This window comes from Dipodomys merriami, unplaced genomic scaffold (assembly GCF_024711535.1).
Source record: "Dipodomys merriami isolate MVZ:Mamm:240054 unplaced genomic scaffold, mDipMer1.0.p SCAF_30, whole genome shotgun sequence".
NCBI lineage: Eukaryota > Metazoa > Chordata > Mammalia > Rodentia > Heteromyidae > Dipodomys > Dipodomys merriami.
In genome coordinates, this window is record NW_027204493.1 from 7510121 (window position 1) to 7798478 (window position 288358).

General features: G+C 37.0%; 1 protein-coding gene and 1 long non-coding RNA gene across 2 annotated transcripts; one reads left to right on the forward strand and one right to left on the reverse strand.

The window, feature by feature from the left end:
* Positions 1-26498: 26498 nt before the first annotated feature.
* Positions 26499-176297, reverse strand: Plcxd3 (phosphatidylinositol specific phospholipase C X domain containing 3). The gene is made up of 3 exons (XM_070041106.1): positions 176089-176297; positions 85223-85931; positions 26499-32820 (listed from the first exon to the last, which is right to left on the reverse strand). The coding sequence occupies exons 1-3, from the start codon at positions 176189-176191 to the stop codon at positions 32667-32669; spliced, it is 966 nt and encodes a 321-aa protein (XP_069897207.1). The 5' UTR covers positions 176192-176297; the 3' UTR covers positions 26499-32666.
* Positions 176298-199780: 23483 nt separating this feature from the next.
* LOC138840662 (uncharacterized) lies at positions 199781-225414 on the forward strand. Its single transcript, XR_011376190.1, has 3 exons — positions 199781-199854; positions 223792-223851; positions 225241-225414. It is a non-coding gene; the product is annotated as an uncharacterized lncRNA (long non-coding RNA).
* The last annotated feature ends 62944 nt before the right edge of the window (positions 225415-288358 follow it).

Consider the following 288358-nt stretch of genomic DNA (forward strand, 5'->3'; position numbering starts at 1 on the left):
AAGAAATGTACGCATTATCCTGCCCATGTAATTGTAACTCCTCTGTGCAGTATGTTCACAAATAAAATTAAATTAAATTAAAAAAAAAAGAAAATGGAGTTGTCTTACAAAAAAAAAACCTGAGGGCATTTTACTCAGACATGCAAAGACATGAAAGAGTAAGGAAAAATGTTCCAAAAAAACCCCTTTCCATATGGATGTAGCAAGGGACTGAAGGGAGGGACTTGGGAATATTTAAAAATAAATAATGGATTCTGGTAGCAATGTTTGGATATATTGAATGAATAACTTGTACACTAAAAATCCGACAACTTTTGCCCAGTTTTACCTAAAGACTTCCTGAGAGGGTAACAGTTTCCCTGCCATCAGGCAAAAAATAGAGATTTGATCAACTTCCGGCTTGATGGCAACTGATTAGATTTTCTACCTCAGACACTTGATTCTAAAGACATGGTCATTGATTATTCTTAGCCATCTACTATTTTATATTGGATCAAACCAGCATGTGGTTATAAGGTCATTCCTGGCTTCATGGCAAACCAGAGTCACAAGGAAATTAATAAGACCATGTAGCAGAAATGTTACTGGCTTTGTCTTTTCTGTGAACAAGAAACTGGAGTTGACATGCCAAGAGAAGGCTAGAAATAAAGGGCCATGCAATCAGAATGGCAGAGAGTGACAAGGATGTAAACCATTAACAAAACCCTGGAGAGAAGATTATTTCTGAGAGCGGGCTATGGAAACAGGCCAAGATTGGGAAAACATCAGCTGCACAGGGACTTGGTTTTGTCTTATATCTGACAGTTATACTAACATGAAAAAAATGTTTTTCATGGTGCTTATAGCCAGAATCTAGATAGTAATCATTAGAAGTTCTGAGTTTATATGGGATGTCTGTGAAAGAAGATGTGTGCAACATCATGGGTAATCATGACATCAACCAGTAAGTATTGGGAAATGGCTGCAGGCATAAGAAGATTCCAGACCTGTTCAAATCGGCTTGCTTCTCTCTAAGTATATCATTGGTGAGATGACCTTCCCTTCCTCCACTCAAGCTTCTACTGTGAAGGGCAAGTTGAGCTCTCCACTCTTCTGAGATTAGATTCATCACTTTCCCTTTTAGTAATGATCACAAGTAAATGCTGGCCATATTCCATTGGCTTCAAACAAAACTTAACAAGTCCTCATTTTAGCTTTGCCACTGTATATATGTCATCAGGTTGGACACAGGACCTTAAGACACTTTATTTTGCAAATAGTGATTGTAGCACAGGTTATAGAAAGATAGAGTGAAGTAAAATGGATATCTCCACATGATTTTTCTAGCCTTGGATGCTCAGTATATTTACTGAGGGTCATCTAGTCAGGCTTAGTAGCGTCTCTGGTAAAACAAGCACTCACACATACAAGAACTTACTTTCCTATTGAGAAGCATTTGATGTCTTTCTTGTAGTAATCCCTGGTTTTTCTTTCATGTTTTCCTTATAAACTGAAGAATAAGAAAAGCATAGATGACAATCTTACAAGATAGCTGGTCTATTTAAGAAAGTCTATAAATTGCTTGAAAACTGATTTATTGTAGGAGCATTAGTTTTCCTCAAAGGTCTGAGGCCTATAGTCTTCTAGAAGTTCTTGTTTCTAGACAATACTAGAAATATTTGCTTATTTTCTACCACAGTTTAGAAGAAAGCAGAGGAGAATAAGTAAGTCATGAACAATGACCAAATAAAGGAAACAGTGGTGACCTTTGAGGAAGCTCAGAGTTGAGTTTGACTCCTTTGTTTATTATGGAATGAGATGCAAAAGCACTAGAAACAGTAGAGTTGCCTTCTTTGCTTAACATATTAGCCACGTACATAGTATCTGATTGTCTTGTTTATCACCAGAGTGCACCAATGCTCACACTATTGTAAATCTTAATCAAGGTCAGGGATTATTAGCTCTCAATAACTGGATTCTATTCACCTTTGGAATAACTACTCAGAGATGTTAAACTTATAGTGGGTTATTTTGGTATCACAATACTCAAATACCCTAGAATTTTCATTGCACCTGTAGTCTGTCTGCTATAATACATATTTGAATGAAAATTGACTCCCATGCAATTGGTCATTCAAGAGAGTATCTGTTTAGTACCCCCAAGATCCAATAAATGTCTGCTTATTGTGCTAAATTACCTGGAGAAATTGTAAGTGCAGACTAGAACTTGGAAAGACATTTTCCTATGTTGAAACAAAACAACAGTTAAAAAAATAAACTCCAGAATCATATTTTTAAACTTTCAGATGTAACTAGTCTATGTTTATGTGATTGTTTTTTTAAATACTTGTCTCTCCAAGGAGAAAGCTTTAATTCCAGAGTTCCAGACATCCAAGTGTAGGTGGCCTCTGGTTCTAAGGACAAAAGCCAGTGGAAGTGGAACCTGTGACTATCGGCTTTTGATCATTATTTCTTGTGTGGTGTCCTGGTTAAAACATGCTATCGGCTATGTGGGATATGTTCTTATCCTTATTTTCTCCCCTGAGCTCTGTTATGTTTAGTGCATGATTTTTGCAAAATGTGACAATGTATACCTACCGCAGTAAGGCAGGAACACCTGTGGGTATTTTTGTAAACACTGCGTGAATACACTTTCTAAGTGCCAGACATTTTTCTATATATTTTATACAAATTAACACATTCAATCTACAGAACGATTTAATGAGATTGGTGCTATTACATTTCTCTTTGTACAAAAGAAGAGTCTGGGTCTCAGAAAGATGAAACGAACAGTAGAAAAACAAGTGTATGAAGATATCATAAATCTGTTTGGGGTGGAGGATAGAGGAAAATTCTGATTCTTGAAGTTATACCCAGGGAAGAGCAATCTTAAAAGGGAAAATGAATCCATTACAATGTTGCTACCAAGAAGAAGCCAATATGAAAGCTCACTTGATGAAAACTGGTTTTTCAGCTCTGCTGCACACATTTAAACGCACAACCAACTTCCTTTTGAACTCAGTGAGGCATTTATTACTCTTTTTCAGCTTTTAATTAAGTTGCCAAGAGATATTCCATATGAAGCAATGCTACGTGCAGTGGGCTCTCGTCGTTGCAAAGATTCCTATCACTAAAACATTATTCTGCTCACTGGCAGTTGATTAACTGCAACTTCTATTTTTCATTTCCTCCTCCATTTCTTCCTTTTTCATCCTCCAAATTAAATTAGCTAAGATTAGTTCAGCATAAAGTGAAGGCTGGCAGAGAATTTGGAGAACTCACAAAGTCCTGTATACAAGCTTCAAAAAAGCTCAGTTGTTTACTTCCCATCATACAAAATTTTCACATAGAGTAATTTGTTCAGAAATGGATTTGATGAGAGGAAATAAAATTTTAGTGGAAAATACTCAGTGGGCGTGAGCTCAGGCTTTAGGCACCAGCAGAACGTGGTGACAATATCCTTAGCTGCCCTCATATAAGTCTGAAGATAACTGGAAAACATTTCATGCTTTCATGATTCTATCATGCAGTAAAACACAATAGGAGCATTGCCACATTTCTCTCTGATTGTATTTTGGGACTCTGGAAGGAGAACATTTTGGAACTGAACTAATATTTTGTTTGAAATTTCTTAAGGATGAGAGAATATTATAAATGTACAATAATTTATAAAAAGATATAAAAGATAGAAGAATATGTACAAGTTTAAGAATAATGCTTGTAAGTTTATAATAAGTAAGAAAAAATGTAGCGTTGCTGTTCATAGTCTTTCATAACAAAATGCTTTTCTGAGGTCTGTAACATTTTCGTTCTGCTGCCAATTAGCAGAAAGCTATAGTTTCTCTCTTGAGAATAAAATTAGATTTTAAAGCATGACAGTAGATGTTGTTAAGCTTTGAAAGCAAAGTATGAGCTTAGGAAACTGCCTATTAGAAGCCCCTAAACTCGTTGATTAAAACAAACATGAATTATTGGGTTCCAGACCTACTTAATAAATTGATTAATAAATTAGACTATTTGAGTGGGAGGATCTAGTTCTATACATTTCCAACAATATACCAGTGACTTCAATATATGCTAAAAGTTACTGTATTTAAAATGAAGGCTTAAATCACTGATGTAGAAAATTCAGAGACTTCACAGTATGTGTATGAACTTGTTGCAGCCAGGCCAAATTGCCATTAGTTGTTTACTATACACCCAAGGTTTATCTATACAAGATTGGAGAGGCTGTTTTCTCATCCAAATTGAGTCAAGAGCATCAAGTTATCTACTTGCTAACTGAAAAACTGAGGATGAAGTCAATAAATCAACATCCAATTATACAACGAATCTCAGAATCCTTGTTTGACTGATAAAATGACATTTAAAACAATCCATATATGAAGTTCATCAAGTTAGTCAAATTGACTTATGAATGCCAGAAACAGCCTTAAAACTACCACCATCAAGAACAATATTCTTAGGTTAATCCTAAAATCTTCATAAATATGCTTAGATTTATTCTGAAATCTTCAGTTGCAGAAAAGGAAACTTCAGACTATTGATACAAACAAGTCATTCAGGACCCATGTGATGCTTAATCTAAAATTATTTGATTTGCTTTTCACTAGGTATTTATGCATTTATTTATTATACATATATTATATACATATTATATAATATACACATACATGTATATATCCATATATGTATAGGTATATATTATATAACATGTATATATAATATATAACACATATATATTATATATTATATATGTGATATATACTATATAATAATATAGTATATATCACATATAATAATAGTATATATTAGATAATATATATACACCTGTATACATATATGCATATATAATACATGTATATGTATTATATATACACTTGCATATATAATACACATATAGACATGTGTATATATACACAGATATATGTATATGTGTATATATATATATATATATATATGTATATATATATTGTCCATCATGGAGCTTGAACTCGGGGCTTGGTTGCCGTCCCTGAGCTATTTTGCTCAATGCTAGCACTCTACCACTTGAGCCATAGTGCCACTTCTGGTTTTCTGGGGATTAATTGGAAATAAGAGTCTCATGGACTTTCCTGCCCCAGCTGGTTTTAAACTGTGACCCTTAGATCTCAGCCTTCTGAATGGCTAGGATTACAAGTGTGAGCCACCAGTGTCTAGCTTTACTTGTTATATTTTAAATTATATTTTATTATTTTAAGTAGTTGTACAAAGGAGTTTCAATTCCATATACCAATTTGTGAGTACAAGCCTTCTTGATAAATATCATCCCTTGCATCACTCTCTCCTTCATCCCAGCCCCCTCCACCTACACATCCCCTCCAGTTGCATGGTTCCCTTTTTAAATACATACATTGAATATTATGCCCCTATTTATCCACCATTCCTCGCTGCTTCTTCTGTAGTCTTACCCCTTTTGAGGAAATGGGTACTTGCAAGAGGGGGATGGGGACAAAGGGCGTGGGGTAGATGAATGGTGTATGGGGTGGGGGGAAGAGAATGTAGGCAATAACTAATGTATATGCCACAAAATTATGAAAAGCAAGAGAGAAGATGGGTCAAAGGTGGGTGAGAATACTGAAGGCATGAAACTGATCAAAATATCTTTCATTCATAAGTTACTTCGTTAAATGACACCTTCTTTGTACAGCTACTTAAAGAATAAAATTAAAGTAGTATTGTTGAATATTTGCTTTTTTTGTTGAGAGTCCCTGTCTGAGATTCCATGATTCCACAGCCCAGAGGAAGATCATATTTCTATGACAATAGATAAACCCAGGTTCACACAGAGAAGTTTCTTTTTCTTTTTCCTGTCATGGAAGCAGTTTCTTCTGGTAATTGACATGGAGCCCTAGATGGAGTAGAGAGGAACTATGGAAGGTTTTCCTGCCTCAGCTATGAAAGTGCCCTTTACCAGTAGTGTTCCTGTTCTATTAAATGGATCTCAACACCCTGGCTCCAGCCAAGTGCCTAGGAGGCTGGAACAATCTAGAAAGAAAAGCGAATCGATCAACTCTGCCAAACAAATCCTCCTTGTATTCATGCCACACCTTTCCAGTCTCTTTTTTTTTCAGATGTGTTTATGACTTTTGTTCTCTACCTAATGCTAAAATATTGATTTTCCTCCTGGCTGTGTTCTAAGTCTCCTGTCTTTTGTCTTCACACATTCTGGGACCAATCTCACTCTTTCACAGCTTTAATACGCAGCTCTAACTCAGGAAGGCCTAAAGCAAAGTTCAATTGCACCAAGGCTCTCACCCTAATGTCTCCACGAAACAGCCACTTCAGACATGTCAAAGTGAACTCTTCAACTGCAGTCTGCAAATTCTGTCCTTATAGCCTTTTCTGACACTGTATGTGACATCAAATCACAAAATTCTCCAAATCAGAGTCTCAAAAGGAGCGCTGCCTTGCTCCTTTGGCTTTCCCTCACTCATCAACCAATTCATCAAACTCTGAAATCTTAGCACTTCTCTTTTTATGCATCTCTACTATCCCTATAAGAGCCATTATCATCTTTCCCTCATCCCCGGTTTCTTTCCACAGTCTTGTTCCCTTTATCTTCATCTATTTTCCATTCTGCCACCAAGGTATTTTACACAATTAGATTGTGATGCTATCCTTTCTCTGTATTAAATCTTTTAATAACTTTCCTGTTTTAATTAAGCTCATACATTTAGCATGGCATACAGTATACTTTGTTATTTGATCCTCTCATAAGCAGCCCCTCTCCTTTCAAGACTTCTTCCTTTACTTTCTTCTCTTTATTTCTTTCCTCCTCTCCCACCCTCCCTCCCTTCTTTCCGTCCGTCCTTCCTTCCTTCCTTCCTTCCTTCCTTCTTTCCTCTTTTCTTTCTTCCTTCTTTCTTTTTATGAGAAGGTGTCCCTATGAAGCCCAGGCTATCCTGAAACTTACAATCTTACATTAACACTTCAAGTGCTGAGATTATAGGCATGTCTCATCATAGTCATCTTTCACTATTGTCTTTGAACATACAGTATGCTTCATTATGCTTCTTCAACATGCTTCTTCATGTTTCAGGTCTTAATTAAAGGTCACTTTTTGGATGAAGTTCATTTCCTTTTGCTGTAGTTAGCTTAGAAGCACTGTGTATGCTCCAAAATGTGACATTTTCTGCTTTACTGTGAAGTGTTCATTCACCCTCCATTCTGCCATCTATTCAACTCCCTCAGTTGTGTTTACTGTCACATTGACAAATTTCATAGTTGTTGCTCAAACCGTGTTACTGCTTGTTTTGGGTTATCAATGTTGATTATGTGTCCCTGATAAATTTTTATGAAATATTTCCTTGAAGTAGAGCTTCTGATGGATTTTTTTCTTGGTTTTGTGTTGTCACATTTTTGTTACCATTAATTCCTTGACAAGGAGGTTTCATTTCCATGTGTTTATATGTGCATACAATGTATCAGAAGCAGATTCAGCCCCTCCATCGATCTTCTTTGCTTTTCCTTCCTCCCTTTCCAAATCAACTTCAATAAACTCCATTGCTCCATTGTCACACATGTTCTTTATACATGTGTGAAAATGTACTGATGGAATCTTAACAGAGGATTTACAACCACTGTCTTTGATAGAAAAAATGAAACTGCTCCTCATTTGCAGCACATTTGTTCCATCCTATCAACTGCTTCAACCAACTCTGGCAAAGCCAAGGAGTGATTTCCATAACACCTCCCAAAGGAACACAATAAAGGAAATCAGAGAGAGTTTGTGCATCGCTTATACTCCCATTAGCCTTTCATGAGTTATAAATTACTTGACAACTGGGCCAGGCAGACAGGAGAGCTAACTCTGTTTGAAAACAGATGTGTAAACATGACAACCAATTTTATACTTTCAACTTTTATTATCTCTGAAGTCTGTAGAGTTGTACTACTAAGAATTGATAGTTATAATACTAATCAGAAGACTCCAATATATTGAGTATGCACATAGAGGGAGCAGGGAAACTTCTAAAAATACAGATTTATTTGGGAAAATTTACTTAGAACAAAAAGGATAACCTATAACAGTTCCTGGTTTCTATCATCCTGATCACTTTCAGAACTGATGGGTCAATTCTCCCAGGGATGGAGTGCTATTGGCCCTCTTTGGAGGTTGCTTGGATGGCGAGAGCCAAACATGTCTGAAGTAATACCATCTTCTCAAGGTGGCTTGCTCTACTACCTGCCTTAACTCAACTTGGGACAATTCTAGGAAAGTTTGGGGCTTCCTTTAGGGTTGGCTGAGGACTTGATTTGAACACTCTGATGCATACATTCTCCTTCATCCTAATAGTGCTCTACTTTTTTTCTCTCCACTGTTTCTTAATAGCCTTCTTGTGTATTTAATCTCCAGTTCAGATTTTGTAACTCAGGCCCTATGTTCTAGATGGTAAACTTGGGAAATTGAATATAGTATTTTAGTGACAAGGGCAGGATAAGGGTAGGTTTGGGAAGGAGACAGGAACTGGATCATGAAACAGAAGGCAAACATACCTGGAAGTTTTTTAGCTTTCCACAGGTAGAATTATTTAGCATATCTAGATGGCCTGTAGGTTCTTCTATGAGAAGAGACATTTCTGCTTCTATGCTAAAAAGAAATTTGTTGTTAGTCCTGGAATCTTGTTCTTACATTTATATAGCCTGCTTATTGCTATATCATAGGTAGTCCATTGCTCATGACTAAAGTTTAGATGTTGGGCTTCACTAATTCCTTCAGAGACTCTGACTCAGTAGCTTAGATGTCTTAATAGTTTAATTGTGATAATGGTTACTGGTTCAAGTTCTTTAAAATAATAGACATTTATCTACTCATTCCTTAGCCAACTTATTCCTGTCTGGCATTTCCATATTATAAGTCTCTTTTTATATTCAACCAGAGTTTAAGGTGCCGTTCACATATGGATAATTATAGTATCTTCTGTGTGATCTGTACCCCTTTGCTCATCTTCATGTCCACACATAACAATCTTATTGTGATGTAGAAAGTCATTCCAGATGATGTTGGAAACCTACTATGTGCCAGGGGCTACACCAAACGCTCTACCTGCAACCTTGAATACTTTCTGAGTTAAAAAATAAATTCATAGTAATTTTTTCTATTCTTGTATTTTATCATATTTATATAACTTGGAAATTGGCAGTCCAATGTGGAGTGAATAAGACTAATTAGCCTAATGCATCTTAATTAAAGTATGTGATTAGTAACACAAAGTCATAGTTTATACTTGCAATGGAATTTAGTCTACAGCAGTATAGAGATAGTTTTAGGCCCTGAGGACTTAGCACTGAGATCAGGTCTTGTGGGAGATGGTCACTCACTCCAGACTACTGAACTTCTTTTGAAATTTTAATTCTCATGATCTAGTTTGTTTGTTTACCTGTTGAAACCCTTTTAAGTTTGTGAATGCAGGAACAAACTTGCTTTCTGCTCATTTAAGGAGAGAGCAAGAGCTCAAAGAACCAAGAATCACATCAAACTAGAAAGGAATGACATAAATAGACATACACTGATGACAGAAACAACAACCTAGAAAAGGGTTGTGTGTTTTTAGTGAAAGAAACGATTAGGTGTGATCTTAAATCTTTCATTATGGATAGAACAGGATGATGGCAAGAAGCACTTAAATTAGAAACTTTCTTCATCTCAGCTTAAGGAAACCCCATTTCATGGATTTCTGGCACTGGGCTACACGCCTTTCCCCAGAAGGGTCCACAGTGGAGAATAGTGATGGAAAGAAAGAGGGCATCACTCCCTAAGGCAGGTCACAGATGAATGGAAAGAAGCAAAGAAGCAGGCCAATGGAATTCTGGAAATTGGAACTTGTGTCTAGAAGAAGGCAAGCTGCCTCTCTCTAGGCTGTTAAAAGATTATTTCAGGGTATTTCTCTGGAGCAAAAATACTCATAGATTGCTCTATTCACTTATATTTTCCAAATAATCTGCTTAAGAATTTACATGTTTGAGTAGGAGATTGCCTGAAGAAAACAACTTTATCTTTCTATTGACAGCAGATTTACCCAAATCATCTACCGCCAGCATGACTTTATCTACCCACAAAAGAGATCAGAGTCATACCTAGTTCTAGTGAAAGGAAAAAGCTGCTAGTTCCTGCATTTATTCATGTAATGCATTGAAAATCACCTCACATTTCTTTTCCATGTATTTTTAGCTGAAGCAAGCCTGCATATCTGAGATGGTTCTGTGGCATTATGAAGGAAGCGAGAAAAGACCAGGGACAGAATGTCAGTGGTTTCAAGATGCCAAGAACTTTGAGCAGAGTAAACATAGGTTTATTTTCTGTTATCACTTCTTTCTAATTAAAAATATTCTGAAAAGGAGATAGAAGTTGGCTCTTTGAAGATCACTATCTTTTTTCTTAAAGCAGGCCTTACTAATTTAATTTCTGCATACAGGAATCAATATGGTCAGAGAGTAGAGAAGCTGAATTCACGCATACTGGGTTTGGATCCTGACTCTGCTCCTTAACAGTTGTTATTCCTTATCTATCAGCAATTAATGTAATACCTACAAATAACCATGTCTTGCCTCTCTGAGTACTGTAATACAAAGAAAAACAATAGCACAACTGTATTTCTTTAGCTATAATCTGAATTGTTTTTATTTCTATGTGTACATTCTATTGGGCTTTGATTATTTAGGAGGTAGAGAGAAAATATCCTTCTGCTAACAGGGATGTAAGCCCTACCTCCCTATTTCTTTGTGAAATCAGGGTATCACCTAACCAGTAGATCATACAAACTTCTGTGATTATATTTTTACAAAATGTTTTTCAAGCCAGATGCCAGTGGCTTATATGCCCGTAATCCTAGCTACTCACCAGGCTGAAGTTTATGGTTCAAGGCCAGTCCAGGCAGACAGATCCTCTTATCTACAACGAACAGCAAAAATCCAGAACTGGAGGTCTGACTCAAGAGGTATGACTCCAACCAGGAGGGAAAAAGCTAAGTGAATGGAAGAAGCTTTCAGTTCAAGCCTTGGTTCTTATACTTCAAAAAATATGAGCTTATGAAAATATGTGACTGCAGTATTCAAACTATGAGAAGATACAGTGATGTGAGTGAAGAAAGAGATAAAAATCACTATATCAGCCATGCAGGACAAAAGTAATTATTTCACCTATTACAAAATTTTAATTCCAGTTTTCCTGGAAGACAAGGCTATAAAAATCATTGGCAGGGAGATATGTAAATGTGTATCTATTAGCGTTCTCATTTCTGTACTACTTCTACAAATGCCTTGTCATACACATCTCAATGTAAGACACAGAAAAGTGTTAACTTGTTGCATATCATGGGAGAATGTCAAATCAAAAGGACAAACAAATCAGCAGCTCTATCTCTCTCATAGAAAAGAATATCTGGTTGAAATATCTCACATTTGCTTGGGCAATCTTCATTGTATCATTTTAAACCCAGGTTTCTATGTTCTGATCCATTCATAATCTTCAAGATTTGTGAAGTTCTGGCCCACCCTCAAAGCATCTTGTAATCTAAGACGGTGCACAGGGCACTAGCCATCACATCTGACTTGTAGACTATGAACATGGAGGAGGAGACTATGGAAGTGATCTATCCTTTCTATTTGAGAAGATTTTCTAGACTTCTCATGGAATACCTCAGCATCTGTTCTATTAGAATTTAGTTGTGCAACCTTACCATGTGAGAATGTAAGGCTGTAGGGTTTCTTTGTAGGTCATAAGGAGCACCTTTTTAACAATTGAAGGCAACCGAATTTGGGAAACAAAATAGAGGCCATGGTGATATTCTTGGGGTATGCCAGTTTTAGGGATGATTTCATGAACACAGTCAGAACTAATTCTCTTATCATAACTCAGTACTGGAAGCAAACAGGAAACCATAGGAGTCAAGTGAATATCAAACAGTAATTCAACAGAAAATGTCCCCTAAAATATGAAATAGCTCACTAAGCTCACTGGTGACAACTTACTCTGAGAATAATAAATGAAATGAACAACAACATTGAGATACCACCTCACCCCAGTTAGAGTGGCTATAATCAAGAACTCTAATAACAACAGATACTGGAGGGGATGTGGACAGAAGGGAACCCTACTGCATTGTTGGTGGGAGTGTAAACTTGTTCAACCACTTTGGGAAGCACTATGGAGGTTCCTCAAAAGACTCCACATAGAGCTCCCCTATGACCCAGCAATCCCAATTTTGGGCATTTACCCAAAAGATTACAACAAGACAATAGTAAAGTTACCAGCACAACTATGTTTATTGCAGCATTATTTACCATAGCTAAGATATGGAACCAACCCAGATGCCCCTCAGTAGATGAATGGATCAAGAAAATGTGGTATATATACACAATGGAATTCTATGCCTCCATCAGAAAGAATGACTTTGCCCCATTTGTTAGGAAATGGAAAGACTTGGACAAAATTATATTAAGTGAAGTAAGCCAGGCCCAAAGAAACATAGGTCCCATGGTTTCCCTTATTTGCAATAAGTAGTATATGTCTGAGACAAGCAGAAAAGGTCAGATAAGTTGATGTTAGGTGAAATGAACCCCAAGATAAGTATTCCAATGTTTTTTCTTTCATGTGATTGTTTCTAACATATTTATACAATGATTTCTTTGTTGCTTTTGTCCCTCCCCCACGGTATAACCCCTGCTTTCATTGTCTTTGATGCTGGTATAATTTGTTGAGGGGAAGGGCAAAAACAATAGGGATACAGGTGGACCCATTGCAACAATGAGATGTACAAGACATTATGTTGAAAAATGAACTTTACAACTTTGGATGGGCAGGAGCAGAATGGGGGGCAGATGGGAAGGGATGGGAAGGGATGGGAAGGAGAAACAAAGGAGGAGGCAACAATGCTTGATAAGAAATGTACTCATTACCTTGCCCATGTAATTGTAACCCCTCTGAACAGTATTTTCACAATAAAAAATTTTAAAAAATAAAATAAAATGTACAAACACCAATGTCTTGAAATCTCTTCCTCCTTTGTTCATCTTAGCTTTGTACTCTACCTTTTACTCTTTTCATTCATGTCTCCCTCAACCTGTTCTTTTCCCCCCACATTTTTGGAATTCTGCTTTTCTAGATCTGTTACTTCAATTGATAACAATTTGAGAATTATATTAATTCATTGTTCCTTAAAGTTTGTGACACATATTTAATGATCACATTTTACTTTTATAAGCAGGTGGACTCAGTATTTTATCTTTTTATTTTTTTACCCTAAATTAGATTTTCCTTGCTGGGAAACAGAACCTTAATTGAAATGAGTTATTCATATTATCAGCCCAGATGTTTTCCTCCCAGTTGTATGTTGCTACATCCTTATGGTGTCTCAAATCATTCAACAGCTATTTTTAAAGATTTATTGTATGTCAGACACTGAGACAGATGCTGTGGATTAAATAAGATTTGGTTCCCTTCCTCAAGGAGCATGTAGTATATTTGGAAAGACAAGGACATAAAATTTGCAGCAAATTATTTTAAACAATGGTTGAAAACACATGAACTCCATGCTCTATGTGCTGTTAAGAGATTTGAAAGAATACAATGAACCCAGCTCAGTGATACAATTATATTATCCCTAATTTCTTAGCATTAGACTAAGCTCTGATAAGAGCATCCTGGAATGCTTTTAAAAAGGAAGGCAACTGTACTTTCACTTTCTACTAGAATGAGATCCATAGAGGTGATGGATCTTAAAATCCCATTAAGCAGTCAACTTTTTTCTCAGTTATTTGAAGATTATTATTCTAGATTTATGCCCCATATCCTAGGTTCACTGTCTCTGGCAGTCACTCCAAATAGAGTATCACTTCAAAGAAAAGCATTTCTTTTCTGATATAGATGACTACTGTTTCATTTAAAAATACCATTTTGTAGGTAATAGTCAAATCTCTGGAAGTAACCAAAGGGAGCAGAGTTCACCAGAAAAGGAAATGAAAGCAGCAAAAAGCAGCTACACTTTTTATGTAGTTACTCATTGGTTGTCTAGGATGGGAAACGAATTATACAGCCTTAGGAATTCCTTAACCAGGAGGAAAAAGCATCTCCCTTATCAGATTCTTGGGGACAGATAAATGGGGGGAGGACGGGGGCCACGGGGGGTGGGAGGGGAATCTCCTTCACCTTCCAGATGGTGTATCCCCCCCTTTTTTGGGGGGGGGGTCCGGTCATGGAGCCTGAACTCTGGGCCTGGGCTCTGTCCCTCAGCTCTTCAGCTCAAGGCTAGCACTCTACCACTTGAGCCACAGCACCACTTCCGGCTTTTTTCTTTTTGCTTATGTAGTGCTGAGGAATTGAACCCAGGGCCTCAGGCATGCAAGGCATGAGCTCTACCACTGAGCCACCTTCCCAGCCCCTTCTTTTATTTTTATTGTGAAAATACTGTACAGAGAGGTAACAATTACATGGGCAAGGTAATGAGCATATTTCTTATCAAGCATTGTTGCCTCCTCCTTTGTTTCTCCTTCCCATCCTTTCCCATCTGCTCCCCCACCCCGCCCCTGCCCGTCCGAAGTTGTAAAGTTCATTTTTTAACATAATGTCTTGTACATCTCATTGTTGCAATGGGTCCACCTGTATCCCTATTGAAACGGTTTGTTTTTGCCCTTCCCCTCCACAAATTATACCAACATCAAAGACAATGAAAGCAGGGGTTATACCGTGAGGGAAGGACATACAAAGCAACAAAGAAATCATCTTATAAATATGTTAGAAACAATCGCAAGAAAGAAAAAAAACATTGGAATACTTATCTTGGGGTTCATTTCACCTAACATCAACTTACCTGACCTTTTTTTTCCTTGTCTCAGACATATACTAGTTATTGCAAATAAGGGAAACCATGGGACCTGTGTTTCTTTGGGCCTGGCTTACTTCATTTAATATAATTTTGTTCAAGTCTTTCCATTTCCTAACAAATGGGGCAATGTCATTCTTTCTGATGGAGGCATAGAATTCCATTGTGTATATATACCACATTTTCTTGATCCATTCATCTACTGAGGGGCATCTGGGTTGGTTCCATGTCTTAGCTATAGTAAATAAGGCTGCAATAAACATAGTTGTGCCATTTTTTTGGGGGGGTCCAGTCGTGGGGCCTGAACTCTGGGCCTGGGCCCTGTCGATCAGCTCTTCAGCTCAAGGCTAGCGCTCTACCACTTGAGCCACAGAGCCACTTCTGGCTTTTTTCTTTTTGCTTATGTGGTGCTGAGGAATCGAACCCAGGGCATCATGCATGCGAGGCAAGCACTCTACCACTGAGCCACCTTCCCAGCCCTGTTGTGCCATTTTTTAGTCATCTCTGCACACAGATCTGTTACCCTCACTGAGATCCCACGTGATATCTAGATAAGAATTGGAAGATTTTTTTTACATTTTGAATATCCACTTGGATTTTAATTTGTTTCCTATGAAACCGATTTCTTTCTATATAGAATTTCAGAGTCAGAAGTATGAGGTAGAAGTCATTGCTCGGCTAGCACTGGAAGTTCTCAGCCCCAGTGTTCCTCTTGGAAAGGCTACTGCCCAAATTACCTCAATCACAAAGAAAGAGAGTTTAAAGTGGGGCCCTGCTGGATGGACAGTAGAAGATTACAGGTATCTGGCATATTGAGAACAATGGGGCAGTGAAAGGAAATGGTACAAGGAAGAGGAGACTGTCTTGACTGGGTAGGAAAGCAGTTCAGAATATGGGCTTTCTGCTCAGGGGAGAGCTAGCTTAATGAGGGGGCTTGATACCATTTAGAATAAACTGTTGGATAGGCTTTCGAAGTTTCCAACTTAAATGCATATGAGTGTGTGTGTATGTGTGTGTGTGAGAGAGAGAGACAGAGAGAGAGAGAGAGAGAGACAGAGACAGAGACAGAGACAGAGACAGAGACAGAGACAGAGAGAGAGGTGTTTGCAGTAGGAGGGATTGAATTCAGGGCCTTGTTCTTGCTAGGCAAATGTCCTACCACTTGAGCTATATCTAGGTCCTTGTGCTTTTACTTTGTTTTTAGACAGGGTCTCTTGCTTTTACCTTGACTCGACTTTAGCCACAATCTTCCTACTTCACTTTCCTAAGTAGTTGGAAGTACAGGCAGGTGCCACAATGTCTGAAGTTGTTAGTCATTGAAGTAGGTTATTTTTCAAATATTTAAACAGCTCATAAAGAAATGCAATAATATATTTCTCTCAATCACCAAATCCCAATCCCAGAAACAACCAATATCACCTAATTCTTGTGTATCATTCCAGAGATAGTCTATGTCTAGACAATGTGGAAATATTTATTCTATTTCTTTACCAATATAGATGTGATTTTTAAAAAATCAGTCATTTCCAGTGTTCAATATGTATTTTATTGACTAATTTGTTTAAATGATGGTTCAAACTGCACAGTTAGAAGATTAAGCAAAGAGCACAGATCTTTACATGTGAAACAGGTTTCAAAAATATTATCCATTAACTACTATTGTTGCTGTGGGAAAAAGCTTTGCATAGCTTTGTTATTGGGAGACTTTACATTTGACATTTTAGAATCAAGTAAAGCAAATGGCTCAAAAAGGTGAAAAGCCAAATCATCACAATAGCTGACATTTTGAAGCTGATATTATCATTTGCAAATTTAAAATTCAGCACAATCAAAGGTCTTAACTGGGAAAAGAGCACAGAGTAATAGCAAGTTGACAGTGTTGAATTTAACATTTATTTACCCCGCCCCATTTTATACTGAAATATTATAAAATAATGAGTTTCTACCATCTGCACAAATAAAACTGTTTGTACAAGAAACTGACTTTCTATTGGAGAATCAAAAAATTATACTATATGACCTTTCCATTATAGCTAGGAGATCTATCTTGAATATGTATCATGGGACATTTCTTGATTGTGTGCTTGTTTTAGTTTTAATAAAAATGTAGAAAGAAGGAATGAAGAACAGTGGGCAGAACAGTGATCAGTGGGCACTAAGTTATATTTAGCTAAGAGTAAGGACTGCTATGATATTTCACAGTATGGGATTACACATATTTCAAAACTTTAGAAGAACGAATAGTGACATTTTTTTCAAAAGAAGAAATGACAGATCATTGATGAGACAGGAATGTTTATAATGATTTGAATATTATGTAAGACACGTGTGTGTTTGTGTGTATTGAAATATCCCATGGAATCCCATTAATATGTATAACTTTTTTGCATTTTTAATTTATCAGTTAGAAAACAAATAGTAAAAATGAAAAATAATAGAAAATATTGAAACATGAACAAACAATGCTACATGAAAAGAGGCCCATGGCTTCTCTGGGGATTCTGCTCAGGATATCGGTAATAATCATGATGCCTTCATATACTTCTGCATGAGATTTTATTTTCACAGACTTCTATTAGGTCTTTTCAGCAAAATCTGCATCCATGTATCCAATGGCAGGCATTCTTCACATCCTGCAATCTCAAAAGTCACCGAGGATGCCCACTTGAGTACTGGGGCTCAGGTGGCATCTTGGCCCTACTTCTGATCATCTATTTCACTTTTCCTCAGGGAAATCAACATATAATTGAGCAATGGAACAGGCATTGGCAGTTTTACATTGAATTCTTTTCTTGTCTGGCACTGAAAAATCTGTTTCTCTCCTATATACTATGATCAGTGTTCTGGTAGTTACTTCCAGATCAGCAAAGAAAAAATGGTGCTTTCTTTATTTTTCTTACAAATATACTGCAAGCCAAAGCACCCAGTGATTTGTACAATTGACACCTGCAACCATGACTCCAGGGAATACTGGGGAAACCTAATATTCTCCCTAATATCTCCCAGAAGTGCCTGTTCATCTACCATATGGCCAAGCCATGCACTTTATTGCTGCTCCATGATCTAATTCAGATATAGACAGCTGTTGCACATTCAATTGATTTATAAAAATAGCTGGTGGCATTAGACACCATCTGACGTCAATGGAATAATTAAAAATCAGGGACTAGCCTGCAGAATGTCTAGGTTAAAACAACTGCAGTTCAGAAAGCAGATCCTTAAGCCCCATCTTGTATCATATCATTTTGTCTTTACAAATGGTCATCTTTTCCAATTGCAAGGTAATTTTCATCAGACATTTAGTTAATACTTGGTTAAAATGTTTAGGTTCTTTATATCAACCCATGACACAAAATCCTACGTGAAATGTCTAGCACATTTGAGAAGGGTTCATATTTTGCTGGTATGAGGAGATAATGGATTTTTGAGGATCTTTGCAAATTTTGCAGTTGATTCTTACCTAAGTGCGAGCTCACAGAATAGATTTTATTATATTGTTTTCCAATAACAAAGTGATGTCCAGGAACTTCTAGAATTGATGGATGTACAAATTCATAGAGCTTTCTTTTACTGATAAACAATGTGGTGCTGAGTGAGGCTAGATCTCCCCTCCAAAGTGGAGTCCCTTTCCCATTTTCCACTGTCAAGCTAATTTCTAGCTGCCCTGACAATGAACTTGAAAAATGCTTTCTGATTTACTCCGGTATGTTTCATGTAGTAGCCAGACCACTACACACTTAAGTAGGCATGTTATTAGCAGTCTCTTTATTTTCCCTCCCTTCCTACCCACAAGTTATACAAATCATTTTCAGCAATCTCATTCTTGATCTTTTGTAAATGAATGTTTTTCTAATGATCCCTGTTCATTATATATATATATATATATATATATATATATATATATATATATATATATCTCCACTCCATATTTTTTACCAAACTCCATTTGCAATATTCTAAAATATCGATATGATTATAATAGCCCCATGCTTAAGTGCTAGAAATGTCTCCTTAAATGACAGCAGCCTACCTGTCTTTTTTAAAGTAACTTTTTTATTGTGAAAATACTGTACAGAGGGGTTACAGTTACATGAGCAAGGTAATGAGTACATTTCTTATCCAGCATTGTTCCCTCCTCCTTTGTTTTTCCCCTACCATCCCGTCCCACCCACCTCCACAACTACATCTCCCAATCCCCCCACCCTGCCTAAATTGTAAAGTTTGTTTTTCGACATAGCATCTTGTACATCTCACTGTTGCTATCTCTGTCTTTTAACCAAGCTAGTTCATCCATCTTCTAGCCAGATCCCAACTTGCAAATGTATTTATATATCATTGACCTTTGTAGCTATAGGATAAAAAACAAATAGTGAATAGTGGTGTCTAACTAATATATTATTTGCCTTACTAATAAGCTCTTCATCCTTGAAAACAGTATATACAGGAAGGCCATAGGATGCTCCAAGGGTCACTCAAGAAAAGAAATGGTCTTGGAATTCTGAAATTGTATTAGATTGGCATATCATTGGAAAGTCAGATCCCATTCTTTTGCTTAAGTGTTGCTTAAGTGTGTTATGTGTGCATGTGTGCACATGTATGTGCATTATGTATGCACATGTATATATATGGTGTGCATATATATGAATGTGTATATGTATATATGTATGTATATATGTGAGTGTTATATAGGTCTCTCTCTCTATATATATATAAATATAAAAATGGATTGACCATTGCTGGATATAAAATTTGGTGGTATTATTGAGAAATGGTAGAAACTATGAAATGGGGTCTAGCTGGGAATGTGGTTTAGTGGTAGAGTGCTTGGTAGAGTAGCATGCATAAGGCCCTGGGTTTGATTCCTCAGTGCCACATAAATAAAATAAATTCAAATGAAAAGAAATGGGGTCTAGTTGGAGGAAGAAGCTCATAAAACAATTGTATATAAACATTGTGTATAAGCATTCAAAATCACTATGTTGAGGTGAAAGGTCAGCAGAACATCAGATGACATACTTAGCTTCCAGTCTTCTGGCACGTGTTTGCTTAGCTTGCTTTTAGTTCTTACATAGTCTAGATAAATTTTCTCTTCTCCAAAATTTAGCTGATTCTCCAAATTCTAGCTGTGTAGCACGTCATTAATGAAACTCAGTTTGAAAACTAAAGAAACTGGTAGTCAGATGTGGTAATTATCAACTTATTGCCACATTTGTGTTCCACATCACATTTCATTGCCTTCTTTATGAAAACATGGCTGGCTCTTTAAGTAGATTTCTGTTGTCATTTGGCACAATGGACTTCAGGAGAAAAAAAATAAGAGGAAATAAGAATCATCGCCCTCTTGGCCCATATACTTCCCTTACTAGGTTCCAACAACAGGCTTATTTAGTGAAAGGTTTCTCAATGCTTTCCTTTTACAATACTTGGGTCCTATAGTGCAGGATGTCTAGAAGCACCCATTTGGCCAGCAAAATCCTCAAGAAACTCATAGGGCTCTGTGTTCTGCTTTGCGGCAGAGGTCACCTGGGTGGAGTGGTAGATTCAATCCCTGAGCAAGGTTCCCCTGATCCCTTTTGTGCAATGTACAATGAAAATTGAGTCATGGTCTGGATGGTTTTATCCAGATGGTAGACTGCCATCAAATCCTACTGGCAAAGCATCTTATATGCAGTGAGTCTCTGCTGTGCAGCTGTCAATGAAGTGTGAACTTCAGCCCTGAGATAACCTCTTCTCTGGATGCTACAAAGCCATCTGAGGGCTAAAGGCTGATCCTGTTTCTCTTACTTCTCAGTTGTTGGCAGTTCTACTCATCCCCACTTCATCCTAGCCAATACTGACTTCCTGGATTCAATCTCTTGGAACTAGGATTATATTATTTATTAATATAGTATAGTATATAAATTATTCTTAATATATTAAAATTTTTCATTCAACTTACTGCATAGTTTCTGTCTCTGAATTTAATCTTGATAGTTACCAGTCTATTATTATCTACATGAGGGAATAAAACAATGAATCTATTCTGTCTAAAAGTCATTCTGTGAACTTATTAACCTATGGTTTCTACTATCTCTTTCAAAATCAGACATTTCAAAACTGGAAAAGCAAATAAATAAAAAAGGTATTAATCATGTAATTATTCTTCTGAGAAGCCTTTCAGAGAAGTAATGAAGTTTAGGGGCAAGTACATACTATTTGAACAGATTGTGCTGAAATAATTGTTCTTTAAAGTTACATTAAACTTTGAAGGTGATGTTCATAAGTCCAGATCTTGTATTTCTTTGTTACATTATCAGTATTTTTTAAAGTGCTTTAGATAGGATTTTGCTAATTAGTCACTTGAATTTACGTTTTTTTGACAAGTACAGTAAGACACAGAAATCTATTCAAACAAATGAGTTTTATATTATTTTGTAACACGTGATTCCTATTCTAACATGTTTCACTTTTTAAATAGAATGAATATCATCCCACCCTTCCCCTGAATGCATGCCCACAGCTAGATCCCAGAGTATAGCCTAATATGGACACAGGCTCTTTGCAGATGCAGATGTAGTCAAGTTGAAGTGATGCTACAGTAGAGTGGATCCTATATCCAAAGGCTTATAAAGGAGAGGACACAAAGTAAACATGGAGAAATATATGATATGAAGGTAGAGGCAGAGATAGAGTGTTGAGAACTTAGTGGCAATTTCTTCCTCAGAATCTGATGAAGGAATCCTGCCAGCATGTATGTTGATCATATTTTAATCAGTGTGACAAAATACTTGAGAAAACAATTTTAAAGGAGGGAAAATTTGTTTGGGGTCATGGAGTCAGAAGTTACAGTTTCTAGTTGGCTCTAGTTTCTGGACCTGTGCTGAGGCAAACATTATGATATAAGGGAAAGGTGGAGCACCATGCTCACCTCATGATAGCTAAGAATGAGAGAGAAGGGGAAGAAGGAGAGAGAGAAATAAAGAAAGAAGGAGGAGGAGGAGGAAGGAGGAGCAGGAAGAGGAGGAGGGGGAAGAGAAAGAGGAGGAAGAGGAGGAGGAGGAGAAAAAATAGGAGGAAGGAGGGGAAGGACAAGATATCCTTCTAGAGCATGCCTCCAGTAACATACTTCTTGTAGCTAGGCCCCCAAATCCTACGTATTTTACTACCACCCAGAATAGTGCCCACAAGTTGAGGATCAAGCCTTTCAACACATGAGTCTGTACAGGATTTCCTATTGAAACTATAACACCTTGATTTCCAAGTTCCAGTCTCCAGAACCGTTAAAAAAATCCATTTCTGTTGTTTTGATCTCCCTAGAGTTTCAACAGCCCCAGGCAATGAACAGGCAGTTGCTGAACTTGGTATCGAGAATTCCCTTGTAAGGAAGACAGAACCACTCCTGTGTCCATAGGGCTGCTGGTCAGTCACCTTGTGATATTTTTCAGAGTTACTTTAAAAACTCATTGCTACAAGCTGTATTTTTGGATTGGAAGACTATTTTCTTCTACTAATCTTATAAATTGCAGCTGCTGTAATGGCAGTCAAACTTTGGATCTGTGGGCTGGGGAGGATATTTAACCTCCTCAAAGACAGGACGTCATACAGAAAAATCTTATGGGACTCCTAAACATGCGTATCATATCCATGCTTTGCATCTCTCTCACTGCCCAAACTCAGAAACAACCTGTCTCAGTTGTCAGATAATGTTGGTTCAGCCAATGTGTATTAGTGACCTCTCTCATTTCTTTGACATATCAAAGGAGGAAAGGCTTACTTTGGTTCACAGTTTCAGCAGGTGCAGTCCATGGTTACATGGATGCATGTGTTTGGACTCTATATGGAGGCATAAGAAACAGCACAGAGAAGAGCTGTTTGTCTCACAGTAGACATGGGGCCTAGTGAGGATGGGGCTAAGGACAAGATACCCCTGAGGTCTACCTTCTTCCATCTAGACCCCCCATCTCCCAGTTTCCTGAGCCTTTGAAAATTTTTCTAGCAGCTGGGTTGTAGGCTTTCATACATGAGCCTGTAGGAGCATATCATATTCACAGAATACCCAATGGAGTCAGCAATAAGAACTCAACTAGTGACTTCTGCATCTCTTGCAAGTGTCATTGATTAGAAAGAAATTATTTGGTGACACCAACGTTGCCACGTCCTCTGTCTAACCATTAATTTGACCATATCAGCAAATTCTGGAAATATTCTTAGAATTGCTTGGTGTTTCCCTCACAATAAGACTTCTAGCCTGAATCTTATGCAGACTAACCAGTACACCTAACATTGTTCTACCTAATATTCTTGTCTAAAACATTAGGTTTTATTTCTTCTTTTGTCATATGAACTATTGGCTTTATTTGTTCAGTGCTCAGTGGTGCTTTAGGATAACATGAATGTTAACTTGACTTCTTTTAGTATAAAAATGACTAAGGGAGATAGAATTTAATAGTTTTTGGCTGGGCACTTGTGACTCATGTCGATAGTCCTAGCTACTGAGGAGACTGAGATCTGGGGATCACAGTTCAAAGCCAGACCAGGAAGGAAAGTCTATGAAACTATTATCTCCAATTAACTACCAACAAGCCAGAAGTATAACTGTGGCTCAATTGATGGAGTGTCAGCTTGAGGTAAAAGAACTAAGGCACAGTGCCCAGGCCATGAATTCAAGCTATAAGACCTGCACACATACACACAAAAAGAATTTTATAGTTTTCAATTCTAGCATCTTAATAAGAAAATGTGATATGCAACATACATAATATTTGAAAAACATAATTTTCCAGAAGATGAAATTAATACTGTACACATATGAGTTTCAAATAACTAATGTGTATGTGTAAGTTTTTTCTAACAAGTTTACAACTTTTCTATGTTTTAAAGATTTTAAAAGTAAAAAATGTATGTGTTTACTAAATGATAGCTTTTTGTTTTCACAGTATCTGGAGTTTAGAAAGAAAGAAAAAGCAGTCAAAGTAAATCAGGATTAGGTGACATGGTTTCAGTGGCACTGGAAGTTATTTAGTGGGCATCTGCTCTGTGTCTGGCTAAAAAACCTTTAAACACCGTTAGGAAACATATTGAATTTTCCTTTAAAAGCAAGAGAATCTCACTGAGCAGGATATCTCACATCTGTAATCCCTACTGCTTGGGAGGTATAGAGAGTTGGATGGCAGTCAGAGGTGAATCTGGGCAAAACAAAAACCAAATCCACAGGGCCTTATTAAAAAAAAAAACAAACAATTGTAAGAAGTGCTAGAGATCTAGTTCAAGTCGTAAAGTGCTTGTCTAGCAAGCACTCTAGTTCTCCCGAAACAACAATAACAAATCCATGAAATACCACTTTCCTGTTCTCAGTTCAAACTCCCTTACCAAACAAGACGCAAGGAATATGGTCTTATCTGTTTGTCCCTCATCTGCATTCAGCCCTTCTTCATATGTACAAGAACTTTATCAGGCACATGTACATGACTCGATTGAGTCACAACCAGGCACAATTTCATCTCAGCTTTAATACCTAACATGCTCCCAGAACATAAAGTAGCTAAGATATGCTTCTCACCTGGAATGCTTAAATCAAGGTTTTGTTGTTGTTGTTGTTCAAAATGAAAGAGTATAATTTAATAACATCTGAGAAGTTATGTTGAGGTCACAGATGTTTTTGTAATTATTTCTCAGGAAACCCCAGATCAATTTTCATATTCCTATGAGATAAAACACATGCATAGAGAATTAGAATTCTTTAAAGTGTGCATAAGAGCACTCAGCAAATCCAGGTACCTGTGGTAATTCTAGGTGTTCAAGGAGGCTGAGATCTGAGGATCAATGTTTGAAGCTAGCCTTGGTAGGAAAGTCTGTATGACTCTTCTTTCTAATTAACCAGTAAAACAAAAGCTGGAAATGGAGGTATGGTTCAAGTGATGAAGTATCAGCTTTGAGTGAAAAAGCTAAGGGATAGCACCCAGGCTCTGATTCCAAGCACCAGCACACACACACACACACACACACACACACACACACACACACACACACACACACACACACACACACACACACACACACACACACACACACACACACACACACACACACACACACAGCAAACATTAGAGTGCTTGGTCACTCTCCTCTTTCTGCCGCCTAGACGCTCAATTCTGCCTCTCATTAGAATTTAATACAGTTTACTCTTGCCTAATAACTCTAGATGTTTCCAGGAAAAATTTTATGCATGGGATTGGAGAATAAATACTGTAGCAGGTGCCTGTTATATATAGGTTCATTTCATGTGATCTAACTCCAATATAGCAATTATTTTGGTTCATTATTAAGGACATACATTCATCGTTCATGTTGGTAGTCAATGCAGAAATATTCTGTTCTACAGTAGTACTTCGACAAAAGGAAAGGTCTCTTCAGTTTCAGTTGGCGTTTTCACTGCCTTAACCCAGGCCGTATCACTCCTTTTACACTCTGTAGACTTGGTGAGAGTCTGCTTACCTGCAGTGTAGCAGTTGCCCGGTGTCATCCCATCAGTGTTGTCAAACACTTCTGTGGAGTGAAGGCGTTTCATCTGAAGCCTAGAGAGGAGGGGAGGAAAGGAAAGGGCTGGAGGCCCTGACTTCGTTGCCACAGTGCTATGAACCGGAAGAGGCAGCTCATCTTGCACATGTGCCCTGTGCATCGTGGCAGAGTCTGAAGGAATGAGCAGGAAGTCTGAAGGAATGAGTCTGGCAGAGTGAGCAGGAATCCACTCTTCACTGCCTGTTGCCAGAATTATACTTATGTCAGCAATGGTCCCCTTCCCCTCGAATACTCAAGATTATCCACATTTGAACTATGTTATGATGTGGACATAGTATTTTGTTAATGCCTTTGAGAATTAATTTTTAAAATAGTGTTAGCATTAGCTCTAGTAAGAAACTATACAGAAAACATACTTCATCCACTTTCGAAAAACATGTTTTGATGTGCTTAGTAGAGAGCTCATCACATAGCAGACAAATGTTTGTCACACCAAGTTACAGAAGTACACCTAGAACACACAGATATGATCATATCAAGGATTATTTTCAGTCATTCAGTATTTCCTAAAGGTATGACAGCTTTATAAATAGAAATCCTTTAATGAACCTACTAGCATATATAAAAAGCAGAGACTTTTGAAAGATAATGTTCAAGTTCAAACCCAAAGACTATCCTGGACTGAATTTATTCACCAGATTGTTTTTTTTTAAAGACTATTACACTGCTTAATTTGCTTGTATTGAAGCATGATTTGAGCCTCACATCATGGATATGAGCACAAAGGCAATCTGTTATGAAATAATATCTTATGTTTTAGTCTCAATTGGCAAGCAGTAAAAAGTTTCTTTCATCCTAAAATTCAACATAAAGTGATGTTTTGTAATATTTATAAAATGTATTAACATTTCTATGTCTATAGTGGCCTTCTTTGTGATATCAGAAGCTTAGAGTATCACATTCAACTTTGATATAATCAAAGACCTTATGGCATTTCCCTTATTGTTGAGAAGGTATTTTTATGGCAGAATATTAATAGGATAATTTATAGTTTTAAAGCGAATATTTTGTTTTTCTTTGTCATGCCTATTTAAGAAACTTATTTAGGGGTTTATAATGAATATGAATTGATAAAACAAAGAAGATTAACTGGTACCAGGACTTTATTAGGCATTTCATTGGATACTAATAAACTTTTTTTTTACATTAAGAACACAATTTTATCAAAAAATTCACATGTACTATTCAGACTGTAGGCATGAATTTTCTTTACACCACGTTAAAGTATCAATGAATAGATCCTAAGAAAAGAAGGCACAGATCTGTCTCCCTCCAGTGAATTTCTGGTGTCTAATGAAGGAAATGTCACCAGCTTTTCAAATTCCCATCCTTTAGAAATGAAGCAAATCAACACCATTATATGCAGGCAAGAATATGAGATGGGGAACATTAAACTAAGGAATATGGGTTTTCCTTTACCACTCAGGAATTTTAAGAGAGGAGAAAGCTACCAAAAATGTTTGAAAAAATCTACAGACTCAAAGATTCAAAATTGGAAACAGTAGTGTTTTGAAAGCATTTTAAAAAGAATGTCAACATGGTTCCAATCTCTGAGAACTGTTGTAGAAAACTGTTTTATTCTGGGGAGTCTTGGGTTTTCAAGTTCATTCTATAAAATGAACTATTATAATTTGCTTTAGCAAGTCTTTCTTCAGATGCTAATTTCTCAGAAAGTACCACAGTTTGCTTCCCACTTGCTACCTAGCTCCCCTACTGTTGTGAGGGCGTACAACATAATGGTGGCTATACTTTAGGCATCCCCTCTCCACAGTGAAATTCATTTCTATGTCAACATTTTCTACAGTTACATAGATGACTGGTCCTAGGCTAATGAAAATAATTTTTAAGATATTTATGTAGGGAGAGAGGATAATGAGTTAATTTGTTACCTTTCTGAAATAAAAAAAAAATAAAACAGACCTTGTTACTAAGTTAGAGGACACTGCTACTTTCTAAGAACTTTAAGTATCTGAGTATATGTTTTTGATTATTCTAATTACTGGGGAATGTTGCATCAGAATTAATGGGTAGATTCTGTGATTCAAGACAGGCCATGGTAGAGAAAAATTGGATGTTGTGGCATTAATCTAATGAAGACACTTGCTGTAATCATTCCATCTGTTTGTGAGTTGATTTCTTCATAAAGCACTTACATATCTAGCAGGGGCCAATATTTTTCTTCACAATGGGTACTGAGACTGCAGATTTTTTTGTGAGATAGATAGGGTTGCCAGATTTAGGGGGAAAACACAGGGCATATCCATTTACATCAGAATTTTTATATGAAAACAATTTTTAATATAGCAATACATTAAATGTATTATTGAAATTTGAATTTCACTGATGTTCTATATTTTACTTGACTATGTTAAAAATTAAAAAGAAATAACTGAGGATGGAAAAAAGAGAAAGTAAATTGATATCTCATATCAAATTGCTAAGCCTGAATAAGATTTTTAGGGCTTTATGCTTTGTGTCTGACTTGATCTGGCCCTAGTTTTGTCCTGGTGGACTACTTGTACATGAATGCGATCCACTTGTCTTTATGGGAAGGAAACCATGTTTATGGAGCTTCATCAGACAGAGCCTAGGATGTTTATCATATTTCAAAAGATCCAACTTCAAAATTGATGACCTGAACAAATAATTTTTAAGGAAAACCTATCAATATAAAAAAAACAATCATTACAGAGTATGCTTGGAAGAAACAGTATTAGTGGTGAGTTGTTTTGGTAGCTGATGTGAATTTCATAAGTCAATTGTGTTTGATAACATCAATGTTCATGGAAACTCAGAGAAATTTTAAAGCATATACCCAATAAGATTTGTTTAAATTTTATCATAAACCCAATTTCGGATTAACTTTTAAATTTGACTTGTAGCAATGAAACAAAAAATAACAATGAATTAAGGCTGGTAATAATGTGCCCTTTTTCTTTAGGATAATTTTTTATAAGATATAATAATATACTTATACTTAATCACTGACAAGCACATAGTTTTGACTCACACAAATATACATTTAGAACTAATAACTATGAAATAGTATCACCAGTGAGATAAAAATTACACAAGTTTCAACAGATTCAATCAACACCTTTTACAAATTCTACAGAATATTTTATCATTGTCATTAGGAAAACAAACAATTTGGAGCATTATTGAAAACCATATGACACACAGAAACCACCAGTAAGTTATGGCAAATACAGCATTTACACCACAGTGTCACCAAAACCTAGCTATAAAGACTAAAGTGTTGTAAAAATCAAATGCTTTGAAAATCTTGTTTAGCATATCCTGAGGGGCACCGTGCATGATTTTCTCTTAGCAATTCAACAATGACAATACCAATGGAGTTCCTATTTGTAAAACCAGACAATCAGACACCTAATGAAGACATGCATTTCCTGAGACTTTCAACTTTCTAATCTGGAATCCTAGCAGGGGAGATGCTGAATGGGGATTCTGCCTACAGACATATTAGAACCTCTAAGGACTTAAAATATTTTTAAGGGAAGATGTGTACTCATTTGTAAATTATATTAGTCTACATCAGATTCTCTAGCTTAAATTCTAAAGCACAATATCAATAGACTATTACTGCCAGGCATTTCCTATCTCTAACATTTCTCTTTTTTCATGATTTTTGTCCCATTAAGTATTTAAATAGTTAACCTATGTGAATACCTACTAAAACTGAAATAATTGATTTCAAGAGTTAAAGACTGCTAGAGAAAACAGGTTGGATGATTAAGTGTAGCTTCACCTAATTTGAAAATTGTGTTGTATTTGTGTATTTGTGTGTGTGTGTGTGTGTGGGTGTGTGTACACAGGTGCATTGTGCCAAACATGTAGGCCCTAATACATTCACTGTTAGGTGGCCCTCTATGATATGTGTTTTCCCAGTATGGCTGCAAGTGAACATTGAGGTCATCTTATAGAATATCCTAAGGCTTTTAAAGCATGCCTCCTCATTCTCTGTGTTCATGTGACTATGTAGTAAGATGGGAGACACAAATGATGATGGCAGAAGTATTCTTTTTCTCCTTCAAAATTGCTGACAGGGAAGCAAATGTAAAAATGATTATCATTTACTTATTTTCCCTCATTTTACCCACTCTTTTGATTGGGTAAAAGTTGGATTTTTGTTTTTTTGCTTTGTAGGACTTGCAACATAAAGTCTTAATAAACAAGCAAAATGAAAAGTAAACCAAGAGGTATTTTACTACCATCTTGGGGCTTATTTGTAGCCCTTGTACTTCAGGATCTCTGGAAAGACAATGACCAGCTAAGACACAGGAGCACAGGCTGAGAGCAAACTTTAATTGCATATCATCACTTCTGATATCAAACTTTAATTATATATCATCATTTCTCACAGCTTGCTCCCTAAATGTGTACAGGGCAGGGTCAATGAGCAGAACACCATCAGAGGTACATTCTCACCATTCCCCTTTCCAGGGAATCTCTTTCAGTAAATTCTCTCATGACTTACTTCTACCTCTGTCCTTTAGAAATTAAGGCAAGTCTGTTTACCCTCAGTGCCTGCTACATTAGTGCTTAGGAACACATGGAAACTGTAACATTGGATTTAAAGTACCTTATGCCTAGCAAGATTTCTGGGTGCATATCAGTAATAATGAGGAAAGGATTTCCTCAGTTAAAAAACTCTACAGTCTAATGCTTCATTCATGTTTGTTCTTTCCAGCACCCAAATGATAAATATTTCAAAGTTTATTCTATGCAAACACTATAAAAAAGCATCTAAAATCAAGAAAACACAACATAGTTACTTCTATGCTGAATTCATTTTCATTCATAGGTTGAAGGATGTGTTTCATGTCATACTTACAAGTTAAATTCTTGTGTCAATGCAGATGTGCTTGGCTAAAGATGCTCCCAAGGGGTAAATAATGAATAATCAGAAAATCTTCCCAATGGACTAATTTACAGAGAATAAGTTTCAATCAGCAATAATCTTATAAAAGGATTCACATTCAGTCCCCATGAAGATAAAAGAGATAGAAGGAGATAAAAGATAGAAAGGCTATCAGTGCTAGGGAAGAGAAAATGAAAAGAAGGAAAAAAACTGTATTTTATAAATATTTAAATAACAAGCTATAGTTTTGTCTACCAAAGTACTGAGGAGGGTCAAGTTATAATATAATTACAAAAATATTTCAAATGATTAGCTATTCTATATTGAAAGATTTAATTGCTCTTTTTCATACATTGTTAAGGAGCTCAGTCTTTAAATTAAATTATGTAATAAGATCACTATTTTTACTTGAAAAGAATTTTACTGCTTGTCTATAATCTGTGTGCTTTTGTATCTATGCATCTGTCTACCTGCACAGAAATGGATATCTATTGTATACCATGTATTTCTCTCTTTATATATGCATATATATACACGCAAAACTGGAATGAGTAAACATATGTTGTGAGCATATGCATGTTACTTGGTCTACACATATGGTATTTTCATAAAGTTTCTTCAGTATAAACAGTTTTTGTTCCCTTTCTGCAGTATCTGATAGAGTACTTATATTCTCAAAATTACTCTTATTTATTTGTAATCCTTACATTGAGCATCTTGAAATTAACTTCCTACCCAAGTCTAAGAAATCAAGTCTTTGGTCTCCATTCAAATATAATTAACGGGTTGAAAGCATGCTATGGGCCACTTGTAATGGAACTGCATTGTCCCAAGAGCCTTTTTGGGTATGACTGTATCTAAACATGAAGACAAAATGGTAAGAATAAGTGTAAGAATGTCAGAAAATTTGCTAGAGTATTACAAATGAGTCCTAAATAATCCTGTGGTATGCATAAAGAAGGGCAGTGTGCTCTGCTAACAGGGTGTTTTAAGATGTCAAATATTAATACATTTTTATTAGGTATAGCTCTGTTATCTTTAAGTAGCTGTTATGAAAGGGCTACCATTCAACATGACACTTTGTAAGTACAATGAGTTATCAAATATGAAGACATTAAGGTTGATTTAACACTTAACAATGTGCAGTATGTTTTCATTCCTCTTCCCTATATATCTGAATTGCTGAGAATTAGGCAGAGATACTTTGTTATTGCCTTTCTGCCCTCTGCCTTAATCTTACCTTTGAAATAGGCTGGAACCCAGATATGGTAAGATAGTGCCAATTTTAAACAAGTCGGTTCATATCACACATATTTCAAGAATTTTCTTCAGTCATTTTATGGATCCGTGTGATTTTTACAGACATAGCTTCAAAAACATTGCTTTAACTCCTTTCACTTGTCTTCCCTTCCAAACTCAAATTGAAGTTTCCCGCAGAATATTTTTTTTCTCAAAATCTGGGGTTTATAACTTCGTATTTGGAAATTTCAATCTGGCATAAAAGCAAATTTATTTTTCCTTTTCCTTTTAAAAATAAAAATTGTGAACAGGGCTTTTGGAAATGTTCTTTTAATTTTTTTTTTACTTAAATACACTTCTTTTAGCTTGTCAATGACTGGAAGTGGCAGGACATTGCTATTGAATTAACAGTGTGTTGACCTGCCCCTATCTCCTTATTTTTTGCTATGGAAGTGGCACTCATATTCCTTCTAAAAAAAGTTTTTACACTATGGTTATAGCTGCCTTACATAGAAATACTTGGAAACACTATTGTTTTCAAATAACACAAAAATCACTGATTATGACTTCCAATATGACTGATGCAGGAAAGCTGATTTGATGCATATTTTCTATCACCAAAGGTTATCTATGATGCCAATAGCAAGTGACTACAGAATATTACACCAAGTCCCACAAAACAAGTAAATTTCAGTATAACAATGTAACACACAGGAAGCTGGGCATTCAACTGTTTTGAGACCCACACCACAGCATCTGATTAGAAAGAGCAAGCGAGCAGGAGAATGAGCAGAAATGTTAGAGGGCATGGACAGCTGAGGAGCCCTAGGTCGAAATAAGAAAACACAATCCAATAATCACTTGTGAATTATACAATACAGACTAAGTTTGGAAAACAGATTTACTGTTCTCCATTATCCCTAACACTAGAAGTAGCTTTTGCTCACCAAATGGGAAATGAAATATTTATAGCAATGTAGAGTATAATTATAATCACTGAAGAAGCAATTTCCCCCCTATTCCCACCCACTTCTAGCCCTAATCCCCACAGAGACTCGGTGGAATAGGGGGATCAGAGCGTTTACAGAGAATATGCCTAATACAATGATTCTTCTCTATCTTACTCATGGACACTCCCAATAGTGACATCAGGTATTGGCTTCTCCTTCATCAAAGACATAGTTGAGCTTTATGACAGTGCTGATAAAATCACCAAGTTCTACAAAATCAGCAGTGACAATATTGATGCCGCTCTCCCCCGGCTTCTGCATGCGGACCCACTGCATCATGGCAGGAAGCGCTCTGAGAAAGAAAGGAAACAGACCCATCATGAGAGGCAAAATATGTTCTTCACATTCTATAATTCTCAAATTTCCATTTGGGTTTCCAATTCATTAAAATAAATGCCCCAACATAAATATGAATGGAGACAAAAAAGATAAATGGACTGTGGTGAATTCTTCTCAGCAACCCTACAAATACCTCACAGGGAGTTTCCATATTGGTCCATTTGGACACTTCATCTTTGGAGATCTCAGAAACTGTGATTGTCTAAAATGAAACTTGCCTTTGTATTCTAGTGTATATAACTTTACAACCTACAAAGCTATGGAGGTGGTAAAGTGAGAAATGAATGTGTGCACTTAACAAACATTTATTATGAATCCACTATTGCCAGGAAATGTGGTAAGATATTGAGAACAGTAAATGTTCAAAAGGTTCATGGTTTGATGATAGGCAGGTAGGCAAGGAATAAAATTATAATATGGAAAAACCAGAGCGCATTCTTTCATTCCCACTTAAGTGGTCATCTATCAAGATACAATTCCCACTATAAGCACATTTCAAAAGTGAAAAAGATAAAACTATTTCCTTTATCTATGCATATGTACACAAAGAAATTGACTAAAAGCCTATACAGGAGGAGGATTTCAATACTGTACCTCCTTTAAACAACTGTTAGAGTTTAACAAAATGAATACCAGGAAGCAGAAATATGTTTTGTCAGAGCAAGCTGGAGATCCAAGAGTGGGAGGAAAGCAAATAGAGAGATAAAAGGTGGGCTAATACAGTCATGACATTCAATGTACTTGTGTGAAATGGTAGGATTAGAATAGGTGGTGGAAAAGTGGCGCTGTGGCTCAAGAGGTAGAGCGCTCGCCTTGAGCTGAAGAGCGCAGGGACAGCACCCAGGCTCAGAGTTCAAGCCCCACGACAGACAAAAACAAACAAATAAATAGAATAGGTGGTGGGAGGGATGTGAAGGGTAAACAAAGGAGGAGGCTGCAATGATTGATAAGAAATGTACGCATTATCCTGCCCATGTAATTGTAACCCCTCTGTACAGTATGTTCACAAAAAAAATTAAATTAAATTTAAAAAAAGAAAAAAAAAAGAATAGGTGGTGGGAGAATGATAGGATGACCAAGATGCATTGTACTCCTAAATTGACATGTTGAATAGGAACCCCTTTGTAAAATTACTTACAGATAATAAAAAGTATCTACTTTTGTAACATGTGGTCATCATAAGTAAATTTTATAGCTGGACAATGAAAAGAGTAAATGGAGTAAAGAAAAGTGGGTCTATGTGTGTTGCTGGTTATCAAGTCTTTAAGTTTAAAGGCTTGAACAAAAGAGGGAGTTAGTCATCTGGCCATTCAGAGCAAGCATCCCAGCTATTGTAATGGACTAAAGGTGCCTCATACCTTAGCTTAGAGAAAGGAACAGGAGAGGACTAAAAGATGAAGTCAGAAAGATAATTAAAAACATGGGTGGCACCTGGGACCTGGTAGGCTACCATGAGGGTTTTGAGACACACTAAGTAAAATGTGGGGACTCTGGAGAATCTTGAGCAGAGGAAGTGGTAAGATTGACTTTCTTTATAAAAGCTCATTCATTGAGATGAGTATGGAGAAAAGTCTACCCAGCATAGTTTAGAATGTCAACAATAATGTTTCAGAAGAATGATCTCTGAGCTAGATATGAAGGGACTAGTAGGTGAAATATTTATCTGAGAAAAAGTGGGAGTGGGGGGTGGGGATAGAGAAAATATCACTTCCTATTCATTGACACACCCTACTGTGTGCTTAAAGCAGAGCTGCAGATAAGTAGATAATATGGATGATGATGCACAATGGAGCAAAAGTTACTTTGATCTGAGTGGGGAAGGAAGAGAGGATTCTATGGTAAAAAGCATAAATAACTAAGACCAAAGAGATGGCAGTGTATTAACAAGGTTATATAAACATATGTGAACCTGACCTTTCAGAAAGACATGAAGAAAGGGAGAGATAAGAAGGGGCGAAAGAGAATGATGAGTTTGATGACCTGAAGCAAGTTGTAAGGAAATTTAAGGAATTGTTGAAAGGTATTGGAGAAAGCAGAGAATCAGGTCCTAAAGGGCCCAGAGAAATATCTAGCAACTGAAAGCTGTTAACTAAGGGTTATAATTAAATTTGTGACATAGAGACTATAGCTTTCTTTCACTGTAGATAAATAAATAGAAGAGTGTAAGTCTTGGGACAGGAATAACCATTAGAGAAATTAGAACTATCAAGCAAAAGAAAGAAATAGAAGATATCTGAATTGGAAAAGAGAAAGGTAAATTGTCATGTTTTCAGATGACATAATTGTGCATATAGATGAAACAAAGATATTACAAAGATGAAACAAAAATATTAAACTAATAAATTCAGTAAGAGTTGCAGAACACAAATTGACCAAATACTTGGTATTATTGCTGTACAGAATTAACAAACACTTTTTCAACTCTGAAAGGAAGAAATAGAAAAATCATGTGCCCAATAGCTTAAAATACATAGGAATAATTTTAAACAAGGGATTTCTCTAATAAAACTATAAAAAATAGGCAAAATAAATTGAGATTATGCATAAGTGCGCACACACAGACACACAGACACAGACACACAGACACAGACACACACACACACACACACACACACACACACACACACACACACAGTACTCAGGAGGCTGAGATCTGAGGATTGCATTTCAAAGCCAACCTGGGCAGGAAAGTCTGTAAGACTCTTATCTCTAAAGTAAACTACTCTCTGAAAAAAACCAGAAGTGGTACTGTGGCTCAAGTGGTGGAACACTAGCCTTGAACATAGAGAAGCTCAGGGACAGAGCCCAGGCCCTGAGTTCAAGCCTCCGGACTGGCAAAAAAAAAAAAGTGAAAAGAAAAGAAAAATCTGAAACAGACACAGGTGTATTTGAGGTCAATTGGAACACAGGTGTTGTGGTTATGCATACGCCTTTACTCATGCTGGAATCCCTTACTACTCTCTCTTCTGAGCTTGCTGTCGCAAATGAAGTAGCTCTGTTATGGACACAACATCACCCTTGCATGTGAGAAAAGGTAGACGCTCTTTGGAAAAATGCCACAAAGTGTATTTCCTGGGAGGGATGTTTTTTCGACAGGTGGCTCACCTTGAGGTCAAAGGCAGAATAAGTAGAGTGATACGGAGGCCTGTATCTATTGTGCATTCACCTTAACCGAGTAGCTTGTTCACTTGGTCCCTGGTCCCTTGGGTACTAGGTCCTTATAGGTCTCTGAACATCCAGCCCTTCATCCTGGAACCATGACTATCGCAGAAACAGCATTCTGAGACTGAAATTCCAGAGTGTGAATTTAGAACTAATTGTCATCCCCATGGAGAGGACTTAGGAAAACACCAGTGTGCTCTTTTCTGTTTCTCTATAAAGTAGATTGCTTTGAAGATTGATGAAACATTCTTCTGGAATAGCTTGTAGTCCTCAGATGAAACATGAGCATTACACTTAAAATATCATTTCTCTGAGTCATGGGAATATTTTTATTTTCTGTGCAGACATTCTTTACTAAAGTCAATATGATACCAAAGACAAAACAAGCAATGATGCCAGAATGACTCTCATACTCAGACAGTCCTAAGTAGAATTATATTAAACAAAAGACATGCTATACTGGATTAAAACTAGCAAATAAGCACTACTGAACATCTATTTTTATTTTATTTTCCTGTAAAGATGGTGCTGAACATCTATTTAGAATAGCTTTTCTTAACCCCTTTTCATTATTGGACCTCAAGGAGCCTTCTAAAACATCTTTTTTCCTGTTTACTTTACTCCTTCATGGTATTTGAATATCACAGAAAGACTGCATATCTATATAACTGTGTTTATATCATTTGGATATCTGTAATACACATCTTTGTCTATGTATATCTCTGTCTATCTATAGTGTGCATATTGTGTGTTTGTGTATGTGTATATGTATGTATGTGTGCAATTTTCCCCACTTGGACACAACAGTGCAATCGAAAATATAGGATTTACAGCTAATTGGCAAGTTCTCAGTTTACTTAGTATGGAACAAAGAAATATAATGAGTTGACAAGTCTGTTTTGGTGGCAATAAAATATACAAATATATCAAATATACAAAATATATCAAATATTTATGGCTTAATCTATTCAGGACTGGTGTAACAAAACCAAGTACGTTTAGAAACAAAAGACATTTATTTCTTACAGATCTGGGGATTGAAAATATAAGATGAAGAACTAGAAAGATTCAGTGTCTGGTGATTTATAGATGGTACTTGTATATGGAAATGTACTCAAGCTCCCTTGACCTCTTCTACAAGAATATTCATTTCCTGCATGAGACTTCTGCTCTCCTTAATGCCTCACCTATTAACCTTAGAGCATCTTAGAGTTTAGAATTGTAGCACATGAACAGTTGATGTATATAAATCTTCAGAGAGTGGTTAAGTCAAACTCATTAAGCTCTAGTTTTGCTTTTTCCCTTCTTTCCTTCCCTCTTTCCTTCTTTCCTCTGTCCCTCCTTTCCTTCTTTTCTTTATTGGTACTGGGGATTGAGCCCACATCTTATACTTGCTAGGCAAGAGACTTCCTTCAACTATACCTCAGCCCTTTTCTTCCCCATTGTTATTATTTTTTAAGATAGGGCCTCACCACCTTTGCTCATATCAGCCTCAAACTCGTAATCCCCCTGTCTCTACTTCCTGAGTTGCTGGGATTAGAGCTGCATGCAACCATGCCTGGCTTGAAGTTTAATTCTTATTTTTTCACAACTCTCCATTATATAAAATGTTATTCTTGCCGAATTTTCTTTGACTAGTTTTTGCTTACCCTTTAAGATTTGGCTTTTCCTATCCCTGGGTAATGAGCCCTTTTCTTTAAAAGCTTTATAGCTTTTAAACTTTGATATTTAAGTATATCTAGAATGCTTCATTGACATTACTAATTTCCAGGCTTATTGTTATTAGTGCCTGTAGACTTTTCAAAACACTTTCAAAACAGAAACAAAAATCATTACATGTCTATCAATATATTCATGGTATCTACAGAATTGTCTGAAACTCAAAAAGAATACAATACATTTATTGAACTCAAATGTAACTATAAATCTTGGGTTCAGATATTCCAAAGAAAAAGAAACTATATATATATATATATATATATATATATATATATATACATACACACACACACACACACACACACACACACACACACACTATGGGACATAGATAAAATAATTTCTTTTTCTTGGAAGAATTTAAGGAACACTTCACAAAATAGGGGACTTTTGAATTTAATCATGACCAGGCACTCTAGATAAAGAAGCAAAGCATCTCAGTGAAAGCTAAGTGAAGGAGTTCAAGAAAAGGGTCCAGCATTTGCAAGTGCATGGGCATGAAAGATATGATACAGATAGGAAAGATGATTGATTGGCCAGAGAGTGGGGACATGAAGGTAGAAAGACTGGTTGAAGGTGGGGAAAACAGGAAATGGAGATGGTCTGGATTAAGAGCTTTCTTTCACACACATAGTGTCTGAGCTTCATTCAACTTAATTTTGTGTGTCGTTGCTTTTGTTCCTGTTAGAGAAGAATTTTTCATACAAAGATGGCTGTAACATTACATCCATCAAAAATCTTCCATTAAATGGTAGTAAATGTGTTCTTTGCTCTTTGTTTCCCTTTGAAACTTCTTAGCGTTCTGTGAGATCCACAAAATCCTTCATGTAGTCATACTATTTCTTCATTTCTTGGTAGCCAGCAGTTATTAGTAAACATTCAAGTAACAGTCACTTGTATCATGAAGGAAAATATTTCTAAATGAAGTTACATAATCTTAAGACATTATTAAATTCCTTTGAATTTGTATACTATCCTTTATTTACAGAATGGTCTACTTTGACATAAAAATATACAACTAGACAAAAACAATAATGTTATCAATGCCTCCTCACATTTAACACTTTCCATAACATGCTGAATTTATAGTGTCATTTAGATTTTATTTACCTGGAAAATGTCAATTGAATGCTAGGATAATCACTTCAAGATAAGTTTGCATTTTAACAAACATAACACTAAAAAATTTGGAGAGAGCAAGGGAAGTGTCCAAAAAGAAATGTAATAATTACTTCACTTACATAACTGTAACTACCCCATGCATTACCTGTAGAATAACAATAAAAAGTTTTTGAAAAAGAAAAAAATGTCATAACACCATTGTCGTTCTGAAGCAAGACTAGTTTCTTCACATTTCATTTCCATCCTTTATGACAATAATCAGGCTAGTTTTCTCTTCAGCCTCACTTTTACACTCTATAAAATTGTCATGTAAGAGTGTCATGTAAAGTTCATGTCTCTCTGTCCTGGTTTTTATACTGAATATCCATCCGTGACAGCCTTTGCAATTCCCTGCCCCAGAGGCTGCAATCTGAATGCAGTATAGCAGCAAGGTGTTCTGAGAGCTGGGACTCATTACTAGATATAATATAATGGTGATATAAAAGTGAGGATGCAGGATTGTTAAAACTTTCATCATTCCAAAGAAAGAAATGAGAGGAAATGTGTCCTGGTATTCTCAAACAAGACTGGATGATGAAGATTTAGGACTTTGGGACTTAATTATGACAAGGCACTCTAGATAAAGAAGTAAAGCATTCCAATGAAAGCTAAGTGAAGGAGTTCAAGAAAAGGGAACAGCATTTGCAGAAGTGCATGGGCATGAAAGATAAGATGCAAATAGGAAAGATGAGTGATTGGCCAGAGAGTGAGGGGCATGAAGGTAGAAAGGCTGGTTGAAGGTAGAGAAAACAGGGGGAGAGTGCATATTGGTGGCAGATTCCCATTGCAAGTTAAGTAAATTCAGCTGGTAAGATAGTTTCCAAACTTTGTACAAGAAGGCTCATAGATCTTCTCCAAGATGCATCTTCTCCTGAGGAAAGTTGCCTTAAAACAGATTGTAGAGTTCTTAGAAGATATACAAAAAAGTGCATAGGAATCTTGGCTCTTGAGGACCAAAGTTTTCTCACGATCTGGCTTTGAGACTTGGTTTTGAAAAGATTTAGGACTTACAAATACAGAGAGGAGCCTTTTTCCAACTATCACTATTGAGTTCCTTCCATAACCGAACTCATTCCTTCAGAAGAATGTACTGATATTGATGTGCTGCTTAATGTCAAGTCCTTCTTAGGACATGTCAACTACCTCCCGGAACTCTGAGGAAATAAAGCTATAATCTGTTTATGGGCCCCAAACCATGGCACTGGAGGCTCCTCTGGGTTTGTCTCCTGTCACTCTGCTCCTCACTGAATTCTAGCCATATTATTAGTCTTGCAAGTCCTGATAGGTCTGATTTTCCCTTGATACCTTTATACTTTATTGTTGTTTTTGTGGTGGTGGAAGCTGTTGCTCTGTGTGTGTGTGTGTGTGTGTGTGTGTGTGTGTGTATGCACACCCATGTATGCACACATAGGAGTGCATGTGACCAAGAACTCATTTCCTTCCCTGCTCCTTTACTTAGCCAACTCACTAGTCTTCCATGTGACTGACCTTTCTTCCCAACAGTGATTCAAATAGTAATTGTACTCATGTGTTTCATCAGCAGCTATCTCTCCATCTAAATTACAAATATTTTGAGGACAAACTATCTGGCTTCCTTGCTTCTCTATTTTCAATGCTTGGCACAAGGCCAACAGGTTAGACTAAGAACTCAATACAATGTGTTGTACAAGCCAAAATATTTTACTTTGAGGAGAAAAAAAATCTACTTTTAAAAGTACAGACATAATTCACGAGGATGCTATCTTGTGGCTATAGATTTTAGCTGGCGAATTCACTACTCTTTTGAGGAAAGGAATTTATTATAGTTGTTGTTGTGAGGAACTTTTACATTTTCAATACTTGTCAGGTCTTGCCTGTGAGTTTTCAAATTGCCAGTTCCTTACATTGAAAAATGTGTTTCCCTTGGGGCTGGGGGTTTAGCTCAGCGGAAGGGCTCCCGCCCGGCGCGCACAAGGCCCTGGGTTCAGTCCTCAGACCTGGGAAAAAAATGTGTTTCCCTATATTATACATTGAATATCATGTGATTCTATATGAGTGATAATGATAGTGTAGCCATCACCATCTGTGTGTATGTGTATTTTCTTAAATACATGTATGTATAAAGATAGCATAATGAAACACCAGAACAGTTTAAGAAAGGACAGAAAGGAGGGCAACAGAAATATAAAGAAAGGGTAAAAGTGCAGAAGTACCCTTATGCATGTATGGAATCGACACAATGAAACTTCTTTGTGTTATTAATGTGTGCTAATTCATAAACGCCTTTAAAATCAAAATAAGAAAAAAATTGTCAGAATTAAATTTATTTAATCAGATTTCTTAATATATTTGTTACTTATTAATTCTAATTTTTAGCTATAAACATTTCTTCTTTAGTTAATTAGATTCAAATTCTTTAGAAATTTATTATAAATCCATGTAAAGTTCAAATTCAAGTTTGTGTGTGTTTATAATACTTTTTACAACTGTATTTTATATTTGGTACATTTATTACTCCTCTAAAGAGTTGCATTTATACTTATGGCTAAACAAGTGTGGGTAATAAGAGAGTTGTGTCTTTTAGTGAATGTTGTTTGAATTTATCAAAATTTTCAAAGAAATTTTTTTTTAATGTTTAATTTCTGGTAGTATTGAGGTTTGAACTCAGAGCCCATACTTGCTAGGCAGGAACTCTACTAGTGAACCATACCTCTAGCTCTAGAAGTATGTCTTTTATTAAATGAAATGGAATTTCCAAAATCAATTCATTACTTTTTATAAAATTTGCTGATGTACTTAAAGATGAGAAACCCTATGAGAATATCAGTGTCTTGTCACTGTCATCCCAAACCCAGCCTCCCAACAACTGGAGCCCGCATGGTCCAGCAGAATTTCAGGTTAGGCTTTCTTCCCCCAAGCAACTGAGTCACCCAAGACCAATCAATTAAAATCAAATCTGACAGATAAAATGTGATGCCCTTTCAATCCACCTATTTCCAAAAGTTTGAAAATTTTACTTCAAAATGTGGAGAGGAAAAAGACAGAACAGAAGAATCTCTTCCCAAAGCTTTGCATTTTGTGCAGGAAGGCATGCAGTAATAAAGGATGTGGGTTCTATGCTGCTACATTCAAACAGTGGTGGTAGCTTCAAAATAATGTCAGGTAGACAGGTGCATCTCATAAATCATACATAAAGCCCATAAGTACAATCCTTATCCTATATTTTTTACTGTGAACATCAATATCTGATTCATAACCAGGCATCAGTGGCTCACATCTATAATCCTAGCTACTCAAGAGGCTGAGGTTGAAGGAAGGTTGTTTGAAGCTAGCCCAAGCAGTAAAGACTATAAGATCCTCATCACGAATTAACACTGAAAATACAGAAGTGGAGCTGTGGTTCAAGTAATAGAACACAAGCCTTGAACAAAACAACTAAGATACAGCTAAGTTCAGACAGTGAGTTCAAGCTCTAGTATCAGCATAAACACACACAAAATCTGATTTATACCTAATGAAACCTCTCATTTTTGAAAATACATTTTTCCTGAAATTATACTCAGAGAAAGAATCAGATCATATGAATTAGTTACAAAAACAATGCTCTAAATAAACATTCTAGAGATTTCAAGTGACTTGGGCAGCATTCTTGAATAAGTTAAAGTTTCCTAAGGCTTTTTATGCACCTCACTATGTACATTCAGAATTGAATTACTGTGATTATTTAGGTAGAAAATAGAAAGGGTTAAAGATGCTCTTAAGTATATCATTAATCGGAATGTTCTCTGCTGTAGCTATGAATGACTAAAGTTCCCTGTTCTTCAAATTTTAAATTCCCTTCAAGCCAAATTTAAACTCCATTTGTAGCTTGATAAAGGCATATCTGTTCAACTAATACAGTTATCCCTCTGTGACAACTGATAGACCCTCAGCTGAGGAGTCAGTCAACTGAGATGGACAGTATTTGAGAAGAAAATAGTTTCTCTACAGAACATGTGTAAGCCTTTCTTTCTTATCATATTCCTTAGCCTGTAAAGTCTAACACCATTTGCATAGCACTGATATTGTACCGGCCATTATTAAAACATATGAAAAGATAAGCATATATCACAGGCAAATACTATGCCATTTTATATAAGAGACTTGAGCACCCACAGATTTGGGTGTCCACGGTCCCCCAAGGACACAGAAGGACGTCTGCAGACAGCTTAGTGGACAGAAAAGAAATTTATTTTAAAAACTAATGAACAAAGAAAATTAGCTGACTGGGGTTTAAAAATAATAAAAAGAAATTTTGAGTTCTAGTCTCCATTGAATGTGTTTGGTTTATGATCTTGCATACCTTGTGTGAATCCTCTCTATTTTAATTTTCTCCACATGTAAAATTAGGAATAATAATACCTTGTGGTTATGAAGACCAAACCGTACTCTCCTACATACCTCCTCACCCAGGTAATGAAATCAATGGTGGCATTATCTAAGTTTAGTCTGGCTGTGTCCAGAACTAGTTACAGCTGTGACTGCAGATGTGTGCTAAACACAAAGGCTGTGGCCACAAAGCAGCAGCAACCCTGAGAATAGAGGGACACAGGGACAGACACAGCCTCACCCACTCTGGAACTTATCAGTGGTTTAAGTTTTAGAAGGAAAATTCCAAACCCTTAGAAATCCATGAGACATAGCTCACTTCATTTTCATGCCCGGGAGGTTGTAAGTTTTGTTTAGCTTTTGTGTTGTTTGTTTAAACAAAAAGCAATGAAATCAAAGCAAAGCAAAAGACACTGTTTCCTTTGATGATTATGTTGTGACTAGGAAAACTGTTACAATTCCATTTTCAATTAAAATGAGACTATATACAGTACAAGAAAAATAGTGTTGAGAGTTCAGAAAATGTTCTGTATCCTCAGGCTCATTGTTTGCTCTAAGGTAGGGTTTCAGAATGACTCACTCTTCTAGGAGACAGAATGTGAAGCCAGCCAGCTCTCTAATGGAGGTCTCCCGGTGTGTTAGAACTAGTCTATCTTCTGGCTTTCTAGGGGAATTAAAGAGGAAAGAAAGCTTCGTGGATATAAACATCATCCTTCAATATAGTAAGATTTAGATAGCCAGGAGCAGAAAATGTTCCCCCTCGCCCCCAAGGGCAGAACCTCAATATAATGAACTTGCTGGGGCGGGCAGAGGGTGGTTGTGGGTTTTCACATTATCATCTCTTCCTTGGTACCTGCAGCCCCACAAATAATCAGGAATTTGGGAACTCAAAGAACAGAGGCCTTTGCCCTACTCAGTGCATATGATGCCTCTATCTGCCAACATCTGACTTTCTTATGTCCTCTTTGGAAAGAATCCTCTTTGCTAAGAAAAAGCAGAGGCCGAATTTACCCTGGTTTTCCTTGAACCTGAAACAAACATCTCAATGATTATCTGGGACTGGATTGTCAATCCAATGATAGGAGTACTTTCCTAGTGAGCACAAAGTCTTGAATTCAATCCCGAGGACCAAGGAAAAAGCACTATCTGAGTTTATCTCTTGGGTCTTAGTAGTTTGTAACTTCAAGACTCCAGACAAAGAAGTACCAGAGCCAGTAAGTTGGAAAGCTACCCAGAAATTGGGAATATATGATCTGTCCTGATATGTGTTAACTAAAATGTTTATTTACTTTTTTGTTGTTGGCTGGATAATTTTATCTATTTATTTTTTCTTTTTAATTAAAATGTAGCACTTAGACCTATTTCTGGGGTAGAGAGTGATATTTCAAAGCATGCATGCAATGGACACTGATCAAATCAGCTATTTCCATCTCGTTATTTCCATCTCATTGTCATTTCTTTACATGTGAAGGCTTTGTGCTCCTTCTTTCTTAAATATATAATGAATATCATATATATATAATAATAATGTTATCATGAACTGTAGTCTCTTCATAGTGCTGTAAAACTCCAGAACTTATTTCTCTAACTCTGTTTTTTTGTATCTAACCTCACCCTCTCTCTCTATCTTTCTAGCTACTAGAAATACTATTCTATTCTCTTAAAAGAGAATAGAAATGTTGAAAGCAACATTTTAGCTCATTTGTATGAGCACATACAAATTAGTTTTGGGGGGCCTTGTTTGTTTTAATTAACAGCATGTTCTCCAGTTTCATCAGTTTTTCTTTCATTTTTAGTAGCTGAGTAACATTCCATGTGCATAAACATTTTCTGTATCCATTCATTAGTCAATCCCTCAGATTGATTCTGTATATATATGTATATACATATATATTAGATGTTATGAAGAATGGCATCATAAATTTCAGAGTGCCAGTGTTGCAATTCAGTTTTACTAATGACTATATACTGTCTATGTAAACTGCTAGTGCATTTCATATGCCTTTAATTTTAATGATGAGAAAATATTACCAATAAAATTTTGCATTCATTAACAGGAGAGGGTTCTTTCTATAAGGGAAGATAATGAAAAAGGCCTTTGATGGCGCATTCTTAGACCTTCCGGTCTGTATGGCATTCATAATCTCTCATACTGTCAAAAAATAATTGAGTGCTTATCTGGATGGTTGTCATAGAGGATACAGACATGAATCAGATGGAGAAACATGGCCACAGCCTTGTCAATGGTCCTTCCAGAATTACCTGCAAGTAGAAATTACTTAATTTTTTCCCCATAACCTTGCATGGAGACCCTGAAATTTTTAGGTATTTATTTCCATATCCTTATCCATTGAAATGCCGTACATCCCAATTCCATGTTCCTCAGTAAGTTGCTGATGATACATAGGACAACTCTGCAAAGACCGTGGTGTTTGTTGAATGACACAGGAGCAACAGCCACAATTGTGACACATCTGACATAGGAAGCACAGAAAGAGTCAGCGCTTGGGAATCAGAACTATATTACAATAGCATGTGAACTCAGGAAGATGACCTAATCTTCACATGCATGCTTTCCCCATTGCCAAATGGAATTAAGACTCACACAGCATTTAAAAAGACTATAATAAAACAACACAATGCAGAGAGGTGGAATAGCTTACAGGTTACAAACAAGCACTCTGAAATAGACAGTCTCTGGATTCAAATCCTGGGTCTTTCCTGCGTGCTTTTGTTCCTTCAGGCAAGTCACTTAAGTTTATTTGCATCACTTACCTCATTTATGTACAGAAGCATAAGAATGAATTATGAAGAGGAAGTGAAAGAACATGTACATAAAAAGTGGCATAATACCTGAGGCATACAACTCAATCGTTCACCATTATTAGTGTCAGTGTTTAAACTTCCTAGCTCATATTGGGCAGTAAATAAATGTGATGGCTTCATAGTCCTACTTCAGATGACTTTTAGGCAGGTGATTGATAGAGCTCCCCTATCATCCAGCAATCCCACTTCTGGGCATTTACCCAAATGATCACAAACAAGACCATACCAAAGCTACCAGCACAACTATGTTTAACACAGCATTATTCACCATAGCTAAGATATGGAACCAACCCAGATGCCACTCAGTAGATGAATGGATCAAGGAAGTGTGGTACATTTGTATATATATATATATTAAAAATGGAGTTCTATGCATCCATCAGAAAGAATGACACTGCCCCATTTCTTAGGAAATGAAAAGATTGGAAAAAATCATATTAAGTGAAGTAAGCCAGACAAAAAGAAATATAGGTCCCATGGTTTCTCTTATTTGTAATAACTAGTATAAGTCTACGATAACCTTATCAGATGAGCAGAAAAGCTCACAAACTATGTACATATGCCCATATAAGATGATGCTAAGTGAAATGAACCCCAAGATATGGACACAAAAGGTTTTTTTTTCATTGTTGTTGTTTTTCATGTACTATGTGATTTTTTTTTGTTTCTTTTGTATGTTCTTCCCCCTATGGTATATCTCTGTTGTCACTGTATTTGATTTTGGTACCCTGCATCTTGTATATACATTTATCTAATTTGGGGAAGGGAAGGGGAATAACAAAATGCTGAAACAAGGACACAGGATGACCCATTGCAACAATGAGACTCGCAAAAATCTATGTTGGAAATGATGTTTACAACTTCGGTGGGGGGACAGGGAGTGGAGGAGGTGGTGGAGGGAAGGGATAGTAGGAAAAAAACAAAGGAGAGGGTAGCAATGATCAACAAGAAATGTACTCATTTCCTTACTTATGTAACTGTAATGCCTCTGTACAGCCTCTTTACAATAAAATAAAATTTTAAAAAAAGGAGAAAGAGAAAAAAAGAAAAAAATCCTTTATAACTAAGATACATAGCATTTGCTGGATGAGTCATCCAGATCCTCACTTCTACATGGACAGTATTTATTGACCTGGTGGTTGTCAGCTCCCAGTTGACCTTCTGTCCAAGAGTTGTCCCCCATCCAAGAGAGTCATTTCACTCAAGGTCACACACACACTTCCCTGGGATCACCTGCATCCAATGATTGACTTCCACTGGGAAGGGGTGTGTCAATACACTTGGTTCCATGTGGGATAATTTGGAAGATCCACCTTAGATGGTCAGCTCATGCTTCTGCCTCACAGTTGGATTTCCCCCACACTCCATAGATGTTGATCCTCACCAGACTCTAAAATCCACCTTCCACCTACAAGTCTCAGCATCTCAGAGTCTGTTTTCTAAAACCCAAACTGCAATTCTCCAATTTACACTACTGGAGGTTCTATGATCATGAAATCTCTCCTCCCATATAGAATTGAGTGTATCGTTTGGTAAATTGGGTCAAATTTCCACAATGCAACTAAGGAGACTCTTCAGCTAGTTTAAGGGGAAGGGTTAGCTGAGAAAAACTGCATATACACTCAGTTCAGTGGAATGCATGACTTTGGTGGTCTCACTGCTTCCTTTGACAAAGCAGAAAGGCCGCCAAAAGTAGACTTTTGTTGGCAGTGGCCGGAGAACCTTAGCTCAGTCTTCTGTCAGAAACATCCTTGGCATACCATTTAGTGATGAATAATATATCAAAGGCTCAGAAAATCCAAATCTCTCTCTAAAAGAAGTACCAATCATGCTCCCTCCACTCTCGGCGCCCCAGTAGGAGCTGAAGGATAACGGTCATGTCATCATAGCTTTCTGTACTTAGCACTCTACATAACTCCTTGTTCCTAACCTCATCAGTTTAAAGATGAGTGTGACTATAGAAACTAAGTCAGAGAGTTGACTGTTTTTCTAAAATTTTACAATTCCTTAGATAAAACGTTAATAGGTAGAAATGAATGCAAGCCAAATGCAATTGGATCATAATATCCCAGGTGTCAGTGTGAAAGTATACACGAGGCCTGTGTAATCATGTACAATTACCAAGGATGATTTTTTTTGGCCTTTTCTCCTTTAATCAGTGACATCTGCAGGTGCAAAAAATAGAAGAATGCGTCACCTGTTCTGCAAGAAAATAATATCCATTATGTTGAAAATTTTATAATTTCCTCCTGCCAGGAGTCTTAAACTTGGGATTCTCCTACAGTACTGGTACAGAGCAAACTTTTAACTCAGTTGATCTGCGTTAGAAGACTATTTTTCATCCTGTCATTTGTGGCTTCTATAGCTTGGGAGATCATGTTACTGAGTGCTTTTAAAATTACTTGACAACTTTTGTATTTTGAGCAACAGGGGAAATTTCTAAGCATGTAATAACATAGGATACACATTGCCAAACTGCACACATGCTATATATGTGCCTTTCTTCTCTTTCTATATCTTTCCCAATTCCACATTTAGAAAAGTGACAGAGACTACCAGATTTGGAGATGCCCTTAAAGCATATATAAATAGTGAATACATTCTCTAAGAAACATGCTACCTTGAATTCCATGGCAAAATGCTTCATGAGACATTAAAAGATATTCCTGAGACAAAATATTTACTTGGGCAAATAATTTTAGAGAATATTGGCACTCTCTAATGTTTGCCGTTCACATGGCATATTGTGTCTGTTTTCATATCAGAGCTCTTTAGATATCCTGAGGTTTAGATCTTAACTTCCTGGCTGGGCTTTGTGGTCCCCACCTATAATATCAGCTACTTAGGAGGTGGAGATCAGGAAGATCACAGTCTGAGATAACTTCATTGAAAAGTTAGCCAAGTTTCATTTCTTTTTTTTTCTCTAACACTTAACAATGTATTTCTAAATTACACAGTTGGATCAACAAATAATATGCACACTTATATATTGTTAACAAGTGAAAATGTCAAATTATAGAAAAATTAAAAATGCATCAAATTTAAATGTTATAATATCTTTATATTTTGTTACTGTTATATATTTAAGTAAAGTATGCAAAATACTGTCATATAACTGCTGGATAATACTGTTAATATCTCTCCATTTGAGGATTCTTGTTTTAGCCTCTGTAGTAACTGGTTCACTTGTGAGGACCTATAACAAATTTAGAGAAATATGTGGGATATTAGCATATTAGTCTGATAGGACTGCCATACCAAAGTACCAAACCATTTTTAACAGCACAACATATTTTCTCACAATTCTAGAAGCTAGAAGTCCTAAGTTAGGTTGCTTTCTATGAGGCTTTTCCTCCTGGTTTATAATTAAATTCCATTACTGGAATATTATTCGCAAAGTCTAGTAGACCATCCATAATCACTAATAAGAATTATTTGGACTACATTAGGTCCCCACTCCAAATCCAGATGTTAAAAGCTGAACATACAATGTAACTGTTATCTCTGAAGACAAGGCCTTTGGAGAGGTGTTTAATGATAAAGGCAGAGCTCCAGCCCAATAGGATGAGACACTAAAAGTAAGTGTGCACTAAAGAAAGGCCATGTGAGGACACAGCAAAATGGTAGCCAAGTTTCATTTCTAAAAGCCCCTGAGGGGGTGGGGGGGAAAGCCCCGTGAGGTAGCACTCCTAAAGTACTACATACTACTGGTACTAGCTAAAAAGGAGGCTGGAGGGAGGGTTATGATTCAAAACTGACCCAGACTGAAAAAGAAAAGAAAATGATAGAGACCATCTTCTAAAACAGCTAGAGTAAAAAGGTTTGGAGTTGGCTTCCAAGAGGTGGAACATTTTCCTAGCAAGTATACATCCTACTACTAAGGAATTTATCTTCCTAGTTTTACACTAGTATTCTCCAAATTGACATGATTCAAGAACATTGCTACTATTTTATTTTCACACATACAACATATCCACAGAGACACAGACCCACAAACCAACCACCAATGTACAACTTGTGGTCTTTTGATCAAAAGTTCAGTGGGGTGCTGTTCTGAAATTATTGCAGGACAGGTCTTTTCAACAGCCTGAGTCTGCGTATATTTCACAATCTTGAAATGCTGACAATCTACTCATTATGACCTTCTCATTTTGGGACTGTGCAACCTATTAGAAAATTCTTTTTAAACACCAACTATTCCTGCTTAAGTTTATCCAGAAAAAGTCTTTCCCTCCTCAGTGCAATGATTCCTGCAAATGTTAGAAAAGTATCAGCCTTCTCCTATATCAAAGCACATTACCTTCATTTCTTCTTAAAACATCTCCATTTCCTCCATAGGTAATTCTTAGATCCTTCCTCATCAATCTTTTCTGATTATTCCTCTATAATTGTATACTGTTCTGACAGGTACTTGAGAATGAATGCAAATTTCTAATTTGGATATAGAGTATAATGTAGTTTAGAGAAGTGTTTGAGAATTTGGTCCTAAAAGAACTCTTTCTGCATGACTTCCTTAACTTAATCTTCCTTCCTTTTTCTCATTATAGTCAATTTTTTTTTACTATTTCTCTATAATCATTGGCCAGTCATTCCATGATTACCCTTCTCCAGGAATTGTTTAATAGTTTCTACTGAAGGGAAAAAGCAAGCGGATGTTAGGCAGGACTGGAGGGAAGCATGGAGAAGGAGGAGCTCCACATCTAGAAAAGTCAGCATAAACTTACTAGCGTATACATTCTTCTCTCTTTAGCTTAGAGAATTTCCTATCTGCTTCTAAAGAAAATGTAAACTATGTGAGACCTGATATCTCAGTGGAATTGTAAGAAAATCTCTTAAAAGTCCAAGGCTAACAATGGCTGACAAAGAATAGAAGCAGCTTAGAAATATGAAAGTTTGTAACCCATAGCAAGTGGCTTCTGGTGGGTAGTAATGGGATTATTAGGTAATGACCACTATCTAGGTAAGTCTCTGAGTTGCTTCAGAGTACAGATGCCAATGGATGTAGAGAAATTTTGTGGGTTATTATAGACTCTCAAAATTTAGAATCACAAACACAAAAGAATATTTAACCATGCAAAGTATCCAACCACCAGAGTCTTCATTTATCAAATACAAAATAAGATTTGCAAGATGACATAAGGACAATACTACTGCCCTACCTCAGGGCAGATGATCGTATTAGTCTTAATGAAGTCATTAATTAACTAGCTGCTGATTCTAAGAGTCATTGAACAAAGAATACGCTGTATGAAAAAGAAGCATTATGCCGGGCGCTGGTGGCTCACGCCTGTAATCCTAGCTACTCAGGAGGCTGAGATCTGAGGATCGCGGTTCAAAGCCAGCCCGGGCAGGAGAGACCGTGAGACTCCTATCTCCAATAAACCACCAGAAAACCGGAAGTGGCGCTATAGCTCAAGTGGTAGAGCGCTCGCCTTGAGCTGAAGAGCTGAGGGACAGCGCCCAAGCCCAGAGTTCAAGCCCCACGACCGACAAAAAAAAAAAAAAAAAAAAAAAAAAAAAAAAAAAAAAAAAAAAAGAAAAAGAAGCATTATTAACTGTCTACTGTAGTTTAGAGAAGTGTTTGAGAATGTGGTCCTAAAAGAACTCCTGCTATGCAATCTCCTTAATTAAATCTTCCTTCAAATTAATCTATTATGCTATAAAAATGATTCCCAAAAGATAAAATACTTTTTTTGTAGCAGACTATACCGAATCCAGAGTTATTTCAGGAGCAATTTGCAGGGATATCTTTAAAAGTTTGAGCATCAATTGAGGTTGGGATAAAAATAAAAGTACTGGTTGTAAAGCAAGAAAGAAAATCATGGAGTGACAGCTGCTGCAAATTCAGTAGGGAGCTCTGGTATGTGTATGTATGTATGTGTATGTGTGTGTATGTGCACATACACATGTGTGTGTACATGCATGCATGTTTGTTGTCTATGTGGTGTGTGTGTGGTATCTACAGGTGGTTTGGGGGTTTGAGAGCTTCTATTAACTTCTTTTTTTGTCAGTCGTGGGGATTGAACTCTGGGCCTGAGCACTGTTCCCCAGCTCTTCAGCTCAAGTCTAGTGTTCTACCACTTGAGCCACAGTGCCATTTCTGGTATTCTGAATGGTTTATTGGAGATAAGAGTCTCACAGCCTTTCCTGCCCAGGCTGGCTTTGAAGTGTGGAGAGACATGTGTGCTGCACTCCCGTGTCTTTTCTCCCAGAAGCACCTTTGTGAGACAAGCAGGAGCTGTCTTATTCAGAGAATGAGGTTAGAGCCCTTCCACAGTCAGGCATACAGCAGTACATTTCCCCTCAACTATACTTTGAACCTGGGGGCATATTGTGTCCCTAAGATCAGATGATAGGCCTTTATGAAAGAACTCGATACAGTAACTAATGAGAGATGAGAGCAAGATTACCTTAACCAACCAGTTATTGGTATTATCCATTAAAAGAATCGGGTTTTTTTTTAAATCAGTTAACCAAGCTTTTATTAATAACTTGAATGGCATGTATTCTTCACTACTCCAGACTAAAACTCTTAAGAACCGATGTGCAAATTTGAAAGGTATTCACCAAGAGAAGTTGGTGGCACTCTAGGCAGTAGTGCTAGTGACAGATACCATCTCCACTGATGGTGGGGTCAGTAGTAGTTCATTACTTTTATTAGGACCTCCTCCAGGCCAGGGAAGGATATTCTCCCAAAGTGTTAAAATCTCTTTGACAGGGAAATGTTGCCAAAGGACAGTGCTCTTCTAAAGTAAAAGAATTTAAAAAATTCTTTTCAACTAAAAGTCAAAATCTGCAGGAGAGAACCCTAATCATTTTATTGCTAATTTAATTAAGAACTCATGTCCCACTGGAATTCATTAAGTAGAAATTATTTGAAATGATTTCAAATCTGTGGCTTTCTTTGCTACTAAAAATAGAATATATGTATTAAACAGGTCTTATTTTGGGCATTTGATTCCACTTTAGAGGATAAAAAGGTTTTGAAGAAAAATATACCCCAGTCTTTGCAAGGATCTCACCTAAGTAAGGTATTCTAACAAAATGTAAAGCTGTTAGTGACAAAGAAAGTTACTATTAATATTCCAGATAAGAAATGATGCTTTATAATGTTGATTTACTTCCTTTTGCTACATAAGACTACTATATATACTCATTAAATTACCTCACAATCAGAGATACAAAATCGCTGTAAGAATTATGAACATTTTGTTTTTTTGTTGTTGGTCGTGGAGCTTGAACTCCGGGCCTGAGTGCTCCCCTCATCAATTCAGCTCAAGACCAGCGTTCTACCACTTGAGCCACAGCATTTGGTTTTAAGCCTGGTTCTACCTTTGACAGGCTACATAACTAAGACCACATCATCATCACCACCACCACCATCATCATTTCTTTACATAATGTCAAGGCTATATGATGCCTTTCCTGGCCCTGCAAAGTCATTCTTTGAAGCAAGACTGTGCATCTACTTGAACTTGTCTGAGAATCACTGGCCCTCTCTACAATGCACAGTATGAAAAAAATCACCCTACATACGGGCTCATTAGGAAGCTAAGATATAATTACAATTGTAACCCTGCTTGAAAATAGCAACGTGCCTGCAAATTTGTTTCAATTAGGTGAAATACTTGGGATTATGGCAGTGAGGAATGCTCCTAACCCTTACCTTCCCCTATAATCTGTACATGGGTTGGATTGAAGTTGGGTTTTGATGTTTTCTTACTCAACCTGTCTTGATTACACATCATTCCGCTTACCTTGTGATAGTGTAAAACTAGTCAAGATCATAGCAGAAGAGTTTTCTGCATATTTTTTTTTGCATTTCTTAGAATCTCTTATTGCTAATTGCATCTTGAAGCCAAAAGGAAGTCAGAATCATGTTAGTATAAATCTGTAGGTTTAAACTTCCAGTCTGTTTCCTAGGTCCCAACATTTTTTTTTGTTAAGATATGGTCTACCAGTTTTCCTCAATTTGAAGATTCACAATCCTCAAGAAAGTTTTGTTCCTATAGTTGTAATAAATGAGACTAAATTATTGGTCCAGTGAGCCTTTTCTTTTTTTTATTGTGAAAATACTGTACAGAGGGGCTACAATTATATGGGCAAGATAATGAGTACATTTCTTATCAAGCATTGTAGCCTCCTCCTTTGTTTCCCCTTCCCATCCCTTCCCATCCTCCCCCTGCCCCCCCCTTCCCATCCCTTCCCATCCTCCCCCTGCCCCCCCACCTAACACTCCCCGCTCCCCCTCCCCCCCACCAAAGTTGTAAAGTACGTTTTCAGCATGAGTTGTACATCTCATTGTTGCAATGGGTCCACCTGTACCCCTATTTAAATGATTTGTTTTTCCCCTTCCCTTCCGCAAATTATACCAACATCAAATACAATGAAAGCAGGGGAGGGACATACAAAGCAACAAAGAAATAATCTTATAAATGTGTTAGAAACAATCGCATGAAAGAAAAAAAACGTTTGAATACATATCTTAGGGCTCATTTCCCTAACATCACCTTATCTGACTTTTTCTGCTTGACTCAGACATATACTAGATATTGCAAATAAGGGCCTGGCTTACTTCACTTAATATAATTTTTTCCAAGGCTTTCCATTTCCTAACAAATGGGGCAATGTCATTCTTTCTGATGGAGGCATAGAATTCCATTGTGCATATATACCACATTTTCTTGATCCATTCATCTACTGAGGGGCATCTGGGTTGGTTCCATATCTTAGCTATAGTAAATAATGTTGCAATAAACATAGTTGTGCTGGTAGCTTTAGTGTGGTCTTGTTTGTAAACATTTGGGTAAATGCCCAAAAGTGGGATTGCTGGGTCATAGGGAGCTCTATGTGGAGTCTTTTGAGGAACCTCCATAGTTCTTTCCAAAGTGGTTGAACAAGTTTACACTCCCACCAACAATGCAGTAAGGTTTCCTTCTGTCCACATCCCCTCCAGTATCTGTTGTTATTAGAGTTCTTGATTTTAGCCATTCTAACTGGGGTGATCCTTTTCATCTGTCTGTTGAAGAAAAATCTGGAAAAATCAGGAGAGTATCTATGTCTGGAAATGAGTACCACCGCATCATGTCATCAGTCAATTAACATAAGCGATCTTGAACTAGAAATGGTTACTGGTGGTTAATGATGGCGTAGTTTATATTCAATCCAGATGAACTAAGAGTTTAACTCATGCCATGCTAGACACTGGAGCAATCAGATAAGGTGTTAAGAAATTGGAAGTTCTATTCTAGGTGCTGAAGAGTGAGCTGTGAAGATAATGTGAAAATGAGATGGAACATTTCTATTTTAAACCAGAAACCCTGATCTGTACTCAGGAAATAGTGTTGTTTTCACTATTTGCACTGCAATGAGGTTTTATTGACACTATTCACTAAGCTTGTTAAAAATTGTTAAGAAAAATTGGTCTCCAAAGCAGTTGGAGTCACAAGGCAGTTTGATAATCAACATAAATGCTCACAAAATATGTCTTCTTGGATATGCAAAACTGTGTTGCTTAGCCCCTTGCAAACTAAAATAGCATGTCTGGTACATGTTGCAAATTTAATATGGATATTCTATTACCAGCTTCATGATTTCATTTTTTACCTTGGTTTAGTGTTTTGATATATCAAGTTATTAAAACTATTATGGGGAAAAATTGCAAAAAGAAGTAAAACCTCCAAAAGCAGCTTGAGTACAAATACAAATTAATAGAAATTTTAAAGTATATAAGAAGTTGTAATATACTTGGTTAATTCAATAAGCCAATTCTTGCTTGAAATAGAGAAAAACACAACCAATGACACTTTCTTTCTTTCTTTTTTCTATTTTTGTCTTTTTTCTTTTGTCGGTCATGGGGCCTGAACTCTGGGCCTGGGCGCTGTCCCTCAGCTCTTCAGTACAAGGCTAGCACTCTACCACTTGAGCCACAGTGCCACTTTCGGCTTTTTCTGCTTATGTGGTGCTGAGGAATTGAACCCAGGGCCTCATGCATGCGAGGCAAGTACTCTACCACTGAGCCAACTTCCCAGCCCTTGGGATTTTGTTTTCTGACAAAAACTAAAGTAGGCAGGCTGATTTGACAAAATGAATGAACCCCAGAAATCTTCATGTTTTCAAAACTAGAAAATCAACAGCTTCAGAAATCTATATTTACCCAAATGTAAGTATAAAATGAGTATTTTTTCTATTAGAAGAACATAAAAGGACAATGAACTGTGCATTACTATTCTTGTATCACCAATGCTGGCATAACTTCAGACAAACTATACTATTCTCTGTAGATTATATATAAAATACATAGATATATGAATATATAGTATATTTTATATAATATTCTCAGATGCATATATTCTCAGACTATTATGATCTTCTAAAATCAAACATGTTTACCTTTCCTGATCCCAGGTTCTTACTCATTTTCTGTGTTTATAAGGAAATTAGGCTACAGATAATAAAAACATACATTTCCCTTCAAATGGATGCACTGTCTTTTTTATGCAATGGAAGGATTTATGATTGCTTGAACTTAGTTGCTTTTTTCAAGAATATCTTCTAAATAAATAAAAATTTAAATCCTGAGTAAAACATTTCCATGTACCTCAATGAATATTTTGAAAATAAATTACTATTAGGCAAAAGGAAATTTTAGGTTGTTTACATGCAAATTAAGTCTCTTTCTTTTGGCTAAAATAAATGACCAATTTAATTCTGAAGTTAAGTAAAGTTTATAGCCCCAATGGGATGGTTTTATATAATATCACAAAAATCACCAAAAATTTGTTCTAAACCTGAGCTTTGGACCAAAACAATTTAAAACCATAACATAATGTCTAGACTGAGAACATTTTTGGTCACAACAAAAATTCAATATTTTTAAACCTGGACAAAATAAAGTATGGTGTCAGCTAGTGGTGACTTCTGACATTTTTCTGATCTTAATGAAAATGTTGTTCTTTCTGTGTCAATTCACGGTCATATCAAAATATTTTCCCCTAAAGCCCAACCATTATATTTTATATATAAGATAAAAATTTCCTTGAACTGTACTGTTTACCTTCTTACTGAATTGGACAATCTGTTTGAAAATAATTTTCTTAGACTTTAGACAACCATGTCACTTTCAAAGAAGTAACAAAAGCTATATAACTCCCCCCCCTTTTACCACCTGTGTTTGTTCTAAGTTTTAAATGGATTATATGATTCTCCATTTGCCATAAAACACTGTCTTGTACTGAAGAAGTAATCTTTTTAAAATGATGTTCTGAATTAATGGGCATATTTAAAAGGAATGGATTTTTAAAACATGAATAATAAATTGGTCATAAAGAGCCAACATTAAGCTGGCATTCACAATCATCTCTGTGAACAAAAGATAAAAGACAAAAGGTAGACCAGGTATTTTATTGATGCATTTGACCAAAAGACTAAGTACCAAATCAGCCATTACAAGTGCAACTTATTTTTAGAAAGAGTCAGTAATTAAGGTTTCTGACAGTGTCAGCCCTTATTCAAATAAAAGGTAGTTTTTAAAACATTTTTTCAGTCACATTTTTCCACAGTAAAATAAAAATCTGAACCCCAAATAATTGAGTCATCAATTAACAAAACATTTCAATTTACAATGAAAGATCCATCTCCATTTGTCATTTACAGAAACTGTCTTGTATTTAAACAGTTATATAAAAATTAGATTACTATATTCCTACGGGAAAATTTTCTGCTCAGATCTCAACCATTTATACCAAGTTTCCTACTCAGAGTAAGCCATGTTTCAAAAATCATTGTTCTCTTTCAGTTCATATAATTAAAAATATATTTGTATTACATTCAACCAGTATAGTGATGCATTCATTTATTCAGTACATATATATATATATATATATATATATATATATATATATATATTTGCCCACCTACTCTGGTCACTAGTCAACAAGGATCTAATTTAAAATAAAATTAGATTGTTCCCTGCTCTTGTGTTACTCACAGTATACAATGTTTGTTTGCAGGAGTTAACAAGGTAATCTTAAAACTAAGATAATTATTACAAACTGTTGTGAGATGTATGAAAGGAAGGTAAATGGCTCTATAAAGACAGATACTATGGTGACCTTAACCCAGTAGGAATATATGGGCTACTAATTTTCTTTTTATAAATATAAATAGTAACTGATGGGGTAGATCAATGTTATGTTTGTCTCAACATGAAATGATTCTGCTTTTCCTTGAGAGTGTTGAAATTATGTGTTGTGTAATTGTAACTAAATTAAATACTCAAACTTGAGACCCAGAATAGAATTGTAAGAGCATTTCATCAGACTCTTATAGAATAGGCATGAGAAATGATTGTGAGAGAGAGATCAGCTACCCTCTGAGTTATGTTTATTCAGGGTAAAGACAAAATTGTGTCACTGTATGCTAAACTCCCATCCAGAGAGCATTCTGGGGCTGGTTTATCTAATCTGAGGCACTAGGGTGATTACCAGAATAGCAATATAGTAGAGCCTAGAGAGTGAGAATATTCACAAGGAAATAATTATGTCTGGCATAACCTTTCATTTAACTCAACCCTCTAGTGTGCTTCACCAAAAGTTTCAAATTCCAAACCACTATTGTTTTTTGTTGTATTATTTATGTATTTGTTATATGTGTGTGTGTGTGTGTGTGTGTGAGAGAGAGAGAGAGAGAGAGAGAGAGAGAGAGAGAGAGAGAGAGAGAGAGAGAGAGAGAGAGAGAGAGAGAGAGGGAGAGAGGGAGAGAGGGAGAGAGAGAGGGAGGGGAGGGAGAACGAGGGAGGGAGAGAGAGGGAGGTGGGTGGAGAGAGAGACAGAGAGAGACAGAGACAGAGAGAAAGTCCTGAGGTTGAACTCAGGGCTTAGACTCTGTTCTTTGAGCTTTTTTGTTCAAGGCTAGTCCCCCACCATTCGATCCACAGCTCCACTTCTGGCTTTTGAGTAGTTAATCAGAGAAAGAGTTTCAGGGACTTTTCTGCCTAGGCTAGCTTTGATCTGTGATCCTCAGATCTCAGCCTTCTGGGTACCTAGGACTGCAGACATGAGCCCATCATGGTTCACTTGTTACTCCAAAGCTTGTATGCATATATTACATATGCAATATACTGGATATGTGGTATATGTGGCATGTGTGGCATATATATAAATATATATATATATGTCACATATATGCCATATATATAGTAACTTCTGACTTGAGCTTATGCCAATTTTGTATTTAAATGTTGTGCTATACTTATTTGACTCTCTGTAAAATGGAATTCTAAAATAAATATTCATTTTAAGGTAGTTTTAAGTTTAGAGAAAAATTACACGAGTTTCCTTATGTGATCCTCATCTCTCTTGCCTCTGCACATAGGTTTTTCTGTTCTTACATCTTGCATTACTGCAGTAGCTTTGTTACATTGATAAATCAATAGTGATGCATTATCAGCCACTGAAGCCCATGTTTATATCATGGCACACTCTGTGTTGACAGTGCTATTGAAAAATTCATCCTGTCCTCTACAGATCATTACTTATCCTTAGTTTCTTTCACTTCCCTAAAAGTGCTCTGTTCTCTACCTGTTTATCTCTTAATCCATTCCTTTAGTTTTGATAATCCCCAGTCTCTTACTTTGTCTTTAATTGTATGTATCTGTAAATATGCATAAGATAAACCTTACCAATTAACCATGCCCAGTGTAGTTCAACGGTATTAGGTATTTTCAAACTTCCATACAACCTCACCACTCTCTAACTTTGTCATTGTACCTTTTCCAGAGCATCATGTTAGAATTACATCCTCTTTCCCTTATTAATATGAATTTCAAGTTTTTTTCTTTTTTTCTCTTTCTCTTTTTTTGGGGGGGTCCAAGATAGGGACTCAAACTCAGTATTTGATGCTTTTGCTCATTGGGTAGTCCTCTACCATCTGAGCCACAGGGTTGGTTATTTCTTCTTTTCTTTTTTAAAATATATTTTTATTGTAAAGATACTGTACAGAGGGGTTACAGTTACATGAAGGGAATGAGTACATTTCCTATCAAGTATTGTTACCCCCTTCTTTGTTTCTTATTTCTTCTTTTCTTTTCCTTCTTTTTGGCACATATGGAGTTTCTCTGTGCCTTTTTATGATGTATTTATTTTTATTGCTGTATAATATTCCAGTCTGTGGGTATAACAGTTTGTTTATCATTCATATACTACTTTTTTGTGCAGACATAACTTTTGGTAAATACCTAAGAGCACCATTGCTAGAGCATATGGCAAAACTACTTTTAGGTTTATAAAATTGTTAAACTGCCTTTCAAAATAGTTGTTCTATTTTGCATTTGCAGCAGGAATGAGTAAGAGTTCTGGTTGTTCCATTTTGGTAGAACATTTGTCATTTTCAATGCTTTGGATTTTGAATGTTCTGACCTATGATAACTTGTTTGAATAAGTAGACATTTTCGAGCTTTGTAAATGAAAATGCTGAAAAGATTCATCAGAACAACAAAAAGGAGTTAGAAAAGAATACTTCATCTATCAAAATGATCATTGTTTCATTATTTGACAAAGTTTGTCACCCAGTAGACTCTGACTGCTTTGGGCATTTATTGAATCAATTTTATAGTTCTTTTTTTATTGTGAAAATACCATACAAAGGGGTTACAATTACATGGGCAAGGTAATGAGTACATTTCTTATCAAGCATTGTTGCTTTCTCCTTTGTTTCTCCTTCCCATCCCTTCCCTCTCACTCCTACACAAAAGAAAAATGACTTTTCCCTTCTAAACTCACAGAGCACCTCAGCCATTGTGTACATATATCTTGCTTATTATACTGTTCTGTAAGTCATTCATTTATTGTAATGCCAGTCTCTCTCACTGGACGTTGAGGTCCTAAAGATAGAAAGCGTGATGTAGTTGCATTTGTGTCTCCTGTACCAAGCAAAGTGGCCATACTTATGGTTGGCAGCCTGTAGTTGTTTCTAACTATGATAGAGATTAGCCAAGGAAGGAAACCAGAAGCAATAAACAACAACAAAATTCCCAGCTCTGTGCAATTTTTTTTGAGAGATGTTCTATAAAATGTTAGTGTTTGGAGGAAAGAAAAAAAAAACTTCTTCCAAATGACTACTTAGCACCTCAAAAGATTCTCTATTGTAAAACAGCTCTCACTCTGTCAGGTACGTTAATAGTATTATTCATTTCCTAAATGAGTTATGGAAGCAGCTACTCTGGATGCTAATTTCACCAAAAAGGCATGATTACTTTGTGTAATGGTCTAATAGAGGTGAATGAATCCCAGTGTACCAACATCTCAAAGTAGTAAACAGACAAAGTAGGAAGATAAAGAGAAGTAATCACAAAGCATATGGTCAAGAATTCCTATAGAGTAATTTTCTGTTTTTATTTTTCCTTCCTTCCTTCCTTCCTTTCTTCCTTCCTTCCTTCCTTCCTTCCTTCCTTCCTTCCTTCCTTCCTTCCTTCCTTCCTTCCTTCCTTCCTTCCTCTTTCTTTTTCTCTTTTTCTCTTTCTCTTCTTCATTCTCTCCTTTCCTCTCTTTCCTCTTTTCCTTCATTATTTTATCTCCTTTGTTCTCTTTATATTTGATGGAATATAAATGAGAACAACATTTCAAGTTCATATGGAAAAATCATTTTTTAAAAACTTGGTAGTTTTTTTTTTTTGCATTGTTGGTATGCGTTACTTAAGTTTAGTTAATTTATATGACAAAGTGTTTCTTTCCAAATGTAATAACAAAGGGGCTCCTAACTTTGAATAGAAACTTTTCTCCCATTTTTCTAGGAATTCTGTCACCAGACCCCACCCCGCAGATGTGACAATGAATTTATTAGGTGCTGAATAGTCTCTAAAATGCAGGTGTAGTAAGTAATAAGGAATCGATGGAGATTAGGCCTGCAATAAATCCACGAATATAAAAGAGAAACTTTTCTTGAAAAATATGATCACAGGGCATAAGTTTCAGAGTCTGTATAGACTACATATCCAAAAACCTGCTCTAATTATCCAGTAGCTAGATGTAGTCTATTTAATCCAAAATTCCTAGGTGATTACAATGCAATTATTCATCCTTTTCATAATTTATTGACTACACCCAAGCAATGACTGTTAATGCAAACATATTAGAGTGATTCCAGCTATCTGTATGCTACCTGTTTTGCATATTCCAGCTAAGTTACACAGATCTACTCAGTAGTTTAAGTGGTCAGAAAATTGTCCTTATGTTTGTTATTTTATTTTTAAGGCAACATTTATTTTTTAATGGTTGATTCATTAATATTTATTAAGATGCTAAACATGGCTTTATAAGTAAAAAAAAGGCAAATAAAAGTTCAAAATGTTGTGTCAGGGTGAAAAAGTTATTATCAAATGGCTTCTAAGTACTTCTACTCTGAGGAATAACCTCTCTCAGATTCCAAGATGGTCTTGTGTTCTTGTTAGTGCTTTTTTTTTAAAGTACAGAGCTTATTCATCTTTTATTACACTAACTTCTGCCACTGTAAAATGATCCAAGAGATTAAGAGATTAAATCATCAGTTTTTGTGCTTGGGATATTTCCATAACAATTCAAAAGGTAGACACCCTTCCCCCTCCTTCCCCCCACCCCCTACACTCCAGAAGACTCAGGCTCCAAAAAGTACTAAAGGAGTCATCAGTTACCAGAACACAATGCCCTGTTTGTTTCACAGCATCTATAAACCATACTGAAGCTGCAGAGCATGAGTGCAGCCCTTGGGTTGTTCTGTAGCTCTCTGGTTACTCTCTGGGACCATAAACTACCAAGGTCACTTCAAGAATATCTCTGTAAACATGCAGTGATTTTCCCCCACTGGCGCTCTGCAATATTTTGTTGCAGAGAAGTTTTTCAAACTCTCTGCTGTGTTTTCCAACCTGCTCAGCTGAGCTAGTATCTTCTCTATGGATCATTCCACAACACTTAGAGATAATGAAGACTCTACTTACATTCCTGTGCTGGAAATTTCCATTGCCTTGTAAGTGACAAGATACCATAAGATACATATGTTCCCTCCTGCTCACATTTTGAAATCCTTTCAGAAAGAACATTTTAACTTCAAAGGACTAAGGGACTTGAAATCATTTTTCTGTGGGATATCTGTTGTGTGTTCTCTTCTTCATTGTAGATTAGTATTGAACGTAAAGGAGCATTCTGCTTTCTTTGTTTTCAAAACAAACCACAAATAAATTCTACACTTTTATTAAGTTTGGCAGCTCTGTGTGCAGGTTTGTGGCATGCTGGTTGGTACTCTTGCTTTGGAATAGTCAAGGGCATTTCCACAGTGAGAGTCTTGGAAAGGACAGGCTTGATCCACACTAAGCCTGGTTTAGGCACCATCTCCTCTCCTTTCTTTATGAACCTAATTCTTTGTTCCTTCCTTCTTCCTGCCTCCCTTCCTTTCCTTCCTTCCCCTCCCCTTCCTTCCCTTTCCCTCCTTCTTCCCTTCCTCCCTCCTTCCTCCCTCCCTCTGTCTCTCTCTCTTCCTTCCTTCCTTCCTTCCTTCCTTCCTTCCTTCCTTCCTTCCTTCCTTCCTTTCTTTCATTCTTTCATTCTTTCTTTCCTTTCTTTCTTTCTCTTTCTTTCCTCTGTGTCTCTGTGTCTCTGTGTCTTTGTGTCTGTCTCTGTCTCTCTCTATCTCTTCTCTGTCTGTCTCTGTCTATCTCTCTCTTCTCTTCTCTTTCTTTGCCAGTCCTGAAGCTTGGGGCTTGGGCACTTTCCATGACTTTCTGTGCTCAAGTCTAGCACTCTACTACTGGAACCACAGCTCCACGTCTGGCTTTTGGCTGTTGAGTTTCATAGACTTTTCTGCCTGAGCTGGCTTTTAACTGGGATCCTCAGATATCAGTCTCCTGAGTAACTAGGATTACAGCTATCAGAGCCTGACCGTTCTTTCATTCTTTTATTGTCCTTTTTGTTTACTCATAGAATACAAATGAAGTTTTTTTTTTTTTTTTAAGTTTTAGCCTAATCTGTAGTACACTTTATATGGAAGGTCCTGGGCAACCCTGCTGGGCTCCTGCCTCCATCTGAGCATGTCTACTGCATTTCCCTTCCCACTTTTCCTATCCTTCTCCTCACTGGGGATTTTTGCCTTTTTTTGCCTTTCTCTCCATTTGAAACAAAAACAGCAAGAAAAACAATCCTAGAATATTAGCTACTAGTTCCATCCTATGGAGGATTTTTATTGTTTTCTTCCCTTTTAGAGCTTCTATGTATTCATTTAAGAAGAAGCAGTTGGGGAGCCAGAAGATAGAGTACTTAGATGTAAATTTCATCTTCCTTAACTCTCACTTGATCGAGAAATAATGATGACATCATCATATAACCTGAATTAGAAAAATCAGGTGTAATTCTGTCCAAAGATAAGATGAAGAAAAATTCCCTGGGTATCTATGCTAGAACACTTAGTGTCAAGTGCTCTTTAAAGTAGACAATTAGAGACAATATTATTCTTCTCAGATAATTGCCCCTGAAAATCTACTACATTACACAAATAAAACCACAAAATTTCTCACTTGTTAATTTTTTTATTTTTTGTTTCTTTGTGGGGTTTGAGACTGATAATACAAGCTGGTTTTTTGTCTAGCTTTGACAACTTTATGCCACCAGCTTGAATAAAATGCTCTGCCATGAATCAAAAATTTGCTATTGTAATGGGAAAAGTTTATCAAACCATAATTACTAAATATCGTTTGTGGCAGGGATTTGAAAATGCAGTAAATTGGGTGATGTTGTGTTTCATAACTTATCAAAGAAACTCGATGTTCTCAGAACAGATTTTTTTTGTAGAAAACTTTATCTAATGTTTGATTTTTTTTCCCTTAAGTGCCAGGTTTTGAACTCAGGGGTTGCTAAGCTGCTTGCTTAGCTGGCGATTTATCACTTGAGCCAGAGCAATGAGCCTGGCTTTTTGCTGGTTATGTTTGAGACGGAGTTTCAAGTACTCTTCTGCTTGGGTTGGCTCTCTAACACAATTCTCTAGCCTCTTCAGGAAGTAGAATTACAGGTATGAACCACTGACACCCAGGCAGGATTTCTTTCAGACTTTAAGGCCAAAAAAAAAAAAATCCAGAAGACTCCAGTACTCTCTCAAGTTCTCTAATATGTGCTTTGACCACAAGTCTCCCACTTAACTACTCCCCAAGATTTGTCATTTCATATTGGTGTAGCTATTAGTATTATACTAGGAGATGTTTCACTGGTGAGCTTCAGGCTAATGAGGATTGTGTTTGTTTTTGCCCATTATTGTGTTCACAGACCTGGCACACATTCTCAGTGCTCCATAGATTCAATGGGTACACCCATATGCGGTTCTTCCTGCAGTCTCCACTTTGGGCTCTTGGGAGAGTAAGTTCAAAATCAGTCATGAGAGGAGTCAATAGTGGAAAGAAGAGTACAAGAGCCTGTACTTTAAGCCCAATCCTCTAAATTACTCTTTGGCTCATAGCCCTCAATGAAAGTGCTACAAGGAGAACTATCACATTACATTCCAGTATTCAATTCCCACGATTCTCTCTGGCACCAGGGTAGTCAATAGCTTGTCCATTCCTTGGGACAATTGTCACATATTTACTCATTTAGTACAAAGTAACTTTAATAATCGTACCACTTCCAACAAAATGAATGCTTTCAAGGAAGTGAATTATCTTCCTATTAATTTATATATCTCACATTTCCAGCTTTACTTTTCTGCTTCTAAATACATGAGAAACATTTACACATGTGCTTTTTTTAAAAAAAAAAGAAAAAAAGGAAGCAGTGAAACAAAAAAACAAAATTATGGCAGTTTCGCCAAAGTAAACATTATATGTCCCAGCAACTATTTAATTTCAGAACTAGACCATTTTCCCTTTTTTTAAAAAAAAATCTACTGTAGTGCTACTATGTGAGGTGACGAGGCCAGACATGGCCTATCACCAGCTGCTCTAGGATGGATCTGGAATGAGCTCCACAGGCTGATATGTGAACTGTTTCACCTGTAGCTTGGTACCGGTAAAGCTGTTGGAACCACTGAGCGGTGGAGTCTAGTGAAAGGAAGATAGACACTGTGGCACACACCTGAAGGGAAGATTGGCCCTTTCTTCTTGGATTTGCTTACCAACCCAACAAGGTAAGTATCTTTCTTCCAACTCATGTTCCTTTTCTTGATGTTTGGCCTGAACATAGGGACAAAAGCAATAGAGCCTGCTTGACTATGGAATCAGACCTTCAGAACTTTGAGTCAGAATAAAACTATTCCATATAAATTGATTGTTTATATCAATTTATGTGACAGAAAGCTGCCTACAAATACTGGCCAGATCGTGAGGATTTCAATCAGTGAACTTGGTTCATGACAAAAATTGGTCCCAGTTTGCATAACAGCCATAAATATTCTCTTCTTATGTTCATACATACTTGAGAGATATGGAATAAGGAACGATGGCTCCTTTGTTCATAGAAAGGCTCGGCATTCAAGGGACTACATTTCCTGATCTATCTTATAATCTTATTTTCCCCCAGATCTACTAACCATCTTGAGGATGACCATCTTTTCCTGTTTCACAATTTCTATCTTGCAGATAGTATTACTTCTGCTATACAAGGTCTCGTCTTGGCCCATTCATCTGGAAAAATCTCAGATTACAAATCACTTTCTCTGTGAAAATTTCCTGGAAATCCTTGGGTTCTTGGAAACAGGAACCGCATCTTACTTAACTTCAAAACAATTGGCAACATCTAGCATTTTCTGGCAGAGACACATGTTTTCTGAGAAATGAATGAATGGTAATTAGTCAGGACTTAAGTCTTGGCCATTTTTCTTAATGTATTTGTTTGTAATAAAGATAACAGTGCCTTACACAAACTACTTATCTCTATTTGGAGTTCTTCTCTAATTAAATCTGAAAAAATTAAAACACAGTTGTCTTTGAGCTATCCAAGTGAAAAACAAGCATATATCACAATTCTTGAGAGTTGGAAAATGCATTCTATTTTTTTAACCAAGCTTTAAATGAGACAAGTGTTAATATAATTTTTAAAAAAAATTAAAGTCACATTCTTTGGAGTAGAGGATTGTTTTTAAGTCTCACATAATTTTCTAAATTGTTAGATTTAATTTGAAGAAATTGCCATCATACAATAAGTAGCTATAGGATTCTTCCTAGAGTTGAATTTGTCTGAGGGAGCAGCAGTTGGCAAAAATTTTAAAGAGCAAGACAATATACAGATTTTCATCATATGATTTAAGGATAATGCACAGCATAGGTGAGAAGAGGTTTTGGAGATACTGAATAACCCTCACCATACAGCGAGCCCTTGGGTAATGAAAATAGTGTGTCATGGAACTCTGAGTCCAAATCAGTATTTTGAACATTCATTTTTTAAAGGAAAAAGCCACCAAGAAAAACAAAGTAATTTCCTGTCAGGAATTTATATGTCTATAAGTACACTCCCCTAGGCTATGATCAATACCAGTTATAGGATTGATATTTTACTGCTATATGCCAGACTTTGTTTTCAGCCTTGGGTATACAAGAGTCAGGGAAGGAGACAAAAATTCAGTCTTTCAATGGGCTTTTGTGGAGCTTTGATTTTACTGAAAAGAAACAGGGAATAGACAAATGATCAGGTAAGATATGAAGTTATATTACATTATAGAACTACTCCCTGGCCAGACAACTCTTCAAATCATCTATATCTGAGGGCTCTAGTGGGGGTCTTAGAAGTCGAGGGAGTGACAAAGGCTCTTACACTCCTCCTCGTGACCCCAACAACCTTATTATTCTATTGTGGGTGGATGTTACTGGCTCTGAATTACCTACTGAGTGTTCTCCTCTCTCATTGGAATTCAGACTTTCCCAGAGATTGACTGTGTTTCTTTTATCCATGGTCAATTCAGTATCTGAAATATGTGCCCCTTCTTTAAATAACCTTCTTTGATTTGTGAGAAAACAGTGTCCTTCCAGGCTTTTTACCATTTCTTCTTAGCATGTGCCTCTCTTTTATTTGCCTCCAGTTTTCTTCTGCCCAAGTATAAAATACTGGTGATCGACACAGTTTTATCTGTTTCTTTTGGGATTCTCTCTCAACAGCCTCATTATTTCCACAGCCTCATGTATGATGTTACACCTTGTGAATTATTTTTATAGCCTAGACCTGTCTCTGATTCCTAAGGAATTGGACCTTTCCATCTAGGATGCCTTACAATCAGCAGGACCAGCATGGCCCACAAACCACTCAGATTAGAAGTGACTTGTTTTTCCTCCCTCAATCTTCTCAGCGTTTCTAAGATTTCTTCTTCCCATGTCTCCATAGATGGGGCTGAAATGGGAAAGACTTTCCAGTCTGTGCCATCTGTTAGGTTATATGTTGTTTTTTTTAAATCACAAATTTTGTGGCAAACAGGAAGGGCTACATAGGGGTATGGAAAACTCATACATCCCAGGGCCCCGCCATTAGCTGCTAGAATTAGCTGCACAATTACCCAAGTCATACCAAATTGTTACCTAGGGTGACAGAGATCTCAGCAGCCAGCAATTTAATGAATCATTTTCAGTTTTTCTATAACAACCACACATATGCAGACAAGCTTGACCTAACTCTGAGATGGACATATGCTTAGTTGCAATAGAATCGGCTGAGTTGTTGATGTATGTTAATGATAGAAATGTGATTAATGACAATAACTCATCTTTCTCAGAACACTGCTTTGTCAAACCCATCCAGTTAGCTCAGCCTGTCAACAGCTTTTATAGGCAGGTATTTAAACTATTTGTTTGTGTTGGCTAGTCTTTGATCCTTAAAATAAAGCAGCATAGCTGTCAGAAAAAATGCTAGAGGTTAAATTGAGAAAAATCAATTTAAAAATGGATATTTTCATAATTTAAAATATCAGTCAATTACAAATCAGTAAAATATTAAATTTCATTTATACATAAGATTTGGCATCTGTTTAGAATATATAACTGAACTTTCCTTTATTATTGCCTATGATAACTCATTGCCATAATAATTAGTATTTACTTATTATTTATTTGTTTAGTTTGTCAGTGGTGGGGCTTGAACTTAGAGCCTGGGTGCTGCCCCTGAGCTTTTCTACTCAAGCTAGAGGTCTGGCACTTGGAGCCACGGCTTCAATTCTGGTTTTCTGTTAGTTATTTGGAGATAAGAGTCTCACAGACTTTGCTGCCCAAGCTGGCTTTGAACCATGGTCCTCAGATCTTAGCCTGATGGGTAGCTAGGATTACAGGTGTGAGCCACTGGTGTCTGGCACCATTTTATAATAATAATTATTATTATTATTGTCAGTCGTGGGGCTTGAACTCTGGGCCTGGGTGCTGTCCCTGTGTTCTTCAGCTCAAGGTGAGCACTCTACCACTTGAACCACAGAGCCACTTCTGGTTTTCTAGTGATTTATTGGAGATAAGAGTCTCATGGACTTTCCTGCCTGGCTGGCTTTGAACCACGATCCTCAGATCTCAGCCTCTGAGTAGCTAGGATTAAAGGCGTGAGCCACAGGTGCCCAGCCAATTTTATGATTATTAAAACAGCTAGTAGAATCTTTTTGGGAGATACAAACCTGAAGTGGTCCTTCTTGTCTTCAGGAGATAGTCAAAGAGAAACTCTCAAATATGACCCAACATAAATAAAATGATAAAATAAAATAGCAATGTGATCCATGCCAACTGTAGAAAATGTAGGGAGGATGTCTGAGCACAGGTAGATCATAAAGTCTCACTGGTAATTCCAGTGCACACATCACTCTAACAGATTTATGCTCCATTCACAAAATCGTAACCCAATAGAGACAATGATAAATATAATAGAAGAGTCTGTAATATTAGTGTTAGGGAAATACAAAACCCAAGATCTATGTTGTGATATTCACATAACATCTGACAAATAGTATATGGACTTATTGTGTTCTCATATCTACTGAAAATGCAAATCATCATAATATGCTAGATTACAATAAAATTTTATTTAAAGTAAATTCAATGACAATTATGTACTCTTTAATTTAGCAGAGGACCATTCAGTGTTTCTCTCAAAGTATGGTGTTAATAGCAGTGATGAATGTCACCTATTGAGCATTCAGCTGTACCAGGTATAGAGCAAAGCACCTTGTATGATTTTTGCTTTATGCTTCCCAATGTCTATTGAGACAGGTGCATATCTATCTCCATTTTAGAAAGGAACAACTGAAGCTCAGAGGGCTTAAGACACTTTCCTAAGATCACACAATGACAAGTGGCAGTCAGATGGAGCCCTGCAGGGACAGTGCCCAGACCCTGAGTCCAAGGCTGAGGCCTGGTGCACACACATATCCACACACACACCACCCCCTAATTTGAAAATAGGTACAATGTTTTTTTTGCAGCTAGCAAATATGTGGTACTTTCATATTACTATTTCAGTTTAATTGTGAAAATAATCATATAATTTCAAATCTTCTCCATAGTCAACTCAAAAATGTAATGATGTACAGACTGAAATAAGATAGACACAGGTGTCTGAATCCCAGCTATGCGATAGGTACTATATGAGAGGAAGCAAGAATCATCTGTCTGTCTATTTACCTACCTGCATACCTATCTATGTATATAGGAAATTCTGTAGTTTGAACCTTTCTAGGCAGGTAATGTAACACTTGAGCCACTCCAACAGACATTTTTTGCTATAGTTATTTTACAGCTATTTCTGAAACCACAAGACCAGGGCAGATTTTAGGCTATAAGCTTCTTACCTATGACTTCCCACATAGCTGAGATACAGGGATTTGTCACCATCATTTTCTATATGTAAAAATATGGAAACAAAAATATCTGCATCAGTTGTTAAAAGGACACAGACCAAGATGCATTAATACATAAACTGCTTTGTTAAATGGTAAGAATTTTCAATGTGTATTCTAAAAAGAATTAAGGAAATTAGGTTGGGTTGGGAGGGCTGGGTGAGAATGTTGTAGATGGTGGCATTGATCAAGAAGTGCTGTAGCCATGAACTCCTTTGTTGAATGGCAGCTCCTTTGTATTACTATTTAAAGATAATGAAAATACTTAAAAACATCCATAATTGTCTGTTTAGCCAATCGCAAGTTATGACTTCCAATTCCAATCTATTTATCAAATGAGAATATAGAACACACCCTGATAGCGATATAAATTTTAACCTGTGTTTACGAATATCTTTCATTTATTGTTAAAATAGTGTAATAATTTAAGTTGCAAAGGATTTATGAATTAAGTTTTGAATGTAGATATTTTACATTTGTTTACATTACCCCATATTTTTAGGATAAGCAACTTCTGCTCAGTAAAGGGTGCATGTAGGTCATTATAACTCTCATAATTCAGGAAGAAAAAATGAGTGATTATTCTTTAATAATGAAATACCAATAGTAAATCAGATTGCAAACCATCCATAAAATAAATAATTAAGTATTTCTTCTTCTTCTGGTAATGATTCAGATGAAAGTAATGTTTAGTATTTCAATCTCCTATGATTCAACTTCTATTACAAACTATCATACTACGTATATTCAAATAAACTACCAATGTTAACATAAACTCAGAATATAGATGGTAGAAGATATCAGTGAAGGTTGTGCAGATCAGGAAACTGAATGCACATGAAATTAAGTAACTTCTTCAGCTTCTACAGCTAGCTACTATATGGCAGTGTGGGGTTGGAATTCCAAGTAAATGGCTGATTATGGGTTGCCACAGCAACCCACTATGTTTAAATAAACTGTTCATGAATTGGCTCTCCCATTAGGGAGCAACAACCTTGATCACCAAGGGCAGACACTTGTACAGACAATAAAATCTCTCTAAATTCCCATTTGATCATCCAAGTAGCATAAATTATAGTAAAAATATACAAAGGAAGAACCAACATTATTTTCTCTTCTATTTTTTTGTTTGTTTATTTCCGTGAGGCATAACACCCCAAATTTATCAGCTGAAAGTCAGCTAGCTCTCATTTGGATTGTTACTCACTTGGCTGTTCACTTATCCCCCGAAAACAGGATGACTCAAAATTGTTTTTCTGACTCCTCTATTGTCATTCACTTTAGTCTGCTTGTGGAGCCCACAAGAAAAGTTGAACTCACTGTTTCATTTGAATTTTGAACTTCACCCTCCATTTACTCATCTACCTTGCGTGGCCAGATTCCTATACTTGGCCCTGAATGAGTCTTAGTTGTTTCCAGGATCAATTCACCCTGAAAAGACAAAGATTTATCTCTCCCTTCTCCCGCTAAAATCTTCCGTAAAATTCTTTCACCATCACCTAGGTAGATGACTAAATTCCAGATGACTAATGTGAAGGTGTCAGCAGACAAAATATATGAGTTTTGTCATACTTGTGTAAGCAAAAAACAAGCCATATAACTAATGTCTCCACAACCCCTGGGCTATTCTCATCTGTTTAACATGTAAAAAAAGAAAAATTGAATCAAGCAATATTAAATGTCATAAGATCTTTTGTTCAGCAACAACTCTAAGCCAGTGTACCTCCCCCTGGGTGGAAAAGCATTTGGCACTGTCTGAAGACATTTTTTACAGTCTTGCCTGAGGGATGGTGTTACAGAGGAGTCCACTTAAATAGAAGCCAAGTCCTACAAGGCACAGACAGTTTCCCACAATGAAGAATTACCTTGTCCCATGTAGTATTACTGAGGCTGGGAAACCTAAGGTAAGAATTCTGACACCTGATCTCTTTAGTACCCTTTACTACAATCATTGTCAATATTAAATTGTGTCTCATGTTGCCATAAGCCAAAGTGTACGTGGATTTTTTTCCTCTGATAGTAAAAGAGTATCATTCTTTTTTCCCCTTAAAAACATCTCCCTTTGCCCCAGGCTTCTTTACCAAAGGATCCTAAATTCTCACAGAGGTTGCCTGGAGATACACTTGACATCTTAAAAGTCTAATTGGCAGGAAAATTAAAGCAAGTTAAAATGTGTGTGCTCTTTAGAGAGAGGTGCTATTCCCACCCTATATTATCAGATCTCAGGGACAGCTGGGACCAGAACAGCTGGGACTTCCTGCCCTATCTTTTTTACCAAGTTGCTATAAATTATTCCTTCTCACCATCAAACTGAGAAGGAAGAGGGTGAAAATACAGCGCAGGGGCTAGCCATACTTGTCAGAAGATGCTTGGCAATATTCTTTTACAAGTCCTCACCATGGCTTTCTTGTCAAGTTAACTCAAAAAGGGAAAGACTAGAAAAAATGACATTGCCCCATTTGTTAGGAAATGGAAAGACTTGGAAAAAATTATATTCAATGAAGTAAGACAGGCCCAAAGAAACATAGGTCCCATGCTTTCCCTTATTTGCAATAACTAGTATGTGCCTAAGACAAGCAGAAACAGTCAGATAAGTTGATGTTAGGCGAAATGAATCCCAAGATAAGGACTCAAATGTTTTTTTCTTTCTTGCTATTGTTTCTAACATATTTATAAGATGATTACTTTGTTGCTTTGTATGTCCCTCCCCGATGGTATAACCCCTGTTTTCACTGTATTTGATGTTGGTATAATTTGTGGAGGGGAAGGGAAAAAACAAATTGTTTAACTAGGGATACAGGTGGACGCATTGCAACAATGAGATGTACAAGATGTTATGTCGAAAAACGAACTTTACAACTTTGGTTGGGGGTTGGGGGGAGGGAGGGGGGGGAGATGGGAAGGGATGGGAAGGGGAAACAAAGGAGGAGGCAACAATGCTTGTTAAGAACTGTACTCATTACCTTGCTCATGTAACTGTAACCCCTCTATATGGTATTTTCACGATAAAAAATTAATTTGATGCATATTTTTGATAATCAAGGATTATATCTTGGCCGATGAATTATATAGGGTAGAATATTGACTCCAAAAATCATGTTTTTAAACAACAAGAGCACCATGACTAGGTTACAAGTTCTGTAGGCCAATAGAGTAATTTACTTCTTAGTCATGCCATTTACTAGGAAAAGCTGGTACATAGTATTTTATGGATATTAGCAATCATGCTGGTAATCTCAGTCATGGAGTAACAAAAACCTTCATTGTTTAAAACTTAGTCAAGGACTGGGAATGTGGCTTAGTGGTAGAGTGCTTGACCATCATGCATGAAGCCCTGGGTTCGATTCCTCACTACCTCATTAAAAAATTAGTCAAAACTTACTCATTCTCTTAAGACAAGGTGACTCAGGGGAAAACGGAGACCACAGAGAGTGCTGGGAGTGAGCCTGATCAAGGTACATTGTACACATTGTGAAAATGAAATCCCTTCCTATAATCAGTTGATGCTAGTAAAAAAATTATCTCATCAGTAAATCTTATGTTTTGGATCTCAAGTTGTAAAAATGAAATATGCAGCATTGAGTTATCAACAATTCTCAGGGAGCTTGATGAATTTCATGATTGATGGACAATACTTGGCACAAAGATTTTGTTTTCCCTCCCTTAAGTATGCTGTCACTAACACCAACATTCACAGAAAACGTCCGTCACATGTCTGAGTCTGAGGCTTACATTCACGTCACTCTTGCACGTTGGCCTAGTCTGAACTTTATTTTCAAAAATGTTTCCAAAATTAAACACAATTCTCCACCAGAGAGAACATGTTTTTTTAAAAAGCAATCATTTTTGATAGACAATGATTAGACAATCCCAAGCGTAGATTGCATCTGAGTGGATGACAGTTGTGCTACAAGAAGAAAGGAAAGATGAAGAAAGGGCCCGTGTGCTATTGTCTTCAGATTTTGGGAAAGTCGCTTTTGTCATCTGTCTTTTCTTTGAGTCCCTACGGCTTCTATCAGCTACAGGTGGAAATTGTTGTCCTCTATTACAACTTATGCCTGGCATCATTCTTTAATCATGCCTCTTGAAGAAACCTCACATTTCCAAGAGCTTTTCTTCTAACTTAAGGACAGGGGTTCTCAGACAGAATTTGTATGATACCTGTTGTTTCTGCAGTAAGTCAACAGTACAACCTTAACGTGATCTTGTTGATTGAGATGGGTTGATATAACTCAATAAATAGATAGACTTTTTTCCTTGGATGTGCTGAAGTGTGCAGAGACTCTTAGAAAGACTTTTGTCTTCTTTGCAAAAGAGAAATTACAGATAGAAAGGTTATAAAGATTGGGAGGGTTGCAATTTGAGCCCATCCTGGGCAGATCGAATTTTAATCAGCAGACCAGAAGCAGTGGTACACACCTGTGGTCCCAGTTATGTGGGAGGAAATAAGTAAGAGGAACATGGTATGGAGCTGGCCTCAGGTTAAAGTGTGAGAACCTAACCTGAAAAATACTAAATAAACAAGAAAAACAGCAGGAGGGAGCTGGGGCATGGCTCCAACTGCAGACAACCTGCCATGTAAGCATAAGGCTCTGAGTTCAAATCCCAATACTGAACAGAAAATACAAGTTCATCTTTTGCTTTGTCCATTGGAGGGCTTCTACTCAAGGCCTGGGTGCTGCTCCTGAGCCTCTTTGTGCTCAAAGTTAGTGGATCTTGTAGGATGATTATGAACTTAGGTGAAAAAGTACCATAATGCATATATGCTCATTTCAGCTGGGCACAATTCAGTAAGGGCACAATTCATGTGGAATTCATCCTTTCTTTATGAGCAGGAAGAAAAAAAATGTGATTCTAAATATGATGAAAAAGGATAGGTTAACACTGTTTTATTGTTTCTCTCATTATTTTCAACATATGTACACACACATATACACACAAAAATGCATATTCAATCAACTACCATGTTTTAGCTGACTACTGAATCAACATTTTTATGCAGAGGCAATATGAAGACATTTTGATGTCACTGTTCCTGATTCGAAATTAAGGAGCACCTCTGGTTTTAAAATATAGAAGAAACTGGGCGCTGGTGGCTCATGCCTGTAATCCTAGCTACTCAGGAAGCTGAGATCTGAGGATCGCAGTTCAAGCCAGCCCAGGCAGGAAAGTCTCTGAGACTCTTATCTCTAATTAACCACCAGAGAACCGGAAGTGGCACTGTGGCTCAAGTGGTAGAGTGCTCACCTTGAGCTGAAGCGCCTAGGTCCAGAGTTCAAGCCCCATGATAGAAGAGAGAGTTGACCACATCTTATTTGAATGTAACTTGCTGGTGGGTATATAAAGTATTGAAGTGTGAGCATACAGCCACAATGTGTGTGTGTGTCTGTGTGTGTGCACGCACTCGTGCGTGCAAGGACATGAAATTATTCTTCTCTCATATAAAGCCAGACAGATCCCCATGCAGTCTGCTCTGTTTGTGAATAGCAATAAAGTTAAATCCATTACATAACCTTTGACTTATTAGCCCATAAATGTAAGTATGAGACAAGAATAAAACAAAATTTCCAGGCTAGTTATTAAGAGATCCAACCCATTTCTTCTAAATCCCTGTATGGCCTCTCCTAAAAAAAATTAAATTTAGGCTGAATTATGTACTCCACCAAATTTCCATAAAATCCATTCATTACAAGTTACATACTATATCATATTTGGGAAAACAAGTAACTGAAATTAAATCCCCCCCACCACACACACAAAAATGAACCACAAAAATGGAAAGAGCTACATTCATAAACAGTTGGTGCTAGCATCATGGGATTATTTATTTTCTTTACTACTTCATGTTTTGGACCAGAGTGAAGAAACATAGGCAAAAGCTTTTTCTGCTTAGCATTCAGACAACTAGCAGCGACAGAGCCCATTTGCTCCGCTTCATACAGGCCTGCTCGCACATCCCTTTCCAAAGGGCATCTTGTGCTTTTAGCATTCACTAATGAAATCACACATTGCAATCTTACTGCCACATGCAGCTCTTTTCAGATAGTGTCACCATCTCTGAAACAACTTGTAAGCTTTTCTTCTTGTAACAGCTGAGACCACAGGGAAAATAAATGGTAAGGGGGTGGGAGAAAAGAATATTTTAGGGTAAAAAATTCAAGCTACACTCACGATTTCCGCAAAAAAAAAATCAATTGTGACAAGTGAATCTCTAGCTATTCTTGCCTAATTATTTTTAGCACTTTAAAGTAAGTTCATTAGCAATAGGCTACAATCCCAGACACACAAAGCAACATCCAAAAGGTGTGTTTTCTAATCAACGATCCCAAATATTAATGTTCACAGACAACACAAGTGGTATTTTCTTCTAAGGGATTTCAAGGTCAGATATTTTGAGAAAATTATGTTATTGGCATTTTATCGTTGTTTTACTATTGAAATTATTCAAGAAAAGGTTTTTCTCAACCAAATGTGACAAGTTAAAAGCCGAACTGTCATTGTGTAGGCTTGTTAGTGAGTTGCTGTTAGTAAGTTATGTGACAATTTGGTTACATCAGGCATGCTTATAGTAACATTTACTCCTCTTACCATTTGGCAGAGATGACCCTTCAGGGCACTCATTGAACCAAGCTCAAGAAAAACATATCTCTACCTGGCAAATAGGATAACAAAACAATTCTGTGAAAAAGTTATCTCATTATCATAATATCAGTATAGCAGGTAGTCCTTGTCTCATAAAACTTCAACTGCCATTTCATCTACTTCTTTGTGCCTTAAATGAATTGTGAGACTCACTGAAAAAGAATTACACTCCACAAATGCCAAAAAAATAAAAATAAATTAAAATCACAAATTGCTTTTACAGAAAGTTCTCCTTCCAATTTTTCCCCATCCCTATTCTTCTATCTCCACTACCTATGATTCTTTCTACTTTTCAATCAGTTCCAGTGGTTTTCCATGATTAGGGAGAAAGAGGATCACAGAGAAAGACAGTCAAGTTGACTGTCATTATGGCTCAATTTGAAGTTTACATTTTCAGTGGGCAATCCAAGGGTAGAGCATCATTAACTCTTTGACTTCCTTCACTATAAAATTGGCATAGGTTTTTACATACACCCTATCTGCAGTTGTTTCCATGAAAAAAAAAGAGTAATAAAAAATAAACATCTCAGAAACCAAACTGCCAGTAGGAGCTTTCCAGGTAAACAAAAACAGCCATGGCAGCAGCCACTGACAAGGCAAGCTGGCCTGACCTTCATGAATAGGTCATGTTATTCTCCTTTTGGACATAAATAACCTCTCACAATACCAAATTCAAAAGGAATTACAAAAGGAATTCAAAAAGATTACAAAAGGAAGAGGAAAAGATCTATAATTAATTTTATTTAAGCACAAAAAATCTCTATGTTACTCACAAATAACCAAACATCTGACCCAAATGAATGACTCTGACTTCTTTATAAAGCAGAGCTTAAGTTTCATTCTAGCTTATATATATATATATATATATATATATATATATATATATATATATATATATATGACTTACTGTAATGTTCAGAGGTAGGGACTAGTCCCTGCTTTCTAATGGCATCCAACCTAAAGAAAGCCCCTGGTTCCTTAAACGTCTCCCAGATTGCCTAATCCAAGCCCCATCTTGAAAGTCCTTTCTAGCATTGCTTTATTGCATGTCTTGCAGTTCCCAATAAAACAATATTCTCAGCATGTTAAACCATATAGATGCACCTGGGGGTCTTTATTTAAGGGATCTTCACAGAAATCTTACGCTTTCTATTTCTCTCCACAGTTTTACATTTAAAATTTCCTCCAGACTGGAAATATTGTTCCTTGGATGAATGTAAAGTTCAACGAATGGCCCTAGAATGTGACTCAAGTTGCCCAGATCTGGTTCATCTGACCTCCTGACTCAGACACGTCTTCACCGCTCATGGTAATTCATGTTATGGTTCAAATCTTCAACAAACTGCTGTCCTCATAGGTGACCAAACTACTGTGTTACCAACTGCCTAACTAAATATCTCTGCTTTCTGGATAGTTATTACCCTTACTGTTGTTTTCTCTATTTCCCGTTAATTTATTTCCTCTCAGTGGTTAGTAAATGCTAGCCATATATATTATAACTATACACTTGTTTACTTCCTTTTAGACATTGAATTTAATTGGTCCAGCAGTCCCCCATAAAAAAACTAAGATCCAGAGCAGTTTACTAAGTAAGTGACTCTCTAACTCTTCCTATGCTGCTTTAAATAAGTGCATGCTTTCCCTCTCATTCTCTCTCTTCTTCTCATGCTCATAAAGACAGACATACAAGCACGGACAGACAGACAGACAGACAGACAGACAGACAGACAGACACACACACACACACACACACACACACACACACACACACACACACACACACACACACACACACACACACACACACACGCCATGCCCTGAATGCATATTACTTCTTTCAGTTTTTGACTCTCCTGACTACCATAAGAGGGTGGGGATTTATTTTTGCATATATCAAATCAACAGGATGGAAGAGAAAGAGAATGTTTATTGGATGCTTCTTTTGAAAAGCCCTGGGACAAAAATGTTAAAATGATGAAAGTCACAAAGAGTATGCTTCCTTCTGCCATATCCCAGAGAGATGCAAGCTGAATTTTTTTTTGGGGGGGGGGGAGGGTCCGGTTGTGGGGCCTGAACTCTGGGCCTGGGCGCTGTCCCTCAGCTCTTCAGCTCAAGGCTAGCGCTCTACCACTTGAGCCACAGCGCGACTTCTGGCTTTTTTCTTTTTGCTTATGTGGTGCTGAGGAATCTGACCCAGGGCCTCATGCATGCAAGGCAAGCACTCTACCACTGAGCCACCTTCCCATCCCCAACAATGTTCCACTTTTAATGGACATAATAATACCTACTTTGTAATACACTATTTTATAGAGTGGAATAAATAGATACAATTCATATAAAATACTCAACACAGCACCTGACATTGTAAGGGTCTCAACATCTCTGATGTCCCTGTCTTTTCCCAGATGGGTAATTACAAACAAAAAACAAACATACAAACTCAACCTGAATATTCTAATTTCCCCTCAAAGCAAGGATTAAGATCCTAAAATAAAGTAGGTATTGTCCAGCTCTAAGGAGTTATAATTCTCATATTGAGATTGATGTCCCCATCATTCAAAGGACAGCACTGTCAGCCCTTGTCATACTGTCAGCATCTTATATTTCTCTGCCTTCCTAACCAGTTGTTTTCCCTTTTAACTCGTGGCTCTGTCAGTAGCATCTCCCTTATTTATCTGACTTATAAAATTGGACCAGTTTCATTTGTTGAGGTCCAGGTCTGACAGTATCTCTTCAATTTTGTAATTAAGTCACCTCTAACTTCATAATCTGCCTTTTCACTTTTCCTATGCCCATCTTCCATGGTGTTTTTTAAAGCATCACTCCATGGTAACCAACCCTAACTTCTCTTGTCTTCAAGATTCTCTACCTCCCTGCCCTTCCTATTATTAATTCAACCTGGGAAGCTACCTCTGCCTATTTTTGCCTATCACAAAGCCAATCCAAATCTTTCCAAGCATCTCTATTGTCTTAATCACCACAGGCTTTGATCTTTAATTCTTTCATTTTCTCTCATTTGTATTTAGGTCATGTATGTTCTTGTCTTTTCAAACTTTATTTTATACTTGATGGGCACAATGGAAGCTTACCAATGTTAAAATAGCTCACAGTACTTCATTCAGAACCTTGTCCATGGGAACTGTTCAAGAAGAAGTACTAAGCAATTCCTCTGAATCCACTTGAATATAAGGAGGAATTTGATGTAGATAATTGCTTTTCAAGGGGGTGAAAACAAAGTTGCAGTGACCTCTTTGAGGCCTTATAAATAAAGAGGTAACATGATGTGACCACTTTAAGATTCTGAATCTAAGGGTGCACACTATATACACAATGTTTAGAACAGCATATGAATTCAAGTAGGAATTACAAAGCAAATAGTGGAACCTTTGTTGATCTAGAATCTACCTTTACTTTGACTGTGTTATCCAGTAAGTTGCCCAACATTTCTAAGAAAATTCTCCTCCACCTTATGTCGAAAACGAACTTTACAACTTTGGGGGGGTGGGCGGGGAGGATTTAGTGGGGGTGGGGTGGGGGGAGGATGGGAAGGGAAAACAAAGGAGAAGACTACCATGCTTGATAAGAAATGTACTCATTGTCTTGCCCATGTAATTCTAACCCCTCTGTACAGTATTTTCACAATAAAAAAATTAAAAAATTAAAAAAATTAAAAAACTTGTTACTAAAAAGGTGGTATATAACAGGGTTATAGTTTCATGAGTCAGGTAATGAGTTTAAAGGGACAATGTCACCCCTTCCTTCATTCCCTCCCAGTTTTTCCTTCCCCATTCACAAATTGTATAGTTGTCCCCATTCACAAATTGTATAGTTCCTTTTCAACATAGTTTCTACTTAGTACCACTGCTGCATTTGTTTCCCCTATATCCCTCCACTTTTGTTTCCCTTTCCCTTTCTAAAGAGATAAACAACCAACCAAGACAAAAAGAAAAGAAAAAGAAGACCTATTGTTTCCATTTCCTGGAATTCATTTCAATAAATATTACTTGATGTGATCAGAGGCACAGAGCCATTGTACCTTTCTGTTTCTCTCCCAAGAGTGTCTTCTTTTGGTCTTACGGTGTGTGAATGCCTGGAGTCATATATAATTTATCATGTCCGGCGTATTTTAGATTTAGCTTTTGCATATGAGAGAAAACATGAACCGTGTGTGCCTCTGAGCTTGGCTTACCTCACTTAACATGATTCATTCTAGGTCCATCCACTTCCTTGCAAGTGACATAATACTGTATTATTCTTCCTAATGGCTATGTAAAATTCCATCATGTGTAAGTACCACAGTTTTTGGATCAATGCATCTGCTCCTTCACTTTTTAAGATGGGATGAGAGTAGCAACTATAATTGGAAGATTGTGTAAACACTAAATAAAACAATATATAAAGCAATTGGTATAACATCTGATAGTGTTTTAATACTGGTGAATATTTAAATAATAATATTTAATAAGAAAATAAGAAGATCTGACAATGCTATTATCATTATAAGACTGTTGACCTGTAGAATTAACTTAAATCACTAACTTACTTGCAAAGATGCCTTACTTCCTAAATATTCTTATAGGCGACATGACTATATTTTTAAAATGGAAAAAGGACTGTAAATTAGTAAACTATCCATGACTCGGTAAAGGACTTGACTCAAACTGCATACCTTCTTTTTTCAGGATGTGTGAATTTTGTGGGCGTGTGGTGTAAAAGCTGGTGTTTGAAAAATATAGTAAAAATAGGTCTTTGAGAACTAAAAATCTATATCTTTTGGCATTGGTAAAATATAGAAAACACATCTGCAGTATTTGGAACCTAGGGCCGGATTGAAAACTAATGTACCTAAATCCAGCCTGAATTTAGTTTTCCTGAAAGCCACCCAGAACTTCAAACACGACTTTCTAAATGCACACGCTCAGAATTTTTGTTAACCCAAATATTAGAAATGATTTTTAAAATCCTAGAGAAACAAGCTCCTAATTTTACAGATGAAAATACTTTAGACCCAGATATTTCTTATAATTGCCTGGTGACTGTTTTCAGTGACATAGAATAGCTCTTTGCACCTTTCAATGCCAGCATATGATTTTTGAATGGATGTTTCTGGTACAAAGGTCAAGAAGACAGTGACATAACCAGACCAACCTTGTACGAAGAAAAAGAGCAAATACCATGGAGTAAAGCATTCCTCCCTTTCTTTTTCAGAGCTAAGCAAATTGTCTTTGCAAGGCAAGTCCTCATCCAGAAGACTGAAATGTGTCTAAAAAATTAGTAATAAAACAAAAAACCTGAGTACACACACACTAACACCACTGCCTAGCTATGTGAATGACAAAGGCAGGGGTGTCTTTCTAAAATGTCTTAGTGTTTCATTGTTTCATTTTTCAGTGTGATAAAATATACCCCTCAAAGTGTACTATTTTCACCAATTTAAAATGCACATTTTAATGACCCAAAGCATAGTTGCACGGTTATGCAACTGTCACACTGGCCTCTTCAGGCCTTTCTCATTCCAAATTGGAAGTTACAGCCCATGAAAACAACAAGCTTTTGGCTTTTTCAACCTATTCGGCCCTGTTGCCAATGCAACTGGCAATGTTGACTTTTCAACTTGAATTGCTTTTGTAATCTTTACCTTAAAAAGCATTCATACTTCAAGGGGTGGGGCAGTGTATGAGAGATAAAGTTAGGGTCAGTGTATGAGAGACAAATCATTCTTCACCGAAGGATGCTTATAGCACAAGGATAATAGCAACACACAGATACATGTGCAAACCTTTGGTAAGTAATTTGCATAATCCTAGAGCATAAAAGTCGATTCTACGTATAGGTTTTTTTTCTTCTCTCAAAATTCCCCTCCCGTCCTAGATACAACTCTACTATTTTAGATATATGAGCCCTCAGGCAAGTGAGAAGTTTTGAATTAGAACAGATGATTAAGGACAGTCCTTCAAAGTTAATTCCATGGGCTGTTAATAAGTGTTATATGATTTTTTTTTAAGTTTGGAAAATACTGTATTGATTAAATGGGATTCTTCACTAAAATGTCCGCTGGCATCGTTTGTAGGCTAATATGCATTGTGACGCTTTAAAAATCTTTTACAGTATTGTTATTATTCAGATGTATTACAGAGGTGTCACCATTTCGTAAGTCAGGTAATGAGTACATTTATTTTCTTGGACAATGTCCTCCTTCCTTTACTTTACCCCAGTTTCCTACTCCTACCTCTGACCACAAGTTGCATAGATCATTTCCTACCTAGTGTATAATAAATAGCATGATTATACTTGTTCACTCTTCCCCCTCCCTTTCTATGCCCCCATTTTTCTCCCCAAGAAAAAAAACTCAAAGCAAAAACAAACACTGTAACTTTTCTGGAAGAATTGTAAAACACACTTTTCAGTACTTTCCTAACTTATTTTATTTTCTCCCCACAAACCTAACTTACATGATCTAGTATATTAGACCATGTATAGCTAAGACACAGTTTAAATATGACTTTCAAACTACAGAAGTATATCAAATGCCAGAAAATGAAAAAAAAGATAGAAGTTAGGAGGAATGAGGAATAGGGCAATAAAGGGATTGATCTGATTAAAATATATGAATAAAAGAAAAACCATGACCAAATCACTTTGTACAATTTATATACACTAAAATGGCGATTGTCAGAAATCCGAAACAGGTGCTGTTGAGGAAGAGTGGATACCAGGAGGAAGGAGGTGGTAAAGGCAGACAGAGAGTGACTGAAAATGAATATGGTCAAAGTACTTCATATACATATATGAAATCAGAACTCAAGAGAATAATTGTCTGCATAATTCTGCGTATATCAGGCTCTTAAAAAATAGCAATAGAGATCTTTGGTGATGACTTCATGTACACTTTGAAGGTAGTCAATCATGGATGACTGGACTTGATAAGAAGAGAGCAACCCCTCCTAATACAGCAGTCTATATAATGTATGTGGCCGATGATATGGCTTGGGAATGGAGTCTGGGAATGTCTATTTCAAACATTCACTGTTGAATGGAACTTAGGCAAAGTACCCTGTTTATCTGAAGGTTATTATTTTTAATCCATAAGACAATATCTACTTCCTGTGATTGTGATATGTATTACATGGCAGTAGGTATGTAAAAAACAAAAGACTGCATGTGATAGAGGAAAAAGCTACACAACGGTGAAAAGGAGTTTTGTAAAAGACAGCTAGACATTAATTTAAATTGGTGATGTTAAGGGGTGATTTGTCTCCTATGTGAACAGCACACTTTTGTCTTTGTGTGAACTTATTTAGGAAAAAGGTCTGTACCTACGTAATGAGGTTATGATGTAGCCATTGGTGTAGGCCCTAAACCAGTGTCACAATTGGTCTTACAGAAAAAGATTCACAAGAACACTATGAGAAGAAGATAAGGAAGGTAAGAAGATGCATCTACAAGCCAAGGATTTGAAGCCATCACCAGAACCAAAAAGACAGTCATAGAATGGATTCTTGTCAAGGTTTTTAGAGGGAAATCACAGATAGCCAAGCCCTTGATCTCCCTTTCTGTGAGATGGCACATTTCTATTGCTCAAATGCACCCAGTTTGTTTGTAGTACTGTATTCTATTGTGTTAAGAATGAAGAAGCCCTTTCCACAGGCAGATTTGAGCTATGTTGTGGAAGCTTTCTCGCACAGTTTAGGCATACTTACCTTTCTGTGATCGTTTCTCTGAGGCCACTGGCTACACCTTTGACCACAGTGCTAGCTTTGGGGGTCAGAACCACCTGAGAGATAAAAAACGAACCCTTCTTTCTTCTTTCAGTGATGGATGCCTGAAGAAACTGGATCAGTTTTTCAGGGTCTGTGGTGTTTGCCCAGGGTGCTGGCATCATCTGCCCAGGCCAGAGAAACGGAACTTCCAGAGCCACTGGACTGTGGTAGAACACCAGCACTTGATAGTCTTTCTCCCACAGGTACTTTAAGCTCACTTCCTGGGCAAAAATCGCCGGACACATTTTGTTTCCATAGATGTCTTTCAGCATTTGGACCAGTTTTTCATGGTGATATTTCTGCATCCCATAAAAATGGTTGAAGTCCAAGAATACGACTTCTTTACGGTGATCTGTGAGGAATGCATTGATCTCCTCCAGGCCCTCGTTGACTTTGGCACTGAACAAGCCATGAGCAAAATAAAGTTCATTGTCAGGGTCTCTGGGCTTGGTGGAAATCCGAAGATCAAAATATCGGATTCCGGCTCCTAGCTGACCAGTGAAGTTCATTGTTTGAGTGGCCAACCATTTCCGCATCAGTTTCTTGGCTACAGTTCCAAATACAGAGACAAAATTCTGGACAGTTTCCGGTTGCTCAGGACCTACTGGAGAGGCTTCATCAATGTAGAAGCTGAAAGAATCATGGGACCCTAGGGCAAATAAAAAGGCATAATTTGATTAATTTCTAGTCCTTCAACCTTTCTGATTTCTTTCTGACTTGCAATGTGACATACTTTCCCTTTAAGTGAGTCAAAGGAAATACTAAGCAGTAGATAGTTAAATCTCATCTCTTAGGAAGAAACTTTATTACAACTTACTGTAGGACCCAGATCTTATCGATCATAAAACAATAAGAAAGATCCCTTCCTATCAATGTTTTCATCATCTACTTTTGTGAGGCAAGGATTTAATATACTTTTCACATAGGTAGTGTAAGTGCTGATTCATAAAGCAGGATTTATAGAGACTCATCAGCTCTCACATACTTTGTCTAACATGTTACCCTTCATTCTGAGTTAATGTTATGCTCACAGGAATTGTGTTAGTGAATGAAGAAGCCCTGTCCCCAGGCAGAAAATCACTGCATGAATTGTTTTCTGACACATTGTAGAAAGCACATGAGGTCAAGGGGATAGAGGAAGAAAGAAATAAGAGAATAGCACACTTCTAATAAATTTAACTTTATTCCTGAACTTAGATGAGACTAAGTACTTCCTACACAGCAAATTAATTTTTCCTGCAAGTCAACACAACTGACAGCACTTCAAATTTAAGTCACAGACTCTTCTTTTTTACAGATATTCTCTCTCAATGAAAAGCTCTTAGGAGTTGACTTCCAGATTTAGAATTACTTATTTAACAGAATACAGATTATTTAATTACTTATGCTTGGCATAAAAGTAGTGATATGTACAAGGTTTGCCTCTAAGTGCAGAGTACCATGAGGTGGACCTAGTATTCACTTACAATCCAAGTTACTTAGGATGGAGAAAGTAGGCCACAATTTAATTTCATCCTCGGCAAAAAGTTAATGAGATACCATTATAAAAAAAAAAAAGAGGGATCTGGAGTAACAAGTTCAACAAGAAATGTACTCACTACCTTACTTAGGTAACTGTAACACCTTGACAATAAAAATTAAAATTAATAAAAAATAAACCAGTTGTGGTGGCATATGTACATAATTATATCTATGTGTAAGGTGAAGTAGGAGAATTTTGGTACTAGGCCTGATAAGACAAAGGTAAAGACCTTATCTGAAGACACAAATTTGAAACAGAAGGATTATGAGTACAGCGTTAGTGATGGAGTGTTTGAGAGTTCTTCAGTTCAATCCTTAGTGCAGAAATAACAACTATATATCCCTGATGCTGTGTACATTGGAAAGGACAGATATACTTCAAATTTTGACAACTTTTCCTTCCACTATCATGACCTTGTCCCAGTACTATCATCTCTGTTAGCCAGACTTTCCTTGAAAATAGCTTGCTGTCTGAATCCTGACAGTGGTCTTATGACTTATATCTTTGAATTCTACTACCTAAAACTCACATACACATGCATGCACGCACACACACACACACACACACACACACACACACACACACACACACACACACACAACCCTCCAAGTTTATTCAGTCAACCTCTCAAAATAGAAGCTATTTGATGCAAATAGCAACCAGGGACAAAGTATTTTTACATAATGCTATTCCATAATTGTATCTATCTCTCCATCAATATGTATATTTCTAAAGCTGTGTATAGATTTAATAGCCCATAGAAATCACAGCATATGGATCTTAGAAGTCATGATAGATTGGTAGAAAAATAATTTTTCAAAACACTTTGTTTTGGTTTGGTTTTACACTGTTTTCGTTTTGTTTTGTTTTGTTTGTGAGATGAGATCTTACTAGGCAACTTTGGAGGCCTGGAACTGGCTATGTAACCCGAGCATTCCTCAAAATCATAATTTTCATGCCTCAGTCTGTGAGGATTATAGAACATATAACTGCGTAAAGATTTTGGACTTTTTAAACAAAGAAAGATAATGGAAATACACCTAGTGACAATTTAAATTTAAACGAAAACAATATAATCCATTCTCTTTAGTCAGCAGTAGTGAGAAGAAAACAGCGCTTTGTGAATGAGCAAAACTAGTGGTTTGAATCTGACATGGACATTTTTAATTTTTAAATTATTATATATTGATTTACTAGTTGCTACTTAGCTTACTGCTAATATAGATGAATACACTAAACAAATTGTGTTGTAGATCACTATACATGGAGAAATGTATCTAAAGTAAGAGATAGTGAATGAGTTTAAGAAGAACAGGTAACAAATAAACCCTCAAAATAAATCTATATTTATAAGATGATTTCTTTGTTGCTTTGTATGTACTTCCCCCATGGTATAACCCCTGTTTTCACTGTATTTGATGTTGGTATAGTTTGTGGAGAGGAAGGGAAAAACAAATTGTGGACCCATTGCAACAATGAGATGTACAGATGTTATATCGAAAAACGAGGGGCATCTGGGTTGGTTCCATAGCTTAACTATGGTAAATAATGCCGCAATAAACATAGTCGTGTTGGTAGCTTTAGTATGGTCTTGTTTGTGAACATTTGGGTAAATGCCCAAAAGTGGGATTGCTGGGTCATAGGAGAGTTCTATGTGGAGACTTTTTTTTTTAATTTAATTTTATTTTATTTGAGAACATACTGTACAGAGGGGTTACAATTACATGGGCAGGATAATGCATACATTTCTTACCAAGCATTGCAGCCTCCTCCTTTGTTTACCCTTCACCTCCCTTCCCAGCCTCCCCCCTCCCCACCACCCAATCATACCCCCCTCCCCCCCACACCGACATTGTAAAGCTGGTTTTGACATGACATTTTGTACTTCTCATTGTTGCAACAGGTCCACCTGAATCCTTAAACGACTTGTTTGTCCCCATCTCCTCCACATGTTATACTGACATCAAATATAGTGAAAGCGGGGGTTACACTGTGGGGGAGGGACATACAAAGCAACAAAGAAATAATCTTATAAATGTGTTAGAAACACATGCATGAAAGAAATGAAAACATTAAAATACATATTTAAGGGTTCGTTTTCCTAACATCACATTATCTGACCTTTTCTGCTTGACTCATACATATACTAGGTATTGCAAATAAGGGAAACCATGGGACCTATGTTTCTTTGGGCCTGGCTTACTTCACTTAATAAAATTTTTTCCAAACCTTTCCATTTCCTAACAAATGGGGAAATGTCATTCTTTCTGATGGAGGAATAGAATTCCATTGTGTATATATACCATTTTCTTGATCCATTCATCTACTGAGGGGCTTCTGGGTTGGTTCCATATCTTAGCTATGGTAAATAATGCTGCAATAAACATAGTTGTGCTGGTAGCTTTAGTGTGGTCTTGTTTGTAAACATTTGGGTAAATGTCCAAAAGTGGGATTGCTGGGTCATAGGGGAGATCTATGTGAAGTCTTTTGAGGAACCTCCATACTGCTTTCCAAAGTGGTTGAACAAGTTTACATTCCCACCAACAATGAAGTAAGGTTCCTTTCTGTCCACATCCCCTCCAGCATCTGTTGTTGTTAGAGTTCTTGATTTTTGCTGTTCTAACTGGAGTGAGGTGATATCTCAATGTTGTTTTGATTTGCATTTCTTTTATGGCTAGGGATGTTGAACATTTCTTCATGTGTCTATTGGCCATCCTTCTTTCTTCTTCAGAGAAGCTTCTCTTTAAGTCTTTCGCCCACTTATTTATTGGGCAGTTGTTTCTTTGAGGATTTGTTGTTGGGGAGTTTAATTTTTTGAGTTCCAAGTATATTTTAGATATGAGACCCTTGTCCGTTGTATGGCTAGTAAAGATCTTCTCCCAATCGGTGGGCTTTCTATTGATCTTGCTAGCTATGTCATTTGCCCTGCAGAAGCTCTGCAACCTTATGCAATCCCATTTGTCCAACCTTTCTTTGATTTGTTGTGTTTCCGGGTCTCTATTCAGAAAATTTCGGCCTGAGCCAAGGAGACCTAGGGTTTCTCCTATTCCATCCTGTAATGTTTTCAGAGTGTCTGCTTTGAGTTCAAGGTCTTTGATGCATTTGGAGTTGATTCTGGTGCAGGGTGATATATAAGGATCTAGCTTTAGTTTTCTACATGTAGTTAACCAATTTTGCCAGCACCATTTACTGAAGAGGCTGTCTTTCTTCCATTCTATTGTTTTAGCTCCCTTATCGAAGATTAGATGGCTATAGGTCTGTAGGTTCATTTCTGGGTTTTCAATTCTATTCCATTGGTCCTGAGGTCTGTTCTTATGCCAATACCAAGCTGTTTTGATTACTATGGCTTTATAGTAGAGTTTGAAATTTGGTATTGATATTCCTCCAGCAGTGTTCTTTCCATTGAGGAGCGTTTTTGCTATTCGGGGTTATGTGGAGTCTTTTGAGTAACCTCCATACTGCTTTAAAGTGGTTGAACAAATTTACACTCCCACCAACAATGCAGTAAGGTTCCCTTCTGTCCACATCTCCTCCAGCATCTGTTGTTATTAGAGTTCTTGATTATAGCCATTCTAACTGGGGTGAGGTGGTATCTCAATGTTGTTTTGATTTGCATTTCTTTTATGGCTAGGGAGGTTGAGCATTTCTTCATGTGTCTATTGGACATCCTTCTTTCCTCTTCAAAGAAGTTTCTCTTTAAGTTTTTAGCCCACTTATTTATTGGGCAGAAAATGTAGTATATATACACAATGGAATTCTATGCCTCCATCAGAAAGAATGACATTGCCCCCATTTGTTAGGAAATGGAAAGACTTGGAAAAAATTATATTAAGTGAAGTAAGCTAGGCCCAAAGAAACATAGGTCCCATGGTTTCCCTTATTTGCAATAACTAGTATATGTCTGAGTCAAGCAGAAAAGGTCAGATAAGTTGATGTTAGGGAAATGAACCCTAAGAGATGTATTCAAATGTTTTTATTTCTTTCATGTGATTGTTTCTAACACATTTATAAGATGATTTCTTTGTTGCTTTGTATGTCCTTCCCCCACGGTATAACCCCTGCTTTCACTGTATTTGATGTTGTTATAATTTGTGGAGGAGAAGGGAAAAAACAAATTGTTTAAATAGGGATACAGGTGGATCCATTGCAACAATGAGATGTACAAGTTATGTGGAAAAACGAACTTTAAAACTTTGATGGGGAGGAGGGAGGAGGACTGGGTGGAGGGTTGGGGGGGAGGATGGGAAGGGATGGGAAGGGGAAACAAAGGAGGAAGTTACAATGCTTGATAAGAAATGTAGTACTCATTATCTTGCCCATGTAATTGTAACCCCTCTGTACAGTATTTTCACAATAAAAAAAAAGAACTTTACAACTTTGGCAGGGGGACAGGGATGTTAAGGGGAAACAAAGGAGGAAGCAACAATGTTTGATAAGAAATTTACTCATTACCTTGTTCATGTAATTGTAACCCCTCTGTGCAGTATTTTCACTATAAAAAAAAGGTTAAAAATTTACATGTGACGAAAAGAGAGGTAAAAGTCATTTTTTAAACTTTTTTAAAAGAAAGTTTTTTTAAAGTTTCTTTTTTCTTTATTGTGAGAATACCATATAGAGGAGGTACAATTACATGGGCAAGATAATGAGTACATTTCTTATCAAGCATTGTAGCCTCCTCTTTGTTTCCCCTTCCCATCCCTTCCCATACTTCCCCCACATCCTCCCCCACCCAAAGTTTTAAAGTTCGTTTTTCGACACAAATCGTTTAACTAGGGATACAGATGGACCCATTGCAACAATGAGATGTACAAGTCGTATGTTGAAAAAGAAAGGTTTATATTAAGAAAAATTTCAAACATAAACCACTATAGACAGACTAGAAAAATGAACCCCATACACTTTTCATCAGGGTTCAAGAAGTATTGAGAAAGTCATTAGAGAAAGTAGAAGACATAGGAGCAAGCACACAGATTACTTTTACTGGAAGGGGAGTTCCTTGCTTCAATATGGCTTTCATTTGACCTTTCTCTCATGAAGTCATGTGATAATTTTTTGTGTAAAAAGGCACGGAAATAATCAGTTTTGAAAATGGTTATGATATTCATTGACCTTGTTATGAAGATGTGAATAAAGGAATGTTAAAAATAAAAAATAAATGAATTCGATGGAGAAATAATATCTAAAATACACCTGGAACTCAAAAAACTGAATCTCCCAACAACAAATCCTCAAAGAAACAACTGCCCAATAAATAAGTGGGCTAAAGACTTAAAGAGAAACTTCTCTAAAGAGGAAAAAAGGATGGCCAATAGACACATGAAGAAATGCTTTTTCCCTTCCCCTCCACAAATTATAACAACATCAAATACAGTGAAAGCAGGGGTTATACCGTGGGGGAGGGATATACAAAGCAACAAAGTAATCATCTTATAAATGTGTTAGAAACAATCACATGAAAGAAATAAAAACATTTGAATACATCTCTTAGGGTTCATTTCCCTAACATCAACTTATCTGACCTTTTCTGCTTGACTCAGACATATACTAGTTATTGCAAATAAGGGAAACCATGGGACCTATGTTTCTTTGGGCCTAGCTTACTTCACTTAATATAATTTTTTCCAAGTCTTTCCATTTCCTAACAAATGGGGGCAATGTCATTCTTTCTGATGGAGGCATAAAATTCCATTGTGTTTATAATTTGTGGAGGGGAAGGGGAAAACAAATCATTTAAATAGGGATACAGATGGATCTATTGCAACAATGAGATGTACAAGTCCTTATATCAAAAACAAACTTTACAACTTTGGTGCGGGGGCGGGGGGCGGGGTGGGGAGGAGGAGGATGGGAAGGGGAAACAAAGGAGGAGGCTACAATGCTTGATAAGAAATGTACTCATTATCTTGCCCATGTAATTGTAACCCCTCTGTACAGTATTTTCACAATTAAAAATAAATAAAAGATTAAGGAAGATTATATAAAAAAGAAATGTTCAACCTCTCCAGCCATAAAAGAAATGAAAATCAAAACAACATTGAGATTCCAACTCACCCCAGTTAGAATGGCTATATGGCTATAATCAAGAACTCTAATAACAACAGATGCTGGAGGGGATGTGGACAGAAGGGAATCTTACTGCATTGTTGATGGGAGTGTAAACTTGTTCAACCACTTTGGAAAGCAGTATGGAGTTTCCTCAAAGGACTCACATAGAGCTCCCCTATGACCCAGCAATCCCACTTTTGGGCATTTACCCAAATGTTCACAAACAAGACCACAACTATGTTTATTGCAGCATTATTTACCATAGCTAAGATATGGAACCAACCCAGATGCCCCTCAGTAGATGAAAATGTGATATATATACACAATGGAATTCTATGCCTCCATCAGAAAGAATGACATTGCCCCATTTGTTAGTTAATGGAAAGACTTGGAAAAAAATTATATTAAGTGAAGTAAGCCAGGCCCAAAGAAACATAGGTTCCATGGTTTCCCTTATTTGCAATAACTAGTATATGTCTGAGACAAGCAGAAACTGTAGATAAGTTGATGTTAGGTGAAATGAACCCCAAGATAAGGATTCAAATGTTTTTTCTTTCTTGTGATTGTTTCTAACATATTTATAAGATATTTCTTTGTTGCTTTGTATGTCCCTCCCCCATGGTATAAGCCCTGCTTTCACTGTATTTGATGTTGGTATAATCTGTGGAGGGGAAGGGCCAAAACAAATGCTTGAAACAGGGATACGGTGGACCCATTGTAACAATGAGATGTACAAGTCGTTACGTCAAAAAACGAACTTTACAACTTTGGCGGAGAGGGGATGGGAGATCGGAAGGGAAAAACAAAGGAGGAGGCTACAATGCTTGATAAGAAATGTACTCATTATCTTGCCCATGTAATTGTAACCCCTCTGCACGGTATTTTCACAATAAATAAATAAATAAATAAGAAAGAAAAAAAAAGAAATGTACTCATTACCTTGCATGTAATTGTAACCCCTTTGTATGGTATTTTTGCAATAAAAAAGAGAAAAAACATAGCAGCAGATTATGACTTTTCAGTAAATGAGAGAAAAGTTTTTGTCTAACCTTGGTTTTGTTTTTGTTGCAGACGACTCTACAAATCTTTCTATATCTGGTTAATTTTGCTTCTGTGTTGTCTTGGCATTATTTCTGGATCCTGATCTCTTAACCCTCTTCTCATCCATAGTATCACATTCAGAACTTGGGTCTGGTAGTTAATGTTGCACCTTTGAATCTAAATTTACCCACTCAATCTGAGGTTTCTTTTGTCTTTGGTCCTCAAACAAGGGCCCATTACAAAGCCAGTCCCATCAAGTTCCTATGCTTTGGCTTTGAATAGTGACTACAATCAGAAAAGCTATTGTCATTCCTTGTTTGGGAACAGGCACTTTCATTTGTCCCTCTCAGTCTGATAAGTGGTTCCTCTATTCAGGCAGTGTGGTAGAAGTATTTCTAAAATAGCTCCTAATAATCTCTATCCTCTTGGCATTCATACCCTTTCCCCTGAGTATGGACTGAACCCAGTGACTTGTTTCTAATGTATAAAGTAAGGCAGACATGATAGGATGCTACTTCTAAAACTATGTTACAAAAGACATGAGATTTCCTCCTTGCTTGGAGGTGCCATATTGCAGAAGCCTGTGTGGTAAATAACTGGGAATGGCCCCCAGCCAATAGACAGCTAGGAACTGAAGCTTTCAGTCCAAGGAACTGAATCTGTCAACACTCATCATTTATGCTTGGAAGCAGAGCCCATCCCTGTGGATTTTAATTGCAGTCCCATAAAAACACTCAAGTATACGATCCAGTTAAACCATACTTAGACTCCCGATCCTTTAAAAGCCAACCAGAAATAGTTAACTTTATTGACCTTTTCCAAAACCCAGTTGTTTCTACTTTTCTCCTGCTTAGTTTCTCCTTCATTGTCCTCTGCTTTTTACTGCTTTATTTTGAATTGCCTTTGCTTTAATTTACTCTCTCCTTATTAGCTTTTTTTATTCATTTTTTATTGGTACATTAAAAAAATTCAGATCCTCATACTTGCGAGGTAAGTGCTCTACCACTTGCCACTTGAGTCTTCTTTTCTTTTTATCCTGCTTCAGTGGTTGCAATTTAGATCTTAAATCTGTAGGCCTTCTTCTTTTCAAATAGAGGCATTTAAAACCAGAGCTTCTCCTCGAAGTGAGCCTTCAGCTACATCTTAGGAATTTAAATTTTGCTCAATTAAATTATTTTATGATTTCCCTGGAATTTATTCTTTGGCATTTATTTAGTTTACTAAATATGTTGTTTTCTAAAGACTTATGTATTATCAGACAGTTCTTTGTTCTCATTTCTTCTTTAACTGTATTTTTTTGTCTCAGAAGAACGTATTTGATATCATTTCATCTTTCTTTCTTTGGTTTCTCTCTCTCTTTCTCTCTCTCTATCCCTCTCTCTTTCTCTTTCTCCTCCTTCCTCCTTCCCTCCCCTACCCCTCTCTGTCTCTCTGTCTCTCTGACTCTCTGTCTCTCTGTCTCTCTGTCTCTCTGTCTCTCTCTCTCTCTTTTTGTCAGTCATGGGGCCTGAACTATAGGCCTGGGCTCTGTCCCCCAGCTCTTCAGCTCAAGGCTAGAGCTCTAGCTAGCCACAGCGCCACTTCTGGCTTTTTCTGCTTATGTGGCACTGAGAAATCGAACCCAGGTCTCATGCAGGAGAGGCCAGCATTCTACCACTGAGCTACCTACCAGCCCCTTCTTTCTTTTTTGAGGTAAAGATCCCACTACGTGACTCAGGCTGGCTTCAAATATCATCTAGCTTAAGCTGATCTCAAACTGAAGATCCTCTGTCTCATCCGCCCAAGGGCTGAGGTTACAGGAATGTGCTACCACACCTGGCTTTTTGTTAGTCATGGGGCTTGAATTTTGAGCCTGGGCACTGTCTCTTAGCTTTTTTGCTCAAGGCTAGCACTCTACCACATGAAGTCACAGTGTCACTTCCAGTATTCTGGAGGTTAATTGGAGATAAGAACCTCATGGACTTTCCTGCTCAGTCTGGCTTTGAACCACAATCCTCAGATCTCAGCCTCCTGAGTAGCTAGGATTACAGTATGAGCCACTGGCAACAAGCTTCAGTATTTTCTAATTTATTGAAATTTATTTTATTTACATTGCCAGCCTTTGCAACTTCAATATCTGTGTCTTCAGGTTCGAATTTAAGGCTCTCTGATGGGTCAAAGTAGTAAACTGCTTTTCTCTTGTCCTGCAGAGCGCTGAGCTTACTTGTGACAGCCAGTGTTGGGCTTCTTTTACTTTGCCTTCTACTGTTTCAGGCGGCGGCTTTTAAGACTCCTGCTCTTCAGCAAGAGGTTTCTTATGTATCTGATAGTGGTTCTCATGGATCATAGGGAAGCATGACTACCTTCCACCTAAGAACACTTCCATATAAGAATGCAAAAGAGTGGATTTATTTGTTTACTTATTTATATATTTGTTTGCTGGTTTGTTGGGGTTTTTTGTCAGTCATAAGGCTTGAACTCTGGCCCTGAGCTTTTTTGCTCAAGGCTAGTTCTCACCACTTGAGACACAGTACCACTTCTGGTTTTCTGGTGGTTAATTAGAGTTCAGAGTCTCATGGACTTTCCTGCTGGTCTAGTAGCACACTTCTTAAGAGATGGGAGGAAGAGCAGGGATGGTAAGGGGAAACAAAGGAGGAGGCAACAATGCTTGGTCAGAAATGTACTCATTACCTTGCTCATGTAATTGTTACTCTTCTGTACGGTATTTTCACAATAAAAAAACACTAATAATAAAAAAAGAAGTGCACTGCTTAGATCTCAGCCTTCTGTGTAGCTAGGATATTAGGCATGAGCCATTAGCACCAGGCTCGGGTAGATTTATTTTTGAGCCCCTCTAATTGGGCTGAAGAAAGGTAGGTAGCAATATTTCTATTCCGCAAAAGAAGAGATGGAATTCTAGAGTCAGGCTTTTCCTCTTGTTTTTCCCTTACGAAAGTCTTAACCTTCTATTTTTGTGGCCCGCACATATTTCCTCTGTTTGTTGAAAACTTTCTCCACTCTGGTTGTCTTTCCTTACTTTGAATTCACAGTTCATCTATTCTGCACTGAGTAGCAATTGCCATTGGATGTTGTTAGTGACCTTTGTCCCGTTTGTTGAATTTTCTCTGTTGTTCATATAACCCCCCATATATACACACTTGATTTTAGACTGGACTATAAGCTTTCATTAGGAAAAAAATCCTATATTTTTTAAATCCTTGTGCTCATTACCGTATGAACACAACACAATACATAGCTGTGTAAACATAAAAATATTTGGTTCAACTCAGTAAGTCAAAATTGTTAACATGGACATCGAACAAAGTAAAATAATGAATGACACTAATAATCATTTTTACCTACCAGAACTGGCCATTTTACACAGTGTCACCATCGGCTCTCTTTCTCTTTACCATTTATGCTCAACTCCATTAGATTAGTCTATACATTCTGATACTCTATTCCCCAACTTGGGTTCCACCCTCACCCTATTGCAATGGAGCTATCAGTATATCATGGAAACTTCCATGAAATATCACTGGTGACTACTAAAGAAAATCTACCAATCATTTCTGTTAGTCCCTAATCATCATCACAGGTATACATGGTAGGTTTAATATAATATATGTATATTATGTTTATATATATTATATATTTTGTATACACTATATACAGTATACCATATGTAGAATATATTATATGAACATATGAGTGAATACTACTTAGCTTTTATACACCATTTGGTATGATTGAATTTCCTACATATAACATTTCCTGGTTTGGCTTGAACTCTGGGCCTGGGCGCTGCTGTCTTTTAGCTCAAGACAAACACTCTACCACTTGAGCACCACTTCTGGATTTTGGAGTGGTTTATTGGAGGCTGGGAAGTTGGCTCAGTGGTAGAGTGCTTGCCTTGCATGCCTGAGGCCTTAGGTTCAATTCTTCAGCACCATATAAGCAGAAAAAAGCCAAAGTGGCACTGTGGCTCAAGTGGTAGAGTGCTAGCCTTGAGCTGAAGAGCTGAGGAACAGCGCCCAGAGTTCAGCCCCCATGAGAAAAAAAAAAGAGTCTCATGGACTGTCTTTCCCTGCCTGGCTTTGAACCATAGATCTCAGCTTCCTGACTAGCTAGGATTACAAGGTGTGAGCCACCGGCACCCAGCTGGTTTGACTTTTTGAACACAACTTTTCTCTAGCTTTTCTATTTTTTTTTTTGTTCCTTCTCAGTCTCCTTTACTGTTTCCTCTTGTTCTTCTAATTCCTAAAGATGTGTCCAAAGTACCATTTAAAACCTCAAGTTGCCCCATAGTTACAAGTGATCTCAACTATTTATTACTCTCTTTTGCCTTTTTATGGATGCATTAAAAATGCCACTTTACAGTCAAAGCAGCAGCCCACCATCTGCATTCCAAACTCCCTTATCTGCCTACTATGGAAGCAAATGTCATTGCTTCATGAGTATCTAGAACTTGAATGGCCCAAAATGAGTCTCAGTATCTTCACTTTCTAACCTGCTTCTTCTTGTGTCCACCTGCATATTAAATTTTTCATTATCTTCTCTCATCTTTGGGGTTCTCTTTACCCCTTACACTTCAAGCCACATTCATCAATCTTCAAATCAAGCGAGTCATGGACTAAATTGTTTCTCCAAATCCACGCTCAATTCCATTCTTAATGGCTTGGTTTCTGGTGGTGATCACTAAAGTAGATTTTAATTTATTGGTTTGATTCACACTTTTTTTCCTTTATCTGAGCTGTCATTATTTAACCTTTTTTCAATATGCAGTATCTTGCCTTAGCTTCTAAGATGAATTTAGTCTTAGAAGAAAAAAAATACATGATTCTAACCAATTGCTGGACATTCATTAACAAGTTCCTGTTGCTTTGTGTCTCCTTTTCATTGGCAGACCTTTTAATTGTTCTTCTTACCTAGTATGTTACTCCTCTAAGTGAACAACTTACTTGTACTACTCCCTACCACACAGAAGACTGAAGCACCATTACTAAATAAAAACTGATAACAAGAGGCTGGTCATCTGCTGATCCATCTCCCTGCTATTGTTCCTTCAGTACTACCATGTCCATGTATTAATCAGCAGGCTCCAAATTAGCAGAGCCTATTCCCTGTAACCTTGAGATAAGTCCCTAGACACAACCCTTTGTGAGGCCATGCACTGAACTGATGGTAGAGAGGACAGACCAGTACATGGCTCTCTCTTCAGGTGACTCTACAATCCCATTCCCGGCCATATTTTAAGTGAATGAAATCCACTCATGGTTTCTAACTGTAAAGGAACAGAGAAAATGCACACATTATGAAGACAATATCAATACTCAACCACTTTTACATGGTTTAGAAGTCAATCAGATCTCTCCAATTAGTACTACATGATGTTCAATCTAAAGGGGGGGACTTCAAAATTAATCACTTGGTTGCTACTTGACAGCCTGCAATTAATCTCATTAATTTCCATTTAACTCACTGATTAAAATGATAAGTTGCTTGAATTTTTTAAACAAAGAGAAAACCTTAAATATAAAGGAACTCTTCTTATTCTTGGCACACAAAATCATGTTTCTTTTCTTCAGGCTATCACCAGGTTCTTGTAGACAAAATAAGGGTTTTTTGTTTGTCTTTTTGTCAATAAAGATAATGCATATGTATTACAAACAAAAATATCTCTAAAAGTGAGCCAATCATTAAAAACCATGCACCTGTAACTTCATGTGTGTATCTCACTTGACATAAGAAGGGTAGAAGAATTGCACTTGGGGATATTAAATTAAACGACATAGTTGGTAGAACACTGAGATCAATCTTTTTGTAATAGAAAAATTGAAATTACTATGGTTTAATTTTTCTTTGGGTAAATTTACTTCTTTCATGTATTAACTACATGCAGTAACTCCTCCCTCACCCCAGCCCAGGGAGAATAAGCTGGCGTAAAGGAGGTTGGTTTTCTTCTGTTTTCTTTTTGATGCAGGGTCCTAGATGCTAAGTTTAAAAAACTCCATTACATCATACCTCCCAGCAGTATAGAAACTCAATAGTCACCACAGTTTCTATGAGCTTGCTAGGTCATTTCCTTACAACAAATGAGCTAGCTGATGGTGTATGCCAGCAGTAGTCCCATCACTGGGACAGAAAAAGGAGGCCTCTTCCATTGTCACCCTTGGTGAAACAATTAAGGTTCCTTTTTGTATGAATTCCTTTGAAACGATCATCAGTAGAGCTACTAGAAAAGTAATTGACTGAAAGAGACCGTAAGAACCAGAGCAAAACTAAATTACTCCCAAACTTTCTGTAAAGCAGCTCAGTCAACTATGCTTTCTTTCTTTTACAGTGTGTCCACTGCTGGACATGGTGAGCATGAAGTTGAAGGGACTCCTAACCTGAAGTTCCGCTGGGCACAGGTTGCTGTTAACCCAACAATAACAGCTTCACAACCTTCTAGTTCCACAGTCCGTGGTAGCATAGCTTTCAATATGGGGATTTCCTGGGAGTTGGAAAATTCTATATTTGAATATTGGCTGAGGAACATTATTGGTCAGCAATAGACCTATTTGGCCTTGAGTCACTGATATCTGAAAGCAATGTCAATTAATTAGGAGTATTGAACAATACATAGAGATATATGAAGCTATTCCATAGAAGAGGTCTGCTTCTAGAATCTAGTCAATGGACACCCCCTACAACATAGTAGACAGCCCATGCTACAAAGAATGATCTGACCCAATATATCAGTACTAACCAGAGCTATAGCATTCAGGCTAAGTCATCTCCATAGACAGAAACCAAACACTGTGAATTGTTCTCCCTAACCTGTTGTAACACTTCCCCACCTATGACTTAGCCCTCACATGCCTTTCATTTTGCCATTCTACTTTGAAGATGCTTCATAGGTCCACAGCAACTGGAAACTACAACACATAAGGGACTGCCTGGGACTCAATAAATATGTGGCTTTAGAACCTGTTTTGGCTAATCGCTTTATTTTCACATTGAAGTTTCTTTTTAATTGTGTGTGGAAGTTCTCAAGATAATGAATCTTTCAGGCTAAAATGAAGTCATTGTTCTCAGTCTCCACTCTAGAAGCGTCTGTGTGGCCCCGACTTTGTGCAAAAAAATGTTTGTCTTACCCTTTTTAAAATTATTGAATCAGTTAAGCACTTGTGTGGAGACACTGTGATTGGGGTTTTGTGTGTGGCCAAAACTGGCAGAAATTGAGAGAAACATATAAATAACAGCACTGTGGAGTAAGGGAAAGAGGCTTATGCCTTACTTCCTGCTGTGTAATATTAAATATTTAATAGGTAATTGTTGAGAATTTATTATATGCAATGTGTTAGGTCAGGGATACAGAAATAAAACAGGATTCAAGATTTAGTTGGGGGTCTGTCCTCTTACAGTTCATAATCAGAAAAGCCACTGTTATCAGGAAGTATAATAAACTACAGATAATGCCTTTTTGGTAAAATAGTAGTTCAGCCCTGGGTGGCAAGTAATCTTTTAGTAATAATTAGTAATCAAACTAATGGGTCACTCCCAAACACAACCTTTAAGACTGTATTTCTCAATGATCATGTGCATATGGATCACTTGGGATCTTGTTAAAAGCTCACTGACCTGATACAGGGTGAAGCATGAAACTTTGTGAGCATGAAAGTTCTAACAGCTCTCAAATACAATGAATGCCACTGCCTCATGGGTCACACTTTGAATAACAAAGTTGCTCTTCTTCTTGCTCTTCAATTACCTGTGATACTACCTTCGCCTAAGTCCTGACTCCTGAGTTTTTCCAGTCTCAGGTCCTATCTTAAATACATACATAGACACAAAAAATACACAGGGATACACACATGGACATAAATATGGACACAGACATCTTCATACACATGTACATACACATACATGTTGGTATACACATTTTTACTTATATGATCTGAGTTATGGTTATATGAGGACCTTCTAAATTTGAGGAGGTAGTATAATGTCCATTTTGTGGGTTACTAATTAAAAAGTATGTTGTGTCCTAAGGAAAAAAAATCATAGCTGATCTCCTTTTATCTATAGATAAAACATTTATTGGTAAATTTTATGTTAAAATTAATTAATTAATTTATTTATTTTTGGGAGCGGGGTCCAGTCGTGGGGCCTGAACTCTGGGCCTGGGTGCTGTCCTTCAGATCTTCAGCTCAAGTCTATAGTACTCTACCACTTGAGCCACAGCACCACTTTCAGTTTTTTTCTTTTTGCTTATGTGGTGCTGAGGAATCAAACCCAGGGCCTCATGCATACAAGACAAGCGCTCTACCACTGAGCCACCTTCCCAGCCCCGAAAATTTATTTTGATAAACTTTTTGACATCACTTATTTTTCAAATTATTATCTGTAAGTAGTTATACAAAGGAACTGTCATATAACAAAACAGTTTGTGAATTAAAAAGCGCATCTTGATCGATGTCACCCCTTCAACATTCTCACCCCCCTTCTACTCACCCCTTCCCTCATTTTTAAAAAATATTGTCTATACAATTCTTGACTGCATTCACTTCCATTCCCCCAATTTATTCATCTACTCCTTTCTCCTTATCTCCACTCCTCTTCTTGGAAGTACACATTTTTTGGTGTTGAATTTATTGGGCTTTGACCTAGTGTTTCTAAAAGGTTATACTATTTGAAGTCTCCAAAGACACTTTTATACTTCAGTTAATTCATTGTAACCACTTGCCTACCACCCAGTGTGCTTACCTCTAGATTTATAGGTCGATTCTATTTACCACAAATGAAGTAAATCGTGCAACCTCTTTCTCTGGACCTGGCTTTATTTCACATTTTTCCAAGTCTTTCTATTTCCTTAAAATAGTATAGTATCATTCTATTATATATATGTATATATGTGTGTATATACATATGACATTTTCTTGATCTATATGTCCTTTGGGGGGCATCAGGCTGATTCCATTCTTGACTATGGTAAACACTGTTGCAATGAACATTGTTGTGTTGATGGCTTTACTGTAACCTTGTTTGTGTTTTATTGTTTAATGCCCAGCAGTGGAATTTCTGGGTTTGATATCACTTATGAATATTCATCTGAACTTTGGAAGCCAATCTGTACATCCCAATTGATAAACTAAACATCTAAGAAAAAGGTGTAGCACATCTAGAACCAAGTAAACCTATTCCTTTTATCCTGTGTACACCAGGCTGTGCTCTTTCAAATGTCTTTATTTCAAGATTCATAATGATAAACCTCAACAAAGGATTTAATCAAAGATGACTGACTAATAGGAAGGGGTGAGGGAAAGTACATGAAAAAAAGTGTGATAAGGTAGAAAAAGTAAGATATTCAATCAATAATTGGCCTTGGCTGTTTTTAGCAGAGCTCAGACAAGAATTCAAAAGGGACCTGTCTGTTGCCGAATAATTTGGAAAAGAGCCAGAACACTTTGTTCCTTGTGTTTTGTTTCAGCCTCCAAAGCTCCTGGGAAGCCCAAGAATCACAAGGTAGTCTGGACCTAGAACATGTGAGAGAATCTGTTCTAGACAGGAAACTGTCTAGCTACTTCCCCATTCACTGTCTCCCATAGTAGCTTCAGGAAGTCAAAGGAAATTAGAATCCCAACAGCTTTTGCTGGTGATTACTACAGAATCCTGAGGCCATATACAATGGGTACTAGCTGAGTTTCAGCTACACCAGGCTTCTGTCTGCTTATTAGCACACTACACTCACTCCAACTTAGCCTCTGTTCTTGCTATTCCCACTGCCTCCAGTACATAGTCCCTAGTTTTGTGTAGTTTAATAGATATTAAAAGTCCTTTCCCTTTTTGATTCTCTGGATTATGATTTCCACTTTCTATAACATATGCAACAATGCCAAGCCCCACCAGATCTGCCCTTTATGCCAATTACTCTAGGTTCAAATCAGGAGGAGTGGTTCTTGAGAAATCTAGAACCCGCTCCATCAGCTTTCCTTTCTCTCCAGGATTCCTGTAGGTGGCTCAAATACTAGGCAGCTTATATTAGAGTATCCCTTCCTCCAACAGTTTTATCCTTATGACAGGTACTTAAAACCAAGCATCACTAACTCACTAAGGAACAAAGGAGAGTTGGTGTCCCATTCAGAGAATATGTATGGCAAAGTAAAGAAGATTGGGAAGGGAAATGAAGTTGCTGGTCAGGCTGGTTTTCCTCATAATGCTTTAGGAGCTAACTTTAAATGGTGATGGTTTTCTTTTTCAATTCTGAGGTATGAACTGAAGAACTTGTGTTTACAAGACAGGCGCTTTACCTGGAACCACATTTCTAGCCCAAGATGCTGCCATCATTTAATGTCATTTTTCCTCCCTTGTTTCTCCACTAGAGCCTTTCTATTGCAGCCCGCTATAGAGTTGAGGCAGCTTTGACTATCTATAATCATAGGAGCAGTCTGAGAAGGAAGGAGGCAGGTTAGATAAAACAAATCTGTATAACTAAAACAAAATATTCTTAAAGAAAAGACCTCTACTGTGCTTTTTCCTCTAAGAAGAAAACAAATACGAAACATGGCATATAAACAATCCAATTATTAAATTCTCTTAGTCTTTAGAGGCAGAAGGCCGCCGAAGCCCAACTATTTAGCTTTGTTCTTGCATGATGGGTGCTATTTGTTTTCCTTTTATGAATAATGAAAATCTAAAACAACGCACGTTACCTTTAATCATCTTTGTGCTACAGAAAAAAAAACAACTTGAAATACAAGCCTTTGATTCTACCATGACCTCACAAAATACCACTTCTTGCCAATAGCTGATTTTTCTTCTTATCAAAGAAATGTTTGAGGTTCAGGGATAATTTCTTTGGTCTTCCTTCCAGTTTCTTTTTTTCCCCTCTGTCCTTGGGATTTGAGATTTGGATGTGTAATGAACATCATAATTCCTCTTGCTTTCTAGCATCACAGCAGGTAGGAGGATAATGCTTGTAGAGTGAGCACACATATACAAACTGCTTCTAAAAGCTCAAATCTAGGTAGCAGAATTGGGTTTGTCATAGAGGATTCTGAAGAGCATCATCTGGATTCCGCATAGTATTTTTTCCAATAAGTATTACACGGTATGTCCCAAACCACTCACTCTCAAATAAGCATTTACTACATGGCATTGTTTTATAGTAGTAACAGTTATATAAGGTCTTAAATACGGGTTTACATTCAAACACACATACACATGCACATCAAATCTAGTGGGTTGTATCAGCTTCTCTTTAATGTTACAAGGATCTCAAAGGTTCTTTGCATTGTTTAGGAATTCTAATAAATACTTTAACAACTACTCTATTATTATGCCCATCCAAGTTTCCTCACATATATATTCTGTTGAAATGAAGAATCTCTTCCTTTTTGGCGGGGGGGGGGGGGGTGGGGTGGGTGGGTCTGAGATTGGGACTTGAACTTGGCATGTTCATTGCCCTGTCTGTCATACTCTCATAAAACACATTTTCAATTTTCTTGTTTGTTACAAGATGGCTTAAGAAATGTTAACTCCTACTTCTGTTTTTTTTCCTGCTTATCTTTAGAGTTGTGTGACTACCTTGGGTAAAGGACAGAAGGGTCTGACTGAGGAAAGATGAGTGGGAAAATGATGGTGCAATGGGCTTCTTTGTCACTTGCTCCTAAAGAACGCATTTCAACCACATGCCTTTTTTTGAGTTTCCTCTCCTCTAAAATGCAAACATTCCCTAATTCAGCCTTGATGCACCGTATCTGTAATAGATTATCTTCTTTTGGTTTTATCTTATCTCTTTTTATTGTAAAAATACTGTATAAGAGGGGTTACAGTTACATGAGCAAGGTAATGAGTACATTTCCCAAGCATTGTTGCCTCCTCCTTTGTTTTTCCCCTCCATCCCTTCCCTCCCACCTCCACAACTACACTCTTCCCCCTCCCCTCCCGCTTAAATGGTAAAGTTCATTTTTCAACATAGTGTCTTATGCATCTCATTGCTACAACGGGTCAAACTGTATTCCTATTTAAACATTTTGTTTTTCCCTTCCCCTCCCCAAATTAGACCAACATCAGATACAGTGAAATCAGGGGTTATACTGTGGGGGAGGAACATACAAAGCAACAAAAAAATCACATGGTACATTATAAGTATGTTAGAAACAATAGCAAGAAAGAAAAAAACCACTTGTGTCCCTATCTTGGGGTTCATTTCGCTTAACATCATCTTATCCGGTCATCTGTACATAGCTTTTGACCTTTTCTGTTTGACCCAGACATATACTAGTTATTACAAATAAGGGAAACCATGGGACCTATGTTTCTTTGGGCCTGGCTTACTTCACTTAATATAATTTTTTCCAAGCCTTTCCATTTCCTAACAAATGGGGCAATGTCATTCTTTCTGATGGATGCAGAGAATTCCATTGTGTATATATTATATCTATTTGCTCAAGGTCTCATCTCAAAGATTTCCCAGTGTCAAAGAGCTTGGTAGTAACATGACTTAACAGTGGGCTGTGTACAGCACAAAAAAACAAGCACATAGCAAGCAACTGGGTTTCTTTTAATTTTTGAAACTGTTGTTATAATGGTGATGCACAGAGGGCTTATATTTACATAAGTCAAATAAACAGTACATTTCTTTTTTAGAATTGTCATTCTCTCTCTCTCTCTCTCAGTTTGCTATCTTGTTTTGAAAAGCCCTTTTATTTGGCTAAAGTATTTACATTGTCTTCTTATAGGAACTGTTCAGGATTTACATTAGGGCCAAATATGTATTCTATGTTCTCACACTTTTGAAAAGTAGTATAAAAACCAAACAAAGCAGAAATAATTAATAATAATAACAATAATAAATCTATTCGATTACTAAATTATACTTGTTTAGAGTTAACGGTGTTGTATTGTTTTGATTTTGTTTGCCAATTCTCTGGCTTGAATTCAGGGCCAGGTGCTGAGCTTTTGGGCTCAAAGGTAATGCTCTATGACTAGAGCCACAGCTCTACTTTCAGCTTTGGGGAGTTAATCAGAGATAAGACTTGCATGAATCTTCCTGTCCTGAATGGTTTTGAGCCACAATCCTCAGATCTCAGTTTCCTGAGTAGCTAGGTTTATAGTCATGAGCCACCAGTGCCTGGCTTAGAGTTTATATTTCATTTGGGAGATAATATTTCTCTGCACAAGTTGAAAATATGTTTTTTAAACTGCTTAGCTATAAAGTATTTATTTTTAAACAAAAAAAAATAGGTTTTAAAGGAAACAAGCCTGAGTTTAGATTACAAAAGTCACAAATTGTGTGGAACATAAGGCTGAGTGTACTAGGAGATGGCTCAATCTCCATATCAGGATAGGTAAAGCCAGAGGGAACAGTAGTACCATTTGGTTTTTGCACTGAACTTGAAGGAGTCAATTCAAACCAAATGAATACCTGCAAGGTAAAAGGAAATATGCTAGACTGTGTAAAAGATGTAAAAGTAAATAAGACAATTTCCAGCCCAAGTAAACCCAAACACAGTAAAATTTTTGCTTGTCAACAGAATGGTCCTCATCATTAATGAACTTCATGTAAAAGTTCTGATAAATGCTATCAAAGAAACTGTAATAAAGTAGCTTTCTGTGTCTCTAATTAAAGTTGTTCTGGGTTTTTTTTTGTATACTTGTTCAGTTTGGGCTATGTTTATCATGACTGTAAATTATGAAAGAAAGAGGTCTTTCAAATATCCACTTTGTTTCTCAATATGCTGAAAAGGGGCATTTACGTACGTTACAATATAGCAAACTAGATTTACTTTTTTTGGGGGGGGGTCTGGTTGTGGGGCCTGAGCTCTGGGCCTGGGCGCTGTCCCTCAGCTCTTCAGCTCAAGGCTAGCGCTCTACCACTTGAGCCACAGCGCCACTTCCGGCTTTTTGCTTATGTGGTGCTGAGGAATCAAACCCAGGGCCTCATACATGCAAGGCAAATGCCCTGAGCTACCTTACCAGCCCCTAAATTTACTTTTTTAAGTATCCTGCTGCAGGGGGGAAATGTGAAAACTTTCAAATATTTCATTTTAAAATAAACAGCATTGCTAAATATGAAATAAGGAAAAATCTCCAAAGGTGAAAGATCAAACAAGGTACAAGAACTCAATAGGATAAGTCATTCTTGCAACATAGGACAGCTGCCCTAAAGACTCTACTGATTCAAACCCATGGGATGGGAAGACTTTACAGATATATGGGAGAAATGTCTTAATTTGAGTGTACAGAATTCACATAAATCTGGGACCCTCAGAGTCTCACATTGTACCATAGCTAAGCAAAAGTGAAGCTTTCCAACTATAAGGAGAGTTAGCAAAGCAACTGATCTTTCTGGGCTTTGCTTTAGATTGAAATGGGTGAAGAGAGGAAAATTAGGCACGACCTTTGATAGAAATAAAGAAGTTCCCAGTAGGAAAATGATGCACTCTGGACTTCATTGTATGGGAATATTGTGTTTCTTAACCTGTATGGTGAATATGAAAATTATTCTATAATTTTTATGTCATTGCATATGGCTCAAATATCTTTGAACAAAAGGGAATATTTAAAGTAGACCATAACAAGTAAAAGTAACGATAGATATTATTATCAGAGATAAAACATTTGAAGTATAACTAATTAGTGACAATGAAGATGAAAATGTCAGCCTTTTAATCTCAAATCCTGTACTTTTGCTATACTTTTTAAAAAGAATATTTCGATTCAAGAAATTCTATGTATTTTATTGTGAGGGATTCTGAATTTAGTCTCAAGAATCAGTAATTTCCAGGAGACTCACATGAGAGTGACCAATACTGTGTACTCTCTCTGGAATAGCGCCACAATCAGCCATCTGCTTTGGTACAGCCATGAATGCAGCATCCAGCCTGGATCTAGATGAGAAAAATCCACCAACAAATAGTTCTTTGATGGTGAGGTGGAATTTATTTGTGAAGGCCTATGTTTCATTTGACCACTTGATGCACAATGACTTTATCTAATTCTGAATTCTAAGAGTATTTATTATGCATCTTGCTCACTTGGATATTGAGTCTTATTTTAAATTTTACAATTATTTAGAGGTAGGATTCATTTTATAGTCACTCTATTGCCAAGAAAATTTAGAGCAGAGAGATATTATTATCATCTGCTCAAATTTTGACTTATTACATTTCAGGTGACTGATTCTGTAGAGGGATTTGCACAAAATTACAGTGTATCTGTCATAGTACAAGCAGGAAGCAGACAGCATAATTCTATTATAATAATTCAAAAAGAGTTTATTTATAATGGGATCATGTGGGTGGGGTATAGGAAAACTACAGATTGTAATGTAGTGCCTCAAAAGCTAGTAAGAGTTGACTTGTTTCCACTCCTAAGTAAAGGAGAAAATATATATTATTAGCAACTGGAAGAGATGGACCAGAGTGGGCATGCCTTGTGAGGGACAGGACTTGCAATGAAATGATTCAACAACCCTCCAACCAATTCACGAGAAAGATCAGGAAAAATAAATACCCCATTCGCACTGTCTAATATCCACTTGAGGAATCTTTAATGAGCAAAGCACATCTGTAGATTTGAAAACAAAAAAATTCTGTATCAGCAGCAGTCATGTTATAGTCAGCCTTGTAGAACTAAAGACAAAGGAAAAGAGGGTGAAGACATCTAGAAGGAAAAAGAGATGATACTGGGTCTCAAATCTTTAGATGCAATAGAAGTTCCCTAATTTCTCTTAGAAGAAGAGATAGGAAGGAAGAAAGGAAAGAAGGAAGGAAGGAAGGAAGGAAGGAAGGAAGGAAGGAAGGAAGGGAGGGAGGGAGGGAGGGAGGGAGGGAGGGAGGGAGGGAGGGAGGGAGGGAGGATAGATTCATTCACCTTCAGACAGGACATAATTCTACAATTTCTCAAAGAGAGAAACAGAAAGATGGGTAGAGAGAGAGAAGGAGGGAGGGAGAGAAGGAGGGAGAGAACAAAGAAGGGAGGGAAAAGGAAGGAAGGAAGGAAGGAAGGAAGGAAGGAAAGAGGGAAGGAAGGAAGGAAGGAAGGGAGGAAGGAAGGAAAGAAGGAAAGGAGGGAGGGAGGGAGCGAGGGAAGGAAGGAAGAAAGAAAGGGGGAGTGTAGTTGGGATGGGAGGGAAGGGATGGTAGGGAAAAACAAAGGAGGAGACAACAATGCTTGATAAGAAATGTACTCATTACCTTGATCATGTAACTGTAACCCCTCCTCTGTACAGAATTCTCGCAATAAAAAACTTATTTAAAAAAAAGAATAGAAAGGAAAAATAGGAAAAGAGAAGGGAAAAATAATCTAATACTTTTATTGCATTTGACTGCATCAGTACTTCCAAGTAAGAAGGAAAAGCTGGGCAGCAAATGTTGAGTCCAAGCCTAATGAGAATGGATCTAGAACACCTCTGACTTTCAGAATTGGAATCATACCCAGGAGCTGTACTCCAGAAACAGATGGAAATCAGTGTAGGGTCCAGGGCCAAGTGAGTAGAATGTTCTAAACACCCAGGCCCACACAACATCCTCTTTTGCTAAACAGTGATATCAACTAAGCATATGGAAGGCTGGACACTGTGTGAAATGTAGGACTGCAGCCAAAGATAGATCTAGCCTGGTGTAGAAGAGACATGCTGCTTTTCAGAATTTAGGAGTTCATTCTGTGAAGTATATTTCCATGGAGAAGAGATCTGACAGGTTGAAAAAACTCTAGCACCATGATAACTATTTGACCACTGATCCAGTCATAGTGCAAGGCAGGAGTTCATGCATACCTATTTCGTTTTTTTTATTATTGTGAAAATACCGTGCAGAGGGGTTTCAATTACATGAGCAAGGTAATGTGTACATTTCTTATCAAGTATTGTTGCCTCCTTTGTTTCCCCTTCCCATCCCTTCCCATCTCCTCCCACCCCCGCCCATTCCCCCACCCCCACACCAAAGTTGTAAAGTTTGTTTTTCGACATAACGTCTTGCACACCTATTTCTACATTTGAAAATAGCTAGCTCTCCTGAAATGCTACTGCCCCAATCTCCAGTGTGTTTATAAGATGAGGTATTCACATTCCTTTGGGCTAAATATCTCATAATAAAAAGAATCTAATATGATCAGAGATTCTTAGGCTACTTCTCTGAACCAGTTTTCAGCCAGAGAACACAGAGACATTCATGGACTATGACAAGAGCAAATCTGGGGACATTTTGAGATGATCTAATAGATCTCTCTCTTCTTTTGCTTCAAAACAGGGACCAAAACTCACTTGATTATTATCCCTATGGACATAGCTCACTGGACTATGACAATCAACTGTAATGATGAGATAGCACTTTGAAAAGTGTAGGGACCTCTGTATGTGACCATCACTATGGTATCCTTTGGGGCCCAACTGCCAGGACCAAAGTGTCTCTTTGGAAGCCCACACTCTTGGAGGCTGATTCTGGGGCTGAAGCATGCCTCACAGAGTTTCTCCACACCCTCAGAGGTGATGATTCGATCGTAGTCTTTCAAGGAGCCCCTGTTGACTTGCTGAATCTGCTACATCTTTCTCACCCCAGGAACTAGGAACTGGAAGCAGATGAGGGGACTTGGCTCAGCATCAGGAGAGGAGAGTGCTGAAAATTCACTCCCTAGCCTCCTGTTCTACCCAGCGAGACAAAGATAGAGCCAGTAACTTAAGGATCAACAGGAGGGGGGCAATCAGGTCTCTGAGAAGTCCTTGGAGAAATCCCAAGAGAGGAATACAAATCCTGAAACAGAATAGCACATTAATATTAACTACTTTCTGATTAGCAGCTAATTGCCACAAATAAGTTTATCGACCTTTTCCCTGACAAATTAGGAGAGTATTGCTGTCACAGGGCTGTGAGTGTTTGTGTATTGCACAAACCTGTAAAGATGGAACTTCTCCAAGGAGCCAGGGACACTTTCAGCAAGGTGACCATGGAAACTTCTGGAAGGTGACCAGGGAACCTTACCTACACTGGGGCTGAGCAGGTTTATGGAAAAGGCTAAAGAAAAGAAAATGTTGGAAGTGGTCTTGTGGCTCAAAGTGGTAGAGATCTAGCCTTGATCAAAAAGAGCTCTGGGACAGCACCAAGGCCCTGGGTTCAAGCATCACAACCAGCAGCAAAAAGAGACATGGTTAAGGAAAAGAAAATGTCCTCTATGTGTTTTTATGTCCGAATGTATATTGATAGCATGGAATGAATGAGCTATATATTGGTTCTCAGAGATCAAATGAGATATTGAGGTGTCTAAAATGAAATTCTATCAAATAATCCAATGCAATAATAATTACCCCTTTTCATAGGGAAAAAAGTGGTGTAGGGTGATGAGATTCTACCTCTCTGTTTCTTCCTCTCTTCTCTCATATATACACATACACATAGCTACATTAAGAAAAGATTTTTGTCTTCTAGATTTTTGACAAAATGTGTTTAATAGTAGAGAGACCATCTCTCCACTACACACAACCACTAGAATTACTTGGTTCATTCTAATCCTAATATCTCATCCTAAAGAACTCTTACGATGTGCAGCCCTAGATGGAAACAGAGGGAAAAGAAATAGAAAGCGCTTAAGATCTTTTCCAAACCAGAAACTGAAGACAAAAAACCCAAAAAAATTAATTGGAAGGGGAGTACACTTTACTAAATGTTTAGCATGAGTCTGGCAGGATCTGAGATCTTAAGACAAACAAAAGCTCAATAGTACATAACCTCTCTGGTAAGTCCTCCAGTTTATGAATCAAATTGGACTAAGTATTCTTAGAATGGAAGTAATTAATATCTGATTCTTGGTTTACTCTCTTCTTGCCCTACCACCTCCCCTTGCCTCCCACCCTAGCTACCAACAGACAGCCCATTTGTTGGTAAATTATTTAACTGTTTGCTATTCCCCCCAAATATTTTGCTATTTCCTATGATTCACAATCAAATGGTGAACCATTGCACTCGAAAATTTTATATAGTTGATGACACAAGTAGTTTTGTAAACAGAAAGCAGGAAGTAATATTAGCAAGAACAGTTTTTATTCTGTCATCTTCTAGTGTTCAAGGCTATAGCCTGTGGTGGGTAACCAATGGCTTTTACTGTATGTGAATTAATTTCTTCTTCACTCTGTATAAATTAGAGACATAAAAACTAGAAGTTTAGAGAAGGCAATGTATGGGGAGAGGTAATCATATTGAAGGAGAATACCTTTTTGAGGGTTTTTACAAAATGGAAAGCCAAATTGGAAAAATAAGGGAAAAAAATTCTTCAATTTCCACTTCTGCTGCCTTAGGAAGCATCATCTTCCTCCAGTCAGGCAAAGCTCTCTACTATCAATAATTCCAAAGATTCATGATCATAAAGAGGATATCATAAAACATTACGTGATTAAGAATAATGTTCTAGAATATTAGAATCAAAGGATAATTAAAAGGTTTCCTAAGACTCAAAGACTTAAGGGACAAATTGAGAGATTTCCTAAGTTATATTTTCTTTCCAATGGAAGAAATGTGTTCCATTGGGAATCTTCATGAATCTTCATGATATCAAGGCGAACTTGTATATTTGGGGGGGGGGGAGGTGATGGTATTTTTGATCCATGCTCAGCATGAAATGTGTTTGTAATTAGAGATTGTTGTTGGGCACTGGTGGCTTATGACTGTAATCATAGCTACTCAGGAGACTGAGATCTGAGCATCCTGGTTCAATGCCAGTCTGAGCAGGAAAGTCCACGAGATTCTTTTTTTTTTTTTTTTTTTGGTCCAGTTGTGGGGGGCCTGAACTCTGGGCCTGAGCACTGTCCCTCAGCTCTTCAGCTCAAGGCTAGTGCCCTACCACTTGAGCCACAACGCCACTTCCGGATTTTTTTTTGCTTATGTGGTGCTGAGGAATCGAACCCAGGGCCTCAGGCATGCAAGGCAAGCACTGTACCATGAGCCAACTTCCCAGCCCCCAGTCCATGAGATTCTTATCTCCACATAACCTCCAGTAAAACCAGAAGTGGAGTTGTGACTCAAAGTGGCAGAGTGCTAGCCTTGAACAAAAAAGGTCAAGGACAGCACCGAGGCCCTGAGTTCAAGCCCTATGACCGACAAAAACAAATAGAGATTGTTAAATATAGCAAGGCAAAGCCACTTTATTTCTTAGGGTAGTATAATTCTATCATCCATCAAATTATTCTACTCATTAACCGCAATGTGACTTTCACAGAAATTCTAGAAATCAGTTGCCTAGTTTATTAATTCTTAGGTATGTGATGACATGATAAATTATGTAATCTCTTTGTGCTTTAGTTTCTTTAGCTGTAAAATAAGCTAAGAGCTACAGACCAGCCATACTCATTTTAAATGAGGTAATACATGGAAAGCATAGTGCAGCATTGAAGTATCAATAATTAATGACCATGGTTATGATTATTATTAGAAAAATATTTTTCTGAGCTTTTACAGCCAGCATCTTTAGAAGCTAAACAATTTCATGTTAGTTATATATTTCCTCTTTTTTCTCTCTTCCATAATTTTATTTTCTTTGTTATTTTATCATTTGTGTTCTTATTGCCATAACATGTTTCAAGTCTTTTCAAAAGACAGATGGAGTACATGTTGAATTTTTTAAGACCAGGATTATATAAATATCAAAGAACTCATAGACTAATGTTTACATGTAGTTTTTACATGTACAGAAGAAGAGTAAATAGAAGAATAGAAGAAATAGGAGAAAACTCACACACATTACTCAACTGGACTCATTAGGTCTACTTAACTCTTCCTCACTCCAGAAATGTACATCATTTCGAGTCAGATGGTCATTAAAATCTTGGTCCAAGTTAGACAACAATGTAATGACACAATGGCAAAAATAGTGTTTTCTACCATTCTAAAATAGCCAACTTCATATGCCACCTGAAACATGTTTAAGGCAATCACATTTTCTTTTGAAAAGTAGAAAGTACACAAAATTAGTGAAGGAAACAAGCTTCCCCTGGGAGCAGTCAAATGGGTTATACCTCTTAGTGCGGGCTTCAGCCAAACCTTCCATGTCTAGAAATCTAGATCTTTCAACTTCTCTGGGCAAGCGACACCTCCAGTATGTAAGGGGGTAACTATCTTTTTTCACTGTGGGAAAGAGATACAGAATGACTTTGCTTCTGCGTTTTTAGTCATTTCCCACTCTCTAATTTCGTCACAATTCCTTTGCATTGTCTGGTTATCCTCACTGTGGTAACTCAAACAGCTTGTCTCTCAACCAGATGTGGCCAGCTTCACAATGTGAAGCTACAGGTAAAACAACCAAAAAAAAAATCCTTTTCATTATGTTCACAGATTGGGATGTGTTTTCGTTGTGTTTCCAGTACTGTGTCAGTTGAATCTTACCCAACAAGTAGACCCTTGGTGCCTTTTTACATTTTTGTGGTGGGCGAATAGAATATACTCCTGTCAACAATATCTGAAGCTCAAGAGTTGTGTTCCAGTACCAATGGAAAATGTGCTTCATATTAGGTCTCCAAACATTAGAGAATATGTTGAATCTTCCCCCCATTTGTATTCCTGCTTAGGTATCTCTTTCATAAAAGTTCTTTTTTATCTATATCACTCATTCCTGAGATTCTTTTCAAACATTTAAAACATTTCTAATCAGCACATAAGAAAACTACAATAGTCTAGCATTTTACTGTTTGGATGTTTTACAGATCCTTAAAAAATTAGTTGGTTAAAAGCCCCCCCCCCCACACACATATACAGTCTAATTCCAACTGATTGAAAAAGTCAGCTTTGAGTCAACTCAATTTTTTTTTTTTTACTGACTCACAAAAATAATAGTAGAAATCAGGAGACAAATGCTCATCCTCATGCTCTAACTACTCACTACTAAAACAAGTTTGATAGAAAAACATGCTTTTTCCTCATCTGTTTGCTACAGTTCTCAGTTTGAAGGGAAAAGAAACTGAGCTTTTCCCAAATGCGTTGTTTTTTTTTTCTGGTGCATAGAAGGTAACAGTCATGTATAATATATGATTTATTTTAATGTTTCATTGTATTTCTCATCCATATTCTGTGCCTTTAGAAATAACAGAATATATCTATTAATATTTAAATGCTTTTAGAACTCCAAATTAATCAGCTTGACCTTTCCTATAAATAACTTCTTACCCCCAACTGTTTTTACACATGCATCTTTTTCATTTTTAATTTATCCTGGAGATGGCTTCAAAGTATGACTAAAATCTCCACGAGGATCTTGGTGGGGAGTAGGGTAGGTAGACTTGACAGCAGTAGGAACTGGAGTTGACTCCCAGCTTTGACTTTTAATTGGCTCATAGGCTTTGGGAAGTTTATCAACCAGTGTTTTTGTTTACATGCATGGATTGGGTTATTGTTTTACTCTCGCTTTTCTCTTTCTTGTGTAATAATACCTGGGGTAATTTTGGAGTTTCACTCTTTCACATGCACATTAGATGTATTATTCTTACTGAATTTTTATTGATATAGGTAGAATAATATTGGAAATGTTGTCATCTTTATGAGACTGATTCTTCTACTCTTCTAACATCATACAGTCTTCATTTGTTTAAATATTTTATGTCCTTCAATAAAACTTTTTCTTGCACTTATAAAGTTCCTTTTAAAGATTTATGTTGGGGCTGGGAAGGTGGCTCAGTGGTAGAGTGCTTGCCTTGCATGCATGAGGCCGTGGGTTCGATTCCTTAGCACTACATAAGCAAAGAGAAAAAAGCCGGAAGTGGCGCTGTGGCTCAAGTGGTAGAACGCTAACCTTGAGCTGAAGAGCTGAGGGACAGCACCCAGGCCCAGAGTTCAGGCCCCATGACTGGACCTCCCCCCCCCCAAAAAAAATAAAGATTTGTGTCTAGGACAAGCAGAAAAAGTCAAAAACTATGTATACATGACCATATAAGATGAACCCCAATATAAGGACACAAGAAGTTTTATCTTTCTTGCTGTTGTTTTTAATATACTTACAATATACTATTTGATTTTTGGTTTCTTTTTTATGTTCTACCCTCATGGTATAACCCTTGTTATCACTGTATTTGATGTCAGTGCCCTGCATCTTGTATATATATTCTAATTTGTGGAGGGGAAGGGAAATAACAAAATGCTTAAATAAGGGTACAGGTTGACCCATTGTAACCATGAGATGTACAAGACAATATGTTGAAAATGAACTTTACAACTTTGGGGGAGGAGGCTGGAGGAGTTGGGGAGGTGAGGAGGAAAGGGATGGTAGGAGAAAAACAAAGGAGGAAGTAACAATGCTTGATAGGAAATGTACTCATTACCTTATTCATGGAAGTGTAACCCCTCTGTACAGTATCTTTACAATAAAAATATATATTCAAGAAATTTATATATTTGAAAAAAGTACAAATACTTCTATTAGAATAATAGAAGTTCTGATTCTATGTTAAAAAAAGTAAAGATATCTATCCAGGTACTTTATAGCTTGATTTGGTTTGGAAAATGTCAATTTTATTCCTATCTTCATAATAGGTTACCTATGTCTCCAAAATTGTGCTGATAGCATTAATTATAACAACTCTCTTGGATTTTTTTAATTTAAAGAAAGTCTTTCATTGTTCAATAAGATGACAGGATTCATTTTATAATTTACCACATTAGAGGTATCAATTTTCTTATATGCTAAAAATGTTGAGAGTTGAATTTTATCAGATTGCTTTTCTGTATTTGAGAGATGATCAAAGTTTTGTTTTCTTTTGTATCTGTTAACACAGTGAATGACACTAACAAATTTTCTATGTAGTCCATGCACATTAAATGATCCTTATGTTATCCCTTTTTTCCCTGTGTTCCCCCCACCCCATATCTATTAGACACCTCAGTGCTGCCGAATAAAAAGCCAGACAAAAAAGCCCCACTGACTATGGCTCCTCAAATAAAGCACCCCACTCAGTCATTGACAAAACACTTTTTACTCCAGTCTGGTGATGGAAGCAGCCACATTAATTTCTCAGTAACCTCTGAGAGCAATTTTATAGATTTTTCCATGTTTGTTCAAGCACAAGAGAAACGAGACCTGAGCCCTTGGTGCCAAAGAAGTATTTCTTCTATTACCGACTCACAAAGATGACAGTAGAAGCCAGGAGACAAATGCTCATCCTCAGAACAGTTAAAGTGGTACAAATCCAGCCTTGCTCATCTCAGCTGATCTAATCAACACTCACAGTAGGGAGAGAAAATTGCCGCAATATCAAGTAATACATTAAAACTCTGTGAATCAATTCCTTAAATGCACAGAAACAAAAACATAAAATTGTTCTTCTCTCTTGAGATAATAGGATTTCTTTTTTCTTTCCTCCTCTGATCTTCCTCCTTTGAAAGCTTAGGAATGTACAGGGGAAAAGAATGGGTCACTTGAGCGGCTGTGATGTGATCTCATCTGATAGTACTTGAGGAGAGTGGCATGCACATCGAGATCAGGCTCAGCTTGCAGAGTCAGAGCCATCTACTCTCAGTCCACTGCACAGAGAACCAGTAGGAGATGCTCGGGTCACAGATGATGGAGATCCTGAGGGTCATGTGCCCAACCCTGCAAACTATTATAGTTCTTACACTATATGCTGATATGTAATGAGTGCCTTCCATGGGATAAGCACTGGACCAGAGGGCAGGCACGTGATGCCAATCGAAAGAAGACCTGTTCCATTGCCTTGGCAGGAAATGCAAAGATAAGATTGAAAATAGGTAACTGCAACTTAAATAATGAATAATAATAACAGAAGGATCTGATCTAGATTGGGAACATCAAGGATCTGAGCTGGTGATCAGATTGGAGCTTGCGTTTTACCCTCCACTTATTCTTTCAGATGGACATGGAATTCTTTTTTTTCTAATTTTGAAATTGTTTATTTTAAGTGAAGAGTAAGAGAGAACATGCATATCAAATCATTCCCCATACACATTCTCTATATACATGGGATATGCATATGTCAAAGTACTGTATATACATTCAGGAAAATGAAACAATAAAACCTGTTGAAATTGTTGTGAGGAGAGAGTAATGGGGAGCAATGAAGGAGAGCACTGTTGGAGTGAGGTGGGTCAAAGTACATTGTATGTGTGTATGGAAATGTCACAATGGAACCCTTTTTGTGCAATTGATATATACTAATAAAATCATAAAACACTAGTAAAATCATAAAAAATCAAACACTAAGCCATAATAAAACTTTTTTAGGGGAGCTCTATGTGTAGTTTTTACTGTACTAATAGTGTACTATGTGATTTTTTTTGTTTCTTTTGTATGTTCTTCTCCCATCGTATAACCCCTGTTTTCACTGTAGTTGATTCTGGTGCCCTTCAGCTTGTATATTCATTTTTCTAACCTGGGGAGGGGAAGGAAACAAAAAGTGCTGAAATAAGGATACAGGTTGACCCATTGTAACAATGAGATGAACAAGACACTATGTTGAAAATGAACTTTACAGCTTCGAGTAGGGGGAGGGAGGAGTTGGGGAGATGGGAGGGAAGGGATGGTAGGGGAAAAACAAAAGAGGGGGTAACAATGCTCGGTAGGAAATGTACTCATTACCTTACTCATATAACTGTAACCCCTCTGTACAGTATCTTTAATATATATATATATATATATATATATATATATATATATAACTTTTTTAAAAAGTGCATTGGGATGTAAGGATGACATTCATTAAGTAGTTTTAGTAACAGTAGTAACAGGAGTGAATTCATTAGAACAGCTTTCTCTTCTACTTCAGTTAGAGAACCTTGACAGATGAGAGAGTGTAAAAAATTATTTACTCTCTATTTCTTTTTCTATTTTACTGTAAAGATGTTGTACAAAAATGCTGAATAAGGATACAGATTGACCTATTGTAGCAATGACATGTACAAGACACTATGTTGAAAACGAACTTTACAACTTGGGGGGGTGAGTTAAGAAGGTGGGGAGGGAAGGGATGGTAGGGGAAAAACAAAGGAGGAGGTAACAATGCTCAATAGGAAATATACTCATTACCTTATTCATGTAACTGCATAGAATTTCTACAATAAAAAACAAAAAAGATGCTGTACAGAGGGTTTACAGTTACATGAATAAGGTAATGAGTGTATTTCTTGTCGAGCATTATTACCTCCTCTTGTTTTCCTCCTATTCTCTATTTCTTTCTTTTTTTGTGTGTGGACGGACATAGAATTCTTGTGCTAACCCTGAAGGATGTTTTGGCTTTTATGCAAGGCACATGGGCATAGAGAACTGCATTTTATGACAAATTTGGAGACAGATTAACATCCTGGTAAAAGAAATCCTTGTGCAAATAGGGCCCTGAGTTTTATGCTTGATTGACAGAAGACCAATAAAAAACAAAGTGGGATGATATTGACACACAGCGATGGAAAAGGGTCTACCTTTACAAACTGCAAATAGCTGCAAGGATTTTTCCCTTAAATTTTATGCTGCACACACTAACAAAAAGTATAATAAAAATTTTAAATTACATGAAATACCATCATTCAAAAGACTCATGGATTCTAGCTTTTGTTCTGTATACGTATGCATATCGACAGGTAAAGACAGGTGTATGTATGTGTGTGAGAGAGAGATTTTTTAAATGATATTACACTGGGAATACTACTTTTAACCTGCTTTGATCACTTTTCATATGCCATAGGAATCTCTCTAGTTTAAATAAATGCACAACTCTATATACCACTGTATGATTGTGTCACAATTTACATATAACCAGTGCAAGATTGGTGAAAATTTTCTAAGTCTTTTGTTATAACAAGAAAACTTCTGTTAAAAATACTTGTGGTTGGGGCTGGGAAGGTGGCTCAGTGGTAGAGTGCTTGCCTTTTGTGTATGAGGACCTGGGTTTGATTCCTCAGCACCACATAAGCAGAAAAAGCCAGAAGTGGCACTGTGGCTCAAGTGGGAAAGTGCTAGCTTTGAACTGAAGAGCTGAGGGACAGCGCCCAGGCCCAGAGTTCAGGCCCCCCAACTGACAAACAACAACAACAACAACAATAACAACAACAACAAAACTTGTGGTTCATTGGGTACCTGCACATGGCCACTAGCTGGTTAGCCCTAGAGTGCAAGTCTAGGAATGCAGTGAACAAAGAATTAGGCTAGATGATGAGATCTGTAGTTCAAATCTCATTTGTTGCCCTTAGTTATCTTGAAAAAGTCTCCTGGCCTCTCTGACTTTGAAATTCTTTACCTATAAAAACAGATAGAAGGAAAAAAGTGGGGATGATTGTGTAAAAAGAGAAGCCATACATCAAGTTATGTGAATTCTTACTTATTTTGTCTCTATAATTACATCAGCAGAAAATTTTTTTAGTATTTTATTTAATGAACATTGCTTTTTGAACCCTGTTATATCTCCTTTATTTTCTCCCACTTTCCCTCCCCTTCTACTCTGCTCTCCCCCACCCCAAGTTGTAAAGTTCATTTCCAACATAGTGTCTTGTGAGTATTGCTGTTGCATTGGTTCACCCTTTGTCCTCTGTCTCACCATTTTGTTATTCCCTTTCCCTTCCCCAAATCAAATAAACATATATATATATGCATATATATATACATATATATGTATATGTATATATATACATATATATATGACACGGGGTATCAAACTCAAACCTCTTGTTTCTATATCTTGGAGTTCATTTCACTTAGCATCATTTTATATGGTCTCATGTACATAGCTATTGGGTTATTATGATCCACTGATAGGACTATCTTAGACATATACTTTTTATTACAAATGTGGGAAAACGAGCAGCCTATGTTTTGGGGGGTCTGGCTTACTTCACTTAATATGATTTTTTTACAAGTCTTTCCATTTCCTAACCAATGGGGTAATGTCATTCTTTCTGATGGAGGCACAGAATTCCATCACATATATATATATATATATATATATATATATATATATATATATATATAATTTTCTTTTTTGGGGGGGGTCCGGTCTTGGGGCCTGAACTCTGGGCCTGGGCGCTGTCCCTCAGCTCTTCAGCTCAAGGCTAGCGCTCTACCACTTGAGCCACAGCGCCACTTCTGGCTTTTTTCTTTTTGCTTATGTGGTGCTGAGGAATCGAAACCAGGGCCTCGTGCCTGCAAGGCAAGAGCTCTACCACTGAGCCACCTTCCCAGACCCAATATATCATATTTTCTTGATCCATCCATCTACTGAGGGTCATCTGGATTGGTTCCAAACCTTAGCTATGGTTAGTAATGCCAGCAGAAATTTTAAGAAACAAGAGGAGAATGGTTTAAGGTCATATCAGGCAGAAGATTTCAAAACCTCTTATCAATCCATAGCTGGATGCAGTAGAGCACACCTGTTATCCTAACCAAGGGAGCCTGAGAGGAGTATTGAGGTTCTAGCCTAGTCCAGACAGAAGAAGTCTATGAGATTCTATGTGAGTAGAAGAAGCTGGGCTTAGTTGTATGTGTTGTGTCCTTGCTAAGACGGAAACTCTGAAATAGACAGATCACAATCCAGGAACATGTCTGAACGCAAAGTTTGATGCTATCTCAATAACTAATACCACCATAATAACCAGTGTATATATGTGAAACATGGAAGCAGGGGATGGATAGGGTTAGGACACATGGGGAAAATGACGGAAGTGGTGACATTGATTGAAATGCATTGTCCTTATAAATAGACATATTGAATTGAAACTCCTTTGTACAAATACTTAAACATAATAATAACTTTTTTTTTAAAGCAGCACAGAAAAGGGCAGGAGATGAAGCTCCGTGGCAGGACATTTGCTTAGAAAGCATGAGATTCTGAGTTCAAGTGCCAATATCACCAAAACAAGAGAAAAAGAAATTGTAAGAGTTGTAGCCTTCCAATATGATATTACATGCATGCTGGATATAATCTATTCATTTAAAATATTTTTGTACAAGAAACAGAGTTTCGTGAAATCTTCCTCCTGTAGTACTAAATCAGTGCTCGAATATTTAGATTTAAGGGCATTTAGGGACTTCAGACATTTTGGACTGTTGATGCTCAACCTGTAATATTACATATGCAGGATCTGAGACTTCAGACTGCCCAGTAAGGAGGTAAGAACACTGCACAGACTTGTGCAAGACACTGGGAAACTTTCATGGGTTGAGGAAAGATATTGGAACTGTGTCTTCCCATTAAGGAGATTTTGAATGTGTTGATAAAACAAAATGATTACTTTTCTTGACAAGAATTGCAGAGAACATTAGAGAAAGTACAGACAGACCAGACCCATGTGCTAAATATAAATTCAACTGAAAATCTATGACAATTATTATTATTTTAATTTTTCTTTTAAACCTTTTCTGTCTCAATACATCTAAGTTGTGTGTGAGAGAGAGAGAAGAGAGAAAGAGAAAAAGAAGATAAAGAGAAAGATCCTGGGGCTTGAACTCAGGAGCCTGAAGGCTGTCCCTGAGCTTTTGTTCTCAGGTCTAATACTCTACTACTTTGAGCCACAGTTTCACTTCTGGGTTTTTGGTGGTTAACTGGAGTTGAGTCTCACAGACTTTCCTGCTTGGGCTGACTTTAAACTGCAGTCCTCAGATCTCAGCCTCTTGAGTAGCTATGATTACAGACATGAACTTCTAGCTCACAGCTTCCTAAACTGGTTCTAAGCCTCAAGAATCAGTTTTCTTCCCTCTAATTTATGTATTCTATAAATGGGAAGATTAATTGTGAGGAAGTTAGCCTGTGCATACACTTTTGTTTTAAGTTGTCTTACTCATTTCCTGAACAATATTTTTCACTGTTTCCCCTTATCATTGGCAACTTTAATTGGAAATGAATAGTGATAAGAATGTATGATGAGAAGTGATGAGAAATACATTCTCATAGGACATTCATTAGATTCTTCTTCTGGTATTATAAACACACTTCCTAGACCAACAATGAGTATGTTCCTCACATTATAGTTTCTTCACAAAGGTCCCTAAGATTCCTTTCTTACCAGGACTGATTTTGTAACCAGTTCTGCCTGAGGATGAGAGCTAAAAGTCAAAGGGGAGGACCCAGAATGGTTGCATGTTAGGTACCAAAAGAAATAGATGGAATGAGATTTTTGGTTTGGATTGCAGGGTTTTATACAGTGTTACACAGATAACATCAGCCAATATATTCTACCTGGGTAGTAACACCAACTTGGTATGACAAGAAAAGCCTAGTTATACTTGAGCTAAATTCCTCCTGCTAAAAAAGTAAGAGTAATTCCTTTTTGTCCTTACTATTTGAGCAAATGACTCAGGTCCCATCATATTTGATAAACTGCAATACATACTGGATAGCTATCACACACGAATTAATAACAGAAAACATTTTAATCAGTATCTTCATAGCTATAGACAATAATATTAATTAAAACAAATGATCAAACAATCAATTGCTTTAAATAGAAACCATAGGCTGAAGCTCATTAATTCTCTGTGAATCAAAGCATGTGAATCTGTGCCAAGTTTGGTTTATTAACATCTGCTATGCTTGTGACTCTGGCCATATATAGTAGGTTCTATCAAAGGGTTTACTATTAATGTAAGCTTATTTTGGCCATTAATTTTTAGGGTATTTCTGGGTATACTAGTTTAAGGAAGGAAATTAGGGAAAGGAACTACTAATCCCTTCATATTTTTGAAGCGATAGAGTTTATTTGATATGCTTTTTAAAAGATAGGCAGCTAGTAACAATGTGTACATATGCAACATGCTCTCTATGGAAAACAATTCTCTATTAATGAGACTAAATCCACATCCCTGAGAAGAAACCTGATTTTTTTTTTAATATAAAAGAGCTAAGCACAGTCAACAAGGCAGGGAAGGTCAGTTTTGATTTGTGACTTTGAGGATCCATCAGACTGAATTTATAACAGAGCTGGTTTACTGCATTTCATGAAGTAATTCCTGGTGACTATTTTCAAGTACCAATTTATTATATCCAGTGTTCATGGTCTTTCATTAAGGAGGACATAAAATCAGATCATCCTGGTTTCTATAACAGGAGTTATGCTGATTGTAATGTCCTTCTACCACCTTTTACCCAGTGAGCCAGAAGAAAATTAAGATCACACCTCTAATGTGACAGCAAGTGGGCTATTCAGAAGACAAAGAATGGTTCAAGTGTTCAAAGCTTCTACGGGCAAAGGACCATAATACAAGGTTTTCCTCAACTACCTTTCTTAAAGGGGATATCAGAGCTTTTTTTGAGGAAGGGATTAATGAAACAAAGTCTCCAGAAAGGAATGTACAACACAAAGAATAGCAAAGGGAGAAAAAAGGAAGTAAAATCACAATTCAAGACAATCAGATAATGGTGGATGGGTTTAGGTTGTCTTCACCAGGAAATTATGAACTATGGGCTATTTTAAAGCCTCTAGCTTTGGAAAGTGAATTACCCAATCACATTCACATGAAAGCATTTAACCAGTAATAGAAACGATGTCCTTTACACAGTTGGATGCTCATTCTAAAACTAAGAGAAGTGTGATCTGACTCAACTAGTCAACTCCAAAAAAGAGTTTCTTGTGGGTATTTTACTCTAGCCAATGGAGTCTATATAAAAATCCTCATGAAACGAATAAGTTCAGTTGTTTCAACTGAACAAGCTTTTTCATTGGGAACTAATCTTCCAGATAAATGCTAAATTAACTATGTAAATGTTTTATTCTAACCTTTTTCTGGAGATAAACATGTGGTGGGGGGAAAGAGAGACTTGTAATTGTTGTTCACTAGTTGAAAAGGTATTACCAGTCAGAAGTAAATTTCACCTACATGCTACCCATATCAAAAGCTTTTACCAAACAGTTGTCGGTGGGTAGAGGAGGTCAGAAAACCTTGTGCAGATTGACTTGGAAATTAAGCTGGAGAATGGTTCCATTAACCTTTAGTGCTTGTAAAGCTCTGATCCAGTTCCTGGTTTGTGTCATTATGAATCAATTTGGTTGTGTTAATAGTGCCATTGCCCTTTTCTACTCATTGCTAAGCATTAATAAGTTATCAGAAAGGCAGGCAGGGAAGAGATGGTTGTTAGCTAGGGTTAAAGATTCAGTGGTAATTGAAGTAAATGGTGAAAAAAAGTAATTGAGGAAAAAAGAAAAAGTTAAGGTCAAAATATATAAAAGGCTAAGGCTAAGCATCTTGACAATGTTTTGGGGTTTTTTGTGGGGAGGGTATAAGGGGTTGGGGAAAGTGTCAGGTTTTCAGGGAATACTCCACTATCCTATACACTGGAGGATTAAAAGAGAGGAGAAAGGTGGGAGAAAAAGTCTGGGAGTCTGAGATTTATACAGTGCAGAGCCGGTGTATTGAAAGACTTCGTTTAATAATAGCATATTGATGCAACTCAATGGAACACAGACAATTTGAATAGTCTTCCCTGAGTTTGCCTCAGGGGTAGTTATATTTAATTGCCAAGATAAGAGGGGAGAAGTAAACAAACAAACAAACAAAAATACTGGAAATAGCTCAAAGATCAGAGCAGGAAGAGGACATCTGTCTCTCTTTCTGCAAATGGATCAGACAATATGTTAGCACGGAGCTCAGATTTCTTCTTGCCTTCATTTAGGTAAGACTGAGAAAACCAGCACAAACCTCCAAAACCTAGGAGGCAAAACAGTTATCTCATTAAGGCAAAGCCCATTAACTTCCCATCCTCATCTGGCTGCATACTGTGCTCTGAATAAATTAAATGCAGATTCTGAAGCATTCTGCCTGTTGTTAGTTGACATGCAGTAAAACAGCACAAATATCACCAATCATTCATGGACCCAAATTATAGGGGACAAATAAGGAATACCAAGAGAGGCCTGTCCTCAGGCCCTCACGCAGCTGGACGAGAGTGCTCTATAATAGCTCTTCAAATGCCATCAGCATCATTGTAATATCATTTGTGTTGGTCACATTTTCCCCAGACCAAGTCAGACATCAAAGTTTTTGTGGAATGGATGTAGCACACAAGGAGCTCTTCACTGACTCACAAAGCCCATTTATTCCATTGTTACTTGCGTGTGCAGAGTTGATTCAGGTCTGGAACACTTGTGACTTTGACAAGCAAAAAAGGGAGAGAAAGCTAACTGTCCTTGAACAGGATAGGACTGAGGACAAGCTCAGAACATGTTTACTTCATCTCTCTGAGACTTCTAACAGGCAACTGGCCACTGCCAATGTTAGGATCCACTGCCAAGTCCTTGGGGAATAGGTGTTAATTAGGTTTTCCAAAAGTATTGGAGACACCTGGGCACTGTGGCTCATTCCTGTAATCCTAGTTACTCAGGAGGCTGAGATCTTAGGATCATGACTCAAAATCAGTTCAGGTAGGAAAGTCTGTGACAGTCCAATAAACTCAGAAAATTCTGGAAGGGGCACTTTAGCTCAAAGTTGTAGATGGTTAGCCTTGAGCAAAAAGAAGCTCATGGATAGTTCTCAGGCCCAAAGTTCAAGCCCCAGAACCAGCAAAAAAAGGAGAAACATAGATGGAGACTGAGAGTGAGATATATATTTTACAACTTTCCACATTGCAAAAACATACAGAACTAGTTTTATAGGTTCCATGTGGCTTACCTTGAATCTTTCTGGAAAAGTTAGTGAAGAAGTAAGTACACGACTTGTTCAAAATTAAATTTCATCCTCCCCCTTTATTTTCTTAACTTTTCAATCATCCAGATTTGAAGTCACTGTTATTTCCTTTTACTTCTTCTTTTACCAGGTAACAAAAATTAGTGCAAACCTTTAAATAGAGCAAAAGCTTAAGTAGTCTCTGTTGAGAAATCTGAAGTGGTTTTTTCTTTCTTGCTATTGTTTCTAACGTATTTATAAGGTACCACATGTTGCTTTGTATGTTCCTCCCCCACGGTATAACCCCTGTTTTCTCTGTATTTGATGCTGGTATAATTTGGGGAGCAGAAAGAAAACAAATTGTTTAAATAGGGATACAGGTTGACCCATTGCAACAATGAGATGCACAAGACACTATGTCAAAAAACAAACTTTACAATTTAGGCGGGGAAGAGGGGAGTGTAGTCGTGGAGTTGGGAGGGAAGGGATGAGAGGGGAAAAAAAGGAGGGGGCAACAATGCTTGATAAGAAATGTACTCATAACCTTGCTCATGTAACTGTAACCCCTCTGTACAGTATTTTCACAATAAAAAACTTATTTTTTAAAAAAGCTTAAGTAGTGCTTAATGTATGGAGGAATGCAATTTTTTATAAAGGGAAGAAAGCAAAAAAAACCCCACATTTTTCAAACAGTCTAAAACTAGTGATAGGGCTTAAAAGTATAGCTGAGTGATAGGGCATTTGTGTAGTACGTGTGAGGCCTTAGGTTAAATCTCCAGTATAAATTTTTTTTAAAAAAATGAAAAAGCAAGGGGGAGGGGTGCCCCCCTTTGCTAATCTCATCTACTTGGGAAGCAAAGAGGGGAGAATCAGGTTTTGAGGTGAGCATGGGTAAAAAGTTAGCAAGATCTTATCTCCCCAATAACAATCTGAGTAGTACTAGTGCATGCATGTAATCCCAACTATATGAAAGGCAGAGGTAGGAGGATTGTGGATGGAAGCTGGCCTAAGCACAAAACGTGAGACCCTATCTGAAACATAACTAAAAGAGAAGAAAACAAAAGGCTAGGTGTGTCAGTTTGTGATGCACTGCCTAGCAAGCACTAGCACAGAGGCGGAAACAAAAATCAGGGACAATGTACTTGGTATTTTTTTTAACTTTAGTCATCCCTTAAATAATCTGCCAGATTCTTATTTGTATACATTCAGACTTCTTTTACACTGTTTCTGCAGGAAGCCCTTTGCATGATACTGGCAGGGTAGTTTTTTGTTTTTTGTTTTTAATATCTCTGTCTTCCTCTCTGAACTGTTACAGGACATTCTGTTTGCTTTCTGTTACATTTTTATCATTGATTCCTTAGCATCCTGCATATTATGTTCTCTATTATGAGTTAACTTTTTTCCTGGATGTTCTCATTCCCATCAATAGTGCAATCATATTCTTGTATAAATAGAAAAAGATATTCCATCTACTGACACCTCATAGAAATTTTCATTAATAACTTTTCTATCAGATCTCAAAAAAAGAGTTGTTTTTCTTTTTAAGTAAGTGACTAAACCAGAATAAGTATGCTGGGATTGAAAAGCAGAAGTCTTACAGCATGAGTCCTGACCAAATTTTCATACAACTCTCCAATTTTCTAAATTATATACAGTCTTTTCTAGTCTTATTGGTGGTATCATAGATTTTTAGCTTTGTTTCAATGATCTAAAAACAGATCTTAACACGAATATTTTAGTGTGAGTAGTTGATTTAGAATGCGATGCCTGGGTACCAGGGAAAAGGGAGACAGTAAAAGAAGCCAGTGGATCGTTTTTTTGCTATTCGGGGTCTTTTATTGTTCCATATGAATTTTGGGATTGCTTCTTCTATTTCATTGAAGAATGAGGTTGGAATATTGATAGGTATCAACGCTGAATTTGTAGATAACCTTGCAGAAAGAATAGTGCTAGAGGAACATGAATACCAAATTTCAAACTCTACTACAAAGCCATAGTAATCAAAACAGCTTGGTACTGGCACAAGAACAGACCTCAGGACCAATGGAATAGAATTGAAAACACAGAAATGAACCTATACACCTATAGCCATCTAATCTTTGATAAGGGAGCTAAAAAAATGGAATGGAAGAAAGAGCCTCTTCAGTAAATGGCAAAATTGGTTAAATACCTGTAGAAAACTAAAGCTAGATCCGTATATATCACCCTGCACCAGAATCAACTCCAAATTGATCAAAGACTTTGGAGGCAAAGCAGACACCCTGAAAACATTACAGGAAAAAATAGGAAAAACCCTAGGTCTCCTTGGCACAGCCTGAAATTTCTTTAATAGAGACCCAGAAACACAACAAATGAAAGAAAGGTTGGACAAATGGGATTGCATGAAGCTCCAGAGCATCTCCATGACAAAGGACATGGCTAGCAAGGTTAACAGAAAGCCCACGGATTGGGAGAAGATCTTCACTAGCCATACAACGGACAAGGGTCTCATATCTAAAATATACTTGGAACTCAAAAGATTAAATCCCTCAACAACAAATTCTCAAAGAAACAACTGCCTGATAAATAAGTGGGCTAAAGACTTAAAGAGAAACTTCTCTGAAGAGGAAATAAGAATGGCCAATAGGCACATGAAGAAATGCTAACCCCTGTTTTCACTGTATGTGGTGTTGGTATAATTTGGGGAGGGGAAGGGAAAAAATTGTTTAAATAGAAATACAGGTGGACCCACTGCAACAATGAGATGCACAAGACGCTATGTAAAAAAAAGGAACTTTACAATTTAGGCCTGTTGAGGAGGGAGGGAGACTGTAGTTGTAGAGATGGGAGGGAAGGGATGGTAGGGGGAAAACAAAGGAGGAGGTAACAATGCTTGATAAGAAATGTACCCATAAACTTGCTCATGTAAAAAAAAAAGAAATGCTCAACCTCTCTAGCCATAAAATAAATGCAAATCAAAACAACACTGAGATTCCAACTCACCCCTCAAGAACTCTAACAACAACTCATGCTGGAGGGGATGTGGACAGCAGGGAACCTTAATGTATCATTGGTGGGAGTGTAAATTTGTTCAGTCACTTGGAAAGCAGTATGGAGGTTACTCAAAAGACTTCACGTAGAGCTTCCCTATGACCCAGCAATCCCACTTTTGGACATTTACCCAAATTATCACAAACAGGACCATACTAAAGCTACCAGCACAACTATGTTTATTGCAGCATTATTTACCATAGCTAAGATATGGAACCAACCCAGATGCCCCTCAGTAGATGAATGGGTCAAGAAAATGTGGTATATATACACAATGGAATTCTATGCCTCTGTTGGAAAGAATGACATTGCCCCATTTGTTAGGAAATGGAAAGACTTGGAAAAAATTATATTAAGTAAAGTAAGCCAGACCCAAAAAACATAGGTACCATGGTTTCCCTTATTTGCAATAACTAGTATATGTCTCGGACAAGCAGAAAAGGTCAAAAGTTATGTACATATGACCAAATAAGATGATGTTAAGTGAAATGAACCCCAAGATAGGGACACAAGTGGTTTTATTCTTTCTTGCTATTGTTTCTAACATATTTATAATGAACCATGTGATTTTTTTTGTTTCTTTGTATGTTCCTCCCGCATGGTATAACCCCTGTTTTCGCTGTATTTGATTTTGCTGTATTTGATGTCAGTGCCCTGCATCTTGTATATACACTTTTCTAATTTGAGGAGGGGAAGGAAAAAAACAAAATGCTTAAAAGGGGATACAGGTTGACCCATTGTAACAATGAGATGCACAAGACACTATGTTGAAAAACGAACTTTACAATTTAGGCTGTGGGCGGGGAGGAATGTAATTGTGGAGGTGGGAGGGGAGGGATGGTAGAGGGAAAACAAAGGAGGAGGTAACAATGCTTGATAGGAAATGGACTCATTACCTTGCTCATGTAACTGTAACCCCTCTGTACAGTATTTTTACAATAAAAAGGTAAAAAAAAATAGAAGCCAGTAGTAGAAGCTACACAGTGAGGGAATTGGGTTTTGAGACCAGTGCTCTGTGGTACTAGGGTCATGTAAGGAATGCTATAGAGCATATATCTGTCTCAATATGCTCTTGCTTTTAGGTTAGTTTCCTCAGGATCAAGATATTGAGGAGCCTGATGAAGGAAAGGACAAGCAGCAGACATGGGCAAGGCCCTAGATTTTTTTAAGTCTTATATAAGAATAGAAAACCTGTTGATTTTCTTCAAGCCTGAATTGATAGAACATTAACATTTATAGCCTCTTAGGCACAAAAAGATCCAGCCAGGCAGCTGTGATATCATCTCTAAACAAGCTTCCATGCTCTGTTTTTTTTTCCAAAGGTCTCCAAGATACAGAACACAGTTTTAATTAGCAAGTCTCAAAGACAGAGAATTGAAATTTAACCTTCAATTCATCAATAGTTTAAAGACAAAGTACCCTGAGTTGTGAATGTGGAAGGTAGCAGTTAGTAGAAAAGTGTGCAGTTATTATATCTTATGAACTCTTGATAGAGGCAAGATAGAAGTTTCTCCTAAAGATACATAAATTTTAGGTCTTTCCAACAGCCAAGAGAGATCAGTTTCCTGTGCTTCCATTTCTTTTATCTGCCTTGAATACTCCACTTGTTAAAACTATCTATCTATGCTCCTCACCAAAGACACATTTTCTAAATGTAGACCTCCTAAGTCCTTTGGTGACATATGATATCTTCATGCAGATCCTCCTCTAGTAGAGACTTGGAGAGAAGAAGAAAGCATCAAGTCATCCTCTTCTCCCCATTATGGGTATTCCAAGGTAGAGATGAATGGAGCTGAGATGTTGGCAAAGGAAAAAGGAGGATATGGGTGGCAGTGTAGACCCTGAGAAGGTTGAAAGCAGAATAAAGGAGAAGGGGAATAGAAGGATGGTTAGCAGAGCTAGTGGTAAAGTCCTTTATTATCTATATGTCAAATTAATAAGATACTATAGAACCAGGCTGCAGTGGCTCATATGAAATCTAAACTACATAAGAGGTAGAAATCAGCATCTGGATCTCAACCATCCTGATTGCAGTTCAAGGCCAGCCTATGCAAAAACATAAAACAAAGCAAAATGTTTGTAACACCCTCATCTCAAAAGAAAAAGCTAGATGTGGTAGGCGGCACATTTGCTCTTCCAGCTACAATTGTAAGTATAAATAGAAAGATCATGGTACAGGCTGATCTGGGCAAAAACCAAGGTCTTACCTCAAAAATAACCAGTGGAAAAAGGGCTAGAGATACGGTTTAAGTGTTAGAGTGACTGCCTACCTAGCAAGTAAATACAAAGCCCTTAATCCAAACCCCATGTCTCTCTTTTGTTCTTTCTTTTGTTTTCTCTCCCCCCACCCCCTCTCTCTCACACACATATACACACATACATGCAAAATGTAGAATTGAACATAAAAATTTGTTTTATTATTTCTTGGCTCCTGAATATATATATATATATATATGTGTGTGTGTGTGTGTGTGTGTGTGTGTGTGTGTGTGTGTGTGTGTGTGTGTGTCTGTGTATGTGTGTGTGTGTGTATATATATATATATACATATGTATATATATATATATATATATATATGGAGAATTTTCTTCTGTCAGCCAATACACATTGTAAATGTGCAGTATGGCTGCCACAGGCTTTGTAGAATTTTATAAAAGCTCTTGAGGGTGCAAGGTGGTGGGTTTCCCTCTCTCTTTTTTCTTTTTTCTTGGTGTGAGGCTTGAACTCAGGGTCTGGGTGCTGTCCCTGAGCACTTCTGTTTAAGGCAAGTGCTTACTTCCAGTTTTTGAGTGGCTAATTGAAGATAAGAAGCTCATGGGGACTTTTCTGCCTGGGCTGGCTTTGACTATTATCCTCAGATCTAAACCTCCTGTGTAGCTAGGATTACAGGCATGTGCTACCAGGACCTGGCTAAGATGGTGGGCTTCTATTTACAGTTCAATGTGACAGATAGCTAAGTGCCATTATTACAGAGTGAGCACAGAAATGTGTCAGATATTAACAAGGTAACACTACCAACAAAAAGGAAGGAAGGAAAATAGGAAGGAAGGAAGGAAGGAAGGAAGGAAGGAAGGAAGGAAGGAAGGAAGGAAGGAAGGAAGGAAGGAAGGAAAAAGAGAAAGAGAAAGAGGAAGAGGAAGAGAAAGAGAAAGAGAAAAAGAAGATGAGCAGAGATGACTGTGATAAGAAAGATGATATGTTCACATGTTTATATAAGAGACAAGAAACTGCACTGCCAAGAGCATTTGACAAATACCTTGTAAGAGAAATAAAATAATTGTTTTGTCTGGTAGAGATGATTTTTTAAAATGTTATTGTATATTGGCAACAATCCCTAACTTGAGGGGAATCATCAAATAAAGCAAACTCTTTTCTTCTTTAAATGAAAGACTGTAGAGAAGCATCAACTCAAGAACCGGCTCTCCATGGGATTCTTCCTCTTTTTACAGGTAGAACTCTCTTCTATAGCTTTCAGATAGTAATTTTCTTTCAACAATATAATCAACTAATTCACTGGACAGTAGGGTAAAATATAGTTCGCTTGTTGGTCTGGAGACTCCCCCAGCCCTTCCTTGGCCCTTGGAGATATTTACTCAACCTCTTATAGGAGGAAAATTTTTCTGTTGACCAGTGAAAGTTTGATTGCCATACCATCAGCTAAGTCTTGCTTCCCACTCAAGGGAATTGCTTTCCTAATTGAAATAAGACCAAGACCATCCACCCAAGATGTAAGAAGGGCCCTGAGGAAGACAGCCAACTAGGAAGTCCTGATTTTGTCATTCAAGGTTATTCTTCCCTCACTGTTCTGTCTTTTTAATTTTTCGAATCTTATTCCCATTGAATTCCTTGTCCAAATTTGTACCACCTTTCCTTTTTGTCCTTTAGTTCTATACTGTAAGGATGTCTAAATTGAAAACCCTTGTTAAAGACCAAGGAAGCACAAAGGGGAGAGCTGTAAGTTGGCTTTCCACCAAATCCTGAAGCTACGTTTGAAATAGTCTAAGCTTTATTCATTGAGGCTATAACTTACAACTAGGGCAGACTTAAATGAGTGTGGGCTACCTGTGTAACTGCTGTAGACTACCGAGAAAACACAAGCAATGAAAATACATCACAGAAGTAGGCACAAAAGCAATGTTTCACATAAGCTCCCATCCTCCCACCAGCCCCAAGAGTAGCTCTCATAGACAGTCTACTTCAAGCTACTTCAATAGTTAATGGCTTTTGTTAGGAATTCTGGCAAGTACACCTAGTACCAGAAACTTGAAAGTATTTATACCTAAAAGAACACAATTTTCAGACTCTCATACCTGTCTCCAGCCTCAAAAACTCTATTCATGAAGGAATTCAACCCTGGCTCAGAAGCAGGTGTGGGATCTAGGGAGGTTGGGGAGCATAAACAAGAGACAAAATCCTGAGAACCACATAGAGACCTAGAGACCACATAGATCTCAGCCTGCACCAGCTAAGTGAGGGTTAAACACATAAGGAAATGATCATCATCCCTGGGCCATAAAGGAAATTTAAAGAAAACAACTCTGAGATTCCATTTCACCCCAGTTAGACTGGCCAACATCATGAATTCCAACAAAAAGTGCTGGGGGACAAAAGGAGCCCTATCGCATTTTCAGTGGGAATTTAAATTAGTATAATCACTCTGGGCAACGCCTGGAGATTCCTCAAAAAACTAAACATAGATCTTCTCTACAACCCAGCCATACCAATCCTGGCCATCTACCCAGAACGCCGTGAGCCAAAATATCATAAAGACACTTGCACATCCATGTTCATTGCTGCACTATTCACAATAGCCAGATTGTAAAGACAGCCTAATTGTCCTACAATCCAAAAGCTGTGGTACCTATACATAATGGAATTTTACATAGTCATTCAAAAGATTATTAAGATATTTGCAGGAAAATGGATGAACCTAGTGCAAATCATGTTAAGTGATGTAAGCCAAGCTCAGAGAGACCAATGATATATGTTTTCTGTCCTATGAGGAAGCTAGGTCTAAAATACACCAGAACATGATAAATTATACAGGACTCTAGGCATACACACATAGTGAGACCAAAGAAGGATATCCTTAGGAGAACACAAAGACGCAATGCCTGTGTGCATCTCATCATATAAAATAATATTTATCGAAATGAACTCCAGCAAATGGAAAGTAGAGCTGTTTCCCCCATCCTCTGGTGCTCTCTTTTCTTTTTTTGACTTGTTTGTTCACTTATCTGTCTTTGGGGAAGGAAGGAGGACACAGAAATGGAGGAGCAAAGGGTGAACAAATGCAGCAGTGATACTAGACACTGGATTGAAAAATGAGCTACACAACTTGTGGGTGGGGATGGGATGAAAAAAATTGGGAGAGTGCAAGGAAAGAGGTGACACTGTCCAAAAAGAAGTGTGCTCTTTACCTGACTTATGTAATTGTGACCACTCTGTGCATCGCCTTTAGAAGAACAATTTTTTAAAAATTAAAAGAAAACTCCATTCCATTTTCCTCTCTTCTTTTTCTTTATTTACTTCTAATTGACAAAATTGTCCATGGTGTATTTATGGAATGAATACGTGTATTTTTAGAATGACTATACCATGATCACGATCATGCATTACCCTGCATATAATTAATTATTTGTGCAGAGGACACTTAAAAGCCATTGTTGTAGCACCTTTTTAACTGTAAATACTCTAAATTACAATGGGGATGAGTTCTGATAAATTAATCATCTGTTTAAAATATAAACCAAGAATGACTTTTTTATTCTGTTATTTTTAAAAGCAGCGTTAGTGAGGTACACTTGACATACTACTTATTACATATGTTTGGAATGAGTGCACATACACACACACACATCACACACACACACACACACACACACACACACGCACACACACACTACATGAACTTATACAATCAGGATAATGAACACACTGATCATCTCCAAAAGGGTCCTTGCGGTCTTTTATAACCTTTCCCACCTCTTCTTCCTTAGATGGCCATTAATAAAGAGTGAACGAGAGAGAGAAGCAACTACATTGATGGGCCACAGGGAATTATCCCAGAATAAGCAGAGTAAGTACAGAAATGCATTTGATACATCTGAATTGCCAAACACCATGGCTTAAAACACAGTACACTGAAGAGTGTTGGTTACTTCCATCCCTTGCTGGAGGACCAGCAGGTTGCTGCAGGTTGATTTTTAATAGGCTAGAGATATACATGATCATCCTTGCTCGGGCACCAGATAGTATTAGCCCATGGGAAATCAATATTCACAACGAGAAATATGGATTCCACTTAATGTGTATCATTTTCACGTCATTTTTCATGAAGCTGAGGAATGATAAGTTGAACTATGATAGGTAAGAAAAGAGTCTCTGTAAATTATGCATTTTTATAAAATTTAAAACCATATTAGACAATAGATCTTCTATACTCTTGTACTTATTCCTCCTGTCTGAATGGAACTTTGTATTCTCTGACCAATATTTCCCCAATACCACTAAGTTGTCCATCTCCTTGTAACTACCATTCTACTGAACACTAACTGATATAGAGGAGGATAATTGGGATTGGTAATTCTGAGGTACTGGTTCAGTTGTAACTGGAATAGTCAAGGTAGCCAGAGTAATGAGAGTGACGTTAATCACATGTAGTCCTGCAAAGATATGTGAAGGAAGTATAGGGTTTGTTTCTCTCTCAACATCTTATATGTACATAACAAAGTGTTGTTCATTACAGCAAAAAAACCCAAATTAGTTCTCAGAAAAAGCACAAACAGCTAATAGATACATGGATCAATATTGAATATCACTAGCTATAGTGCTCTGCTGTGAACCATTTAACTAAAGTGATTTTTTTCCAACATTCATATTTTGGAAACAAATACCTCACTATTAAGGAGAGATCTATAGGAGGAAGGAGATTAGAGAGCAAAGTCCTCATGAGTGAGATTTAGGCTTTTAAAAAAGCAGCCGTGGAGAGTCACCTGCCGATTCCACTACATGAGAACACAGCCAAATGACAACCCTCTACAAGCTAGAAACCAGAGCCTCACCAGACACCAAAATCTGCCAGTGTCTTTGTCTTGGATTTCCCAGATTCTAGAATTTTGAGAACTCTGTTCATGGTCATTTGTGTGTCTAAATGGTTTAAGACAACCAAGGAAAATCATTTTCTATTATAGTCTTATCTTTTTAGCAGGATGGCAGTTTATGAGAGTAATATGAGGATACATTAGCACCAATGAGTAAACGCACTCCTATCTATATGAATTGATGAGGACCAAGAAGTTTGTGTAAAAACACATTTGAGAACATCTTTCCCATTTTGTAAACCTGGAAAAAGTCCAATCAATGTAAGCATTTAAATATGTAATTCAATTTCATTGGATAACCACATAAAGGAAGTATTGATATCTGCATGGGGATGGTATCTAATCATCTTCACATTAAACAGCTGTCTATCTCTAAGAACTCTATAATTCCCTTTGTAAATTGTAAATATATCATGCTAATGATAAAGGCAGATACAAATTTAAATGATGGTAAAGAATACAATCAGTTGTCTATTTGAATCTAAGATGGCAGTTCACACAATGAAAAAGACACAGGCCAAGGGCCAGTAGCTACCTATAATCCTAGCTAGTCAGGACTACTAGATCATGGTTCAAAGCCATCCCGGGAAGGAAAGTCTGTGAGACTCTTACCTCTAATTAACCACCAAAAATAACAACAAAAAAGCCAGAAGTAGAGCTGTGGCTCAAGTGGTAAAGGGCTAGCCTTGCACAAAGGAGTTCAGGGACAGTTCCCAGGCCCCAAGTTCAAGCTTCTGGGGAAAAGAAAAGAAAAGAAAAAGGTACAGGGATCTCAGTCTTGGTGAAGCAAGTTTGCAGTGTCTGCTCCAATTAGTGAAGCCCAGGAATAGACTTCCTCCACACAATGGTCTAGCCATGGGAGCATGACCCATTCCTGCAGAACTTTAACTTACAAGACAAAGGTATACTGCAAAGTCTTTCACACTCAAGATGATTTAATTAATTTGATCTCTTTTCCCAGAGCAGTTGCTTTGGAAGTCTTTCATGTATTTTCCTTATACCTGGTTTTGTTTTCATAATTTCTCGTGGAACTAGGGCTCTTAAAGCTTGGGAGACACAGAAAAGCTTCTAGTATAAGAGGTGAGCCATGGAACCAGGACATGGATGGAGATGGGCTGTGAGTGTGTGTGAGAAGACTGGGTATTTCCTAGTTTCTCATACCATAGTGATTCATCTCATTCATCCCCTAAATAATGCTTTGTAGTTCTAGGGGAAAAAAACAGTCATGTGTCACAGAAACACAAGGCTGCTATTGATGGATAAAAGGGAAATGACAGATTTAAAGAAAAGAAAATAAATAGAAGTAGCAAATTCAACTTAGAGGATCATCAACCACTACCTACAGTGTGTTGATACACAATGATGTAAGGAAGAACTAGATGGGAATCATCACCAGATTGGTGTTTAAGTAGTATGCAGACTCTTTTTCGCTTCTCTGCTTGATAATGTCAGTAGCAATGAACATTAACTGGGTGAGAAAGGCTTCGAAATAGGCAATATCATACTTTAGATTCAGCTGACTTAAATCCCCTTTTGGAATTCAGTATCAAAGAACTGAGCATAGAAGGAAGAAAGAACAGCCTACACACTCTCCAATGAAAATAAAAAATAGCAATAAAGAATGAAAAGCTAAAAGTAAAATCAGAATTAATGAAACCATATTTCTAGGAATCATAGGGAGAGGAAATGTAACTAGCATGAACAGTGATATAAAAACTGATTTACATTGATCACCAAACATCTGCCACTGACAAGTAACGTTGGAGAAAAATTACTAAGTTTAATATTTTTGGTTCAGTGTTCATTGAATGTTGATTATGTGTCAGTGCTGGGTCATGTGGAGAAATCAAATGGTCATCATAGTTTTGACCGAGGGTTGCATCATTTCATACTAATGCTAAACACTTCTAGACATCCAAATACTGGTTTTTTTCCATTGTTAAACTGAACCAGAAAGAAAGCACTGAAATTAAAACCAACAGTTCAGAAGGAAAATCTCAAAGGCATCTGCTTTAAAAATATTGCACTTATTTCTAGAGCTATAAACACATTTAACAGGAAAAAAAACTTCCTATCAGAGCTTGTGAAATAATTTATGCAGAAACACTAAATAGTGTTACACACACACATCTGTAACATATGTTACATTTCAGCCACATATTTACAAATTTTAAAATATGTTAATATTTTCCCAGCAAATCTGCGGTTATAGCTTAGTTCCTTGATTTTAAAAAAGCTACTTGCTAAAATATTCCCATGGAACTTGGTTTGCTTTCTTTTTCTTCCCTGTATTTCCTGAAAATCGTATTTTTTCTTCCAGTGTTATCAATTCCTTCAGGTGTCTAATCAGAAGAACACTGAAGTTGTAAGTTAAATATTATTTCCCTTGGGCCTCTCCGTCTGGGTGCAAAGCTACAGAGACTATTTGGCTTAAGAAAGCAAATATTAAAAGATGTGTTGCCAGTCCATTTTTTGTTTAAACAGGTTAGGATTATATAGCTTGAGTTTTCTGAATTTAAATGACATTCAAAATAGACAAAAGGAATAGTCTCTAGGATTTCAGAATTGCTGGTTAAAAAATTACCCATATAATGGCAGAGTAACCTGTTTTTAAAGTCTAAATGTCATTGCTATAAATGGAAGTGAAGAATCAATAGCATAACCTGGAACCAAAAATAGAACAACAGTGCAAGCCCCACATTGCAAGTCCAGTCTAATCTTGCTAATTTTAAAAGACTGGTCATTTCATAGGGATAAAACTCATGAATGTATCAAACTAGCATCTCACTGCTCAAGTACCATTAACATATCAATGTCAAATTAATACTCTTAAAATGACACATTTGTAAAATCAGAAACAAAATTTCCTAGACTTGGCTTCAAGACTGCTTACTGGGTATATAGCTTTCTCTTACTGTTTTTCTACCATGTTCTGCTGTATTCTACCAGAGACATTTCCTACAGTGATTTCTGTCTTCCATCATGTTCCTCCTCTGCCACCATTTCAGCCAAGATTATTGGTCTTCCTGTCACTAATTTTCTTTTTTCTTTTTCTTTTCTTTTTTTTGGTGAAAATACCTTACAGAGGGGTTACAATTACACAAGCAAGGTAATGAGTACATTTCTTATCAAGCATTGTTGCCTCCTCTTTGTTTCCCCTTCCCATCCCTTCCCATTTCCCACCCCCCAACCCCTCCCTAAGCCAAAGTTGTAAAGTTCGTTTTTTGACATAACGTCTTGTACATCTCATTGTTGCAATGGATCCACCTGTATCCCTATTTAAGCAATTTGTTTTTGCCCTTCTCCTCCACAAAGTATACCAACATTTTATCTGTCTAGGACTTAATCCTGTTAAGTAAAAATTCAAGAACAGGTGAAGTATTCAGTGAACATGCATTCTGTGCCTACATGGAGCCAAATTCTCATGGATATAAAGGGAAAACATAATTATTACATACATAAATACAAATCTTGCAAGAAGCTAATGGTGCTGTTCACGATATATTTCCAAGAAATAGCCCTAGGTCGGGTTACATGTAAGAAGGGGATGACCTGTGCTTTACAGAGAGAAAATGAGCAAGAACTGGGAAGACTTCACGTTTTACAGAAAAGATAGGCTCATAGAGAAAATTACGGAAGAGCCTCAAACTCCATTCCACTATAGGTGCTTTGTCTTTCTATTTGTGTTGTAACTTTTTAGTCAGAGAATTTTCATGTCTTATGTACTGGTGTCTGGCATGCTGGTGATGATGTGATTAATTTTCAATAATGTTGGCTGAATATTAATGCACTTCACCTCTGTTCCTGTTGAACTGAACTTAAACCTTTCAAAATGAGAATGAATAGAGTTGTTCAAACGTAAGTCACATCTTGATATGTGCAATTAGCACAAATGTGCTCCTCATCTTCTGAAAGTATATGTGCATAAGCAAGTATACTTTTTTTCAGTTAAAGAGACAGCAGAGTGAGTGCTCTCAAATAGTGGTATTGTTGCTCCCCACCATTTACAGCAGAATGCCTGGCTGTTTAGGTATAATGCCTCTATGCTCTTAGTGACCAGGTAATTAGGTGTGTTTCCACAAAAATAATTTTACCATTTAAGTCCTCATTACTCTGAAAGCATTAAAAAGATTTATTGCCATATTTACAACAGGGATTTTCTGCAGGTTTAATGGGTAATTTAATTTGAAATATTAGATAGATTTCATGTATTATCACAAACTGGCTTATAGTTTGCATTCTGTAAGTATTTTTAAATTATTGTTTATGAACATGCACAGTTATTAGAAATATATTTTGACTGTTTGGATATTTTTGTTGCTGTTTTTACCTAAATGTTTTGTGCCTTTGATCAAAGATCCTGTAACAAGTGCTGGCTTCCAAATATGGTATAAGCTTAATTTTGAAATATGTATAATTTCTTTTTTCATTGGGGCTAAGGTTTTAACTCAGGGTTTTATGCTTGCAAGGCAGGCTAATTTTTAATATTTTAGCTGCATTGGATAAATGAGATTGCATCAAACTTAAGAGTTCCTGCATGTCAAAGAATACAGCTAGCAATATAAATAGAAAGCCCACAGAATTGCAGATCTCTACTAGTTATGATCAGACAAGGATCTCATATCTAAAATATACTTATTGCTCAAAGAATTAGTATCCCCCCAAAAACAAATGCTCAAAGAAACAACAACACTAACCCCATTAATAAGTGGGCTAAAAACTTAGAGACTTCTCCAAAGAAGAAATAAGAACCACTAATAGACACATGAAAAAATGTCCAATATCTCTGGCCATAAAAGAAATGCAAATCAAAACCACATTGAGATTCCACCTCACCCTAGTTAGAATGATCATTATCAAGTTTTCACAACATCAAGTATTCGATGTTGTATAATTTGGGGAGAGGAAGGGAAAAAACAAATGGTTTAAATAGGGATACAGGTGGACCCACTGCAACAATGAGATGTACAAGATGCTATGTTGAAAAACAACAATTTGGGGGGGGTAGCTGAGGAGGTGGGAGGGAAGGGATGGTAGGGGAAAAACAAAGGAAGAGGCAACAACGCTGGATAAGAAATGTAACCATTACCTTGCTCTTGTAACTGTAACCCCTTTGTACAGTATTGTCACAATAAAAAACTTAATTAAGAAAACTAATAATAACAGATGGTGTTAGGGATGTGGCCAAAAGGGAACGCTACTACACTGTCAGTGGGTATGTTACCTTGTTCAACCACTCTGGAAAGCAGTATGGAGGTTCCTCAGATGGAGCTCCCCTATGACCCAGCAATCCCACTTCTGGGCATTTACCCAAACGATCACAAACAAGGCCATACTAAAGCTACCAGCACAACTATGTTTATTGCAGCATTATTTACCATAGCTAAGATATGGAGCTAACCTAAATGCCCCTCAGTGGATGAATGGATCAAGAAAATTTGATATAGTATGGAATTCTATGCCTCCATCAGAATGAATGACATTGCCCCATTTGTTAGGAAATGGAAATACTTGGAAAAAATTATATTAAGCAAAGTAAGCCAGGCCCAAAGAAACATAAGCTGCAATGTTTTCCCTCATTTGTAATAACTAGAGTATGTCTAGAATATTCTTAGGAGAGGATCACAATATCTCAATAGTTAGATGCATATGACAATATAAAATAATGCTTATCAAAATGAACTCTGAGAAATGGAAACACGAGGGTTTTCATTATTTATTTATTTATTTATTTATTTATTTATTTATTTATTGTCGGTCGCAGGGCTTGAACTCTGGGCCTGGGCGCTGTCCCTCAGCTCTTCAGCTCAAGGTGATCGCTCTACCACTTGAGTTACAGCGCCACTTCCAAGGATTTTTATTTTAATGTGCTATAGTTATTTCTTTTATCTTTTCTTTTTTTTCTCCTCTGGTTTATTCCTTATGGTTATTGTTCCTGATTTTGGTACCTTTCGTATTGTATATAAGTTTATCTGATTTGGGGAAGGAAAGGAGAATCACTGAAAAGGTGGGACAAAGTGGAAACCAAATCAACAGTGATACTCACTAGATGCTAAGTTGGTAGGGAGGGATGTTGGGAGGGAAAAAAGTGGGAGAAAATGAGGGAAAAGGTAACACTTCAAAAAGAAATGTACTCATTACCTGACTTCGTAACTTTGTGCATCACCTTTACAATAAAATTCAAATTAAAAAAATATTTTAGCCACAAATACATTCAGAATGCTCTCTGCACTGCTTAATCTTTGTCCTGTGGTATGGTGTGTTGTTTTCTGAAAGCACCAATCTGGACTATATCTGGACTATATCTTGAGAATAAACTGAATAATAAAATTATATAATTCATTTTGACATTAAATTGACTAATTGGAAAATTAAATAAAGTGAAATATTTTGTGTTGGGAAAACTTCTTAAATTGACTCAGCAGAGGGAGCTTCAAGAGAACAACTTTAAGAATGAAGTGAAGGATAGCCAGGCATCCGTGGTTCATGCCTGTAATCCTAGTTACACAGGAGGCTGAGATCTGAAGATTGTGGCTCCAAAGCCAGCACAGGACAGCACACAGGCCCTGAGTTCCAGCCTCATGACAAAAATGAAATGTAGTGAATCTTAGAATATAGTCAAAGTAGATTATAAACATATATGAAATTCAAAAGAAGTAGAAAGGAGTACTACAACTCTTCACTAAAATAATTCCTTCCCTTTTTCTTTTCCTCTTTTTCTTCTTTTTCTCTTTGCTATCCTACTAGAGATCAGAAAATTATCCCTCCTACTTCAAATGTTTTAAAAGAGAATTTAGAATAATGCAAGAAAATAATATAGAAATAATATAGACTAATAAATAACTCTGCATTGAGTCACAGCATTCTGTTTCATAGACTTGAACATTGATTTTTCTTTCCTCTATTAATGTATGCTGCCAGGCCATGGTTGTTTCTTTCTTTATAAGATACGAGGTTACCAGAGCATTTGTCATCATTGCCTCACTTTTTAACCTACAATGATATTTCTGCTTGTATCCTTGTTTTTAGAGCCTATCGCAGAAGTGTTCGATCATCTTTCAGATGATTAAGTGAGAAGGCAATGAAGAACAACACAGAAATGATAATACTATATAAGGCACTGCCAGAATTACTTACACATGGGAAAATGAAAAATGAGAAACAGGAAAGTGATTTGTGTTTCCAAATTATCGCAGTAGATCAGTGCACTGTGGAGGTCAGAACCTAACTGTGCTCCTCTCCAACACTTCCCACTTGTATAATAGTCACAACTCATTAGAAATGGAGTTGGGATCATTTAGGCCTATATATGTATGTTTTCCATTAACAGAATCAATTTCAATTTAGGTAGCAAATCTATTCAAGAAACAATTGCATCATAATTGATGACTTTGTTCTATCTACAGTCTTGAACAAATTATTAAAACCTCTTCAAGGTACCATTGGGATGGAAACTAAATGATTATTAGGAATTTGAAACATGTCCTGTCTTGGATATGTTAGTTGGAAGGGGTCAGGCAAAGAAGGGAGAGTGAAGGAGGATAAATACAATCAAAAGTGCTTATGTACATGAGCAAAAGTGGAACAATGAAACTTGCTGAGACTTGTCTTGGAAAATAATTGTTGAAGGAGCAAGAATAATTGATGAAGTGAGTCCGTCAGGATATATTGTATACATACATGGATATGTTAAAATGAAACCCCTTGTGGAACTAATTGGTACTAATAAACAACAGCAGCAACACACCCTCCCAGTAGCCCATGAGAACCTGGAGATCAGGTGTGCAGTCACATTAGTTTTGGTAAGCTTTCTCATCCAAACAGGAGAGGTCATACCCTCACAAAATACATAGACAGTTACAAGAGTCATCAAATATAAGAAAGTCCAAGATTAAGATATTCTCAGAGGGATAATAGTGTGTGCTGGAGGAGATTTGGTTTAGAAATCAAGGATCGTTTTATCAGAAGCAATTTTCTCTAAAGATACAGTTGAAATTTTACATTTATCCAGTTACCAGACTAAAAGAACTCGTTTAGCCAAAGATCAGCTTCTGATGGAGGGCAAACTGGGGTATGATAAAAAATGCAGTTTAAGGCTTTTCAACATCTGTAAGAAAATTCAATAGAGATGCTTCATGAGCAACAGAGGAGTTCTGGATCCGACATGTTGAATCATAGATGGGAAGATAAATGTAGTATTTATGTACATATATGTGGTTCAATACTCTAAGAATAACAATCTGTTCTAGAGTGAGAAAAGAGGATCTGGGACAAAGCTGAAGACTAATGTTTAGAAATCTGAGAGTAGAAGACCAGAGAAAATTGGGTAATGAGTTATGGCCAATACCCACAAGAATGTCCTGTAGCAGAAGCCTTTAGAATATAGTGTCTTCTTTTTTAAATTTTTAATTTTTATGGCCAAGGTGACATACAGAGGGGTTACAGTTACATAAGTAAGGTAGTGATTACATTTCTTGTCTAACTTGTTACCCTTTCCTTCATTTTTATCCCTCTTTCCCTTGCCCCAATCCTCCCCCCTCCCAGTTGTACAGATCATTTCCAACATATTGTTTTGTGAGTATCACCATTATATAGGTTTCCCCCTTTTTCCTTTGTTTCACCATTTTGTTGTTCCTCTTCCTTTCTCTACTTCAGATAACCATATATATATATATATATATATATATATATATATATATATATATATAACACCCAGGGTACCAAAATCGAACTCAGTGACAACAGGGGATAAACCATAAGGGGGGAAATGCAAAAAAAAGAGAGTACAACCACAACAAAGGAAAACTTCTTGTGTCCATGTCTTGGAGTTCATTTCACTTAGCATCATCTTTTATGGTCATAGAGGCATAGCTATTGAGCTATTCTGCTTATCTGCTAAGCTTATCCTAGATGTACACCAATTATTACAAATAATGGAGACCATGGGACCTATGTTTCTTTGGGTCTGGCTTACTTCACTTAATATGATTTTTTCCCCAAGTCCTTTCATTTTCTTACAAATGTGGTGGTATCATTCTTTCTGATGGAAGCCTCATATCTAAAATATATTTAGAACTCAAAAAATCAAATTCCCCAAAAACAAATCCTCAAAGAAACAACCACCCCATTAATAAGTGGGCTAAAGACTTAAAGAGAGACTTCTCTGAAGAGGAAATAAGAATGGCTAATACACACATGAAGAATGTTCAACTTTTCTGGCCATAAAAGAAATGCAAATCAAAACAACATTAAGATTCCACCTCACTCCAGTTAGAGTGGCTATAATCAAGAAATCTAATAACAGATGCTGGAGGGGATGTGGTCAAAAGGAACCCTACTGCATTGTTAGTGGGAGTGTAAACTTGTTCAACCACTTTGGAAAGTAGTATGGAGGTTCCTCAAAAGACTCCACATAGAGCTTCCCTATGACCCAGCAATCCCACTTTTGGGCATTCACTCAAATGACCACAAACAAGGGCACACTAAAGTTACCAGCACAACTATGTTCATCGCAGCATTGTTTCCCATAGCTAACTATGTAACCAACCCAGATGTCCTACAGTTGATAAATAGATCAAGAAAATGTGGAATGCTGTGGAATTCTATGCTTCCATAGTGTCTTCTTAAAGCTAAAGGATGTGCTCAACTGCGTGAAGTGATGTTGAAACAAGGATTGAATTGTTCATTAGATTGACCAACCTGGATTTATTAGTGACTTTGTGTGGCTAGTACTGTGGCTTGAAGTCAGGGCCTCACATCCCCATTAACCTTAGTATGATCAAGACTGGCCCTCTACCACCTAAGCCACACCTTCAGTCAAGCATTTGCCTGTAACTAGAAATGGAGTCTTGTAGACCTTCCTGCTTGAGCTGGTTGGAACTGTGATCTTCTAATCCTCCTAAGTATCAGGGTTACAGGCATAAGTCACCAGCGCCTGGCTTGAAAACTTGTCTTTTAGGAAAGCTTATTGTCTGTGTTGTTTACAATCACATGGAATAGTTTTGTTCTCACTCAACCACTGGCCCCAATTGTCTTTTGTCATTGTTGCTTTTGTGACAAAATACCATATACTGATCACTTTATGAACAACCAAAAATTATTTCTGATCATTCTGAAGCTGAGTTCAAATGAGAGGTCTCTTCTGAGTTACAGACTGACAGCTTCTCATTGTGGCATCAAGGAGGCAAACGGACTCGCTGAGATCCTTTTCATAAGAAGGGACATCAACCAGGATTCCATTTGCATGATCTAGCTGCTTCCCAAAGGCTAGGGTTTTCTGATACCATCACATTGTGAGTGAGAACTCCTACCTAGTCATTTGAAGAAGAAACAAACATCCAATCCCAAACACAACTTTAAAAAGAATTTGTCAGGTTTTACTTGCATCTAGTGGAAAGAGATCTGGATTTCTAATCTTTGCTTGCTTTCCATCTCTAATTCATGTTTACACTTCTTAGTGATTTTCCCAGACCTTCCTAAGTGGTGCGAAGGATCTGTGTTTTCCTGGGGGCTGAATTACTGCAATATAAAGCCATGTGTTCCTGATTGTAGCAAGTGCCCAAATACTGCTTCTGTACTATTAGCTCTAGAATTCTCTGGGTTGTTCAATGTCATTGACTATTATTAATCATAGTTTTTCTTGACTCTTTCTTTTCTTCCAATTGTAGAATTTACTTGGAAAGGTGAACCTCACTAGAGAACCTGGCCTCCGAAACCCTTGGCATCTCAACAAAATCAATAATTTACTTTTTGTGTGCAGGTCCTTGAATTCAGGGCCTGGGTGCTGTCCCTGAGCTTCTTTTGCTCAAGGCTAGTGCTCTACCACAGCTCCACTTTTGGATTTTTTGGTAGTTAATTGGAGATAAGAATCTCACAGACTGTCCTGCCTGGGCTGACTTTGAATCGTGATCCTCAGATCTCAGCCTCCTGAGTAGCTAGCCTGTAATCACAGGCACGGGTCACCAGCTTTTAGCTGTAACAACAATTCTTAACGGACACATTTTGTTAGCAATTATGCTATAGGCAATTCCCTAGACACTTGGAGTCAGGCACTTACTGCCCCATGTCCAATTGCAACTTAAGAATCAGTCCAGCATCATATTTAGGGCTAATCACAAAATGGTCCTTATCAGTTGGTTTTAACTGAAAGTTCTGTGGTCTATACTTTCAGGATGTGAAGAGGCATTTACTAAGATCCCAAATATTTTATTTAATTCAATGATTTACTTACTAAAACCCTCCTAAGAATGTACTTAAGAAATAAATCTCAGTAAGTGCCAAACTTTTTTTGACTTTGTATCACTATCAATAGAAAAAAATCACTTACATGTCTTTCTGCCTTATATTCTATGAACAATACAATGCATATGCTGAATATAGAAATAAGATGATGTGATAAAATAAATGAGAAATATACATACATATATAATTTCCAGTCTTGACTTCTAAAAGTCATTTCAACTTATCCAGGTCACTGTTTATCTTAGCTAATAGGTAGAAGGTGCAAATATATGAAGATTTATGTCTAGTGCTCAGAGGAGTTCTCGACTAGTATCTGGTTAAACATTGGATCTCAACCTTCCTTCATTCTTAGTCCAGATCATTATTCTCTCTTCTATGGTTTTTTGGTTTCCTAATCAATGGGTATTTTATTTTATATTTTAATACTGTGTTATAGGAACTGTAAAAGTCAAAACATCTCCTTCTTGTTTCATTATCACTTGCTCATATTTTATTATCCCTGAATATATTTTTAACTCTTAAAATTCTATTCTTCACATTAAAAAATGTTGTGTATTTATTTTTAAATTGTTTGACATTGCTCAATTATCCATATTTTATGGATCACTAAATGGAGGCAAGCTATCTTTATATATTTTTTTAACTTTTTAGAGTGTGTTGTCATCTTCTGTGTAAATCTATGGAGTATTAGAAGGACTCAGAACTGACTGTACAGGGCTCATAACTCAAACCTGTTCAGAGAAATAATGGCTTTAACTTTCAGTCCCTAACTTTCAGCCTTATGGGGTGTGATGGTGGGGGCGGTGTCTTTCATTTCTATTTGTAGCCCCTATCTGGTGTTCTCTTTAGAACTTAAAAACAATTACTTGTTAATTTCATGTGAGTCAGTTCTGGGTTTTGAATTCAGAGCCTTGGGCTGGCTAGGCAGGTGCTCTGCTCCTTGAGCCACATCATAGTTCACATGTTTGTATATTTATTTAAGTACTTGCAGAGTTTTTTTCCCATAAGTTTGGAGTAAATGAGAGGAGATTCAACATGTGCTTAATTCTCAATACAGAATCTTGAATCAAAAGCCTTTCCTTGACTCATGTCTCAATTTTGTTTTAAATGGAGCTATGAAACATGGATTTTTTTTTATAAAAATGAGATTGAATAGAAAAGGAACTTTGAGTCCCTTAAAGATAGCCAGCTACTGCACTGATTGATATTCTGAGATGATAATATGTGCAATAGCGGCCAAGAAGCATATATCTGTCATCTGAAATCTGACTGCCCATTACAAACATCTATTTTTAGCTCTGTTCTAAGTTTTGAAATAGCCCGAGGGAAAAGCTGTGGTTCACCTTTCCTGATGGTGCTCTTTGCTAACTTTTTCCCTCAGTTCAATTTGAAAATATACTTCTGCCAAAAGTTTGGCCCAGATCTTTTTTAATATATATTTTTATTGTAAAGATATTGTACAGAGGGGTTACAATTACATGAGTCAGGTAATGAGTACATTTCCTATCGAGCATTGCTACCCTCTCCTTTGTTTTCCCCCTACCATCCCTTCCCTCCCTCCCTCCCCATCCTCCTCCATCCCTTCCCCTGGAAATTGTAAAGTTCATTTTCAACATAGTGTCTTGTACATCTCATTGTTACAATGGGTAAACCTGTATCCTTATTAAAGCATTTTGTTATTTCCCTTCCCCTCCCCAAATTATAAAAATGTATATACTGGTCCAGAGTTTTTAAATGTTAAGTTTTCCTAACCAGAGAGACAAAATCTTGAACAGTGGAATTCCTAATTAAGTCTTTAAAAAAATTTGTCAGCTATCTTTGTGCAAACACAAAAGGGAATACATTTCTTCAATCTTCCTCTGTCTAGATCTCCTTAACAACCCTCAAAAGACTCTCCCCAAACTCCCTCATACACAACTAACATTCATAGAGTCTTTTAATTTTCTCAAGTGTAGGTAATCTCTAAACAAGATTGAAATTGAATAAAACTTTGACTTTAAGTACTATATACATGATGAATAAAAACATAAGGGTCAGAATTGTGTACTTAAATTTTCAACAAAACTACCTTTAGACATACATTATATCATTCCATACTCACCCTGTTGGGAATGTATGCAGAAAACAGGTTATTCTTGCAGATCTGACCACTATCCCTATAAAGATCTACTTAACAAGGTTTATCCTGAGCTGACTTCAAGGAACTTGGTTGGACGCCCGCCTTTATGTAAGTTTAACATTTCACTGTGCACAAATCATTTGTACAAATAGTATGATTTATGTTCAATGCCTGCTTACTTTCAGGATGTCTGCAGTTCAATTCATGCCAAATGGAGATTTACTCTAAGTTCTATGAGTTTGGTGAGCTTTCTTAGGTTGACAACATTTTACATGTGCTGTCACACAACTGCCTGCTGAGAGGATTTAACACATCCTGTGTGACCCACTGGAAAGGCACTGTTGAACACTTGCAGCTGTTTTGTTTGTGTGGTGTTGCCATTACTTCGTTCTGAGCATCATTTCTCTTTATTGATTAGCTCAGTATTCTTTGCTGTGGTAAATAACAAATGCATGACCAATTATTGAGTCCAATACTGGGCTTGAACTCAGGGCTTTAAGCTCTTACTTGGCTTTTTTTGCTCAAGGCTGGCACTCTACCACTTGAGCCACACCTCCACTTTCAGCTTTTTGCTAGTGAATTGGAAATAAGAGTCTTACAGATTTTTTCTGCCTGAGCTGGCTTCAAACATCAATCCTCATACCTCAGCTTCCTGAGTGGCTAGTATTACAGATGTGAGCCACTGACACCATGACTCCTGTGATTTCTCTGCATATCATTGAACATGACATTATTCCTAGAGACCCCAACACAAGTGAGTAAGTCCTCTTATTACTCACATTTACAGAGAAGAAAACTGAAGCATAGAAAGATCAAAGATATCTCAAAGTTATCATCAAGGTTTACAGTAAAGGTAAAAAAATTAACCAAGGGGGCATAATGCATCACACATTAAACTACTGCTTTAGAGATGTTACAAATGAAGTTTCTATAAGTCTAATTGTTCATAACAAACTCCTCCCATTTGCTACTGCATCTACATGTTACTATAAATAAATTCTGGGTGTATACCCAGAATGTATCATTTTATATAATAATATATATGCATGCATGAATGTATGTATATATAGATAAATAGATGATAGATTAACATCATTATATATGTGTATGTGTGCTCTTTTGCCCCACACTAGCCAGAAATTGGCAAATTGTATGCAAAATTTAGTTGGTATCTAATTTTTAGGACATAGTACATTATTAGTACATTTAGTACATTATTAGTACATAGTAACTGAACAGAGATGTCAAATTGTGATAGTTTTATACACTAGTCAGAAATTGGCAGATTGTGTGCTAACTTTAGTTCTTATATGATTTTTAAATGATTGGCATATATTAACTACACAAAGGTGTCAAACTGTGATATTTTCATACATGCACATGAAGTTCTTCAATCAAATTATCTCCTCTATTACTCTTTCACATCTCCCTCTTGTTTCCCTCATTTATTTTACAGCTTTTGTTGGGTTTTGCTATTTTTAATCAATTCATATAATTTGTTTCAATAATATTCACTCTTTATCACCCTCTTCTTTTCCTTTTCTCTTCTCATTAGTTTTCTTTCATTATTCCCTCTTTTGCCTTATTATTGTTAGTAATAGTATTAGATTGTTCATATGAGAAGAACATGTAATTCTTATCTTTCTCAGCTTGACTTTTCAGAGTGTGTTATCTTCTGTGTAAACCTGTGTAAACTTATCATAAACAATTATTAAAAATTAAATTAAACTTTGCTGTATTTTAAAGACCACTATATTAGCTAAAACATTTTGAACAAATGTTCAAACCTAAGAAAAAATTATATTAAGTAAGCCAGGCCCAAAGAAATATAGGTCCCAAGGTTTCCCTTATTTGCAATAACCAGTGTATGTCTGAGACAAACAGAAACTGTCAGACAAGTTGATGTTAGGCAATAAGGATTCAAATGTTTTTTTCTTTCTTGCAATTGTTTCCAACATATTTATAAGATGATTTCTTTGTTGCTTTGTATGTACTTCCCCCTGGGTATAAACCCTGCTTTCACTGTATTTGATGTTGATATACTTTGTGGAGGGGAAGGGAAAAAACAAACTGTTTAAGTAGGGTTACAGGTGGACTCATTACAACAATGAGATGTATAAGATGTTATGTTGAAAAACGAACTTTACAACTTTGGCGAAAAACAAACTTTACAACTTTTGCTGGGTGGGGGGTAGGGGGATGGGGGGGCGGTAGGGAGGTTTGGGGGTGAGGGGTGGAGAGGGGAAGGGATGGTATGGGGAAACAGAGGAGGAGGCAGCAATGCTGGATAAGAAATGTACTCACTATCTTGCCCATGTAATTGTAACCCCTCTGTATGGTATTTTCACAATTAAAAAAAGAAAGAAAAATAAATGTGTTTGTGTTAGCTAGCTTTCTGTCACTGTGATATGGGGAGCCAGTAACTCACACCTGTAATCCTAGCTGCTGAGGAAGCTTAGATTCTGAGGACTGTGGTTTGAAGTCAGCCTGGGCAGAAAAATAAGCTATGGTCAGAGGTTTCACTCCATGGTCTTCACTCTTCTTCTTAGAGGGGATGTAGAAGATCACTGGAGAAAGTGTGATAGAACAGAGTTGGTGGCTAGAACATACAGAGAGGGAAGGAATGCACACATGCCATGCACCTTGTGACCTAATTCTTTCTACCAGGTTCTACATTCTAGTTCTCACCATCTCTCAATAATATCATTAATATTTGAATCATCCATGGATGAATTCACTGATTAGAGTTTTCACAAGCCAACCAGCTCTGGTAATCAGGCAAAGAAAGCTTTCATACATGAGCCTTTAGGGAACATTTGGGGTGCAATCCATACCTGTATTTATTATTTTTTTATTGTGAAAATACCGTACAGAGGGGTTACAATTACATGGGCAAGGTAATGAGTACATTTCTTATCAAGCATTGTTACCTCCTCCTTTGTTTCCCTTACCATCCTTTCCCATCTCCTCCTCCCTCTCACCACTCCCCCACGCTTCTCCCCCTCCCCCCACCCGCCAAAGTTGTAAAGTTCATTTTCGACATAACGACTTATACATCTCATTGGTGCAGTGGGTCCACCTGTATCCCTATTTAAACAATTTGTTTTTTCCCTTCCCCTCCGCAAATTATACCAACATCAAATCCATACCTGTATTTTACTAGCCTAGTATCAGAGTAACCAGAATTCTTGAATTAGAAACTTAGATACAATTCCCATGCCTGTTCAGAAAATTTGAGCCAATTTTATACTTTCCATGAGTATCAGAAAATTCATTGCCAATAGATGAATATCTGCCTGATTTTAATTTGAAAGAAAAAAGAAAAAGCTAGCTACATCTTCTCAGCTCATTTCCTATAGGGTACATCTTTCATGACCCAAAGGTCCAAACCTCCGTGTACCAGAGTAACTTCTAAACTGAATTTCTCACTGCCATCACAGTATGCTTTTAAAAGATATAGTATCTAGGCATTAGAAGTCATTTTGAAGAGACTCTTTTATATTTCTGTGCAATTTCCTACTTATCCACTAACAGATTATCCTTTGCTTTTATCAGATTGAAACTGACCTAATTTGTAAAAGCTCTGGCAGAAAAAAATAAAGCTCATTAGAAGACTTCATCTTTCAGCAGATTCTCTTTCCTCCTTCAAATGATCTAGGTCAGGATGGCCCAATACAAAACACTGGTGAGAATTACAAAGCCACTCAAAAACCTTCTGAAGAGATGGAATCTCTAAGAGCAAGTGACAGTCATATACTGAAAAGTGGGGAGGGGGTTAAAAGTTTTTCTCAGAGTATGAGTCTTAAATATCTGACCAAATGCAGCAATAGCTATGACTCCACTCCCTTTACAACCAAGCTTTCAGAAACCGTAGTTATTGGTCTTCTGATCTGATCAATAAGCCTCAATACAGAAGACATTTTATTTTGATCATCATCCTCCAGGCAAAAAGACATAAATAAAGCAACTTTCAATCACAGAATCAAATTAATATGTATTTATCAAGTCTACTATAGGGAAAACATAAAAACTACAGAGGCTGTATTTCAACATTCAGTTAAATATTCCCATAATTCTATATATCAGTTAAACACCCCATAATTCTATTGGCGTCAGAGTCTCAGTGCATACACACTGAGTGAACACATACACTATTTCGATGTGGTTAGGAAGGCTCAATCTCAGGCAGCAATGGTTCTAGTGGCTCTGTGCTGCATACCTTTTGATCCTCTTCTTGGAGACTAGCTTGCTTAAGGAAACCTAATCTCATAATAATGGCGTAAGTATACAGAAACAAATAAGTATAATGAAGTATAAAGTCTAAAGAAGCTTCTCAGCAAGTCTCATGGACCATTCTAAAGTCAAAGGGTAAGGAAGTATTCTCTGTTCATGACACATGGATGCAGGTGGTATATGTGAAGGATTTAGGGCACTCTTTTAATCTTCTAAAGAGTCATGAGAGGACACCCTGCTCCAGAATGCTACAGATTACTTAGGAAAACCTTCAATCTTTGAGGACAAGAAATATGAGTATCAGAAAAGTTAAATGACAACTAATGAGATGGGACATTTTTTTCTGCACAATAGTAGACCACATATACTATAATTTAACCTTCTAATAGGTTAGGAACTTAGAGAGATGGAGTGAAGTCATTCACTATAAACAATTCTTGGCTGTTGGGCATAGCTGACAGGTAAGAGAGATTATTTTCATCTATTATGGATAAAGATCTAAGATTTAATTATCATAACAAATCAATTATTAAATTCTTTATCTGCTTGGCTTTGCTGTTCATGAGAATTTATTCTGAGTACAATCCTTGGCTATTATTGAAGCCACTTGTGCCATCAGTCAATTATGCTTTGTTCTGTGTTTTGGCAAAGGTGGAAAAGCTTCTATTTGAATGTGATAGCTTAGATTTAGATCACTCAGTATTTCCATACACTAATATAAGTATGTGCTTAGAGTCTATCATAACTCTAAATGAAACATCTTTAGCTAATAATAATAATAATACTTTTGTTTTCAAAAATATTTCTGAGTATTATCTAATGTTGGGCACATTACCAAAACATAATGCCACACTTTTTGAGATTAAGCAATCTTAATACAAGTAACTACAATATTTTCCTTTTCTATGAGGTACCATTCCTACAATACTTATTACCTAAAATACCAGTAATAAAAGTATATAATACAGTGACACTTTTAAGTGGTTAATACAAATGTCACAAAGTACATTTACTGAAGCTGATATTCTTTGCTTAAGTAAATATCCATTAGAGCCTATTTGCTACTATATTAAGTACAATTGCAAATCATTTAGCTAAATTACATCAGCTAAAAACAAATAAACAGCAATATAATTAGGTAAGGAGATTCTGATGAAGGTAGCTGCACTACCAATATAAAGAAATGGCAGCAAAGAAAGGTCAAAATGTAAGATTCATATTGCTTATGTGGTGTGTGTATATACATATATATATATATACACACACACACACACACACACACACACATACATATAATGGAATTCTATGCCTCCATCAGAAAGAATGACATTGCCCCTTTTGTTAGGAAATGGAAAGACTTGGACAAAATTATATTAAGTGAAGTAATCCAGGCACAAAGAAACATAGGTCCCATGGTATCCTTTATTTGCAATAACTAGTATATGTCTGAGACAAGCATATAAGGTCAGATAAGATGATGTTAAGCAAAATGAACCCCAAGATAGGGACAAGAGTGGTTTTTTCTTGCTTGCTATGGTTTCTAATGTATTTATAATGTACCATGTGATTTTTTTTGTTGCTTCGTATGTCCCTGCTCCATGGTATAACCTGTTTTCACTGTATTTGATGTTGGTATAATTTGGGGAAGAGGAAGGGAAAAAAAACAAATTGTTTAAATAGAGATACAGGTGGACCCATTGCAACAATGAGATGTACAAGACATTATGTCGAAAAAAACGAATTTTACAATTTAGGTGGATGGGGGAAGGGGTGGGGGGGAGTGTACTTGAGGAGGGAAGGAAAGGATGGTAGGGGAAAAACAAAGTAGGAGGCAAGAATGCTTAATAAGAAATGTACACATGTAACTATAACCCCTCTGTACAGTATTTTCACAATAAAAAACTTATTTTAAAAAAGGTTAGACAGAATTACTGTAATTCTGCTCCAAGGAATATACCCAAAAATAAATCAAGAGCTTAAACCAGATATTTGTTCACCTGTGTTCTTAAGCATCATTATTTACAAAAGACAAAAAGTGAACATAATTCAAGTAATTGTATTGGTCCTTAGCACTGTGGGGTTTTTGTTTGGGGGGGTAAGGTAGGAGAGCATGAGGGAGAGAAAAAAATCTGTTTACAAAATGTATAGGAAATAGTTGAAATTAAATTAATGATGCTATGTGTCACTTAAAGGAGTAAATTCTATACATCAGAGTCATTATATATAAATGTTATCCAACAGTTACCAAAGCATCTAGAATACAGACAATAAAAAAAGTTGGATTTATTTGCTGTTAACTATCAGGAAAAAGGAGTCTAGTAAATTTTCTTTATTTCATTTTCTATTAAAATATTTTCTGAAAATACATTCCTTATGATTGCTGGTAAATACTGTATTGAAAGCAAACTGTTTTAGGAAATATGAGACAATGTTTTGCCATATTATGTTATGAATTCTGTTAAAAATATTCCTTTTAGTAAAAATAAAATTGATTTCCCCAAACATTAGCCAAAAAAAAATCCCCTGAAAGCAGTATTTTGAGAAAGGTCTAAACTCTTTATAAGAAAAGCAATCAACATCAAAATGGCATTTCCAGAACCAATCAGTTGTGTTAATGCGGTCCATGCTGCATGATATAACTATATATTCATGAATCTGACATTGAATTTTAAAGTTCCTTTGAGATACTTGTGAAGTTTATGTAGCTTGACAGAATTTTTTTAAGTTATATTTGCCTTTTGCTCATTTAATTAAAATTGGTATAACATTTTGCAACCAGGGGTAGGGTATAAAGAAAAACATAATTTTGGACTGAAGGTATAAAATAAACTTTAAAATTGGCTTTTGGGGAATAATTCAAAGTGAGGGATTTCATTGACATATTTTCATATCATATATAATATACCTTAATTACTTTTACTCATTCTATTGCTCTTTCTTATCTGCCTTACCTAAACCTGTTAAAAACATTCTTGCAAATTTTTGTATGGGTTCCATTATGGCAATTTCATACATACATATAATGTGTTTTAATCTTCTTCTTTCCTCTTCTTTCTCTTCCACCTCCAACTGTCCCCTCATATTTATGTTTAGGAATTTAGATCTGTAAATACTTTTTAAAGTTTTAACAGTTAAGCAAACTTGTATTCTCATGCTTCCTGAAATTTACTACCCTTATTAATTTTGGCTCTTTGAGAGAAAATTTATGAAAATATATAGGTCCATTTTAGAAGCATAGCATAATGGAAAGGCAAGTTAAGCCATTAAAATATACAAATGCTACTTGTAATCAACAATTAGCTACTTAAATCAGAACTATATATGGAGAGAATTCTGGAAAAATAATGAAACCTAATTTTCAAAAACATTCTGACTTAGAAACTTGAGAGGTCTCTATCATTTAATATTTCTATTACCCTACATATTTAATTTCTTTTTTTTCTTACATCTGTAAAATGACTTATTATGAAGATTAGACATAATAAATATATGTATGTGGTTGTCAGAAGGCTGGTCCCTTAAACGTTATGCTCAAAGACATTTATCTAGAGCTCCTAACCTGGACTTCTGCTTACATGAAAGCTCTCAGAACTACTAAAGGTAATTTAGAATATACTATGGGAGTACACACGTGCTGCCAGACCCACTATTGTTCATCATCACCACTGACACACTTTCTTCAGACTCTAAAGGGTGACCCTAAAACTCAACAAGCTCTCTCCTACTTAATCAAGAACTTCTGAAAGGGACAGTGTAAATTAGAGCAGAGATGCATTCTTTCAGTATTAATTGATCAGGGTCAAAATTTTAAAGTTAGGGTACAATAAATATAAAATATGATTAAAACAGCTGCCACAAGGCCTGAAGGCAGACCGTGATAGAAACTGAAGTAGTAATAGAACAGGTGAATGGGGGGGGAGGGAAGGAGGGAGAGGGAGAGGGGGAAGGGGGGAGAGGGAGAAGGGGAAGTAGAGGGAGAGGGAGAGGGGAGGGAGGCAGGCAGGAGGGAGGGGGGAGAGAGAGAGAGAGAGAGAGAGAGAGAGAGAGAGAGAGAGAGAGAGAGAGAGAGAGAGAGAGAGAGAGAGGTTCCTGGTCCTGGTTTTATCCTCCAGGATGAACACCCTTTACACGGGCTCCTTTCCTTCTCTTTTTGGTATGAAGAGAAAGAAACAAGCCTACAGAACTATTCTATGAAAAGGTACTAAAAAAAAACCCACAGGATTTTTTACTATTTAGTTGAATAATTAGAGTCCAAGTCATGTGGAAAACAACCTAAGAGTGTTTGTGGGGAGGAGACTTATGGCAGGGAATCAATCACTATTACCCTTATTCTGCATTGTAATGTAAAAATACAAATGAAGCCCTCCAAGAGGACTTTCCTTGGGGCCTGCAACTTTGGTATTTCATTGAAAATTAACACAAGTTCTGTGATTTGTTCTCATATATATATATGTGTATATATATATATATATATATATATATATATATATATATATATATTTCTCTTGGTAGGGTTTTCTTTTTAAGCAGCCTGCTCCTTAGCAGCAGAATGGAAATGCTAAATGTAGCTTTCTTACTTCCACTTCCACACATCAGCACAGGCTGCAACATACTGCACATTTAATGTGTTATTTTTGAACGGATCAGTCTTAAATCCAACTTGTATTACGATACCATCTACAACCTAAGAAGAAAAATTGTCTTGGGGCAAAGGGTCTATAGTTGTACAATATGAAGTTTACCATGCTAATAGAATCCAGTAGATGTTTTCAATGTAAAGAATTTGAAAGCTTCTCATATATTATTTTCTTAACCCTTATTATTAGGACACTTCAGAAGACAAAATTATATTAGTCTGATATAACACTAAAGAAACAGAAACCTGAGAAGGTAATTTGGTTTGACAATCTTCAATCAGTGAAATTGCAAATAAAGAGGAAGAAAACAATGGCATTCACCTTAAAGCTAGAAGCAAAGCTAGAGACTTTCTTAATGCTAGTGTCTGAAAGAATTACTACCATGGTGGGGGAAGGGGGCCTCTGGGTGTTTATGTCAAAAGTCATGAAAATTAATATGACTCTGTAAGATTTTTTCCTTCAATTGCAGTAAAAAAATAACTACGCCATGTAAAAACTTGTTACTTTAACCACTGCTGTGCCAAGTATATTGTTCAGTATTTTCACTTTATGAAACTGAAATTGTGCATATTAAACATCTCCCCATTTCTGGTTCCACCTGGCCTAGATAAACACCATTATATTTTGAATTTAAGAACTACTTTAGGTGTCTCATATAAATTGAGTAACATAGAATGTACCTTTTTGTGACTAGCTTATGTTACTTAGCATAATGCTTATCCATTAGGCAAGTTGAAGGTCAGTCTCTATAGTATTAAAAGTACTGATTATCTCAATCAAAATGAGCCTGATTTGATCTCCTCTGGGGTAACGGGACAGATAAATCAAATACTTAGTAGTAAAACAGAGCCTGGAAAGATATTTTACTATAGTTTAGTACAAAAACAAACAAACAAACAAAAACACTGAGTTACTTTAGAGATCAAGTGAAATGGAGAATGGGTTAGTTTTGTATCACCTATGGAAATAAGCAGTAAGGACCCTGGAATGACATGTTTAGAGTCTCTAGTTAAGCCGAGGAGTAAGAGTTAGCAACCTACTGTAATGCTCTAAGCCTTGATTCTCCATTGTTCTTAAAAGATTTTTGATTCACAAATAATTGTGCTGTTTTGTAACATAAAAGTATTTCACAGGCAAAATAAATTGTGTGTATGTGTGTGTGGTTGGGCAAGGGCAGTGGGGGGCTGGGTAGTTGTTTTGGATTGAACCCAGAGCCTAGGTGCTGTTCTTAAGTTCTTTTGATCAAGGCTAGTACTCTACCATTTGAGCCACAGCTCCACTTTTGGCTGTTTATTTTTTATGGTTAATTGGAAATAAGTCTCATGTACTTTCCTGCCTGAGCTGCATCCTGAGTAACTAGGATTACAAACATGAACCACTGGAACCTGGATAAAATTATTATTTTGGGGGGGGGGGTCTGGTCGTGAGGCCTGAACTCTGGGCCTGGGCGCTGTCCCTCAGCTCTCCAGCTCAAGGCTAGCGCTCTACCACTTGAGTCACAGCGCCACTTCTGGTTTTTTTTCTTTTTGCTTTTGTGGTGCTGAGGAATCGAACCCAGGGCCTCAGGCATGCAAGGCAAGCACTCTACCACTGAGCCACCTTCCCCCCTCCCCCCCCCACTAAAATTATTTTTAAATTGATATTTAAGTGTTCTTTAATGGTTATATTTTCAATTTCGCAAGATGAAAACTTCATCTTTGTAGAGATGATTGAATAAGAATGTGAAATTAGTAAATTTCATTAGTTAATTGTACACTTAACAATTGTTGGCCATTCATAAGGAAATTGAGAGACTTAGAAAAAAATTTATATTAAGTGAAGTAAGCCAGACCTAAAGAAACATAGATTGCATGATTCCCCTCACTTGTAATAATTAGAATGTGCCTATAAATCTACAAGTAAACCCAATGGATAGTAAAGGACAAAAAAATTATACTTGGGAATGATAAATTAAACAGGACTCTAAACATTTACACAGTGAGAGACCAGAGAAGGATATTCTTAGGAGAAGATCACAAAGGCTCAATAGATATGTGCATATGATCATATAAAATGATGCTTATCAAAATGAATTCCAAGAAATGGAAACAAGAGGTTTTTTTAAAATTTACTTTTTGTGGGTTTTTCTTCTTTTCTATTATTTTCTTTTGCTATTGTTTTTTATTTCTGCACCTTTTGTCTTGTATGTAAATTTATCTTATTTGGGGAGGATAAGAAAGCCCAGAAATGGTGGGACAAAGGGTGAACTAATTCAGCAGTGATACTCACTAGACACTATGTTGAAAATGAACTGTACAACTTACAAGGGAAGGGATTGGGAGGAAAAACCTGGTAGAAAACAAAAGAAGAGGTGACACTGTTCAAAAAGAATGTACTCATTACCTGACCTATGTAACTAACACCTCTGTACATCACCCTTATAATAAAAATAAATTTAAAAAACAGTGGCTGAAGTGGTAAGTTTTGGGTTATGTATGTTTTACCACAATTACTTAAATGATTGTATACACACAAAACTATTTAACTGCTGGAAAGTGACTGCTGAGTCTGATGATATATTTTAGATGTTGAAATTCACATTAACTTCTTATACAAAGTAATAGCCTAGTGAAAATGCATATAACCACAAATATACACAAAATTACATGGCCTAGTTTTACAGAATTTGGATTTGTCATCCATATTTTAAAGGCTCTAAGTGGCTTTAAATGGGATCTATCTTCTTTTGAGAAAGCAATCCTTAATATTACCATCCAACAGGTGGGAAAACGGAAGTATATAGGTGTTTAGTGACATGTTTTAACCTAGGAGCCTAGACTTCCAGTTATATCCCCCCCCCAAAGTAATGCTTAACATTTACATGGGAAAAGCGAGAGGTTGAGTCTATTTGGTTGATTTCCAGTACTTACGTTGACTTACAAATTTATATTACTTACAAAGTCTGTTAGATACAACAATAAATGGCAGGGATGAGGCGGGAGGCAGGGGACCCCAGTTACATTGCCCGTGGGAATGTAAACTAGTACAACCACTCTGGATAACAGTCTTGAGGTTCCTCAAAAACTCAACACTTTTCTAATTTGGGGAGGGGAAAGGAAATAACAAAATGCTAAAATAACAATAAATAAGGTTGATAAATAAGGTTGACCCATTTTAACAATGAGATGTGCAAGACACTATGTTGAAAATGAACTTCACAATGTCGGGGGTGGGGGCGGAGGAGTTGGGGAGGTGGGGAGGGAAGGGATGGTAGGGAAAAACAAAGGAGGGGGTAACAGTGCTTGATAGGAAATGTACTCATTACCTTACTTATGTAAACTGTAAACCCCTCTGTATAGTATTTTTACAAAAAAAATATACACACACAAAAAGACTCGACATAGATCTTCCGTACAGCCCAGCCATACTGCTTCTAGACATCTACCTAGAACATCACAAACAGGATACCATAAAGACTCTTGCACATCCATGTTTACTGCTGCACTAGTCACAATAGGGTTGTAGAAACAGCCCAGATGCCTCACAATAGATGAATGGTTCCAAAGTATGTGATATGTATAAACAATAGAATTTTACACAGCCATTAGAAAGAATAATGTTATGTCATTTGCAGGAAAATGGATGGACCTAGAACAAATCAAGTTTAAGTGAGGTAAGCCAAGCTCAGAGAGACAAACAGCCTATGTTTTCTCAAGAGGAAGTTAGGTCTAAAATACACCAGAACATGATTAATTATACAGGACTCTAAGCATGCACACATAGTGAGACCAAAGGAGGATATTCTTAGGAGAGGAGCACAAAGGCAAAATGCCTATGTGCATATCATCATATAAAATAATATTTATCAAAATGAGCTCCAGGAAATGGAAACTAGAGGGTTTTTTTCTTTATTGTTCTTCTATTTTATTTTTATCTTGATTGTTCATTTATCTGTCTTTGGGGAAGGAAGGGAGATACAGAAATGGAGGGACAAAGGGTAAGTAAATGCAGCAGTAATACTCACTAGTCACTATGATGAAAATGAACTATACAATTTGTGGGTGGGGTGAGAAAGAAAAACTAGGAGAAAGCAAAGGAAGGGATAACATTGTCCCAAAAGAAATGCGCTCTTTAACTGACTTATGTAACTGTAAACCCTCCGTACATCACCTTTAAAATACCTATAACAATATTTTTAAAGTATGCTATCTACCAACCTAGAATACACAGACATAGATACATAGACACTTACATACACGATACACACACAAAGCTGTGTTCTAAAGTATTTACATATACATTCCTTGAACAGTTTAGATGGAAATAAATGAGCCATCTTTTAAGTTATTGTCTGTATGAGTCACATATCTTTGAGTAAAGTTTTTGGAAAATATTTGTTCTTATATTTCTAGACTTGAGGTTCTGCAATTTTTTCCTATTTCCTATTTTTCATTTACCAGCATTTAATAAGTAAATATTACTGTATGCCCTACTAAGTGTTTAAATGGCCCTTAAGTGGATTGTTCATTAACATAAAATGTCTGAAAAGGTCAATTGACTTTGGACAGGAACATTCATATAATTTTCCAATTCAAGGGTTTTTGCTTTCCCCAAGAACTATGCTTAAGTGCAAGCTTTGAAAAGTATCCTGGCATTTTGGCATCAGGTGTAGACCAGAGATCCCAAGCTATATATGGATAATAAAACAAAAACAGTCCAAAGTCTGTATTGTTTATTACAGTGCTATTTAATGGGTCCTTCTCAATAACTACATTGGCATAGAGAAAATTTAATTTCATCTACTGGCAATGCTAAAGTATTGTCCTTAATCTAACTGCTTTTGAAAATAACACTCAGATCATAAATTTATATTTGTTCCTGTTGTATTTAATTTTCAGTTCATATCTCACCTGTTAAGAAATGGCTCTTTCTAGGCAATTAAATAATAAATGAAATGACAGCATAACATATTAAAACTCCATGATTGTAGTAAAATCAGCACAAGGATGTAAGTTTGTAGAGATAAAAAGCCTGAAATTTTTCTACCGAAAAAGAAAAAAACTTAAATCATCTAATTCTACACCTAAGGAAACTAGAAAAAGATGCTCAAACTAAACCCCCAGTTAATACAGGCAAAGACATGGTAAATATTAGGGCAGAAATAAATAAAAGGAGAACAAAATATAAGTCAATAAAACTAAGTTCATTGTTTTGGAAAAGACAAAATTGACATTTAGCAAAGCTAAAAAAACATGGAAGACTCAAATAAATGCTGTGGGAAATGAAAGAGAAGACAGGGCAACTAGAGGCACAGAAATAGAAAGGATTGTGAGACTAATATGAAAGATATATGCCATCAATCTAGAAGGAATAAATTTCTTAAAAACATACAACCTGTTAAGGCTGAATGATGAAAAAATACATAAAGTCTGAATACTCCTATAGGGAGTAAATAAGGAGATTGATTCAGTAATTAAAAACCTTTCAACAAAGAAAATTCCCAAACCAGATGGCTTCACAGTTTCATTTTACAAAATATTTAAGTTGGAATGAATACTAATCCTTCTTAAACTCTTCCAAAACACTGAAGAGAAATGAATGCTTCCAAACTTATGAGAATATCATCATCATGATTTCAAGGATAGACAAGACACTACAAGAAAGAAAACTATCAGTATGCTGCTGAATATACGTAAATTTTTAACAAATTCTAGGAAGCCAACTCAATAGCAATTAAAGAACTCTACATTATGAAATAGCATTTAATCCTGAAAATTAAGGATAGTAAAAATGTGAAAATTAATTTGTGATGTGCCACGTCAACATAACAAAAGATATTACTTCATGATCATATCTAATGATGCAATAAAAGCATTTGGCAAAATATAACATCTTTTGTGACTCAAAAAACAATTCTCAACAAATTACATATAGAAGGACTATGTTCTCAGAAAATAAAAGCATCATATGACAAATCCATAGTCATTCCTAAATTGAAACTTTTCCCTGAGATTAGTAAGAAGTTAAAAGATGTATTCAACCAGTATTCAACACAGTTCCATCAGTGTTAGACAACGAAATTAGATAAGAAATAAATAAAAAGCACCCATTTTTAAAGTATAAGTTGAATTGTATCTGTAGAATACAGAAATTTTTTTGTTTTTTTTTGGCGGGGGAGGTCCGGTCATGGGGCCTGAACTCTGGGCCTGGGTGCTGTCCCTCAGCTCTTCAGCTCAAGGCTAGTGCTCTACCACTTGAGCCACAGTGCCACTTTCGGTTTTTTTCTTTTTGCTTATGTGGTGCTGAGGAATCAAACCCAGGGCCTCATGCATGCAAGACAAGCAGTGTACCACTGAGCGACTTTCCCAGCCCCAGAATACAGAAATTTTTATGTAAAATATCCAAAGATCCACAAAATAAGCCCATGAGGAATAACAAATCAATAAAGATGTGGGATACAAAATTGAGGAAATTGAGACAATAATTCTATTTAAGAATGCTTAGAAAAAAAATTAACCAAAAAGACTTATACAGTGGAATGTGTTGAAGAAAGATGTTAAAGACGTGAACTCATGGTATGACATTGTATGTTCATTGATGGGAAGACTTAATATTTCTCAAATGTCTATACTATCAAAGTATGTCTACAGATTCAATGCAACCCCTATCAAAAGTTCTTGATATTTTTGCAGAAATAAAAAAGCTTAGATATGTGCTGTAAATCTGGCTGTAAATCTAGCTACTCAGGAGGCTGAGATCTGAGTATCATTGTTCGAAGCCACCCAGGGCAGGAAAGTCCATGAGACTCTTGCTTACAATTAGCTACCCTCCTCAAAAAAATATGGAAGCAGAACTGTGGTTCAAGTGGTAGAGCCCTAGCCTTTTGGATAAGAGCTCAGGGACAGCACCCAGTCCCTGAGTTCAAGCCCCAGAAAAAAAGAAAAAGTTTGAACTGATATGGAACTACATATGACTCCAAAGAGCCAAGTTATCACAAGAAAGGATAACAAAGCTAGAGGTCTCCCCATTCCTGATTTCAAAAATATACTGTTAAAGTAATAAAAATAATAGATGTCCAAACCCAATTAGGTGAAGCATTTTCCTCATGTTTTTATCTATAACCTTCATATTTCAGTTCTAAGATTTAAATCTTAAATCTATTCTGAGCTGATTTATGTTAACAGGATAAAAGGTCAAATTTCATTCTTTTGTATGTGGATGTCCAGTCTTCCAAACATTATTAATAACAGTATAATTTCCTTATTGGGTGCTATTTGCAATTGAGTCAAATGTAATTGTCAGTTATGCATGAATTGTTTTCTGAGATAAGGACTCTATTCTTCTGATCTATATGATTGGGTTCTATTGGCCAATAGGAGTGGTTCATGTCTTGCAATTATCTAATATAATCCCGTGTATGTAGAAGTAGGTGCAGGTTCATTTGCAGATTTTATAGTTGGAAACCACAAAAGTTCTCATCTGTTTGTGTCTATATTTTTTCTACAAAAATGGTGAGATAATCAATTAGATGGGATGGGAAGGAAATGTTGGTTTGAGAAAGGATAATCATTATGACACTGTCATCTCAGAGTAAAGGAAAACAAATGTACTAGACAAGTGTAATAATGCTGTCTGGAAATGTTGACTACTCATTTAAAATTCATGGTCATAAACTGCTAGTGAGTTGTGCTATTCAATCTGTGTAATTTTTCTCCAATATTTACCCACTGAAGTTTTCTGGCACCAGACTATATGGAAAGTTGAGTGTAACAGAGTTGACATTTTCCAAGCAAAGAAAAACGAGCTTGAGACAAGAGAAATAAGGCTATCCTCAAGGGTCCAGGGGCAATGATGAACAAGGAATTTGACCTGATGAGAAGAGAAAGGAGGACATACAGGGGTGAAAAATATTAGACAAAACTTCACATCCCATATCTCAGGATCTTTGTTCTCTTTCTTGAGAAACTCTCAGGGTAAATGATGTGGGACTGTATGCAGGTCTAACTTCACTGAGGCTGCTCTGGTACTCTTTTCAGTTTATCATAGAGAACAAAGTCACACATTGATAGGTTCTGATTTTCCTGGCAGAACTCCACAAGGTGCATCTTTCTCTTCACCAGCATGCATGTCAGAGGACAGCTCCAGGGAAGCTCTACAGAAAACTAAGTTTCATCATAGACCACTATTCTTCTTGAAATAAAAATTACCCAGATGGTTGGCTTTGAGTTACAATCTTCCAGACCTCAGTCTTCCAAGTAGCTAGGCCTAAAATTAAAAGCCAAAATAAAAAGAATTCTTCATGACATGGAACACTGAATGTAAAATGTTAGTATTCATGTTCACAAATAAAGATTTATTAGACCAAAAAAAAATTACCCAGATGAATTGAGCAGCCAAATGCCCATTTATCCAAACTAAGAGCAAGCACTATTTCATAAAAGTTAACACACAAAAAGATTTCTTTGGTTAATACACAATATTAATGGGCGTTTAAAACAGTGTTGGAAGAGCTATCCGCTCGCAGGATGTTTAATGAAACATAGAAATATAACAAGAGTACATCTAATAAATCCATGGGCCATCTGTTTCAGTACCTGATCTCTGGAGGTGACTAATCCTGATAGCTTCTCAAGAATGTTTAACCATTTCCTCCTGCCTCTCTCTTCTGACCCATCTTCCTCTTTTAATAGAGCATAATAAAAGCATATGGTGCTTTAGAAAGCTTTTGGCAGGAGAATTCTATCCGAACCATGGTAGATTTCTCTCCTGATGTACACATTTTTTTTTTTTGTTTTAACACACTGATTCTCACTCTAGCTTCTTGAGTCGATTATATCCCAGTGATTGTAACTAGGAGGTTCCTGAGTGACCTTCATGGTAGCCTGTTCCCTGGTTTGCAAAAGCTAACACTTAGGGATCAGAGACAATAGGTAAGTTATTCAGGAAACAAAGTTCTCCTCTTCAGTAATGATGTTAAAGTGTGTGTGTGTGTGTGTGTGTGTGTGTGTGTGTGTGTGTGTGTGTGTGTGTGTGTGTGTGTGTTGGAGAAAAAGAGAAATCTAACTTTGAGTCAGACCATGTCAATTACTCTGTGCTTTAATTTAGTGGGGCCTGAGGGATTATTTTAGGTATATTAGATTATTGGACTTGATTTACATTGCCTAGAGCTGCTTGGTGGGAAAAAATATTCTCTTGTTATTTTCACTGAAAACTTATCTGTATAAATGAAATAGCACAGATGGGTAGAAACAAAGTAACTTCCTAGGTACAAACCTACAACCCTAGCACTTGGGAAGCTGGGGCAGGTGGATCATGAGGCCAACCTTGTCTGCATAGTTAGATCAGATGTCCAAAAAAGCCCAACAATCCCCCCCCCCCCGCCACCACCACCACCAACAGAAACAGAAACAGAAAAGGGAAGAAAAAAGCTTTCTAAAAACAAGATTCTCTTAAGACCGTAGGACCAGTGACTCAAGTGTAGGTTTAGGAGAGATAGCCAGAGACAACATTTGGGCTAGATTTTCTTCTCTACTATGCATTATTCATGATCTCACCATGGGCTTTATAGGTGTATGTGTATATAAACACATATGTGTGGATACAGTTGTATGTCTTTAAGTGCATTCATGTATGCCTATTTTGTCTTAATCATTTTTAGAAAGCTGGACCACTAGTGGCAGTGTTGATTTGGAAAAAAAAACAATGAAAGCACAGTTCCTCTGTATATCAAATCAGCAAAGGTCGGTCAGGTGCCAGTGGTTCACACCTGGAATCCTAGCTAATCAAAAGAATGAGTTCTAAGAATTGAAGTCAACCCAGGCAGAAAGTTCTTATCTCCAATTAACTAAGCAAAAAGCCAGAGATAGAGGTGTGGTAGAGTGGTAGAGTGGTAGAGTGGTAGAGTACCAGCTTTGAGCAAAAAAGCTAAGCCAGATCCTCCTGGACTTGATTCAAGCTCCAGTACCAGCACCCACACCCATCCACCCACACCCCCCCCACACACACACACACAAATTAGCAAAGATAATGACATTCAAAAGCGTCCACAAACAGGAATGAAAATGGAGAGATCATCTGATAGACCATCTAGGCCAAAGTACTGGCTTATAGACAATCCTTTAAAATCTATTCAGAGATTTGGAACTACTTGGTAAACTGGTAAGGGAGTACTTGGAATGAATTGAAATGGACAAATATTTAAGTCTGATTTTATTTTGAGGGCTGTGAGGTTTAGGGAACACTATTTTTTGTGTGTCAGGTGGGTCTTTATTGTTAGTCTACCCTCACAATTATCCCCTAGATGTTATTTGTTGATACATGGCACCCAATAGTTACCTTCTTTGTAATTATCTTTTCTTCTATTCAGATTAGGTGGGATTATAGTTAAGAGACAGCAGATATAGTGTGTAATTGAAATCTGAGCTCTCAGAAATCTAAGACAGAATAGTGAGTTCCAGGCCAGCCTAGTCTACATGGTGAGACCTGTCTTGAAACAAACAGAAGAGTTAAATAATAGAAAATAAATTCTAAGTAAGGGTATTAAACACTTCATATACGTAAAGTATGTAACCTTTTCCATAGCTACACTTTGATATCCATTTTAGCAATTGAGGAAATAGGTCTATGTGCATGGTATCAAACTCTTTTAGAATATCTTATCAAACAGCTGGAATACTAGTGAGTGATACCACATCTATACATACATATTTCCATTCCAAGTATAAGGCATGCTTTCCATATCTTGATTATTTTCTTTCTATCAAAAGCCAGTTTACTATTTACATTTTCTTGTAATAGTCCACTAATGATTATTAGCACATTTTATATTCACAATGCCACTTTTACTCAGGAGTAATATTGAGAAGCTCTAGGTTATGGATCAAATGAATCATCCTGTACCTTATAAATACAGCAAAAGTACTTGGGTCTGTGTAATAAAAATAAAACTAAATGGAGAGAAAAGCAATATAGGGATATTTCCTAAATTGACATTATTATTCACCAGGATCACCAGGGTTGAGAGACTTTAAGTGCCATTATAAGCTGCTATCAGGAGGACTTTAAGGAAATGAAGGGAAAGGTTTTACATTTATCATACTGATCTAATTTGAACACTTAAGTAGCAATTAAATAACATTTATTGCTCAAGGTGCATGATCAACTCTAATGTCAGTTATCAGAAGTGTTCTCAGCTTGGGCCATTAGCTTTGAGGCAAACTTGGAGTTTTGACTTGAAGCCTGATTGAACTTTTATGGAAAAATGGACAGCCCAACAGAAAACGTAAAGATGCATGTTTTAGATTTGTTCCTGACACTCCTGTAAAGGACATTTGTAGGAATACATTAAAGCAGAGTTCTTACGCTTCAAACTTGTATATGAATCACCTTGCTAAATAAATCTTGAAGGTGGAATCAGCATTACTACCATCACCATCATCCATGCATTCTGATGTAGAATTATCCGGACCAAACTTGAGTAGCAAAGACTTACAGGATCACTGATAGAATATGTGAAAAATCACACTTTCACAGAGAAAAGTACTGTATAAATGCTAATGTATATCATTTTACACTTTTGACAGTGGTTGGAGATACAATTCAAATCATCAAAAAAAAGTTGTAGTAGAACAAATTACATTTTCAATGTAATGTGTTGATACATCAAAACATTATGTGTACCCACTAAATATGTACAATTTTTATGTATCAATTAAGCATAAATATTAAAGAGGCCAAATTCCTAAATTAGTCCTCTCTCTCTCTCTCTCTGTTTCTCTCTATTTGTGTGTGTATGTGTGGGAGTGAGTGTGTATTTGCCAGTACTGGGGCTTGAACTCAGGGCTTCATGATCTTGCTTAGTTTTTTTCACTCAAGGCTGGCATTCTACCACTTTAGACATGTCCTCCACTTCTAGCTATTTCTGGTTGATTGAAGATAAGAGCCTCGTGGGTTTTTCTCCCCATGTTGGCTTCCAATCCTAATCCTCAGATATCATCCTTTTGAGTAGCTAGGATTACAGGTATGAGCCACAAGTGTCCAGCTTGCTTCCTTTTTTCTTTTTGAAAATCTAACAACACTGGAAACAGAGAGGCAACATGAATTTATTGTGTTTTGATTGATTTGAAAGTTTACCTTCCATATGGCTGTCCTAACTGAAAATAGAAAAAAGCTCTTTGGAAATTACCTAATTAGACCAGTCCCAGGTTTTTCCTATAAACAATCACATCCCAATTAAAATGGAAATAATATGTTACAAAGAGGATGGAGACTATTCCTGTCTCCAAGAATACCAGAAATAACAAAAAGAAAGTACTACAATGCAAGAAATTAAAAACTAACAAAGGTAGGGGGTGTAGCTCAATACTAGAGGGTTAGTCTACAATGTGTGAGGCTCTGTGTTCAATCCCCAGTATCACAAACAAAACAAAACAAAAGCCATGAATGACAGCAGACAAAAAATCACATTTGCAGAAGTGCATAGTTCCCCCAAGTAATACTGCTTTCCTGTCACTGATACTGGCATTTTATTAAAAAGATAAATAAAACACAGGCATATCAATTTATAAATCATTCTCTTTTTTTTTCTGTCGGTCATGGGGCCTGAACTCTGGGCCTGGATATTGTCCCTCACCTCTTCAGCTCAAGGCCAGTGCTCTACCACTTGAGTCACAGCGCCACTTCTGGCTTTTTCTGCTTATGTGGTGCTGAGGAATTGAACCCAGGACCACATTCATGCAAGGCAAGCACTCCACCACTGAGCCACCTTCACAGCCCTAAATCATTCATTTTTATGAAGCATTTCTGCATTCCTAATCTATTTTATTATAATTACAGAAAGTATATTAAACAACTAGTTGTTAAAGAGCACATTCCTCCTGAGGTCCTAAGCCCATGACATTTTTGCCTATTTTTCATTGCACACTCAGTTGGCTGCACCATATGTACAAAGATTTTTATCTGACAATCCATAGCCAATTTCTTCTATAAGCTAAATCCTTCCCAATCATTGAGACTTTGGATAGAATGACTCGCTGTCAGAGACCCATATTATCATGGCCTTTCTTGTTTTATGGTGGCTTTCTTTTCACCATAGAGTTATAGAGTTAGATATGTGCTTCAAAGATGACAAACACGCATCAGATTCACCTTTACCTGAATTTTTATACATTTTTTCTTGTTTCTGTGTCTGTTTATTCTCTCTCACCTGCTTGTAGTAAAGAGAAGCATCATTCATAATGCCATTATTAAGCAAATGAACATGAATGAAAATTTAGTGCCATCAGGGAGAGAAGGAAATGATAAACAAGATTGAAATTTGAGTAACTGTCAGTACGTTCTGGCAGTACTTAATTCCTTTGAAAAATAATTGAAAGTAAAATGACTAATGCCAATTTCTAACTTAACTTCCTCGGCCTAGTCAATACCAAATCTTGAGGAGATTTACATGCAAAACAGCACTGAGAGATTTGGCTCTGAAAACATTCAAGATGCAGACACTTGTAAGGGGAAACAAAGGAGGAGGCAACAATACTTGATAAGAAATGTACTCATTACCTTGCCCATGTAATTGTAACCCCTCTGGATGGTATTTTCACAATAAAAAAAGAAAAAAAATAAAGATACCAGAACTGCACACATAGTGGGGCAATCACACACCATCAGACCTCGGTAACTTAGGTTCACTGTCCACGCAGGTGGTCTCATAATCAGGCAACTGTTCACTCTCTAGCTGATTCACCTAAGAATTGGAGAAGACTGAACAGCAATTCCCATCCAGAAAAACACTTCTGTGTTGCACAGGCGTGGTTTTAAATGGTGGAGATAATTGCTTAATTCAAGCTGTAGCAACTGGCCAAGTAAACATGTAGCAGCCAGGAAGCTATTAGCATGATTTTAAGGCAATTATTCCATTAGTGTTTAATAGTCTCCAATTAGTCTTCTTTGACTATCAAAGTTTGAATGTGTTTTTTTTTCCTTCAAAAATTATCATTGTTGAATAATGCAGAGGTACTAAACTGTGTGTGTGTGTGTGTATGCCTATGTACTAAAACTGCACAACCATAGGGAATGTTCAAGAGTATAGATTTGGTGAAATGTATTGTGTTAAATAAATTTCTTTGTAAACTTCATGTGTAAATTTCTCAGAAGTATTAGGGTAAGGATGGGAGACTCTGCAGGGAATATACTTGGAATGATACGTTGTATCACATCATATGGCTTGAGAAACAACGGGAAATCCTATGCTATCCCAATGCCACATCCTCATATCGCTGCAAGAAGGTCACTAGAATATTGAATGCTCTGATTTCAAGTTTCTACTTTGTCCCACAGAGAGAAGTAAAAATGACAAATGACCCACATCCTGTTAGTGCCTAGTTCATTGTCTTCTCATCTTGGTTACCACTTGTTGAATAATCTTGATGCAAATCCCAAGATTTTCTCCTCCAAAACTCCGAGGAGATCTTTCCCTAAAATCTAGTTTGGGGGTCATACCACTGAACTGACTGCAAGTCATTTGCCTACACCGAGTTTCAGGATATCTGTGAAATGAAGACAGTGCTGACTGCTTACGTGCAGGTGAACAGAGCAGGACTTTGAAAAGTGCCATAATACAGAAATGTAAGGTGGATTCAAATGTGACGTCATGCCATGTCACAGTACTAGCTCTGCTCTACTAACTTCCTGCATCCCTCAAGTCCCCTGTCAGACACGTGGGCTCTCAGTCCTTGCTCAGGGGAGACCATGGGGAAGCGTTTGTCCAAAATAAATAAATAACATGAAAATGAAGGAACTCCTGTGGAAGGGAGAATGGAATTCTGCCATCAAAGTTGTGTACTTTCTACTGTCTCCTTCGAAAAAAAACAATCCCCAAACTCACCTAGGGAGCAGAATAAGGGCAGAGTGGGGAGCCCAATTGGTTCTTTTTCCTTGGCGATCTCTGGTTCAGGGGACATTATTTGTCGAGGAAGGGCAAAAGATGACCATCTTTTGGAGGGGACAGAATTGGACAGCTTCAGCCTGTCTAGCCACTTGAGTCACACTCACTGGAATTACTAATCATTCCAGCACTGTTGGTTGTAGCCTCTTGGGATTTTCAAGAAATCTCTTGACTAGCCTGCCCCCCCCCCCCGCCTTCCTTTTCCACTTTCTTCTCTGTTTTTCTTTCTTTCTTGTCTCTCTGTAGTTGCTAGGAAGGGGCACCGTATAGGATTGATGGAGAGGAGGTAGACCAGAAGGTTGAACTTGCTCTGGACAGGAAGTGGAGCGCCCATCAGTAATTTGCCCTCCAGCGAATCTTAGAAGAATCAGGTGTGCCCTCTCTCAGTCCACGTGCATAGACAAACTGGTCATGAATGGTGTCCCTGTATCCTCTGCTCTCACGTTGTAAACTGTCCTCAAACGACCCTCGCTCCTGGATACCTGAGCTCTGGAATGCATTCATGCGCTTCCCCCCCCCCCCAAAAAAAAAAACCCCAAACACCTGCCAGGTCTTCTGCTCCAAGACGCGCAGATCTCTGGATACCTCGCGTCTCTTCCTCCCTTTGTGTATGCTTCCTTCCTTCAGTGTTTTCTGGACACCAGCTCCGCCACCTTGCCCTCCCCATTGGCGTGATCATCCCACACTCCCGCGCCCCGAGCAGTTCCCGACCCTGGAGCTCCACGCGGTTAACATGCGCTGGGACTCCAGACCCGGGCCCTCCGGGGCCCACGCGCATCGGCACCCCACTGTGCCCGGCCTGGCGCTCCCCGGCCAGGGCCGGCCACGCGTCCCCGAACTTTCCTCACTCTCGGGGAAAGCGCTTTGTGTCTCGGAAGGAGGCCGGTTCCGAGGGAGCATTTCTCTCTCCAACCTGCTCAATCGGATGCCGGGATGGATGGACTCAGAGTCCCACGCGGTGGAGCCGAACCCTGGAGACACCAGCTCACAACTCGTCACGCAAGATCACCCTATAGACTCCGACATCGAACCCCCCCCCCCCAAGCCTACACCCCAGTTCCCAGATCTGCAGGGAAAGCCGTGGTGGGGGTGTCCCCCCGCCCCAATCTAGAGCCCGGGGCGCAGAAGCAGTCACCTTGAATCCCTGCACCACGTTCCCCAGAGGGGCTGGAACGCGCCTGGCAGCCCGGGGCGCCCCGGGCAGCGCGGTGGCCGGAAGCCGAGACCCTCCCCGCCCTACCCCCGACCCCCCAGGACAAGTTTCCCTGCTTCCCTCCCTCCCTCCCGGGGGCAAGTTCCCACTTGGTGTCGGACGAAGCCGGGCGGGGCAGGTGGCCCGGGAGCCAGGCAGCCCCGGGCGGGCGAGCTGCCCCAGCCAGCCTACCTGGGATGGCTAAATTGGTGAGCGGGATGCCGTGGATGCTGTCGGGCAGAGTTGCCATCCAGTCGGCGAATTTCAGCTCGTGTTTCCCCTGAGACGAGGCCATGGTGCGGGGTCGGCGTGCGTGCGGCCGTGCGCCGTAGGGGTCCCTGGCGGCGGGCCGGGCGAAGGCTGGGCTGGGCTGGGCGAGCTGCGGCCTCGAAGCCGGTGTTCGCTCCGGGCCCCGCTGGAGTTTACACTCCGCTCAGCGCCACACCCACAGGATGGCGCAGACACATGCTCATTTTAATAATTATTCCAAACACACCCCCCCTCCTCCTCCTCACTCCCCGGCTGCCCCCCCCCCCTCCCCAGCGCCTCTGCCAGACTCCGCCGAAGCTTTTGTTCCCGACGTCCCCGGAGCTCGGCTCGCGCGCCGCGCTCTCCCTCTTCTCCCGCCTTGCCTCCCTCCCCGCCCGCCGCCCTCAGTCCTCTGCCTCGCCGGGCGGCTCTGCGGCTTTCTTGTTCGAATCTTGGAATTTTGTGTGTCTCGCGCTTGCTTTCGCCCACAGCGGCTTTGTCCTTACGGGTCTTGCTCTGTCCTTGCGCGTGGACTTCAAGGTCCCGAGGATGGGAAAAGACCGTCTTTGCGGTCAAGGCAAAAAGGAAAAAAAAAACAAAACCTGCTAGACTTTGAGGTGCCCCCTGAAGAGCAGACTTTCCAGCTAGGCTGCGGTTCCAGGACTTTCCATTCTTCCCAAAGAGCGTTTGTGTATATTTATTTATTTATCTATTTATTTATTTATTATCTGGAGGCTACAACAGGTTATGCCAGGGCCCACAGACCTGTGTACACAAAATGGTGGTCTTTATTCACCTCTTCGCCTAATTTTTTTTTGAACAGCTGGTAAATGTGCAGACAGAGGAGGGTAGTGAATTCTAGGGGGTCACTCCTTAATTCCTGGCACCCTAACCCAGACATTTCATGGCACAGAAACACTAGGTCACGAGAAATCGGTCAGAAATCAGTCAAGAGAAAGCTGCCTGTCTGTGTCCTGTCTGGGGTTCGTGGAAGCCTGGTGGTGGAAGCCAACCACCGCATCTACCAACGGGTGATTACTGCCAGCAGCGTCTGGTGGAATGTGTTTGGCACCCTTGGAAGTGATCTGTGCGGTGGTTTGGCAGACGAGAGAGATGTGCCTCTCTCAAGAGAAATCACTCCAAAGAACTGTCTGGGTCCACCTGCTCTCAAAGGAGAGAAAAGAGACATCTCGAGTCTTAGAAGTATAATGAGACCAGCAATGGCCTGAATAAGAGTATAGAAGATGAACTGAAAGTGTGCTGGCCCGTTGCAAATGCAGAGATGCAACATAGATAGGTGCCTTCATTATGTTATCCAATGGTGTGTAAATTCTTCCTTTCCTAAAGGAAATGCTAGTAGGTTGGGGAAATAGGAAACATGACTATAATGACTGCAGCTCAGCAATCTCATTTAGCATTTTCTTAAAATCAAAAACAAAAATTAGTGCTTACTTACTCAGGGATCTCAAGGATACTGAGACCAAAGAAATTGTACCATCGATTGGGGAGCACTGTGGAAAGGATGACAAAGGGAGAGATAATTACTTTCCACCAAATTTTCCATTCTCTTTTTAGGCAAATACAGGTTCAAGAGGAAATGGTAGGTCTACCTTTAGGGGGTGAGGATGGGTGTACTAGGTGTTTTTGTTTTTCCTTCAAATAAATCTGAATAATATGTGTGTTCTACAGGACCACCTATCCTTTTAGTTAAAATGAGAACTTCTTTATTACAAGGCTGTTTGTGAAGAGACCTATAATCACCATGGGCCTGTGTAATACTGGTGTTCTCAGGGAAGCCCAGCCTGAAGGAAGGTTCAAATCTTGGAGTTTAGCTGCTCTGTCTCAGTAGCCTAGGAAAATTTTTGAGTCATTATTGATTCAAAGACCTGTGGTAAAGCTTCTGGAAGAGAGTGTACACAGGCCCACAAAAGTAAGAGGAGACATTCATTTACCTCTTTCTGTTTTTCCTAGGCCTCTCTAGCCTCTTAAAGTATTATTTTTCAAAAGCATGAAATACTTATAGAATATGGGAGTTATTTTTAGTTAAACAAACAAACAAACAAACAAACACATTATTCCATTCAAGTATGTTGAATATGTGGCCCCAAAAGATTACAGTGTGGCATGTTTTGTTTTCTCTTAACAATGTGAAAACACCTAAAGTATTAAGAAAAGTTACTTCTGTAATGAATCATATACTACCTTTTGGTAAAGCACACACACAAAATCCCTTCTCTGCCTTATCAACTTTGAATTGCAGAATTTTTAAATGTATTAGATTAGCATAAACCATTACCTAGGAAAGACATAACTGACAGTTGATGTTTTTATTTTCTTTTCTGGCCTTGTAATCAATATTTTATGACTTAAATCCCATTCTTCTGCCACTAGTTCTACCACCATTTACTAAATGATATTTACAATATCACATGGTATCTCTGGGATTTGGTTTAACCAACCACTGTATTAGTGATATCCAGGCAGGCAGAACATTCTGTGTATATGATCTGTTACATGTCATATATATCATATGTGCATATATGTATGTATAAATAAGGAATCATACAATACCTTTTGGTAAAGCATGTATCATACACATGTATATATCATACATATCGTATGTGTTGAATGCATCATGTATGTACACACAAAAAATTTAAGAAGTTCTCAAGTGACTGAGAACTGGCAAATCTGAAATCTGCATGAAGGACAGCAGGCTGGGAACTTGGAAAGAATTTCTGTGTTACAGTCCTGAAGTACAATCTTTTCTTCTGGAATCTTCAGCATTTTTCTCTGAAGACTTTCAAGTGATTGAATAAGACTTTCCTGTACCTGAGCTCACAGTCTACTTTGCCCCAAGTAAACACTTGCAAATGACTCTCATTGTCAAATATCTTCCTACCAACATATACTGTAGTGTTTAAACAGTCGGGCACTGCACCATAATCAAGTTGTCATATAAAATAAACCATCATAGCTACTGGCAAGATTCAATAGAAGTTGCTACCAATCTTGGAGTACCCTTTGAACTGTATTATTCTGTAATTGTACTGCTTTTATATTTATTTGATACAAATAGCTTTTGAAAATAAAGAAAGCAATATCAATATTTACCTTATATTTTTACTCCATGAAGACAATTCAAGGTATAGATCATCATTTTTTTATCTCCACAACATGAGAAATACTGATGATTTTTCACTATGATGTTCATCATAGCCTGCCTCTAAAAGTCAAACTCTTTTAAGCATAAATGAAAAGAAGAAAATGACTTTTTGTAGTTGATTTATGTGCCCATTAAAACGTCTCCATATAATCTGTTGTTCACCAAATGCATATATACACTTCTGTTGTTCACAAAATGCATATATGCACTCTGCTACAAATCTTTAAAATATCCGTCCTTCCTTTGTAATCCTCTTCCACCCCTAAAAACATGATGCCTCTTTGCTATGTGTTCATAATCTTTTTGGATTGTTGAAGATATTTTTGCAGCCAAATGGATTTGGAATTGTGTTAGGGAAAACAAGAGTTCATAAAGGACAGAAAAGAGTACACATTGCAGTTAGATAACATTTTAGATTAGGAACTCTTTGGAATAATTTAACCAATTTGTTTTTAAAAACATGAAGTTCACCGGGCGCGGGTGGATCATGCCTGTAATCCTAGCTACTCAGGAGGCTGAGATCTGAGGATCACAGTTCAAAGCCAGCCCAGGCAGAAAAGTCCACGAGACTCAGATCTCCAATAAACCACTAGAAAACTGGAAGTGGTGCTGTGGCTCAAGAGGTAGAGGACTCGCTTTGAGCTGAAGAGCACAAGGACAGAGCCCAGGCCCAGAGTTCAAGCCCCACGACCAACAACAACAACAAAAAATGCCAAGATATGGAAACAAAAGATTTTTTTCCCAGTTTTTGATAATTCTGTCTTCTTTTTTTCCCATGGTGCATTAATATTTGCCTTTATTTTTCCCATATAACATTAATACAGTTATATACCTAGAAGCATAAGATATATTTTCAATTGGTAGAAGTTCTGCATGCTTTCTTCCATTTTTATTATAATGATGATGTACGGAGGGGATACAATAACATGAATCAGTAGTTTGTACATTTCTTTTGAACAGTGTCCCTCATTTTCTCTTATGTATGGTATTTTCACATATATATCTTCAGGAAGGGGAGGGGAGGGCACAAAACTCAAGGGAGAAAGGGTGAAAAAGTGCAGGAGTAGAGCTCACTGGACAACTCATGGGTGGAAATGGAAGGGAGGAATTGGGGGACAATGAGGGAAACAGATGACACTGTACGAAAGGAAATGCACTCATTACCTGACTCATGTAATTGTAATCCCTCTGTACATCTCCTCTATATAACAATAAAGTTTTATAAAACACAAAGCTCAGAAATAATGTTTTCGTTTCTTTCATGCATGTGTTTCTAACGCATATATAAGATTATTTCCTTGTTGCTTTGTATGTCCCTCCCCCACAGTGTAACCCCCGCTTTCACTGTATTTGATGTCAGTATAACATGTGGAGGAGATGGGGACAAACAAGTCGTTTAAGGATTCAGGTGGACCTGTTGCAACAATGAGAAGTACAAAATGTCATGTCAAAACCAGCTTTACAATGTCGGTGTGTGTGGGGGGTATGATTGGGTGGTGGGGAGGGGGGAGGCTGGGAAGGGAGGTGAAGGGTAAACAAAGGAGGAGGCTGCAATGCTTTGTAAGAAATGTATGCATTATCCTGCCCATGTAATTGTAACCCCTCTGTACAGTACGTTCTCAAATAAAATTAAATTAAATTAAAAAAAAGAAATATAACCTTTTGAGTCAAACTTAAAGAAAATACATACAAAGGAAAATGAAGAATTCTGATAAAAAATTAACTACAAATAATCAGTGCTGATTTACTATTCCCTAGGAACTTCCCTAGTTAAGAACTCCATCTATATATTCCATGATAATAATTTTCAGTAGATTAAACAAAAATATTTTTGTACATAAAGTATGAAGCTGATACTACATAATTCTCTACTTGAACTAAGTTTTTTTTTTTTTTTTTTTTTTTTTTTTTTTTTTTTTTTTTTTGTCGGTCGTGGGGCTTGAACTCTGGGCCTGAGCGCTGTCCCTCAGCTCTTCAGCTCAAGGCGAGCGCTCTACCACTTGAGCTACAGCGCCACTTCCGGTTTTCTGGTGGTTTATTGGAGATAGGAGTCTCACGGTCTCTCCTGCCCGGGCTGGCTTTGAACCGCGATCCTCAGATCTCAGCCTCCTGAGTAGCTAGGATTACAGGCGTGAGCCACCAGCGCCCGGCTAGTTTTATAGGTTCTCTTTTCTGGATGACAGCACCTTTATGTCAGCCCAAAATAAGCTAACTAATAAAATCCATGACTTGAATCACCAACTATGATATCTGAAGGTGTTCACTCAAATTCAGGCTCTTTGAATAAATTGCTTTGTTTCTTGGTTCTCATGTAAAGTGTGATTATGCTTAGATTGTTTCATCTAAGCATAGTGGCTTATGCCTATAATCTTAGCTACTAAGGAGACAGAAATTGGGAGGATCATGGCTCCAAGCCAACCTGGGGCAAAAAGTTTGTGAGACACCATCTCAACAACAACACAACAACAGAAAGCTGGGCATGATGGTACACGTTTACTGCTCAAACTACATGGCAAGTATAAACTGCAGAATCTTCATCCAGGCCAGCCTGGATAGAAACACAAGACTCCACTCACAAAAACAGCTAAAGTAAAAGAGCTCGGGGTATGGCTCAAGTTACTGAGTGTTTGCCTAGCAAGCTCAAGATCCTGACTGCAAGCTTCACTTCAGTGCTTAAAAAAAAGAAGTGAATAAATAATAAATAAGTAAAGAAATACATAGATAAATGTTTTAAAGAAATTGTTTTTTCCCCTCATGGTTGTAGGGAAATGGAAATGCTCTGAAGTTTATTTAAGAGGATGTGTTTACTCAAAACACTATCATCTGTAGTCATACTTCTTACTGCCTCAGGCCTTGTTCATACACGTTTGTGTGGGTGAGTGTCAGCCTTTCATCTGTCAAAAGCCTTTCTATACTAACCAACTACTTTTTGCAACTTCTCTTACCTTCCATGAGTGGAAGCAAAATTTCTTTCTTCTGCATACTCATTGAAGTTTATTTATTGCTATCATGCCTCAGAGTATGATGTAGCAGAGATGGCGTTATTTGATACTCTAAGATACCTCTCTCCTAGTGCCTAAGACATACTAAAGGTGCATGCTAGTGATTTATTTTACTTATTTATTTCATACATATTTATTGAGTGTCTATTACATGGTCTTTCCTATAGAGAGAAGAGGGGCAAGTCCCTGAACTGTGAGTTTATGTTCCAGGAAGAAAGCACCAAATGGTTGCTTAATGGTTGAATAAATGAGCAACATGTCCACATCTCTGCATCTCTCAATAGGAAAGCCTTCCTTTAGTGTGTCTATTTTTAGCACTTCACTGGGTAGCAAATCACCAACGACTAATGTCTTAGTGTTGGAAATACATTTTGACAGAAACCTTTCTCACAAAATTAAAAAGAAAGGTATCTATTTCCTCTATTCCCTCCCTTCCCTATTGCTATACGAGAATGGTAAAGGCAGCAGTGGTAGTAACATTTGGAACTAAAATTATATACCCTTACAGACCTCCAGCCATTACTACTATAAAACATTTAGCTCTTCAGAGCAAAGACTTGGTAGGGATGGGGTAGCTATCATCCTCTGTCCTCTGTCCCTACCAGAGACCAACTTTTATGTCCATATGTGCAGAGTCAAAAAATACTACAACTATTTTACTCATTGTTACTGAAAACTTGTACTATTGTGTTTTAACACTCATAATAACATTATTCCAAATCACCACAAGAGGGAAACAACTCAAATGTACATTGACATATGCATGAATTAATGTGATATCCAGCTTTATCAAAGAGTCTAATATTAATGCCTTGGAATCTTAAAAAGAGCATGTTAAATAATCATATTAAGAATACTGTGTGGGCTGGGAATGTGGCTTAGTGGTAGAGTGCTTGCCCTAAGTTTGATTCTTCAGTACCACATAAACAGAAAAAGCCGGAAGTGGAGCTGTGGCTCAGGAACAGTACCCAGGCCCTCAGTTCAAGCCTCAGGATTGGCAAAAGAAAAAGAAAGGAATACTTTGTATTTACACATAAATCATAGCAAGAGGATGCCAAATGAGCATACTAATCATACTGGTGTTTACTTATATAAAAATAAGTCAGATAACAAAGGATAAACATTGTATGATTCCACATAAATGACATACTTAAAATAGTCAAATTTATAGAGATTAATTATAGTAGTGGTTATCTGAGGTTAGGTCAAGGAGGAATGAGAACTTATTTAATAGATAAAGCTTCATTTTAGATTATTAACATGTTCTGGAGGGAGATATATTGCTTGGTGGCTGCACAACCATGTCACTATACTTATTACCATTCAATGACACAAAAATGGCAAAGAGGATGAATTTGTTCAAAGTGCATGTAAATATCATAATGAAACGATCTCACTTTTCATCACAGTGAAACTGCCTCATTTTAAAAATGTATGCTATCTCAAAAATAGAATCAAAGACCAAGGTAAGTCTATTATATGTTATGCTTATTTGTTTATTTATTCTTGTGTGCCAGTCCGCAGGCTTGAGCTCAGGGCCTGGTTACTGTCTCTGACAGGTTTTTTTGTTTGTTTTATTATTGATGATGGTGGTGGATTTTTTGTTGTTTTGTTTTGTTTTGTTTTGTTGCTAAAGACTATTGTTCTATCACTTGAGCTATATCTCCACTGCTGGCTTTTTGGTGGTTATTTGAAGATAAGCATCTCATGGACTTTCCGCCCTAGGCTGGCTTGAAACCATGATCCTCAGATCTCACCCTCCTGAGTAGCTCGGATTACCGGTGAGAGCCACCCGCACCTGGTTAGTTATATTATTTTTCATTAAATAAAAAGGATCATTGACTCTGATGGACTGATGGACTTGTCTTGTCAGCTATAAATATCTCATTTATGAGTAATCTATCTTCTAGCCAATAACTAACAAGGACATACCTTATGCTAGTTGACTTGGAAGAATGCTTAAAGTAGTAGGGATTTTTTCTGATTTAGATGCCGTCAGAAAGTGACAAGAGAACAATTCTGTACTTGAGTTATCATAAATGTCATATAGAAGGAGGAAAGACTAGATTAATTCTTTATTTGGAAAAGAAGCAAGTCACTTCATAGATTAGAAGAGTGAGCTATTTCCATAGAATGGACTACATTCATGTTTTATCTGACATGATTAGAAAGGGTTATGTCATTTTTTAATTCAATAAGTGGAACAGTATGATATTGATGTTCCAGAAAATATTTATTTGGAACAGGTGTATACCAATACCCAGCTGACTATACATGCGGGAGGGCTGCCACATGTCAGGGATAATATTTCTCTTTCTCATCTGTGCGTAGAATGACACAGATCTGATTTATAGTTTCCAAGAGTCTAGGCTAGTGTCATTGGTGACCTGAACATGTATTTCCATTCAGTGATGATTTCATGTGTACTTTATGGCACAAAAACTTGCTGCAATGAAGTAATGTGATTCTGTATACAAACTCATGTATCTTCTTGTACAGGTATGCCATGCAAAACCTTTGATGTCGTCCCAGTACTCTCAAATCATCTCACAGCTACACCATAACAATTCTAATCTCTGCTGCAGAGTAACTCACTCAATTTTCATTTTCAGTCTTTTCTTGAAAATCCCAAAGGCAATCATGTATATCTACAGCTGTCTGACAGGCACAGGTAATGTTGGGGACATTACAAAACCTTAAGAGGAAGGGGTTCTGAGAGGAAAAGTCAGATAATGAGCTCTCAGTCTAGCCTTAGTCCTAGAACTGCGGATCAGCCAGTTGGAAGAATGTGTCAGAAATACAGGGAAGTTGGAAAAAGCAGGGCAGGTGTCTGGCTGTGCAGGGAACTCAGTGCAGTGTTCAGCACAGATAAACAAAGAAGAAATAGGATTTTAACTTTTTTGTGCTTGTTTTCTAGCTATTTGTCTCACGCCACTTGAAGACTATAGATTTCACAATGTTTTGACTCTAAATATTGGACTGTCATTTTCATTCTGTGCTACGTCTTTATTGAAAACTGTGTAACCATTTAATTCTTGCATATGCTTTTCTTCATATTGTTTTAATCATAAAAACAATTAAAAATTGAAGCTCCTCCTTTTCAAACTTGATTCAACAGCACAAATGCAAACAGGTAATGTGCAAAAGCTACCATATCCCTTTTATTTGAAAGGGTTAATGTCACAACATTGGTAGTATCCTTACATTTGTTCATCTACATGGTCTTATAGGACCACAGAACCTGTTAAAGTGATTTTTTTAATGAGATTTTAGGGATAAGAGTTGAAGAGAGTAAAATAAAGTAGATTTAATTTTCATTCAGTCTATGAATAAAGTTACATAAAAGGAAATTATTAATATTTTCCAAACACATCAAAAATAAAGAACAATGTAATAAACTGCTCAGGTGATTGTTTAGTAAGAAATAAAATTTGGGGCTATGACAGCTAAGTTATATACTCCAGATACTCTGAGTTGCTGTCCACAACTCTAGTGCTGAGCACAGATTCTTAGTTTGCCTTGGGTGTGTTTATCAAGGCCTGTGATTATAAGCCTATGACAATACTATTATTATGTCAGTACTCACATTATAGTTCACAGCCACAGCTTTTTGATTTTGTGTTTTTTAAAAGAATCTTTTATTCATTTTTCAAACCCCAAAGAGGAAAGAATGGTTAATAAACTTCAACATGTCAACATCTAAACAATAATTACTTGTGGGAAATATTTATTTTCACATATTTATATTCTAAAGTAGATTCTGTAGAAATAAATGCCATGTATATTATAGTAATCAATCCATAACCTTTAATATTTTAAGCTTATCATTATGGATTTAATGAAACAGTCAATTCAAACTTTTAAAATCTCCACAATAAATTGGCTGAAATTATTCTGATTTGAAAAACTGATCATCTAAATACAATATGAAGGTGAGCACACTTAATTAATGCAACCTAGATGTAAGGAAAATACATGCAATGTTTATCATAAGGAAACTGTAAATGTAATCTAAAACTTTATAGACCACTCAACATTCAAAGGATTCATACACTCTAGTTAAAGCCTGGTATGTTTACTTTGGGAAAATACTATGAGAAAAACAATCAGTTCCTATGTATCTGTGCATAAGGTTTTACTCATTGTGTATATTCTGAATGATTTAAAGTCTTTCCATTTTTACATGGTTGAAGTGTTTATATTTTTAGCTTTCTATTTTTTTTTGTTTTTTTTGTCTTTTTTTATATTTTATTTTATTTTATTTGAGAACATACTGTACAGAGGGGTTACAATTACATGGGCAGGATAATACATACATTTCTTTTCTTTGTTTGTTTGTTTGTTTTTGCTGTTTTTTTAAAAATTTTATTTTATTTTATTTGAGAACATACTGTACAGAGGGGCTACAATTACATGGGCAGGATAATGCATACATTTCTTACCAAGCATTGCAGCCTCCTCCTTTGTTTACCCTTCACCTCCCTTCCCAGCCTCCCCCCTCCCCCCACCCAATTATACCCCCTTCCCCCCCCACACCGACATTGTAAAGCTGGTTTTGACATGACATTTTGTACTTCTCATTGTTGCAACAGGTCCACCTGAATCCTTAAACGACTTGTTTGTCCCCATCACCTCCACATGTTATACTGACATCAAATGTAGTGAAAGCGGGGGTTACACTGTGGGGGAGGGACATACAAAGCAACAAGGAAATAATCTTATAAATGCGTTAGAAACACATGCATGAAAGAAACGAAAACATTAAAATACATATTTAAGGGTTCGTTTTCCTAACATCACATTATCTGACCTTTTCCGTTTGACTCATACCTATACTAGATATTGCAAATAAGGGAAACCATGGGACCTATGTTTCTTTGGGCCTGGTTTACTTCACTTAATATAATTTTGTCCAAGCCTTTCCATTTCCTAACAAATGGGGAAATGTCATTCTTTCTGATGGAGGCATAGAATTCCATTGTGTATATATACCACATTTTCTTGATCCATTCATCTACTGAGGGGCATCTGGGTTGGTTCCATATCTTAGCTATGGTAAATAATGCTACAATAAACATAGTTGTGATAGTAGCTTTAGTGTGGTCTTGTTTGTAAACATTTGGGTAAATGCCCAAAAGTGGGATTGCTGGGTCATAGGGGAGTTCTATGTGAAGTCTTTTGAGGAACCTCCATACTGCTTTCCAAAGTGGTTGAACAAGTTTACATTCCCACCAACAATGAAGTAAGGTTCCTTTCTGTCCACATCCCCTCCAGCATCTGTTGTTGTTAGAGTTCTTGATTTTTGCTGTTCTTGATTTTGGAGTGAGGTGATATCTCAATGTTGTTTTGATTTGCATTTCTTTTATGGCTAGGGATGTTGAACATTTCTTCATGTGTCTATTGGCCATCCTTCTTTCTTCTTCAGAGAAGCTTCTCTTTAAGTCTTTCACCCACTTATTTATTGGGCAGTTGTTTCTTTGAGGATTTGTTGTTGGGTGGTTTAATTTTTTGAGTTCCAAGTATATTTTAGATATGAGACCCTTGTCCGTTGTATGGCTAGTAAAGATCTTCTCCCAATCGGTGGGCTTTCTATTGATCTTGCTAGCTATGTCATTTGCCCTGCAGAAGCTCTGCAACCTTATGCAATCCCATTTGTCCAACCTTTCTTTGATTTGTTGTGTTTCTGGGTCTCTATTCAGAAAATTTTGGCCTGAGCCAAGGAGACCTAGGGTGTCTCCTATTCCATCCTGTAATGTTTTCAGAGTGTCTGCTTTGAGTTCAAGGTCTTTGATCCATTTGGAGTTGATTCTGGTGCAGGGTGATATATAAGGATCTAGCTTTAGTTTTCTACAAGAGATTAACCAATTTTGCCAGCAGCATTTACTGAAGAGGTTGTCTTTCTTCCATTCTATTGTTTTAGCTCCCTTATCTAAGATTAGATGGCTATAGGTCTGTAGGTTCATTTCTGGGTTTTCAATTCTATTCCATTGGTCCTGAGGTCTGTTCTTATGCCAGTACCAAGCTGTTTTGATTACTATGGCTTTATAGTAGAGTTTGAAATTTGGTATAGATATTCCTCCAGCAGTGTTCTTTCCATTGAGGAGCGTTTTTGCTATTCGGGGTCTTTTATTGTTCCATATGAATTTTTGGATTGCCTTTTCTATTTCCTTGAAGAATGAGGGTGGAATTTTGATAGGTATCGCGTTGAATTTGTAGATAGCCTTGGGAAGTATTGCCATTTTCACGATGTTAATCTTGCCAATCCAGGAGCATGGGAGGTTTTGCCATTTTTTAAGTTCTGTGTTGATTTCCTTTTTCAAGATTTTAAAGTTTTCATCATAGAGGTCCTTCACTTCTTTGGTTAAGTTAATTCCTAGGTATTTTATTTTTTGTGGGGCTATTACAAATGGAGTTGCTTTCCTAATTTCAGCCACACTTTTCTCATTGTTGGCATACAGAAAAGCCATTGATTTTTGGGGGTTAATTTTATAACCTGCTACTTTGCCAAAGTTTTGAATCAGCTTGAGTAATTTGGGAGTGGAGTCTATGGGATTCTTTAAGTATAAGATCATGTCATCTGCAAAGAGGGAGAGTTTTATTTCTTTTTTCCCTATTTGGATCCCCTTTATGTCTGCATCTTGTCTTATTGCTGTAGCTAGGCATTCTAATACTAGATTGAAGAGAAGTGGAGAGAGTGGGCATCCTTGTCTTGTTCCTGAGTTAAGAGGAAATGGCTTTAGTTTTTCACCATTGAGTATAATGCTGGCTGTAGGTTTGTCATATACAGCCTTTATTGTATTGAGGAATGTTCCACGGATTCCTAATTTGTCCAAAACCTTCATCATAAAGGGGTGTTGGATCTTGTCGAATGCTTTTTCTGCATCTATTGAGATAACCATGTGGTTCTTGTTCTTGCTCCTGTTGATGTGATGAATAATATTAATTGATTTGCGTATATTGAACCAGCTTTGCATCCTTGAAATGAATCCTGTTTGATCGTGGTGTATGATTTTTTGGATGAATTGTTGAAGTCGGTTGGCCAAAATTTTGTTGAGAAGTTTTTCATCAATGTTCATCAAAGAAATGGGTCTATAGTTCTCTTTCTTTGATGAGTCCCTGCCTGGTTTTGGGATGAGGGTTATGATGGCTTCATAGAATGTGTTCGGTAGTGAGCTTTCTCTTTCAATTTCATTGAAGAGTTGGAGGAGAATTGGTGTGAGCTCTGCTTTGAAGGCCTTGTAAAATTCGGTTGTAAAACCATCTGGCCCTGGACTTTTCTTAGCTGGGAGGTCTCTTATTGCTGTTTCTATTTCAATGCTTGATATGGGTCTGTTAAGATAGTTTAACTCATCTTGGTTTAGTTTTGGCATGTCAATATTTGCTAGGAAGAGGTCCATTTCTGTCAAGTTCTCAAACTTATTAGCATAAAGTTTAGAGAAGTATTCCCTTATAATGTTCTGAATCTTGGTTGTTTCCGTGGTGATGTTTCCATTCTCATCTCTGAGTTTATTAATTTGGGTGTGTTCTCTTCTTTTTCTGATAAGATTTGCTAAGGGTCTGTCAATTTTGTTAAGTTTTTCAAAGAACCAACTCTTTGTTTTGTTGATTCTTTCTATAGGTTTTTTGGATTCTAATTCATTTAATTCTGATTTAATTTTGATTATTTCTTTCCATCTACTGGATTGGGGTTTATCTTGCTGCTCTTTTTCAAGGAGGTTTAGATGTGTCATTAAATTGTTAGTTTCCGATCTCTCCAATTTGTTGATGTAGGAGCTCAGAGCTATAAACTTACCTCTGAATACTGCCTTTGCTGTGTCCCAGAGGAGCTGGTAATTTGTGTGTTCATTTTTGTTGAATAGCATGAACATTTGAATTTCCTTTCTAATCTCTTCCATGACCCACTCATGATTCAGCAGTGTGTTGTTCAGCCTCCATGTGATACCGGACTTTCTTTGGTGGCTTTTGGTGTTGAGTTCTAATTTTATTCCCCTGTGGTCAGAGAGAATGCAAGGTATAACTTCAATGTTTCTGAATTTAGACAAGTTTGCTTTGTGGCCTAAAATTAGCTTTCTATTTTTATCATAATGTTTACCCCATTGTAAATAAGAAAATAAAAAAGAAAATATCTGTCTATAACAAACAGATCTAGACCTCCCTTTGTTCACTAAAGCCAAACAGATATGTGACTGATTAATTATTTTATTATATGTCATATTTACATAATACATTATATTTCTTTCTGTTTTCCATTTAGGTACTAAAATGATTTCATTTCATTTCATTACCCTTGGTAACATTTGACAAAATACTGAGATTACATTTAAGACATCTATGTAAATACATACAAAGACTTTTCACTGTTATAGATGAATGACATGTTTTTAAGGTACAAGTTTGTATTCTAAGTATGTATGTATTTTAACATTTGCCTACCTAATATCTATACTGAATAGAAATGTCTTTAACTGGTCCTCACGTACTTTTTGAAAGCTTATAAAAAGAGCTTATAGATAAATTTACTTGTACCTACATTGCAGAAGGTGTTACAATATGTATATTATACCAAACAAGGACAAATTAGCATTAATATAAAACAGGAGCAGATTTTTTGGCCCCATCATAGACAATTGTGTACTTAGAAGAGATTAATACTATAACCTATCACAAATCACATACATTTGACAGAAAGCCCAAAAGAAGACTGCAAATGTCTCAGGTCCTTACTTTCCTACTGAGGGATTCTAATTTGTAAAGCACAGAGAAAGAGACTAGAACAAGTGACAGGATAAAACTAAAGAAAAAAGGCTCATATAGCCATCCTTGTGAGAGGAGGAAGTTACAGAGTTAACTCCCTCAAATATAAAACTTGTAAGCATATAACTCAAAATTAATGATTTTGACAGAAACCCCACAAGTTCAGGCCAGTAAAAAGAGAATTCTTCTCAAAGTGAATACTGATTTGTAGTCATTTGAGTCACAAGACTAATCTTGAATTAGCATGAAAATTTAAAAATATAACATACTTTCAGGTAAGTAGTATGGCCACCTGCACATTGTTAAACAGCAGAGGACTGGTCCAGAATGTCGTGCCCAATGTCAAAGAAGATATAGGCATGGTGACATCTGCCTGTACTCTTAACACTTGGAAAGATGAAGGAAGAAGATCAAGAGTTCAAGGCCAGGGAGAATGAAAGAAGAAGAGACATCCACCAAGAAACATTGCACTCATAACTTGACTTATGGAATTTTAACTCCTTTGTACAACTACTTAAAGTTAACAATTTTTTTAAAGAGTTCAATGCCAGGGGCTGGGAAGGTGGCTCAGTGGTAGAGCGCTTGCCTTGCATCCATGAGGCCCTGGGTTCGATTCCTCAGCACCACGTAAGCAGAAAGAGACGGATGTGGTGCTGTGGCTAAAGTGGTAGAGCACTGGCCTTGAGCTGAAGAGCTGAGGGACAGCGCCCAGGCCCAGAGTTCAGGCCCCATGACCGGACCCAAAAAAAAAAAAAAAAGAGCTCAATGCCAGCCTGGGTTACACAGCAAGTTCAAGGGCAACAGAAAGAACCTTTAACAAAAAGAAAAAAAAGTCTCAGAGTATAGCTCAATGGTAGAATACTTGCCTAGCACATGCAAGGCAAAAAGTGTTTGATCCCTAACAATGAATATAGTAGTTGTAATAGTAGTAGTAAGAATGTATAGAAAATATACACCTGGGCTGGGAAGGTGGCTCAGTGGTAGAGTGCTTGCCTTGAATGCATGAGGCCCTGGGTTCGATTCCTCAGCACCACATAAGCAGAAAGAGACGGAAGTGGTGCTGTGGCTCAAGTGGTAGAGCACTAGCCTTGAGCTGAAGAGCTGAGGAACAGTGCCCAGGCCCAGAGTTCAGGCCCCACGACTGGCCAAAAAAAAAAAAAAAAAAACCACCCTGAATATTACTATATATTTTGTACAATTATAAAACTCATTCCTCACACATGAACATTGTTGCTATTATTGTTGCTTCATTACTAACTTTCACTAGTGCAACTGGAAAACAATCATTATCCTTACTCGTTCTGTTCTTGTTTTCTTCCCAAATATTGAAAATCTTAGATATGGCTTTTGGGAAGAGGCTGAAGGTTTGATAAACTCAGTGCCAGAAAATAATAGGTTTGACTTGACTGCAGCTCCTTACAGCCATTCCAAGGGGGATGGGAAGACCTCTACCAAATTGGAAGCCATGTTAATAGGTATTATAACAAAATAGCTGTTACAGATAGTAGCAATGTGAAGGAAGTATATGTGTAATATATTCAATAATTAATTTGGTATAAGGATATTTGCTAAAGTGTATTGTTACAGAAGAAAAGAAAACAAATTATTTAAAAAGTCTAAAATATGTGGACAGATTTCAAATAAAATAAATATCGGCAAGTAATGTGATGCATTGGTTTTAGACTACAAAGAATTGTTTTAAGTCTCTATCACTAATAAGAATGATCCATTTAAATTAGCTTATAAACAAGCTTGTGTTACCTGATTGCCAAGCATAGACTGGAGAAGGAAGTTGAAAAAAGTGAAAAATGTTAGAGGTTGTTCTTATTTGGAAAGGTAAAGGGTGAGTGGCAAAGACTATAAAATAAATCATACACTGTTTTAAACATCTTGTAAACAAGAAAAATAGGAATTTGGAAATCATTCAGCTAATACAATTATTAAAAATTAACTGATGAATTTGGACCCAGATACCATTATTAGGCATCTCTCAAACAATTTGACAACTCTAATTAGTTTTGTTCCTCTTCATTTCATTTTCTGTTGTATGGATGTAGCAAAAACACGTAATGAAAATGGTGTGATTCATTCAATTATGCATGCTAGGTCTAGAGTATTGGTAGAGTCTGTTTTTTTTCTGTCAGTAACCAACATTTCAGCAGAAATCAGATCCAAATAGTACATTACTTTTGTTTCACCTAGCTGATATGTCAAGTCTATGGCGATGGAAATAATATATTTAAAATAATTTTGGAGCTAGACATGGTAGCTCATGTCTATAATCCCAGCTACTTAGCAAATATCAAGAGTATTGTGGTTTGAGACCAGCTTGGACAAAAATTTAGTGAGATGTCTTTTCAACAAAAAAGCTAGGACTGGTGTTGTGCAATGATTGCCTTGGTTACACAAAAAAGAGGTCATAGGTAGGATAGAGGCCTACGTTAGCTGGAGGAAAATAATGTGAAACTCCATCTCAAAACAGCCAGGGCTGAAGCCATGGCTTATGTAGTGAAAAGCAGCCTGGAAAGTGTAAAAACTTTAGTTCAATCTCCAGTCAAAAAAAGAAAACCATAAAAATAAACTTATTTTTAGGCTGGTAATTGAGAAGAGTCATTAAAAAAAAAAAGAGGCAAGTTTCTGGTGCAAAGGTTGCTCTCAATCTAATGTAGGCCTGGGAGAAGCTGAGGGTTTAACCACAGACAAGATGGATTCTCGTGAAACTGTCTCTGGTTTCAGAACTTCTCAAACTGAAGCTGCTCCAATCACCTCTCCAGGTGACAGATGAATCTTTTCCTGAAGGAGTTTGGATAAAACTCGAGGTCACACTAAGTGAAATATGCCAGACTCAGACTGTTCTCTGTAATATGCAGAAGCTACTCCTTAACAGTACCACAACAATGTAAAGCAGGGACGTGTGAGGTGCAGAGTAGAAGGAGAATGAGAAGGACAGGTGACTGATCAAAACGTTTCATACACATGCACAGGTACGAAATAGAATCGTGAAACCCATTACATTGTTGTTTTTTAAAATAAAGTTGTATTGTTATTAAGGAGTTATATAAGGGATTTACAATTTCATAAGCCATGTAATGAGTATATTTCTTCTTGGGCAATGGCACCCCTTTTTCTAAAAGTTGAAAATTTAAAAAGAATAAAAGGGAATGAATTTGATCTGTGTGCTGCAAGAATGTATGAAATATCACAATGAAACCTGTTTGTGCAAATCATATGTGCTCAATAAAACATCAAAGAGGAAGTAGAACCCTTTGTGAACTTGAGGCCTGTCTCTGGGAGAACACAAAACCACCTGGCTGGTGGACATGAAGAACAGCAAAGGGCCACTGCTTCCTAAAAAGGCTAGCCATACCACAATGGCTGTCAGATGGGAAGACTGGTGTAATGAACCCCCATTGGCAAATGCCTGGAAACATGGGTCTAGTTATAAAGTCCCAAGATCCTGAGCTTTGGCTGGGGAATGCTAAACTGTGAAGGATTCCTTTTGGGAACTTTCTGAAAAACAAGATAAGATATATCAAAATTGGCATGTGGTGGCATAGGCCATAATCCCAGCCCTGAGAAGGCTGAGGTCAAACAATCAAGAGCTGAAGGTTACGTTGGACAACGTCATGACTTCTAGGACAGTCTGGGCCGCACAGCAAGACCTCATCTCACATGACCAGATAGAAAACATTTTTTTATTTTAATTCTGTCGTCAAGATGATGTACAGAGGGGTTACAGTCACATAAGTAAGGTAGTGAGTACATTTCTTGTGAAAGTTGTTACCCCCTCCCCCACTTTTCTCCCACTTCCCCTTCCTCCCAACCCCCACATATTGTCTTGTGAGTATCAGTATTGCATTGGTTCCCGCTTTGTCCCTTGTCTCACCCTCTTTTGTTCCCTTTAATGTACCAGGTGATTTCTTTTTTTCTTTTGTGTTTTTTGTCCTCCACCATATGGCTTATCCCCTGTTGTCACTGAATTTAGAATTTTTTTTTTCTTTTTTCTTTTTTGTCGGTTATGGGGCTTGACTGGGCCTGGGCGCTGTCCCTCAGCTCTTCAGCTCAAGGCTAGTGCTCTACCAGTTGAGTCTCAGCTCCACTTCCGGTTTCCTGGTGGTTAATTGGAGATAAGAATCTCACAGACTTTCCTGCTCAGGCTGGCTTTGAACTGTGATCCTCAGATCTCCGCCTCCTGAATAGCTAGGATTTCAGGGACGAGCCTCGGATATCCGGCCTAGAAAACATTTTTTAAAGATGGGATATATAGACATATGTTCATATCTCTCATAGTCAGAACTTAGACTGAAACTACATATCAGCAAACAGTGTTTGAGAGTTCTGTTTTAAATAACTGTGGCCAACTCTGTTTTTCCACAATTCTGGATGAACAGAGTTTCAGGAATTGCCCACAAATGTGCATCACAAAGTTAATACAACAATTGTACTTTTGGATAAATCCAGATTTCAGATTGAAGTTAGGAACAATCAAATTTAAAAGCCACGTGAACAAATACTCTCATTTTCCTACGTTGAAGAGTGTTCTGTGCAAGATTCAATGTAATAATTTTCCCTCAGAAAACTAGGGAAGAAAGAGAATGCTAATAAACTGACCAAAAATTGCTGTCATATACAATGGCTTAATCCTCATTAACTAAACTTCTTAAAAATTCCATCAGGATTTTAAACAAAGAAAAGAAAAAGAATGCACAAAAGTTTTCAATCTTATATTTGTGCAATCATAAAAATTTCCTTTATGAATAAAAATGAAAACAATATGATCAGAGTTAGTTGAAAATCAGTAGTTGAACATGGGATTAAAAAAATAAATCTCCTTGAAAAAAAAACAGCACTAAAATCATAATTGCTTTTGTTAAAAAGAATTAAAGAAATAGTGATTTTATGGAGAAACATAGTTTTAAGTTTCCATCCCAATAAATTTGAATTTATAAAGCTTTTAGTTCTTTGAAACAAATTTCCTTTTTCATATAATCTATCTACATTTATCTTTCTTCTCTTTTTGATGTTATTTCTTACAACTCAGTGAGGCATTAGGTAAAAATAATGATTTAGAAAAGTGCTTAGTAGAAAATTAAAATAGCTCTTCCTAAAAAGATAACTTCAAATATTGTTAAAATAGCATCCGAAAATTCACCATCATCTGACATAATAATTAAGATAGAAATTAATCAGCCATATTTCACTCAGTTGCAGACTCACATCCCAAGAAATATTACTACTGAGGAAGAAATCAGAACTATGCATAATATTGGATAATAGTTACTGAATCTGTAGTATATACCTTAGGTACCAGAATAAGAAATACATTATATATATGATTCTTCTCCTCTTCATATGGGAATCAGGCGATATTAACAAAACATCCTGCCAGGCTTAAAATTATATTTGAGTTATCAGAGACACATACATGTCACAGAGATTAAGTATCTACTCGAAGTTATTGGCCATGTAGCTCACAAAGGCCATGATTCACTAAATATCCGCAAATCTTTCCTCTGCAATCATTGATCTTGGCATCCCTTAACATGTTTGCTCAATCACTTCATTTCTCCCGTGTTCGCTATCTTTGATGATTGGAAAAGATGTCTTGGAAGGTTGGGCATCATGCCAGGGTTTTCAGTTACCCTTCTGCCTATAGTTTAAATCATGAGTTTGGTACCTAGAACTGAAATTAATTCACAGGTAAGATTTATACTTTTTATTATTTTTGGTTGGTCGTGGGGCTTGAACTCTGGGCCTGGGCGCTGTCCCTCATCTCTTCGGCTCAAGGTGAGGGCTCCACAGCTTGAGCCACTGCTCCACTTCCGGTTGTCTGGTGGTTTATTGGAAACTCACGGACTTTCCACTTTCCTGCCTAGGCTGGCTGTGAACCCTGATCCTCAGATCTCAGCCTCCTGATTAGCTAGGATTACTGGCATGAGCCACCAGCGCCCAGCTAAAATTTATACTTGTTTAGGTTTGATTCTTCCTTTCAAACTGTGTATCTAAAACGCTGATATGTTTCCTGTCAAATTTAAACTCCCATGACAAGTTCTGGATATATCAAGTTCACATTTGCACTCTTTTTCCTACAGAACTTCCTTCTTTGCGCACCTCTGCATTCTTCTTCCTTATAGAACCTCCTTCTGTTCTCACTGGCTACATTGTGAATCTTTTGTATGATGAAATATTTCACATTGTTAATGTCATTTCTGTGATTGGTCAACATATGATACAATAGATGACTTTCCATCATAAGCCTCTTTAAGTTCTCCACAAACAAGCCTCTCCTAGTGTATGGAAAGGGTCAATGGAAATCCAAGGGACTCTGTGCTTTGAGGAAAAGGGTGGAGCACAGAACGCAGTGAATGGGGGAAGAGGAAGAACGGCTTGTTGCGTCAGATCTTACTCAAGTCCACTTCACTGTTTGGGATTTTTATTTATTTTTTTCCTTGTTTTTGTGTTGGTACTGGGCCTTGACGTCAGAGTCTGGGCACTATCCTTTAGCTTTTTCACTCAAGGCTGGCACTCCATCCCTTGAGCCATAGCTCTACTTCTTGCTTTTTGATAGTTAATTGGAGATAAGAATCCCACCCACTTTCCTACCCAGGCTGGCTTTGAACTGTGATTCTCAGATCTTAGCCACCTAAGTAGTTAGAATTTCAGGTGTGAGCAACCAATGGTTGGCTTTTGTTGGAATCTTTGTTTTTTTTTTTTTTTGTTTTGTTTTTTTTTTTGGTCGGTCGTGGGGCTTGAACTCTGGGCCTGGGCGCTGTCCCTCAGCTCTTCAGCTCAAGGTGAGCGCTCTACCACTTGAGCCACAGCATCACTTCCAGTTTTCTGAGTGGTTTATTGGAGATAGGAGTCTCACGGAGTTTCCTGCTCGGGCTGGCTTTGAACCATGATCCTCAAATCTTAGCCTCCTGAGTAGCTAGGATTACAGGTGTGAGCCACCAGTGCCCGGCTTCGTTGGAATCTTTATTACTAGTATCAGACTTCATTATTGGAATACAAAAATGCCACCCATCTTCTATTACTTACACACACACGTTAGTATTTACTTTTTCCCTTTAAATCACCATCATTTGTTTTAATCCAACGTCATATAATCATCTTCTGTGTGATTTACTTTATATTGCTAAATTTTCTCCAGTCCCCTAAGAGCTTATTTTTAATACATTGTGTTTGTTTACTTTGAAACCTAGTAGATTTATATTTTATCACCTCTTCCTTGTGTCTCAATGACCTAAAGAGCTATAGAAGCTATTAAATTTGATCAGATAAAAGAGAAGAGAATAAAGATCTGGACATTTAAAAGATAATTGCATTAAGTCCATTAAGCAAAGTGAACTCCTAAACAAGCATTATTCATATCTGCCACATAATCTCTTCAAAGATTGGGATGGGATTGGTAATTACCATCAAAGTATAGTAAGCAGAAGTAAATTATGATTGAGATCACATCTCCCTGATCAAATCATTATTATTTTATGTCCAGGGCATTTGTCTCTGGAAAGAGTGTCATCTTAAGGATGTTCAAACATCACAAATGAACTCATAAATTTTGAGTGTGGTTTCACTACAGCCCATATGTAAGAAATTCAAAGAGATCATTTATTTTGGCAGCATATTTATCTATAAGACTATATAATCCATAAATATTTCTATATCATTTTCTCTTTCCTGTGCATGCACTGTGTGTGCGCATGAGATTTCATTAGGATCATCACTAAGGTATGAAGTATGGCCACTGAAAATCAGTTTCAGCACAGTTTCAACTTAACATTGGAAGGAATTCTCTAGTAATCTTGTATCATACTTCTTTAAATGATTTTTATGTTTCAAAATATATATAGCAAAACAAATACAAATGACGTTTTATAATTTGATTGCTGTGTATTAAGAAAAATTGACCTTAGAAAAACTTTGCCCTTCCATCGTCTTCTGAAATAATTTCGTGGGGAAGATAGATGTGTCTTTCTATATCATGATGGTTTCTAGAAAACTAAAAACGTGGGTCAGGCATCAAGTAATTTCCCTTCCCTCATAGCTACTTATTATCAACTTCTTCTTAAGCTATTATTCCCATGTGTGGTAGAGTTGAATAATTAATTATAGCACAAAGGTACCAGAAAAAAAGTCCACTAGGTATTTCAATCTAGAGATTTTAATAAAGAAAGAGAAATTGTTAAAAAAAAAAAAAAGATGTTAGAGAACTGAAAAAAAATCTCTGAAAAGAACCATGATGAGAATTATCTCCAGAGCCTACTGGCAAGTCTGGGGAAGGGGTAGTTAAGGCAATAACCTGTTGTAATGAGAACCCAGATATTGAACAGTGGCCCAGAGGAGTAGAAACCCAGACCACTGAGCAGGTGCTGCTCATCTTGTGTGGATACTTACAGGGTAATTGAAGTCATTCTGGATGGGTTTCTGGGAATCTGGACAAAAGTTGGCATTTGCATCCTTTGCTACTGCCAAGGGAGACAGTGGCTGCAGTAAGGTCAATAAGACTGTCAATCGAAATAGAATGAATGGAGCCTTTCTTTTTCTTCCTACATTCTGGCAGCATTTAATGGACCCTACCGGCAGAACTCAACAGAGAACCAGCTACTAGAGCAAAAATATAGTTTACAGAGTTCCATTACCCTAAGTCAGAATTACAGAAGAATGCTGCCGGCATGTGTGTTCCATAGTGTAATAGTGTTCCTAAGAATGTTCACATTCAAATCCTTGAAAACTATAAATATATTCATTGATACAGAAAAAGTCTTTGCAGATGTAGTAAACAAGGTGAGTTAGGGACTGAAGGGAGGTTGACTTAAAGGATTCAAATGTTTTTTTTTTTCCTTTCTTGCTATCGTTTCTAAAATATTTATAAGATATTTCTTTGTTGTGTTGTATGTCCCTCCCCCACGGAGGGACAATAAGAGCTTGTTAAACCAGCTATTATTAAAAAGACAGAAGATAACAAGTGTTGAAGAGAATGTAGAGAAGAGATGTGCTGGGGGTGTGTAAATGAATACTTTTGTGAAAAATTAACATGTATCTTCCACAATAATAATTAAATAAATAAATGAAACTAGATTTACCAGAAAAGACAGCAATATATATATATATATAAATTACATATATATATCTGTGTAGTATATATTACTATATATACACTATATGGTAGCATATATTATATACTAACATATAAAATTACATAATATTAAATTGGATAAAATAATTATATATATAATGGATAACATAATTATATATATAATTATATATATAATTATATTTATGTATATAATTAATACATATTTGTATATAATATATATATAATATAATATATAATATATATAATATATAATATAGTATATATAATATACTATATTATATATAATTATATATATAATTATATATAATTATTTATATATATAATTATATATTATATATAAATATAATTATATATAATATATAATTATATATTATATATATAAATATAATTATATAATATATATAATTATATATTATATATATAAATATATATAATTATATATATAACATAATTATATATAATGGATAACATAATTATATATAATTATATATTTATACTTTGCTATATCAATTGCTAAATTATATAGAGATTATGTATTTTAGTATAATAATATTTGTTAATATTTATATTAATTTATATTAATATATGAATATTATAGTATGTTCAAGAGATATCTATACTTTTCTAAGTTCACTGAAGCATTATTCACAATAGTCAAGGCATAAGATCAACCTAATAGATAAACAGGTGAAGAAAATGTGGTATTTGCATGTACATTAGTACATTGCATGTACTAATCAGCTATAAAAAAAGGTAGAAATACTTCCATTTGCAAAAAATGGAATGAACCAAGATGAATAATGAATAAACCCAGAGGACAAATACCATTTGAGTTCATTTATATACTGTATCTAAAAATGTCAAACGTATAGAAATGGAGTAAAAACGTGTTTGATGGGGCTTGGATGGGGGAAGGTTGGGAGGATGCTGGGAAAAAGCTAGCAAATGTCAGTTAAACACAGCGAATAAAATTTAAAGGAAAAATGTCAGAACACTGTCACTGGGGTTAGATAAACTCTAAAAAATCATAAGGGAATCTTCTGAGATAATGGGAATGTTCTACCTCATTTAAATCTGAGTGATTGTTTTACATCAACATGTAGCATACATGTTATACAGGTGTTTGAGCTCATCAATCTACAGATTGATGATATTATATTTTTGGTTTGGAAATAGAAAGGGGGTCAGGAGTTAAAGCATGCTGGCTGACAACTGCTAGCCTGAGTTCAGATGGTAAAAGTCATACCAAGGTTGAGACAAAGCAATACTAAGCAAAAAAGGTAAATCTGCATGAATCACAACTACCTGACTTCAAAATGTACTAGTTAACACATCATGGTATTGAATTTAAAACCAACAGAACGAAGGAACAAAATGTAAACATCAGAATGTAAGTTCAGAATTTTATCATCTACTGATCCCCAGCAAATCCTTCTTGGCAAGATTTGCATTAATTCAATTTGACAAGAATTCTCAAACTTTTGGTTGGCAACTCCTAGAATTATTTTTACCCCAGTTCCTTATTTGTTCATTTGCCAGAAATCCCCAACTGCTTTTGCTATATTCAAAATGGAGCCCAATATTTCTCCCTTATTGAAATCTTGAATAAAGTCTTAATACCATTTTAGCAAGTATCAGAATAATTTTTTAATCATTTATGCACATGTACTGGGCAATATATTTTAAGAACAAAAGCTTCAGTTCTTTAAGAATTACCAGTAATACTATCTAGGGAACTTTTATAATTAATGTGTGTGTGTATGTAATATGTACAGAATTGATCCACTTTATATAAGCGAAATGATAAGGCTAAATCAAAGAAATTTAGGGCATAGAACAATTTGTATTCAGCTTAATATTCCAGCCTAAACACTGAATATTTCAAATAATTATTATAATGGCACAATTAGTTGATAGCATAGCATTCTGGAATACCTCTACTATATGTACTTGCTAGTTTTAGAGGCAGCTTGTTCTTTGGATTAACAGTATCAGAAAACTAAAGGTTGATGATCTTTATGTTGTTAAAAACAAAGTGTGAAAAAATGTGATTAGGTTAGGACAATCAGATTAGCTTGATAAGCCTAACCAATGACCTTTAACCTCCAACCACTACAGTGAACATCATGTAAGTATACTTTGGAACATACTTTGCCAAAACAAAAAAAAAATGAAGTAATTACTTCAGAATTCTCCATTTAAAACAACCAACTTCCTTCTTCAATGGTATCTCATATTTTTATTTTTCTCAAAGAACAGGTTCATCTTCATCTGTTTTCTCAGAAAGACGAAAATAAGATTGGAAAAGTACACTGAGATTTGGATAGGTTTCAGGCTAAGAAACTTACTTTTAAATAAAGAATTGCCTATAAACTACTGAAAGAGGCTTGTGAGCTTTACTCTGTGATTTTGCTTCCATACTAGCTAGTGATAGTGTTAGACTTCAAGTACACACTTCTGAGTAATAAAATTCTTTATTTCTTTAAAAGCATATAACCTACTGACAGTTTCTCTAGTGCTTTTGATATTCCTAACAGCTTTAACTCAATATAAGAATGAACACTACTCACTCTGTTCTTCAAATACAGGCAGAATGAAACTTACAATGCATTGTATGAACATCATGCTCTGTTCATCACATGCTCAGTAAATATTCTAATTAACTAATTCACTAATATTTCTTTCTCTATTCCAAACGTTTTGCCTAAGAAGTCTAAGTTCAATGTATCCTTTTGTAAAATTCAATTTTAACTTAGTCATAAATGCAAAAAAGTGCATACATTGCTGAAGCTCCATGTGATGTTTTGATACATGTACACATTGTGCATTATGTAGATCAGATTAAGCATGCCTTTTTACAGCATTTCTCCTTTCTCTGTAGAGAAGTATCCAAAATCATTTCTTCCAGGTCTTTGAACTATGAAATACACCATTCTTGTCTACAGACATCCCATTGAGAAATGGTACATCAAGCTTTGCTCCTGTTTCTCAATACCAGGTCATTGATCTTTCTCCCTACACTGACTTTCTTCAGTCCCTGGTAACCTATTCTACTCCTACTTGTTACAAGACAACATTTTTAGAGCTCCATATATGTATGGAATTTTGCAGTACTTATCATTCCTTCCCTCACTGATTTCACTTAATATAATGATCCATGTGTTATTGCAAATGACAGATTTTTGTTCATTTTATACTTGAATAGTATTCTATTGCATATGTGTATCCTGTTTTAATGTTCATTCATCAGTTGATGGGTATTTAGGTTAGATTTCTTTTCCCTTTATCCTTGTTCTCTCTTTCCCTCTGTTTCTTTCTCTCTCTCTCTCTGCCTGCCTGCCTGCCTGCCTTCCTCTGGTGGCCTAAACTGTAATCGTCTTATTTACATTTTCCCACCTTGCCAAGCAGAGGCCACTGCATCTAATTATTGGTTGAAGTGGAGTGCCATAAACTTTGCCTTGGTCAGCCACCAGCCATGATCCCTCCATCTCTGCTTCCTGAAGTAGCTAGAGTTACAGGTTTGAGACATTGTGCCAAGATTAGGTTGAAGTATTTTTTTTTATCAAAGTATTCTTCCACTAAGCTCAGCTGTGCTTTTCTTTGGTGTTGAAATAACACAAGCATTCAAATAATCCCAAGTTGTGTATCTTGAGTAGGCTGATTCTTGGGAAAACTCTAGAATGCAGTCAGTTCTTACAGATTGGGTAGGTGGGGGAGGGTGAATAGGAAGAGATGGGAAGGGGAAACAAAGGAGAGGCAACAATGCTTGATAAGAAATGTACTCCTTATCTTGCCCATGTATTTGTAACCCCTCTGTAAGGTATTTTCACAATAATAAAAAAAACACGGTAATGTGATGGCTTTTATATTTGAGAAAAATGTGCCTCAATAGGGATTGGGGAAAAGGAGAAGTTCAAAAAAATATATTGAATAAATGTAATTAAAGGTTTGAGACAGATTCGTAAGTGGTTTAGTCTTCAGTCATACTACACTGAATGTGTCCAATCTTTCTGTAAGTGGTCAGCTGGAGAGAGGGGTGGGGAGGGAGAGAGAGAGGGAGAGGGAGAGAGAAAGAGAGAGAGAGGGGGAGGGAGAGAGAAAGAGAGAGAGAGGGAGAGGGAGAGAGAAAGAGAGAGAGAGGGAGAGGGAGAGAGAGAGTTCCTGTGGTGAGTCCTATGTTGCTTCCAGCCATGAATGAAACTGAAACAAGAATCTAGATCACACCAATAGCTGCTCACCATGAAAAGGAAAGAATACTGCTTTAGTTACTTCTTCACACATGCTCCTGTACCACTAAAGGTTTGGAGTAAAGATTTTACTTTATCTTGTTTTCCAACCTTATAAGGACCATTTGAAATCTAAAGGAGAGTGGGCTTTTCCATTTTACTTAGATATCCTTTAATATTTTAAATTAGTTTTGCAATTATCAATATAAATATTGTATTCACAAAACAACAGAGGACTTCACCCTACGGAGTTAGTTACCTGTAAATTGACTTAGCTAGTCTGCCAAGGCTGACTAACTCAGTGACTTAAATGTGTATTTTAATTGTGAATGGAATTAGTTTGAATTCCTTCGAGTTTTATTTTCATTATAAATCTTTCTATTTCCATTTTCTCTTTCATTTAATTATTTTTTAATCCTGTCAATCTACTGTAGATCTGATGAGAACATTTAAGTAATGTATGATTTCAACAGAGTAAAAGCACACAATACTAAATCTAATTTTCAGAAAAATGTTCTATATTGTTTAATTGACAAAGGACTGCACTTTTTATACTTTATACCACTTCATTTATTTCACAGTATAAAGCCAGGTGCTGGTGGCTCATGCCTGTAATCCTACTAGTTACTCAGGAGGCTGAGATCTGAGGATCTCAGTTCAAAGCCAGCTTGGGCAAAAAAGTCCCTGTGAGACTTAGCTCCAATTAACCACTCAAAAACTGGAAAGTGATACTATGGCTCAAGTGGTAGAGCACTAGCCTTGAGCACAAAGAGGCTCAGGGTTAACACCCAGGTCCTGAGTTCATGCCCCTCAACTGACAAAATAAAAATAAAAATATTTCACAGTATATTTTCTTTGAATTATCAACATGTCTATTCAGCTTCTGGAATTTTTACTGACTATCATTCAATCAAGACAACTGTTCCCAGCATGTTAAAATATAATAATACTTGCCATATGCTCATCTGGACAATGGTATGTAAAGTGCATACCATTTTTTACTTGTCTGATTAATCATTCCTTCTTCCTCTGTGGGGTTTTGATCCAAAGTAGCTTGCCCACTGATAAAATGAGGTATCCCTTACATTATGGTCAACTTACTGCTAAAAATCATAGCATTGTGGAATTAATCGTGTTTATGTCTTCAGCACAGTTCTGTAAATTCTGCTCTCAACAAATTTCTGCTGAAGATCAGAGTAGTAAAGAAAAATCTCAGTGGGCTAATGTTAAAAAATTATTAATAATCAAGTGTTTGTATTGTCAAAGAAAAAGAGGAACCAAGTTCTGTCTGCAGCAGGACTCACATCTCTGTCTGGAGAGACTCTCTTGCTTCATCTATATAAACAAGGATATTCTTTACTATCTAGATATGGGAGTGTATGCCCAGGGCAATGGTAAAAATTGGGGAGCCCAAAACAGCGAGTTTCAACCTGGGATCCACCCATCATTTACCTACTATGGCAAAACACCATAGAGAAGACAGTTTAAAAGCAACAAAATATACTTTTCACAATTCTAGAGGAATTTTAAGCATACTTGTTATTCAGAGAAGGACCACTTCTTAAAATACAGAAGAGAAAGGAGAAGGTCTCTGTAGCTTCTTTTATGAACATACCAATACTATTCCTAAGAATTCTACCTTAGGACTTATTCATTTCCAATTAATATTGCATTGGGGATTTGGGGCTTCAACTTCTGAAGTTTGGGGAACTCAAAACATTCAGACCATCACAACTTCCCTGGGCCTCTGTTTCCTAATCTGTACATTGAGAGCAAATAATGCACAAATAAACACAAAGATATAGACACACTTTGATGCTTGTGGTTGTCATGACTGCGGACATATTCTAGGTAGTTGTAGAAAGTTGTAAAGCAAATGGTTTAGGATTTGGGAAATGGCTGAGTCTGTTTCACACCTTAGTTACAACAGCACTTACACAACTGTGCATATTAGCCAACACTTGCAGAACTGATCACTAGATGAAAGAAACTGCTGAGGATAAATCATGTCTTCCCAAAAGGATGGAGAAAGATACACAAAGAGTGCAGAAAAAAGTGATGCGATATGAATTCTATTATTAATCACTTTGGATTCGGAATAAATCTACAGAGGATTTAGCTTTTCATTCATTTCCTTCTTAGAACTAGGTCCTCTAGTTTAAATTTTATAACGATGGTGTCATTTCCCAGGCATTTTTCTGATGGCGGCTATGGTTATGAAAATATTTTCAGACACACTCTAAACCTAAAGCAAAATGTAGAACATCTTTACTTTCTTTATTACAGGCTCCCTACTTAGCTCACAGATGTCTAATAATTGGGACATGTAACAAGACCTGCGAGCAATTTACTTTCCTTCAGTGACCTACATTATGAAACAATGCAATAAAGAGTTCCTGTACAATTCTGTTTGGTAGTTGCACAATTCTGGAAGAAAGGAGAAAAGAACACTTGCTTAAAAAGCTCAACAGTAGCAGATTTCACTTGTGAAATTTCTGTCTTACCCACCACACAAGTTGTCAGGCAGTAGGTTCTAGCTTGGGTCTAGTCCCAGTTTTTCCATTTACTAGGTGACCTTGGATGGGCCTCTGTGGAATAGGGTACCTGCTTTATGGAAATTTGTGGAGGATCAAATGTGATCAGGCATGTTGAAACCATCAAGTCCCATGCCAGGATAAGAATATGAGTGAGTGTGGTTGTGTGCAAGGAAAAGATATACAATTAGAATTCTGTGTTGCTTTTTTTTTTGCACTTCCCATAAAATCACATTTTATCTTGCTTTGGAAAACAATCTGAAGTGTTTTTTGTTTTGTAACAAATCCACATATAAACACAAATATTTATATGCTTCTTTTATTCATCGAGATAAACAAGCAACCGGGATTGCCACCATCAAACCAGGCTATTATTTTAATCCTGATAGTTTATAACACCAAAGGCTAGAAGTTTATGATGGTGCTCTTGATTTGCCTCACTATCCGCAGCAAAACAGCATAGGGCAGCAGAAAGCAAGGATAAGGACAGGGCTCTTTGGTTGTTAACTTCATCCGTTTTATATGGCAAAGCTTGAGGATGTATCGCTAAAGAGTCCAAGCACCAGTTTTAAAATATTCTTTCAGTTTTAGAACAAGTTGTTCCATCAGAATTGATTGCAAATAGTTTCCTAGGGTCCTTAAGCAGATTACCTACTTGTAGTTTATCAGCCATGACCTGAAAAATCATCCCCAAAAGGATATCTTCCCAGAATGGCATGTGTCAGTCTATGCCACAAGGCATCCTCTGGAGGTCTAGTGGTGGGGAAAACAAAAAGGAAATCTAAGTGCCAAAAGCTCTTTTCTGGTTGGTAGTGGTTGCTGGACCTCAGAGTTCATCTGGTCTGCCTGAGGCTGCATGGTGCTCTCTTCTTTGAAGTATTAATGCCCCTTTGGTGTCTGCTCAGCCTTCCGCAGGAGCTAATAGGCTTTTGCTTCTGAAGCCTGTGGCTCAGGGTGTTTATCTGACCTTGTAGAGAACTGAGATCCTGCACATGCCAGTACATGCTGCCTGTAACTTCAGCCCATCTCTGTAATCTGGACCTCTTCTTGAGAGGAGAGAATTTGGGATTTAACAGATACCAAATTTTATCCTGTCTGGATGTTGTTTTTTTTAATCATTAGCTTTTACTTTCACTAGAATCTGTTGTGTTTTTGTTTGTTGTTTGCTTTTCCAGTACCAGTGTTTGCACTCAGAGCTTCATGCTTGCATGGCTTGCTTGTTTAGTGTTTTACAACCTGAACCATGCCTCCAGCCATGGCTATTTTGGAAATAGAATCTCATGGACTTTTCTGCCCAGGCAGGCTTTGAACCATCATCCTCTGGACCTCAGCCTCCTCAGTAGCTAAGGTGTGAGCCATTGGTGCCTGACTAATTTTGCTTATTTGTAAAGCCACAGTACCACTTCCATGATTTTGCTTATTTTTTAATGGAAGTAATATATATGTATATATATATATATATATATATATATATATATATATATGTCTCCAATAGGTGCACAAAGCTCATGAATGTTCACAATACAGCTAGGCATATATTTTTAGATATGCATATTTCTGTATAAATACCACTGAACTCACAGAATGTAATATTACAAGCATCTATGACCAATAATTATACATTCACAACAAATTTCACAAGATTTCAATTTGTTTCTAAAACAGATGGATTTTATGTGTTTTGCACTTCATGATAATTCTGTTCAGATCCTTGTACAAGTCTCTTAATATGCATTTCTATAAATTTCCTGAATTATAGGGGCACTATCAGTAGACAATATCAATTTTTCAAAGTATTTCTACCAGTGTTTCATATTTCATATCGCCCCTTAGTAATGTATTAAAAATAAGCATTTACACAGTAAATCTTTTCATTTGTTGCCATTTTGCATAGTAAATAGTATTATCTTGGTTTTAATTTACATTATCTTGATTAATTATATTGTCTTTTGATATGAATGTCTGTTTTTTGGCCATCATATCTACCCAATGTCTGAATTTTAAAATGTCACCCAGGTTGTTTCAATCATCCATTTGCACACTCTCTAAATGTTGATGATGCCAATCTCTTGTCCATACATAAATTACAAATATCATCTTCCAGCAGATAGCTTGCCTTTTTTATTCTCCTAAGGATTAGTATCTTTCAATTAATTTAAAATACCAATTTTATTTTCCAATACTTTTTTTGTTTGCTTGTTTTTATGGTTTAGTGTTTTAGGTACCTTGTTGCAGAAAGCCACATGTAAAGTCATAAAAATACTCTTCTGCTTTCTTATTGATATTTTATATTTCTGTCTTTCCCATATCAATCTATATGTTCCATCTGTTGATCCCAAGATCATTTTAGAATATTTAATTTGATTTTAGAATATTTAATTTCTTTTTTAATTTTTAATTTTATCATTAAGATGCTGTACAGAGGGGTTACAGTTACATGTGTCAGGCAATGAGTACATTACTTGTCAATCAATGTTACCCCTTCCCTTCCTTGTTGTTGTTCCACTAGCCCTTCCCTCCCCCACCTCCCACACACCTTTTCCCACACCCCATTACCCCCCACTCCTCCCACCCAGCCCAAAGTTGTAAAGTTCATTTCCAATATACTGTCCTGTGGGTATCCTTGTTGCAATGGGTCATCCTGTGTCCTTGTTTCAGCGTTTTGTTATTCTCCTTCCCTTCCCCAGATTAGACATAAATATATACAAGATGCAGGGTACCAAAATCGAGTATAGCGACAACAGGGGATATGCCATAGGGGAAAGAACATACAAAGGAAGCAACAACAAGAAGAAGAACAAATATATAAAATCACACTGTACAATGTACATACTGTACTGTACACTGCACCTGAATAAACTCTCTTGAACCATATCCAAATAATGAAAGTGCTAATTGTCTCCGAAAAGCTCCTACTGAATGAGCTCCTGGATGATTACCAGCAGAGTTACATGAGAAGGATGACACATAGCTAATGAAGGACATGGCCTCAGATTTAAACAGGCTGACGCCAGAAGCCATCTTCCCCATTTTAAAATGACTACTTCTGTATCATAGTGGTCAAGACATCTTGGTTCAAAAGGCTGACATTCAAAATTCAGGAGTTCAAGAGCAGAACTGTTATGTGGAATTCTTCCAGTGATTCAAATAAGTTGGATTATCAATTTTAAAAAATAATTTAGTCTAAGACCTAACTTTGCTTCTCAAAATGATGATAAAATATATAATGCAAAAGGCACCATTTTGACCCTTTGTTGTATGTGTTGAGGGCACTCATACACATAGGTGCACGTGTACACAGCAGTTAGTTCCATCCATCTTCAGAACGTTTTTCATTTTCCACAACTGAAATCCCTATTAAATCCCTATTAAATAGTAACTCCTCATTTTGCCCCTTTCACCAGCCAAAATTGTGTTTTTTTCCTCTGCAGTTTTTGGAGTCAAATTCAGAATCTTTACTTACAAAGCAAATATTTTGCCACAGAGCTATATCTCCTAACCCTTGTTCTTAAAAAGTTTTTTTTTAATCTTTAAGTAGATATACAAAGAGATTTCAAAGCCCTCATTTATATGACACAGAGTCCTGATGCGTAGCTTAGACTGGCATTGAAATCAATAGGAACTAATGTTGACATTGAACTTCTCAGCCTCTTGTCCTTACCTCATGTGCTACAATTACAGGTGTATACCCCCACACTCGGGCTCTGATTTTTATTTCTATGAATGCAACTGTTCTATTATTCACCTTGTGGAAGAGGAATCTTAGAATTATTGTCTTTTTGATGATGTTAAGCGAAATGAACCCCAAGATAGGGACACAAGTGGTTTTATCATTCTTGCTGTTGTTTTTAATGTACTTAAAATGTACTGTGTGATTTTTTTTGTTTCTGTTTTATGTTCCTCACCCATGGTATAACCCCTGTTTTCATTGTATTTGGTTCTGGTGCCCTGAATCTTGTCTATACATTTTTCTAATTTGGGGAAAAGAAATAACAAAATGCTGAAATAAGGATACAGGTTGACCCAATGTCACAATGAGATGTACAAGACACTATGGTGAAAACAAATTTTACAACTTTGGGGGGGAAGGGAAGGAAGAATTGGGAAGGTGGGGAGGGAAGGAATTGTAGGGGAAAACAAAGGAGGAGGTAACAATGCTCAATAGGAAATGTACTCATTACCTTACTCACGTAACTGTAACCCCTCTGTACAGTATCTTTACAATAAAATATATATTAATAAAAATAATTATTGTCCTTTTAAGAGTAGCATATTTCACTTAAAATAACATCTTCAAGGTTCATTATGGTGTAGCACTATATCTGAATTTCCCTCCTCAGGCCCAAAAATATTCTGTAGTATGCATGTATTATATTTTCTTTATAAAGTCATCAATCCGTATGAGTTACTCCCATCTTGTCTCTATGGTGGATAACACACACACACACACACACACACACACACACACACACACACACACACACACACATGGCTGTGTAATGGCTGTTCAAGTCCTCATTTACAGTTTTGGGGAATGTGTCTTACTCTGGGTGTGCTACTGTAACAGAAAAGCTGGAAGTGAATAATTTGTAAAGAACAGGGACTTATTCCCTCACAGTCATGGAAGCTGGGAAGTCCAAGTTCGAAGCAGCAACATGGGGCGTGAGTCTTCTCACTACTCTGTCATATGATGGAAGGGATAATGGCAAACCAAAGAACATCCTGCCCCACAGGCCCTTGTCTCGGGCAGCCCTCTTAACCTAAACACCTCTACAAGGGCTTCTTGTTACTATACTGTTACACTGGAGACTGGGTTTTCCAAACAGGAGTGTGCAGATATGCTCAGAGGTAGAGTGGCTAGCTCATGTGGTAATTTGTTTTTTTTTATTAGAACACTTATAATATTTCCCACAGTCATTGCACCATTTTATGTTCATACCAGCAATGCATGAATTGCAATTATTGTGCCTTCTCAGGAGTATTTGCTAATTTTTCTTTTCTGGATAATAGTCATACTAATGGTTGTAGTGGTAGCTCATTGTGGATTAATCTAGTGGCATGGAGCATCATTTCATGTTTGTTTTTGTTTTGGTGTATATGTGTGGGCACATGCAAACCTGTATAAATGTATGGTTTAAGGATTTCTACATAGAAGTTGTTATTAAGAAAGAGCTTCCTTTCTGCTTTAGTTGACTCTTCTTCTTTCTTTTTTTTCTAATTGTTCTGATTAGGGCATTCAGTACTTTTTTGAACAGAAATGATAAAAGTGCTTATTTTGCCTTCTTGCTGATCTTAGAGGAAAATCATTTTAGCATTTCGCCATTGAGTATGATGTGACAAATTTTCATGAGTGATCTTTGTTGAATCACAACAGTTTCCTTCTATTCCTAAATTGTTGAATTTTTCCTACATTGTTCAGCTTCTTACTTTTTATAGCAGGGAGTTGAATTTTTAAAAAATGTTTTTACTGTATCAGTTGAAATAATAATGTGCCTCTATACTTCATTCTGTTAAAATAGTATATTATATTGATCCATTTTTCACATGTTGAGCCCATTAACTTTGCATTATATTAGCAATTGATTTCAAGCTATTTCCTTAAATTAAATTTCAGTTCTCTTGGCTGTACCGTGGTGGTAATACTAATACCTACCATCATTGTTGAGACTATTAAGTAAACAATGCATACAAAGCACTTAGTACTGTGTCTCAACTTTTACATTCAAACATGGTGGCTGTCATCATTAGTGCCATGATCAGCCCCATCTGATTTTTTAAAAAATAAAGCTAACAGCAAGCAACAAATTAATGAAATTTCATAGAGAGAGAGAGAGTATACATATACTTTGAAACATTGCATTTAAAACTTTTTTCATTCTTAACTGCCTCTAGAAAAAATGAACTGGAATAGAGGATGATTTACATCCAACTCCTCAATAGCTGAGCTCAAATACCTCGGCCTACAACTGAAAAATAAATCATTTTCCTGGTCCTTAGCTCCAGATATTATGTTTTGACTCCTACAAGAAGGATCCTGAGCTGAACACTGGTGGCTCTTTCCTGTTACTTACACCTTCTTACTCAGGAGGCTGAGATCTGAGGATCACAGTTCAAAGCCAGCCCAGGCAGGAAAGTTCAAAGGACTCTGATCTCCAATTAACCACCAGAAAACCAGAAGTGGCATGTGGCTCAATATGGTAGAGCACTAGCCTTGTGCAAAAGAGCTCAGGGACAGTGCCCAGGCCCTGAATTCAAGCCCCACAATTGACAAAAAAGAAAAAAAGAGGGATTCTGTGTCATCTGCCATCGTAGTCCTGAGGCGTGATGGAAAGATACTTAAGGAGGCAAGTGAGAGATGAAGTCTAGGTTAAGAAATAAGAAAGGAGATAGGCATGTGAAAAAACAATGAGAAGAGCAGTTCACTCAGGATACTGTTTGTAGCCACAGTAAGAAGCAATGAAATCCTCAACATCTAGCACTCACCCTATGACCCTGTCAGTCACAACACCCAGTCTCATCCTTCCTTTACTTCTTGATGTTCACATGTCTCTGCTCTTCTCTCTCATGAAGGAGTGAGAAGTAAATAATGCAGACCATAGAGAGTAGCTCACTCTTGCAAAGAAAATAAACTATCAAGTTTAAGAAGATAGTAGGACTATTAGTAAATTAAAACTATTCTTCTTTCTCATTGCAATGTTGGCAGAGACTAGACTGTTAATGCCTGTGTTTTATAAACCTCTCCGATGCTAAGCTCAATAATTCTCAGACCAGCTAGTCATATGTGTTTCATCACATTACACCATGTGTTTTATGTTTTACATTCTAATAATCCCGTACTCAACTTCTATTTTTTCACTTTCAAATTCTCTCATAGTGTTGATGATCTAGTAGAAGAACTAGGCAATGAATACTCTAAAATATACACTGTTTAATAAGAAGGCTATGATACTTGCCCTAAAAGAACATTTGAGTCATTTTTGTCTTTTCTTTTTATTTTGTGCTGGTTCTGGGGATTGAATGTAGGGCTTGGATGCTATTCCTGAGCGTTTGTACTCAAGGCTGGCTCTCTACTATTGAAACCACAAGTACACTTTTATTTTTTTTGATAATTCATTGGAGATAAGAATCTCATGACTTTCCTCTCTGGGCTGGTTTTGAGCCATGATCCTCAGATTTCAACCTCCTAAGTAACTGAGTAGTCGGTGGCATGAGCCACTGACTTCTGATTGTGAGTAGACATTTAAAATGAGGAGCTGGGTGACGTAGAGGGCCTAGCAATGATCTCATCTTTCTATCTCTCTCTGAAGGCATATATTTTTAAGGAATTTTGTTTCAAACCAAGGAAGACAACACTATTTCTTTCCCATCACCTTCCAGAATGGCAAGGTCAAATTCTACTAAGAGCCTCTCATCAGGAGAGCCTACTTAACTACCTAACTAGCATACAATCTCCAGAAACATACTGCCATATGCTTTACAAAGATGTACCAACATTCTTAAATAAAATGTGTCTCAGTAGGTTATAGCCAGTCTCCATATTCGAATTGCCAGCTTAGGCTCAGATCCAATTAATTTCTAGTTTTATTTATAAGTTAATGGTCTTTAGCCAGATAGATCCCCACCCCACCCCCGCCTCCATCTATTTACCTATCTACTGAATCTTATGTTCTTTGAGCTGTTCTCAAATTTATGATCCTCCTGCCTCTTCCTCCCAAATTCTGGGAATAGATATGCTCTACCATGCCCAACAGTTTTAGCCAGGTAGTTATTCAATAGCTAAATCTTAGAAAGTTAAGGGGGAAATGAATGTGCAGTGGGATAATTATTCACCATGATATGATATAGAAAAAATGAGGTAAGTCAGGAGAGCAAGAGTTTACAAAACTTCAAAGAAGGTAATTCCGTTTCCAAGGTGGAATCAAGAGTCATGCCATGTCCGGTCATGTAGGAATTCTATGAAAGTTTTTCAAGGGAACTTGCAAAGGAACAAAAAGAGGAAAACAACAGTAATAAGTTTAACTTCTGGAATTAACTTTTTCCTCCTTACCTAATCATAGAAATTGTGAATTTGCCTCTGTCTCCCCCATGAATTCCTAACTCCTGTAGAATTTTTCCCTTTTGTCCTGTTTTGTTTCTGAGATAGGGTTTTACTAGGTAACTTAAGATGACCTGAAATTCAACCTCTTCATACTTCAGCCTCTAGAGTGCTCGAATTACAGCCAGTGTGCCAAGATACCTGACTGCAAGCATTCTAATTCCTCAAGCGGTTCCATAATAAGCTGTAGAAAAAATGTGTGGATATGCCTAATTAAAAAATGACTAAAGAGAACTTTAAAAATTCTATCATCAAAAGAGCTATTTCAGTGAAAAGATCATTAGATTATATATTTATAGCCAAGTAAGATGAAGAAGATAATGATGAGAAGTGATACAGTCATCAATCAGGAAGGGTGTGGATGATTCCTAGAATAATACTCAGATCATTGCCTGAAAGGAAACTCTGAGCATCTCTAGAGCAATGAGCTGAGTCTTTCCCTTGCTGGATATTCTTTGATAATGTGTTTAAATTAAGTCTTATTTTACATACAACAATTGCCTTGGAAGACATATCAATAATGAGTATCATTTGCTGAGCACTGAGCTATTTTCCATGTCTATTTTGTTATTATGTCTTCAACAACATTTTGAGGTAGCTATGAATGTTGGAAAGTTTAGGATGACCATGCACAGCTCCTGAGTCTGAGAATTCTAATTCAAAATCAGTGTTAACTCAAATGTCTATGCCGCCAGCAATTACACTATGTTGTTAGGAGTCCACATTTTCTTACTTGTTCATTTTTTCTCCCCTAACATTTTCCAGACTTGAAACAAGATAGAGGGCTTTTGCTTTGATGTAATTTTAAATACTTTAAAGGATTCTAGAAAAATTTCTATACAGTGTACATTCCTTTTCTGACATGGTTAGCCTCAGAATTCAATAAGACAAAGGATATTGTGTAATAAAGATAACACATTTTCCTTGGGGGCATAGTGTTTTTTTAAGACATTTTGAGTATTGTAAAAAAATTAGAAGCTATTAAAAATGACAGTATAAGAAAGAAGATGGGCAAAGTTTTGACAAGATAGCATGATCACTCTCCTGATATCTGTGGCGTGTGTACTCCCATGCCCAACAGATCCATCAATATTTTCTTCAGACAATATGCAGTTACTTTTCTAACTCCTTTCCCTACATGCCCAGGCATGTGATCAACATTACATGAGCTCCAAATGATAACTTCCTGTGTAGTAAAAGGACAGTCTATATAGTCTCTATGGTTCAACCTAATCCCACTATCCTTGAAATTTCTGCTTTTTGTTTTGAGTTCAGTTTAGTTGAGTTCAGTTATCTTGTAGGAACTCATTAGGACAAATCAATTTAAAGCATAAGTCAGACTGAATAGATTCCAACAGAATTTATAGTAATGTGGGACAAATGGCCAGAACCAGTATATCCTCCCTGGATCTTATACTACAATGTTAGACAGACAGACAACCATCACAATACATAACGCAGATATGTGGTTTGCCAGACAGTGTGATTTATGCTGTATTCGTTTCTTAGATCTCTACAACAAAATATCGCAAAAGTTATTCTTTCATGATATGGAGACTAGAAGTCCCAAGTCAGGGTGCACCCCTGTGCACCCTCTAGAGCCTAGGGAGAATCCCTACTCTCTTCAGGGCTTCTAGTGGTGTCTGCACATGCTTCTGGTTCCTTCCTGTACAGCTTTACTGTTCTCTCAGCTTCTGTCAGTACATAATGTGCTCCCGTGTGTCTGTGTCTGCACCTGTGTTTTCCTCTTCTTATAAAGACACAAATCATTGGATTAGAGAACCACACTAACAATCTCAACATAGCTTGATTAAATCAACAAAACCCTGTTTCCAAATAAAAATACCATTCATAGGCAATAGAGGTTTAAACTTCAACATATCACTTTAGGGGACACAATTCTACCCATCACATATGCCATGAGAAAAAAAATGAAGCAGGAAGCTCAATAGGAAGTGTGGGCAGGTAAGATTCAGGGAAGTCATGTGTGGTACGAAATGAGTAGCCACAAGAACTGAATGAAACAAAGACATTTATGTAAAAATTAAAGATGGGAGTTTGTCTGAGGCTGACCGAACAGGAACAGATGAAAGGTTCTGATACAAGACAGAGTCAAAGACCAGCAAAGAGCTGAATTCAAGTGAAGAAAGAATGAGTTGTTCTAAGAAGAACCAGGAGAGTCAAACTGTAAAGACACTAAACTTTATTGCAAGAGATGGAAATCCCTCAGAAGGTTTTGAACAAAGCATAACATGACTGACTTACATCTTTTTCTTAACTTATCGTAGATTAGATGTACAAGGGGGAGGTTATTGTTACAGTACCCGTGTGCGTACAATGTATCTCAATCATCTTTACCCCTCTTTCCCTCCTTTTCTTCTCTCCCCTTCTTAGAACAATGTCAATTGTTTCATTTCTCTATTTTTATACAATCAAATGAACCAGGTTAACAACTTTGATCAACCACAACCCCCCCCCCCGATTTAGCCTTCTCTCCTGCTGCTGTTACCCACTCCCATCCCCAATGGTGCCTGTTTGGACTTCGATCTTAACAAGACCTCTTTGCCAACCAACCTAAATGGCAAGAGATACCAGTAGTTTGTTAGTGAGGATAGTAATAAGTAATTAATTGCAGGTTAACTTTTGAAGGTGGAGATAATTAATTGATAAATTGGATGCAGGGTGCAACAGAAACATGGGTCAAGAATGATACAAGGTTCTAGCTATAGTAATTTTAAAAAGATGGTGTTAATAAACAAGATGAATGTAAATTTAGTAGCTACTTAAGAGGAAGTTGAAAACCATTGCACATACTAAATTTCAGATTTGTTTTTGGAGACATAGTGGAAACTTCCAGTGAGGAGTTAGACATATGAATTGAACGTAAATGAATTGGAAAATAAACTCACCTCCTCTGAGCTTTACCTTGGTTGGTGGTCCTGCAGAACTAGCCTATATTACAGTGTCATCATGAGTCTGAAGAAAAGAGTGTTTTATTTGCTTATCCCAGAGGAAAACTGGAGGAATTATAATGCTTTCTCCTGATGGAACTTCATTCATTTATTCAATAAATTAACTTTTTAGTCTAGCAGTTATAGAAGGATATGTTAAAAAGACTTCCAAAGGGTGAGAGTCCAAATTTTCCTATTTATCCTGAAGGATCTTGGGATCTAATCATAATAAGAAATTATAGATTAGCGAAATGATCTAATTAGAAGATAAAAGCAGACGAGTCCACATATTCATGGCAGAGGACGGAAGTGGCAGTAGGAGGCTGACCTTTATGTCTTCCAAGGAAAGGGCTGCCATGGATTTTGCCAGAGAATGGTATCCAACACACCCACATCACATCTCTGTTTTTGCCTGGGCTCAGGGGACAACAGCTTTCTGCACAAAAGAAGACATGCCTACCAACGCATGTTCTCCAACAAGAGTAAGTGTTCTAAGGCTCAGCAGCACTAATGAACACATATGCATTCTGCAGGAAATGAACACAGAAGCATATGTTTGTAGGACTGTAGAAGACAGCTGAATTCAAGCATCTATGCCAGAAAAAGTATCCAGTGATTTTGCAGGCTTCTCTTAAAATACTAGAAGAGAAAGGATTGATCTTGAAGTCCAAGGTTGGAGTCCAGAAGCATTTTTTATCTTTAGTTTCTCTTTCATCTCTCTTAACTCAACCTTTATTTCCATAACAAGGAAACAGGAAAATAGTTCAGTATAGATATATATCTTCTCGGCTGGGAATGTAGCTCAGTGGTAGAGTGCTTGCCTAGATATATATCTTCTCTGCTACACACATCTGGGTTGTTAAAAGATTCTGTAAATGTTCAAGTGCCTTTAAAAAATGAAAAATGTTACATAGATCTTAGTTAACTTTTCCATGCTATGATTTAATGGAAGCTTTTTATTTCTCCTTTAAAGTATTCATGGAATCAGTCTGTAGAAAGTTTACTGGTAACTTAAACAAAGGAATAAAAAAATGCTTAGTTATTTCCTCTTTCATTATGTTAATAGGTGCAAAATCCAAAGCGCTTGATTTTTAAAGCACTTATTCATATCCTATTCAATGGACTCCTAATATTATGGCTACCAGAATTTTTAATACTTGTTAGATTTTTGGTATCAATTTATAGCTGGCAAATTATAATTAAATTCCTTAGGATATTAAAGGTTTTCTATAAGCCAGAAGAATGGTAGCTTGATATAATGGAATCACCACAAATTTCAGTGTGAGGCCTCTATCTAAATGTATAGGTTGTTTTTCACTAACTCTCTGACTTAGAGCAACTGCTACTTCTAGAAGCCTCAGTTTCCTCATGTATAAAACTGACAATGATACTACACCAGAAACTTGAATTTTTACATGAACATTGTTCTAAATTAACAAACCATAACTGAATATAAATATGAGACACAATGTTTATAGAACAATTAAATTAATCTGATTAATTTTCCCATCACCTTGCTCATCTGCCATATTGTCTCACCACAGTTGACACTTGAAATTTAGTGTTATTTTGATATATATGTCATTATTGAATATAGTTATTCTGCTGTGCAATCAATTGCACATTTCCCCCATCTAGATGAACCTTTGTACCCTTTATCAATGACTTACCTCCATTCCTTCCTTCCTCACGTCTCCATACCCACCCAGATCCTTCTCTCTGTCTCTCTTTCTCTCTCTATCTTGAGTCAAAGTCTCCTTATTTAACTCATGTTAGCCTGGAAGTCATAATCTTCCTTCCACAATCTCCCAAGTACTAGGATTACAGTAGCTTCCACACTCAACTCCATCAGTTATTTTTCCACTATCTAGTTCTATGAGCTAAAGGTTTTTAGGTTTCACACACAAGTGAGATCGGGCAATGTTTGTCATTCTATGCTTGTTTAAATTCACTTTGCATAATGGACATCAATTCAAGTATATATCATAAATGTCAGAGTTCTTTGCTGAGACTCAATACATTGAGTATAAATACAACATTTTGTTTATATATTCATCTGTTGATGGATATTTAGGTTGAGTCTATATCTTGACTATTGTGAATAGTGTTGCAATGCACACAGGATAAAAAGCCTTCAACATATTGATTTCAACTTTTTCATATATATATGTATATATTTTATATCTTTATATGCTATGTTTTGAAGGACCTCCACACCATTTTCCTAGTAGATACACTGATTTATGTTCTCAACAACAGAAGACATTCCTCTTTCCCTGTACCCATACCAACACTTATCTTCTTTTTTTTTTTGATAAAAGCCATTCTAACAGTTGTGAGGTGATAATCTAATTATGGCTTTAATTTGTATTTCCCTAAGGACTAATGATGCTAAGCATTTTTTCATATTCTGTATTTCTTCATTTGTGAAATGTATATCTTAAATCCTTTGCCCTTTTTAAAATTCAGTTCTTTTGTTGCCATTGGGTGTGTGTGTTTGTGTGTGTGTGTGTTTGTCAGTCATGGAGTTGAACTCTGAGCCTGGGCGCTGTCCCTCAGCTCTTCAGCTCAAGGCTAGAGCTCTACCACTTGAGCCATAGTGCCACTTCCAGTTGTCTAAGTGGTTCATTGGAGATAAGAGTCTCACAGAGTTTCTTGCCTGGGCTGGCTTTGAATTGTGATCCTCAAATCTCAGCTTCCTAACTAGCTAGGATTATAGGTGAGAGCCACCAGCGCCCAGCTTGGGTTGCTGTTTTTTTAAAAAAATATATATTATAACAAAGAATAAACATATTTTCTCTCATTTAGTAGGGTTTATCTTCACTATGCTGTTTCTTTGCTATACAAAGATGGGTTTGGTGTTGTTGACTTTTGTTTTTGTAGTATGATGAAATGCATTTATCTGATATGCTTTTGTTGCCTACACTCTTGGAAGTATATCCAAAACAACATAGAGCAAGTCAATGTTTTAGAGTTTATCTCCTATATTTTCTTTTAGTATTCTTACAATTTCAAGACTTACATGCAAGTCTTTAATCTAGATTCTGGTTGTTTTTGTATATGCATGAAATGTGGGTTCAATTTTAATATTTTGCATAGATATCCAGTTTTTCCTACATCATAAGACTTATATTTCCTCAAAAGATTACATTTATGTACATTTTCCTAAAGACTTATCTTTTGTAGATGTAGATATATGATACATGATATAGATATCTATTTATTTATATCTATAGATATGTTATACATAGATAGATATAGAGATATAGATACATCCATAAAGACATCAAGAAATGCTGATTACTTCAGCTTTACTGATTAATTCAGTAAATTACTGATTAATCCAGTAATGTTACACAATACAAAATCAGCAAACAGAGATCAGTAGAATTTCTATCTACCACTCATGAACCATTCACAATTTTTAAAATCCCATTTGCAATAGAAACCAAAGAAAATTAAAACACTTATATGTACATCTAATAAAGGAAATGAAGGTGCTAGAAACTTAACATTATTAGACACTTGCAAAAGAAATGAATAAAGAAAATATAGAAAGATAGCTAATGTCCTTTTGTTAAAAGGTCAATGCTTCCCCAAGCACTCTACAGATCCAGTGCTATTCCTATCAAAACTATAATGTCATTTTCTACTAAAGGTAGAAAATACAATACTTAAGTTACATGGTACAACAAAGCTCCAAAGTTCTCTAGACCAAATAATAATGCAGAGGGCATTCCTTATATACATTGACTTTAAGATATATTATAAATCAATTATAATTTAAAAAACAGCAGGCTGATGGCATTAACACAGAAAAACTTTCCAGTGGTACAGGAAAATTGTGTTGACAACTAATTACAATAAATTAATAGAGAGCAAATATGAAATAAATGACAACTTCTGACTAATAATGGTTATTAATTATTGTCAAAGGCAGCTGAAAAGTGAGGTATTATTGAAATTGACAAAGAAGCAATGTATAGTTATATACTAAGAGATTTTAAAAGTCCCAAATATCAATACCAAATTTCAAACTCTACTACAAAGCCATAGTAATCAAAACAGCTTGGTACTGGCACAAGAACAGACCTCAGGACCAATGGAATAGAATTGAAAACCCAGCAATGGGCCCACAGACCTATAGCCATCTGATCTTTGATAAGGGAGCTGAAAAAATAGAATGGAAAAAAGACAGCCTCTTCAGTAAATGGTGCTGGCAAAATTGGTTAATCTCTTGTAGAAAACTAAAGCTAGATCCTTATGTATCATCCTGCACCAGAATCAACTCCAAATGGATCAAAGACCCCGGAGTCAAGGCAGACACCCTGAAAACATTACAGGATGGAATAGGAAAAACCCTAGGTCTCCTTGGCACAGGCTGAAATTTTCTTAATAGAGACCCAGAAACACAAGAAGTCAAAGAAAGGTTGGACAAATGGGATTGCATGAAATTGCAGAGCTTCTGCATGGCAAAGGACATAGCTAGCAAGATCAATAGAAATTCCATGGATTGGGAGAAGATCTTCACTAGCCATAAAACGGACAAGGGTCTCATATCTAAAATATACTTAGAACTCAAAAAATTAAATCCCCCAACAACAAATCCTTAAAGAAACAACTGCCCAATAAGTGAGTGGACTAAAGACTCAAAGAGAAAGTTCTCTGAAGAGGCAATAAGAATGGCCAATAGACACATGAAGAAATGCTCAACCTCCCTAGCCATAAAAGAAATGCAAATCAAAACAACATTGAGATATCACCTCACCCCAGTTAGAATGGCTATAATCAAGAAATCTAATAACAACAGTTGCTGGAGGGGATGTGGCCAAAAGGGAACCCTACCGCATTGTTGGTGGAAGTGTAAATTTGTTCAACCACTTTGGAAAGTAGTATGGTGGTTCCTCAAAAGACTCCACATAGAGCTCCCCTATGACCCAGCAATCCCAGTTGTGGGCATTTACCCAAAAGACCATACTAAAGCTACCAGCACAATTATGTTTATTGCAGCATTATTTACCATAGCTTAGATATGGAACCAACCCAGATGCCCCTCAGTAGATGAATGGATCAAGAAAATGTGGTATATATACACAATGGAATTCTATGCCTCCATCAGAAAGAATGACATTGCCCCATTTGTTAGGAAATGGAAAGACTTGGAAACATTATATTAAGTGAAATAAGTCAGGCCCAAAGAAACATAGGTCCCATGGTTTCCCTTATTTGCAATAACTAGTATATGTCTGAGACAAGCAAAAATGATCAGATAAGTTAATGTTAGGTAAAATGAACCCCAAGATAAGGACTCAAATGGTTTTTCTTTCTTGTTATTGTTTCTAACATATTTATAAGATGATTCCTTTGTTGCTTTGTATATCCCTCCCTGATGGTATAACCCCTGTTTTCACTGCATTTGATGTAGGTATAATTTGGGGAGGGGAAGGGAAAAAACAAATTGTTTAAATAGGGATACAGGTGGACCCATTGCAACAATGAGATGTACAAGACGTTATGTCAAAAAACAAACTTTACAACTTTGGCAAGGGGGTGGGGGGAGGCGGGAGATCGGAAGGGATGGTAGGGGAAAAACAAAGTAGGAGGCAACAATGCTTGATAAGAATGTGTTCATTACCTTGCCCATGTAATTGTAACCCCTCTGTATGGTATTTTCACAATAAAAAATAAAATAAAATAAAAAGTCCCAAATATAAATATAAATAGGTATGTATAAATGAAATGATTGGGCCATAATTAGAAGAAACAAGACTATTATACAACCTTGAATATCTTATTTTGTTGGTTATCTTTAACATAGACTTTCAAGAAATTTGGAAAATATAAATTAAAGTATGAGGAAGACAAGCAGGAACAAGAGGTAAGCAAAAGGCTCATGGAGAATGTGTGCTCATAACTCATATGAAAGGTAAACTTTTTTTGCTTTTTTTAAAATAAGTTCTTTTATTGTGAAATACTGTACAGAGGGGTTACATGAGCAAGGTAATGAGTACATTTCTTATCAAGCATTGTTGTCTCCTCCTTTGTTTTTCCCCTACCATCCCTTCCCTCCCACTTCCACAACTACACCCCTCCCCAAATTGTAGAGAAGTTCATTTTTCAACATCTCATTGTCACAATGGGTCAACCTGTATCACTATTTAACCATTTTGTTTTTCCCTTCCCCAAATTATACCAACATCAAATACAGTGAAAACAGGGGTTATACCATGGGAGAGGAACATATAAAGCAACAAAAAAAATCACATGGTACCTTATCAATACATTAGAAACAATAGCTATCTTGGGGTTCATTGCGCTTAACTTCATTTTATCTGGTCATATGTACATAGCTTTTGACCTTCTCTACTTGTCCCAGACATATACTAGTTATTGCAAATAAGTAAGCTAGGCCCAAAGAAACATAGGTCCCCCCCATAGTTTTATGGGACCTATGTTTCTTTGGGCCTAGCTTACTAAATTTAATTTTATTGTCAAAGTGATGTACAGAGGAGTTACCATTACATACAGAAGGAAGTGAGTACATTTCTTGTTGAACAATGTTCAACAATGTTTGACATTTAAAATTAAATATAGAAACACTTTCTTGGCAGTGTCCATAAAACTGAACTTCGTCTTCATATTCTCTTAGGAAAAATAATGTCAGTAAACCAGTGTTCTCGCACATGGGAAGCTCTTAGGGGAGGATGTAGGAGGATCTTCCATAACACTGTAGCCACACACGCTTACTCCATGCACCAAGCACATAGATCCACATTCCACCAAGAGAAAGTCGAAGGAAAGGAATACTCCCTCCACTATATAATCAGAGCTCAGAGTAACTAAAGAGTGACTCTTCATAGTGACTCTAATAGCCCATGTTCTCCCTACCACACTCAACCTAAGTGGACTTTTTTTCAAAAGCCCTTCAATATTATTCCCAAGTGATCCGAAGATGCTTTCTAATAAAGGTGTCTGCCACTTCCACCAGGCAGTCATTTTCTTCCAACTTGTTTCCAATTTTTTTTTTCTTTCCAATTCACCCTCCTTCCGGCCTAAGGAAAATCTAGGGTTCACGTTAAAAGGCTGCAATCTACCTCAAGTATTCAATACTGTTTTTCTTCACTGCAGCATCGTTGGCCTTGTTAATGAGGCCCTTGGGGGGGGAGTTCGTGGTTGCCAATGCCTCTCTTACCCTGGTAGCTGATTACAACCAAGGCACCAAAGGCTTCGGAGAGTTTATTACCATATGTTCTATTTCCCTTTTTAGCACTGTTTGGGCTCTGTGTACAGAGACAAGAGGCAAAGTACTTCCTACAGTCAGCCTGCAGCAGTTTTTAGAAGACGATGAGCTATAACAAGAACGCCGAGCTCCATTAAAGACTGTCTGGAAGAGAATGTTCTACTTCCATGTTTCGGCACACCATGCTATATCCCTGTTAAAAGGTTCATTCGGCAAGCCTGGTGAGGAGTGATTTTCCTATGGTCTTAAACTTACCACACATCCTGTCAGCCACATAATTTATTAAGAATGCCTGTCAGCATTTGGCTTTCCGGAAATATTACACAGGCATAATGTTTCTTGGTGATGGGAGAGACAAAGTAGATTATGAAAATTAACTTCTTGTTGGTTTTTTATTTCCCTGGGGATGATTTTCCAATAGAAAAAAAGAAACCAAGAATTATACCTGCAAATCCTATGTTCTGATTATGAACACTTAAAATCCTTGAAGTGTTGTTACCCTCAAAGCACCAGTGATTGCTTTTGTAGCCTGCCTTCTGAAATGTTGTACAAATGTGGTTTTTGTTTATGTCCCAATATGCTGACCATGCCCACATGCCATGTAATGTGATCAAACTTACTGAAAAAGACATCATAGAAAATGATATTTATGCCACAGGCAGTAAAGGACTGAAGAAGCTTATGAATATTAACTTCCCAGTGTCGGAATACAATTAGACCACGTTTTACACATTTTTCTTCTACTAAAACTCCTAATCGAATTTTTTTTTCCAATTTGAAGTTATGATTCCCAAAGGAAAATCCCAAAGTTTCCCTAGCAACCAAATCAGGTAGAAATTGTGCTCCTATATTTCCAAACATCTGTAACCAAGCAACGTATTAAAACATGCTGCCAATGGATGTACATATAGCCTCTGGATAAGCTTGACTTTGCAAAGAGAAGTTGAGAGAGAGAGAGAGAGAGAGAGAGAGAGAGAGAGAGAGAGAGAGAGAGAGAGAGAGAGAGAGAGAGAGAGAGAGAATAGAATGAACTAAAAAAAGCAAAATAAAATCACAAGGAAAGGAGTATTATTTGTCAGTTTTCTTTTCTTTCTTTTTTTCAATTTGGAAAAGTAAAAAATGGTCATTCCATTACCTTCATCTTCATCACTAATTTAGGAGGGAACTAGGTTTGAAGTTAAGTGACATAGTTTACTTGACTCTGCTATAGGTAGCCATTCTAGCCAAAAGAGTCATTCTAGAAAGTTTTGGCTTGATGGTAATCAAAAGGAATTTTCTTTGGCATGTAAAAAATAATCACAAAGCACTAAAGTACTGATCATCAGTGAGAAAGACTAAAATGGTAAACTCACTAAAACAGCAAGACTGACACAGTGTTTTATCCAGGACCCAGGTATTCCTGATCTCAGGCCTTCTCCTACTCTCAATGCAATCCATCATTGCATGTAGTAACTTCAGGCATAGACTGGCAACTCTGCCTGGTAATTCTTATTCACTTCAAATTCAGCACTTCTAGACAGAGAGATGTTAGGTCCAAAATAGTATGGCTTTGTGTGTTGGAAAACATCTATAAGCCTTGCTTCCTTATCTTTAAAACAGGGATGATGGAGAGATATAGTTTATTAAGTCCAGCTTCAGTTCAAGAAGATGGAAAGTCCTGGAGATGGGTGGTGGTGATGATTTCATACCACTGTGTGTGTGTGTGTGTGTGTGTGTGTGTGTGTGTGTGTGTGTGTGTGTGTGTGTATCTGAAACAAAGTTATTGCATAGTTCAAAAACATGGTTGGGAGGACCAAAAGTTACCTATGAGAGTATTTCTAAAAGGAAATGATGGTAAATTCCAGTAGTTGGGGAAAAAAGTATTCAAAGTGGCTTTAAAGATTTGACAGTTACAAACCTAACCATGGATAAAAACACAAAACTGGTTTGTTTCTTCCTGCCTTGCTCAGATGGGAATCGTATCCATGAGCACTCCAGGCTTTACTGTGATGTTCATGGTGTCCAATCAGTCACTTCATCCCTATAGAAATAGGAACCATGTCATGTTGCCTCAAATCTGCCATTCCTGATCCTGACATTTGATAGCTTGTGACCTCCATATACAAAGTGATAGCTAACAGCATCCATCTTGTAAGTCCTTCATCTTACTCCAGATACTCAGAAATATAGACATATTGTTAGAGCTTAAAAAATCCATGAAAGAAATTTTCAATTGATCCTTTCATTTTCCTATAAAAACTTGGTTGGGTAATGTACCCATGATCACTCTCTTTGGCTTCAATTTCATCTTTTTTATATAATTATTCAAATTCTCACTTTTTGACCCTATTTTTCCCCTCTCTGACAGTATTTTCTTACAATCGCATTCTTCTTCCATGCTTAGGATTCAGGACAAGCACATCAATGGTCTTTTCCATTGTCCTCCATCCTATACCTGCATCTTGCTGGGAAAACTTCAAATCTGAATAAAAGCGACCATCTGCTGTATCTGTAGGGCAGAGACAAACTAGAAAAAAAAGCATTTCAAGAACAAAATACAGATGGAAATCTAGGCTCATTGTCCTCCCACTCACTAGACAATTAACAATGTCCAGAGATTGCACTATTTCTCCAAGCAGCTCAGTCTCTCTTCTTTTCTGCACTGGTTATCTCAAACTTCTTATATTTGCTGTAAACCTTCCATTTTTAGCAAGTATCCTCTTACAATTTTAGGAAGTATCTCCTCAACCATCACCTACCTGTATTGCAACTTATAAATCATGTATTTTCCCTAATTCAGGTCTATGTTTCGTGTCTCACAGTTCAACTTCGCAAAAGAGCTGGCTGCATCTTTTCTCACCTCTCCACCCCTCTCTGAACTTTCTAATCCAGTGCGGTCTAATGTATGCTTTTATGTCTGAACAACAACTGAAGACTTATAGGACATTGTTTTCATGTGAATGCTTCCTTGCTTGACTTTTAATAGCATCTGACACTGTTGATCACTACTTCCTTCTTCAATGTATTCTTTGGAATTCCTTGTTTTCCTCTCTTTCTCTCTCTCTCACTTTCTCCCTCTCAATTTTTCTCTAACTCTTTCATGTCTTCTTAGTTAACATCCATACTCAACTTACAAACTGAATGGTAATATCTTAGGCAATATCCTGGACGATTTTCCTTCAATACTCATTTTATAAAATTTTCCTTGGCAATTGTTTTCTGCTACAAAAGCTTCATTTTATTGGTTGACAATTATGAAATACTTGTTAAAAATTCTCTAAGAAAATTAATTCCAATTTTACCCTTCCATTTTGATGATTTATACAAAACCTTAACCTTATCCATTCTATGCCATTTCCCTTCAAAAAGGGAAATGTTTTTCCCCTTAAATTAATAATCTTTGTTGCTAAAAGAAAGCATGCTTAGTCTGGTTTCTTACTTAATCCCATAAAATGAATACATTATTTCATTCTTTGAGGTAATTAAGCACCTAAAAGGTACCAGGCACAAGTTCAAACAATCATCTCATACTTACATTGTCTTTTCTACTCTATAAGCCAGATAGTGATCAAATTTGCCAAATCCTTTCTCCTTCAACCTCCAGAGTTTATATACCAGGTCTCATATGAACAATTATATTATGATTTCCTGACTGCTTCATTCTTTCTTTCTTCATTCCTTCTTACTCCAAAATATGCATCCTCTGTGTTACTAACTTGTAGTATTTATGAAAATCTGAAAGGAAATTTTAGAATGCATAAAGAACATGTATACATTTTACACTTACATTTTACAATTGATACTTTATTACATTTCTTTACATCTACCTAATATTACATTTTAATTTGTGCTATTTGAAGGTAAGTAATATATGCAATGTATATTATTTCTATTATAAACATGTGCATGTGCAGTTGGCCCTTTATATCTGTGGATTCTGTTTTTCTGAGATTCACCTTTTCTCAGATAAAAAGTACTTGACGAAGAACGCATCTGTGCTGAACATGTACAGGCATTTTTTGGTCATTATTCCCTAAACAGTACAATATGACAACTACTTACATACCAATTATATTGTATTCTGGTATAAGTAATGATATAGTGATGATTTGAAGTATATGGGAGAATGCATAGGACTTGATTATTTTTTATAAGGACTCATTATTTATATAAAGACCCCATTATTTACATGAGCATTTAGTATCAGATTTTGGTATCTGAAAGGGGTCCTGGAACTAATTTCTCATATACTGACAGAAAACAAATGGAAATGAAAGGATAGAGAGAAAGGAAGAGAGAGATGTAGACAGAGACAGAGACAGAGAGATTTTAAAGCAATGGCTTACATGACTGGAAGATGGCAAGTTTGAAATCCAGAGGACTTCCTGGCAAGATAGACTCTAGGTAACAGCTATTGTGAAGCCTTCAATCATTTTCTGTTATCATTGGACAAAGTTCAAAGCACTTCCAAGTCCCTTCAAGGCTGACTTACCTCATTATGCAATTATCTCATCTCTCTCCCAAAGTGAGTTTTCTTTCTGAATCCCTGCCTAAATAAATATACATCTAGTCCTCTGTCTTGGAACCTTTATTCAGGTCTTTTCTTGCATTGTGTCCCTTCAGGGAAGGTTGGTTTCTGGACAGGAATAGCTCCCTCCACTCCAGGTACCATTTTATCCCATGCTTCTGATAATCATCTCCTGTAGAACTCCTGCTCAGATGTCTAATCTACCAGCTACAGGAGCAAACTGAGGACTCTAGAGGGGAATTTTTAAGTTAGACTGAAAAAGTTTACCCGTTTTGCTTTGCAGTGCATTTGACCTTCTAAATGTCTGCCTTTCTGTCCTTTGTGTTTATTTTTCATGAGGGGGGAAAAAGAACCCATATGACTTGAAGTAAAGCTGGACGTCTCTGTAAAGCCAGATAATAATGTTTCCTTTTAAGCTAATCTCTTCTACAAAGCTGTGCATTCCAAAGGTTGTTAGTAAGCAATAGAGGACCTCATCTTTTCAAGAGATAAAATGTCCAAAAAAGCTTCACCATGACTTACAGCTCACAGGAAAGGTAAGGAAGTCATTGGATGCACTTTCTGTGTAACTACAGCTGATAAAAGGGGCTGACCTGGAATTTCTGCCCTTCTATCTACTCCAAAGGAAGATTATTGGGGAAACAAATGATAATGTGCCTGAGTTTTCTTCCAGAAATTTTAGCTTCCAATATATTTTATTTTTTATAATTCTCTTAGACTTCCAGGGTTCCTGTTTTGAAGAGCAACAATTGTTGCTATTATCATGATGACTATCACGTAGCAACTACACTTCTATTCTGCCACCTGAAAAATACTAAAATTTTAGAACCTGTTAGTATGTTTTTAAAAACAAACAAACAAACATCTGTAGAGTAACAATTCTAAAAGCAGTCAGGAAGTGTCTGTCTGAGGCCCATAGGTTACATCATTCAAACTTGTATACCAACAGGCTTGAATTGCCCTCACATAAGTCAATAACAACTTAGTATTTGTTACAGAAGAAAATGCAGCTTGAGGCAAGATCAGAAGATCTCAATAAAATATTAAGTCATGTCCATAGGGTATGCATTAACAAATGAACATTTTGACCAGCAACAAAACATAGCCATCTCTACATTTCTCTATTTTAACACTGGTTGTCCAGTTTCAAAGTCTGCTAGACTTTCTATTTCATCATGTTCAATCCTTCTCCAGATTGCCCTCATGTAGCTCATAATCTTCTAGAGTAAAAAATAAAAAAAATCTCATTTCAGCATTTCACTTAGCATCATCTCATTTAGTCATATGTACATAGCTTCTGGTTTTTCCTGCTCATCTGATAAAATTATTGCAAATGAGAGAAATCATGGGACCTATATTTCTTTGGGTCTGGCTTAACTCACTTAATATGATTTTTTTCCCAAGTCTTTCCATTCCTAACAAATGGGACAGTGTCATTCTTTCTGATGGAAGCATAGAATTCCATTGTACACACACACACACACACACACACACACACACACACACACACATATCATATTTTATTGATCCACTCATCTACTGAGGGGCATTTGGGTTGGTTCTATATCTTAGCTGTGGTGAATAATGCTACAATAAATATAGTTGTGCTGGTAGCTTTAGTATGGCCCTGTTTGTTATCATTTGGGTAAATGCCCCAAAATGGGATTGCTGGGTAATAGGGGAGCTCTATATGGAGTCATTTGATAAACCTCCATACTACTTTCCAAAGTATTTTAACAAGTTTACACTCCCACCAACAATGCAGTAGGGTTTCCTTTTGGCCACATCCCCTCCATTTGTTGTTATTAGATTTATTTTTTTGTACATTTTTATTGTAAAAATACTGTACAGAGGGGTTACAGTTACATGAGCAAGGTAATGAGTACATTTCTTATCAAGCATTGTGGCCTCCTCCTTTGTTTTTCCCCTATCATCCATTCCCTCCACCTCCACAACTACACTCCTTGCCTCTCCCTCCCCCCACCTAAACTGGAAAGTTCATTTTTCAACAGTGTCTTATATATCTCATTGCTACAATGGGTCGACCTGTATCCCTATTTAAGCATTTTGTTTTTTTCTCTCCCCCTCCCCAAATTAGAGAAGTATATATACAAGATGCAGTTATAGCCATTCTAACTGGGGTGAGGTGCAATCTCAATGTTGCTTTGATTTGCATGTCTTTCATGTCTAGTTGAGTGTCTTCCTGTGTCTATTAGCTATTCTTATTTCTTCTTTAAGTCTTTAGCCCACTTATTAATGAGATGGTTGTTTCTTTGAGAATACCCATTGCAACAATGATACCCACAAGACAGTATATTGGAAATGAACTTTACAACTTCAGGCTGGGGCGGGTGGGGGGGAGCAGTGAGGGAGGTGGGGAGGAACGAGGTAGTGGGAGAACAACAAGGGAAGGGGTAACAATGCTTGACAAGAAGTGTACTCATTGCCTTCCTCATGTATTCCCATGGTCTCACTGAATGCATGTTCTCTGCCATTTACTTCTCTGCCATGAGCTTCTCTTATTTTCTGAGGGAAGCCACTATTAACTGCAGACATTTACCTAAATAATGCCAGTCTGATTCATTAGATAATTGCATTGAACAGTCACACATGTTTTCTGTATGTACTATAGGATAAAAGTTTTCATTCATAAAGGCTCAACAGAGAGATAGATCAACAGTTTACAAAACATTAGCACAAAACAACTGTGTTATAATTAGAATCATAACAAAGATATTAAAAAATACGGATAGAGATCATAGAAGGCTCTGGAGGAAAATGGCTGAGGAGAAGCTGGAGGCTAAACAAGCATAGAAAGCAGTTTTAGTGTTCCAGTGAACAGTCCTAGCCTAGAGAATCACACCGAGTGTGCCATCACAGTATAGAGAGTTTGGCCAGAGAAGGAAAATCCAGGCAGCTTGGTCAAGGAGACAGATCTGAGCACTTGCCAGTAGCGGCAGTGGCAGCGTTGGTGGAGGCTGAGAATAGTCAAAGAGAAATACAGGAATTGTGTGAGCAAGCTCAGAACAGTCAAAGAGAAATATAGGAATTGTGTGAGCTTGAGAAAGCTAATCAAAGAGTAATACAGGAATTTCGTGAGTTGGATGAGAATATACAAAGATCAATAGAGGCATTCATGAAATCCATAAACAGACAGCTGAAGGAATCCTGGAAGACCACAAAGAAGTGCTCAATGGAGCCCGTCAGAAGGAAAAAGAGTCCAAGTAAACCATACCAAATCAACTAAGGGATTTGAGAACAAACACTGAACACCAAATTAAGGAACTAAAGAAGTTCATACAAGATCTAAAATAAAGCTCCAACAAAGAATTTGAAGCCATCAAAGCCAACCAAATAGAAGGAAAGAAAATTAAAAAAAAAAAAAAAACAGAGTAGAAAGTCTTGACAGTAGGTTAGACCATGCAGAAAATTGAATCATGAATATTGAAGACAGCCTAGATATTATAGAGAAAGAACATACAACTATCCAAAGCAAATCCAAGAAATATGATAGATCTATTCAATTTGGAAAACACCATCAGAAGGCCTAATCTTAGGATAATGGGTGTAGCAGAGCACCTAGGAAATTTATTCAACAGGATCCTAGCAGAGAATTTCCCAAACATGCAAAAAGATAGACCTATTCAGATACAAGAAGTTTTTAGAACCCCAATAGACCAGACCAAAACAGGATATCCCACTGTCACATTATAATCCACACAGGATCAATTCACACCAAGGAAAGGACCCTTAAAGTTGTTAAAGAGAAAAGTTGAATCACCTATAAAGGAAAAACAATTAGAATAACCTCAGATTTCTCAGCAGAGACAATTAAAGCAAGAAGAGTGTAGAATGATGTATCCTAAGGACAAACAACTATCAACCAAGAATACTGTACCCAGCTAAACTCTCCTTCATAACTGAAGGTCAAATAAAAACCTTCCACAGCAAAGAAAAAACTGAAACAATATATCTCCACCAAACCAGCCCTACAAAAGATACTTAAAGAGGTCCTACACATAGAAAACCAACAAGACCACAATAAAGGCCAACAAACTGCACCCAAACTGAGAATCCAAGAACCAGAGGAAGAACCCAGTTGTCGCAGCCCCCAAGAAGGTGGATAACATGGCAGGAACTACCAAACACTTCTCAGTCCTAACTCTCAACATTAATGGACTTAACTCTCCAATTAAGCGACATAGACTGTCTAGTTGGATTAAAAAGCAAGATCCTTCTATCTATTGCCTTCAAGAGTCACACCTTGCCCATAAAAACAAACATATTCTGAAAGTGAAAGGCTGGAATAAAATCTACCAAGCAAACAGCCCCCATAAACAGGCGGGAGTTACAATTCTAATATCAGATAAAATAGACTTCAAGAGAGTTCCGGGAAGATGGCGGAGGAGAAGCTGGAATCTGAACAAGCTCTCGCATAGAAAGCAATTTTAGAGTTCTAGTGAACAGTCCTAAGCCAGAGAATCACACCAAGTGTGCCATCACAGGACAGAGAGTTAGACAAGAGAGGGGAAGCCAAGGAAACACATCAGCTGCCGCTACGGCGGCAGGGTCGCGGCGGCGACCACCGCCGCGGGGTCATACCTGAGACACAGAGAGTCCGGGACGAAGGAGCCAGACGCAGCGGACGAGCGGATTCTACTCAACACCAACAAGAACCGACAAGGAGCGGAAAGCTTCATCCTGCTGTTTGCAGACCAGAGACGACCCAGGATCCAAGACTCGGCGTGAGTACAAGCCTGATATCCTCACTCCTTCTCAGGAAGCAGAGGAGGGAAGGCTACCCCTCCACCCCCAGCACCGGTGATCTCCATCTTGGATACCGACAAAGCTCGGAGGAGCTGCTAGCTCCAGCTCAGGCCTTGGAATAAAACGAGTCATTTAGCAGGTCACAAGAACTTAACGGCGAAGTGACCTGCCAGACTCAGCACCATCCAGGGAAAAGTCACCCAGCTCAGGCGCCAGCCATTGGAGTGCCTTGCCTCACTGGGTAACCAGAGCCAGAGGCTGCCCCTCCCTCTAGCAGCCACCACAATCAATTGAAAAACAGAAACCCTGAGAATGGCTCCAGGCTGGGCGCTGTGAGCTTTATCACAAAATAGCCCCAGGGAAAAGCTACTGTTTGTTGAAAGGCCTCAACTCTACCCAGAACCTAGCCCCATCACCACATCCCCCTCTTTTGTGACTCTCAAAGCAGATCACCCTCCCAGAAAACTAACCTGGGAGGGGGATCTCAAAATCTTGGGTAAAGCAGAACATTTTTCTGCCTCTTCCAACCAACCGACTTAAGAAACCAATCAAGCCACAGGACCTCAAGCTGACCAGAGACTCCAACAAGAGACTGGTTAGAGACAAAAGGGAGATACAGGATTCTTCCCACTCCTCCCCCCCCAAAAAAAAAAAATCAAAAGACTTTTTTTTTTCTTTTTTCTTTTTTCTTCTTCTTCTTCTTTTCTTTTTTTGCTTGTTTTTTGTTTTTTGCTACCTTATATATATATATTTTCCCTTCTAAAACTTTTATTAATCTTTAATTTTTGCCTCTTCTGAAAAAATAATTGTTTTCCGGTAACTTTTTTTTTTCTCATCTTATAATTTTTATTTTAGGAATATGTGAATGAGCGTTTTCCTTTCTTTTCTTGTCTTCTTTCTCTTTTTCTTTCTTTCTTAATTATCTTTTTGTTTTTTGTCTAGCTCTACTGAACTTCTGATCTTTTCTTCTCCCTTTCCCATCCTTAAAGTTTTTCACATCTCCTCTATGTCCCTCCCCTTCTCGGAACATATTCACATTCCTCTCTAAATAGACTGTCTTTTAACTTCTATAATAACATTAATTTTTACGTTTCTATTTTTTTTCTGGTCTCTCTCTCTCTCTACTTGCATCCTACCCAACCCATTTCCTGCATTGTGATTAGGACATAGTTAACTCTCCCTGTGCCTCCCCACACCAATCTATTCCTATTTTTTACCCACATCTCTCCCTAATCCTAATAATTTCTGGTTTTCCAAATTCTTTTCTGTGGTTCGAAGTCCTTTAACATATAGTTGTTTGATGTTGAATAGATGTATCTGTTGAACTAGATTGTATCTGTAGACTATTGACTGTACAAATGCAAACTTTGGTTGATGGTTGCCTTAAGATAGTGTTCTAGCATAAAACTGGTGCAATCTTCATCTCAAATGGGCCGAGTAAGCCGGAAAAACACAAGAAAAATGGCAAATTCGGGTATCTCAATTCCCAATCTTGATAATCAGGGATTAGAACAGATAAAGAATAATCCAGAGGAGAGTTCCCAAATAGCTCTACAAACACTAATAGCAAACATGATAAGTGAGAAGTTTGACAATGTACAAAGGACTCTGTATGAGCGTGATAGGGAGAGAGAGGAGGCATCCCAGAAGTTTATACAGGAATATCATAAGCGTGAGGAAGCTACTCAAAAACTGATACAGGATTTGCGTGAACAACTTGAGAATACTCAAAGAGAAAGGGAGGAATGGCGTGAGCAGGCAGAGAACACTCAAAGAGAACTGCAGGATTCCCACGAACGGGAAGAAAGAGAACTGCAGGAATCCCACAGACGGGAAGAAGCTAATCAAAGAGTAATTCAGGAATTGAGAGACCAGGTAGAGAATACACAAAGAACACTAAAGGCATTCATGGAATCCATTAACAAAGAGCTGAAGGAAGTCAGAGAGACCACAGAGGGAATGCTGAATGGAACCCAACAGAAGGAATGGGAGTCCAAAGAAACCATAACCAATCAACTAAGTGATTTGAGAACAAACACTGAACACCAAATTAAGGAAGTAAAGAAATTCATACAAGACCTAAAACAGAGCTTCAACAAAGAACTTGAAGCCATCAAAGCTGACCAATTAGAAGGAAAAGAGATAAAAAACAAAGTAGAGAGTCTTGACAGCAGGTTAGACCATGCAGAAGATTGAATCTCAGGAATTGAAGACAGCCTAGATATTATAGAGAAAGAACATACAACCATCCAAGACAAGTCCAAGAAATATGATAGGTCTATCCAACACCTGGAAGACACCATCAGAAGGCCCAATCTAAGGATAATGGGTGTAGAGGAGCACCTAGAAACAGAAGTTAATGGTCTAGGAAATTTGTTTAACAGGATCCTAGCAGAGAACTTCCCAAACATACAAAAAGATAGGCCTATTCAGATACAAGAAGCTTTTAGAACCCCAAATAGACCAGACCAGAATAGGACATCCCACTGTCACATTATAATCCACACAGGATCAACCCAGACCAAGGAAAAGATCCTGAAAGCTGTCAGGGAGAAAAGGGTAATCACCTACAAAGGGAAACCAATTAGAATTACCTCAGATTTCTCAGCAGAGACAATCAAAGCAAGAAGAGCCTGGAATGACGTATGCCATGCCCTAAAAACAAATAATTATCAACCAAGAATACTGTACCCAGCTAAACTCTCCTTCATAACTGAAGGCCAAATAAAAACCTTCCATAGCAAAGAAAAATTGAAACAATACATCTCCACCAAACCAGCCCTACAAAAGATTCTTAAAGATGTCCTACACATAGAAAACCAACAAGACTGCAACAAAGGCCAAGAAACTGCACCCAAAATGAGAATCCAAGAACCTTAGGAAGAACCCAGTTTTCGCAGCCCACAAGAAGGTGGATAACATGGCAGGAACTCCCAAATACCTCTCAGTACTATCTCTTAACGTTAACGGACTGAACTCTCCAATTAAGCAACATAGACTCTCTAGTTGGATTAAAAAACAAGACCCTTCTATCTGCTGCCTGCAGGAGTCACATCTTGCCCGTAAAAACAAACACATCTTCAATGTTAAAGGCTGGAACAAAATCTACCAAGCATACGGCCCTCATAAACAGGCAGGAGTTACAATCCTAATATCAGATAAAATAGACTTCAAACTAAAATTCGTGAGAAGAGATAAAGAAGGTCGCTACATACTAATTAAAGGATCTCTCCTTCAGGAGGATATTACAATTCTAAATATCTATTCGCCAAACAATGGAGCACCCAAATTTATCAAAGAAACACTACTTTCCCTCAAATCCCATATAGATCCAAAGACATTAATTGTTGGGGATTTTAACACACCACTCTCCCCACTAGATAGATCAACTCGGCAAAAACTCAACAGAGAAACCGCAGATCTAAACAGCTGCATAGATCAACTAGACTTAACAGACATTTACCGAACATTTCACCCAGCAGCATCAGAATACACGTTCTTCTCAGCAGCACATGGAACGTTTTCTAAAATAGACCACATTTTAGGCCACAAAGCAAACTTGTCTAAATTCAGAAACATTGAAGTTATACCTTGCATTCTCTCTGACCACAAGGGAATAAAATTAGAACTCAACACCAAAAGCCACCAAAGAAAGTCCGGTATCACATGGAGGCTGAACAACACACTGCTGAATCATGAGTGGGTCATGGAAGAGATTAGAAAGGAAATTCAAATGTTCATGATATTCAACAAAAATAAACACATAAATTACCAGCTGCTCTGGGACACAGCAAAGGCAGTACTCAGAGGCAAGTTTATAGCTCTGAGCTCCTACATCAACAAATTGGAGAGATCGGAAACTAACAATTTAATGACACATCTAAACCTCCTTGAAAAAGAGCAGCAAGATAAACCCCAATCCAGTAGACGGAAAGAAATAATCAAAATTAAATCAGAATTAAATGAATTAGAATCCAAAAAAACTATAGAAAGAATCAACAAAACAAAGAGTTGGTTCTTCGAAAAAATTAACAAAATTGACAGACCCTTAGCAAATCTTATCAGAAAAAGGAGAGAACACACCCAAATTAATAAACTCAGAGATGAGAATGGAAACATCACCACAGAAAAAACCAAGATTCACAACATTATAAGGGAATACTTCTCAAAACTTTATGCTAATAAGTTTGAGAACTTGACAGAAATGGACCTCTTCCTAGCAAATATTGACATGCCAAAACTAAACCAAGATGAGTTAAACCAGCTTAACAGGCCCATATCAAGCATTGAAATAGAAACAGCAATAAGAGACCTCCCAGCTAAGAAAAGTCCAGGACCAGATGGTTTTACAGTGGAATTTTACAAGGCCTTCAAAGCAGAGCTCACACCAATACTCCTCCAACTCTTCAATGAAATTGAAAGAGAAAGCTCACTACCGAACACATTCTATGAAGCCATCATAACCCTCATCCCAAAACCAGGCAGGGACTCATCAAAGAAAGAGAACTATAGACCCATTTCTTTGATGAACATTGATGAAAAACTTCTCAACAAAATTTTGGCCAATCGACTTCAACAATTCATCCAAAAAATCATACACCATGATCAAACAGGATTCATTTCAGGGATGCAAAGCTGGTTCAATATACGCAAATCAATTAATATTATTCATCACATCTACAGGAGCAAGAATAAGAACCACATGGTTATCTCAATAGATGCAGAAAAAGCATTTGAGAAGATCCAACACCCCTTTATGATGAAGGTTCTGGAAAAATTAGGAATCCATGGAACATTCCTCAATACAATAAAAGCTGTATATGACAAACCTACAGCCAGCATTATACTCAATGGTGAAAAACTAAAGCCATTTCCTCTTAACTCAGGAACGAGACAAGGATGCCCACTCTCTCCACTTCTCTTCAATCTAGTATTAGAATGCCTAGCTACAGCAATAAGACAAGATGCAGACATAAAGGGGATCCAAATAGGGAAAGAAGAAATAAAACTCTCCCTCTTTGCAGATGACATGATCTTGTATTTAAAGAATCCCATGGACTCCACTCCCAAATTACTCAAGCTGATTCAAAACTTTGGCAAAGTAGCAGGTTATAAAATTAACCCCCAAAAATCAATGGGTTTTCTATATGCCAACAATGAGAAAAGTGTGGCTGAAATTAGGAAAGCAACTCCATTTGTAATAGCCCCACAAAAAATAAAATACCTAGGAATTAACTTAACCAAAGAAGTGAAGGACCTCTATGATGAAAATTTTAAAATCTTGAAAAAGGAAATCAACACAGAACTTAAAAAATGGCAAAACCTCCCATGCTCCTGGATTGGCAAGATTAACATCGTGAAAATGGCAATACTTCCCAAGGCTATCTACAAATTCAACGCAATACCTATCAAAATTCCACCCTCATTCTTCAAGGAAATAGAAGAGGCAATCCAAAAATTCATATGGAACAATAAAAGACCCCGAATAGCAAAAACGCGCCTCAACGGAAAGAACACTGCTGGAGGAATATCAATACCAAATTTCAAACTCTACTATAAAGCCATAGTAATCAAAACAGCTTGGTATTGGCATAAGAACAGACCTCAGGACCAATGGAATAGAATTGAAAACCCAGAAATGAACCCACAGACCTATAGCCATCTAATCTTCGATAAGGAAGCTAAAACAATAGAATGGAAGAAAGACAACCTCTTCAGTAAATGGTGCTGGCAAAATTGGTTAACTACATGTAGAAAACTTAAGCTAGATCCTTATATATCACCCTGCACCAGAATCAACTCCAAATGGATCAAAGACCTTGAACTCAAAGCAGACACTCTGAAAACATTACAGGATGGAATAGGAGAAACCCTAGGTCTCCTTGGCTCAGGCCGAAATTTTCTGAATAGAGACCCGGAAGCACAACAAATCAAAGAAAGGTTGGACAAATGGGATTGCATATGGTTGCAGAGCTTCTGCAGGGCAAATGACATAGCTAGCAAGATCAATAGAAAGCCCACCGATTGGGAGAAGATCTTTACTAGCCATACAACGGACAAGGGTCTCATATCTAAAATATACTTGGAACTCAAAAAATTAAACCACCCAACAACAAATCCTCAAAGAAACAACTGCCCAATAAATAAGTGGGCGAAAGACTTAAAGAGAAGCTTCTCTGAAGAAGAAAGAAGGATGGCCAATAGACACATGAAGAAATGTTCAACATCCCTAGCCATAAAAGAAATGCAAATCAAAACAACATTGAGATATCACCTCACTCCAGTTAGAACAGCAAAAATCAAGAACTCTAACAACAACAGATGCTGGAGGGGATGTGGACAGAAAGGAACCTTACTTCATTGTTGGTGGGAATGTAAACTTGTTCAACCACTTTGGAAAGCAATATGGAGGTTCCTCAAAAGACTTCACATAGATCTCCCCTATGATCCAGCAATCCCACTTTTGGGCATTTACCCAAATGTTTACAAACAAGACCACACTAAAGCTACCAGCACAACTATGTTTATTGTAGCATTATTTACCATAGCTAAGATATGGAACCAACCCAGATGCCCCTCAGTAGATGAATGGATCAAGAAAATGTGGTATATATACACAATGGAATTCTATGCCTCCATCAGAAAGAATGACATTTCCCCATTTGTTAGGAAATGGAAAGGCTTGGAAAAAATTATATTAAGTGAAGTAAGCCAGGCCCAAAGAAGCATAGGTCCCATGGTTTCCCTTATTTGCAATATCTAGTATAGGTATGAGTCAAGCAGAAAAGGTCAGATAATGTGATGTTAGGAAAATGAACCCTTAAATATGTATTTTAATGTTTTCGTTTCTTTCATGCATATGTTTCTAACACATTTATAAGATTATTTCTTTTTTGCTTTGTATGTCCCTCCCCCACAGTGTAACCCCCGCTTTCACTATATTTGATGTCAGTATAATATCTGGAGGAGATGGGGGCAAACAAGTCGTTTAAGGATTCAGGTGGACCTGTTGCAACAATGAGAAGTACAAAATGTCATGTCAAAACCAGCTTTACAATGTCGGTGGGGGGGAGTGGGGTATAATTGGGTGGGGGGAGGGGGGAGGCTGGGAAGGGAGGTGAAAGATAAACAAAGGAGGAGGCTGCAATGCTTTGTAAGAAATGTATGCATTATCCTGCCCATGTAATTGTAGCCCCTCTGTACAGTATGTTCTCAAATAAAATAAAATAATATTAAAAAAATAGACTTCAAATTAAAATTAGTGAGAAGAGATAAAGAAGGTCACTACAGGGGCTGGGAAGGTGGCTCAGTGGTAGAGAGCTTGCCTTGCATTCATGAGGCCTGGGTTTGATTCCTCAGTACCACATAAGCAAAAAGAAAGAAAGCTGGAAGTGGCGCTGTGGCTCAAGTAGTAGAGGGCTAGCCTTGAGCTGAAGAGCTGAGGGACAAGCCCAGGCCCAGAGCTCAGGCCCCACAACCGGACCCCCCCACAAGAAAAAAGAAGAAGGTCACTACATACTAATTAAGGGATTTCTCCTTCAAGAGGATATTAAAATTCTAAACATCTATTCACCAAATAATGGAGCACCCAAATTTATCCAAGAAACAATACTTTCCCTCAAATCTTACATAGATCCAAAGACATGAATTGTTGGGGACTTTAACATACCACTATCCCCACTAGATAGATTAACTAGGCAAAAACTCAACAGAGAAACCTCAGAGCTGAACAACTGCATGGATCAACTAGATTTAACAGACATCTACCAGCAGCATCAGAATACATGTTTTTCTCAACAGCACAGGGAACATTTTCCAAAATAAACCACATTTTAGGTTACAAAGAAAACTTGTCCAAATTCAGAAACATTGAAGTTATGCCCTGAATTCTCTCAGACCACAAGGGAATAAAATTAGAACTCAACACCATAAACCACTAAAGAAAGTCCTGTAACACATGGAGGTTGAACAACACACTGTTGAATCACCAGTGGATCATGGAAGATATTAGAAATGAAATTCAAATGTTCATGATATTCAACAAAAATGAATACACAAATTACCAGCTCCTCTGGGACACAGCAAAGGCAATACTCAGAGGCAAGTTTACAGCTCTGAGTTCCTACATCAACAAATTGAAGAGATCTGAAACCAACAATTAGATGAGACATCTGAACCTCCTTGAAAAAGAGCAGTAAGATAAACCCCAATCCAGTTGATGGAAAGAATTAAAATTAAATCAGAATTAAACGAATTAGAATCTTAAAAAAAGCCACAGAAAGAATCAACAAAACAAAGAGTTGGTTCTTCAAAAAAATTAACAAAATTGACAGACCCTTAGCAAATCTTATCAGAAAAAGAAGAGAACACATCCAATAAACAAACTCAGAGATGAGAATGGAAACATCACCACAGAAACAACCAAGATTCAGAACATTATAAGGGAATACTTCTCAAACCTTTATGCTAATAAGTTTGAGAACCTGGAAGGAATGGACAATTTCCTAGCAAATATAGACATGCTGAAACTAAACCAAGATGAGTTAAACAGGCCCATATCAAGCATTGAAATAGAAACAGCAATAAGAAACCTGCCATCTAAGAAAAGTCCCAGACCAGATGGTTTTGCAGCAGAATTCTACAAGACCTTCAAAGCAGAACTCCTCCAACACTTCAATGAAATTGAAAGAGAAAGTTCAATACTGAACTCTTTCTATGAAGCCATCATAACCCTCATCCCCAAAACAGTCAGGGACTCATCAAAGAAAGAGAACTATAGACCCAGTTCTTTGATGAACATTGATGCAAAACTTCTCAACAAAATTTTGGCCAATTGACTTCAACAATTCATCCAAAAAAATCATACACCACTATCAAACAAAATTCATTTCAGGGATGTAAATCTGGTTCAATACACAAATCAATTAATGTAATTCATCACATCAACAAGAGCAAGGATAAGAACCACATGGTTATCTCAATAGATGCAGAAAAAGCATTTGACGACATCCGACACCCCTTATGATGAAGGCTCTGGAAAAATTAGGAATCCATGGAACATTCCTCAATACAATAAAGGCTGTATATGACAAACCTACAACCAGCATTATACTTACTAATGAAAAACTAAAGCCATTTCCTCTAAACTTAGGAATGAAACAACAATGTTCACTCTCTTAACTTCTCTTCAATTTAGTATTAGAATGCTTAGCTACAGCAATAAGAAAAGATGCAAACATAAGGGGAATCCAAATAGGGAAAGGTGAAGTAAAACTCTCCTCTTTGTAGATGACATGATCTTGTATTTAAAGAATCACAAGGACTCCACTCCCAAATTACTTGAGCTGATTGGAAACTTTGGCGAAGTAGCAAGGTATAAAATTAACTCTCAAAAATCAATGGCTTTTCTGTATGCCAACGATGAGAAGAGTGTGGCTGAAATCAGGAAAGCATAAAGAACCAACTGAAATCACAAGAACAGTGGAGTCTTGGGGGCAAGACTAATGTAACCACATTTTCATTTTTTTTTCAGTTTTATAGGTAATCTTTTCATTTTAGTCTTGTTTCCCCATCCACAGCATATGTCACCTGCTATATACCTCCAAGTAATTTTGGTTACAGATGTAAGTTTACTATTCACTTAATTTGAGATGAGATGGAAAGATAGAAGTCTACTTTCCAATATACTTCCTTCGATTGCATATAAATACATATAATTCACATGGAGAGGTGTGAATCTTTTCCTGTCTCCTTTCCTTGATTACTTCCCTCTTTTCTTCTTCTTCAAGGAATAAAATGATAATATTCTCCTATGGTCTTTCTTGAGGAAATAGGACAGAAGAAAACACTTCTCCAGAGGCTGGACTACCTCTGGGCAAGTTGAAGTATTACAAGTATGTCATGAGGCTACAGATACATAGACAGAAAAAGCTAGTTTTTAAAACTAAAATAACAGAGCCTGTGTATCATGAATGTCAGTGTTCCTTGGGTACAAGAGTGAGAGACTCAAAGTTTGGAGTACAGGGTGAAGAGGTAGGATATTTTTAATAGAATTGCCTGAAATATACATTTGGCTCTTAGTTTCTGAGAAAGATTAGAATTTTCTTTGAACTTTACTTGTTCAGATATGACATTGCTCCAAAAGTAATCCATAAAAAAAGCAGTGTTGAGGTACTCTTTTATTTTTAAGTAGCTGCACTAAGGGGTTGTCATTTAACAAAGCAGTTTATAAGTACATATTCATTCTTAACAATATGGGAATAAAACCAGGATGAGAATTTATACTTATTTAATATCTATCATATATATCATTTTTCATGCTCTTGTTTGACATATTAGTCATGTTTTTAAAGATCCATACTGGGTACCTGCATCTTGCTTTCAAAGCTGTCATCTCTTGGGAACCTCTAAGTGCCAGTAAGTTTTCCCATTGTACCAATTTTGTTTGCTGTCATGTTAGACCCAATGCCGTCTTCTCACATAAAGTGAGAGGAATCAGAGACAGGTCACATTTAACAAACAACAAAAAAAAACCTACACCAGGTTTTGCTTGGAGAGCAAACCCCCTAGGAGTCAGTTATCAGTTAAAGAACATTAGTAACATTTGATGTTTTCCTAAATACCACCCCCCACATAAAGGCAATTTTTTTAATGAGCTGCGTCTAATGAAATTTTCACTTGGCTAGAGTTGCACCTCTCATGCAGTGAATATCTATCTGCTCTATCTCAGTCTCTCTACTAACAAATTAAGTGACTTCCACGAATCTAAGAAAGTCTGCCTACTTGGAGTCAGATGCTTTGGCCTATGGAGAATTTGCTATTGTTTCAAGCAGTTTTACAGAGCTGTTCCCTCCTTATATTAGTTCTCTAGAGATGATACAGCAAATTACTACAACCTTTGAGTCTCATAATCATAGTATTGTATTCTTTCCTAAACGAGAGGCTAGAAGTATGAAATCAAAGTGATAGCATGGACAAAATTGGCTCTGAAAGCTCTAGGGAAGAATACTTCATTGGTCCTTCTAGCTTTTAGTGGCTCCTCATGCTCCTCTGTAGCAGCTTCATTTCCATCTCTGGCTCTGTCTTCCCAGGGCCTCTCCCTTAGATCTCGTTCTCTTCTGAATAAGGATGTGATGCCTGGCATTGCCTGTGAGGCCCACTCTAAATCTAGGATGTCTTTATTTCAAAATTCTTAATTGATTTATCTACAAAATATAATATTTATAAGTCAGGTCACATTCTGGTTAGATACGAAATCTAGAGGAAGAGAGGTACTTATTAGTTAACTCAATATACCTTCACACAATCAGATCCATGGAAAAAAGGAGGCCCATGATCGATTATAGGCACCGTTGGCTTACTTCATGAGGTGGCTTTGCATCATGACAGTTTGATCTCAGAAACTGGTGTCCCTGACAGTCTCACAGAGAGAAAACCTCTTCATACAGAGCTCAGACACATTTTATGCTTATTGACTTCCCTTGACTGTTTTCATGAGCCTATCTTTGACTTATGCATAATTTCTAGGGCACTTACGAATATCTTAAATTACTTTTCACTCTGCATCTCCAGAGGCAGATTGAAGACACAGATTGACTAGGAAATGGTCCAGTCTAGTCCAATATGCATTCTACTATGTTGAATCCTAGATGTGGCTCAGGAACTAGTGGCCATGTTGATTTAAACTTGCTCCTGATACTATTTGGTATCAGGAAAAAGAAAGAAAGAAAGAAAGAAAGAAAGAAAGAAAGAAAGAAAGAAAGAAAGAAAGAAAGAAAGAAGAAAGAAGGAAGGAAGGAAGGAGAAAGAAAGAAAGAAAGAAAGAAAGAAAGAAAGAAAGAAAGAAAGAAAGAAAGAAAGAAAGAAAGAAAGAAAGAAAGAAAGAAAATGGAGGGAGGGAGAGAGAGAGGAAGAGAGAAGGAGGGAGGGAGGGAGGGAAGGCTGGGAAGGTGGCTCAGTGGTAGAGTGATTGCCTTGCCCTGGGTTCAGTTCCTCAATACCACATAAACAGAAAAAGCTGGAAGTGAAGATATGGCTCAAGTGGTAGGGCACTAGCCTTGAGCTGAAGAGCTGAGGGACAGCACCCAGGCCCAGAGTTCAGACCCCATGACTGACCAAAAAAAAACAAAAATAAAAGAAAGGAAGGAAGGAAGGAAGGAAGGAAGGAAGGAAGGAAGGAAGGAAGGAAGGAAGGAAGAAAGGGAGGGAGGGAGGGAGGGAGGGAGGGAGGGAGGGAGGGAGGGAAGAAGGAAGGAGAGAAAGAGAGAGAAGGAAGAAAGAGAGAAAGAAAAAAAGAAAGAAACCTAAACAGCTCTTGCTGAGTATAATCTGTGTTCTCTGAATCTTAAACCCATACACATAGTCTAATATGAATAAGTATGCTCAGTAGAACTACAGGACTCAGAAATAAAATTTGTCCTAAACGTAGGAGGGCGTTCAGTAAACACCAGCCTAGATTTTCTAAGAAACCTCTAAGATATATACCTTTCTCAATACATTCAAACAGTTCTAAGATTTAATAGGTAATATCTGAAATCAATCATCTTACCAATAAAGACACTTAAGCTTTAGTCAATAGTATGATAAGAACATGCTATTCATTCAGTTTCAGCAATCAGACACAGAAATTATCCAACAAAATATGTAGTTTCCTAATATATTAGAAATTATGGTATCTTTGCTTTTACTTTTTGTAGCCATTTTTGCAGCTTGTCAACTCCTAATTGTCTTAAATACATTCATTTTATTTTATTAGTTTAAAAAGCATTCTTAAATAGTGTTAATTAGGCCATCCATTCAAAATATTTCATTTCCTTCTTCAAAGAAGACTGTATTTTTAAACTGTTTGCCTTCATTATTTCACAAGTTATTTTAAAATAATCTGTCATTTCTTGAGCTAAGTTTAGGAGTTAAAATTATATTCAGCTTCATTTATATCCTATTTTAGGTCATATCCCTCGTTCCCGTGTCCACTGACAACTCACATGAAGCCTGGCTATTATTCTTGGGTTGCAACATTGCTAAAGAAACACGATTTTTAAAGAAATAGAGCCACCTGCAAGAAATAGGTTTAGAATCAGCAGCAAATAGCTTAACTCCAAGTTCATCTAATCCCTAAATACTTTTTTTTGTTATTTCAGTATCAATAAATCTCCATGAATGACCCTCTGGTTGTTTTGGTTTATTTGTTCTACTTGTTTCACAAAATGCCATGAATAGAGTGGTTTATAAATAACAAAACCGTATTTCTCTTGGTTTGAGAAGCCAAAGAGGAATTATCTGGGGAGGGCCCATTACCTGGCTCAAAGACTACCTTTCTTTCTATTTCCTCACATGGCAGAAAGGACCTACACTTCCATAGCCTATTCAATTATCTCTAAATTCATATGGATTTTGACGGAACACATTCAGATAACAGGTCTGGTAAAAATCTAGAGCATTTTTAGGAGAATCTTCAATGCTTGACCTAGACTGGACAGATCCACAAGCTATTTATTTCCACCCATGTTCTGTTAGCATTCTACCACCTCTCCCACTGGTACTTCCAAAGATCACTCCATACAGAGAATCAGGCAAAATTGCAAGTATAAATTGGGTCATTCTTTATCTCATGCTCTAGCCTCTGAAACTGTGTCCGTATTCAGCCCTTCCTGGGTAACAAACACTCTTCTAAAGACAGGGCTGGCAGACAGTCCAGTCTGTAGCGTTGTGTGCTGTTCCATACAACACTTGCTTCACTTTGGGCACATGAAATCAGACCAGGAAATTAAACTCCTCTTCCTCCTCTGTTTTCCTATTTAAAAGGTATCAGCCCTAAATTGTATTGCTTTATTTCCTGACATATTTACAACAAAAGTGAATGAAGTACAGGCCAGAGGACCAAGAGATCTTCTTGTGGACAATTCCACACAGTCAGGAGAGAAGAGCTTTATTTCTTCTGTTAGATAAAAAGTAATGTAATTTTCCCATTTTCATTAAACAAAATGTATGTGTGTGACAACTGAAATGTTGAAAGTAATACATGATTCTGGGAGGAAAGTCAAGAATAAACCTTTGCCAAATAGAAGTAACTGAATCTTCACCCTTTATTGTGGGGAAATTGATTTTCCACAAGGAAATTGTTACCATAGGAAACTGTGTTATGATTTGAGACTCTGAACTCTAATCATGCATGGCTTCATGGATGAAGACATAGAAACTTCAGAAAGAACATGGGAGGATGGAGAAAATCACTTCCTACTTTGCATTTCTAACAGCAAGTGAAAAGCTAGTAGCAGATGTTCTGGTTATCTGTAACTGTGTAACAAACCATCCTAAATTTTTGGAACTTAAGTTTAAAAAACATGCTCTCTCTAATGACTATGAGAGTCAAGAAATTTTAGGTGGGCTTGTTGAACAACTCAACTCTTCTGTTCATGTGGTGTCTCCTGGAGTCCCTTGTCATTGGTAACCTGGTTTTACACCCACAGAAGATATAGGAGAGCTGTTCTCATATGCTTTTGGAAAGAATGGTTGTAAGGCTGGGCTCAGCTGGCCCTTCTTTTCCATTAAATCTCAGCATCTCTCTATATAATCTCTAGAGTCAGGCAGGCTCTTTTCATCGAATCTCAAAATTCCAAGATGATAAGGTAGAAGATGTTGGTCTCTTCAAATGCTAGGCCCAGACTGGCAGAATCACATTCTGTTGTCAGACACAAAGGGAGAGGAAATGGACCCTTACCATCCCATGGAAATGTGTCAAGAGTCTGCAGCCAGTCTTAATCTATCACAAGTACTTCAGAACTTTCCAAAGGGCCACCTTGCCTTATTTTTATAAAATTTTTTAAATTTATAAAAATAAAGCACCTTGTTTTATTTATTTATTTGTTTGTTTGTTTGTTTGTTTGTTTGTTTGTTTTTGCCAGTCATGGGGCCAGAACTCTGGGCCTGGGTGCTGTTTCTCAGCTCTTCAGTTCCAGGCTAGCACTCTATCTTGAGCCACAATACCACTTCTGTTTTTTTCTGCTTATGTGGTGCCGAGGAATCGAATGCAGGGCCTCACACATGCAAGGCAAGCACACTACCACTGAGTCACCTTGTCTTGTTTTTATAATAAAACTCTATTTTCAAACTCTAGTTTTACAAATTTCTCCACATGAGTTCAACATACCCTTATTAATTGACTATTCACTAATACATATATGTAGATATATCTATTTATCTATCTCTCACTATATATATCAGTTATCTCTCTCTCTCTATATATATATCAGTTATATATATGATATATATGTATAGATAAAAATAGTGTCACATTCTGGGGATATAATGGTGAGCCAAGCAGATGAATTCTTTTTGCACAAGGCATATTATATAGATAGATAATATAAGAAGGTAAGAAGGAGCAGGCACTGGTAGCTCATGTCTATAATTTTAGATACTCAGTAGCCTGATATCTGGAGAATTGTTGTTCAAAGGCAGAAATGTTTATTAAACTCTCTAAATGTCAGCAAAAATCGGCATGATCAAGTGGTATCAGGCCTTCTGAGGAAGCAAACCAAGTTAGTGCAAGCCCTGAGTTCTAATCCCAATATCACCAAGGAAAGAGAGACAGAGAGAAAACAAGAGAGAAACACATAAAGAAATAGAGATATAGAGAAAAGGAAAAAAGGAAGAAACGAAGGAAGGAAGGAAGGAAGGAAGGAAGGAAGGAAGGAAGGAAGGAAGGAAGGAAGGAAGAAAGAAAGAAAGGAAGGAAGGAAGGAAGGAAGAAAGAAAGGAAGGAAGGAAGGAAGGAAAGAAGAAAGAAAGGAAGGGAGGGAGGAAGGGAGGGAGGGAGGGAGAAAAAAGAAGAAAAGCAGGAAGGAAGGAAAGAAAAAGGAAGAAATGAAGAAAGAAATAAAAATAGGAAAGAAAAAGAGGAAAGGAAAAAGAAGGAAAGTAAAGGAAGAGAGGAAAAAGGGAAGGGAAGGACAAGAAAGAAAAGGGAAGCTTGGGTTTCAGGAGTAGTAATGTGTTCCATAAAAGCTAACATATAAAGATTGAATTATAATTTTTTAAAAAGGTGATTTGCCAGCATGGTATGGATCTGGTTATAAAATGGAAGATGGAATTTACCAGCATGGTATGGATCTGGTTATAAAATAAATTTGAAAACGGGTAGATGGAAAATGAAAATAGATGTAATCAAGAGAAGAGGCTGAAGATGTAATCAGGAAACAAAACAAGAGTCTTATAATCATTTTAAGAATCAGCTTTTATTCTTAATGTAGAAATGCAAGAATAATGTAAAACTCAAGGATTTAAGCAAAGCAGATAAGAACAAGGGTATATACTATATCCTCTGTTGTCCCGGTACTTGAGTTTGGTACCCTGCATCTTGTATATACATTTGTCTAATCTGGGGAGCTGAAGGGGAATAACAAAACTCTGAAACAAGGACACAGGATGACCCACTGCAGCAATAATACCCACCAGACAGTATATTGGAAATGAACGTTAGAACTTTGGGCAGGGAGGGAGGAATGAGGGAGGTGGAGGAGGGAAGGGATAGTGGGAGAACAACAAGGGAAGGGGTAAAAATGTTAGACAAGTAATATACTCATCACCTTACTCATGTAACTGCCCTCTGTAAAGCATCTTTACAATAAAATATTTTTTAAAAAGATACAAGGGTATATGTATGTTTTTAAGAGATCTTTATAGCTGTGATAAGAAGACTTTGGATGGTTAGCAAGGCCAGAAGCAAAGAGAATATTTAATACATTGTTTCATGATATAAGTGAAAAATAGTGCTGGCCTAACTCTGGTAATAATAGTCAGTATAAAAACAAATGGCTAAAAAATAATTTAGAAGAGCAAATCAATCTGACTTGGGGACTGGTGTGAATGGAAAGGAAGATCACAGCCATCCTGTGGTTTAAGTTTTGGGAAGATGATGGTCCCATCCATTGAAACCAGCCACACTGGGGAAGGCCCAGATACAGTGTATTATGGACACAATCAGCTTGAGGAACCAACTAGACATCCACATGAGGATATTCTGTATGTGCTCAGAAGATCCTTCAGAGAGCTAAGAAAGAGACTGCCAAAAGAGTTAAAGAAAAAATATTGAAAAGAAGAAGAAACCAGAGCCAATGCTCAAGAAGAAGAAATTGGAAATGCAATCATATTCCCTATATGCCAAATGCTGGGCAGGAAAACCGCACTGCAAGTGATTAAGATGTTATTTCTTCCCTTGGGAAGCTACTGTTTCATTTCCCTGTGTCTAATCTGTACACCTGCCCCCTTAGGAATGGGCTTTGTATCTTTCTTCACACAGTTCTCTGGAATCTGAACTCCTGACCTGTCATGAAACTGAGTGATTATGGTATGGTACCCGATCATGTAAACTCTTGTCTCTTCATATAAAACATCATTGTTGAGGCCCTTGACTTCTCATCACTGAAAATTGTGGATATTCCTTTCTCTACTTGATTGGAGTCTGTGGTTTCCAGGCTCTCTTCTGATCTGGCTCATGGTGTTTCTAATTGACTACAGAGAATTCCCTTTACTCCCTGCCTATTAGCATGAGTCACCTGTTCTTGCATGTGGAATGGTTCTTACTTGGATGTTTATAGATAGGAATTATATTCATTGAGGTAAAAGCTCAGGAGGAATTTCAATTCTTACTTTCTGTCACCAGGGTTGTTTTTTTCTTCCCTCTAAATCCAGAAGCACTTTTAGGTGTTCCCTTATGTCACTTTGAGATATCTTACTTCTTTCAGAGGACACTTATCAGCAGGATATTGGCCCTGCAGTATTTTCGGACAGGCAGGTTTTATCCAGAACTTGAGCGCTTGTTACATCCTATACATTAGACACCTGCAGAGTGAGGGAATCAGGGCAGACAGTAGAGTCATCTGTTCCTTGGTACTGCAATATCACCTGGCAGATGGAGCCTTATGGCTTTGGAGGAAGATATTCTTTCTTGCCATTGGCAGAAATTTAGGACACTTTCTTTCTGGCTCATAAAGTTGTCTTTATAAACACTGTAATTTGGGATGTCTAGTCCTTTCTCAATTTTCTAAGCAAAAAGAAGCCTATCTTTGGTGTACACAGTGCCCAATAAACTATTTAGATGATAATATTATAATGTGAATTTTTTAACATCTGTTTTTCCTAGGCTGGTAGTAAATGAGCACACAGATACTAGTGTGAGTTTTATGAGGAGCAAGGAAGCAATGTATAAAAACCAGACTCAGGCTTTCAGCTTGGTGGTAGGAAACTAATAGGTAGTTGATAAAAAGCTGAATGTGTTTCAGATGCAGAAACAAGGGTAACTTAATTAAAGCGCATTTCAGTGCATATCAAATATTTCAGAAGAGTCACATCCTACAGAAAGGTAGTTTCAAAACACTATCCCACATCCCCCAAATTGCCCACAGTGAGAATTGTTCTTTAACCTTCTTAACTTTTGACAACCAAGTTAATACTTTGGATATTAATGTACTTTTAGTCAACTCAAATAAACATTTTTTTCTTGAAGTTAGTGATGATCACATTGCTCTGCTGATGCTCCCAGGCATGTCTGAACGTGTGAATTCTGTAACTTGTATTTCTGTGTATTGAAAACAAACAGTAGTCTTTTAAATATTAGAATAAAATTAGTCTGGAAGCAAACTTGCAAAACTCAAGAATGTCTATAAACTGATGAGTCAGTAAGAGAACAGAAGGACTCCAAATATGTCTCATTTCCAAAAGAAGCACAGTCATTACTTTTGCCTGCAGGACTCAGGTTAAGAATGGAGGAATAATCACAGTAATGCCTTTGTTGTTTCCAGCTGCCTGAAATGAGGGGCTGGTGCAGAGGTTTCGGTTCAAAGTGATGGTACCCATAGATGAAAAACAAATAACAGTTAAGTGACCCTTGTTTGGACTGGAAAACACTCTATATACTGCACACAATTAACGAAATAATGGAATAGCCTGGAAAGTGAACATAAGTTATGCTCCAAAAGACATCAACACAGATCTCAAGTGAATTTAAGTGCATGTACTTACAAATCTAAGATTACATCAAATGGCTTCTAGCAAAAGTTCCAAAAAGTATTACTAGCATCTTCCCATTGTAGAAAGTCGTTGAAAAGAAAAAATAATACAGATTGTAGAGAAGTTATTTTTCTCATTTCAAATCCACAGTGCTAGTGATTTCAGAATTAGTCTGTGATTGCTTTTCCTTAATTCCTGAAGTCTCAGTGCCAAATAGTCTATCTTACCAGCTTTCATTTTCAAATTGAACCTCCATAGTATTTCAGCTTTCTATAGGTGGTTGTTAATTTGATAATCTTCTAGAATTTAATTCACACCTTTGTTTTCCTTCTAGTACTTCATGAGGTTGAATAACACCATGGGAAAGTATGACTTTTAATGCAGACAAATATGGCTGTGAAATAATAAACTTTCATATATTCTATTGGTAATTCTCTTTAGGCAATTCTTCTTACTTCTCTAAACTCAAGTATCTCCAACTGCACAACAGGGCCAATATATGTTTCATATGTTATGAAGACCATTTAATGAAGCTTAAGTTTCTTATTCTGACTGGGCTAGTGGATCTGAATGTTAATCAGCATAAGAATTGCAGGAACTTTCTGAGTAGAGTTTCAGAGATTTAGCAACTTGGAGAAAAAATGAACAAATTGGACTACATCAAGCTAAAAACTTTCTGCACAGTGAAGAACATACTTATTAAGCTAAAAGGACAGTCTACAGAATGGAACATCTATGTCAAGCTTAATATCCAGAATATACAAAGAGCTCAAGAAACTAATCTCTCAGAGTATTAGCAACATGAAGAATAAATAGGTAAAGGAGGTAAATAGAGATTTCGCAGAAGCAGTAAAAATGGTCAAAAGATAGAGATGCTCAACATCTCTGTCCAAAAAGTGTATGCGAATCAAAACAACACTGAGATTCCATCTCACTCCAGTTAAGAATGGCCCCCATTAAGAGCACTAACAGCAACAGTTGCTGGCAGAAATGTTGTGAGAAAGTTATCCTATTATACTGTTGTGGAAATGTAACCTGGTGTAAACATTTTGGAAGGCAGTTTGGAGATTACTAAAAAAAAATTAAACATAGAAGTGCTCTAAGATCTAGCAATACTACTCTTGGGCATTTATCCAAAAGATTATAGATCGAGATATAATCAAACATTTGCACACTCATGTTTATTGCTGCACTATTCACTATAGCTCAGTTATGGAAACAGTACAAACACACTTCAATGAACAAATGGATCAAGAAAATGAAATTCTACACATCTATCAAAAAGAATGATATTATATCACTAGCAAAGAAATAAATGGACCTGAAAAGAATTATATTAAGTGAATTAAGTCAGGCTCAGAGGATACATGTTTTCTCTCATATATAGAAGTTAGATCTAAATTATAAATATATAGAGGGTCATATTCATATATATGCAAACATATTTACTAAAGTATAACATATGCAGAAGAGGATTCCAATGGTGTATCTCCTTTAACCTAACTTACAGTATAACAAAATAAATACCAGGAAACTAGCATATGCATTGGCATAGGGAGGGAAATAGACAACTGGAGAGAGGACAGGGGGAATGCAGTCATAATACTCAATATACATATATGAAATGAAATTAGGTAAATTGAAGGGATGAGTGAGGTTGAGAGAGATGGGGTAGAATGATCTTTTATCTTGACATTGATCGAGGTGCATTGTAGTCACAAACTGACATGTTGAATTGAAACCGCTTTGTACAAATACTTAAAGATAATAAAAAAAAATTAAAAAGGGGGTTTGATCAAAAACAAAAAACAAACAACAGCAACAAAACTTGCCAAGCATTTTGTTGGGTCTTCGTCCGTCCCACGAAAGACCAGGTCCGAGGAAAGATAAGTGCGGGCCCTTGGCCCGTTCCCCAGCCTCCCTTAGCCTGGGAGACAATCAGACACAGCGGGGAGCCAAATCCAGCGGGTAGAAAACTCCTTTATTAACAGAGAGCAGTCCTTTTTAAAGCCAAAAAGGGCGGGTGGCATGGCAAGGGAGGAAGAGGAACCAATCACTGTCAAGGTCACACCCTGTCATGCCTGAGCCTTCACGGGCTGGTTAGGCACTGATCGGAAGGTCAATTGGGCTCTGCCCACTCAACTCCCTCTCAGCCATCTTTGCTGCCCATGTGCTCTACAGTAAATTAGGCTCTGCCCACTCAACCCCCTCTCAGCGCCATCTTTGTTGCCCTTGTGCTCTACAGCATTCAAAGATTCTGATTCATAAGTTCTGGGACTAAAAACCCACACATCTTAACAAACATCTCGGACAATTATGATTTAAGTGTTCCGAAAAGCCTCAAAGCTTGAAAAACAATGTGCTGGATGCTTCATCTCCTTTTCTTTCCAGTAAATTCATACAAATAGAGAATAAGAATTGGACATTGAATTCAAACATGGTTTCCAACTAGCAATTACTTCAGAACTTTACCACTGATCTCAAACTCTTTACATTATCAATAGCTGATCTTAGACTGATAAATGAAATAAATAAAAGCCATCAGATAGGCCTGTGCCAAATTTACAAGTTGACTTCTTTTCCATTCATCTAGTCAATGAATATTTACTTTCTTCCTCATATATGTCAGAAACAGCCTAAGAAATCTGCCAGCAAGGGCTGGGAAGGTGGCTCAGTGGTAGAGCGCTTGCCTTTGCATGCATGAGGCCCTGGGTTTGATTCCTCAGCACCACATAAGCAAAAAGAAAAAAGCCAGAAGTTGTGCTGTGGCTCAAGTGGTAGAGCGCCAGCCTTGAGCTGAAGAGCTGAGGGACAGCGCCCAGGCCCAGAGTTCAGGCCCCACAACCGGACCCCCCCCCAAAAAAAAAATCTGCCAACAAATTATCAGTTATCAATCTTATCAATTTTATCTTGGGCATTTATCCAAAAGATTACAGGTCAAGATAGAGCAAAACATTTTTATGAATATTTTTTATGAAACAGCTATGCTCATTAGTTCATATAGTCTACAAGGACTTTCATATTACAATGGCAGAATTTGAGAGAGAAGAATAAAGCTATCTACCCTTACAATTTAGTTTGCATGGGCTTCTGTAACAAGAATATTATAAATTGGATGGCTTACAGATAGCAAACACTTATTTCTCATCTTTCTAGAGGCTGGGAAGCACAAGGTTAAAATGTGAACAGATAGATTGTGTCTGCAAAGAGCCTGTTCCTCATAGAAGTGTACTGTTGGATGTGATACAAAGGTAGGTGAGCTTCTTCGGGCCTCTACATAAGAAAGACTTGATCACCTCCCAAAGTCTCTGATGAGATCAGGTTGGATTCCTGTCTGTCCTCAAAGAGATGAATAAGAAATCCTGACTTCTCCACCAAGAATGCCTATAAGGGCAAAAAGAAAATTGCCCAAAAGTTAAAAAAGCAAAATGCCATTAAGAAAGGATCATAATTTAAATAGGCAAGCATTTCCTAAAAAGGTAATACGAGATAGGAAATGAGACATTTTTCAAGAAGCTTATCTTCATCAAAACACACTTTTCACTGAAACCTGGACTATGTCATTTTGGCCTGTTTATAAGCTCTCACTTATTCTTCACAGTCTCCAGTCCCTGTTTGACTCTTGGAGAAATTCTCTAGCCTCCTAAACTCGTCACAATGCTACCCTGCTCCTTCATCGAAGCTTGGACCTAGATTTCAAGGCATGGAGTTGCATGCGAAATACAGACATCATATCAAAGTGTTTTACTGGACTCTAAAACTCCATTGTCCAACATGATACACACTAGCCACAGGTGGATATTCAAGTTTAAATTCATATAATTAAATTATTTCAAAGTCAATTTTCAGTTATACTAGCTATATCTAAAGTGCTCCCTGGCTATCTATGGCTACTAACACTCGATTAGAAAAGGTAGATAATAAACAAGTTCTTCTTGGACCTTTATGGTCCAGACAGTCAGCATGGGGTACCATTTGGAAATGTTAATTTTCACAACTAATAATACAAAAATATTTGGGTTTCTGAATACACACATTATATATACATATATGTATATATGTACATATGTACATATATATACATATATATATATATATATATATATATATATATTAGAGTCTTACTTTCTACCTGGCCCAGACCATGATACTCCCAATCTCTGCCTCCCAAGAAGCTAGGATTGCAAACATGAACCACTACTTTTGGATCACTTATATTCTTTTGCTAAGCAAACTTCGGTACAACTTGTATTTCTAAATTCTGTATCTTAGGGAAAATGAAAACCTCAGTTTTGTTCCATGTATTATAATATAGATAATAGAAAGACACCATTAATAGATGGAAAATTAATATTTTATGCCTGGAACATTGAATAATTATTGTAAGTAAATACCAGCTTTCATAATATACTTCATCTATACAAAAGATAAATTTGGGAGAAATAAAAATGAACATATTCAGTGAGATTTATGACCATCAGCTGCTCATTTTTGAAGTCTCTGTGCTTTTGCTTTAGGTTTTATTTTTCTCTAGAACTGTAAAGGTGTTGAATTTTGCTCTGAAAATTGAACCAAAAGAGGTAGAATTTGTTCTTTTCCCTCTGAGAGATATTTCATGATTGTATTCCATGAATAGTTATAATTACTTCCATAAAAACAGAAAACTGAACAGTCACAGGTGCTGAGTTTTGCATTGCAGACTGTGGGTGACACCATCATTAAAAAGCTTTGTTCTTAGTGTCACCCCAAACAGGCATCACCGTATGCTGCACAGTTGCCAGCACTTGAGTGTATTCATAGCTGTCAGACTCTCTCAAACATCTTAGAACAGCCTCTCCTGGAGGAGACTACTCATTTTAGAAATGCAACTTTCATCAAGCTTTTCTCTCCCTCATCTGATAACTTGACAAGAGCAGCAGGTGTCCAGAACTACAGGCACTCTTCATGAAAGGCACACCTAGGGACGGATAAATCCTCACTGTCAATTGTCTTCCTAGTCTATGCTGAGATGATAATGACTCCTCTGGTGTCTCTGAATGTCCTCCATTTTCCTTTCTCTCAGGCACCATGGCTCCTCTGTAATGACCAGTTTGGAGCAGTGGAGTCAGGTAGGACCCCATTAGTCTTGATTGAAACAAATGAAGGATGGAGTTGTCATGAATGTAGATGGGGGAAAGAGAAAGGTTTTAAGGAAAGGTGTTGAGGACTGTCAGAAAAGGAATATTTTGTTATTACATTTGGGAGACCCACTATAGAAATGTCAGGTAAATAGTTTAGTATCAATCTCTCTATAAAGTCCTGGGAAAAATCAAGAATTGGTGGTGGTGGTGGTGGTGATGATGGTGATGTTGTGTGTGTGTGTGTGTGTGTGTGTGTGTGTGTGTGTGAGAGAGAGAGAGAGAGAGAGAGAGAGAGAGAGAGAGAGAGAGAGAGAGAGAGAGAGAGTATTACCAATATATGGGTGGTATTTGAAGCCAAAAAACTGAGCAAAGACAAAAGACAGAATTATATGACAAGTCAGCAATAATAAAGTATATGGCAAATTAGAAGGAATGAGCAATTAGTGTAATCATTGTGTATAACATTTGTTTCTTCGGCTTAAATGATCCTTGCTTATCTCATCATGTCAATGAGACACATTTGCCCAATCTCTGGACCATGTCTCACTTCCTCTAAGTGAAGTAAATAAATCTCTTACAAGCCAGGCGCCAGTGGCTCATGCCTGTAATCCTAGCTACTCAGGAGGCTGAGATCTGAGGATCCCAGTTCAAAGCCAGCCCAGGCAGGAAGGTCTGTGAGACTCTTATCTCCAATTAATCACCAAAAATCCAGAAGTGGTGCTGTGGCTCAAGTGGTAGAGTGCTTGCCTTGAGCTGAAGAGTGCAGGGACAGTGCCCAAGCCCCGAGTTCAAGCCCTACAACTGACCAAAATCTAATCAATAAATCAATCTATTACAATATAATATAAAGATTTCTATTTTTTAAAAAAGCAAATACCTAAAGCAAGTCATCCATGGTATAAACTGGGCAGAGGAAAGATAGATCGGTACATTCCAGCATCAGAATTTTAGGCTTTTATTAGAGCAGCAGATCATGTTTCATTAGTGTCTTTAGAAAACAAATCACTTGGATCCTTAAATTCTATCTCTTCATCTTTTTGTCATTGTGGGTTGGGTTCTTTTAATTTGAATTCTTGAATCTAAGTTTAGTAATTTACAGTTACTCTCCTTTCAAGTAGCTCCTCTCTAGTCAAAGAGCAAGATATTTTTTAAGTCAGAGATAAATTGAGAAAAACATCAAACAAACTCCTTAGCTTTGTGTTTCTATCCACTTGAAAATTATGCTCTTCATCCCTACCCATTTTCCCTTCCCTAAAGATTGACAGAATATCATAGAATTCTATCATATGGATTAATAACATTACTATAAACTGTCTTACTTGAAGACATTGTGTTGTCTTTAACATCAAATATGAGTTATCAAATAGACTAGCTTGCAACAGAATATTTATTTTGATCAAAAGCCTTACAAATAAATTCAAGTAAAGTGATGAAAAATTTCATCTATGGGTGTTTTTTGTTTTTCTTTACTCTTTTCATTCAAGAAAACATCTGAATAACATAAAATCAATATAACTGTTATTGTTTTTCTATGGTAAACAATGCCTTACAATACAATGTTGATGTTTTACAGCTAGGAGGAATGGGAAAGGCTTAGCCATTTACTTCCATAAAAGATCAGAGATCAGATCCTCTGGGATTCACTTTAGTGCCACTTATATTCAGTCTTGCCAGTTAAAGGATACTAAATGTAATTTTATTGTTGTGACTACAGTGTTGTGCAGAGGGGTTATCATTCCGCAATTCAGGTGGTTCTCTTCATTTCTCTTTTAGACAATGTCACTCCTTCCTTCACTTTCCCCCAGATGCATCTTTTAAAATATATGTTCAGTTGCTTTATACAATCTGGATCTTCAGCTAATTACAAAGAAAAAACATATAGTTAAAAGGTTTCAAAGTATTAAAAGGTATAAATAAAGTTAGTTAACATCAACAATAGTATCACAACCATCATCTTTACAAAATGACTATCCATTTAATTTAGTAGGGTCATAAAGACTAAATCTTTCAGTTAATAAACAGCCACAACAAAAACAGAAATATGTCCTTTTCTTGTCAGATTAAACACCTACATAGCATATTTATCTGTTACAGACTACCAAACAGTCTTTCTCTAAGCAATTCTGCTGGACAATAAAAGTTGTCCATTTTTTAGCTTCAGAAGATATTTTTTTTCAATTTTACTTTGCAGAAAATATGCTGCAAAAAAAACCATAACTGGTTGTGGCAAATTAAGAGCCCTGTGACTGGCTTCAGTGAAAAATTTTACCACATTGCCATTTACTAGATATCTGGCAGAGATTAAACAATGCAAATGAAAAAGAACTGTAATTTGAGAAAAGTACTTTTAAAAGTTATTGAACTAGCAATGAAAAAGTAACTGAAAACAGAACTCTGTACATGAAAAGTCAGCTTTCTGATAGCATCTGTTGGTAAAAGGAAGTCTTGAACTTCTGTTTCAAATAGAATAATTCTGGGAAAAGGAAATGAATCCTCTGGTTCACTCAGGGTAGTTGTTTTAGTAAGTCATGCACACCTCTTGCTGAGATGCTAAAGGGTTACCCCATCTTCATACAGAAAAAGACAGCAATGAAATTTAGCTAGCTTTATCTTGATGGCTAGTAGAAAGGGATTATATACTCTGAAATTTTCTGAACACAGGCTTTGCCCACAAGATTCTATGCCACGTTTGTCCTGTATGGATCTTAACTGGTGGAGGCAATAATATACTTAAATAAGGAATTTAAAGTAGTCAAAGACATCTAGAAGAAGAAATGAAAAGTCTCACTAAAAAATGAAATTACAACTCAGTTCTCAAAGAGTTCCCCAAAATTATTTTTCATAGATTATAGTTTATAATCAAAAGGTACAAATAACAGACAAAAAAGTTTATCCAGAAAATGAATCAATTATTGAAATGATCAAATATCATGTGTAACATGTATATGTACAAGCATGCTGTGCACACACATACAATAGTCTCAGGACAGACAATAAGAGATTTGAAACTATGAGGAAGTGACTATACAAAGACAATACAAAGTCGAAGAACTTTAGGAGGCAAATAATATAATAATTTGAATAGAAGTATTATTTGTTGGGATATAGAAGATTGGCTACAACTAAAGAAAAGCTATTGAACCAAAAGGAAGATCTGAAGAAAGAAGCATATACAAAATAAGAAGACACTAAGAAAACACAGAAACTATAGTAACAAGGTCTAACATCTTGACTACATCATCAGGAGAAAATTATTGAGAAAAAAACCAATAGTAAAGGTAGTATCAGAAGGGTTAGCATGGTAGAATTTTCCAGAATTGCTTTAAAAAAATGTAAATCAAATAATTCCAAGCAAATTTAAAAAACTCTCAAACAGAAATATTATAAAGAAAATAAAAATCACCACAACCAGAGATCTTAAGAGCAGCCCCAGAGAGACTATCTGAAAGCTAAATGGCAATTAGTGTAATTAGTTGATTTTACAACAAGCAAAAAGAAAGCCAGAAGACATTAAAATAATGTCTCAGGAGCTTAAAATTTCAGCCACCTAGAAGTCTGTGTTGATACAATCTTTCCCAGGATTCTCTCTTTCATGAATTAGTGTGATGCTATCTTTCAAAAAGTAGAATACAAAAGCTATATTCAAGTAAACTAATAATTTACTACAAATAGTCAATCTTAAAAGGAAAGTCAAAATGTGTTTTAACATAGTCAGAGTGACAGAGGTATGTTACTCAAAAGATATCCAGTGACACAGTAAAAACACAGACAGACAGACAGACAGAGACAAATAGAGAAAGAGAAAGAGAGAAGACTGAGAGGGTAAAGAGAAACAGAATAAGAAAGCAAATGAACAGTGATCTGTTCATGTTATTATGCACTTATGGATTCTGGATTGTTTACAGTATAGTTTCAGTCCAAAAGCCTGCAGGCTCAAGACTCAGAAAGAACTGGAATTTCAGTTAAAGTTCATAGGCCCTAAAAAAACATAAACAAAAAAATAAAAATGTTTCTATTCAAGGATTCTAACAGGAGAAATCCCCTCTTGCTTTTTTTTTGGGGGGGGGGGGAGATGAGTATCAATATCTTCATATTTTCTTTAAACCTTCGACTGGCAATGATCAGACCTTCCTTCATTAGGGAATGTAATCTAATTTCTTCAGTCTATCAGTGAAATGTTAATATCAACCAAAAACACCTTTACAATAACACACCGAATATTTGACCACATGTCTGGGCATTATTTAGCATGGTCAAGTTGACACATAAAAGTAACCATTCGTGGGGAGGGGAAGAAAGATTATCAGTAAACAGATGAGGATATAAACAAATATCCAGTACATAAAGAAATACTTGCAGAAAATAAATTTCCAGTTGACAAACCAGAAAGCTAAAACTAAAAACAGCAGGTTGCAGTACCATCTGAGATAAGTGATCAATAAAGAAGGTGAGCAGAAGAAAATTTCCTTGAACTATTTTTGTGGAGGCTTATATATATTAAGTTGAATCTTAAAGAAGTAGACACAGATTTTATTTATGGGTCTAAAATTCCCCAGTAGCACTCAAAAAGAGATGGGGAAATATGGTATCACTGTGTAGCCAGAAAAAAGGAGTGTAACTCGAATCTTGACCACAAAGCATTGCTTACACCATATGTGTACACTTCCATAGACAAAAGACGGAGACCTGGCATAAGGCAAGCAACAAACAAACAAAACAAAAAACAATAAACAAATTCAATCCAAAGAATGAGGGACAGTACAATACGCCCCCAAAAACAAAACATAGAATAGAAAAACAAAATGAAGCAGAGGACATAAGCCAGATGAATGTGATCACACTAAATATAAGTGTGTTCATTGCTCATCGAAACACAAAGAAATATACACATACAAGAGATAAAAAACAAAGTGGATTTATTTGAAGATACACAAAAATCCTAAGACCTATTGTATGTATGCAGTGAGCATCAGTCTGGAAAGAACAAGTCTTTCTCAAATTGGAAAGATAATAATTTTCTGAGTGAAAAAAAAATGACAGGGCCTGGGAAGGTGGCTCAGTGGTAGAGTGCTTGCCTTGCATGCATGAGACCTTGGGTTCAATTCCTCAGCACCACATAAACAGAAAAAGCCAGAGTGGAGCTGTACCTCAAGTGGTAAAGTGCTAGCCTTGAGCTGAAGAGCACCCAGGCCCTGAGTTCAGGCCCCACAACCGACAAAACAAACAAAAAACAAAAAACAAACAAAAAAACCACAAAGTACTAATATAAGTGTGTTCTTGTGAGAATGGAAATAAGGAAGTAAAGGCAAAACAAAGAAATTCAAAGTAATTGTCTGGGGGGGGAGCAAGAAGTCAGGATAACAATGAAATTTACCATTTTTAATATGAAACTTTGAGTGACAAAACTACCATTTTCATATTTAAACTCTCTACAAATATAAGTTTCATTTTAAATTTGTTTTAAAGGTAGGTGCTTTGGTCCTGACCAAACCTACGATACCTTCCACATAGTCTCTTTTGTTTCATTTCAGTGTGCATGTGGAAGTTAACCTCTTATGAAAAATAAAAAAGTGTTAATAACTCTGAGGTCTGCATAACTTTTGAGTATATGTCTGTTCAGGAGTTCAGTATCTATAGAAAAAATAGATAAAGTAATAAAGAAAGTTAATATGTTCTTTGAGCATTGAGTATAAAATCCTTTCATAAGGTCACTTCATTACCACAAGTTGATTTAAAAAACATCTGGCCTGCTTGCTGAAAATTTCTGTCAAATCTATGGCTTATCATCATCAAAAAGAAATGATCTGTGCAGTGCTCATGGCCCATGCCTGTAATCCTAGCTACTCAAGAGGCTGAAATCTAAGGATCATAGTTCAAAGCCAGCCTAGGCAGGAAAGTCTGTGAAACTCTTATCTCCAATAAATGACCAAAAAGCCAGAAGTAGAGAGCTGTGGCTCAAGTGGTAGAGTGCTAGCCTTAAGCAAAAAAAAAAAAAAAATGTTCAGGGAGAGCACCCAATCCCTGAGTTCGAGCCCCTGAACTAACACACACACATATATATATATATATATATATATATATATATATATATATATATATATATATATAAAAGATCTTGTTAAATTGTACAAGTTTAACTGAAGAAAGATGGATAAATTACAGATCATGTTTTTAGAAACCATCACAAAGATATTGGCCCAGAGACACAGGAATCTACAAACTCCAGAAAGATACAGTTCCTTCCTAGGTGGACACATTTTGAAAGATTTCTGTCAGTTCAGAAGTGAGAAGTGACTCTGGGGTAAGCCTTCTAAAGACATAGACAATTCACTGGAAGCTGGAGAAAACATGGACCCTGTGGGACAATATTGAACGTTAGAATCTAGAGAGCTCTGGCAGAAACAGTTCTTAATGATTGTCTCCCCCAAGAGATTTACTCCATGGACGGCTGCTTTTAGGAACCAGTAGAAGAGAGAGAAAGGTGCCACATGAGTTCACCAGAGCTGGACTTCAGTAACTCTGTCATTGGCTCAAAATTGCCCATGGTGGAGTATTTATTCTATGGAAATCATCAAGTACTCTAAAGAAGACTTTTCTCTTTAGTATAATCTGGTAAGCATTTGCCAGACACCACCAGCTGCATTCTGTGAAACAAAATATCTCAATCTGTGCAGAAAAGCTGAGTAAAAATTGTTCCAAAGTGCTTAAAACCCAAGTCCTTCTAGAAGGAAAAAAAAAACACAAAACCTAGATTTTCCCTGAGGGCATTTTAAAACTGAATATAAGTGCAGCCCAGTCCTGATGAAGATTAATTAATGAATAGAAAAAAATCAGTTTCTAAAGAGAAAACCATGCACAGTTCTTAGAACTAAAGTCTCTGCTCTTTATGGAGACTCAATATCTGACATATCATAAAAAGTATCCTGTACTCAAAAGCAGAAAAATGAAAATTACTCTCGAAAAATGGAGAAACACTGTTCACTGAAGCAGGCTTCTAGAGAATCAAGATATAGACATTATAATACAAGAATCCAAATCACACAACTGTTATAAATATTCTGCAGGAATAAGATAAAAAGATAGATATGATGATAGAGATATAATGCATGAGAAGTTTGAAGTATCTCAGCAGAGAAATAAAAAGCAAACTTAAGGAAACAAATGCAAATTCCTAAGACTTAAAAACCCATTATGCACCAGAAATAAGTTATTTGATGGAGTCAACAGCAGATAGATCAGCAGAAGGAAAGACAGTAAACTCAAAGAGAAATAAATAAAAATTATTATATGTATTTACATACAAACATATATTTTACACACATTTGGTATATACATACAGATAGAGAAGGAATGGGGCATGTGAAATATTCAAATAGATCACCTTAATGAATTTTTAAGAACTGGTGAAATATCAACCTACTGATCAATTAGGAAAATACACATGGGAGCATCTTAAACTACTGCAAAACCAAAAGTTTAAAGAAAGTCTCTAATTTGAACTTTTAGTGGACAATCATATTTTCATTGTCCTAAGTAACTCTGAGATATCTTTTGTTAAGAAAAAGAGGTAAAAAGGAGCATACTTTTAAAAAGTATTGTAACTTCTCCCACTGACTGCTGAATTAAATTGGTCCTCTGAGACTCCCCAAATAATTAGCATTAGCCATAGGAAAAGTTAAATGTTTGGGAACATATATAAACACATACAGCTTTTACATACATAAATGCATATGAATACATAATTTTCTTTTCAAAGACTACTAAATATTTAGAAGAAAGTAACTGAATTTTGTAGTTTTTAACATTTGTAGACATATATATATATGACAGTTATAACACAAAAGGCTAGAAGGGAGATAATTGAATTATGCTGTTCTCTTGGTGGAATGATAATGCAATGTAGACTATTATAAACTAAGGATGTGTATTGTAATCTTTGGGGGCTTTATAAAGGGCACTTAAAGAAGCAGAATTTAAAAAGTAGTATTTTTATTTTTAAAAAATCAATTCAAGAGAAGACAGGAAATGAAGATGGGACAGAGTTGGAGAACTGAAAGACAAATGGCAGCATCAGAATCTTCCGTCTCAATGTAGTGATGGACTTTTTTATTTTTTTAAAAATGTGTCAGCACTTTGTTTTGAACTCGCTACTTCACGCTTGCTTATTAAGTGCTCTATCCCTCATTTCACACCTCCAGCTCTTTTAGTTCTGGTTGTTTTTGAGATAGAAATGTCTCTTTTTGTCTCAGATGACCAGGACCAGAATTCTGTTTACATTCCCATCATATCTGCAATTTATCCATTAAGAAAAGATTTGAGATAAGGTCCAGATTTTCTGTTGATGTTTGAGGGGACCTGGGGCTAGGTTGTCCTGGAAACGGAGACAGGTATGTACCACTATCCTTTAGCTACTCATTGAAATGGGGGAAGAGGAGGGATATCTCACACTCTCTGCCCAGACTAGCTTCAGGTATCAATCACATAAGTAGCTAGGTTTATAGGCATGAGCCACCATGCCAGGATCTTCTCACTCTTTTAAACCATTTGACTTTTTAAAAATTTCATAAAGTTGATAGCACTAAACAGGATTACAAAGGTAACTTTCAAGAACAAAAATAATATGCTGTTACTTTAAGCAACTCTGACCAGATGACTTAATAAAACCTACTAAAATCTCTTCAATTTATAATGAGAAAGTTATCAAATGATATCAAACATAAATTGAATCTCTGTCAACAAAAATCCATATATAAAGAAATGTCTAATGCATTGTATTCATGACTTTATAAAGATTGTGCGGCTATTTTTAACAATGCATGAGTTTTATTGAATTTTTAAATCTATAAAAAGTTTGAATATATAAATTTTGAAATCATGTTCCAGTCATGTTCTGGTTCTTGGGTTGGTCCTCCTGCGCACTCTGAGATATGAGAAGAGGTGTGTGTGTGTGTGTGTGTGTGTGTGTGTGTGTGTGTGTGTGTGTGTGTGTGTGTGTGTGTGTGTCTTTTCAAAAAAAGTTATTTTCGGATGTGAAGGGTAAACAAAGGAGGAGGCTGCAATGCTTGGCAAGAAATGTACGCATTATCCTGCCCATGTAATTGTAACCCCTCTGTACAGTATGTTCACAAATAAAATTTTAAAAAAGTTATTTTCAACTTCATTTAGTGCTCTACAAGTAACATTCACTAGTTTCTAATCTCTGTTTCCATGGATGATTACCATGGAAATCAAGTGGTCATTATTCTTCAAAGGAGATATGTTCTAGGAAGAAAAGAACATCTCTTATTCAAACTTTTTGGAAAAGACAATTGTGCTTTCACTGTCCTAGATAACTCTGAGATAAACATTTTTTAAATTAAAGCTGAGAATTCTTTTGAAATAAAGAGCTAGACAACTTTCTCAAATGTCTTCAGTCATGGAAGAGAAGCAGGTATAGTCACAAAACAATCACTCTTCCTCCCCTAGTTGTACCAATGAAATTTCCCCACTATCTATGGACACACTGATGACCTCTGCATGTTTTCCTCTCTCCTCTTACTGACATTGCATTGACACTGAAGGAAGAGGCCTTGTCCTCTTCAGTCTACATGTGGCTTGGCCCATTGGTAACACAAGCTACCAAATAATACTGATTTAGCTTTGTGATCTTTTGAAATTTTATTGAAATGATTCAAACTTTTTGAAAAACTTTAACTCAAAGTCTCCTCTATTTTAAGACTATGATTCCAAACCATGGAATGAGTTATGCTGGGGCAGGGGGAAGAGGAGAAGAATTTTGATGAGAGACCCTGAATTGTACTCAAGTCACCCTTTTCCCTTCAATGCTTAGATTTTGTTTTGTTTTGTTTTAAATAATCGTTTGAGTCTCCATTTTCTCAGGATGGTTACTTGTCCAAGAGTTTCCTGTGTCCCTTGCACAGATGGCTATCTGTCAACCCATCCCCCCACAGTTTCAGGTTAGGTCACCTATGCAAAAGGCCAGAGAGACACTATGTAGGCTCCAGTTGGAGCCTCAAGTATGAGAGAAATTATGCCAAATGTTTTTGTTTAAACAATCATTGAAAAGTAATTGGGTCATAAGTGTTCAATAATCAATGGGTTGATCTGTTGACAGATGGATCATCTAATAGTCTTATTGAGAGGAGGTAGAAGTTGGAAGACTGGGCTAGAGGAAATGGGAAACTGAGGCTAGGTCCTGGGAAGGTATCTCTGATCCCTGACTCCCTCCTAATTCACTCTGTGCTTCCTGTCTACCATTAGGTGAGCAACTTTGCTGTCCAAGCCTCCTCTGCCATGGGTCTGACTCACAACAGACCCACAAACAATGGAACCATCTAAACACAGATGGAAACCTCTAAAGCCCTGATCGAAAAAAAGAAAGAAAAGAACCCCAACTTTCCTCTTATCATAGTGACCAAAAGACTAACACACTAAGTGATGAAAGGACTGAATTTGAAATGTTACTTGCTTAACAGAATTTTGAATTTCAAATGTTGTCTTATACCTTCGTTCTTTCCCTGAACTCGTGTTTTAAATGCAAGAAATAACCTTGAGCCTTCAGACGGGAGTGCTTCATTGCTCAGAGACAAAGGATGAATCAGGATGGTTTTAATCATGCTGAGAGAAACTCTTAGAATTCCTTGCAATTCTATGTGTCTCCTTTAACAACGACAAATGAAAGTGGTCTCCACACACCAGTGGATTGTTCGGCTATCTTAACTGGAGCACATGGAGCACCGAGTGAGGGAATAAAGGAACTTCTTTTTCCATTAGCAAAATGTTTAATGATTTTTGTTATTGTTTTCAGTTGTACTTTTAGGCTAGGAGAAAAGCTGAGCCCTGGTGGCTCATGCCTGTAATCCTAGCTGGTCAGGAAGCTGACATCTGAGGAATTTGGTTCAAAGCCAGCCCAGACAGGAAAGTCCGTTTGACTCTTATCTCCAATTAATCATCAGAAAATCAGAAGTGGTTCTATGGCTCCAAGAGGTAAAATGCTAGCCTTAAGCAAAAGACCTCAGGGACAGCCCTTAACCCCCCCCCCCCATCCTGGGCCCAAAAAAAGACCGACAAAAAAAAGGAGAAAGAAAAAGAACAATGCATTAGACATGAATGTCAACTTTATGATGCTATTTCTTTCCACTAAAATTGAGTTTGATGTTAATATTAAAGCAAGTTTGACAGGGTGGCATCAGAGGGAGTTTCAGGTTATCAGGGAAAGTTTTTGTAGAAGAAAAATGATGCCAAAATGGTATTTATGCAGTATTCTGAAATAATTGTGACATTTGAGGAAAGCAGTTAAACAGACCTTCATCAGAAGTGATACGATTATACAATTTTCTAGAGAATTCAAAGGATATTAGTTATATCAAAACTTCCTTACATTTTCCAAATTTCACCCATTAACCAGCATTTCCATCTCTGAGACAGAGATTGTATGCTATGAAATGTTAGCTAGTTATGTGCCCAAATACAGAGATTATTAGCACTATTTCTTCTGCTAACAATTTCTGTTAGCATGGATGTCAGTCTAAGGAAAGGAAAAGCAAAGCTATTTGCCTGATAAATAGCAAAGTAGTAGATGAATGAGAGAATCTAATACCACTCTTGTACTAAATTACCCTGGGGACACATAATGTGAGACTAACTTAAAGCAGAACTTGTCTTCTAATCAGATCCTGATGGTATTTTCAAAGGTAAGCACTCAAGAAAAGACTAAAAGCAGGCGCTCAATGTGGTAGCTAAGTCTATAATGGTGCTCAATATTCCTTGCAATGAAAACTTGATTTCTTCAAAATTACTCTAGGAAATAGAGTGATTCTTCATCTTGTAGCCACAATGAGTACTTAGCATTTTATTTTAGAAACAATAATAGCCTTTTGCAGCTGGCCATCTATTGGGGAAAGGTAGGAGAAGCATGAAAACACAGAAAAATGCTTAGCGTCTGTCATATTTTAACCTTAAATTCACAACATAATGATCTAGCCAGAAGTGTCACTGTGGCTCAAGTGGTAGAGCATTAGCCCTGAGCTGAAGAGCTGAGGGACAGCGCCCAGGCCCAGAGTTCAGGCCCCACAACTGGAAAAAATAAAATAAAATAAAATAAAAAAGAACATAATGATCTACTCAATGACTTTCTAGCCTTCTCAATCCCAAATAGCTTTTTTAAAAAACTAAAACCATGTGCTCCTTGATCTTTTGAACATTTAATCAGGCACAAATAAAAGTTAGCAGTCAAGGCATGATAACTAGAGACCATAATCACTTAGGTAACTAATTCCTTGCTCATCTTTATTTATATGATTTCTTTGACTTCCTGTCGAGGAACCTAGATTCTAAAAAAATGTAAATCTCCAGAGTCATTTTAGCAAGGTGGATGAGGATGAAACCATATATTCTGAAGTGAATGAGTACTATAAAGGGAAGCAGCTTAATACCACTCTAGTCAGGACCCAACCTGTAGGTATCAACTATTCAGTTACAAATGACAGGAAATCCAACTCAAATGACTTCTACCACTCAAGTACAAGGTCATGTAGTCAGTAATTAAGAGCTGCTAAATCCAGAGGAGCAAGAACTAAGCAGGACAGGCAGTGTTCACATTGCTTCTGTGTTCCTCTCTGTTGTTCCCTTTCTGGAAGATTTTCCTCACCCTGGTGAGATCTCCTCTAGAAGCTAAAACCTAGGGAAAAAAATCACACAAAAGCATGAAGCAAAATTCCTAGAATTAACTCTGCTTATGAAAAAAAAATCACCTTAACTTAGGTCTTGTGTCATCCCTAAATCAATAACTATAGGAAGAGAGATGTGATTCTAAAATCAGCCAGTCTTGGACAACTCAGTAATCCAGAAGTCAGGTTTAGCATTAGTTTTATTAAAAGCACCTAGACCTAGAGTAGGTTAGAGATAGTCCCCAGAATTAGGTCACAAAAATAGGATGTGTGTGTGTGTGTGTGTGTGTGTGTGTGTGTGTGTGTGTGTGTGTGTGTGTGTGTGTGTGTGTGTGTGTGTGTGTGTGTGTGTGTGTGGGCAGAGAAAAATAACTGCTCACTAGATATTTTTCCAGGAGTTTTTCAGTTCTAACTCTACTCTAGCCCAGAGGCTTTATATAAATACCTGGAGAATCTGGGCTATATCTCTTGAACATTGTGAAACACTAGATTCAGGATAAGAACAAGAGAGAGGCTTGTGTTTTGAAAAGGCTCTATAGATAATTCATCCATCACCAGATCTAACTCACTAAGCAGTCTCAATGAATTCAGTTATTAGATGAGTGTGCTTCAATAATTTAGCAATTCTTAAACTTTTCCAGATGTGATACATTTGCACAATGCCAAAAACCCTAGAGCCCACCTACCTATTTGCCCACACACACTTTGCCTATACCAGATGCGCCTCTCTCATTGATGCAGTTTGAAAAGAGTACTACTCAAGAGAATCCTCTTTTTAAAAAATTCTAACGAGGACTCAGAGTTCTATCCTACTTACAATAATGTGCTTGCCAAGGTCAACAGTGTTCTTTAAAATTCATTTTTAAAGCATACAACGAATGGAAATTTTCAGCTTAAATACGTATTAAAATACAATACATCCAATTCAGTGACCGCTGCTGCTTCTTTCTTTGACCTACCTGCTTAACAATGTTTTCCAATAGCTTGAATCTCCGCATATCAGGAAAGTGTACTGTATTTAAAGAAAGTTGAGCATATATCTCCACTCTATACTCTCCTTTTCCTTTTGCTATTTGGTTTGACCACTCTTTGTCCTTCAAAGTCATTGAAAATTCTATGGCATCTCTAGCCACTGGTTTCAACTTGCATGTACATCTTTTAGCCAAATCAGAATTGTCAGTAAGCTTAACATCTCCTTGGCTTTTCTTTATACTTTCATTTTAAGGCTTCACTCCTCCTTCAAGGTTGAACTCAGGGAGTACAGTTTTGCTTGAGACAAAGTTCGATATGAAAAAAAAATCTTTCATGCCACTCCCCGCCACCCTCCCCACCCCCCACCCCCATGGACAAAGTCCTTTCATGGCTTGTCTCCCAATGGTAGTCAAAATGCACATTGCTTTCTGTGCATAATGCTGTGAGTTGACCCATGGTTTATGCTCTGGTCTTGGCTTCTCTTTGTGTCACTCCAGTAGTTCTGATCTCATTGCTGAGATCAAAATGCCAAACATGTTCTTGCATTAGGATGCTCACGTTTCTTGTTTCCATGACTTGTAATGCTCACCTCCCAGCTGGCTCTCATTTTAGTCACATTCCCTGATTGCCCTCGCAATAGATACCTTGCTATGGATCAATGATTTATTTTTCTTATAGTACCTATTGATACCTAAAATAATACATATGATTGTTAGACCTGGCTTCTGGGATATTGAGCTGTCCAGGCCTGGGCGATTTTATGTACCTGATCCTTGTGTATCCTCAAGTGTAGGAGTATAATGACATGGAATTTGTTCATTTGCTTCTGTATCCTCAATACCTAGAAGAGTGATACAGTTCGACAAATATGTCTTGAACAAATAGGTAAATATGATGAGTATACAAGTATACTTTGTACTGTTATAAATTGTTGTCACTTCCTATTACCTGGCATTTCCACCATTTTTATCTGATCAATTCAATCTCTCACCCTCCAGTAATGACTGTTTAAAAACTCTGTTCTCTTTAATGCTCTGATTCACTCAGCAATACCAATCTATTTTTACATATTCACCTTACAACCCACAACAACCACCCGGTTTGCTACTTTGCAAAACTAAAACCAAAACCAAAACAATGACACTCACAAACAAGAAGGCCTTCTATACCATTTTATAAAAGTCTGCATTTCTTTCTGCATGGATAGTCATACTCTTGTCATCATTTTCTCATTACTTTTCTAATTATATGCAATAGCATATACCTCCTCCTCTCTAATCTAACCCCTTTTCATTTCGTTAGTCCCTCATTTCCTCCCACCTTTTCTCCAACTAATGACTTGTCCTTTTCAAATGTCCTCCAGTCCATCCCACCTGAAAATACTGCCTTTGGCCATAGGACCCCACAACCAGTCTTCCCTTTCACTGCTCAATTTTTTAAACGTTTAAAAAGTTTTCCTCCCGTGTTACTGTCTCTCTTCTCTCTTCCCACCCACTCCTCGGACCACTCTAATCCAATTTTTTTTATTGTGAAAATACTGTACAGAGGGGTTACAATTACATGGGCAAGATAATGAGTATCTTTCTTATCAATCAGTGTAGCCTCCTCCTTTGTTTCCCCTTTCTAATCCAATTTTATATCTATTCTTTCACCACAATGACTTTTCCTAAGGGTTTTTTTCAAAGTTATTGTTTAAGGAGTTGTGCAAAGGGGTTACAATTTTATAAGTCAGGTTATGAGTACAATACTTCTTGGGCATTTTTACCCCTTCCTTTTCTGAGAAAATAGGTAGTTTTTATGAATAGCATTCCCTTTGTGAATTCTCTTGGGTAACTGATCAATTCTACTTGGGTAACTGTCAATTCTACTTCTTACATATCTAATGTGTGTTCTTCTGCTCTGTCTTTTCACTCCAATTCATTGCTACATCTCAGTCTCTCTGTACGAGTTGATTTTACTATTTTTTCTTTTTCTTTTTCCCAGGTATCTACCATATAGAAAATTCAAAGATCTCAAAGTATGAATTCCTCATTCCTTTGTCTGCCTAAAATCCTTTAATGACCTCCATTGCTCCTAGTCAAAGACCAGTTTGGTTTTTTCATTTTTTTATTACACAATTTTTATTATGTTTAAGTAGTTGTACAAAGGGTGTTTTCAACAACGACCAATATTTAGCATGCCTTGTAGTTCATGCAGTTGGTCTCTGCCAAGCAATTCCATAGCCCATGCTCTGGTCCTTAGTGGTAGAGTTTTGCCCTTGCTACCCACTGGCCAGGCCATTGGATAATTTAATCCTACTCTGTCTTCATCTGGTGAATCTCAGTTTTTATATCAAATGGTTTTCTTTTGTTTTTGTTTTTAGAGAAAATTACCATGAATGCCAAATGGAAAGGTTCTTCTGCTATATAGTCTAATAGTTCTCAATGTTTTCCTTTTGGGCTCTTTTCACAGTAAAGGACTGTAAGTGGATGCAATTATGTGGTCAATATTGGCCTAATAAAGAAGACCTTGAGAAAATAACTACCCCTATACTTCACTTAATCATTACCTTTCTAGTTGACATTTTGATAGACTATGGCTTTCTGCTGTTTTTCAAAAGTCAATACAGTAAGGAGACATACTTGTACATTGTGACTAAAGGAGGGAAATTAGCTTATAAATAAACACTTATTGATTGAAAAGTCAAATGTCAGTATTTGTATGCAAAAACAAAAGTGTTGACACTATCATTATCAAAGACATCACAATTTTAAAACATCAACTGACACCTAAGTCCTACCTCTAGAGATCTCGCATTAATTGGTTTGAAATAGGTTTGGATCTTATTTTTCAAAGTTCTGCAGATGATTTTAAGGTGCAATCAAAGGTCGGTGTAAACATCATCTTTGGCAGAAGATGATGTTTACACAATACTTTGTAATACCTTTCTCTCAAGCTGAGTAGTATTGTAATCAATGTACCACTAGGTAAAAATACAGATAACTAGGCTGTCCAAACCAATGCTTTCTTTCTTAACAGTTTTGTATAACACTTGCCAGAGCATCTTCTAATCACAGGCTGATGGTGATTAATATAGCCAAGTGGGAAATCATGTGAGTGAAAAGAATTAAGGAGCTTCCCTTCTTCCTACTGATTTGGAACGTGGCTTACTTCTGAAAGAAGCATAGCACAGATGCTGAGCCCAAGCAGCAGTGTTGAGTCGGTCCAATCAAGGAGACAGCCATTTCTGTATGTGATGAATCAGGCAGCAGACACTCTCATCTTGCAGCAAGGTCAAGAACCCAGCTCTCCACTCACGGTAACAGTTTTAATCTTGGCTCTGCTACTTATGTGGTTTGTGATCTTGATCAAGGCCTTTGACTTTTCTAAGCCTCAATCTCTACTTTTAATTCTATAGAACAGATAAATGTATAAGAAAGTATTTATTGGCACATATTTCAAAGTGTTGGTGTGTAAGCTACATGAAATAATGCATACAAAGCACTAAGCATATTGTCTGACCTGCAGGAAACATTGACTGTACATCATCTATAATTATCTTTTCAAGTTCAACCTGGAAATTGGGGCATTTGTTATTGTAAAGCTATTTTCAGGACAAAGAAAATCAAAACTAAAATAGCAGAAAACCTAAAAGTAATAATGTCAATAAAAGTTAAAGAATAGCAATCCATAAATGAATACACATTTCCAGAAATCTTTAAGCTTATGAAAAAAGACTATAATTGGTAAAACATATATCTCACAACAAAACAACCTTGACTAGAAGAAAAAGGAAAAAATGTAGTATTATTAGTTAATGAAGTAGTTAGAAAATTACAAACCTAACAATAAATTCAAATTCTAGTTCTTTAAAAAAGATAATATTGTAGGTAACCTAATTTTTTAAGTGGGAAGGTAAGGAGAAAGCACAAATTCAGGACTTCAATGGAGATTCAGCTTATATTTACATTTACCTTTTTTGCTTATGTTAAATTTTAAATTGTGAGCACATTTTGAGCTGGTAGCTTGAGATTTACATTTATAACTATTACATTTACTTTTACTTTTGTTCTTAATAGTCTGGCCAGATAGTTTTGTAGTTTTGAAGGGTAGCATGTTGGGTATTAGACATTAAAGCATCTAGTGAATTATTATTTGCAGTACTTTTGCATCAGGCTGTGCTTAAATGAATAAACTCATCTTTTGATGTCTTTTACTGAGGATATCTCAGTTTCCAAGTCTGTAGGCATAAGAGCAAAAATCTCTAGAGAGGCTGTACATACTAAAAGCCACAGGGAGGAATATAATTGAAAGGCAACTTTGCTGAGATGGCAAAGCAATAGAAAGGTTGAAGTTCATATCACAACAGACTTAAAAATATCAACACTTAAGTAAAACCACTGGGACTGCAACCCTGAGAAATACTTTGGAGAATGAATTTTTTGAGCTGAGAAGTATTAGTATTAATATTTCATCGATGTCAAGAGAAGTTCCCATCTACTCCTGATTTTGTGCAATAAAACCTTACAACTCAATGAGGTCCATAACTGTGCAAGGGAAAGTTGGACTATCTTCTGGGTACTCTTATTGCAGATTTGCATTACAGCCATTTAGTTTTCAGAACATATTTTCAGCCCATCAATAGCTGCCCTATTTACCAAATTCAAAGTCTTCCATGTTTTGTCTGTTATGTCTTGGGGAAAAACATAAGAAAGCAGGGGGCTGGAAAGGTGGCTTGGTGTTAGAGCACTTGCCTTGCATGCATGAGGCCCTGGGTTCGATTCCCCAGCACCACATAAGAAAAAAGAAAAAAAGCCGGAAGTGGCGCTGTGGCTCAAGGGGTAGAGCGCTAGCCTTGAGCTGAAGAGCTGAGGGACAGCACCCAGGCCCAGAGTTCAGGTCCCATGACCAGACTCCCCCCCTCAAAAAAAAAAAAATAAGAAAACAGGTCACTAGAAGATAAAGGTTGCATTTTTAATTTTCATTGCTTAAAGATTTTCCATTTGTATACTTTATAAGATTCAATTGATCTGTGACTAGTGTTTCAGTATGTGCATTACTGATTCTTTGGCACTTTTGAAAGGCTTATTTTTAAGATTTCTCCTCTGGAAAATTAGAGAGCATACATCCTTCCAATTTTCTTCCCTTGTCCCTCACTCAGACTGACTAGTACACACAAACTCAAGTTATCATGTCCAGGACTTAGTGGACAGACTGCCAAAATCATCTCCTCAGGAGAGAATAAAATGCCCTAACTTACGCTGCTTGCCTTCTTCTGTGATTCAAATTATCCTATAACGGCAGACTTCAAGTTAATATTTATGACTATCTCTCATGAATCTGTTCTGTGTTTTACTCCCTATCCTGTAACAGGAAATTCATGACTTGAAAATGCTTACATGAAATTAGAAGCTGGAACATAAATTGGTGTGGATAACACCACCTTGCTGGTAGACTGGATTCATTTAACCAGAATGACTGGGGATGGAGTTGGGGTAGAGTCGTTTTGGATAAATCTTCTCACATTTGAAGACATTTGTAGCTGCCTGTTATGACAAGATGAAAAACACCAGAGAGGTAGAGCAGGGCTGCCATACTTACTCCACAAACCGGCATTAATCTGTGAAGCTTCCACAACACCAATTTGCTTAAAATGTCTGAAGGCAGCCATCAAGACCATAGAAATAGGACAAGAAATACATAAGGTTAGAATATTCCCAAGTCATTAGGAGCTAGGAGAGTGAAGCAAATCAGTTATATTAAATGCTGGATGGGTCAAGCTACAGAAAAGAAACTGACATTTTGTAAAACTTGGGAATGAGAAATGATAGTAGAAATGCTAGGATAAGAATTCATAAACTGAAACTTAACAGAAACTACACAAAAAATCCCAATGAAGGAGGACAAATGTATTTTCATCTTCAAATATTACATATTACTTTCCATTAGGAAATCATATTCATCTTTTGCAGTGAGTGTTGCCATGATCAAAGGTGATTTGGCCCACAGGTACTGTGTCCTTCTAGCTTCAGGAGCTGCTACCAGTGAATACTGACTATATGATTAGACTATATGCCACTTACGATCTTAGAACAGCCCTTTGGAGAAACTGTATATTTACCATGCCCACAAAACCATACATAAGCTGGATGTTCAGATTTCATTAGTTTATGTGAGTATATGCAAGCATATATGAGGTATAATTTAACACAAAAAATATAATACCAAAAGAATATGCAACAAAATAGATAAACGGCACTGCACCAAACTTTAAAACTTCTGTGTATTAGAGCACACTATCAACAAAATTTATTTTGTGGAATAGGAGAAAATAGTACACCTGGAAGATACATACATTCAGATTAAATGAACAACTACTGTAACTTGAGAACCAAAGAAAGCTAGCCATCTGATTTTCCTTTAACTGAGCAAAGGACTTGAGTGTATATTTCTCTAAAAATCATCTGAAAATAGTAACAAACATATGAAAATACTCTACATCACAAACAATTGAAGAAACTCAAAGCAAACCCACAAGATATCACTTCAAACCCACCAGAAAGATTATTATCATATAAAGAAAGCAATGAGTGTTGGATAATCAATGAAGAAATGAATCACTTTTGTACTTGGAGGGAGGAGGTAATTCATAAAATGGCAAAAATTTCTATGGAAGATAATATGGAGGCTCCTTGAAAAAAAATAAAAGTAGAACAACCATAGGATGAGGGAAGCTCACATCTAGGTATATATTCAAAAAGATAAAAGTAGAGCCTTAGAGAGAGATTTGAACATTCCTGTTCATTGTATCTCTATTCACAATTCCAAAAGGTGGAAGTAACCCAAATGACAATTGACATATGAATGGGAAAGCATGTAATGCACATGTATAGGCTTACAAAGGAAGCACGGATGAACCACAATAGTCATACATTACGTGAAGTAAGACAGTCACAGAGGACAAACGCCATGCGATCCTATTTATATGAGGTTCTTAAAGCAGTCAAGTTCCCAGAAATATAAAGCAAAAGAGGTGGAGGGAGTTGCAAAGGACTGGGAACAGAGGAAAAAGAAGAACTGTTATTTAATGAGTACCGAGATCCAGATGGGTTTGCGAGACAAAAAGTTGAGGAAATCTGTTTCACTACAGAGTAAACACATTCAATGCAATGGGACTATACACCAAAAAAAAAAAAAAGCTAAGATGACCAATTCTTTGGTATGCATTTTAACTACAATTAAGCAAACAGACAAACAAGTAATAAGAGATGTGCTCTCTGAGAGAGTGTGGTTGACATGCTCCATTCCATCCAGAGACGCCTTGTGGACAGGGCAGGGGCAGCAGAGCTACAGGGAAGGGGTTTAGAAGGGTCAAGAAGGGTTAAGGAGGCCTGCAGTGTCTCAGTGATCTGTTGTTTGTAAATACTGAAGAATCTACCAATTTCATGGTTTTATCTCAGGCCATAAGCTTGGTTTGCTGCTTTGTGAAGAAGCCAAATATTGGGGTTCGGCAGGATAGTCATCATACTTTTACAGTTCAATCATTCACTCAGCAAACATTTCCTGAGGTGCTACTATAGAGCCCAATTGCAGGCCGCAGGAATTAAAAAATAGAGCAAGGCTCAGCCTTCACAGAATCCTCAGATCAGAGATTGCCTGAGGATTGTGTGAGCTACATTCCCAGCAAAGATAAGTTGTTTGCCTGTACAATTGGCCTGATGGGCCAAACAAAATTAGTGCCTTAATGCCAAGGTGATAAATGCCCAGAAATCTGTTCATTCCATCCTACTCTGATGCCTTTCCCACTCTGACAATCCCGATGGGCATATGAACAACAGTGACTACATCTATACATTTTTTCTGTGTGCCAGTATTGGGGTTTGAACTGAGAGCCTGGGCCCTGTTCCTAAGCTTTTTATTGCATGGCTAGTGTTTTACCACTGGAACTACTGCTCCACTTCTGGACTTTTTAGTGGTTAATTGCACATAAGAATCTCACAGACTTTTCTGCTCAGGCTGGCTTCAAACCACAACCCTCAGATCTCAGTCTCCTGCCTAGCTAGATTTACAAACATGAGCCATCTGCATCCAGCTATCAATTTCTTAGTAAGTATAAAGGATTATGAGCAGTAATCATTTTCTGGAATAGAAGCCAGAGTACCACTGTTTGTGAAGCCAGTACACTGGAGGTAACTGGATCCCTGCAAGTTGTTGCTGTAGGAGTATCCCCTGGTCTATGTCTTGGTGTTTTATTCCATTGAACTATGCAAAGACATCCACAGCCCCTCACAAGCTATTTTCTCTCAGCACTTTAGTGCTTGTAAAGGTAACCAAAATCAGTGTCTATAGATTGAGAAGAGCTTGCAGCTTGCTGGCTGCAGTACATTTATTGCAAACCACTGTTTCAAGAACAGATCACCAAACATGTATGGAACATTCTTGCTTCTTGTAGAATTACTATTCATTGATCCATGCTGTTCCTAGACTGTATATAAAGACCTGGAAAAAATACCCATTGGATTACCTGGTTGAAATGGTGATTTCAAAAGTCCTGTACACTTCTGAAGCATTGGTTCTCAAAGTATGGTCCAGGCAACAGCATCATCTGAGAACTGTAGACATTTACTCATCCAGAATTAGGAATCAGAGTTCCTGGAAACATGAACCAAGGAAGCCATGGTTCAACAAGCTGCCCAGTTGGTTCTCTTACATCTTGATAACTGAGAACACAGCTCTAAAAGCTGATGGCAATTTAAATACCAGCTTGGTTTATTTTCTTTTTCTTTTTGCAAAAAATTTATTGTCCAGGTAATGTACAGAGGGATTACAGTTACATAAGTAAAGTAGTGAGTACATATCTTCTCCAACATGTTACCCCCACCCTCATTTTTCTTCCTCTTTCCCTCCCCTCCCCAGCCTCCCAGTGTACAGGTCATTTCCAACATATTTTTGTGTGAATATCACTGTTGCATTGGTTCCCCTTTGTCCTTTGTTTCACCATTTTGTTGTTCCCATTCCCTTCCCTAATTCAGATAAATGCGTAATACCCAGGGCACCAAAATCAAATTCAGTGACAACAGGGAAAAAATCATAGGGGAAAAAACACACACCCAAAAAAGAAATCATGTAGTGCATGAAAAATAACAGCAACAAAGAAAAACTGCTTATGTCCATGTCTTGGGTTTATTATGTTTAGCATCATCTTATATGGTCATATGTACATAGCTATTGAGCAATTCTGCTCATATGCTAGGGTTATCCTAGACATATACTACTTATTAGAAATGAGGGAAACCTTGGGACCTCTGTTTTTTAATATTATATATAATATATAATATTACAATATGTATATAATATATACATTATATATTATATTATATATTCTATGCTTTTTTTACTTTTTAAAATTTTTTATTGTGAAAATACTGTACAGAGAAGTTACAATTACATGGGCAAGATAATGAGTACATTTCTTATCAAGCATTGTTGCCTCCTTCCTTCGTTCCTCCCCCTGTCTCCCCCCTGCCAAAGTTGTAAAGTTCATTTTCCAACATAACAACTTGTACATCTCTTTGTTGCAATGGGGCCACCTGTATCCCTATTTAAACAATTTGTTTTTTCCCTTCCCCTCCACAAATTATACCAACATCAAATACAGTGAAAGAAAGGGGTTATACCGTGCAGCAACAAAGAAATCATTGTATAAATATGTTAGAAACAATCAAATGAAAGAAAAAACATTGGAATACTTATCTTGGAGTTCATTTCGCCTAACATCAACTTATTTGACCTTTTCTGCTTGTCTCAAACACATACTAGTTTTTGCAAATAAGGGAAACCATGGGACCTATGTTTCTTTGGGCCTGCCTTACTTCACTTAATATAATTTTGTCCAAGTCTTGCCATTTCCTAATAAAAGGGGCAATGTCATTCTTTCTGATGGAGGCATAGAATTCCATTGTGTATATATACCACATTTTCTTGATCCATTCATCTACTGAAGGGCATCTAGGTTGGTTCCATATCTTAGCTATGGTAAATAATGCTGCAATAAATATAGTCGTGCTGGTAGCTTTAGTGTGGTCTTGTTTGTGATCATTTGGATAAATGCCCAAAAGTGGGATTACTGGGTCATAGGGGAGCTCTATGTGGAGTCTTTTGAGGAACCTCCATACTGCTTTCTAAAGTGGTTGAACAAGTTTACATTCCCGCCAACAATGCAGTAAGGTTCCCTTCTGTCCACATCCCCTCCAGCATCTGTTGTTATTAGAGTTCTTGATTTTAGCCATTCTAACTGGGGTGAGGTGAAATCTCAATGTTGTTTTGATTTGCATTTCTTTTATAGCTAGGGAGATTGAGCATTTCTTCATGTGTCTAATGGCCATCCTTTTTTACTCTTCAGAGAAGTTTCTTTTAAGTCTTTAGCCCACTTATTTATTGGGCAGTTGTTTCTTTGAAGATTTGTTGTTGGGGGATTTAATTTTCTGAGTTCCAGGTATATTTTAGATATGAGACCCTTGTCTGTTGTATGGCTAGTGAAGATCTTCTCCCTATCTGTGGGCTTTCTATTGATCTTGCTAGCTATGACCTTTGCCATGCAGAAGCTCTGCAGTTTCTTATAATCCCATTTGTCCAAACTTTCTTTGATTTGTTGTGTTTCCGGGTCTCTATTCAGAAAATTTCAGCCTGTGCCAAGGAGATCTAGGGTTTGTCCTATTCCATCCTGTAATGTTTTCAGAGTGTCTGCTTTGACTCCAAGGTCTTTGATCCATTTGGAGTTGATTCTGGTGCAGGGTGATATATAAGGATCTAGCTTTAGTTTTCTACAAGTGATTAACCAATTTTGTCAGCACCATTTACTGAAGAGGCTATCTTTCTTCCATTCTATTTTTTTTAGCTCCCTTATCAAAGATTAGATGGCTATAGGTCTGTAGATTCATTTCTGGGTTTTCAATTCTATTCCATTGGTCCTGAGGTCAGTTCTTGTGCGAGTACCATGCTGTATTGATTACTATGGCTTTGTAATAGAGTTTGAAATTTGGTATTGATATTCCTTTCGCACTGTTCTTTCTGTTAAGGATCATTTTTGCTATTTGGGGTCTTTTTTTGTTCCATATGAATTTTTGGATTGCCTCTTCTATTTCCTTGAAGAATGAGGTTGGAATATTGATAGGTATCACATTGAATTTGTAGATAGCCTTGGAAAGTATTGCCATTTTCACCATGTTGATCCTTCCAATCCAGGAGCATGGGAGGTTTTGCCACTTTCTAAGTTCTGTTTTGATTTCCTTTTTCAAGTTTTTAAAGTTTTCATCATAGAGGTCCTTCACTTCTTTGGTTAAGTTAATTCCTAGGTATTTTATTTTTTGTGGGGCTATTATGGATGGAGTTACTTTCCTAATTTCAGCCATGCTTTTCTCATTGTTGGCATACAGAAAAGCCATTGATTTTTGAGGGTTAATTTTATAACCTGCTACTTTGCCAAAGTTTTGAATCAGCTTGAGTAATTTGAGAGTAGATTCTGTGGGATTCTTTAAATACAAGATCATGTCATCTGCAAAGAGGGAAAGTTTTACCTCATCTTTCCCTATTTGGATCCCCTTTATGTTTGCATCTGGTCTTATTGCTGTAGCTAGGCATTCTAATACTAGATTGAAGAGAAGTGGAGAGAGTGGACATCCTTGTCTCATTCTTGAGTTAAGAGGAAATGGCTTTAGTTTTTTACCATTAAGTACAATGCTGGCTATAGGTTTACCTATATATACAGCCTTTATTGTATTGAGGAATGTTCCATGGATTTCTAATTTTTCCAGAACCTTCATCATAAAGGGGTGTTGGATATTGTCAAAGGCTTTTTCTGCATCTATTGGATAACCATGTGGTTCTTATCCTTGCTCCTGTTGATGTGATGAATTATATTAATTGATTTGCATATATTGAACCAGCTTTGCATCCCTGAAATGAATCCTGTTTGATCGTGGTGTATGAGTTTTTGGTGAATTGTTGGAGTCAATTTGCCAAAATTTTGTTGAGAAGTTTTGCATCAATGTTCATCAAAGAAATGGGTCTATAGTTCTCTTTCTTTGATTAGTCCCTGCCTGGTTTTGGGATGAGGGTTATGATGGCTTAATAGAAAGAGTTTGGTAGTGAACTTTCTCTTTCAATTTCATTGAAGAGTTGGAGAAGTATTGGTGTGAGCTCTGCTTTGAAGGCCTTGTAGAATTCCACTGTAAAACCATCTGGTCTTGGGCTTTTCTTAGATGGAAGGTCTCTTATTGCTGTTTCTATTTCAATGCTTGATATGGGCCTGTTAAGATGGTTTAATTCATCTTGGTTTAGTTTTGGCATGTTGATATTTGCTAGGAAAAGGTCCATTTTTGCCGAGTTCTCAAACTTATTAGCATAAAGTTTTGAGAAGTATTCCCTTATAATGTTCTGAATATTGGTTGTTTTTGTGGTGATGTTTCCATTCTCATCTCTGAGTTTATTTATTTGGGTCTGTTCTCTTCTTTTTCTGATAAGATTTGCTAAGGGTCTGTTAATTTTTTCAAAGAACCAACTCTTTGTTTTGTTGATTCTTTCTATGGTTTTTTTGGATTCTAATTCACTTAATTCTGATTTAATTTTAATTATTTCTTTCCATCTACTGGATTTTGGTGTATCTTGCTGCTCTTTTTCAAGGAGGCTCAGATGTCTCATCAAATTGTTGTTTTTAGATCTCTCCAATTTGTTGATGTAGGAACTCAGAGCTATAAACTTGCCTCTGAGTACTGCCTTTGCTGTGTCCCAGAGGATCTGGTAATTTGTTCATTTTTGTTGAATATCGTGAACATTTGAATTTCCTTTCTAATCTCTTCCATGACCCACTGGTGATTCAACACTGTGTTGTTCAGCCTCCATGTGTTACAGGACTTTCTTTGGTGGTTTTTGGTGTTGAGTTCTAATTTTATTCCCTTGTGGTCTGGGAGAATGCAAGGTATAAGTTCAATATTTCTGAATTTGAACAAGTTGGCTTTGTGATCTAAAATGTGGTCTGTTTTGGAAAATGTTCCATGTGCTGCTAAGAAGAACGTGTATTCTGATGCTGCTGGGTGAAATATTGATAGATGTCTGTTAAATCTAGTTGATCTATGCAGCTGTTTAGATCTGCGGTTTCTCTGTTGAGTTTTTGCCTAGTTCATCTATCTATTGGGGAGTGTGGTGTGTTAAAGTCCCCAACAATTAATGTCTTTGGATCTATGTGAGATTTGAGGGAAAGTTTTGTTTCTTGGATAAATTTGGGTGCTCCGTTGTTTGGAGAATAGATAGTTAGAATTGTAATATCCTCCTGAAGAAGAGGTCCCTTAATTAGTATGTAGTGACTTTCTTTATCTCTTCTCACGAATTTTAATTTGAAGCCTATTTTATCTGATGTTAGAATTGCAACTCCTGCCTGTTTATGGGGGCCATTTGCTTGGTAGATTTTGTTCCAGCCTTTCCCTTTCAAAATGTGTTTGTTTTTATGGGCAAGGTGTGACTCCTGAAGGCAGCAGAAAGAAGGATCTTGGTTTTTAATCCAACTAGACAGTCTATGTCCCTTAATTGGAGAGTTAAGTCCGTCAATGTTGAGAGAGAGGACTGAGGGGTATTTGGGAGTTCCTGCGATTGTATCCATCTTCCTGGGGGCTGAGGCAACTGGGTTCTTCCTAAGGTTCTTGGATTCTCAGTTGGGGTGTGGAGATATATTATTTCAGATATATTATTGGTGGAGATATATTATTTCAGTTTTTCTTTCTATGGAAGGTTTTTATTTGACCTTCGGTTATGAAGGAGAGTTTAGCTGGGTACAGTATTCTTTGTTGATAGTTGTTTGTCTTTAGGGCATGGCATACATCATTCCAGGCTCTTCTTGCTTTGTCTCTACTGAGAAATCTGAGGTGATTCTAATTGGTTTTCCTTTATAGGTAGGTGATTGATCTTTTCTCCTTGACAGCTATAAGGATCTTTTCCTTGGTCTGAATTTATCCTGTGCAGATTAATAATATATTATATATATTATATTATATATAATATATTAAATTAAATATATAATACATTATATATTATATATATTATAGCATTTTCTTGATCCATTCACACCAGCTTGGGTTTTTTTTTCTTCTTTTTTCTTTTTTCCATTTTTTTATTGTGAAAATACTGCACAGAGGGGTTACAATTACATGGACAAGGTAATGAATACATTTCTTGTGTGTGTGTGTGTGTGTGTGTGTATGTGTCCAGTTGTGAGGCCTGAACTCTAGACCTGGGCGCTGTCCCTCAGCTCTTCAGCTCAAGACTAGCGCTCTACCACTGGAGCCACAGCGCCACTCTGGCTTTTTTCTTTTTGCTTATGTGGTGCTGAGGAATCAAACCCAGGGCCTCAGGCATGCAAAGCAAGCGCTCTATCACTGAGCCACCTTCCCAGCCCATGAATACATTTCTTAACAAGCATTGTTGCCTCCTCCTTTATTTCCCCTTCCCATCCCTTCCCATCTCCCCCTCCCAAGCATCCCCTTCTCCACCCTTCCCCTTCTGCCCACCGGCCAAAGTTATAAAGTTCATTTTTCGACATAACATCTTGTACATCTCATTGTTGCAATGGGTCCACCCCTTCCCTATTTAAACAATTTGTTTTTTCCCTTCCCCTCCACAAATTATACTAACATCAAATACAGTGAAAACAGTGGTTATACCATGGGGGTGGGACATACAAAACAACAAATAAATCATCTTATAAATATGTTAGAAACAATCGCATGAAAGAAAAAAACATTTGAATAGTTATATTGATGTTTATTTCAGCTAACATCAACTTATCTGACCTTTTCTGCTTGACTCAGACATATACCAGTTATTGCAAATAAGGGAAAGCCTGGTACCCCTGTTTCTTTGGGCCTGGCTTACTTCACTTAGTATAATTTTTTCCAAGTCTTTCCATTTCCTAACAAATGAGGCTTAAGCCTCATAGAATGGCTATATTTTCAAGATACAACTTATCTTCTCTCTCAAGCAGACACCAGACAAGATCTAATGCTTCTTCCCCATTTTCATTGTTATTGTACATTCAACTACCACAGAATCTTCTTTATTTTTTTAAACTTACCAATTAATATTTATCTTCCAATAGAATGAAAGAACCTCATGAGCAAGGATTAAATGTTTCTCATCTTTGTAGCTTTAGGATTTAAGATGGTGCCTAGAAATGCTTTGTTGAAAATGTATAACTGGATGTATACATGCATTGGTAAAACAATGCTTCAAAATCGAAAATGCCTTGGTTTGGATAAAAGGAAGAATTAGTCCCAAATAGTAAGAAACCATCTGTTTGGATTTTTGCAATGTAAGTCTGCCACTTCTGTAACTAAGCCTAGATCATTTTTTCCAGCTTAAAAATATATATATAGCACAGGTGGAAGAACCGCCTTTAAGTCAACAACTGAGATTTGCTCTCAAATCACCCAGTCCTCCTCAGAACAGCCTGGAGACATAACACTAACTTCCAGTTCTTTCACTTGAACAGGCAGATAACACCACCTGCCCTATGCCTGTCTCATGAGGACATTGAGCATATTAACTAATAATGGCTATGAATTGCTTTTGAGGTTCTGGGAGGCGGCTATTATGTAGACATAGGAAATGTTAATAAAAACCTCAAACGTGTTAATATTTAAAATACCTCTCACCACCTTTGCCAAGGTCAGGCAGGAAGTAGAAGAACTGACTTTTTCCCCTGAAAATAGGAATCAAGAATGGGCCACATTTTTGGTTGCAGCTTTGTGTGTGTGTGTGTGTGTGTGTGTGTGTGTGTGTGTGTGTGTGTGTGTGTGTGTGGCTTTAACAAAACTTTGCCTTCAAAATGAAATGGAACACTGAGAGCCTTGGAGGAAGTGGAGGAAAACGACAGAACTAAATTATCAGAACAAATGTTTGGGGTTTTTTTCTGGTATGATGTAGTGGGGTAGAAAATAAATGTATGTGTTACACTAATATATATATATATATATATCACTATCTTCATAATTGGTAATATGATAAAATTGTTCTATGCTTGGCCAGGACTTAGGCAGAAGTGAGAAGCAGGCATAAAGATTCCCTACAACCTCATA

Excerpts from the sequence above, each read along its gene's own strand:
- Plcxd3 (XM_070041106.1), bottom strand. The coding sequence starts at position 176,191 with ATGGCCTCGTCTCAGGGGAAACACGAGCTGAAATTCGCCGACTGGATG. Across the intron at positions 85,932-176,088 it reads CACCAATTTAGCCATCCCAG|GGTCCCATGATTCTTTCAGC; the intron begins GTAGGCTGGCTG and ends TATTTGCCCTAG. Across the intron at positions 32,821-85,222 it reads AGAGAAACGATCACAGAAAG|AGCGCTTCCTGCCATGATGC; the intron begins GTAAGTATGCCT and ends TTTCTTTCTCAG.